This window comes from Dunckerocampus dactyliophorus, chromosome 9 (assembly GCF_027744805.1).
Source record: "Dunckerocampus dactyliophorus isolate RoL2022-P2 chromosome 9, RoL_Ddac_1.1, whole genome shotgun sequence".
Taxonomy (NCBI): Eukaryota; Metazoa; Chordata; class Actinopteri; order Syngnathiformes; family Syngnathidae; genus Dunckerocampus; species Dunckerocampus dactyliophorus.
In genome coordinates, this window is record NC_072827.1 from 20,447,962 (window position 1) to 20,736,319 (window position 288,358).

At 41.0% G+C, this 288,358-nt stretch overlaps 8 protein-coding genes and 1 long non-coding RNA gene across 27 annotated transcripts; 5 read left to right on the forward strand and 4 right to left on the reverse strand.

The window, feature by feature from the left end:
- Positions 1 to 1,814: 1,814 nt before the first annotated feature.
- Positions 1,815 to 23,180, reverse strand: ddx3xa (DEAD-box helicase 3 X-linked a). Of its 7 annotated transcripts, XM_054786640.1 has the most exons (21): positions 22,857 to 23,179; positions 22,121 to 22,172; positions 21,657 to 21,704; positions 21,209 to 21,268; positions 20,823 to 20,915; positions 20,651 to 20,722; positions 12,420 to 12,593; positions 11,716 to 11,851; positions 11,510 to 11,614; positions 11,334 to 11,433; positions 11,121 to 11,256; positions 9,770 to 9,867; positions 9,587 to 9,685; positions 7,541 to 7,701; positions 7,317 to 7,461; positions 7,098 to 7,242; positions 5,935 to 6,116; positions 5,743 to 5,860; positions 5,504 to 5,657; positions 5,298 to 5,419; positions 1,815 to 4,655 (listed from the first exon to the last, which is right to left on the reverse strand). In XM_054786640.1, exons 1-21 carry the CDS (start codon positions 22,899 to 22,901, stop codon positions 4,570 to 4,572), a joined length of 2,331 nt encoding a protein of 776 aa, XP_054642615.1. In that variant the 5' UTR covers positions 22,902 to 23,179; the 3' UTR covers positions 1,815 to 4,569. The 7 variants fall into 7 exon arrangements, with proteins under 7 accessions (XP_054642615.1, XP_054642609.1, XP_054642612.1 ...); XM_054786634.1 differs by lacking the exons at positions 20,651 to 20,722; positions 20,823 to 20,915 and adding an exon at positions 6,819 to 6,869 and having other exon boundaries at positions 22,857 to 23,180; XM_054786637.1 differs by lacking the exons at positions 20,651 to 20,722; positions 20,823 to 20,915 and adding an exon at positions 6,819 to 6,869 and having other exon boundaries at positions 12,486 to 12,593.
- A 4,333-nt stretch (positions 23,181 to 27,513) lies between these two features.
- Positions 27,514 to 30,442, forward strand: rpl8 (ribosomal protein L8). Of its 2 annotated transcripts, none has more exons than XM_054786316.1 (6): positions 27,514 to 27,608; positions 28,081 to 28,224; positions 28,302 to 28,443; positions 29,766 to 29,984; positions 30,058 to 30,173; positions 30,245 to 30,442. In XM_054786316.1, exons 2-6 carry the CDS (start codon positions 28,087 to 28,089, stop codon positions 30,401 to 30,403), a joined length of 774 nt encoding a protein of 257 aa, XP_054642291.1. In that variant the 5' UTR covers positions 27,514 to 27,608; positions 28,081 to 28,086; the 3' UTR covers positions 30,404 to 30,442. The 2 variants fall into 2 exon arrangements, with proteins under 2 accessions (XP_054642291.1, XP_054642293.1); XM_054786318.1 differs by having other exon boundaries at positions 27,596 to 27,746.
- Positions 30,443 to 32,589: 2,147 nt separating this feature from the next.
- On the reverse strand, positions 32,590 to 77,793 carry usp9 (ubiquitin specific peptidase 9). Of its 7 annotated transcripts, XM_054786314.1 has the most exons (48): positions 70,573 to 71,076; positions 65,781 to 66,045; positions 63,527 to 63,672; positions 63,263 to 63,342; positions 63,019 to 63,131; positions 62,590 to 62,808; positions 61,768 to 61,883; positions 61,444 to 61,695; positions 61,224 to 61,359; positions 60,985 to 61,137; positions 60,420 to 60,524; positions 60,108 to 60,314; positions 58,536 to 58,672; positions 58,318 to 58,356; positions 53,971 to 54,104; positions 53,797 to 53,887; positions 53,600 to 53,713; positions 53,303 to 53,531; positions 47,959 to 48,054; positions 47,639 to 47,850; positions 47,313 to 47,553; positions 47,085 to 47,234; positions 46,883 to 47,003; positions 46,653 to 46,783; positions 45,538 to 45,816; positions 45,315 to 45,440; positions 45,045 to 45,182; positions 44,815 to 44,981; positions 44,592 to 44,700; positions 44,359 to 44,505; positions 44,145 to 44,291; positions 43,858 to 44,065; positions 43,551 to 43,771; positions 43,021 to 43,208; positions 42,768 to 42,941; positions 42,099 to 42,240; positions 41,266 to 42,022; positions 40,478 to 40,601; positions 40,171 to 40,396; positions 39,939 to 40,068; positions 39,628 to 39,813; positions 38,477 to 38,697; positions 38,303 to 38,391; positions 38,064 to 38,220; positions 37,094 to 37,306; positions 35,847 to 35,876; positions 34,857 to 34,955; positions 32,590 to 34,428 (listed from the first exon to the last, which is right to left on the reverse strand). In XM_054786314.1, the coding sequence occupies exons 2-48, from the start codon at positions 65,874 to 65,876 to the stop codon at positions 34,189 to 34,191; spliced, it is 7,836 nt and encodes a 2,611-aa protein (XP_054642289.1). In that variant the 5' UTR covers positions 65,877 to 66,045; positions 70,573 to 71,076; the 3' UTR covers positions 32,590 to 34,188. The 7 variants fall into 7 exon arrangements, with proteins under 7 accessions (XP_054642289.1, XP_054642287.1, XP_054642284.1 ...); XM_054786312.1 differs by lacking the exons at positions 58,318 to 58,356; positions 70,573 to 71,076 and adding an exon at positions 77,773 to 77,793; XM_054786309.1 differs by lacking the exons at positions 58,318 to 58,356; positions 70,573 to 71,076 and adding an exon at positions 74,710 to 74,866.
- On the forward strand, positions 77,371 to 102,834 carry med14 (mediator complex subunit 14). Its single transcript, XM_054786315.1, has 28 exons — positions 77,371 to 77,798; positions 79,009 to 79,035; positions 79,125 to 79,230; positions 79,311 to 79,484; positions 82,067 to 82,196; positions 82,284 to 82,412; positions 82,492 to 82,599; positions 83,810 to 83,942; positions 84,567 to 84,717; positions 84,786 to 84,897; positions 86,842 to 86,967; positions 87,036 to 87,114; positions 87,348 to 87,507; positions 87,575 to 87,769; positions 89,076 to 89,210; positions 89,349 to 89,425; positions 90,205 to 90,365; positions 90,446 to 90,592; positions 91,350 to 91,594; positions 91,682 to 91,951; positions 94,649 to 94,892; positions 95,517 to 95,693; positions 97,938 to 98,176; positions 98,259 to 98,438; positions 98,901 to 99,008; positions 100,606 to 100,731; positions 100,813 to 101,002; positions 102,088 to 102,834. The coding sequence occupies exons 1-28, from the start codon at positions 77,623 to 77,625 to the stop codon at positions 102,159 to 102,161; spliced, it is 4,179 nt and encodes a 1,392-aa protein (XP_054642290.1). The 5' UTR covers positions 77,371 to 77,622; the 3' UTR covers positions 102,162 to 102,834.
- Positions 102,835 to 103,198: 364 nt separating this feature from the next.
- Positions 103,199 to 108,376, forward strand: si:ch211-218d20.15 (uncharacterized). Its single transcript, XM_054786619.1, has 8 exons — positions 103,199 to 103,598; positions 103,680 to 103,798; positions 105,492 to 105,552; positions 105,622 to 105,689; positions 105,760 to 105,862; positions 107,538 to 107,656; positions 107,727 to 107,872; positions 107,972 to 108,376. Exons 1-8 carry the CDS (start codon positions 103,535 to 103,537, stop codon positions 108,078 to 108,080), a joined length of 789 nt encoding a protein of 262 aa, XP_054642594.1. The 5' UTR covers positions 103,199 to 103,534; the 3' UTR covers positions 108,081 to 108,376.
- Positions 108,377 to 108,557: 181 nt separating this feature from the next.
- Positions 108,558 to 136,007, forward strand: si:ch211-269e2.1 (cohesin subunit SA-2). Of its 2 annotated transcripts, none has more exons than XM_054786612.1 (32): positions 108,558 to 108,714; positions 111,995 to 112,105; positions 112,194 to 112,287; positions 112,422 to 112,595; positions 112,661 to 112,757; positions 112,816 to 112,904; positions 112,980 to 113,051; positions 116,603 to 116,807; positions 116,874 to 117,004; positions 117,079 to 117,152; positions 117,513 to 117,636; positions 117,735 to 117,833; positions 119,173 to 119,252; positions 119,339 to 119,446; positions 119,514 to 119,622; positions 119,686 to 119,809; positions 119,918 to 120,021; positions 121,833 to 121,925; positions 122,013 to 122,099; positions 122,243 to 122,443; positions 122,772 to 122,848; positions 122,923 to 123,010; positions 123,091 to 123,183; positions 124,178 to 124,270; positions 124,358 to 124,532; positions 126,815 to 126,951; positions 129,006 to 129,107; positions 129,176 to 129,333; positions 129,427 to 129,555; positions 129,628 to 129,809; positions 130,814 to 130,886; positions 130,967 to 136,007. In XM_054786612.1, exons 2-32 carry the CDS (start codon positions 112,053 to 112,055, stop codon positions 131,100 to 131,102), a joined length of 3,561 nt encoding a protein of 1,186 aa, XP_054642587.1. In that variant the 5' UTR covers positions 108,558 to 108,714; positions 111,995 to 112,052; the 3' UTR covers positions 131,103 to 136,007. The 2 variants fall into 2 exon arrangements, with proteins under 2 accessions (XP_054642587.1, XP_054642588.1); XM_054786613.1 differs by having other exon boundaries at positions 123,103 to 123,183.
- ppp2r3b (protein phosphatase 2, regulatory subunit B'', beta) lies at positions 133,427 to 161,050 on the reverse strand. Of its 4 annotated transcripts, none has more exons than XM_054786615.1 (14): positions 160,859 to 161,050; positions 160,008 to 160,382; positions 144,566 to 144,751; positions 144,226 to 144,329; positions 141,538 to 141,640; positions 140,696 to 140,770; positions 140,350 to 140,436; positions 140,097 to 140,253; positions 139,960 to 140,008; positions 139,065 to 139,154; positions 138,808 to 138,983; positions 136,374 to 136,492; positions 136,192 to 136,298; positions 133,427 to 134,684 (listed from the first exon to the last, which is right to left on the reverse strand). In XM_054786615.1, exons 2-14 carry the CDS (start codon positions 160,362 to 160,364, stop codon positions 134,546 to 134,548), a joined length of 1,749 nt encoding a protein of 582 aa, XP_054642590.1. In that variant the 5' UTR covers positions 160,365 to 160,382; positions 160,859 to 161,050; the 3' UTR covers positions 133,427 to 134,545. The 4 variants fall into 4 exon arrangements, with proteins under 4 accessions (XP_054642590.1, XP_054642591.1, XP_054642593.1 ...); XM_054786616.1 differs by lacking the exon at positions 160,859 to 161,050 and adding an exon at positions 160,445 to 160,850; XM_054786617.1 differs by having other exon boundaries at positions 134,539 to 135,068.
- A 78,227-nt stretch (positions 161,051 to 239,277) lies between these two features.
- On the reverse strand, positions 239,278 to 254,210 carry LOC129187952 (uncharacterized). The gene is made up of 4 exons (XR_008572493.1): positions 254,058 to 254,210; positions 251,586 to 251,653; positions 251,185 to 251,280; positions 239,278 to 239,335 (listed from the first exon to the last, which is right to left on the reverse strand). It is a non-coding gene; the product is annotated as an uncharacterized LOC129187952 (long non-coding RNA).
- Positions 254,211 to 266,600: 12,390 nt separating this feature from the next.
- shox (short stature homeobox) lies at positions 266,601 to 278,148 on the forward strand. Of its 2 annotated transcripts, none has more exons than XM_054788289.1 (6): positions 266,601 to 267,053; positions 268,498 to 268,709; positions 270,945 to 271,002; positions 271,112 to 271,221; positions 275,858 to 276,070; positions 276,438 to 278,148. In XM_054788289.1, exons 1-6 carry the CDS (start codon positions 266,804 to 266,806, stop codon positions 276,528 to 276,530), a joined length of 936 nt encoding a protein of 311 aa, XP_054644264.1. In that variant the 5' UTR covers positions 266,601 to 266,803; the 3' UTR covers positions 276,531 to 278,148. The 2 variants fall into 2 exon arrangements, with proteins under 2 accessions (XP_054644264.1, XP_054644265.1); XM_054788290.1 differs by having other exon boundaries at positions 271,133 to 271,221.
- The last annotated feature ends 10,210 nt before the right edge of the window (positions 278,149 to 288,358 follow it).

The following is a 288,358-nucleotide window of genomic DNA, read 5'->3' on the forward strand; positions in this document are numbered from 1 at the left end:
CTCCCAAAATGGCCTCCAGCTGTACAAAAACTGTTTTGTAACACAAACCAAATACTTTCATATTTTGTGTTTCTAATTGTTCAGTACACTTTGAATTGACCAGCAGAACATATTTCATTTTAATATCATTGATGCAGCTAAGTTAATTGGGTGGGTTATTAGCATTTTTGTTATTGTGACAAATGGGTCACATCAGGTTCTTTATTCTGATTTTAAGGCTAAAAACCCAGTGTGACATGTATGCTACAGCAATATTTCTGTTACTTTTTTTTTTATATTTCTTTCAACAAATATGGCCAGACCAGATTGAAAGTAGTTTAGGACATGTTATCAAAGCATTGAACCTAAGAAATGTGTTTGAAATGAGATGTAGTAACAAAAAACAGCTCTTTGAAATGAACTGCTTCCTTGAAGTTTGCACACAGGCCAGACCTGCATTTTGGAGGTCACTTCCTGCCACACCATTTGGTCATAAATTCTGACTTTGTAAAATTGCTTCAAGTAATTCAACTGTTCTTGCAAAGTAGCAACATTATAACATTGCAACTTTTTTTTGTACAGTAATGACTTGGGGTCATTTTATGAGAAAACTTACAAAAGTAAATTTAAGAATTATTACAAGTCATATTCCCATAAAATGACTTTCATAAGATTGACTGGCCGCACGATGGTCTAGTGGTTAGCACGTTGGCCAACACAGTAACAGCTTGGAGATCGGGAAGACCTGGGTTCGATTCTCCCCTGGGCATTTCTGTGTGGAGTTTGCATGTTCTCCCCGTGCGTGCGTGGGTTTTCTCCGGGTACTCCGGCTTCCTCCCACATTCAAAAACATGCATGTTAGGTTAATTGGCAACTCTAAATTGTCCATAGGTATGAATGTGAGTGGCTGGCGACCAGTCCAGGGTGTACCCCGCCTGTCGCCCAAAGTCAGCTGGGATAGGCTCCAGCATGCCCCCCGCGACCCTAATGAGGAAGAAACGGTATAGAAAATGGATGGAAGATTGACTCATTCCTGGAAAATTGACTGATATTTCTCAGAACTTGAAGCAATTTTTTTCTTGGAACATGACTTGTCATATTCAATTATTTCCTCTCAAAAATGACTAATATTACAACTTTATCAAATCTAGACTTTTTTGGTAAGTTTATTCTATACAAAAAGAAAAACAATTCACAAATGTTTAGGATATTTCAGAAGGTACAAGGAAAAAAAAAGGGAGGATGTGTCCCTAATATACTTTTAAAAGTGCTGTCTGCCTTGGTACTGCATTGGGCGTGCCAACCTTCAACTAAACCCGCTCTCTTCCTGCTCCGACAAAAGTTTAGCTACCAACATTAGCTATCATTAAGTGTTTGGCCTAAAAGTATGACTACAAATTGTCACTTCCGGCAAATTTTATGCGCATCAAACAAAAATGTTTACAAAGTTCAACATTTATTCTATCTGCTGTTTTAAACCCCTATGTGTTACATTTGAGCCAGTGGTGTACTTTTTTTTTTTTTTTTAAACCAAAAAGAGGGACAGCACCTTTAATAGGTGTTAGTGGCACTGCTGTTAGAAAAGCATTATGTATACACCATGTGACCCTCCTATGTCTCCCGTCAAAGCTTCTAAAATTGGGGCAGTGTGAAAGCAAAGTGGATTTACTGCCTAAAAAGCTCCAGCAGGTTCAACATGGAAGGCAAATGAAGGTCAGCTTAATGGGAATTTCCATCCCCCCCCCTCCAAACTATGACCACATTAATAGGCAAGCACTTAGTCTGGCACCAACTTCTGGAGTTCAAGTTTGAGAAAGAAGACCACTGAAACAGAAGCAATTACAAATGAAATCTTTATATAAGTTCTTCAAAAGAAACGAAGCCCGTCCAATCGATGCCAATTACAATGTTAGCAACCCTGTTTGTGTGGCTGCTTTGCTACAGGCATCTCTCACGCTCCCACTACTACAGTAAACAGACTTTTTTTTGTCCAGAAAAATTTTGCATTCAAACATTTTTATTCTGATAAAATCACAACATTGCAGCAGAGTTAATTTCCCCCAATGCTGCGCATTAGCCTGGAAGCTAATACAAAAAAAGCCCCCCCCCAAAAAGTCTACATCTAAAGAGCTCCGGAGTTCTACGGTGGCTCTGTGTGCCTCGCCTTATAAGCCACTGAGAACTCCAGAGCTGTAATATGCAAATACAACAATGACAATAAACCACATGTTCATTTCTTTTAGGATTGCCATGTGCCAGACATTCACTGGAGAAAAAAAAAAAGAATCAGACCAAATCAGAGTAAGAACAATTATGCACACAATAGGAGAACAATCGGAACACTTCTGCGCGACGCTTAGGAAATTAGTTTGCTCTTGACAGCTTGATTCCAAACCTTGGCATGTTTTTTTCTTGGTTCAATTCCATTTGCAAATTTCTACAGACCAATTAGATTTTAAATCAGATGACCAGCCCCGCGGAGGCCTTGAAAACAGCTGTGGATATTATCGTCGTCGTCATCATCATCATCCAGGTACTGAGTCCGATGCATCTTAAACATTAAAAAGCTCACACTACCCCGAAATATATAAATTTCACGCATACAGGGTGACATTCAACATTCAAGTGCCAGTGTTTTTTTTGCGTTTTTTCTTTTTTTGTACTGTCTTTTGGTCAAGTTTTCTGAAACTTTCAAAGAATCACTTTGAGGCTTACAAAAATAAATATTTGTCAAAAATGCTTAATAAATTACACAAAAACTAGCAGCAAAAAGTAGAATCTAGAAATCTGTGCAAATGGCTAAATTCCCCCCTCCCGACTGCTAAATCCCTCTGGTCCCAAATAAATCCTGGTTTTTATGTTAAGAAACCTTCCCCTTTTGTAAACAAGCTGCGTTTTATTGTATTTCTTTTTTTAAACTCTCCCAACCCCAATCAATCTCCTCCCACACACACGGTATTTGGAAGCTTAAGGACACACATGCCAGACACGCCATATAAAACTCTGGATGTGCAATAAAACAACTTTAGTAAAACTCGATGGGTACAACACACGAGGGTCTGAACGCATCGAAATCAAGTAGCACCATTCCACCGTAGGTTTTCAACATGATCAGTGCAAATGCTTTTTTTTTTTTTTAAAAAAAGGTTTCAAGGCACAACACACCTGATGACAAAATCCAAGCAATAGTCTGGCTTGACCAGGCCATGCCTTGACACCTGACAGCACTTGAAATGACCCCACCCCTATCCAGTAGTTAACGCCAGTGCCAACTACACCCAGACGTTTACTACCCATGTTCCACATAGTCCCGCCCCCTCCCTCCTATCATAGAGTGATAAACCTCAAGAGATCCTACTCCGTCCCTCACCGCCTAAACGCAGCTTGAAAAAAAAGGAAAAAAAAGAAAAACTGTTGATTAAGTTAAGCCTGCGACTCAAGTTAACATATCCTTTCACCTTGACCAAAAAACATAACACTTGCACGCGTGGAATACCATTTGCGGACCGCCGTGGTGGGTTCAGGTCGGTGCCACGCTATGCCCTCCCGATGCTGTGGTCCTTTATGCAGCCCACTTTGGAAAAACAAACATAAAACTGACTCAGTTTTTTCCAATTGTTGCACAAACCTGTACCAAAAATGTCAAGTAAAACGGAGAGGAAAAACCCAAACACCTACTTTTCTGTAGCTAGGTCTCATGCTAGCTGCCGTAACACTGTCAAGTCAATTGAAAGGGAAAAAAAACTGGTGGGGTAACAAGTCCCAGCATTGTTTCTTGTTTATACCTCAGTGACTGTTGACACTGAGCAGTCTTTAAGAGGAATGGTTATTACAAAATCAACCACTGCCTTCATTTAGAAAAAAAAAAAGAAAAAAAGATTGAGCCAGTCCAGGATAGAGTGAGCACAAAAACAAAATTTAACTTTGATTAAAATACAGAAAATTCAGAGCGGCACAGTGAGCCCGTCAGCTTTTTGGTAGAAAATTTAAGGTTCAAATGGAATCATGACTCAAAGAGCCACAACACCCTAGTGTTTGCCAAGGTTTGACTGATTACATAGATTTTTTTTCCCCTCTTCTGTTAAACCTTTAATATTTGCCACCAAACCAAACAGTAAAAACTAAATTATAGCTCTTGGGTATTTTTTCCTCATCTGGTGAAATGAAAATACAGATTTCCTTTTTAAATTCAAAAAAGGAGAGTACATTAACAAACAAGTGATCTTCAGGAGTTAGGTTTTTTGCATTTTAGGGTTGCTTTTTATACCCACAAAAAGACTAACAATACCGGTCCCGAGGTTGCTTTCGGACAGTGCATGGCAGCATCCATGCTTGCGCTGAGGCGCAGTGGGGGGGGAGGTGTCCGCTCTCTCCGGTGCCGTGCACACATGCGCAAGCTGGTGACTTTCCCTTAGCGTCACGCTGCACTCGTGTTTTTTTTTTTTCTTTGAGAGAAGCACCTGGCACAGAACCAGGGCTGCTAATGTACTGTGTGTCAGTGAAGCTACACAGAGGGTTGTTATGGTCTGGCTTTTAAGTTAACATGTGGTTTTCCATCAGGTTGGCATGGCAACCAACTCCTTTTGGCGACTAGTTTCCCCACCAGTCCACACTTCCTGAGTGGCTGTAGTTTCCTCCATAGCCATCATTGCCGTAGAAGTTGCCTCCAAAGCCACCTGGGGGAGGAACACAATACTAGTTGGCCACCGTAAACTATAAATACAATGAGCACAACATATGATAATTTAAAGTGGACATAATTCACTCAGCCATTTTTCAAAAGACCTCCCGTCCAGTACCGGCAATTTTGACTCATCTTTCAAGGCACACAGAATATTGTGTTCTATGGCTATATAAATATGAAACCTACCAAAAGAAAGATTAGAGTCATCTTTCACCTGGGGTAGGTGAGGTGGGGTGGGGGGGAATAGTTTCTACCTTTTTCCGTTCTTTACTAATCAGCAGTAGAACATAGGCAAGTTTCAGGAAAATCAGTACATCAGTTCTCAACAAAAAGGGAGGAAAAACAGCTTTTTGTGAAAACATTAATTTCAAGCATAACTTTCACTTTGACAAAGTCTGACAGCTCAAATATCTAAACAACTGTACCACAACAATCAACACTAGTCTGCATTTGCATTATCACCTCTTTTTGCCTTTCGCGTGTGCGCAAAAAAAAGTAAAGACCTAAATAAAAAAAATACACCTTTGGGAGCGAGTGTTCGGGTGGGGTGCTGACCCATGTTCTGCTAATAAACTGACAATGAATCCAATATAAATTACACTAAAGTAACAGGAAGTTGATGACTGTGACCTACCTCCACCAAAGCCCCGGCTCCCTCCATGGCTGCCTGTGTTTCGGCCTGTGCGATTGCTGCCAAAGCTTCCAGACCCTCCTGGTGTCTGTCGGTAGTCCCGAGCACCGAAACCACCAGAGAACCTAAAAGTAAAATTATAGTCAGGTCTTTCCAAGTACTTTTGGCATTGTGCTCATGTCAGATCTGTGTGTGAGCGTGCGTGCTACCTCTTGGAGCGGCCGCGGTTGCTGCTCTTGTGCTGGTGCTCATAGGCGAGGCTCTCAAGCCAGGAGGGAACCTCCTGCTTTGCCTCTACCAAGATGTCCAGCAAGTCTTTGGTTATGTTGCTGTTTTTGTCGTTAAAGAACGACGTGGCCAGACCTGGCACAGGCAAGTCAATGCAATATTTTTGGTAATTAAATTAAAATCTTTTTTTTTTTTTTTTTTTAAGAACACAATACCATACCAAGGTTGCCCACACGTCCCGTACGGCCAATACGGTGAACGTATTCTTCAATGTCGCTGGGCAGATCAAAGTTGATGACATGCTTCACATTGGAGATGTCCAAACCTCTAGCAGCCACCTGGTGAGCAAAAAACACAATTTATAGCATTTAACAGTAAAACAAGAGTTGGGGGAAGCATCCCCTTGACTTACAGCAGTAGCCACCAGGATGGGGCGGCGTCCAGAGCGGAACTGATGCAGCGCCTCCTCTCGATCTCTCTGGGATCTGTCGCCGTGGATGCTGGTGCAGTCGTAGCCCTCGTGATAGAGGAAGTCCTCCAAAGCGTCGGCACCTTTCTTGGTTTCCACAAAGACAAGAGTCAACGAGTCTTTGCCTGTGAAGGAGAGGAGAAGCACCACACAGGATAATGAAGTGTCTCTACATACTGTACATGGTGAAGTTCTGCAGGGAAAGGTCACAAGATTATGAATTATCAACTAGCTCTGCAACGGCAAGGTCATGACAAATTAAAACCAAAATGACAAATTAGAAATGATAAAGGGGTTGCATAGGAAGCTTTACATCTACTGACAACCATTAACTTCCACTGCACTCTTAAATTAAGCTTAAGTTGGATATTTGGCCACAATGTACGGTAGATGTTTGGCATTTAATGGCTATCAGGGTAAAAGCTTAAAGTACAATGGCTGAGGGGTGATGGGTAGGAGAGGACATTCCAAAAATCACATCATTTGCAGCCAACCTCCACTGTGTCAGTATCAGGTCAAACCAGAGGGGAAAAAAACAATCCAAAGCTCTGCCTTTCCCATTCCTCAAGTGTGTACACATTTTTAATGACTGGGACCATATGTCTACCTTGATGACTGCTTGAGTTGCTAATGCAGAAAAAAATGAGCACATCAAAATTCAGCCAGCCAGCCATTTTCAAACACCTCAAAGTCCCCGTTGGCCAAATACAAACTGAGCAGCATGTCGGCTGGGGAGCAAAGGGGACAAAAAGGGAATGAGCTGTGGAATGTGATGTTTCTTTAGCCGGTGGGTTCGGTGCAAAAAGCTTTGGTACGTTTTTACTTACCTGGCATATCTGTGGGCTCTGTCCCATTTTCCTGAACCTCATAGGGAATAACTAAGATAAAAACCAAACCAGGCCAGACAATGTGAGCCTGTGCGGTACACAATGTTCACATCTTTATGCAGATCACATGGGAAGTTCCAACTAAACATTGAAGGAATTCTACCTGTGTCATTCCAGAGCCTGTTTAAAACTGAAGGTTTTTGTCAAAAGATTTTAGCTTGTCATGGGGGAAGGAAGATGGTTTCGCCATAGGAAAAACAAAAGGCGGTTTTCTCTCACCTGTGGCATTGAGCAGGTCCAGGAGGAAGGACCTCTTGTCAGTCTCCTCAACCCAGACCACCTTTTGGGTGATGTTCTCTGAGGTGGAACCAACACGACCGACAGCCAAAAAAATGTAGTCCTCCAGGAAATCACGAGCCAAGATCTATAAACATGAAGTCAGGCAGTTAGTAATAATAAGCTGTAGTATGTACTATGTTCTTCGTCACTCAAGCAGACCTGGATCTCCTTGGGGAAGGTGGCACTAAACATCATGGTCTGACGGATCCCTTTAGGTGGCATTGTGTCTTGCTCCACGATGCGTCTGATCTGTGGCTCGAAACCCATGTCCAACATGCGGTCAGCCTCATCCAGTACTAAGTAGCTTCACACAAACAACCTTGTTAGAAATGAAATCCAAGCACTCCTTTAAAGTTCTGCTTGGTGAGTGTGTGAATACTGACTTGCAGTAGTCCAGACCGATCTTGCCCCTCTCCATCATGTCTACCAGGCGACCAGGAGTAGCTACCAGTAGGTGGCAGCCTCTCTCCAATTCCCGAATTTGCTGGCCGATGTCAGCGCCACCGTACACCACACAAGGGCGCACGCGTGAGCGGTAGGCAAACTGGAGCGGGACAAGGAAAACAGAATTAAAGTTGCATTAATGATAAATTTACTTATTTGGGCATCACAGTTACAAAAAAACATAAGTCTTTTCAAAGAAATTTTTTTGAGTCTATTAAACCACACGAGGCAGTGTCTGACGCAGTGGTCGCCACTTTCCACTACTTTGGCCGGTCGAATCAACTCCATTAAAATGACCATTCTTCCCAAATTTCTATATTTTTTTCAATCCATCCCAATCTTCATCCCAAAGTCTTTTTTTGATACTTTGGACTCGGTCATATCTTCATATATTTGGAAGGGCAAGCGTCCTAGGTTGAATAAAATCCATCTACAAAAACCTAAGCAAGAGGGTGGGATGGCGTTGCCTAACTTTCGCTGTTATTATTGGGCAGCCAATATTCGATGGGTCATATTCTGGTCATACTATCAGTACCGTCCAGACCGGCCTTTATGGGTGGAGATGGAGTTGAATGTGGCTAAAAATGTTTCTATTCTAGCGTTACTTGGATCTGCACTCCCTTTTCCGTCAAGCAAACGTATTGATAATCCGGTGGTCTGGCATACGTTGAGGGTGTGGGCCCAGTTTAGGAGACATTTTGGTTTTGAAGATCTCTGCCTTTTTAGCCCCATTTCAGACAATCATCTTTTCCAACCTTCCTTGCTGGATCTGGGGTTCCGGGAGTGGCGTAGACGAGGCATATTGTGTCTCTGAGACCTGTTTATCGATAATACGTTCATGTCATTCCAGCAATTAACGGAACAATATAATCTTCCAAAGTCCCATCTCTTTCGGTACTTTCAGGTTAGGCACTATGTTTACAGTCGATTACCAAATTTCCCTGAGATTCCTGGTACGAACATTGTTGATGCACTTCTGGACTTGCAACCATCACGTAAGGGGTTAATTTCTACTGTTTATGTTAAACTGTTGGACATAAGACAGACCTCTCTTACTAACATTAAAACAGCATGGGAGCAAGACCTAAATATGTCTTTGACAGGTGACATGTGGCATACAATCTTTAAAATGATCAATTCAACCTCTATTTGTGCCCGCCATAGCTTGCTACAATTTAAAGTTGTACACAGGACTCATATGTCAAAATCCAAACTAGCCCGTATATATCCAGAGGTGGATCCCTGTTGTGACAAGTGTAAGAGGGAGGATGCCACACTTATCCACATGTTCTGGTCTTGTCCTAGTCTGGAGAAGTATTGGAGGGAAGTCTTTCAGACACTTTCTGTAATTAGCAATTTACCCTTGCAACCCAACCCTTTAATAGCACTGTTTGGCACCACAGGTGAACCCGACTTGCGTTTGACCCCCACACGACAACGAAGTTTGTCTTTTGCCTCCCTCTTGGCCAGACGGGCAATTCTGTTAAGGTGGAAGGATGCCGCTCCGCCCACGCACGCTCAGTGGCTGAGAGATGTCATGTCTTGTTTAAATCTGGAGAAAATTCATTACTCAATTTGTAATGCCAAAGAAAAATTCCAAAATGTCTGGGGACCTTTCTTAGTATATTTCCACAACTTTAAATTTACCTGAGTTCCCCAATAGCTTTCCCGCTCTGGCCTATTTGCTGTCATCTGTTGTTTAACTCACTTGTGTATTTGCTTTGGTTGTTTTGCATTTGGTTGTCCTACCAAACTCGGACCTCTGTCTTTTTGGGCTGTGTGTGGCTTACGTTGTGGGTTTTTTGTGTTGGGGTTTTTTGTTTGTTATTTTGCTGTTTTTGTTTTCTCACACTCTCGTTCTCTGCCTAAACTACCAGCAAACATTGTGTGCATTTGTTTTTTTACTTTGTCAAAATTCAATAAAAATATTTCTGATAAAAAAAAAGTTGCATTAAAGCATCAGATGTTAATCAATGGATGCTCACCTTTCTGGCCTCATCATAGATCTGCAGAGCCAGCTCTCTGGTTGGAGCCAGGACGAGGGAAATCGGGTACTGCTTACGGCGGCCATATCTTCCATTCTCCTGTAATGTTCAGAAATCCATCACACGGTTAATAACCAAATTTAATGTTAAGAGGTGAACATGTTGAACTGCAAAGTTTTCTACCTGTCCAGTGTTCTTGGCAGCCTGCAGAGCCTCTCCTGGCCCATCAGTGTAGATCTGACTTAGCACAGGCAGCAAGAAGGCAGCAGTCTTTCCAGATCCTGAAATAAAACCACAAAATGTCCCAAAAAATAAATACATTTTTTTTTTATTTATTTTTTATCTCCTCCTCCTAGGGGTGTCAAAAGACTATACACGTGATTGGGTCTACAAGAACGAGATGCGACAAGTACAATAAATGGAAAAAAATGACTGGACAAACACCAATTTAACTGAGTCACAAAATGTAGGTACATTTTGAAATGTCCACCCACACCCCCACAAATATACTACTACGCTAACAGACATCATTTTGCCCATGTGGATAAATTCGGTGTTTAAAATAAGTCCTTTTTTGCCTGTGTGCTGGTATGCTATGTTCATTCCCCTTTAAGACGAGGTACAGCGTGTGTAGTCACGCGACTCCAACCATCCAGTCTGAACAAGAAGGGAAACAGACGATGAGGGAACGGCTGATGGTTCAAATGAAGAAGCGGCTGTACAGTGCCGCCAGCAAGTCCATACAAAGTGAATCAAAGTAGAGTAACATTTTGGTGCATCTGTATATATATCCACAAGTCTCCTACAACCTTTCTTGGCTCACATCGGCAACTCGTGTTGACACGTGATGACATCTAAGCCGTACAAGTGGCACTCGCTGACGTAGCCAACTAGCTATGTTATCAGTTTAATAATGGTGCTCTGCTGGAAAGATGACTGCTCTGTGACATACTACAGTGCTTTCCCAATCATGCGCTAAAAATACTTTCTCTCTGTTTTAATAACGCGCTCCAAATGGTAAGTGAAAATTGGCCATTAGTAATGTAATTGCAAGAGACGTGATGTGCCCAAATTGTATGTTACCTTGCAATGCTCCTCACCAGGCCTGCTATGCTCGCGGCCCCGCCTCCCCATAAAGACAAAGACTGTATGACTGAAATGAGAGCTCACTTCGTTTAAGCCATTGTTTAATGAAGCAAATGCGCCCAATGGCTTAAAACAAGCGCAGAGTGAACCCTCTTCCTGCCTGTTTGGAGGCGAGACACCAGAAAAGGTATTTGTCAACTTAAAACTAGAGCAATTGTCACCTTGAAACAAGCACAGTAAACCCTCTTCCTACCTTTTTGGAGGCGAGAGAAGAGGAAAACAGACACACATGCACATGGCAATATCAAGTTCATTTTCATTTATTTTGAGATTTAATTGTCGCCTTTTTTCCTGAACGAGAAATCTTGTCACGTTTTAATATCAGAAGATCTCGTGACACCTCAACTTTTGTTAAAGTTGAAGCACTGAAAAGCTTGTTAGAACTTACCCGTCTGGGCACAGGCCATGAGGTCTCTCTTAGACTTGATAATGGGAATGGCGTGTTTTTGGACCGGAGTGGGACGCGTGTAGCGACTCAGGGTGATATTGCCCATGATGATCTCCCCCATGTCCACATCATGGAACTACATTATATTGGATTCACAGTCGGTTTATGAGTCAATATTTACTAACAGCATATGATTGTGGGCTATAGACTCACGCTTTCAATGTGGGGTGGGCAGTTGCTTCCAGTGGCCTCCACGGGAATATCATCATACTTCTCAAAATTAATCCCAGTGTTGCTTCCAGAGAAAAGCTCACTTGAAAAAGGAGACAAGCAATTGTAGGAAATCATGGACTTGGAGTGTTATTACAAATTGGGTGTACTGAGCTTACTGTTCTAGACGCTCATTGGGAGCAGTTGGCTTGGACCAATCCTCATCTCTGGATTCCTCCACCCAGCGGCTGTTTCCTCCACTAGCATAGCCGCTACGCTCATACCTGTGTATAAACTTGACATTTAATGCTTGGATCTTAAAAGCTAGGACACCTTAGGGACTTGCTAGCTTTTGAATAATGATCCTTCTTGCCATGTGACTTACCTTCCTCTTGAGCCTGCCCCGCGATCATTAAAGTAGGCAGTCTTTGATCGGTCAGAGCGTCCTCCAAAGCTGTTGTAGGCAGCATCCCTTGGTGGTCCACCCCAGTTGCCGTCTTTGTTGTCGTAACCACCAAATCCTAAAGGGGAACAGGTCGTATCCATCAGTACAAAGGCCCTTTCCTGGCATCAAACTGCTGCCCAAAAGCAGAGTCTGACATTTCCCTTCTCCAATGAGCTCTGATCTAAGTTTTAATAGAGGTACTCTTAAGGCTATGAAAAAAGGTGAGGCAGAACTGACTTGATTATGCCTACATTAGTACATGTGTCGACACACTGAGGATTTCCTTATTTATTGCATTTAACGATTCACTGTATTTTTTATACATCTGTCAATGTACATACTCAAAATAAACAACATTCTAGGTATCTTATCCTATTTTATGTGCAATACCTCAATGCTGCTTAAGTCTGCTGAACCTTATCACCATTGTATAATTTGTCTATATTTTACAATCCATTTGATATTTATATTTTTATACCTGTTACATTCGGAACATTTGAGTTTGAACATGTCTCAATGTTGCTAGAAATGGAAGTGGAACCACCAAGATAAGTTTCATTGTACACTCTGTGCAATGGCAGTACACATCTAAACTGTGTTACAGCAAGACTTTTTTTTATTAAGGCAAGATAGGATTATCCCACCTGCATTATGAAATGGCTGATTAAAGGAGCCTCCGCCCCCGTTACCACGGAAGCCGCCACGCCCACCTCTATCATGGCGTGGAGGTCCACGCCCTCCAAAGCCCCCGTTTGTGCGGTTGTCATGATAACCGTTCACAAATCCATTGCTGCGGCCACCGTCCCATCCAGGTGAATCTTGACAGAAAAAGACAAAAAACAAAAACAGGATCAGTCTTGTGTGTATATTTTATTTAAGCTTAATCCCTCAGTTCTCGGCTATTTCAACTTTAAGACTCAGGAAGATGAAATACTGTGGTGACTTAATTGCCAATATCAGCCCTGGCCTGTAAGCTTGCCAAATTACCAGATTTAACATAGGTGAGTGTTTCAGGGGAAACAAGCAAGCACATTCTATTAATGGCCAAGAGACCAGAGGAAGAAAAAGGAGCTAGAAATGAAGAAAAGTGGATTTGCCTTGAACTTAAATTCTTATTCGACCCGGCGCAATTTTGGTAGTAACAAAAGATGAATGCAAGCCACCAAAATATAACAATAATGAAACGTGTATGTGGAATCAAGTGTTCTCAATTTTTTTCCCCTTTTTGGGTAGGGGGTGGGAGTCACACATTAGGCATAAACATGCACAGTCCAGTGCACACAAGTAGGAAATGCAGTCTAACGATCTAAGTAATTAAATACAGATGCCAGGAAGGGGAGGGGGAAAAAATTAAATAAAAAAAATACACAAACACCTAATTCGTAATAACTGTAAAATGTGAATTTGGGCATATTTCAAGGCCAAACAATTGTGTCAATTCAATATGGTAGGGCTGGACAATATGGAGCAAAACTATTGCTCCATATTGATATATATTGATATATATATCAATTTACGATATATATGTATATGCCGATATTTTTAAGCAAAGTGAGTTAGAAAAAAAAATCAAAACCAAATGTGTCAACTTGTTTTATTAAATACTTAAAATTATTTAAAAATGTCATGTAAAATTTACATTTAAAAAAAAATCGTATGTAAAAATAGCCTCTTAAAAAAAAAAAAAAAAAGACCATTTTCTTGAAATAGAAAGTTAAATATACAGTGGGTACGGAAAGTCCTTGCAGCCATTTGCCAAAATAAAAAAAGTTCATTTTATTTGTCATTAATGTACACTCAGCACCCCATCTTGACAGGAGAAAAAAATTAAATTTAGAATTTTTTGCAAATTAAAAAAGAAATACTGAAATATTACATGGTCATAAGTATTCAGACCCTGTGCTCAGTATTGAGTAGAAGCACCCTTTTGAGCTAGTACAGCCATGAGTCTTCTTGGGAATGATGCAACAAGTTTTTCCACACCTGGATTTGTGAATCCTGCCATTTTTCCTTGCAAATCCTCTTCAGTTCTGTCAGGTTGGATGGTGAACATTGGTGGACAGCCATTTTCAGGTCTCTCCAGAGATGCTCAATTGGGTTTAGGTCAGGGTTCTGGCTGGGCCAGTCAAGAACTGGTCACAGTTGTCCTGAAGCCCCTCCTTTGTTATTTTAGCTGTGTGCTTAGGGTCCATTGTCCTGTTGAAAGGTGAACCTTCGGCCCAGTCTGAGGTCCTGCGCACTCTGGAAGAGGTTTTCCTTCAGGATCTCTCTGAACTTGGCCACATTCATCTTTCCTTTAATTGCAACCAGTCGTCCTGTCCCTGCAGCTGAAAAACACCCCCACAACATGATGCTCCCACCACCATGTTTCAATATAGGGATTGTATTGGGCAGGTGATGAGCAGTGCCTGGTTTTCTCCACACATACTGCTTAGAAATAACACCAAAAAGTTCAATCTTGGTCTTATTTCTCAGTCTGGGAGTCCTTTGAGTTTTTTTCATGTGTCTTGCACTGAGGACAGGCCTCCGAAGGGCCACTCTGCCATAAAGCTCCAACTGGTGGAGGGCTGCAGTGATAGTTGACTTTGTGGAACTTTCTCCCATCTCCCTACTGCATCTCTGGAGCTCAGCCACAGTGATCTTTGGGCTCTTTACCTCTCCTCTCACACCAAGGCTCTTCTCCCACGATTGCTCAGTTTGACTGGACGGCCAGGTCTAGGCAGAGTTGTGGTCGTCCCAAACTTCTTCCATTTGATGATTATGCTGCAGAAATTCTTCTGTAACCTTGGCCAAATCTGTGCCTTGCCACAATTCTGTCTGAGCTCCTTGGGCAGTTCCTTCGACCTTATGATTGTCATTTGCTCTGACATGCACTGTGAGCTGTAAGGTCTTATATAGACAGGTGTGTGCCTTTCCTAATCAAGTCCAATCAGTTTAATTAAACACAGCTGGACTCCAATAAAGCAGCAGAACCATCTCGAGGATCAGAAATGGACATCATGTGAGCTAAATATGAATGTCACTGCAAAGGGTCTGAATACTTATGACCATGTGGTATTTCATTTTCTTTAATAAATTTGCAAAAATTTCTACATTTGTTTTTTTTTCCTGTCAAGATGGAGTGCTGAGTGTACATTAATGAGAAATAAAATGAACTTTGATTTTGGCAAATGGCTGCAATGACACAAAGAGTGACAAACTTAAAGGGGTCTGAATACTTTCTGTACCCACTGTAAAACATTTAGAAATGCTCAAATTCTCAGCTAATGACAAAAGAACAAAATATGAAGGAGTGCCTGGTTTAAGGGGATTTAATTTTTTTTTTTTTTTTTTAAACAAACATCAGCAACTCATACTTTAAATGGAACAGTAGTATTTTTTATGTGAACATTTTTAGAAAACAAGCATGTCGTGCCAGAAACACCAACCTGTCAACTGAATCAGGTTTAGCAACTAACTTCCTTGTACATTTGTGGTAGAGCTTGTCGTGCTATATAATTGTGACTGCGAGGCTCCCTGGACATCGTGAGTCCATTTAAACCCACCCCCCCTTATAGTAGCACTCCACTTTGCTTTTCCTTTCATGAGGAACGCAACAGGAGCATGCAGCTTCACACATTCCTCGTATTGGAATTTGTGCCAAGTTTTAAGGGGGTGAAAAGGATTTTTTTATGCTCTGAATTTAAACTACCTCCACATTACTGAGCTACCGCTTATTTAAGCAATTCTTCCACCGCACATGCCGTCGCTTCAACTGGAACTGCAGGGCTTCTGCGCTGCCCCTCCTCCCTCCTCCTGCATGCAGGGATGAGGGAGATACAGTGCAAATCCAGTCTGTTTCGTTAAATGATTGTTGGTTTTGATATCATGCATAAAGTAAATATTGATCTTTTAAAAATATCGATATATCGCCCAGCCCTAATATGGCAAGTCTTGTAGTTGAAATGCTCTTACTGAACAACTAACCAACTGCTACAATTTGTACAAGTGCCAGAATAGCCTTTTTTCCCACCACAGGAACCTTTTCAGGAACTTTCCTATTCAGCCTGGTAGTTTGAAATACCCCTGTGTTTCCACCAAATCTACCCAGGTAAACGGTTCCACAAGAATTTCCACAAGCTTCATGTTGATATGTGACAACATATCTCTTTTGAACATATTTGCACAGGAATATATTCAGTGGGACTTTGAGGCGACTCAAAACAGTGTGGAAAAACAGCTGGCAAGCTGGTGGATCTAAATGTAGACGACACACCCAAACAAACTGGTGAAAAGCTGAAGAAACCCTTAACACAAAAAAAATTAACAGTTGAAGTGGGTCCAACCGTTATTACTGTACTAACAAGCCGTATGACCAACTCGGCTCACTACGGCAACAAATTACTCCTTCCTTGAGAATGCGGCAAAATATCTAAATGAATGCATATCATATCAAATATCTACCATTTCATTTGCTACATGCTGTAACAGTCAGCGGCCCAGTATTTATCTTAGACCAACGCCAAGTGAACGTCAATGCTAATAGGTCAACACAACAGCTCCAACTGAATAAAGAGTTGTCACAATAGATACAAAATCGGTACCCGTTTTAGGTATTGTCAGTATCGACAATACACCTTTCCTCAGCAAGCTGTATAGATCCAAACTTGGGCAGTATACGCGTATGAGCATTGAGGCGACTGAGCAGCAGTGTGGCCAAGTCTTTTTTTTTTTTTTGCAAGGTATCTTGCTACTACAGCCTACAACCACTGTGCAAAAAGGGAAAAGGAAAACCAGCAGCGGCGTTGAGCCTTTAAATATATAACATTGCCTATTAAAAAATATCGTTATTTTTTTATGTAAAATAGTTTACTTATTTATGAGCATATTTATAGGACAGTATTTTTATATATACTGGGAAGGCTATAGGCCTCTGCTGTTCTTTTTTGTTCTCTAGGCCCGTCACAAATTTTGCTGAACGATAATTGTCCTACAAATTGTCAATTGATATTAGGGGTGTCCCGATCCACATTTTTTGGCTTCCGATCCGATTATCCGATCCGGTTGTTTTAATAAGCTTTTGTTACAAACATCAATTTCTGGAATTGTTATGAAAATAGCTCTTCAAAAGCATTAAACATAATGCAAACAAAGTATTGCTGAATTTACTTTTTTTTTTTTTTTTTTTTAAATTACACAGCATGACTAACAATATTGTTTGGCTTTTGTAACAGACCCAAGTCAGGTCCCTAATCTAATAAAAGAAAATTAGAAAAAATGGGCGTGAAAATACTGTGTGTACAACTAATCATTTGACATGATTATAGATTAATTTGTGGTGTGATTTAGAATATGATTTATTTAAACTCTTAGGGCCCTATGAAACAGTTTTATTTTTTTCTCAAATTCAGTTTTAATTTTTTAGAATTCAGTTTACTTTTTCCACTTATTTTACCAGCATAGCGTGTGCGCTATTTGGGTTAGTGAATAAAATGCAAAAATACATTTATTGATGCAATACATCATTGGCCCATTTTGTCCAGTAATTGAGAAATGGATGTAGCTCAGCTAACTTTCACAATGGGATGTCAGGCCTCAGCGCATATTGCTACAAAATCTTGAACTGTAATGCCCGTGCTTGGGATTAAGGAAGATGGAGTCAGATGTAATTGTTTGATTTGAATAAAATACGCTGAACTTTGTAATGTGGTGGAAATGCAAACCACACAGGGCCACAGGAACGTTTTAGTTCCGGAAACTATAGTTACCAGGAACTAAAAGTTGCTGAACTGTTGGTGGAAAAAGGGCTAATGTTATGAGGAATGTAATAATCCATGACTGGTATCAAACAAAAGCAGCAGTGTCAGGTTTTCGCTCAGAGCAGTGCAAAAACATTCCACATCAAACCAGTCCAAGACACTTTGAATGCAAACATCTCAATTAAAAATCAGTTTAGCTTAGGTTGCCAACACTCCTAATAGGTAGCGAATTGCTGGAAAATTAAAAGTTAAACTTTGTTCTAGTCTGAGCAATTTGAAAAACTATTAAATGATTTTAACTGCCAACTATTTAAGGCAGTGTTCTTGGACACATTGGAAAAAAAAAAAAAAGTTTTCCATTGTGGCACCACAAGTAGCTGTGATTATTTAACAAGCAGACAAATCGGGGGACGACAGAATGTCTCCACTTTGCAGATACTGCTGACTGAAGCTATTCTGTGTGTGTGTGTGTGTGTGTGTGTGTGTGTGTGTGTATGTGTACTGTGTGTGTGCCCAAACACTACAGCACCAGAGAGCCTGCCATCTGATCTTTACGACTGAGAAGGAATTTGTGAAGGAACTAACCTGCCAAAGTTGGTTCTCCTCATGATCCAAGTAAGACCCTGCAAAGTTCTTTTAACAATAAAATGTAACAAATGGGGAAAAGGCTACAATTCTATTTCAGGAACTACCGTGTTTTATTTGAACTGCAGAAAATGCATAAAGTGCATTTCCTCATATAGTGGTCCAGTGGTGGGGGGGTGTTTATTTACATAACTGCAGCGAGTATTGGGCATGAGTAAGGACTTTTAGGGGCTGTCCACACGAAACGTTTTCTGGTCCAAAAGGTAAACATCCACATGGAAACTGCGTTCAGGGTGCCCTGAAATGGCATCTTAAAAAAAAAAAAAAAAAAAAACCTGCTTCTAGAGCTGAAAAATCAATCATCTTTGCCGTGTCGTTTGTGTTGACAAGCGAACCACTACTTTCTGAAAATGATTACACCACCGGCCCTTCGCCACCCAGTCACCACCAAAAGTGAGCGTTGCCGACAAAGCCTGTCATGATAATCGATAAATCCAACGATTAAAATAAATAAATAAAAACAGGTCGATAATTAGGATGCCCTCGATAAATTCACATGTGCATGTATGCGTGTGTTTCATCTGCTCGTCTCTGTGCCACACAGGCTGCTTGACATTTCGTTTCACTCTGCATCTGTCTGTGCACATTGGTTCTTTCGTGGAATGAACACAGAGTGGGTCCTCATCTCATTCGGCCTTTTTGTGGAGGCGGGGCTACTAGTGAGTGGATACAAAGGGTTTATGGGCACCACACACGAGGTGACATGGCCTCGACTCCATTCGGTTTCAATGGAAACTGTGCGATAGGGCGATTATCGTGGGTCATCGTCCAGCCAAGCGACACGCAAAATTCATTCGTGCAAAAGTTTGTGTTCGTGCGTGTCATCGTGCACACGTGAAAGGTGTTATCGGACCTGTGTTATTTGATGGAACTGTTACTGGAGAAAATTATTTGGAAATGCTTCGGGACGTGGTCGTACCACAACTCAGAACCAACGGCAACTGTACTTCAAGCAAGATGGAGCACCTCCACATTATGGGCGGACAGTAAGACCATCTTCATCAAGACTTTCCGCAGCGTTTGTTTGGAATGTGGGACAGCATTGAATGGCCACTACATTCACCTGACCTGACCTCAATGGCTTTCTTTTTTTGGGGGTGTAGTCAAGAACAAAGTTTATGACAGAAATCCCCACACAGTGAATGAATTGAAAGATTACATTTCAGATAAATTCGCTGAAATTGATGGAGACTAGAATGTGTGTCATACTGTGTGTCAGTGTTTTTGGACAGATATGAAGATTGTTGCAAGGTTTAAGGTGGACCTTTTGAGCACTAGAGAGATTAAATATTAAATGTAAAATGTTTAATATGTTATAATGTATGTAAATAAATGTCTAAGTGTTTAATAAATGTAAAATGTCTAAAGGGCACCACACACTGGAGTCGACATTTCGACTCCATTTTCAATGGAACTTGCGCGATAGGGTCATTATCGCATGTCGCTTGAAATTCGTGCGTGTGGAAGTTTGTGTCTTGCAACGCGATCCGAGAAAGTTGAAAACTGTTCAACTTTTCATCGCTGTTGCAACATATCTAGTAAGTTTAATTTACACCAACATTTATGCAAGTTTATCTTTAATGCTACCAAGATCCGGTGCTAGCAAGAGTCCTCCATCAACACCGGCCGCTCCTCTGAACTATGATACCACGAAATTCCCTCCACATTTGACAGCCAATCAAACCATGCACTCATACAATTCGCTCTAGATGTGAATGTGTCACTTACCCGTGTAATTGGTCACAATCGCTTGTCGCCTCCTGTGTGCATGATTTCATATGCGATGGCGATGAATTTCGCCAATCGCGGTCGTTTGTCGCCTCCTATGTGTGGCGCCCTTAAGTGTTAACTGTGACCCTACTTTTGGCCCACCCTGTATTGGAAAGGGGTTAAGCTAACTATTTTTTCCCCTCCCATATAGTGCCAGATCAAATTAGAAGTCATTCAAAGATATCTTTCCTATAGAACGGGGCTATCCCTTGGCCTTCTAGAAAACCAAATAACCTCATTTTAACTTTCATCTACACGAGTGTCTTGTCTCTCTATTGATTGCACATTTCCAATTACCTGGTCTCTGCATTGCGTAGTTGCATTTATTAGCAGATGGACCTGAATTACAGTTGGGTTTTACTTGTTTTGGGGTCAACTGATTTTCTTTTAATGAAACCAGTATATAACTGCGAGGTGCAATGGCATTTGACTGCTAATACTATGAAACATTGTTAATACTCCAACTCCCTGCCTAAAAACTAAAACAGACGGCCCTAAAAATTACAGGATTAGTTTTGGGTGAAAAATATCTATTAGTAACAACAGCCAGGTGCACTGCGTTTTTCCCTTAAAAAAAAAAGTGGCACCATTAACATGCTTCTTAAACATTAAGGTGTGGTGGTTTAAGCCACAAGTGACACTATTGAATGTTCTCCAGTGTGCAACTATTAAGACTGCACAAATGCCAACAGGGCATGCAGGTATCAGCCAAGGGTATATACCACATGTGTTTCGCCAGCCCCCATTGTAGGCATGGTAAAGGGCAAGCTCTTGAGACGCCAGTCTTGGGTAACCTGAGCAAAGGTAGGGTAGCAGCAGGCTATTAAAAGGGACTGTGTGGTTACCAGCTCATGCAATATGAGCATAGGCCTGGACTAGACACCAAATAGTTACCAATATCTGGGTCTTCCCATCCTGAAGCAGAGTTATTTCTTTGCCTTTCCTGGCTCTCTGCCTGCCACGGCTGTGGAGGGGGCTTTGGTGGAACTTGGGGAACATTACAAGTGAGATATGGGCTTGAGTGTACTGCTGACAAAACATGGATGGGACTTCAAGAATTAAAGACAAGTTTTGGAGCACAAGCGCCCAATGCATCTGTTACATTGTCTGCAAGCGCCCCAGCAGCATAGCAATTAAGCCTGTAAGTCAAATTAAAGTGAAGAGCATATATCTCTAATAAAACCTTCTCCCCGCCCCCTTCAAACTGGCTTTGCTATGGCTATTTCATGCATGTGGAAATGCAGATTTGCCCTCAGCGAAAGCAGACAGAAGGGACTTACAGAGATTTACTGGTGCCACTGAATAACCGCACTGTCTACCAGCGGAATAAGCATTTCCTGCTGTGGAATAAGAGCACAGTAGAAAGAAAAAACGAGAAATTGTCAAGCGTGATACAAAATTTCAACTATGTAGTCATGTGTAAAATGATGTGACCTAGCAGTGTGCCGGTAAATAGTTAGAATTGTTGTGCAAATAAGCAACTAAATCAAAATGTGTTCAAATTGAGGCCAGAAGCATTAAGTAGAAAGATAAACACGTGTATATACACAATAGCCATTATTACTCTAAGCACCAAAACAAAACAGATCACCATCCTCAAAGTTGCTGTAACGTGAAGCCACTAAAATGCCACCCTCAGTCCACTTTTTGTTCTCCATTTTGGCTACCTTCACCATGTGTTGATGAGCTTAAAACAAGAGACACGTTTGAAAGCTACATTAAACTCACCATTTTTGGATGCGTCTTTGTTTCTTAAGTGAGGTGGAATGTAACGTCCTGGAAAGGGGAGGTGAAAAATAGCACATTAAAAAGGCACAGCTGATTAAGAATAAAGACTTAAGATGGTAGCGCTTTACCATTATCCTGTTGAATTGACAAACTAATTGAAGTTCAACCAGTGTATGTTTAAAATGTGTTAAAAGAAACATCTCTAAATTAATGAATCAGAAATCTGCTGTAGATGACCACATAGTATCCTACCCAACATCCTGTTTCCAGACTTCCAAGCCTTGTGTATGATGGGAGATACCATTAAGCCCAAAAGTATTTGGTCAATTGCTTTCTTCGTAATTATATCAACTGCCAAAATACTTTGTATGTACATGCTTAGATACACAAATGGAGATATATTTATGCCACTACACCGCTACCGGGAGTAAAAAATAATTTTTAAACATTGTAAAAATACTTACTGCCAGTTCCTCCGCCTTGTCCTTCAACAGAGTTCAAGTCTAGGGCAGCAAGCTACAAAAAACAAAAACATTAGTCAAATTGTCTGCACAATCTCGTATAAAATCAATATAGGAAGGAAGGAAATCAATTAGCTTCTCCAAATAACTCATGTATGGTACGACGTAGCCACTATCGTTTCCCTTCGACGGATTTTGTCTGGAGACTTTGTAATAGACACCAATAAACGCCACGAACGACCCATAAAATGTATTTCGAAGTAACGTGAATTGTTACTAATCTGACAACAAAAAAAACTTCACGTTGGCGATATTTGACCAGTTTGAGAGTCGTTTGAGACTTTTTTTTTTCGTCCTGCGCCACGTTTCAGGTTGAGAAGGCCCAGCGTTAGCTTACTGGCTATACCGGCCGGTACATGCTAGCTAACGGTTACGAAATCATGGCAATTACTTAAAAAAATGTTAGATAATTTTTTGGCAGTGTGTGTAGGCTCGTTTATAAGTGTTAACAGACAAGTTAGTAAGGGGATGACAGTATTACAACAGAAAACGTGCGTCGATGAGATCGTTACGAAGGCATCCGCCATCACAACCTCCTCGCCGCCTCCATTTTGCCAATGTTAGCTTGAGCCGGAGCTAGCAACGAGGCTCGACGCCACACGCGTTTGACGACAATCCGCGACATTTTAACACAAAAGTTAGACGTAACCAAACGAAATAAAACAAAAAAGACACTTACCTGCTGATCTAGACCGTGTGGATTATCGACGACCACATGACTCATAACTAGAGCGTAGTGGGGGATTACTTTGTGAGGAGAAAGGATATTTTTTTTCTTTGTTATAGCGAGACCGGGCTACGTTGTTGTAACTTTGCTTCCTCGTTGCCTGAACAAGAGTCGAGCTATTGAGACAAAAATGTTCACTTAAAAATATATATATATTTTAAAAACTGCGACACTTTTTTGTTAAATATAAACTTGGGCTTCCCCGAAAGAAGTATCTGATGTTGCCGGCAGGGTTGACCGTGGAGGAATGAGACGCTGGGTGCTCAGGTAATAAGAGATATCACCACTATGCCGGCAGAGAGGCAACTATCGCGAGACTTCTCCTCTTATCATCGTCGATGGAGCTGCAGTGTTGTGTAATTCCATGAAAAATCATGTAACCAGTATCATTCATCATCATACTTTAAGTGTGTCATTAACAAGAAAATTATTTCATAATCTTTAAACTGCAATTAGAAAAAATGTAATGCTAACACTGTAAGCTTTTTTTGTGTTTGTCAAATTATTTTTCTCTAAAGTTGACAAACTATTTGAAGTTGGATCGGTGAAAGTGTTAATTGACATAAAAACAAAAAAGAGGAGCTATATATTGTTATTAATATTGTGAGTGAAAATGACAGCATGACTAGACATAATGTAGTCATAGACAACCAGAGTATCCTACCGATATCGTCCAGTTATATCTATCTATCTAAACTACACTACACTGTAATCGCAGTTTCATTTTTTTCATTCAAATACATTGGTGGTAGTCTATCAAATTTAAAATGCAATATGTATACATTTAAAAGAGCTGTTCCAGGGTCAAAGTAGCCATCATGAAACCTATAGATAGCTTGATAGATTGACAGATTTGTAGATTGATAGATGTCTGTGAGTGAAAATGGTAGATTGATAGATGGCTGTGAGTGAAACTAGATATGCATGACGGTAGATAATCACAATGTATTGCACTGAGCATTTGTTGATGCTACTGCTCATGACCCATAAAATTAGCAGATCTTATTATTGAATGATTTTGTTGAACAACTTTTATGGGTCAAGTTTTTGCAGCCCTTCCACCATCCTCCCCACCACTCAGGACTCGCCGACCCTTGGCATCTCCATACAGTGCATCAGACAGTGTCCGCTTAGCTGCATGGAGGCCCGAGGAGGCCATATGTTGATGGGATAAAGTGGAGGTAATTAGGACAAAGGTCAACACGATGGGAGAGAGCGTGATATAGAAGTGGGACTGATTCCTCTGACTTTGACTCATGACTTGTAAACCGCTTGACTTATTTTGCGGATTGTGTAATAACTACTGTATAATGAGCAGTAATCAAGCATGTCAAAGCGGCAAGTTAAAAATGCAGCTTGAAGTGTCAATCAAAACCTGAGTGTGAGGTTGTTGTGTACCACAACACCCCTCCCTGCCTGTCGCCTCTCACTGTTGGGAACACCACAGTAGAATAAAGACCAACCCCTTTCAAGAGGACTGGTTCCAGAGCCCTTGCTGTGCGTCAAGGTGAGTCTGACTACAAGTATATCTAGCCGGAACCTCTCCACCTCACGCACCAGAGAGGTGATATTCCAAGTGCCAAGAGCTAGCAACTGAGGATCTGACTGCCAAGGCTCCCGCCTTCGGCCGCCACCCAGCCCACTCTGCACCCGACCCCTTTGGCCCCTCCCACGAGTGGTTCGTTCATGGGAGGGGGGACTGTCAGGGGAACTTGCCCCCGACTACCGATGAACTAACAAAATGACACAGAAAACAAGATTTGAGATTTTCTCACGCCAGGAGAGAGTGTCCGTGCCACACTGCAACACTCACTGGCAAGCCACTCTCTCCCGCTCCTTTTTATTGTCATAAATGGGCGGTAACACATAGATGGATGTGGTGTTAAGTTTCGATATTAGCCGCAATTAATTAATGAGTAAGCGGCTGTTGAGCTCACGTCTGTGGAATGTGTTTATGTTCTTGAGATGGTCCATATCTGCCCTGAGCTCACGCATGGGGGAACAACCTTGGTCCTGTCTCACAACCCAGGTGCCCCATTATCTCAACCGCTTCCTCCCAGTCCACTCACAGCAGCCTTCCCATTCCACAGAATAAACTGAGAATCACAGTGAATGTTTGATCAACTTCAGATAATAGAAATATAGAGTATGTTCATACAATAGTAAGAAAATCCTTAACATTTCTCTCCTGTTTATCGAAGTACATCAAACATCACAACAACATAAGTTCTTTGGATTTTCTATGAGCTGGTCATACAGATGTACAATATGATAGACAGTAGCGAGACGTATGCTGAGATGAACAAAGCAAAACACACATGATAATTACACTTCAGAGTCTGACTCGTGATCCACATTGTTCATGAGGGTCTGAACCTCTTCATAGAGATTAATTTGTACTTCTCTGAACATTTTGTCAAACACACGTAATACTTTTACAACAAAACGGATGCATGGTATACAACAGCATCCACAAAAGGTGAAAATGGCTGTGACAACCAAGAGGGTGGTGCATTGTGTTGAGTTTGAGTGTTTGGGGGCCAAGTGGAACGCTTGGTGGGGGCTGTCTTTGCCGTTGTTGCCGGAGCAGTGGTGAGGGCCAACGCTGCCAGGGCGAACCCCAGCCTCCACAGATCGATCATCGTTGCAGTGCTCAGGGGTAGAGGTTACTAGCACGTATCCCCTGAGAAACCACTGTGTTGTCTGCTTAGCAGTGCGAGGTCCTGCGTCTTACCTTTGTTTTACCGTGATGACGCGGTCGTGGTGTCGTCGGGGTCGGGGTCTCCTTGTGGCTACTTCAGTGAGGGTTCGTTGCTTGCAATGGGACAGATGAATCCACCCTGTCCATCGCTCGACTTTCACTGCAGTTGGCGTCGTGACGAGCACTTCCCACCGTTCGCTGGACCACGTCTTCCGCTTGATGACTTTGATGAACACAAGGTCTCTGATGCGTATGGAGACAAAGGGTCGCCTGGCAGTTTATTGGCATCACATTCACCCCGTGCTTCCAAAGTTTTCTTCATGAAGTATGCCAAATCATAAACTGAGTCTGGGGTGTCTTTAGTTTTCAAAGTCAAGTCGGGTAGGTTGTACTGTTGTCCATACAGTATTTCGAACGGGGTCAATGATTGTCCTTCGGCTGGCATTATGTGCATGTTCATTTTAACAATGTCGATACATTCAGGCCAGGGGCGGCCTGTTTCCTTCGTTGTTTTACATAGTTTGTTATTAATAGTGCTACTCATCCTCTCAACCAATCCTGCTGATTGCGGGTGATACACACAATGTCTTTTCAGGTCTATTTTGAAATGCTGTGCCAATCTATTTATCACTTCGTTCACAAAATGTGTTCCATTGTCACTCCTGATTACTTGTGGAATTCCAAATGTCAGGATTATACCTTGACCATGACTCAATTCTGCTGCCCATTTGAACATAGAATGCGGTAACCACGGTTTGTTATCAGGTCCTATGTAGATGCCATTCACAAGGATGGCTCCGTTAGAGGACCGTCTAGTTTTTAGAATGTCCTGTAGATTTTCCTGTGTGCTTTTGTCATCGTCTTGTGCTGTGCAGATAGTGGCATGACCTTGAGCAGCTTCAGCTAGCCGGTTACCCATCGTTGACTTTTAGCTATGCTTCGGGGACTGACAGACAAGGGCCCTCAGTCATGAGGGATGCCCGCTGCAACATCTGCAGCAATGACACGCTGCGAGAGGCCTTGCTTATGCAGCTCGACAATCTGACCACATTCAAAAAGAGAAAGCATCTTAGCTTTAGCCATCAGGAGGGCATGACAGTGTGGATGCCTGACAGAAAATGAACATTTTGAGCAGATTGTGGCATTTATAGCCTGTGGTCTTAAACTTTTGATCAGCTGATAAACAACCTATTTCAGTTGAATTGTTGTTTTCAATAAATTACTTTTTCCAAAATGCTTTTTGCAACACTTCCCCTTCTTGTTTTTGCATATTGTAGCTCTACTTAAAACCTCATTAAGATCCAAACGTGCAAAATACAAATTCTAGCAATTTTTCAACTCGTTTTAAGATTTTGATGAGTGTATCGACAAACAACCATTCACACTCACATTTATACCGACGAACAATTTAGAGTCGGCAATTAACCTAGTTGGACGCTGTGTTTCAATTAAATGGAAATACATCATTTTAAAAGCTAACAAAACAATACTTTCATTCCAACACAATACAATAGTACAACATAATAATTAATACATCACTTATTCTCGATGTAATTTCATTTAGGTATTAAGTGTAAATAAAGTAGTGGTAATGTATATCAAATCAAATCAAAGTTTATTTGTATAGCACCTTACAACATCCCAATAGTGCCCAACGTGCTTCACAAGAGTAAAAAACAGGTTATAGCAAATAAGAACAGGGTATGGAACCCTTCAGCCATTTTTGTAGTTACTCACTTGTACTGCCAATAATCTATAGTCCCATGCCATTTCATAGTATGAATATAATATATTGCATAAGAGTCTATTTGATTATTACGGAGCCCCGGTAGATTATCCATATTTCGCTCCTAAAACGCATCTGACTACTTAACCACGACAAACCCCCCTTTTATCGCTCCAGCGAACGAAACTACATTTCTCATCATTCCGTTCGCCAATTCCTCCGGAAGAAAACCTTTGCTCGTGCCGACTGACTTCCTCTTTCCGTCAACTGAGTTTAGGTAGGATCAGTTCCTTTTGACTACGGTCCTCTAATCTATTTAAAATCACGACTTTTATAAGTCATCTACTCCTTGCACAGTACAAAGAAGGCGTCGGACACCTTAGCGAAGAAGACTAGTCATTATTTGTCACCACATGTATGGAATTCGAATGTTTTCAGAGTTACGTGTGTGGCCTATAGATGTCATGGCGTAGTTGTGGTATGAGAGAGCTAAGTGGTTAGACTTTGCAGTGTAATTGTACAATGACGACTGTAAATGTTTGACTACCCCTAATGTAACCAAGTCATGTAATGTGACATAGTTTGCTTACATATGAGTTGAGAGAACCAGCCATTAAAACAGGAGTTGAGAGAACCAGCCATTAAAACCGAGAGAGCTAACTAGCATTAGCTGACCGCTTGAATCCAAACGGTAGCACTCTTCGGCACATGTTCACTGGTTTATGACGTCTGTTTTACCTGTGTTACAGTTCACGATGGGACGTGTCATCAGGGGACAGAGAAAAGGTGCGGGCTCCGTTTTCAAAGCCCACGTTAAGCACAGGAAGGGGGCCGCTAAACTCCGCCACATTGACTTTGCTGAACGCCATGGCTATATCAAGGGAATTGTTAAGGTACAGTCGTGGCATGACCTGACAAGCACATTAGTTGTGAGTTCCAGCTTTGATTAAATTGCTGAACCCCCTTCCAGGATATCATCCACGATCCCGGCCGTGGTGCCCCTCTTGCCAAGGTTGCTTTCCGTGACCCTTATCGCTTCAAGAAGAGGACGGAGCTCTTCATCGCTGCCGAGGGCATCCACACAGGACAGTTCATCTACTGTGGCAGGAAGGGTAAGATGCTACTGGAACTATATTTAAACATCAAAGGGTGCCAAAACAGTTTTTACCAGAGAGATTTAGTTTTTCCTTTTTTCGTAGTTCTGGATATTAAGTTTAGCCTTTTTTCGTTGTTCCGGAGGATGAGCCCACCTGATCTTTATGCAGCTGCCATATTGTATGGTGGGTTGTATTGTGTGTGTCCAAACTTTTGGCTTGTACTGTATGTCGGTTGTCAACACTGTCGTGCTGCGCAACCTTATCCAGGTCATTGTCTAGTCTCTTTCCGGTGATGACATCACTACTACTGTATTACACAAAATATACATTTTTGTTATGCTTCTAGACAATAGCTTTAATCTACTTGAGAGACAAGATGTGGCTAAAATGCAATTAAAATAGTGTCACCTAAAATACGATTGTTTTAGTTATGTTGCACTAACAGTCTTATTGTTTTTGCACCATTGCTGGTTGTGTTTTGGTTAAAATATGTTAAAACATCCACCTATTTTTGAGGCCGCTTGCCTTGCCCTCAGCCACGGGTAAGCTGGAGCCTATCCCAGTTAAAGGCTGCAAAATATAAACTGAATGAAATCCTGAATGTGACATTTTTATTTTATTTTATTTAACCTTATTGAAACATTGTTATGGTGAGCCATGCATCACAAATTGTATCGTAAGGTACCCTGAGATTCCCAGTCCGAGTTGTCGTATATGCACAGCTAAAGAGAAGTGATTTCAGCTGGATTTGAACATTGCCAAAGTTGAGGTCAAAGACTTCCAGATTTTATAAGTATACATGGTGCGCTATGGAAAAAAAGTGGACAGTACTTTGAACACAGAACTTATGTTCATCTTTGCCACTGGAAGCACAAAACCAGTTAAATGCTCAGAATGTGGCAGTCATAAAAAGTGGCAATGTGAAATAAAGTACAAAGTTTTTGAGCAAACATCCCACTCAAGTCTAAACTGAGATCACAAAATATGAACAATCCACCCCAATTCTGACTCTGTAGGTCAGTGGTTCTCAATCCTTAAATATATTGCTCAACAGAATAGTGTTGTAATAGCGGGAAGGAACAAACTGCTGAGCCAGCATTAACAGCACTGGTGAGTTCATTGTAAACAAGATGATGACAAATGTAACACACATGTTTTTCACATCAGCTGAGTAGCAACATTTTAAAGCACATGCAGGGGTACTTGTATATAAAGCTGCTGGATGTTGGCCACTCAAAAAATCTGCAAAGACGTTTTGACAAATGCATTTGAATTGTCTGCAGCTGACCTAATATGCAGTGTTGGGAAGGGCTTAACTAGCACGTGTCGTCCTATAGCCCAACTGAACATCGGCAATGTCCTGCCTGTCGGCACCATGCCTGAGGGCACAATCATCTGCTGCCTGGAGGAGAAACCAGGCGACCGAGGCAAGCTGGCCCGCGCTTCTGGAAATTATGCCACAGTCATCTCCCACAACCTGGAGACCAAGAAGTCCAGAGTGAAGCTGCCGTCTGGCTCCAAGAAAGTCATCTCGTCGGCCAACAGGGCTGTCATCGGTGAGGTTACTTGTTGATATGTGTAACACCATGGAGCTGTTTAAACACCTAATATTTATCTCTGCTCTTCAAGGTGTGGTTGCTGGTGGCGGTCGTATCGACAAGCCCATCCTGAAGGCAGGTCGCGCCTACCACAAGTACAAGGCCAAGAGGAACTGCTGGCCTCGTGTCCGTGGTGTGGCCATGAACGTAAGTGTCCAAACACTGTAGTGACTTGATAGAATGGTGCTTCAAACTGACCTTTGCACTCCTCCACACAGCCTGTGGAACATCCCTTTGGTGGCGGCAACCATCAGCACATTGGCAAGCCCTCCACCATCAGGAGGGACGCACCCGCTGGTCGCAAGGTCGGTCTTATCGCTGCCCGTCGTACCGGAAGACTGCGCGGAACCAAGACCGTCCAGGAGAAGGAGAACTAAGTGTGACTTTCTTAAAAATAAAACAAAATTCTACCAAAACAGTCATTTCTTGTTCATTTGTGTTTTAAGACAAGTTCCTGACTTTTATGCCTGGATTTACACTGCAGGGCTTAGTAGCTATCCCAATTTAGTGCATATACTGTATGATTATTTACATGCAAGTAAGTGACCCTTATCTGATAGCACTAATGTACTGTACTAAATTTAACCACCATATTGGCTTGCTGTGAGGCTTGTAATTGAAGCTTGTAGTGTGAATCCAGCCCAATAGTCAACTCTTGAACAGACTGCCAGCACCTTGACATGCTCCAAAACCGCCGATCTGTCTTTTTTTGGCATGTAACGTGTGATGGACAAAGACTGTGTGGTTGTTTTATGAGCATAAAACAATGTCCAGCCTTATGATGGTGATGACAGGGATCGCCAGGTGATTTTGAATAGTTCACTACGGTGAAATATATCCTTCAACTCATAGTAATTTTTAAAAATATAACTTGAATTTAGGTCTTTATATAATACAAATGACCATGCTGAGTGGTGACCTGCTTGGGAAATAAAGTTGTGTACAATGTCAGTGTAGCCAGTCCATCGATCTCTCACTAGGGTCGTGGGTATGCTGGAGCCTATCCCAGCTGATGTTGGGCCAGAGGCGGGGTACACCCTGGACTGGTCACCAGCAAATCGCAGGGCACATATAGACTACAATCATTCACACTCACACCTATGAATAATTTAGAGTTGCCAATTAACCTAATAGCAAACTCCACACAAATGCCCATACACAGATGCCCAAGGGGAGATTTGACCTCAGATCTTCCGATCTCCTGTGGCCAACATGCTAACCACTATGCCGCTGTACGGCCCGTGTTGCCACTCTAAAACAAATACAGCCGTGTTAAAAAGTGTTTGCCCGTTAATGATTTCTTAATATTTTTGCATATATGTTTCAGATCATCAAACAAATTTAGTCAATGACAACACAAGTGAACACAAAATGCGTTAAATTAAACGTTTTGTTAAGGGAGAAACAAATCCAAACCTACATGGCCCTGTGTGAATGTGATTGCCCCATAAACCTAATAACTGGTTGGGCCACCCTTAGCAGCAACAACTGCAATCAGGCATTTGCGATAACTTGCAATGAGTCTTCCCAGACTTCCCGGTCCTCGGCCACCTCTTCCAGTTCCACCGGGAGGACACCAAGGTGTTCCCAGGCCAGCTGTGAGACATAATACCTCCAGCGTGCCCTAGGTCTGCCCCGGGGCTTTCTATTGGCTGGGCATGCTTTGGGTACCTCATCAGGGAGGCGTCGGACTACAGATGCCTGAGCCACCTCAACTGGCTCCTCTCGATGTGAAGGAGCAGCGGCTCTACTCTGAGCCCCTCCCGGGTGACTGAGCTCCTCACCCAGCCACCCTACAGACGAAACTCATTTCATCCGCTTGTATCCACGACTTCGTTCTTTCGGTCACGACCTAAAGCTCATGACCATAGGTGAGGGTGGGAGCATAGATCGACCGGTAAATTGAGAGCTTTGCCTTCTGGCTCAGCTCTCTTCACCATGACGGTTCGGTACAGCCAACTGTCCGCGTTCGTGTCCTCTGTGTTTCCTCTATGGAAGGTATGTCAGTGGGATTGAGAAGGGCCTTAAAAGTGTTCCTTCCACCATCCGACTATATCCTCAGTCGAGGTCAGCAGGCCCCCGACCCCACTGTGAAGTGTGGATTCTGGGACGTCTTTTCACAAAAGGTCCCTGTGAGTTTCTGGGGAAAAGCTAGTTATACAAAGCATCCAATCATTAATTTCATTGCCATTTTACATATTTGTAATTCTCACGGTAATACGGGACAAGGTGCGCCCCTTCTCAGAGATGGGTTTGCAACCCTAACCACAGATATACCCATACATTAACACTAAAAATGTTCATCAAGAAAAGCCAACGTTAAAATTGAGCAGCACATACAAAAAAAAGTATGTTCAGCAGCAATTATATTTGTCAGTCATAAAAAAAAACTTTGATCTCTCCCTGTGAAAAGTATGGTTGCACTTAGCGACCAAACTTGAGACAAGTCTGGCCTATCCAACAGCAGTTTGCACCAAGTGAAAAAATAAAATCAGCAAACTCATCACATCTAATACTGTAACACCATTCACAAACCTTTAGAGCGGCCAATGACTGACACAGACAGTATTCCATGTTCTTTATTTGCTAAGGGCGCAATGCTTTGTCTTTTGTTATATTTCTGTGCACAAAAAAAAAAAACCTCACAAAGTGAAAGTCCACATCGCGACTGTAGCTCCAGAATTCAACGTCACACACCATGGCCAAAACAAAAGTCGGCAAAGAAAACCTGGGGCGCAGATTAGAACTGTACAGTCAATATCTTCTTTAAAAATAACAAGGACAAAAACGTTCCTTTATTAAAACAAATTCTATTTTGAGAAATACAACAAAAATAAATTCTATAAAATAAGAGCAAAAATATTTAAATACGGTGGGCAATATTTTCATTTGCAGGAGTATTTGGTACGTTTTAGACAAAATGAAAGAAAAAAACACGCATTCAAGTTACCAATTAAATACAGTATTTACTGAAGAGTTTTACCTTTTAGTCCGACAGAATTACAAGTTGGTTTATGTTGCAACTTTTGACTAACCAGCTTTTTTTTTTTTTTTTTCCCCGATGCCCGCCTGTCCTGTCCCTGTTCCTGGCTGGAACATCCCTATGGTTAGCAGCTGCATAGCGACACAGGAAGCGGTCGGGGTGGTCTTTAAAAAAAAAAAAGAAAAAGAGAAAAAGAAAACAGGGCTTGACTGAAGACGGAAGCAGAAAAAAAACGAGTGTTACAGGTTTGGATCTCGTTTTCACCTATTAGCTCTAACACCGTCTAATCCCGCTGGAACACCGGACCGCCAAAATGTGACGTTTGGAGGATATTATTATAATGTGCAATTGGAAAAAGGTACTTAAGTCATACATTGGTTGAAAAAACAAAATATTGCCATCATTGGAGAGAAGTAGAAAAGAAAGCCAAAGGGAGCTTCAGGTTGTTTAGGATCACTTTTCCTTCAGGGCTACACACTATTGTGGTGACAAAGCCATGCTAAAATGTTACAGCATATTGACTGGAGCTCGAGGAGAAAAAAAAAAAAAAAAAAAAAAAAAAGCCAATGATTCTCAAAACGTTTTCACGTCAAACACCGTAAAACCTGACCCATTTCTGCATGTCACGCTAAAAGCAACAACGCAGCTGGTGAATCGTTGAGGAGCTTAAAGAATAATTATAACGATGCGTCCTTCGACTTCTACAGTTGAATGACCGTTATAACGTCCCATGACGGAACAAATGTGAACTGTGGGTGAGGACACACGAAGAGGATCTGATGTGATGTGATCTGATTGGGCAGGGGGGGTTCTTAGTATAGTATCCATTTTTTTTGTGTAGTTCATATTAAATCTGCAACCTCTCCCAACAGCAAACCACACACAGTTATGCTACTGGGCAATCCCAACAGTCAGAAACATTAACATTATGTACACCTTTTTTTTTTTATCATCATCATCATCGCCAGCTCTGGGTTAATTTTCTTTATTTAGAACTCTTAAATCTACTCTCTCCCCAGGCCCCAATCCCATGTAGCGTAAGGGGGGAAAGAGCGCCCCCTCCTGCCGGTCAGGCTCTGGAGAGAGGAGAGAGAACCAAAGAACGAGAAGAGAACATGAGAGTAAAGAGGCACAGCAGAGGAGGTGGTGGTACGGGCCTGGCATGGTGGGCAGGCGATGTTACTCCTTAGGCGGGGCAGGAGCCGGGGTTGAGGCGGGGGCAGGGGCGACCTCCTCTGTGCTTTCCGAGTTCTCTTGTGCTCGCGGGCCCGAGCCAGGGGCGGGGCCTGAGGTGGGGGCGGGGCCAGGAGTTGGGGTCTGTGCGGCGGGGCTGGGTGCGGAGGCGGGGCCAGGGCGCTGGGGGTTGTTCATGTGCTGCGCAGCAGGGCCGGTGTATGGCTGCCCATGCGGGTGGTTGTTCTGTGGAGGCGGGTGAGACAAATGGATAAAACATTAACATCGATGTTTGCATGGCTGCGCGACATTCATAATACTTTGAGATTAATTTTAGATTTTGATTGTCAATACACAAAAAGACATTTAAAAAGTTGAACAGCATATAGTTGTTTTTATTTCAATAATTGAAAAATGTCAATACCCAAAATATATACAATCTACACCCCAAGTAAATTAACAACACTTGTGTATTCTCCCCCCCCCCCCCCACCCAAAAAGAAAAAACTAACATATGGACTATAATACACAATACAAAATCTTTGCCACAATTTTGCCCTTGTTTTCATACTTTCACATAAGCGATGATATTTTAAACATAACGCTACAATATAATATTCTTACATTTTGACTATAGATGTTATGTCATTATAGCAGTACATTGTGATAATTACCTGCTGAAACTGTGTGGTTCCAGGAGAATGTGGGTAGAGAGAGGTGTCCTCAGGCGGTGAAGAGTCTTGATCGTCTGGGGCTTCCTGTTCATCAGGCTCCTGCAAACAGGACAAAAAGACAACATACACATCTACTGACTGCATGTACCGGTGTTATACTATTTACTGTTTTGTCATAAGCATCACTAAAACTACACAAGAAATGACAGTAGATCCCCGCTTTTCGCAGGGGTTACTTTCCACGACCACCAGTTAATGGTCAAAAATCACTAATAACATACACCCATTAACATATTTATTTTTGACACAGGACCTGTTCCTCTCCTCTCCCCCCGCTCTCTTGACAACATTCATGTTCCCAGATTTCTAATCAACATTTGCATTGAAAGGGATGGTTGTAACTATTAGATTCACCCCCAGAATCCCCCCCTTCTTTCTTCAACTGCCATTGTTCACTCATGACACAATCCAGGTCGAAGCCTCAAATATGCCTCACAGACTTTAACGTGTTTGAAGTTTAAAATGTATAGGCATAATAATTGACCTTCCTGGAAGTTTTGAGGCTGGACTGACTGTTGAAGCTAATGCTTCAGCAGGCTAACAAAGTTTTGCATCTCAGCGCACACAATTATGGTGTGTTCAATGACCGCCCAACAAAGTCAAATCTCAACGCTTGACCATAAAAAATCATCAGTGAAGCATAAAGACAAACAAACATTGTGGGCTTTCCTACAGCTGTACATGCTATTTGTCTCATCATGTATTTATACATTATTATCGACTTATGGTGAATGAGATCTGTTTTCGGAGGAAATTTTCGAGGGAAAACTTTTTTTTTAAACCCCAAAAAATTTAAAAAATGCAAATTTGCGGGGCAGTGAATGCTGAGTTGGGGCTGTGCGGGGATCCACTGTACACACTAAATCATTGTTTCTAGCTTTGGCCAAGGATGACTTTCGTTTATGTGGGGGTGGTGCCTGGGATACTGACCTTCCCTGGGCTTCCCTCAGTACACTTGAGCTGTGTGTGAAATATTACAGGAGAAGTGTGTCATTCCACTGGATTGAACAAATGCAACTAACTTTTACATAACATGTACACACAATGCTCAATGTCATGTTATGTTATGTTATTGAGCATCGGAGCTTCTGGAGCTCAACTGGAAGAAAATCAAAACACTGTATTTCCCAGCATGCAGCTTTAAGTGGCTCTGATAATTCATTTCACATGTTAGCATCCTTGCGACATAAAAAATGCAAATATATACAAGTGTTCAATCTATGGTGGCGTCCTGACTGGAAAACAGAATCTGACAAAAACGCCTGGTATGTCAACAATGCAGTGCAGTAATCTAACCATTTACAGGGCGCAGTGTGTTACAGAGAACTGTATACCATAAATGCTCTAATGTTCTAGGGAGAACGGGCCATTAATTAGAAGCAGGCAATAATCAGAGAGGCTATTTCCCAAACAACTACATTAGGAGGCAACGCCAATGTTTTTTGACCAGACGCTTATTAGAGACCCTAGCGGTTATTTACCTTTGTCAACTACACACATGGCAACTATAGGAGACACTGAAGTTAACTCAATAGAGACATTAATTAGAGCATTGACTGGATGTTGCGTTATTTTTACACATCTTTAAGGTATGTGAACAATATGGGTCACGGTTTGATTAAATAATAGTGGTAGTAGTAGTAATAATAATAATAATAATAATAATAATAATAATAATAATAATGTGGATGGATGAATAAAGCTTCTTAATTAGCACAAAAAACCTCAACAAACATGTTTACCTGAAAAGACAAGGGCTGAGACATTGAGTGGTGTCCCTATGCACAAGTCAGGGGTGTCTTTTTCCATCAAGGGCCACGTACATAAAAAAAAATTGAAGGTTGTGACAACCACTTTTATATCCTTCACCTTTGTTGTGGGTCAGTATACGTTCAGCAATTACATTTATACACAAAACAGCCTACATTGTCAGTTTTGTATTATCAGCGACAAGACAATAGTTTTTACTGGCACATCTTGTACACACTTCAACTTTTTGGTGGCCCTACACCTGCTTCTACTGTTAAGTTATGTTGCAGGCCAATAGATAGTGAGCTTAAGGTTACAAATAGCCTCAGGCCGGACTTTGGACACCCCTGGTTTATGTACATGTAGTCATATAAAGTACGCATATGCAAATCGTTTATCACTGGCAATGTGTGTTACGAGATGATTACCTCCTCGGGACAAAGCTCGCAGGCCTTGGCGAGGGTCATACGTGCGCTGTGTGAGCGCTCCAGGAAGTAGCCGTTTGACGTCTCATTGCTCTGCACTGGAGGCGACCAATTGTTGTAGGTGTATTGTGGGTTCCCAGAGTACGGCCTCCTCTCCAGCTCGTCACCTAGCCACTCCACTGCCCACGTCCACTTTCGCTTGAGGTCGCCGTTGCTCTGCACGGGTACACAGCGCAAACAAGCTTGATTAAATTACATATGGCTACTACACTTCATAGACAAGAGAATGTAGGTGCCAAGACACTATTTGAAAAAGGTCCCCTATTACGCAAACCATGTTATGGTCCATTTCTCATACGACAGCTTTGCAAAAAACAAAAAGAAACTGGCTTTGCTAGACATCTTAAAAATGCCGCCTGGAGCTTTGTCAATTTTCAGTCAGTCAGCTGCAGATGTGGGAGTTGTTTGATCATTTTGTTTTTCCTTCAGCCAACAGGCTAACTTTGCATGATGCTGCTGTTAAAATGTGAGTGTAATATTAGCACTGTAGTTCACAAAGCTACGCTCATGTTGCGAACATTTGTGTCCTCCAGTCCTGCTCCTTAATGTTAAGTTGTATGTGACATGACATCTATTACGCCCGAAAAGTGCAGAGTTACATTGTATATGTCAAAAGTGGATAAAGTGATAATGCTTCCTGGACACGTACAGGCGCAGATAGTTGGAGACAGGTATGGACACCACAGCTCATTAGTATTAAAGCTACAGACACAAAACTGTGCATTCCTAGGGCTTAGTCAAAGCACTTTCAAACTGTCTAAATTCCAGCATCAAGGCTAAAACCATTTCCAATACACTATTGTGGGACCTATGAGACACATTTAAAATTGAACCACCTAATTAAAAAAGGTCCCATATTAGTTTTGAGAGACTAGCACGGTAATTCATTCATGAATTGTGTTAGCATGCATACCTGCAGGATCTGGTAAGCAACTGAGCAGTTGCTGAAGAGGGCCACCATGCACTTGATGCATTGGTAGGCTCGTTTCTGGTAGTGGCTCTTGGAGCGCTGGATGGTATCAAAAAGACCATCCCTGTCATCAGGAATCCCTTTGAGCACATTGTGGATCCTGAACCAACAGACACACATATGACAATATAGAATGACACAGGACATCATGGATGGCCTTGTAGAAGTCAATCAAGTCTGACCTGTGTGTCTGCCAGGAGTCCTCAATGAGAAGGATCTGAAGCAGCAAGTCCAAATGAGGCCTCAGCTCATAATTGTAAGAGTATGCCACCTTTGCAGACAAATAAACCTTTTAATATGCAGCCATGCAAGGTGTCTGCACAATTAAGGAGGTCCTGGTGGTGTTTTAGATTTACCTGCCAGAGTAGCTCACTGAGCACAGTGGAAGAGAACTGGGGGTTTTCCCAACAGCTGAAGCGGAGTAGCTTAACAGTCTCTTCTGAGTTGCTGCAATCCTCAATGATTTTCTTCACGTAGCTGGTCCTCACGAAGAGGATCTCCGCCACCAACTGCTGCACCAGCATTACCGGGGCCGTCAGGTTGGTGTCCCCATAGGGGTTAGTCAGAGGAGGGTTACCTGTGTGAAAGGGAAAGAAAATACTTATTCCCCGGTCGACGAGGTGCCTCAGTAGGTGGACGCAGGGCCGCTAGCAAACAGAATGCAGAAGAGTGTAGCATTGTACAAATTAAATGAATAGATTGCAATATATTGTCATATATTTTTTAATTTTCCTTTTTTATAAGTAAAGGTAAAATCTCGCCTCGTACCCAATCTCGTGTATCGTCTTGTCTCACAAACTAAGCGTTTTGTGACACCCCTAGTTAATACCATATTGACCCCAGAATAACATGGTATATAATTTCCCCCAGAAAACTAATCTGAAAGCCAGGTTGTCTAATTTATATATGCAAACAAACAGACAGTGCTTTTCTTACTGTCACTCACACACAGACCAGAAAGCAGCTCAAAAAAATTGTTATGCTAATTTTAAGACATTGGTAATTAACAAAGAGTCAAACAACTGAAGAGCAGCTAAGAAATTATGAACAGGATGAATACATTATTTAAAATATTTGACTGATAATATATAACTGAAGAGCAGCTAAGAAATTAATAAAATAGGATGAATGAAATATCCAAAATATTTTTGAAAAAAAGGAGTATTATATTGTAGTCAATATGGTAGTTTTATTGACATTCTTTCAGGCTACAGTACTGCAGCGAATAGCGGAGTCAGGCAACATCTTGAGCAAATTAACCATCTCCACAAAGTGACAAAACCTGGTGCAATCAAATGATATGCTTACCACAAACCTAAACCTAAGCAGTCAAAATGTTGCTACACCACCATTGTTTTTGCATCAAACCTTATTGGCTATTTTACACTGAATCGAGGTCGAGTTTGGTGTACTCCGATTTGGTCCATACCAAATGAACCACGCCGAGTGGGAGCAAAAAAAGTACATATTCATTAAAAACAGAATAGCACCAAACTGCGATACTCACCATTGATAGAGGACTGCATACGTGAGGACACGTCACAACAGCGGACCAGCTGAGAGACAACCGTGTAGAGTTTGCCCAGTTCAGCGTACTGGTACTTGATGGGGGGGCCGGGACCCTCGTCTAGAGCGACCAACATGAATGTGGCAGGCACATTCAGCTTCAGCAGCTGGGTCTTCTCTGCCAGGCCTGTGCAGAAGGGGAAAAATTATGTTTTATAAAAAGAAGTGTATGAAAAAGAGATTATTCCAGTAAATCCAGCTGGTCAGAGCAGGTGTACATGACAGGTGGGGTGGTTGCGGCATGCTCCTTACCCAGATTGGCGTACATGACAAAGAGGTTGAAGTACTGCTGCAGGTGACGGCCATGTTCAGAAACCTCTCGTCTGAGCAGATTGAGTACGGCTCTTAAAAGGTGGTCACTGAGACTGAGGGTATCACAGCCCTGATGAATGTAGGAATACTATCAAGTTGTGTGACTCAAGAACAAAATTAGAACAACAGCTGCTTCAAAATCTTCAAAGTCGTATTAGGAGGGACGGCTCACCTGAGTGGAGGTTCCTGGTGACGCTGTGGGGGAGGGGCAAGGGCCATCTTGCAGCGAGAAGTGGGCGATGAAGACAATGAGCTTGGCAAAGGCGCCGCGGACCTCGGCGCTCGGGCACTCAAGCAGGTACTCAGAGAACCGGTTCGGGTAAGCAAATAAGACATTGTGTGCAAACCAGTAGCGTACATTCTTACTGTGTCTCAGCAGGATGCAGAGAGCATCATACCTTCAGAGGGGGAAGGAGAAGATACGTTTCGGAGGAGGACAAAAGTGGGAGAGAAAGATAAGGCAGGCAAACTGAGCTTACCAGTCACTGGCCGGACCCCTAACTACTTTCTTGGTGTGGAAGCCTGTGCTAAAAAGGAAGCGAGCAGCCAGCTGAGCACTTATCATAGCAATCTCCTCTGCCTCTGGCAGAAGGTGGTCTTGTCCTGATAAGAGAGCACAACTTAGAAAAACACTATCGGCATGGCATAAACACAGATGCAGAAAATACATTAAACTAGTCAGTCATTTCTGTGTGTGTTCAATGTGACATATGTTTTGGTCACACAATCTGTCACAGAGACAGATACCCATTTACACCTATGGACTGGTCACCAAATCAGTCACACAAAGACAGATACTCATTTACACCTAATGTCACTGATTGAGCACACACTGGCTGCATACATGTCAGCCGTGTATAACTTCTATTACTACAATTTGAGGTGGGGTGTGTCTTTATTCAAGTGGATGACATGGCATCTATAGTAGTGGAGTACGCTATTGTACTTGTTCTTTGAAATCTTGTGCTAAATAAATCTCAACTCAATCCAGAACGCATTAACACCACAACTCAAGATCATTATGAACAGACGCCTGCCCTCACACCTTAAATTTCCTGCGCCACAAGACTGGCACTCCCATTTCAAACACGTGATTCTGAAAATCTTCTCATTTTCAGGTGGATTTGTTTTAACCAAATTGTGTGATAGATAAGCAGTGTGTACGTGCAGTCTTCAGTAAACAATATCTGACAAGTATTGTAAAATGGGCGCACCCAATATCAAAGTGTCTAATGAAATGACATCATTCGAAAACCAGTGTACATACCTGGAGGAGGGTTTAAATAGACACTGTTACAGGTCAGAAGTTTCTTAATGAACTGGAAGTATTCCAGGCTGTATTGCATTCGGTTGTGCATAAATTGGACGTTCTGCTTGCGGACACTGCACTCAATAACACCAGGCATCTTGACCTGATGTGGCTTGGTGGCGGAAATGGTCAACTCTGAGATGTACTTGACAAGCTCGCTGTCCTTGTCCAAGGAGTCCATGCGCTCGTAGAAAAGAATGTAGGCGTTCCACCAGCGCTTCTGCCGGCGGTACGACATCCTTTTCATCATGTGATCAAACACTTCGCCCATGTATTCGCCGCCAAAGCACTGATTCTTCATCTCCTCCTCGTCGTCCATCTTGCACTCAGTCACGTCGCCATCGTCAAACTTGTACCAGCGGTTCTTCTCGCCGTCGCCTCCATTCCTTTGGATGATGTATGAGTAGTAATGCCCACCACTGGCTTGGCCCGAGTGGACCAGCACCCCCACCAGGCGGTACTTTGAGCTGCCTGAAGGTGTGGGCTCAGAGGGCTCGTTCTGCTGGATCACCTGGTTCTCTGGGTTTACGTCGTCGCCCTCGATCTTGGCCACGCCGGCAACAGTGTACGGCTCCATGTCCAACTCCCTGGGGAACTCGAAGTAGTCGTTGAACTTGATGGCACACTCCCGCTCCCAGTCATAGTCGAAGCGCTTCAACTGGATGGCCAGGACAGGCGGTAGCTTCTTTATCAGCAGACGCTTGACTGTGTCCACCTTAAACAGAAAGACAAAAAGCAATTATTCTTCTGAAACACTAATTTCAATTTAAAAACTTAACACATTCACTCACCTTCTTATTACATTTCTCACAGTGGTAAGCATTGGCCCCCTCCAGCAGATCTCCTTTGACATATTGCTCCATGGAGTCCAAAAGGTTCTGGTGGTTTCTGATATCTACATTAAGTGTTGTGAATGACTCCTCACACTCGTATCTAAAAACATAAAAGAAAGGGGGAGGTGTCATTACTTAACAACACTAAAACAAGAACCGTAAGTTTGCCCTTTGCTTTGATTTGTTAGTTTATTTCAAATGTGCATATAAAATTCCATAGAAATACTGCAGTTTCACATAGTTTCACAATTCAACATTTCCAAATAGGAGTAGGAAGAACATTTCCTGCGTTCATTATACACTATTCACACAAAGCTAGTGACATCAGGCCCCTGAGTAATGTCCCAGGAGGAAACACCACCTCCACAGGTGAACCACCCTCCCCCTCAGCACCCTCTACATCACCCGCTGCCCCCAACCAGGAACCGGACAGCAAAACCCTCAAAAGGTGTTTGATCCATGAATACATCAACAGATTTGAGGGTTAAAACACACACGTCTCATCATGAGACCTGGATGACACCCAACTTTGAACACAATTGAAACAAAAAAAATGCAGTGCTTTGACTGTCAAACTGAAGAATGAGATACCATTTTTATCAAAATTGAGATCACCAATATGCTCACCTGTGTGGGCATCCCTGACATATTTTTTGGTCAGCAAAGGAGCCTCCCAGCACCTTGCTGAGCATAGCAGGGTGACCCAACGCTTTCAGCGCCTCATCCAGACTGTCTACCAAAGAATTGAAAAACTCCAGAGCGTCATGCTGCTCCCGCAGATTCACTGGTTCGCCCCATAATCTGTGGGAACGTCACAAATGGACAGTTAAAAAAACAACAATGATTCTCAGCTCTAAAAAGACTGCGAAATATGAAATACCTGAACTGTTTCCAGAATCCTCTTGGAACATAGTACTGAAGTCTGGATGCAGCCAAATGGCCAAAGATGACCTGCAGGTGACGCAATACCCCGATGTTGTACTCTTTCCTGTCTTCTGCTTTACTGGAGGGCTTATCGTCAAACTGATGATGGTAGCTGAACACTTCGTCACGGGGATCCACGTTAGTCTGTGAGGAAGAAATATAAAGATGAGTCTACATCAACAAATATTTGAACCAACAATCCCTTAAAAAAATATCTATGCGCGACTTCTGGCAACACAGCCCACACCCGTGGTTTCAACACATCGAAGCCCAGTTCCGTCTGAGAAGAATACACACAGAACTTGACCAAGTATTGCCATGTAATCGCCGCGCTGGACCTCCACTTTTTCCTCATACCGCAAGACAAGTATGATGGACAATCTTAATGGTTTTGAAAGTGATTTTTTTTTTTCATACCCTGGTATAGCTTGAAACCGGTAACTGTCCCATGCCTACTTCCAATACACTATCATTGCTGGTCAGTACCTCATTCTCCTGCTTCTCATCCCCTGACATGTCATCATCCACGTCGGTGCCCGTGCCTTCGATGGCCAGAATGCCGTTGCGAATGGGAGGGATCATGTACAACTGCTGAATGACAGAGTTCATATAACATGTGGCCCCCGCGTTCTTCAGACCCACAAAGCCCTTATTGGGCCGCGGGCCCACAGGAGGCAGGTACTCCCACTCAGTCAGTGTTTCACAGCCTGGAAGGACAGACAAAACCAGCAGATATATATGCCTCCTCGCCTTGCAAAAGTAGTTGTAGGCAACTATTAAGAGACCTCCATACCTAAGTAGTACATGTCTGTGAGCGTGTCTACAATCTGCTTGAGGTTGCGGAAACAGCCAACGGCCAGGGCCACCAGGAGTTCGAAGCCGGCATTGATGGAAGCAGAGGAACTGCACACGGGGATGGCCTGCTCTGTGGGAAAATCTCCGCTCTTCATGTACTGCAGGTAAACATTTGATGCTGGGAAGATAAAGTCATCAATCAGCTCCTAATAGAAGAAAAAGACAAATAGCAATGTTGGCTACAATGCTTTGAAAAGGAAACTAGACTGAAAATTTCAGGTCGACCTTTATGAGGTTAGCACCGCCCTTCTCACACCCGATATAATATTTCTTCTCAGGGGTCTGGAAGGCTAGAAGCTCTTTGGTAACCCCAAGGTGGCCTTCCAAGATGGTCTCCTCCACACCAGTCTCCCCTGTCCTCTTGACTTCATCCTAGAGAATGTGTCAATGTACTGTTCACATTCCAAATGGCGACCCAACAGACAAAAGATGAGCTTACCCTTATCCGTTTCAACCAGTCTATCTCATTGTTGAGCAGCACCTCCGCATTTGGCAGGTTGATGTTGCTATTATAGGCGTAGTTCAGAAGGTGCCGGAGCAATGTGAAGTAGTCCCCGGCATGTTTAGCTCGCTCCTTAGCTGTAGTCTGTACACAAATGAAGTGTGCCGATAAAGCTAGGTTCCTGCCAGCAGTTACGGACCACTACGTGCTACATTGATGCCGCTACTTACTCCCAGCACAGTGAAGAGAAGGGTGATGAAGAAAAGGAGGGGTCTTTGCCCCATGCAGCACCTGGTTGCCATCAGGAAAAACTGCTCCTGAGCCATCTGACGCACAGATCTGTCAAAGGTCAACGGCAACATTATGTTCCATCAATGGCTATAAAAAGCCTCAAATGACAAGCTTTTCTCTTGCTTTTCAGCTATTTTATGGGACTGATGAAAAAGCACTTACTTGCTGTGGCAGTGCAGCAGCAAGTCTATGATGAAAGTCTGCCAAGCTCGCTCCTTGCTGAGGGTGTCCAGGGCCGTGGGCATCAAGGCGAAACACAACGTCATCACTTCCAGGGCCTCGCAACACACCTGCTCGTCCTCGCCGTCCGGTTCCTTGGCTGCATTCGTCTATTGAGAGGAAAAATATGTAACATTTGCCATTCTCATGTTCTCAGTATTTTAGCAACATACCTTCTCATAAATCTTGCTGATTTCTTCATTAGAACTGAAGACAAGCTGCACTGTACCGCAGCCTGATGCCCAAACGATTTTCTGTACCGCTCGGATCACGCAGATGTCTGGGATAGACTTTGAGGCCTGGAAAAAATTCTGACAGGGGTGAGGGGAGGTACCACAAAAATCATTACAATGGAAGCAGCACCAACCGCAAAAACAAATTTTATAAATTCATACGGGGGGGATCATAAAACTACTTGCATTCCTTCTAGTCTTTCCAATTACCTCATCAGAAATCTGCTGTGCCAGGCGGATGGCTACATTGCGCAGCATACATTCTGATGCAGGGTTAGGGATGTTTTGCAGGGCACTCTGCAGTACCAGAGCCTGATCGTGAGTGGCTTGATTAATCTGTATGGAGAAAGACGATAACAGCTCAGGAAACTTTGTCTATCAAATGTTTGGACATCATTTATCAGTCTGTGTGTTTGTGTATGTGTCCCCTAACCGGGGAAACTGGGATGTTTCCCTCTGCATTAGGCTGGCAGGCCTCCGCCACGGCCTTCACATGTCCAAAGCCTACGGCGGTGAGGAGGAGTTTGGCGATTTTTAGCGCATTGAGGTAAGCCCCGCGTCGAGTTTCCATGTCGGCTGACTGCAAGAAGTTGTTCCGGGTGAGCATACTCAACACCAACGGCAAGCCGCCGCTCTTCAGAAAGTTGTACTGGAAGTCGCTGGCATCCTCGCCCAGAGTGGCGCTGGCCGGCATCAGCAAAGCATACACAACCTGGGATAGGGGCAAAGGTGGTTTAAACCTTTAAATCATAACTTAATGAGTGTACAAAATACAAACAATCTTTTATAATGCACAGGAACAGTGGTAGGCGAGCGTTAGATCGATCGCCCTCAACATGAAAGCCGCATCACATGCACCTCTCCACACATTCTCCATGATGAGGGTGTGTGTAGAAAACGCAAAATGACTGCTCTGAAGGACAAGAGATGCCTCAATACCAGAACGGGCCCACAAATTAGCAGCATCACTGTATATGCCGCAGGGTTCAAAGCATGGGACAAAAGTAGTGGCTTATACACTGGTAATTGACTTTTCTTTTGATTTGTGTTTATTACGTGCATGAATATATAGTGACGTGAGCAAGCATGCCGTTTTTTGACTCGGATTCTATTTTAAAAACGTGCCGCCTCAACTGTCCTTCCGGGACCTCATGAAGAATGGTAGAAAGAAGTTTCTTTAAAGCAGAACAAGTCAATAAGAACTCCAATAATACACTTCTGATTTCTTAAAAAAAAACAAAACACATGGCCCTGAACGTAAGATGTTCATGTGTGTAAAAATCATCCCAAGGAATCACAATTTCAGGTCTGAGCAAGAAAATTGAGATTCCCTTTTTTCAATATTGTGTAGCACGGTGTTAATGTTTACTAATGGTATTGGTCTGTCATGTTTGGAACCCTGGCTGTCAAAGCACTAGAAATAGTTCCTCATAGTACCTGCTTATGCCAGGGGAAAGGCGTCAAAACCAAACAGAGCCTTGGCGAGTGCCGTGTGGGTACAGTGCAGTGGAAAAAGATACAGAATATGCTGATTGGACATGGTCGCACCTCAATGAGATAGAGCACTTGTGAGGGTGAGGGGCCAAAAAAGCGCGAGTCCAGTGAAGGGCTAAGGCTGTTCTCCCCGAGCTTGGCATGGTCCAAACACACGACTCGCAGGTTTTCTACAGTTGTGTTATCTATAGTGGGGGGAAAAAAAACACAAGCAGTGTAGAAGTTAAGGTTGTGTTGTATGAAAATGAGCAGGCTAATTGATGACGAATGAGAGCACCAGAGACCTGGAGGCATGAGTTTCATGAGAACTCTGGCTCCATCTCGAAGCAGGGGCATGTTGAGCTGGCAGCCCAGGTCAGCCACCTGCCACAGGAAGGAGATGTAGCGCAGGTGCAGCGACATGATCTGTAAAACAGGAAAAATTGCTCTTTAAACGTAATTTCTCGGGCACATTTTAACTTCTGACGTGATTCCTCAGCAACTCACCACTCCAGGAAGACAGCTCTCTACTTCGGGGTTGGGTCCGTCACTGTAGTGGTTGCCGTGGTTACCAGGAGAGCCAGCGGAGGAATCAGACGAGCTGTCTGGGCTGGAGGGCATGTTGGCACTCACCTGAGTTAGCTTGGCAGTGATCAGCTGAACAAACAAATAACCAAATTAATAGGTTTATAAAACAGAACTGGCATCAGACTGCATAAAAGGTGACATCGTTACAGTTTTATCCTTCAAATTGAGCTGTCCTATCAGCTTCCTGTCGTCAGCTGGATCAACAACCTCCCCACTGATAAAGAGCTCTATCTTGGTGTGCGCGGCGTTAGCTTTGATCCGGTTCAGGATACCGCGCCGCACCGAGCCAATTGTGTCATTGGTGTGCGACCAAATATCCAGGTCGTCTACTTGGCGCCCCTGGTTGGGGAAGCGCACGATCAATGTGATATGCTTTCCCCGGAAGGCCCTGAGGAGACAAATGGCAACATTCAGGTCCAACAATTGGTCCATCAACAGATTCAAAATTAATGAGAGGTTGGTGTTCATTCCACCTGGACATGGGCAGGATAGTCCTCTCCTCGTGGTAGTCGCTGTCACACTCATTGATGTACTCCTTGAGCACAGTGAGCACTCGCACCATGCGGATGGCTTCTTGGCGGGCACAGTTGATGCTGTCTTTGTCTCCATCCAACACACACAGGGTGTCGTAGGAGGCCTTCAGACGGTCAAAACACGACTGGATAAAGTCTTCATGAATTTCCACCTACAAGGGAATATAATACGTTAATGTCATTGTGGGGGGGATCCTTTTGGTGACTTAGGTTTGTGTGCAACAGCAGACTGCTGCTCTGGGACAGGACACTTAGTGTACCTGGTTGACTTGTAATTTTGGGCCAAGATTGGTGTAGATCTCTTTCAGTAGGTCGATAGCTCTGCTGGCGATGTCATCACTTCCTTGGATTACCACCTGAAGACGAAAAGACACCAAAATTCTTCACATGTATTCTACACATTAAATAGTATGCTGGGGGGCAGACTATTATTCTGTCTATATAATGTCAGTTCAATGTGTAAAGCCATACTGTCATGTTTTTTCCTCACCAATTGGCTAACGGTCATGCTAGTCAAGATGTTGGGCATCGAGTCTCGAGCATCGATGGGAACCAGGACTAATATTCTGATTCGCCCGGGATCGTTCACATTTTTTTAATTTTGATTCCTTGTTTCAATGCTCTGTCTGCCAACAGGGAGAAAAAGCCGCGAACACCAACGAAGAAAAAGTGGTCGGCTCAGTGTTACATTTGGAATACAATGATATTATGCAAAGGAGGGTGCACAATCAACACGATTAAACACTTCCAGATTCATGGTGTAGAAATAACAGAGTGCCCTCGTCTTGGATGCGCTACATCGGACTTCCTCTAAGCATTAATAAATCACAGAAGTTCAACAATAAATGGCGTCTGTGTCTGTAAACGTGGGTTTCAGGTTGCCCACTGATGTAAATCAAGCACAGGAACTACAGCTGCAGGATCAATGTTTGTTAATGTTTATTCAGTTTAGTCACAACTCTTTAGCAAAGGTGAAGAGACCTTCTCTACCCACACAACACACTTTCTACAAAATAAGAGCACTTTGCATTACAGCCTGCTTACTTGTGCTAACAAAATAAGGTCATAAGTATATCAAGGCAGCAAAGTATACCGTAATAGTGCTAGTATGGTGGCACAAGGCTCATATCTCATCAAGTTTTTCACAAGTTGTTTGATATTCTTTTCTGATATAGTATTAGTGCATGTTAAGTGCCTGCAGCATCACACACTAACACAAACAGCATATGTGGAAATGTTCTTTCACTTTTGTAAAAGTATACTCCTGTGAACATAGATCTGTGATAAATTCATAGTAAAGTTGATAAAAAAAAAAGTCCATATTAAAAAAACTATGGGAAAGTTCAGACATTTCATCCAATAAGAACTCTGGTTAGCACCCTCATTTGAACCACGCAAACTTTTATGCCCCTGCCTCTTAAAAGCATTGGAATCTAATAGTTAGGAATTGGAATCGGAACCACAATCGTTCCAATTCAAACGTTGGCCAACTCTATAAAGATCCTTTATTACACAAGTCTGCGGTTTTTAAAAGGAAAAACTGCACTTTTGCCCATCATCCACAATCCTTATGTGAAACATGAACACCTATTTCTTTACCGTTTCTGTGCGTTCTTAAGAGAGGAAACGAATTAGCATGAGGGAGCAAACAATGTAGGTCATCGGGCCCACCTATTCTGAATATAAAGCCCTCAAAAAAATAATAAAAAAAACCTTATCTTTTGAGCCTGACTATATGGAGGCTGAACTACACGTTATCAGGTAAGACGCCCCCTTACCCCACTTAGCACTAGTGCTAAATGTTTCATGGATAATAGTATAATGAAAACAGTCACTTACAATGTCCGCTCTCATTGGAATGCCTACTCATGGGATGGCTGTATCTTTGAGCACAAGACTTGTGCATTAAACAGTATAGGTCAACATTTTGGACACACACACACACACACACACACACCACACACACCACACACACACACAACGGCCCCAACCCCATTAATGAGGCAAGAAATTCCACTCAGTAACACTGACAAGACACACCTGTGTAGTGAAAGCCATTTCAGGTGACTACCTCATGAAGCTCATTGAGCGAACACCAAGAGTTTGCAGCGCTATCAAAGCTACTTTGAGGAATCTAAAATAAGAGTTCTATACATCCATTTTCTATACCGCTTCTCCTCTTTAGGGTCACAGGGGCATGCTGGAGCCCATCCCAGCTGACTTCAGGCGACAGGCGGGGTACACCCTGGACTGGTCGCCAGCCAATCGCACGGCACATATAGACAAACAACCATTCACACTCACATTCATACCTATGGACAATTTAGAGTCGCCAATTAACCTCGCCTGCATGTTTTTGAATGTGGAAGGAAACCGGAGTACCCACAGAAAACTCATGCACACACTGCAACATGCAAACTCCACACAGAAATGCCAAAGGGAGAGTCGAACCCAGGTCTTCCCGATCTCCAGGCTGTTACTGTGTTGGCCAACATGCTAGACCACCGTGCGGCCCGCGTTGTATTACTCCGCAAAAAAAAAAAAAAAAAAAAGTTCTTTGTGTTAGCTGGTACAATAACAATATCGCTGCATGGCAGGTCACAATACCGCAGGTCAGTTATGTAAATGGAACACTGTTGGCTGTTGGTGTTATGTGTTTCACGTAGGGATTGTAGATGATGTGTGGATGATGGGCAAAAAATAGTGCAGTTTTCCTTTGACGTTCTGCAAAAATGCTAGCCAAGGAATCTCTATATGACAGTAGTGCTCTGTTGTTTTTAAAAGGAAAACTGCCATGTTTTTTTGGAATTTTGCCCATCATTTACAATCCTCATGTGAGACATGAACACACGTCTCTTTTCTGTGCATTCTAAAGATATAAAAACAGATAAAGACAACTGCACGTAATGGGGCACTCCAATGTCACGCCTCCAAAAACCTGCAACACTGTTGCTGTGACCATGTAGTAGCAAGTACATTCTTGATAAAATGGAATACTATTTTGCCGTATTTTAGATCTTTAAGCATTACCGGAACGTCCTTCCTGAGCGTATTAACTTCACATAGCAACATAGAAATAAACGCCTACGCCTAGCATTAACTTTTCCAAACTCAAAAACAGAGCAGCAATAGCGGCAGCTCAACATGAACGCCTACACTAGGGGTGGGGGAAACAATCGATTCTTAGATGCATCGCGATGCGGACACTGACGATTATTAAATTGATTCATAAATGTCAGTAATGGATGCTGACGGAACAAAAAAAAAAAAAAAAGAAAAACGTAACAAAAAGGAAGCGGAAGTGCTGCCCGGACAGTTTACATTTTACATTCAAAAATTAAAACAGCAGCGGCAGCAGCTCCAATATGATGCCTTACCTTTTGGGTACGCCTGAGGGACTATGAGTGTGGCGCTGACGCACTGCGGGCGAGTGTGTGGTGAAGCTAGTGGCTAGCTGGTGTGTTGTGGTAAAGTGTCAATGCGCCAGTAAAGTAGTTTGATCGCCATAACAATGTTAATAATAAATGTCGCTGTAGTTTGGTTGAGCTGCACGTCACATCATATGTAAATGGAGCGTTGTTGACGCTTTTTGGAGTCTTTTTCAGAAGGCTTTATAGGCCAAGTAAGTGTTTACCATTATGTGCAATAATGAGTTGTCTCTGAGTTGTCTCTGTTTTAATATCTTTAGAACGCACAGAAAAGATAAAGACGTGTTCATGTCTCACATAAGACTGTGGCTGATGGACAAAATTCCAAAAGAAGTGCTGTTTTCCTTAAAGGACATACTGCAAAGATGCTAGTCAAGATTCTCCAAGGGCAGGACTGCTCTTCTGTTTTAAGTACCTACTGCTAATCAAACATTAAGATGCTAATCAAAGACAATCAACGATTGTTTACAGGTACTACTCAGAAAATTTGAATATCCTGAAAAGGTTGTTGTATTTCTGCAATTAATAGGTGAATTTGACGTATAAAGGAATAACATGCAAATATATTTCAAGTTTTTATTTCTTTGGATATTGCTGATCAGGTCTTGCAGCTTAAAAAAAAACTCAAATTCAAAAACTCAGAAAATTCGAATATTACATAAAGTCAATGTTAAAAAGGATTTTAAATACAAAAATGTGAGGCCTCCAAAAGTAAACTCTTGCGCCTGTATTTAGTACTTGGTTGGGGCCCCGTTTGTCCGAATAACAGCCTTTATCCGGCGTGGCATGGATGCTACCAGTTTGTGGCATATCTCAGGGGTTATGGAAGACCAGCATGCTTCAATTGCGGCCTTTAGCTCTTTGTTTGGTCTCTTCCCATACAGTTTTCTCTTGACAATGCCCCACAGACTTTCTATGGTGTTCGGGTCAGGTGAGTTTGCAGGCCAATCAAGCATGGTAATCCCATGGTCGTTGAACCAGGACTTTGTACTTTTAGCAGTGTGAGCAGGTGCCAAGTCCTGCTGAAAGATTAAGTCTGCATCTCCATAAAGCTGTTTCGCTGAAACAAGCATCAAGTGCTCTAAAGTGTCCTGGTAGAGGGCTGCAGTTATGTTTGACTTAATGAAGCACAGATGACCAACACCAGCAGCTGACATGGATCCCCAAGTCATCACAGACTGGGGAAACAACACTGGACTTCATGCATCTTCTATTGTGCTCTTCTCCAGTCTTCCTCCAGACTCTGGGACCTTTGTTGCCAAATGAGATGCAAAACTGGCTCTCATCAGAAAAGAGGACTTTTGACCACTGGGCAGCAAACCAGTCCTTTTCTCTTGGCCAGGAAAGGAGCCTCTGGAGCTGCTTACTATTGAGGAGAGGTTTGACAACAGGAATTCGACATCTGAAGTCCATGTCCAGCATCCGCCTGCGTGTTTCTCTTGAAGCAACAAATCCAGCATCGGTGCACTCCTTATGAAGTTCCCCCACACTTTTGAATGGCCCTTTCCTGACCACCCTCTCTCCGGCTTGTACACCATTTTCTTCCACACTTCTTCCTTCCACTTGACTGTCCATTAATGTGCTTTGAGACAGCACTCTGAGTGAGAACACCCAGCTTCTTTTGATATCTTTGTGTTTTTTCCACCTTGTGGAGGGAGTCAATGACAGTTTTCTGCACAACTGCCAGATCAGCAGTCTTCCCCATGTCTGAACTCTTCTGAGCCAACCTAAGAGACTTTTTAAAGGCTCAGGACCCTTTTGCAGGCGTTTTGGATTACTTGCCTGATTAGAATTTGACTCTTTGAAACAAAACTGAAGCTTTTCACAGTATTCTAAATTTTGTGGGTTTGAGTTTGTGGGTTTGTGGTTTTAATAAGCTGAAAATCTTAATCAGCAAAGTTACAAGAAGGAACTGGTTGAGATATGTCAATTATGAAATGCGTGTAATGGGTCAATAAAATTTGTTGGTTTCACCTTTTAGGTTAAATTGCCAAAATATAACAACTTTTACTTGATATTGTAATTTTTCGGTAGTACCTGTATATGACAGGAGTACTCTTTAGTAAAGTTTTTAATTGAACTTGCAGGTGAAAAGCCATGGCATAGACATGACTTGTGCTACAAATTAAGGCACATTGCATACAAGATAAACAGTCCAGAGCATCTGTGGCCTCACCCTCCAGAGGTAGTCCAAGCCGATTAATTCCAAGTCATCCATCATGTAGGCCCGGCGTTTCGCTACCAGTTTGCCCTCTCTGCAGTTTACAGCCTTGAAGAACCTCTCGAAGCACTTCATGCCATTCTCCGTCAACAGAGAAGGATCCAACTGCAGAACATTGTTCTCAAAGAAGTCCTTGTTGATGTCTGGGTCAAGGTCGGGTTCGTCACCCATCAGTTTGGAGTACCTGCGAGGCAAAGATGCTGTTTTAAGACGTGCGAGAGAAACAGAGAATAAAGGAAATTCAGGATGTACCATTTAAAGCAGGCTTCACGGTCACAGAGGAAGACTGCAGTCTCAGCCAGACACTTCCAGATCTGCTTTGCCTGAGGGGCACACAGCCACAGCTGACCATCCTTTAAAAGAAACCTGGGAAAAAAAACAATGTGCAGGAACAGTCTATCGTCTGCTATACTTTTATATAGAGTTTCTATTTCATTGTGATAACGTACCTCAGGAAGTTAAGTCGTTCCTGTACTTCCTGTACATGGCTGTAGCGGCTTCCTGGCCGTACTGTCTGAGGGTCAAACTCTGCCTGTTCTTCTACAGAAAAAGGAAAGGCAAGTGTGAGACTGTTGGGTTACTCACCTTTTAGATAGCAGTACATTTTTGTCTCTACAGCATACCTTTAGAGAACTGCCTCATTGTCTCCATGTAGGCTGACAGGTTCTCAGCTACCAGTGTGACCAGTGCATGGTTATTTTGCAGCTGGTTGATAAGGTCATGGCGATAAAACACATGGGGATTTCTCTGGGTTTGACTGAAAAGCGAGCAGCAAGAAAAGAAGGTAATTGATACACAGGAGGGGGGATTAAAAGCAGCGAGCGATGAGGCAAGAAAGCAGAGAACAAGGCAGACTATTTTTTGATCACAAAAACAAAAGAATTTCTTTTCTTCTCTCTCTCATTTGTTTTCATTAACGGCACAAAGAAAGCAGCTTTTGGAGCATTTTTGTGTGTGTGTAGACGCCATATCAATAGAAGTCATTTCCTGCCTTGCATCTCGGAAAAAAACTGGACGAAAAAGCAAACTCAAGAATCAAAATGAGCTAAAAATCTGGAGCTGCTTTCACATGGAGATTAAGGATGTCCTGATTCACATTTTTTGCCTTCCAATCCGATTTTTTAATGCAAACCTGGGAGTAGGCCTGTCACGATAATTGATAAAACGATTACTTAATCAATACAAATAAAGGTCAATAATTTTGACGCCTCGATAAATTGACATGTGTGACATGTACGTATGCGTGTTCCATTTTCTCGTCTCGCTGTAGCACAAAGGGTGGATGACAAGAGGGTTCACTTTGCTTGTGTTTGTGCGCATTGGTTGTATAGTCAAATGAAGGGAAAGAGTGAGCCTCCTGTCTGCTATTCAGCCTCTGTAGTCAACTTCTACTACTCACACAGGTACACAAGACTTGAGTACCTTCTAGTGGTTCAAATGTGACATGACACAAGGAACATTTATTCATAACCTTAAAAAAAATTATAAACTTAATGAAAAATCTAAATTTGTTATCGTGACAGGCCGACCTATGAGTCAGGTCCCTAATGCAATAGAAGTCCATCCAATAAAAGAAACAATTTTTTTTTTTTTTTTTTTTTTTTTAAATAAATGGGAAAATACTTTTAGGGTAGCAATAATCATTTAGTATAAACAACCAGCGGTTAGAGTGGCACTGCCCCTGCGAGCCCACTGCACCATGACACAGCAGTCCGGCCACAGTTAGGGGGAACTACTGCTGTAGCTACAGAGCCGAATATCCAACGTAAAACCAACTTCACCACGGCACACCGCGGACATGTCTATAGTGGTGTTGAATTTTCTTCTTCTTGCGGGTGGTGGGAGTCGAGTGGCAACCAGCTTTGAGGCGCATTACCTCACCTACCATGTAGGAGTGTGACCCAGAATTACCAAAGTTATAAAGCAACCGGATCGGCCTGATTTTGTGGCGGAAGCCGATTTTATCTTCAAAATACAGCGGATTGGCCAAGTCTGGCCTGTGAATGACATCACACCGGCCCTTGAGTTCAGTTCAAAACTTTGGAATGACTAACAATTTTGCAGTAGACTCTTTTTAGCATAGTACTCGTGTCTTATAAAGAATCTCTGACCAGCATTAAAGGGATAGTTTCGATTTTTTGACAAAGTTGTATGACATCGGCATCAGCAGTGTACTCACTTTGTCCCATGAGCAGAGTTCTGGTCAGTTTTTGGTGTTGAAGAAAGTAGTTGCAGATAGTTGGTGGGGTCACAAATGCAAAGCATTTTGCTTGTCAAAATAATATGTATTCAAAAGAGTTATACATGTGCATCACAATGTTTGGCACAAAAAAAAAATCGCCTAACATTGCGTGCTGCCGCCTGGCAACTCTTGCGTATGTGCTTCACAGTGTTTACATGCGCGGATAATGACCGATGTCACACGAGAGACCTGAAGTGAGAGCAAGCGTGTTAACTATATTGTCACAAAAGAAAATACCTAAAAAATGGTGCAGACTTAATTATCGTAATTATCAGGGCTGTAACAAGTATGTGAATCACCCTATATATTCCATTGCTTTCCTGTCACAGACATTTACAGCACCCCAGGTAAGAACTAGCTGTACTATCAAATGAGATGTCGCCTATTACTACCTTGGTTAGAAGCTAACCGTATTACGCTCAGAGCAGGAACAACATCATAAATCACTTAAGGTGTGCAGCAAATCATAAAATGTCATATTATCAGGGAAGCTGCTACATAACATAATATAGGATATATATAAGCTATTGTCAGCTACGTGGAACTGTGGTTGTCTCCACAGATGTCCAGTGTAACTTGGAAATGAGTCAATAACATGGAAAAAAGTGGACATCTCACAGCTCACAGCCACTTCTCTATTCCTCCTCTCTGCCCATTCCAACTACAAAGTTGGGCATCAGTGTATTTGGGTTCATATACAAGGTATCCCTTCGGCTTTGTGCTAAAAGAACTATCCCTTTCATGTAGTCCAATTCTTTTCATTTCTGACTATGCATTGACGTGCATTGACATTATACACAAGCTATTGTGTAATAATTATAGTCAAAAATGTGGTCCCAGAGCAATCTAGTTTAACATCTATACCATAGTCTAATTGTTTTTAAATGTTCAATGTATGTATTCTGGCTAGATGTGCAAACTGAGAGACTGGTTTTCTACACACTAAATCTCAGCAGGGCAAACAACTATCATAAGGTCCTGAGAACTAATATTTCAGTAAATAGGTGCAAGGCATGAAACAGCTTCAATATTTGGCACTGGCATTAGGAGGGGAAGGGCTCCATCTTAAATGGCCTTAAATGTCACTGTATATTTCTGTTTAGATATCAAGTGCGGAGTTGGGTGTTTAGTATAAAGCAGGTGATCAATACTGGAAAAAATTAAGTTATTGTTGGTAAGGTAAGTAAAAGCAGTGTGGACTCGAGTACATCAAATATGTAAGAACACAGGTTATAAAACTGCACAAGTGTACTATTTTGTTCGCATTGTGGGCCGCAACTTCTACAACAAAAATGAGCAAATCTTTGAAAGAGGACTGTGAGGTGTAATCAAATCTCATTTAAGATGGAACCCAAGTAATAATTGGTGAAAGCAGGCTCAAGGCAGAAACCTCTATAAATGATGTACACGTTATTACACAATAAATATATAAAGACAACACTTTTGTTTTTACTCCAATTTTTCATGAGCTGAACTCAAAAGATCTAAAACTTTCTTTGTACACTAAAGGCCTCTCTCAAACATTGTTCACACATCAGTCTAAAGTGAGCACTTTTTTGCCAAGATAATCCTTTCACCTCACGCGTGACATATCAAAATGCTGATTAGAAAGCATAATTATTGCAGGTGTGCTTAGGCTGGCTATAATAAAAGGGCACTCCAAAATGCGCAGTTTTATCACACAACGCCACAGACGTCGTAAGTGTTAAAAGGAGCGTGCAATAGGCATGCTGCCTGCAGGAATGTCCAGAGTTGTCCATGAATTGAACGTTCCTTTCTCTATCTTAAGCAATCTCCAAAGGCTTTTCAGAGAATTTGGCAGTACATCCTCACAACCGCAGACCATGAGTAAGCATACCAGCCCAGGACCTCCACACATCCAGCATCTTCACTTTCAAGATTATCTGAGACTAGCCATTCAGACAGCTCCTGCAACAATCTGTATGCATAACCAAAGAATTTCTGCACAAACTGTGAAAAACGGTCTCAGGGAAGCTCATCTGCATGCTGGTTGTCCTCATTGGGGTCTCGACCTGACTGCAGTCTGTCGTCCTAACACAAATGCTCACATTTGATGGTGTCTGGTACTTTGGAGAGGTGTTCTGTTCCTGATTAAATCCCGATTTTCACAGTAGCGTGTATGGAGTTGTGTGGGTGAGCTGTTTTCTGCTGTCAGTGTCGTGGATTGAGTGGCCAGTGGTGGCGGCAGGGGTTATAGTATGGGCACCGAATACAGGTGCATTTAATTAGTAACATTTTGAATGCACAGCGATACCGTGACGAGATCTTCAGGCCCATTGCTGTGCTGTTCACCCATGACCATAACCTCATGTTTCAGCTTGATAATGGACAGCCCCATGTTGCAAGGATCTGTACAAAATTCCTGGAAGCTGAAAACATCCCAGTGACTTGTTCAAATTAATCCACACAATTAAAGTGGCCTTTTATTGTGGCCAACCTCCGGCACACCTGCAATAATCATGCTGTATAATCAGCATCTTGATAAGCCACATTTGTGAGGTGGATGGATTATCTCATAGATTTAGATTTGAGAACACTTGACACGGGCCTTTTGTGAACATAGAGGTTTTAGATCTTTGAGTAAAGCTCATGGCAAATGGGCGAAAAAAAAAAGTTTATATTTTTGTTGAGTGCATAAACATGTCAAAGAGAAAGACTTGGACAGAACACAGAAAGCAGGTCGGTAGAACCCTGGCACTGCACTTACCCCACTAAGCTCATTTGCATGTTAATTGGCATTTTCTTTCTGGAAAAACAACAGGGATGTATACTACATATTGTCTACAAGAGACTGCAAGAAAACACTAGCTTGAAGAGTTTGGAAAATAATGTTTGTGCTAGCTTTTCTTTTGTGTGTTATTGTGCGTAGTCCAGGAAAAAAAAACCTGGGCTGGTTACACTAAAAATGAGCTGCAGTAACCTCACCTTAAGTTCTGAGGAGCTTCTCCAAAAAGGCTACAGATTTCTCGGATTTGCTTGAGGGCGGGAATCACCCATTTGTCGTTGGTTCGTAGCTCCTCTATGAACCGATCAATCCACTGGATCTTCTGAGTGTCTCTGTCCTGTGGGTGAAAAAAAACCAATCCCCATCAGTGCATACAGTGTCCTACAAAATGTGAGTACAGCCCTTACATTTCATACATTTTAATATACTTTAGAATAATAGTCAGGGCACATATTTTAGGGCTTGGAATCTCAAGTGTACCTCACGATACATGGCTCACAATAACGCTATCTTGATACGCAAGTAGGGTGAGGCAAATACAAAAATTAAAATTCATAGTTTATGTTTTGCAGCACATTTAAACCAAGTACAAACAGCAATAGTGTAAAAAAAAAAAAAAAAAAAAGATTTTAGGTGTCTGACAAACAGTGACAAATCTATTAAGTAGAAGCACAACAAGTATAAATACTTAATGTAGTATAGCAGCAGTGATCAGCGGAAAGAGACAGAACAACCCGAACAAGGTTGACCTCAAAAAGTAAACTAAACACACGCCTCTTGATTGAATAACATTTAGGATTTTAATAGAAAAATCAACATTTCCCTTACTGGGCACAGTTTTCTCTGCGAGCGTGGTGACCAACGAGGTGGCTGTGTATGTTTTTGTGACAATGCTTACATACAGCAAAATCCTTTAACAGTTTTCTCCCATCCACGTAAAAACCAAAGTGAGTACACAGTTTTGATTTCAACTATGCTGGCGGATCTTCCCATTTAACTTCTCCACCCGAGTCTGGCGTAGCACGCCGTCCTTTTATTTTGTACTTTTTTAGTTCCTGGTAACTATAGTTGCTGAACTAAAGGCTTCCAGTTTCCCGTAGTTTGCATTTCCAACACATCTTACAATTTCAGGGTAGTTTATTCAAATCAGACTGATGACGTATGTCTAGGGGAGTGGTTTATTTCTACACTGAAGCAATGTAAATAAACAGTCAATATTAGGTCAGATTTTTTTAAAATTAAATTGTCCATGAATAAAATACACAGCAAAAAGAGTGACCATCTTAAAGTCCGGTTTAATATATTCCTCTGTAAATACAATTGTGTTAATAAGTGTTTGCCCCCTCCCTGATTTCTTATTCTTGACCCATCAGCGTTCGTCAGCACAGCCTGCCCCTCCATAGTCCTGTAAACTTCCAAAATGCACACTGTACATTTTCTGCCCCGAGAGCAGGGGTGTCAACTCAATGGTACAGGATGCCAAAAACTCAAAAGCCGACTTTTGGTCACTGGGGAGCTGCAGTTCATTAAGGGGATACATGAATTCCAACATGTACTGACATTCTAAAGCAGAGGATGAGCCTCTCTCTCGGCAAACAGGGCCATATGGTAACCTTGCAATGGGATAACAAGCCTGAACACACCTCCAAGACGACAACTGACTATTCTAAAGTATATCAAAGCTTAATTTCTCTAGTCTTGCCCTAAAAGAAGATACAGCATGGTTGCCGAAATGTGATTTTGCATACCATTGTCCCTCTGGTAAAACATACCTGTGAGCAACTGTAATCCAGTATTTTGATGTGAGCACTAAGAGCTTGGTCCATTATGTCTACAGGCACGTCGTCGCTGTGGGCTAGGTTCCACAGCAGATTGAGGACCTTGTGGGCCATGACGCCGTCCTTGTCGTCCTCGGCCAGGCGGCGGATGAGTTCCAGCAGTTTTTCACGCTGCTTCTTGCTGGCATTCGTCCAGCTTGCCTGCAGAAGAAAACATAAGCTTAGGGTTAGTTAATGGCACAACAAGACTGCTATTACTAAATAAATATATAGACTACATACCACCTCCTTGAGATGCAAACCCACCTTAAAACAGTCAAAGAGATGATCAAGCTGCTCAGGAGAAAAATCCCACGCTAACTTGGCCAGAAGATCATGGACATTTTTTACAATGGCTTCGTGTTTGCCAGCCTGCACATGTAGGGAGAGAGTTTTACTGACCTGCCGAGGTTCCCAGGGTGAACCCCTCGTACAAAACTCAACAAATCGTGCAAGACTTTAGTGTATCACTCACTGGAGTTCAGTTCAAGAAGCATTTACATTTTATGTATTGTATTTTATGTATTGTAATAAATAAAAAATAAAAAGCCGGCCTCATTGAGGATGAGTGAATAGTGAGTCAAAACGTAGGGGCTAAACAGTACTAGAATGGCTCGCTGCTACACACGTTTTCAACTTGTATGTCCTTAAAAGAATGTTAAAATGTTTAACGTTTCACACAGGACCGGACTAATTCAATTTTCATTATTTCCTATGGGAAAATTTGTGGAGGTTGGCCAGTGTTCCAGAATAGATTGTGTTCGTCCTTAGACGATCCACTGTACTAAATAAATCAAACAGCAGTTTTAAATCATAATCATCAATATTTTACCTGTGCTGCCCAGATGTTGTCAAGATCCTGCATTGTCAGAGCTTTCTCTTTGATAACGAAGCGAAGGATCTTCTCCAGCTTCTCAACATACTGAGGCTGGTGTAAACTGTCCCGCAGGACGATGGACAGGATGTGGTTCTGCTGGATCCACTCCTGAGGGACAACATTAAATACAGTTAAATACAGACAATGGTGATATATGGAATGCAAAGGTTTAGAAAACAGGCGACTGAGCTCACCGCCATGCGCTCTGCTGTCAGCCATTCATCCTCCTCCGGGTTATGCCGATGAGTGTAGTAGGACACACTGGATATCACCTTGTTAACTTCATTTAGTGCATTCATTTTGCCGTTAAAAGAAGAAATTTGCAATAACCTGAAAGAAAAAGGAGTTCAATAAAGCTAAACTGGATCCTTTCAGTAATAATGTGTTCCATTGTCTTCACAATCACATCCTCACCTAAGAATCATTTTTAACCTAAAAATCTCTAAATTCTTCACAGTCTCCTCCTGCCCGGGTACACGAGATGCAAGGTTCTTCAGAGACTTGATTATCATGGACAGTGCGTCGTTTTTGGCTTCATTCTTGGCCTCTTTCTTCAGCTCCTCGTCTGTAAGGTTCTCCAGGAACTGGGGTACCATTTCGACAACTGGGAGGAAGTACTTCTTCACTGTGTGCAATGTGAGGAACTCGTAACACTGGCCAAAAGGCCTGCAATGAAAAAGGAGGAAAATTAATATTGAGGACAGCCTATGATGAAGCCTCATTAATAAGTGTGCTTACTTGATAAGTGCAGCGATGATCTGGACGTTCAGTGCTTGGCCACTCATGAAGCGATCGTGCAACATTTGAAACCCGTTTAACGTGCCAAATTTATTTATTAAGTCCACCAACCAGCCCTGCAATTGATGAAACAAGAGGGAAGGCCATAATCTGCTGGTTCCACAACACAAAATTAGGTGTGATGTACTGCATTAGCAGACCTGCCAACCTTGAAGAAATTCTGACTATTCCCTGCCCCCTTTTTCAATTTTTCCATTTAAACAATTAATTTTTTTACATTTCTACAATGTGCCACGAGCCACTAAAACGTGGGTCGCCCAATGAACACCACTTTTACAGCTCTTCATCAGGGTTGAGTGCGTGACGTGACGTCAACTCTGTGAGCAAACAACTCTTGTTGACTATTTAGCCTGTCAGCTTCCTTGGAGGCTAGCGAATTATGGTAATTAAAAGGGAGTGTAATTACAGTGGAACTAATCAATGTGTTACAACAGTCATTTTTTGCAAGTGTTGATCAAAAATTGGAGAAGGCGTTCGCGGAGGTGAGCTGTACGCACCTCTGAACGAGTTGTCTACACAAAAGGATATAATGTTCTACAAGCGGAGCAATCGCAGCCCTTATGGTACCTGGTACCTTATGGTACCCTTATGGCTAGGTTGTTCCTAGCCTCAGGGTTTCACAGACTGAACTCAAAACTAGAACCAGCGAGATACAACAAAATGCGTACCTGTGGAGCACCAAAGCGTATTCAAGGGTGACAATGAATGCCCGATATGCAAAATGCGTAAGTGTTGGCAGGTCTGCATTAGCTGTGATATAACCTTCGGCGAGCGTGGGTCCGGTGGTCGGGCGTAGAGGTCATCGTCGGCCAACTGTGCTCCAGCAGGGACGCTCTCAGAGGGCCGCGTGCCGTTGTAGATGTGGAACTTGCAATGGGGGTTAGTGGCCATGGCGAGAAGCTCCAGTAGGGGGAACCAGTCCTGAGAGAGCTTGGCCACACACAGCTCCACCAGGCGATGTGTGTTATTGATGATACACCTCTGTGGATGCGGATAGTGGAGAGATACATAATGAGGAACCAAATGTACAAGGGAAAACATCAATAAATAATACGGTTTAAAATCAAACCACAAATGCTTGGTTGACTACCAAAATGTATCCCACAGGGAAAACTCACATTGTGAATGATGCTGTACATGTATAAAAACTTGTTCAACTGTAACATTAAAATTGAAGAAAAAAATACCAACATGAATCTCAAACTTCCAGCCGCTAACCGCCTCATCTGTCAGGATCTTTGTGAATGAGATAGTCAGACCATCTCGGAAAAACCTCTGACAGGCCTCACACTTCACATCGAGTCCTGCAGGAAAAAACAAAAAAAGAATACCAGTGTTATTAACTACAATGACCACAGTGAGCTATTGCGCACTGGCAATAGGATTTTACTGTGCACACTTTATATCAGCACATTGTTATGATTGCCATTCCTACCTTTTTTACTGAGGTCTATAGCGGCCTCCAACAGGACTTCTAACTCTCCTTTTGGCAACACCGGAACGACCCAACGAGGCCTGGGAGGAAGCAGAGCGACAATCAACAGAAATCCCAACAGGTGCAAAGAAAAAGAGAGTAATGGACCATGACGAGCATCATTTCTGCTAACACAATTACTACGTGAGGGCAACTCTTCAGCAATTAAGAGAAATATTTTGCAAATATGACTTCATGTAGTGATGTGACTGTGAGGGTGTGTACCTGTTGATCATGTCATCTAGCTTGGCTAGGTCAGTGTGGGGGAAGGCAGGCTCCTCTTCCTCCAGCTGTGGCGGCCCATCCCCTTGTCCATGCTCACCTGGGGGGCTCACTGGAGAGTTCTCATTAGATGAGTTAGGAGATGATGTCTGAAACAAAGCCATCAAAATCAGCATACACAAAGTCAAATATATACAGAACCATACGTGTCATAAACAGCTATGACAGTAAGACCTACTAGTAACAAGTTTCCTTTAATTCTCCACATTTCAGGAATTATTTATTCTAAAATTTGTCTATTAGCAGGTACATAATAGCTTGGCACCTCAATTTCTGGAGCTAATTATTTTGAATTTGGACATTAGCAAGCACACAATAGCTCGTAAAGTCAATTTTCAGACAGTTTCACCAACAGCCTGTTGCAATAATACATTGGATAATCCCGAAGAGCGTGTTGCTTTGACAGACACAGACAGAAGACTGGGCAAAGTATGAATCCCCGTTCCCCCTTCTACAGACCTGAGACAACTGCAAACACTACTATCCATGCCATGCCAGTAGCTAAAGAGGTCACGTGAAGAAACTAAATCGTCTTATTAATACACTTTTTAGCATACATGTAATATGTAAATGAGGAGTTTGGCAAGTAATGCGACTCCAATGGACAAATTAGTTGTGTTATATTAGGTAGATTTTTCGCTAGTTCTCATGTAAACGACCCCTAGAATCCACAGGACTATGACCGTTTCTTATGAATTTCAAAAAAGGCAAAAAAAAAAAGTAAGAAAAACTACAGTTACTTCCTGTTAGCATAAATTATGAGAGCCAACTGACTGATTCCTGTTTGGACAAAACAGAACTCAAGGGGTACTCATTTAAATTCCATTAGAGTATGACAAGGACTGTTGTGTGTATGTTTTGGACCAGGCTGAGCCACCTGGTGATAATGGTGAATGTAGACCTTAGCAGGTGCAAAAGCAGGTGTATCCCCTCCTAAAAGGCAACAAAGCTACGCCAGTCAGTACAACATACAGCGAATGTGAGTGACAAATATGAAATGTGGGGGTGTGTGGTGAAGGCTCCTTCTGCTTGGCTGACCTACATATACAGCTTGCCTCTCACGTATCACCACAGCTCATCAGTGCGCGCGCGCGTGCGTGCACACGCGCGCGCACACACACACACACACACACACACACACACACAAACCCCTTATCCATCACTCAGGAGGCTCTCTGTTCATTGATGCCTCGTCTTCACTTTTTCTCCCTCTTTCCGCTCCCCTCACTCCTTTCCTTTCATCACCCTGGGCATCTGTGTGTGTGTGTGTGTGTGTGTGTGTGCTTCTGTGGGGTAGGGAGTGAGCTGTATCTGTTAAAAACCTGTGCGCTGCAGTGTCTGGAAATCGGATGGGCATTTCTAGAAATTGGCTTAATTGTCTGGAAAAATAATATTCTTTTTGCTCACATTGTTTTTCCCAATAGTAATCGAAATGTGGATGCAGTGCCCTTTAATCGTGCCATGACTTGGTGACCGAAGCTACCTGTCCATTTGTGCTCTCAATAATAATAAAAACTACCACGGTTGCCCAACAGGCTAACTAGTGGACGCTGCTAATATTTTTTCCAATTCTGCATAATATGACAAAACTGCATATTTTAAACATACCAGTACCATAGGAGCCGCAAAGCATCACGGCCGATGAACAAAACTCCTGACTAGATAATAAGTTATGATTGATGCTAGTTCAGAGAATTTAAATGTCAACCAAGTGGACAACCCTTTTCATGAATATGTTTGAGTTAAGAGAAAAAATGTTTTTTATTTTTTAACACATAATGTTCTACTCTGAAAAGGCAAGGGCCGAGGCTTGAGACTAGAGCAGTAACAATTAATCATCGATAATCTGCAACTATTTTGGTATTCGATTAATAGATTTTTTTATTTATAAATGTACATATCCTCTCAAATGTGAGTTTTTTTAATGTCCTTTGTCATCCATGAAAGCAGACCTATGATCTTTTGTGTTTTAGGCAAAACAAGATATTCATCCATCAGCTTTGACTGTGAAAATTAATATTTTTTTCTCTATTCTGATATGTTGCGGACCAAACCACTTACTGTGTTTGGTTCATATTGATCTGGTCCACTCAGGACCTAACAGATTACTCGATTAATCAAAACAATCTTCAGATTAATCAACTAAAAAATCTGATCTACAATGTAGCCCTGAAGTAGTTGGTGGTTGAAGGCTAACCTGGTTCTGTGGCAACGGGGGTTGGCTCTGAGTATCAGGCGCCTGGCCCTGGCTGTCGTTGCCCCCCACCGGAGAGCCACGCGTGGTGGCCGTCATGCTCGCCACAGGACAGATCTTGGCAATCTTGGCCTCTTTTACGCGGCGCTGACCAGGAGGGAAATCAAAGCCACCTCAGCCGTGAAGCGGAGGGAAGAGAGGCCGAATACGCGAGAGAGGGACACGAGCACCTGGAGATCTGGATGTGCCGCTGAGACCATTGCATAACCTGAAGTAAAAGGGGGACAAAAGCAGAGGGAAGAATTAATAATCAGGCTAATAGTTGCAATAAATATGCAGAAAAGACTTTCTGCGCAAACTGTTGCAGAAAATAATATAAACAGCATTGTCTAGTTTTACTTATTTATGCCAATCAACTTAGAACTGTGTTTCTCAAATATTGGGCTATGACCCCTGCTGGCAGGGTGAGGTTTCAAGGGGGAGTGGGGGGACTTGTTTAAGTGTTTTCATGCATTGCCTGCACGCAGGGAATTCATGCTTAAACGATACACAAGCCTCCAGCTAGGTGGCAGCAGTGCTCAAACTAATCAACAGGTCGCTGGTTCAACCCAGGAGAAGTACAAGAACACCTGGGTGCAGAGCTGGCGGAGGATGAGCGATGGTAGAAATCAAGGAAGGAGAAGCAAGGAAAACAAGTGACCACAAACTGGAATTACAAGGCAGGAGCCGATCCCAGTTGACTTCGGGCGAGAAGCAGGGGACACCCTGGACTGGTCACCAGCCAATTGCAGGGTACATACATACTTGTGTAACAACCATTCACACACACACCTTTGGAAAATTAGACAATTTAGAGTCTCCAATCAACAATCTAACATGCATATTTTTGCAATGTGGAGGGGACAAAACGGCACAAAATGATTGACAACTGCTGACTTAGAACATGCAATTTGACTTAAAGACAAGCTTGTCTCAGAGGCAAACAGATTTTGTCCATAATGAGCACAAATATTGAATATAGCGTGACATAAGACAAAAACAGAACATCAATTATCACAATCACAGGAAATGTCAGTAAACACAAATCCAGCCGCAGTCAACGCAAAACCAACATGTCACAATTAAACATTCATTTTCTCCGTTTAATGTCAGAATGTCAATGTTGTCTATTGGGAACTGCTGTTGAACTGCAATTTAATCACCTAATCATGCTACAATGGGAACATTTAATTTAGACTCTTGAGTAGAGCAGTTGTGGGTGCCTTCCTCAAAGGTAGAAACTAGGGGTGTCACAAGACACTAAGTTGACAAGACGGGATGATACATGAGATTGGGTCTACGAGAACGATACAAGATTTTAACTTTACTTTTAAGAAAACTAAAAACAAATATGATAGTAAATTGGAATCTAACAATAACATTTCTACGTTACACTCTTCTGCACTCGTGTGTGTATGCCTCCATCCACCGAGACAAAGACTGTATAACAAACAGTCTCACTCCATTCATGCCGTTCTTCTATTAAAACGTGCAAACAAGTGAACCCTCTTCCTGCCTGTTTGAAGGCGGGAGATGAGGAAAACAGACACGCATGCAATGCACATGGCAATGTATTGAGGCCGGAAAAAGTATCAAGTTCGTTTTCATTTCTTCATTATTATTTATTTATTACTGTCCCAGGCTTAGTGCCCTCGAGACAGTTTTTTTTGTTAACGAGGAATCATGTCATGTTTTAATCTCACGATATCTTGTGAGACCCCTAGTAGATGGTCCTAATTTTATGTCGATAGTGGACACGGAGTCAAATCAAGTCAATTTTAGTAATATGGTGACAATTCACAACAGAACTCTCTCAAGGTACTTTACACGACTGGAACCACACTCCTCATACATTCAAAAAAACCAACTGAACCAAAAATGAGCAAACTCTTTGGGACAGAATAAAGGAAAAACACCTTCTAAAAGGAAAAAAACTTCTAACTGAACCCCGACTCCTTTGGTCCAAGACACAGGCTGTAGGTTATTGCTAATCTAGCATGTGGACGTTGTAAATAAATGAGCCTCTGATCAAACATTAAGGTTAGCGACTTTAGCAAGGTGTTGCAAAATTGTTGTAAATAAATGCAATAGGCATACCATATCTATTAGTCAAATAATTTGGCTTCCTCTCAAATAGACTGACTTTTTTTTTTTTTTTTAAACATTTAACACCTGATCAAATCCAATCAAATATTAAGGTTAGCAATGTTGGCAAGCGGCATGTATTACAAAGGCTATGTTCACACTGCAGGGTATGATGCCCAATTCAGAATTTTTTGTTTAAATACAAATTTTTATGTGGTCGTTCACATAAGTTAATTTTTTTCATTTTTTGTTAAATTTGCAAAGCTTCTGAAAAGTGACGTGCACGTGCCAAAGCACGACATCACTAGCATTTCCATGTGTTTACGCAAGTAAAGTATGATGCAGTGTGTGCTCTAGTGATGTGCGACATCATTAATTTCATTTACGATCAGATACTGGGCAAAATTCAGGCTAGTATCCGATACGAATCAGATACTGTGATACTCGAATATATGTGACCTGACCATTCATACTGCAGTCGCATCGCATACATAGACTTATGATCACATACGAATGAAGCCTAAGTTGCATTTAAAAAAAAATTTGAATTGTGCTGTTCACATTGACATGAAAACACTCAAATACTGGTCACATAAGAGCAAAAAAATCAAAATTGACTTGCAGTGTGAACATAGCCTTAAGAGTCATCTGAAGCTTTTGCATGCTGGACAGGAGTCACAAGATTCATGCATTTATGCCAACTGGTGAAATCAGTGCAAAACTGACAATGACATCGAGATTCACATTGGTGAGAATCGTCCAATGCAAACCTTTAACAATAATTATACTACAATAATAATAATAATAATGATAATAATAATAACAATAAGTCAGCTGGAATAGGCTCCAGCATACCCACGACCCTAGTGAGGATAAGCGGCATAGAAAATGGATGGATGGATAATAATAATAATAATAATAATAATAATAATAATAGGAAGAAAAAGAAGAAATGGTCACATGGTTAGACTCTGAGCAAATGTTAAGGATAGCAACTTTGGCGAATAAGGCTCAGAAAAATTCCCTCTAATGAAGAAACCTCAAACTGAAACTAAACAATTCCTTTCGAGACTACACGCCACAAGCACCCTAGCATTTTGACATAATGCTGTAAATAAACAAAAATTTAGGTTTAGGCTATTGTAAATATTGTTGGTTTGAACACCAAGTGAGTGCTTTGGGTCTTTGGCATTGGAGGCAATGAAAATGTCTCTCTAATGGAACCCCCAAAACAGAACAAACTCAGTTGGTCCAAAACATCTCTCTAAACACTTAAAAAACAAAAACAAAAAAACAAAAAAATTAAGTTAACACCAGCCATAAGCCTCCGATCAAACGTTAAAGTTAGCAACCTTGGCGACAGAGACATGTATTAGTCGTATCTGGTCTTGCTTTGGTGTATTTATACATTTTCTAAGAGGCTAGTACATTCTACAGACTCCCACCTGCTATTGAAATATGTTGAGCAGCCCACCTGACTTCCCAGCTAGGCTTTTTCTAGAACAAACTTCATGTTGGGTGCAACTGCGGCCGGCCTTCAGAGAACTGAACCGGCTTTACAACATTCGTGCATTTACACCACCCGGTGAATTGGTATCCAATTAAACTTCCATGACTGTCAATGATGACAATAGTTCAAAACAACCCGTGTTATTGGTAGTAATAACAAATGTCTTACATTGTTAGCTTCCGAGTAAGCAAATCGTGCAAAAGGCGATCCACCCATAAAAACAGTCGAGACGCGGACTCGTCGGGAGGCCTTGTCGTCAAAAGCAAATTGCGTTGAGACGTGCAGGCCTCATCATCTCTTCGGCCCGGGGGCCTTACATTACGTTAACCATCCCCCTCCCTAAAAAAGATAGACCACCGTGTCTGAGATTACATTTATTCAACGGGACTCTAACAGCTACTGAAACAATGAAGTCTGGGTGTATCTCTTAGGCCATTCCATCCCGGTTGACCGAGTTGTGCTTCAACTGAGTCGCCATTTCCCCCTAGTTAGCCTCGGACGAGCTAACAGACTGTGTTAGCCATTAGCTTAACGTCCGAGTTATGATAACGCGTTGTATTTTGACAAACTCCTACGACTCAACATGTCACCATTTTGGTTCAACTTGTGTGCAAATTCACACTCTAGTGTGCAAGCGTACACACGCCCCAGGAAATATGTGAATAACGTAAGAGCGCTTAACGCTAAAACGCAACAGAAGAAGTCGTCGTCTATTTCCTGAAATCTCACAGTACTTGTATCATCCAACAAGCCCAACTTTAACTTTGGTGGCCGATTCGCTTGTTCAAGTTACATAAAACGAGAACGATGACATTTGAAACATACATTAAAATGGTTTCTTCGTCAAACAATCAATTTCGACACATTTACAAACATTGTTTTCCCCGTCTCAGTTGGTAGACAGTGTCGATAGTTGACTAGTTAGCTAGCGCTAGCATGCTGGCTCCACAGTCAGCATTTAAATAAAACGAAAAACACCGGCTGTGATGTTACGCTAATGAACTACACGTTTAATCACCTTGACATTCAGAAGGAGCAGTGGCGAGACGTCGGGGGACTTGGGACACGAAAAAGCACAACTAAATGCAAGAGTAGGTAGATTACTAGCTAGGCTAACCATCTCAGTCTATAGCGTGCAGTGCTAGTTAGCTAACAACTCACCAGGAATTTGATAGGACTTCCCCTCCTCTATTGCCGGGCTACGTCCAAGCCTTGAGCGGCTGTGTCGTGGTGATATATTATATAAACGTGGGCCTGGATAGGTGACGGCTTCTCGCAGATGGGGGGCCACCGAAAGATCTCGCTTTAATTCCGACGTTTCCCCCCCCGACTGTTCGCTTCTGGGTGTTTTTCCTGCGTCACCGGCGCAGCAACAGCACCCTGACTGACTGACTCTCGACCAAATTTGTGGGGCTTGTCACTTGGCTCCCAAAGCTGCCACACTCCGCACAAATACAACTTGAATCAACATGGCGGAAGCGCCAGCCGCTCTGTTTTAAAATAGGCCAAAAGACGAGCGAGGTAAGTCCAAAAGCGTCGGCCTCATCCGTAGAGGAGTGATTGCGGAGGAGCGGCCCCCCTCAAGTCAACACAATATCAGCTGAACGGAAAGTGCATTTAACTGCTCCCGATTCTGGTTGGGTTCGAGTTAGTGATGGGTCGTTCGCGAACGATTCGACTATGAGAGCCAGCTCTTTGACGTAAACGATACTTTTTGTCATCTCGTTTTCTGTTAAAAGTCGCAGGTAATTGGTCAACTGTGTAGGCATGGGCAGAAGGCACACACGTCACAATTGTGAGCACACAAACAGGGGGGAAGGAGTTGAGATAAAACCGGGGAAAGGAGTTGAGAGAGAGTGAAAGAACGTTCCAAATCATTTGAGATTACACGCCGGAAAGGCGATGACAATGAGCAGCAGGAAACAAACGCTGCCACAGTTGGGTTTCTGAATGCCATTATTCACTAAAGACTAGCAAAAACTGTTACCCAGACAATGCTATGTCTTTTAGTTTTGGACTTTTAATTTCTATTTAGTTGTGCAATGGTGTTTTCACCGATTCATTGAAATGTGTTTGCTTTAAATAGCTGGACATTTACAAATAATACAATCAGACTGGACCATTTTGCCTAAATGCGAAGTGTCCTTTTTTTATTTTATAATTTTGTGGCAATCTGTCCCATTTTGAGCATATAATTAACCATATGTATAATAAACATAGTATATTTTACAGTCGTAATTCTTACATGTGTTTTGTAAGAAATCAATTAAGCGACATAATTATCATAAGAATAATTTTGGAGAAGAAATAACCGGCTCTTTTTAGGGAGTCGAGACACACCTACCAGCTCCCTTACAACAACTGAAATTCCCATCACTAGTTTCAGTGGAGTCCGGCTCAAAGTTATAATCCTGCTCCGTAGTTTCAAAACACCGCGGCTGTTGAGACGAGGCCACGCCCACTTCACGTTGATGGGGCGTTCAATGGTGCTTGTGGGTGTCTAAAGTGCGGTCTCCGGAACGGCGGTTAGAATGATTGTACTCGATGATGTATTTTGTCTCTTAATATCTTGTTGGGGTGAACAGATGGACATTAGCCTTGTGCTACAATCTGCTATGTTTACAATTCTTATTTGTGCCGGCTCAAAATGTTCACAACTGTAGTAACCTACTTCAGTCCTAACCAAAAAAAGAAAAAAAACTTGGTGGCCACTTTAATGCGGTCTACTTTGCATTCACACTTGTGTTTTTGTCAACCAAATATTACTCTCAGTTGATCCTATACATAAAGTTGCATCTCAAAAACAACATGACGTCTTCTGGGTCACATACACTGATAGGACTTTCCTGTCTATGTCAGATTTTTTTTGTTAACCAGCTAAGATATAACGAAGAAACAAATTATATAAAGATGACTTTCCTGAAACTTTCCTGTTGCTATGCATCGCCTGGTTAAGCTTGCATTTGCTAACATCATATTTTTTTTTTTTGGTCCGTTGGTGTGGTTGATGTTCCCACTTGCCTCACCCAGGACTAGAGTTCACTGGCAGGTGCACCAAAACCCATCTCTCAGGCGGACTCCCCTGTTTGGTCACACACCAGACCAAACGAACCGTACTAGCTGACCAAACAGACTCTTGTCTGTTTCAACTGGACCAAAAATGACATGTGTAAACACACCCCAACATTAATACATTGAAAAAGAAACAGGAATTTTGTTTTTATTTTTAAATAGAGCAAAAAGGCACAATGTAAGAACACACAAATTTAAATGTTAATACTAATAATACATGCAAAGCTAACATGCAAGCTGTTTTTTCTTTAAATTAAAAAAATATATCTTAATGAGTTCCAAAAACCTTGGTGGAAAAAGTTTGGACACGCCTGTATTATTCCCTGGTTGCCTGGAAAACTTCCATTTTATTCTGTGTACTCGCAGCTTTTCTATCATGCAGTTGTTCTTGGGGTTTGTGTGTGTTTTTGGCATTTGCTTTTGATTCTACAGTGTTTATGCGATTGCAGCATTTTTTGATGGTCTTTTTGAATTATTTCTGTTTTTGGAGCGTTTGGACCATGCAGCACACTTGCCCCCAACAGCCGCAATACCACGACAATCGAAACGTCAAGAGTAACCTTTGAACACAACTTTCAAAATGGCTGCTTTGCTTTACCTGTCAAAAAAGCCACTCTTTGTTGACTTAAATATATTAAAACAAAATGGAAAGTGATATATAATGTTTTTAAATATATAAATAGATATTATTCAGAACATATTGAAATGTATACCGATGCAGAATGGGAATAGCTTTCATCATTCCCGATACAAATATAGTGTCATTTTATTAGTTTCCAAATATAGTGTCATTTTATTAGTTTATCAGACAAAAGGAACTGACTGGTAAATACACATAAAGGAAGGTTTGTTTAGCAGAAATTAAAAGCATCATCAAATCAAAGTGACAAAAGACATGGTGTGGAATGTGGGGTTAGAGGAAATAAAGGGCAAGTGGTATAATAGAATGTTAATTTAGGTGGGCGTAATGTTAGATAACAAGAATGAGAATGAGATGGGCATTGTACCTAGGATGAGGTTTGATCATGCCCGTCTACACAGCACACTGGAAATCGTAAGAAAAATACGCCACAGCGAGGTGCGATTACTTCAAAGGAAACAATAGCGCATGGCATGTTAGAATGCCCAAACAAGAGGCAGCAACAACTCATTGGGGCCCTATGTGGAGGGAAAAGTATCAGAGTTTGGAGGCATTTTTTTTAGGTTTTTAATCAAAATGGGGCTAATTAAGAAGCCTGACTCTGTTCAGTGGGGAGCAAAATGCACCTAAACGCTAGAGGTTGGGGAATCGATGCAAATATCATGATCAATACCAGGGTAGTATCACGGTCTGATCAATACAAGCGAGTATAGAAAAGTGAGATCAATATTTTTCAGTTCTCATCTACATCTGTGAATATTATAATTCATCCATTGTATTCTCAGGTCATTGAATCAATTGTAACTGGACTGTTCAGGTTGTCTCAAATCAATGCCCTAAGTTTTCAAATATGTGATATTTGTAATGTGTTTTTCAAATATATTCTATATACATATGTACACATACATATGTGCCCTGCCATTGGCTGGCGACCAGTCCAGGGCGTACCCCGCCTGTCGCCCAAAGTCAGCTGGGATAGGCTCCAGCATGCCCCCGTGACCCTAATGAGGAAGAAGCGGTATAGAAAACGGATGGATGGATGGATTCTATATACAGTATTTATATATTGTTTACACAATCAGAGAATATGTTCTTGGACACAGGAGTGGGCCAAAAGCTAAAAGTGTAGTTTTTGCTTTTGTTTATTTTTGCGCTATAGACTTCAAGAGAATCGTTTTCTTTTAATTGTTACAATGTCTTATATTATTGTATTAAATATTATTAAATAGTTCACAAGTACAAATATTAAAATCTTTGTCCGTTGTTTTATTCTGATTACGATCAAGAAATTACTTGAAAAATGTCAAAATAAAGGGGTATCAGTATACAGGCCCTGTATTTTATTTGTATCGGGCTGCTCGCCAACCGCTTATAACCTCTTCCATCCAGTTGATGGCGGTAATGCACCTCGAACAAGCCAGTTTGCGAACTGTAAATAAACTCAAGACGAACCTGGTAAATACAACGTTTCGGTATATTTTAAGCATTGCTCAATTTTGGTTTAGTCCCCAAACCAGGTCGTACTCAATTATGTTTACAGCTAGAACATAAACATGACATGTAAGCAAATAGTAGGTGTTGCTAACCTGGTTATCCTGGCCACTCCAGCACCATTGAAAACAAGACTGCAAAGTTAAAGTTGACAGCAGCACACAACCTAAATCACACTTTAAATATATCGGATAGCAGCGTGTCAACGGCGGAGATCTCTTTAGGGATCGTGGCGTTTGTGTGCGCACACTCGTCTGCCTTCAGCAACTACAACAGCAACGATTTCATACAAAGGTGCCTTTACTGTACTCTTTCAAGCCTGTGATGTTCAAGTGCGTATCATCATTATGTGCATTCGGGCGAGAACACAGACGTGTTTGTGGACCTCCCGTAGATCCTAGTAATAAACTCATATTAGTATACACACTGTATACGCTCTTCTGTGGGTCCACGGTTTACCAGAAAGGGTTAACTGTGTGAGCTAAACAATGATTTTACCGGGCGCAGCCATCTTAGTTTTCCAACATCCGAGGTGAACTGAATGCAGCACGGTTGAATAAGTAGAAACCACATATACTGTACAGTGCAATCGAAGCCCCACACATACAGCAGCACATTTCCAACTCTAAAGAGGGACTGGAACAAATGTTGGACTAAAAGCACAATAAAGCATGTTGCCATCAACATCACCATCCATCCATCCATTTTCTATACCGCTTCTTCCTCATTAGGGTCGCGGGGGCATGCTGGAGCCTATCCCAGCTGACTTCGGGCGACAGGCGGGGTACACCCTGGACTGGTCGCCAGCCAATCGCAGGGCATCAACATCACCAATATTCCTCTAACTCTAATGGTCATGTTATCAGGTGTGTTAATGATATAATGCGTATGTAGCTGTCTTGTTACAAAGGTAAAAATAGGGCTGAGTGCGTAACACCAAATATCTCACACTGAATTTTCATTAAACCTGGGAGGTTTGATTAAAACCATGGTGCTTTAACTAACCTGGACTAACCTTTCTTTGAAAAGGCTGCCCTCTTTTAGCTTTCTTTCCATCCCTAGTCTACCGTATCCCTGGGGGGTAGGATTAAATAACTTCTGCTTCTTCCTAGTGCTTTTGGACATGTGGAACTGTGAATTGTACTATGTGATGTATTCCATTGTAACTGTATGCATGTTCAAATAAAATCAAACCATTACCATTACCATTAGTCTCTCTTGTCTTGTCTGGCAGCCTGATTTTTTTCTTCGTGGAGGACATGATGCTGCGTTGAACAGAGCACTGTGTACAAATGAGTCGCTTTGTGATAGGTTGCAATAGCAACCCTTCAAGAAACCTTTACTATACCACCTATACTAGGTGAAGCATTTTGCAATGTGAATGCAGGTAGTCTCAGTCTTAGGTTGACGAAAGCAACCTTATTATTAAACTTGTCATTTGTTAACATTGACAATGTTTTTTTTTTTAATAACTTTTACTTTAAAAAAGTAACAAATCTTAAAAACTTCAAAACCCAGGCAAGGCAATTTTCTATATTGCTTGTCACAGGGAAGCCTATCCCAGATGACTTTGGGGCAAGAGGTGGGGTAGACCATGAACTGATTGCAGGTCAATAACAGGACACTTACAGACAAACAACCTACGGACAATTTGGAGTGTTCAGTTAGCCTAACATGTATGTTTTTGGGAATGTGGGAAGAATCTCAAGTACCCGGAGAAAACCCACGCAAGCATGCACACATGAGGAGAACACGCAAACTCCATATAAAGAATCAAACCCAGATTCCCTGACTGTTAAGGCTAACCACTACTCCACTGTGCTTCCCTCCTCCTGAGCAAAGGTAACACTAACTTATTTCGCTACAAAGAAATACCATCACTTTGCCAAAATAACGGCTACTCACCAAGCGCTATGATCTTCCTGTGAATGGCATGACATCATCGCTTTCTCTGTGCACGATCTCATCTTTGATCGTTTATATTTAATCGGATTACACTCACAATAACATAACTCGTCCTCTAAAGCCCATCTTGCATTGATTGTTGTCAGGTCAAAGCTGGGGGTCTCTGACCTTTTTTTGTAAGAGGTTGCCAGAATAAAAACAGCAGGGAGCCACTCACATTGTACTGCGTATCATAAGCACAGATTTTTAGTTTTGAAGTACAGTTGGCTGAACACGCAAACATTTAAAAACCTCCTGTGTATACACTGAAAAATGGTTGCAACCAAAAATGACAAATCTCAGTGACAGGCAGTCTGCAATTTTCATTTTGCATACATAATGTATATAATTCTTTGACCCTTTGGCAAGCTACTCAGAAACGAGTGGTGAGGCACTGGTAGCCCGCTAGTTACCTGTTGGAGACCCCTGGTCCAACACAGGGTTAAATGGCTATATACAAATACACACACGTTTAAAATACAATTGATTTAGTTGCAGTACTAAATAGTGCTGTCTCTAAACAATGATGAAATTACCTTTTGGTGTCATTATGAAAACGCATTTGGATTTTGGTGTATTTCGGTTGCAGTATTCCAATAGTAAATGGTAGTATGTTATTCTGGCAATGATTTAATAACGTCCATCCATCCATCCATCCATTTTCTATGCCGCTTATCCTACCTTTAGTAACGTATCTTGCAAAATAAAGATAATTATAGTATTTAATTTACTACAACTACTTTATATCCTGGCGTGAAGGACTCCTACTCCCCAAGACTCCTGTTTAGGTTTTCTCCCCCACCAACCTCCTGTTAATGAGCGACCTAAGTAAAGATGGCGATCGAGCATCGTTGAACCTTTCCTTCCTCAGTGGCGCGTTATCACTTTTGCTGTCTTTAAGCGACATTTCCGCTCTTCCAGCTCAACTCGTTATATGAGAGAAATGTAGTTAGCCCGGGACAAAATACTTTCGCCGGGATTATAGCCACCGTAAGCGGACAGTCCCGCGTTGTAGCGCTGGTTGTGCCTCGCCGCCGTGCTAAGCTAGTTATTGTCATTGTAAAATGGCTCCAGTGCAGATTGGCGCTGACGGGCAGCTGGTGCCACTCGGGGGCCCGGTCGTGTCGGGCCCCCAGCCACCCCAACCTGGAGCTCTGGCCACACATGGCATTCGACTGAGTCTGCTGATCGACTTTCTTCTGCAGAGAACCTACCATGAAATCACCCTCCTGGCAGAGTTGTAAGTAGAAGTAGTAGTAGTTGTGATGGTGTAGGCCTTAAATGCTAGGCTAGGCTAACTGGGACGGTAAACCAAGTGTAGGCTACTCCTCTTCTAGGCGTCAAGAATGTCCTGTTTGGACTCACTTTTTTAGATTTTTTTTCTCAGAACAGGGGATACTTCTTCGTTTTGAACAGAGGAAAAGCTATTTATGTAGATTGCGACAAATGTATTAGCCCGATAAGGGGGCGTAGCCGGCCAGCGTCGTCATAACTACGAGACAAGTGTACGCACAGGCGCATCTCATTCAATTAGAATATCGTGCAAAGTGTATTTTATTTACGGTGTTCAATTACGACAAAGACCAATTAAAGGCTCAAAGTTTTTGCCGTTTTTTTGATGATTAGAGCCAGTAGAACCAGGAGTTTACAATGTTAATCCTTTTGACAAGTTTTAACATTTTATGAGATGCTGGATTTGGCATTTTACTATTCAAACTATCACAATTAAGAAATACATTCTTGAAATATTTCTCTCATCAGATTATAGGGATTCTATAGCATATAAATTTCACTTTTGGAATTCAACTACTAGAACAAACCAGCATTCAAAAATATTCTGATTCATTGTAATTCACCTGTATACCCTGATAATGACCTAAATATAAGATAACCCTGAATATAAGGCGGACCTCTTTTTCAAGATCAATTTTGTTTGCAATACCAGTTAAATCATGATTCAGGATATTTTATCAATTATTTCTAAGCAGCCCGCTGCCTGTTCATCCTTGCTCATAAGCACACTGTAATGCACCTGGTTTGCCGGTGAATAAAAGGACGAGGCAGGAGGGATTGGTGATTTTGTTGCTATATTTAGCGAGTAATCGGACCCTTCTAGTTATTTACTTAAGCTATTTACTTAATTTTGTGTTTGTTTTTTTTAAGCGATGATGCAAAAATACAGCTAGAGGAGATTATCAAAAACTCTGACTCAGTTTTTATGTGTGGACGGGTAAAACACCAGTAGGGTAAAACTAACATGTGTCATGATGGCATCCAATATGATGACATGACCACAAAACAGAGCACTGTCATCTAACAGGAGTGTTGAACTCTTCTATTGGATCTGATGAAACTGTGCAGATGTACCTAATGTTATAGCCAAAGTGTGTGGTACATTCCTACTATATGCATAGAGTGGAGGTAATACAATGCCCATTTTCTTCTTTTAGGCTTCCAAGGAAAACAGACATGGAGAGGTTTGTTTGAACTTATTTGTTTTAACCTCCATACATGTCAATGTGCTTGTATATTTGTATAAATGTTTAATTCACTCTCCCATTTAAAGGAAAATCGAGATTGTCCAGTTTGCGAGTCGTACCAGGCAGCTCTTTGTGCGCCTCTTGGCCTTGGTGAAGTGGGCGAGCAATGCTGGCAAAGTGGAGAAATGTGCGGTAAGTGTGAAGCTAAACAATTACAGCTCGTATATCAGCGGAAGTGCGCTTTTTAACTTGTGTGGTATTCGTGGCAACAGATGATCTCCAGCTTCTTGGATCAGCAGACCATTTTGTTTGTGGACACGGCCGACAGGCTAGCGTCACTCGCCCGAGACGCCCTGGTGCATGCGCGGCTGCCCAGCTTCGCCATCCCCTTTGCTATTGACGTCCTCACAACAGGCTCCTATCCACGCTTGCCCACCTGCATACGAGTAAGTCTGCTTTTCAGCATAGAGTAATCCCTCGTTTGTTGTGGTTAATTTGTTCCATACCTGACCGTGATAAGTGAATTACTGCAAAGCAGGATTCCCAATTTTCAATTGAACATTTTGTAGAGTATGGAAAACCTATTTACAAACTTCTAAATACGTTTTTTAACATTTATTAGAGCTAGACATGAAATAACACCCCTTTAGTCTCCTTTACACTCGTATTACCCAACATAGTAGACATAAGAGTAAATAAGCCATTTAAGACATAAATAAGACACATGCTTGTGTGAGGTTGCAATTAATGTGTCCCTAAGTGAAGGGCAGACAGGAAGTGATGTCGGGGGTTCAAAGATTAGTTTTAGCTTAGAATGGGTGACGGCCGCAACGGTATCCCGTGTATTTATTAGGAATTATTGTGAGATAATTAAAACCTGCAATGAAAGCCTGTTGTTACGCTGATCAAGTTTGGTGCAGTAACAGTACTGACACCTAGTGACCAGTGTAAAATACTACATACCAGACTCGAGTAGGCCTGTCACAATAATCGATAAATCGATTAATGGAATGATAAAAAAAAAAAAAAAAAAACGTAATTTTCAGCGGCCTCGATAAATTGACATGTACATGCATTTGTGTTTGTATTCGTCGTCTCTCTTTCAGGCTTGATGACAAGAGGGTTCACTCTGCAGCTGTCTGTGTGCATTAGTTAGCTAGTGGAAAGAACGGAGAGAGTGAACCTTCCTGTCGTCTCCTCCCCTTTTTGTCCCTGTATGTAGAGGTGCGTCTACCTTGGCTAGCAACAAATTAGCGTTGTGAGCCAGCATACGCTAACATGAGTGACGGCACAAAAGCGATAGTTTTTAAGGCGAATGCCACATCCCCAATGTGGGAATATTTCCGTTTTAAACAGAAAGAACAAGCTGAGCGCATGAACACCGATGAACTGAGATGTCACATTTGTTTGAAAGTAGTGACGAGGAAGCAGGGGAATACGACCAACTTGTATGCACACCTAAAACGCAAGTGGAATAGAGCCTTCGTCCTGACAGTCAGTCAGTGTCGCTCGCTACATTGCAAAAGATTCCAAAAAGAAGTTCAAAATGCATTTGTATTTGTCAAATACAAGAGTTTGTTAAAATGCCATTTTATTTCGTAAACACTAAACAGTGCTTATGACTTTTAACAACTTGAACATTTCAAGCCTATGACCTAGTCTTTACTTGAGACCTGACTTGGACTTGCATGTCTTTACTTGAGACCTGAGACTCGAGACTTACTCGAGACTTGCAAAACACAGACTTTCCTCCCACTTCTGTTACATATCGTCGCAATGTCTTTTGAATGTGTTATATTTGTATTTTAGTTCATTTAGCCATTTTTATGCTTGAAAATGCTTAACTTAGGCAAACATGTACAGTAACATTTGCTTAAATACTGTATCCATCTTTTTTGACTAATAGGCTATATTCAACCATGAAACAGCATGATTGATTATTATATTTTAGAAATACTATGATAGAATGAAGCCGCAAAATTCTAAGCGCTGAGTGGCAAGGGATTACTGTGTACTGCTTTGACTGCTGGTCTATAGGTTGGATTTACACAGCAGCTGCATGTGCAGGTGAATACCGTTGAGTACAGTCCTCACATTTCCACAGCCAATTTATTACATCATGTCAAAGGACAATGAAACTTGGACATAATTGAGAGTCGTAGTGTACAGCTTGGAATGCAGTATTAATAAGTCCACACACAGCTGTTGTTGTATAAATTGTTGGCAGCACAAATGACTACACCTCACTGTAAACACCCAAATTATGTCCAAAGCGTCAATATTTGGTGTGAGCGCCACTGTTACCCAGTATTGCCTCAATCCTTCAAGAAAATTCCGGCAAAGATTGACAGACAGTATGAATTGTCTGTGATAAAATTCATGTCACAAATGGCAATACCACAACTTTACAACAGAGTGAAATATATTAAAGGAAATAGTGCATTATTATATTACTATATATTATTATGATATGTTGTAATAACATTAGTGGTTAATTTTATCACAAAATAATGTTGACACTAATATCGTTTATCATCAGTAATTTGTGGAACAAAAAACATTTCCAAAGGCACCTGCATTGTTGTGTGTCTCGGTTAAATAAATTTAAAAAAAGCCTGTTTGTCCAGTCATACAGTTTTTCATTTTACTTTGGTTACATTTTTTTTTGAACATGCATTCAAGTTACATTGGAATACGTCACATATTACAATTCCCAGTTTCACTTTCCGTAAAGGTAATGTTAAAATCTCATCTTGTCTCGTTCTTTGTGACCCCAATCTCTTGTCTCATCTCGAAAGCCGAGTGTCTTGTGACACCCCAAATGTTGACTCATTTTCAGTGGATAGTAAACACATCACTGAGATACACTGACTACTTTTTTGTCCACCAATTATGGTACTTGAATCTTAATAAGTAACTGGAATTGGGTCACTTGGACCATGTAGTGTAAATGGAGCAATAGTCATATGCATTGATGATGTGGAAAATTCAAAACTGGGGTGTTAACCAAACATGTTCATCTGTGAAGGATAAAATCATTCCGCCAGACCCCATCACGAAAACAGAGAAGCAGACCACCCTCAACCAGCTCAATCAGATCCTGCGGCACCGCCTTGTCACCACAGACCTACCTCCCCAGCTAGCCAACCTCACAGTCGGTGAGTAGCCAGCCCTGGTTCATGTCACTACACGGTGTGTTCAGCTCCTCGCCCTGCCGATGATGCTGAGATTATTTGCGTTTGCAGCTAATGGCCGTGTGAAGTTTAGAGTGGAAGGAGAGTTTGAGGCCACGTTGACAGTGATGGGCGATGACCCGGATATTCCCTGGAGGCTGCTGAAGTTAGAGATTCTAGTGGAGGACAATGAGACTGGCGGTAAGGCTTGCACTGTTCATGCCAGGTATACTGTTTTGCTTATGTCCTGCTCTTAATGGGCTTCTTTCCTTTACCGTAGATGGCCGAGCCTTGGTGCACAGTCTGCAGGTGAATTACATCCACGAGCTGGTACAAGCACGCCTGTGTGCAGATGAGAAGCCTCTACAGGACATGTACAACTGCTTGCGTATCCTTTCTTTGTCTATGCATGTTTGCTGTACGGGGGGAGTGGCCAGTTTGCACAATTGGCCCTGACACTTTTGCAAAAAGTGAGTAAAACAACATTTAAAAACAAAAAAACTAATTTCTTCAGAACTCCAAATGAGTTTTCTTCTGTTGCGTCATTTGTTTTTTTTCTATGTCAATAACAAAACGAGGCGGAGTTGCGTACGCACACTTCTCCTCAAGGTGGAATCTTTGACACACAAATTGCGTGAATGTGTGCTCATGTGTGATGGTGTTTATGATAAATGACAAATGATATCCATCAGTGTCATGTCAAATAACACTTTCCACAAATGTTTTAAGTCAATAATGGCGTGATGTTTTCATGCAATGATGGATATGATTTCACTTCACCACTCAAAATGTGGATCACCTTTTTGCCATGACTCGAAAAAGTGACACATGGTCATTTATTAACAAGTATATTGCACAACAAAGAACCAATGTTTTAAAAATGATAAGGAGCAAACTCCTCAGCTAGCATCTGCAACTGCTGATGAGTTCGTTGTAAACAACAGTACAGCAAATAACACACGTTTCACACCAACAGCTGAGTAGCACAACAAACATTTTCAAGTGCATGAAGAGGTAGATAAAGTTGCTGGATGCTTCACAATTCAGCAGCTTGTGACACCTTGTGATTTGATAACAAACTACATCATAATTTGCTTTTGTAGACCATACACCAGGTGACTCGAGGAGACTTTTCGGTTTATTGAATAGAGGCATTGATTGGAGCATTTATGGTATTTGTAAATATGCATTATTGCACAACTACTTACTTTTTTGTGTAGCCATTATCAGCGTGTAGCCATCATCATCATTAGGTGTCTAGTTTCTGATCATTTGCACCGTTTTGTAATTGACCAACTTGTAATGGGTGAGACGCATTAAGAAAAAGCCTTGTCTTTAGCTTAAATTAGTATTAACACCATTGAGTGCTAATCAGTGCATCTCTGCCCTGGCTTTCTGCCACCAGCACTCGCAGTGCATCTCATCACATCAAAGAGTAGTCTGTGTCTGACAAACGGCTCTTTTTTTGTTTTGTTTTGTTTTTTTTCTCGAACTAGCGCAGTGACGTGCATGAATGCTAATACGACAAAGTGTGTGTGATACTTCATCTTCGTCCTCCCATGACTTAGTCCTTAGGTCCTTAACTACCTTGTCTCCAGACTCCTTCTGTCTCTCGCTGCAGCTAGAGGTGCTCCACTCGCAGACACTAATGCTCATCAGAGAGCGCTGGGGGGACCTGGTGCAGGAGGAGCGATACATGCCTGCAAAATACCTGACCCTCACTGTCTGGAAGTAAGCCTCTATAACCAATAGCCTCGACATGCATGAATGTGTGCATTTTACTGTACACAAGGGAAACCAGATGTCGACTTTTCTGGGGCCGAAAAAAGTATCTGTCTGGTGTTTCAGTTAATTTTTCTGCATTCAAAAAATTACTTAATTGATGATTTGTTTCAAGATGTGAGCTTGTACAAAAGCAGTTGTTAAAAAATGTAGTCTGCATGTATTCTTCCACTGCGCTGTGGCTTGCTTTTCTGTTTGATTGAGTGCACTCCATCAAATCAGTCTCAACTAGTTAGCATTCTGAAGAATACAACTCAATGCAACACAGGGAAACATTCCCCAATCCAGTTATTTGAGGAAAAATTGTTAGTCGCTTGTCAAATGTAGAAGAATGTAATGGTTGGCCTTTCAATCACTGTTGTGTCATTGGGTGTGTCAATTATTGTAGCAGCATCACTGATTAGTCAAAAAAAGGAAAAGTTTATAGATTACCCCACAAGTTTTGTCAAACCAAAAAAAAATACAATTAAAGGTAAGGTGGCAATTATATAAATTACTACTTTTTTTTGTGGCTATAGAAGTCATCAGTCCTGGTTAGATTATTATTATTTTTTTTTCTAAAATTCTTTACAGCCAACAGGTCCTGGGCAGGAAAACAGGTACAGCTTCTGTGCATAAAGTCACCATCAAGATCGACGAATCAGATGGATCGAAGCCACTGCAGATCTTCCACGAGCCCCCTCTTCCTGCGTGTGACTCCAAATTAATGGAGAGAGCGATGAAGGTAAATTGCATTCGTTTTGTGTGTGGAAAAAAATAGAATTTATCATCATTGCCTCCCTCCATCTTTAGATTGACCACCTGTCAGTGGAGAAGCTTTTGATCGACAGCGTTCACGCCCGTTCCCACCAGAAGTTGCAGGAATTGAAGGCCATTCTGAAGGGAAACAATCCTCGTGACAGCTGTATGTATTCACTCTGGTGTTTTATAAAGACAAGGCAAATCCCTCACAAGAGAGTTCAGTTTGGTATGGTTTGGAACCATAAATCCTGATTGTTTCCAAAATCGGGTGTGTAAAGTGATAGCGACAGTTGCATCATCACCATTTTTCATACAGAAATCTTTCAAAATAACTGCATCGGAGTCGTAACAGTCAATTTCGCATTTATTTGTCTGTGCCTTTTACATAGCAGTGAAATATTGTCGCAAATGTGAGTGTGCTTTCACACAGTGAACCGGATTGCTGCGATTACACAATTAGATGCATAAAATAACTGTCAGACAATCAGAACTGCTTTCAACACAACAGCGTGAGAGAATTTTGATACACAGAACAATATTTAATAAATGCGGGAAAATGTAGTTTACTGGCAATGCCATACTGTTCCACTACAACCCTGTATGTGCAGCTACATTTGCAGGTTGGTCAACATCCCCACTAGGCCCCAATGCAAGTGGGCTGTATCAGTAGAACGTGGGTGGGGAAGAAAGACTATACTTAAACAATTATTCGGTTTCTTGCCGAAATTTCATGGGATCTTGCTCAGCACCCGTGCTACCCCTTCACGTTTGTTTCTAGTGCTGTTCTGTTTGGTATTGCATAACCACGTTTGGTAACCCAACTAAAGGGTGCCAAAAATTGATTGCACAATTTTTACTATGAATGCAAAATGGAGGACAGCGGGAGCGCTGTGAGGGTCATGTTTTTTGACTTCTCCAGTGCCTTCAACACCATCCAGCCGTCACTACTCAGAGTGAAGATGGAGAGTGTGGGAGTAGACCAACACCTGACTGCATGGGTTATAGACTACCTCACCAACAGACCACAGTATGTGAGGCTCCGTCACTGTGTGTCTGACATGGTACTCTGCAGCACAGGTGCCCCTCAGGGTACGGTGCTTTCCCCTTTCCTCTTCACCCTCTACACCTCGGACTTCACACACAACTCCACACAGTGTCACATCCAGAAGTTCTCCGACGACACAGCCATCATTGGCTGTGTTTCAGAGGGGAATGATCTGGAATACAGGACGGTCATCAGGGACTTTGTCAGCTGGAGTGAGCTTAACCAGCTGCAACTCAACACCAGCAAGACAAAGGAGATGATCATTAACTTCCAGAGGAAACATCTCACTTTACACCGGTGAACATCCAGGGAGCGGACATAGAGTTGGTAGACAGCTACAAATTCCTGGGTGTTCACCTTAACAACAAGCTGGACTGGTTCGTCAACACCCACGCCCTCTACAAGAAGGGCCAGAGTCGCCTCCACCTGCTGAGGAGACTGAGGTCCTTTGGTGTGTGCAGGACTCTTTTACGGACCTTTTATGACTCTGTGGTGGCCTCAGCCATCTTCTATGCTGTGGGCTGCTGGAGAGGGGGCAGCACGGAAAGGGACAGGAGCAGGATCAATAGGCTGATCAGGAGAGCGAGCTCTGTCCTGGACGGTCCTCTGGACTCCGTGGAGGAAGTGGGGGAGAGAAGGATGTTGGCTAAGCTGACATCCATCATGGACAACACCTCTCACCCGCTACATGATACTGTTGTTTCCCTGGGCAGCTCCTTCAGCAGCAGACTGTTACACCCACGGTGTAAGAAGAAGAGGTTCCGCTGGTCCTTCATACCGACCGCTGTCAGGCTCTACAACACCTGCACCACCTGAACCATGTTGTAGTCAATATGTATTCTTTACACTGTACTCTTTACTTGCGTATCTTGCTTGCTTGCTGCTGTAACAAGTAAATTTCCCCGCTGTGGGATAAATAAAGTACATACATACATACATACATACAAAAAAAAAGAAACTACTCATCACTCTTACATGAATCAAAAAGCTATTTATGTTCTTGACATCTGCATGATGAAAAGATATACTTTACTTAAGCCGCTCTCTGTCTCTCAACTTCAGCATTCATTGAAACCGCTCTGCCCACACTCGTCATTCCCATACTGGAGCCGTGTGGTCGCTCGGAGTGCCTGCATATATTTGTCGACCTCCATTCTGGCATGCTGCAGCCCATGCTGTATGGATTAGGTGAGCGGAAGCCGCCTAAATGAGCTTGTATGTGTGCTTTTATGCTTCTAAAATTCCTCTCACTGTAGATCAGTCAATGTTGGACGACATTGAAAAAAACGTCAACGACGACATGAAGCGCATTGTGTCTTGGCTTCAACAACTCAAGTAAGTAACTGCTCAGTGTAGGCACTGACTGTCTGCTCTAGATGGTAATGAGGATGGCTGCTGAAAAAGCAGTGGCAATGCACTGATGGAGTGAGTCTGACGCGTCATCTAGCTTGTTAAAATTGACAATTATAGCTGTCGTTGCAGCTTTTGTCTGAGCAAAGTGGGTGTTGGTTTGAAAAGTGATGAGAGAAGGTCTTAAGTTGGAGTCCTCTTCTATCCCCCATGGACAGATTCTGGTTGGGCGAGCAGCGCTGCCGACAGTCGGTGAAGCACCTTCCCACCGTGTGCACCGACGTCCTTCACCTGTCCAACATGGCCATACACCCAGTGGGCAGCTTGTCCAAACACAAACTCTTCATCAAACTCACGCGACTCCCACAGTACTACATTGTGAGTTCATTGACAAAGTCAAGGCTTGATCACTTCATTTACATCGTCCCCTCCTTCGTGACTTTAGGTGGTGGAAATGCTGGATGTGCCGAGCAACCAGACGGCGTTGCAGTACAAGTACTCCTTCCTGTTTGTGACGCAGCTGGAAGGCGACGACGGGCCCATGTGCGCGCAGCTCTTGCAGCATTTCAAGCCCAACCTGGAGCACCTTGTGCAGGACACCGCGTCTCCACGAGGGCACCGGACTGTGTCTAAGAGAAAAGTGACTAACAGCTTTTGGTTTTTGTACAAAATGTTTATGCAAATAGTTGTCCCTTTTATCGCGGTAAATTGGTTCCAGACCTAACGCCGACAAGTGAATTTCTGCGCAGTAGCATTCAATGTTAATAAATGTAATATTTTCGTCGTTTAGGCATAGAAAACCTGTTTACGATCTTCTAAATATGATTTAACATTATTAGAGCCCTTAAGACATGAAATAACACCCATTTAGTCACCTGTACATTTGTATTACCCAATATAGTAGATATAATCAGAGAAAATAAGACATATTAGACATAGATAACATGAACTCAAACGTTAGTAGTTCCTTGTTTTTTTCTGGACAGCGTACTTCCGCCATTAATGGTGGCTTTAAAGGGATAGTTCAGATATTTTTACATGAAATTATATGACATCCCCATCAGCAGTGTAGTCCCTCAACAGTGACTTACCCCGCACGTGGTCCCGTGAACCCAGTTCTGGTCGGATTTCGGTGATGAGAAACGTAGTTCTGTTTAGTTATTGGGGCTACTTAAGTAAAGAGTTTGGCTTTTCAAAACTATGCGTTTGAAAGAGAAATACATTTGCATGACAAAAATGCCTCCTCGAAAAAAGTAATACCTCACAAATCGCCTGGCTTTCTCAGACATCGTATTAATGCGCACGGTCGACTGTCAATCATTGTGTGTCTGATGAAGATGCATCCGCTGCGACGTTTCAGCCATTTTGTTTACGTATGTGTTCCACAGCGGATGAAGATGCGAGGGTCGCAGCCATTTTGATCACATTAATGCAACATCAGACAAAAGTAAAGCCGAGTGATTTGTGAGGTCAGATTTTTTTCAAGGAGGCATTTTTGTCATGCAAATGTATAACCCGGTACTCTTTGTAATGATAGTCTCCCCTTCCACATAACTTTCTCTCAAATGTTTTACCTTGTTGAGGCCGCTTCTTCTTTTACATTGTCACCCCCAAAAAAGCCAAAGGAAAAGCAAAACACACACCCAGGGTTAATATTTTGATACTCATTGACATGAAAAGCATTGGTTTTGCCCATTTTTTGGTCAAATTTCAATACAGCTATAAGGCCATTCAGGTCTAATAGGGTCCGCTGTCTGGTTTTGATGAGAAGAAAATGATTAAAAAGCATTGGGTTTTTTTCAAACCACTAATTCTTTTGGGAATTACCAGCTGCTATCAGCAGCTTCATAATTAAAGCATCGCTATGATGTTGACAAGCTACAAAATGAACCCTTTTATTGTGTTGTTTAGCTTTATTATGGGCATAATGATATGTCTATGTCTAGATGACTGGAGAGCAGGCAGAATCCGAGCCAAAGAAGCCGAAGCGTTCGGGGGAGATGAGTGCATTCAACAAGGAGCTGGCACACCTAGTGGCCATGTGTGACACCAACATGCCTTTTGTTGGCCTCAGAACTGAGGTGAGTCGAGTCACAGTGACATGACAGCTTTGATGGCTCCTTCATTCCATTCGTGCGTGTCGCGCCTAAAATGAAACTCATTGTGAAACTAGGCTTTGCTGACGTCTGCTGTGGTTGTTGTTGTTGTTGTTGTTGTAGCTGTCCAACATGGAGATTCCAAACCAAGGTGCTCAAGTGGAAGGAGACGGCAGCAGTCACGCCATCCGCCTGCTTAAGTAAGACAAGCACACATGCATGTGTATGTGCGTGTGTATACTGTATATATATATATGTTTATATATGGGCACTGACTCAGGTCTCTGGTCTAGTTCATCCCATAGGTGTGTGATGTGTTTGTGTTTGTCCTTCCAGAGCAAATGCATTGTTCCCCCACGTTGGAAGCATATAATTCTCCAAAATATCTTGCTAAGAAAGAATTGTGGGAACCTAAAGGGTCTCAATACATTTGTCCATACTATATATGGAGTGTGTCAGAAAAGTTCCTGGACTGGTGTCACAAAAAACTATATTTCATTTCCAAACTACAATCTACAAGTTTTCCCCATTTGTAGTAATCCCCCTTGGAGTGTAATGTACTTTCCCAGCCTTCTCTGCCACGCCTCCATGCACTCCTGGAATGATTCTTCTGGGATCCCCCTTAGCACCGTTGTCACGGCCATCTTGATGTCAGCCATGTCTTCAAAATAGGTTTTCTTGTGACCCTCTTAAGCTTAACTGTTGGATGCTCAGGGCATTGTGAGCGGGTAGGTTATCATGGTGAAGCAGCCATGAGTTGTGCTGCTATAGCTCTCGAAGCAAACACTGCAGGATCACTTGTAGACGTGCTAGTTAATTGTCTGGCAAGAACTTGCAGTGGACGATACCTCTCCATATCGAAAAATGCCATCTTCAACCATGCCAAATGCCATCAACAGTCCTGGAACTTTTCTGACACACCTGTAAAAGGGCATGCATGTAATTGTTATGCTTATACATAAATGTCATCCTCTTGCAGGATCCCTCCTTGCAAAGGCGTAGGAGAGGAGACCAGGAGAGCTTTAGAGCGTTCCCTCTTGGACTGCACTTTCCGCCTGCAGGGCAGGAACAACCGCACGTGGGTGGCAGAGCTGGTGCTGGCCAATTGCCCCCTCAACAGCACCCATAGCAAGGAGCAAGGTACCCTCACTACATCCCCATTCCTCTCAGATCACATTATTTAGTACACTGTTCACTAACTCAATTAAAATCTGCGATAGCCTCCACCCGACACGTGTATTTGACCTATGAGAACCCCCTGTCGGAGCCGGTGGGTGGTCGCAAAGTGGTGGAGATGTTCCTCAACGACTGGAGCGCCATCAGTCAGCTGTACCAGTGTGTGCTTCACTTCTCTCGGGCGCTTCCAGGTACGAATGCATCACTCTTTTGCCAGTTTGCATTTCCCAGTACAGTTGAGCCACTGAGGTTGAACACAATCGAGGTTGAGCAGAATTTTTGTTGAGACGCTGGTCAGTCTCCCATGGGGAACATTTTTCTCCCTGGAAGTAATAAAATCAGAAATAATCTGTTCCAGGGTCAAACTGTTTCCATAATAATCTTTATTAAAGGTGTTGTCTCTCTTTGGCCCAAAATTACACCCCTTTTCAACCAAAAAATATAAGTACAGACACACAGATGTTACAAATAGTGGTTTAAAAGAATACAGTCAATGATAGCTCACATTAGTAGCAAAACTTTGCCAAATCGCTATTGTTCGCTGACAACAAACATGGCTAATGTGCATGCAAGAGTATTGCGTGGGGCCTGCAGCGTCAGAGCAGGAAGTGTGCAGAAGATAAAATTTTTGAGAGTTAGCGCACCCATGCCATACCTAACCAAGGCAGAAAGCACTTTTTAAGAGCTTCACAAAAAATCGGGGGAGGGGGAAGTTGATTCGTTCACTCTTAATAGTAAAACTAATGATGAAGGCGTAATTGTGAGGTGAGTTATGTTAACTCTTTAAATGTCACACAAGTGTAAAAAAAAAAAAAAGTTAATCACTGTAAATATGTAACACTTGTATCTTTGATAAGGAGTCACGATGCATATGGTATCGTCTTATATCCCTAAATGGGAGTCTCAGTTAAATACACCTAATAAAATGTCTTTGTTGTGGCCTCCCAGAGTTGCCGTCCTACCTAGGCCTGTTCTTGGAGGTTCGCCTGTACAACTTCCGCAAGCTGGTGCTGTGCTACGGCACCACCAAGGGCAGCTCCGTCACCATCCAGTGGAACTCCAACAGCCAGCGGTTCCACCTAGCCCTTGGTACTGTGGGGCCGAACTCGGGCTGTTCCAACTGCCACAACATCATTCTTCACCAGCTGCAGGAGATGTTCAACAAGAACCCCAATGTCATTCAACTCCTGCAGGTAAAACAAGACCATTTGCTCTAGTTATCAACTACTTGATAACTAGGACAATTCAGATGCTAATAGAGTAGTGTTTTTTTTCTCCAGGTGCTTTACGACACACAGGCCCCTCTGAACGCCATCAACAAGTTACCGACTGTGCCCATGCTGGGCCTGACCCAGCGTACCAACACCGCCTACCAGTGCTTCTCCATCCTGCCCCAGTCGCCCACGCACATCCGTCTGGCCTTCCGCAACATGTACTGCATCGATATCTACTGCCGTAGTCGAGGCGTGGTGGCCATTAGGGACGGAGCCTACAGTCTCTTCGACAACACCAAGATAGTGGAGGGCTTCTACCCGGCTCCTGGACTCAAGGTAAAGGCCAGATTACCATGACTTTCTTGTAGTTACTCCGTGTATAAATGCCTCACAGGGTTTCTCCCAGGATTTTTTGAAGTTGTGGCAGTGGCCTGCATGGGAGCCAGACTGCCTCTGCTGTGTCGTTCTGCTGCTGCGTAGCTGTGACAGCAAATTTTTATTTATTTTTTTTAAAATATTTATTTATTTGATTGATAAACAACCCCAGGACCACAACACCTGAAGAGACAGAAAACACACAAAACAACCAAAAAGCAAAGACACACAAACATACCACCAAAAAAATGGAGCCAAAGTAATTATAACAACAATAACAGATAATAAACAATTGATAACAATAACTCATTATATTTAAAAATCATACAATTCGACTTGCATAAGGAAGAAAACTTACATTTAAATCTACTTAATAGCTCAAGTAAATTCATACAATGGATCCCAGATTTGGAAACACTCATACTCACTGTTGTCCAATCTAAATGCAGTTCTCTCTAATGATATCATCTCCATAGCATCCACCAGTCATTGTAAGTTGAACTATCAGCATCTATCCATTTTTTTCAATATTATTGTTTTTGTTATAATACATATTAACACATTTTTACATATGACTACATATTGGCAAATTTTTAAATATATTTAAATGTCCTATCTGTAATAATGTCACCATTAGGGTCGACAAGGCAGATAGGCAATACCGGTGCACATTACAAATTGAAATGTAGTGAAACGTTTTTATATTTGATTTTAATATTTGATGTTTTATTTCAAACTAATTGTGGTCAATATGTAAATAATAATCTATACATGTGTGTATATATAGCACAGGGGTGCACACACTTTTTCAGCCTGTGGGCCGCCGATGCACAACAGTGATTCAGGAGGGGGGCTTAATGTCAGCAGACGGATGTCATATGACATCTATAAAGTGACGTTTATGATGTGAGTGACCCGTGACCCACACTACCTTTGTGATTGCTGTAATGGGCACCCCAGATATAGCATATATGTCCATTTATGCACTGTAATACTTTACGAAAAAAAACCCAACAACCCTCATTTCCAAGGTATGGTGACACCTTGGAAGGTATGGTGACACCTTGGAAATGAAAGTGTAAACTTTGAAAAAGTGTGTGTGTGTGTGTGTATATGTGTGTGTATATATATATATATATATATATATATATATATATATATATATATATATATATATATATATAGTAACACTATATGTAGTAACACGGAGTAACTTATATATATATATATATATATATATATATATATATATATATATATATATATATATATATATATATATATATATATAAGTTACTCCGTGTTACTACATATAGTGTTACTATATATATATATATAGATATAGACATAGATATAGATATATATAGTGGTTTGGTGCGCAACATATCAGAAAAGAGGCAAGAATAAAAATGTCGATCACTGTTTTGCAAAGTCAAAGCTGATGTGTGAATATCTTGTTTTGCCTGAAACACAAAGATGATAGGTGTGCTTTCATGGATGACTAAGGAAATTAAACAATTCACATTTAAGGAGGCTGAAATCACAGGATATTTATATTTTTAAATAATAAAAAAAATTTATCGAATGCCAAATAGTTGCAGATTAATTGGACAATTGATGAAACATTGATTAATTGATTGAAGTCTGGAAAAAGTATGGAATTTTGAAATGTCAAATCTGAAGGAACATTGATCTGTGTAACCACTGTCCATGTAAATGACAAAGGGAAAACTTGTCAGACTAAGACAAACATAGCTAACAAACAGCTGACTTTGTGTGAGAGGCGGTGTACCCACTGGACTGGTTGCCAGCCAGTCGCAGGGCTCATATAGATTAACAGCCATTCACACTCACATTCACACCTATGGACAAGTTGGAGTCTTCATTTAACCTCACATGCATGATTTTGAAATGTGAGATGCCCAAATGGAGATTCAAACCTTTGATCTGACTGTGAGGCCAACATGCTAACCAATAGGCCACCGTGTGGCCTAATCTTGATTTTTGTTTTTTGTGGAAAAACATGCTTTCTTTAGTATTTACAGACATTTTCAAATGTATTTTGAAATAAGTGAGTACAAAAATATGCAATTTTACAGTCAGTCAGTTTTTAATTTCCCGAAGTTTTATTGTATTAGACCATGAAGTGTGGCATATTGATACTCTGCTGTGACAATATCAGTATTTTGTGCCTATTTTGTAAAGAAATTGTATTCTGCCAATTCTTTTTACAATTTACTGCCAATATTTTGGTTTAAACAAAATGAAAAAGACAGAACAGAGGCTCAGAGCGAAACGCTTTCTTTCTTTTTTTTTTTTAATCCACAAGCATTAAATAAAGTAACTCCAATCTCATTATTAAGATCATTAAGACCATGTCAACATGTTCAAGCCGCTCCCAGGGTACCAAAATGCAGGTTAACTCTACCAGCCTGCAGAGCCTCACTCCATTCACTTACTAGTTGTCTATTTTGTCGGTATCATACATATATTTATTTGTTGTTAAAATGGTCAGACTCCATACCTATTTCTCTTCCTGTTTACGCCGACTTCCATAGCACACTTTTAGGCAGCAGACTAGTAGGGCTTCATTTATATGAGACAAAAATCAGAAAATAATGCTACTATGCTCCATTTTCCTCTTTCCACCACATTTAGACATTCCTGAACATGTTTGTGGACAGCAACCAGGATGCCCGCAGGCGCTCAGTCAATGAAGATGACAACCCACCATCACCAGTGGGCGTGGACATGATGGACACGCTCATAAACCAGCTGCAGCCTCAGCCGCAGACAATGAGGGCTGCCGGAGGAGGCGTATACCCACCGCTCACCTCGCCGCCTCCAAATTACCACGCCAACGTCACTCCTTCGCCGTCCATGATGCCCACGCAATCGCCAGGTATTGATTAATATTTCACAGCAAGCAAGTGGATAATCTCCTTCGTTGTTTGATTTCATGCAATCTTCCTCGACCGTCTGTGTATCGTCGCCGCCATGCTGACCTCCTTGAGGAAAATTGTGCCCATTTCACTAAGAAAGAGCAACCATGTGTCCTATTTTTTATTTGGTTTAATGCACGATCTTCAAGTCCCGCCCCCTTCCATGTTGCGACATCTGAGCCCACCAAACCTGCTGCCCAGCTTTAGCATGAGCACATGTGCAGCGTGAGAGTGTGCGTGAGTGTACCTGCTCAGTCTTGACGAGATGTGTGTGTATGTGCAGGGAACATCCATGCCTCTGGCTCCCCTAGCGGAGCGCTGAGGGCACCCTCTCCTTTCGGCCCTACCCCGTCTCCATCTTCTCTGGGCATAGCCATGGGTCAGACCAGCTTTGCCAGCCCCCACGGTAAGACGGGCGCAGTTCTGGTCTGCTTGGTGAGGGCTCGTTGAAGCCTGAACATCCCTCGCCGAGCTGTCACTTCGGTTGCGTATAAATGTGGCGTGCGGGTAGTCAGTGGGGTATTTTTTGTGTGTTATTTTATTTGTTGTGTGTCTCAAGGCTCTCTGTCTCTCCCCCATTCTAGGTGCTCTGGACCCCAGCTCTCCCTATGCCATGGTGTCTCCTAGCCACAGAGGCCAGTGGCCAGGCTCTCCCCAGGTGTCAGGTCCTTCTCCTGGAGCGAGAATCCACGGCATGTCCCCTGGTAACCCTTCGCTGCACTCACCAATTCCTGACCCTCACTCACCACGTGCTGGACCTAGTAAGTGCCTCTCGCACTAAAAAAACTTCCTATGACACGGTTTCCCTAGGATTTTCTGAAGCTTCTGTGGTGAGCTGCATGGGACTGCCGTCACTGTTTCGTGCCGCTGCTATGTGTGCATTTTTTTTTTTTAAATTATGACAAATAACAATTTGTATTATTTATTTCTTAACGTATTTAGCGTTTTTTGTTTTTGTTTTTTTTACAAACAGTAGAACATGAACCTTCTTTTTGTTCCATAAGTCTCAGGATATTTGAAGAAGTTTAAAATGACTGTCTGTCTGACTGCTTCCAACCTTAGCAGCAATGACGCGCTGCGAGAGCCCTTTCTCATCCAGCGTAACAATCCGGCCGCGTTCAAAGAGAGAAAGCTTTTTTGCCTTCGCCATCAAGAGATCATGACAGTGTGAATACCTGACAGAAAAAACATTTAATCCATATTTTTGGCATTGAAAGGCTGTGGTCTTTTGATCAGCTGATGAACAGCCTATTTCACTTTAAAGGTTGCTTACTCAAAACATTTTTTGTCTCACTCCCATTTTTTCGTTTTGTATTCTGAAGCTCTACTTAGAACCTCCTTAAGATCCAACAGTGCAAAATGGAAATTTTTCAACTGGTCTTAAAATTTTGATCAGGAATGTATAATATTATATTATATATAAGTATTGTATAAGTTATTTAAAAAAATAAAGGTATAGGCCAAAATTGGAATTGACAGGTGAGGCTTTCAGCGATTGGCCAGAAAATTGTAATCGGTGTACCCAAGTAAATAAATGCCCCGGCTGTAATTTCAACGTTTATAGTCACCGTCACTGTGATTTTATTTTATTTTTATAATCAACATTTTATTTTTGTTCATGTTTTTTATTTCTTTATTAAAGTCAGGGATAGGTATCGTAATAAAAATACGGGAATATATATATATATATATATGCACAGTGTTCCCTCATTTGACACGGGGGTTAGGGTCCAAAAAATACCAGTGTTAAGTGAAATCCGTGTAGTAGAAGTTAATTCCCCCCTCGTTTTTTGTTTTTTCATTCATTATGTATTTTTTTTGTTTACAGGATATGTTTTTTCATTTATTATGTATTTTTCGTTTACAGGATATGTTTTTTTTTGTTAACAGGGTATGTTTTTTTGTTTATTATATATGTTTTAAGGATGTAAAACCCCTCACCACACACTTTATACACTTTTCTCAGACATGAGAAAATATATACAGTATGTTGCGCATATAGAGGGCCTTGAAAGCGTGGATCACGCCTTGGTCCATGGGCTGAATCAGTGATGTAGTGCTTCCAAAATGAACCTGTCCCATCCATATTAAAAACTTGTTGAGGCTAATATCCCCCTTCCTTGATGATGGCTTTAAATTTGTTTATGTATGCCTCTGCCTCTGCCAGAGGCGGCCTCTGTGGTCTTGTTAAAGCAGTTAAAGCTCTTTTTGCATCCTTTTTAAAATGTATTGCTGCTGTCGTCCTTATGTTATTTTACTACTCCTTTCTGGTACGAACCAAAGATTAATTTATTCCGTAATGGCGTCCTACAGCTGCATAAGTTCTACCTTCCTTCAGCATGTCCAGAATTCCAACTTTTTGTGCATCTTCCTCTGCCTTTTGGGTGCAACTGCAGGTGCTTTTGTCTGTGCAGGGCGTTTAGTCGACATTTTGAGTTTTGTTGGGGAGAAAACTTGTGAACATACAGCACTAAAGAGCCACACTAGTAGTGATTGAACAATTATGTAAATTAGAAGCTGAAGGCATTCTGTACTATACAGGACACATGGCATGGAGGAGATTGATTGATGGTCTGCAGTCCCTTAGCGGGATGCAGATAATGCGGGTTCTCCTTTAGCGAATCAAGACGCAGAACACAGTGCGTTCATACGCTCTTAAAAATAAAAAAGCATGCTACACTGTAAAAAATTGCACACACAAAAAATTTGTGTAATAGCGAGGCCGCATAAAGTGAACTGCGTTATAGTGAGGGATCACTATGAGTGTGTGTGTGTGTGTGTGTGTGGGTGTGTGTGTGTGTGTGTGTCTGTCTGTCTGTGTGTGTATAATATAATGACAAGATTTTAGTTGAATGCCTATTGTTGTCACTATGCCTTGTCTGGAAGTTCCTATCTTCTGACATTTTAAAATGGTGGTATGATCAGTGCTTATAGCATCATCTTTTTTTAAGTCTTTGGTTTGCACTAAAACTCTTACGAATGACCATTTCTGTTCTTTTATGTAGGCTCCCAAGTCATGCCCACCAGTATGCCTCCACCCCGCAAGCTACCTCAGCGCCCCTGGGCTGCTTCCATCCCCACTATCCTCACCCACAATGCCCTGCACGTGCTTCTGCTGCCCTCGCCCACTCCCTGCCTGGTGCCAGGCCTGGCAGGAAGTTACCTCTGCTCGCCACTGGAGCGCTTCCTGGGTTCGGTCATTATGAGGCGGCACCTGCAGAGGATCATTCAGCAGGAAGCCAACGTGAGCCACTTGGGAGAAGAAGAAAAAAAAAAAATTCAACACTTTGTTCTATGCTCCTGCTTACTTGTTACTTCCTGTGCAGCTTTCCATTGTGAACTCTAACGAGCCTGGCGTCATCATGTTTAAGACGGATGTGCTCAAGTGCCGCGTGGCTCTCAACCCAAAGAACTACCAGACGCTGCAGCTTAAAGTCACACCAGAGAATGCGGGCCCATGGTCCCAGGAGGAGCTTCAGGTGCTGGAGAAGTTCTTTGAGACACGGGTATGTACCTCATATGTACCTTTTTTGAAACTTTAACATGAAGAGAGCGTAATCTGCAACTCACTCAGTATCTATCTATCAGTATCTATCCACAGGCCATTAGGCTTCTCAACGAAGCACTCACACACGCCGCACACCACACACGCACACACTCATAGCACTATTTATTTATTTGTTTGTTTATTTATTTGTATTAATGTCTCTTCTGTTGTTGTTTTTTAATTTGTTGGTGTTTATGTTTCTGATGTTCTTATTCATTTTCTTGTGTTTTTCTTTCTTTTTTTGGGAGAACGAACAGAACAAGAATTTCATTGCATAGCAGAACCACCTGTTTTACTGTGCATATGCCGATAAAACTCTTGAACCTTGAATCTATGAAGAAGTAGCTTTTAATGCTACACAGTACACTGTACTACACAGTTTATTTTATTGATGACGTTTTTTTCTTGTTTTCTTTTCAAGGTCGCTGGCCCCCCTTTCAAGTACAACACATTGAATGCTTTCACAAAGCTGCTGGGAGCACCCACGCACATCCTCAGGGACTGTGTGCGCATCATGAAGCTGGAACTGGTTAGTTGCTGTTTATGCATACCAGTATTTATGTGTTTTTTTTGATAAATGTTGCTGCTGATTTTTTTTCTGCAGTTTGATTTATGATAAGCTTGGCAACATTGCCACAATTTCAAACAAAAAGCCCAGAACCTCTTGGTTAAGATACAACACAATCGTTTAGAGTTGGAAACACCCATAGAAAGTACAGTCATCCTCACTCCTGACACCCCATCTGGAACCCATTAATCGCGATAAGTGAGGGATTGCTGTAATGCAAATAAATAAATCTGTTCCAGGGTCAAACTGGCACCATCATAAAACTGTACAGGCTACAGGTGGTGTTTGAAGCCTAGGCTCCCAAAGTGGGGTAGGCGTACTTAAATAATAATAATACGTAAATAAATAAATAAAACTTAAACAATTGGCGCCGAACACACAGAGCTGAAAGCAGGAAGGAGACGGCGCACAATGTTGTTCATTGCTCTGTGTGCATTATATGAACAAATAATTAAGTTTGATGACTGTTATGCATTAAGCGTGTTTAATCATGAAGATTGCATTTACACAGTAATCCCTAGTTTATCGCAGTTATTTGGTTCCAAACCCTACCGTGATAAGTGAATTTTTGACAAGTAGGAGTCCTTCTTTATAAATGAAATATTTTCATAGTTATAGAAAACCTGTTTACAACCTTGTAAATATGTGTTTTTTTAACATTATTAGAGCACTCTAGACATTAAATAACTGTTTTGAGACAATTCAAATCTGCAATAAAAACCTCTTCAATTTGATCAAGTGTGGCGCTTGTGTGTTTCACCGAACATTAAATTTATGCTTAAGTGTGCAGGAGTAGGGGGCACATGGCTTCAGGCCAAATGTCTGAAGGGTATGTGACTTTTTGGTAACATGAATAAGCATAAATTGACCACCGTTAATATGAAATTGCAAAAATAAGTGCCTTGGGCATGTAAATTTGTATTTGATACAAAACGTGTACAAATATTAAACAAAAATTAAAACACCCTTTAAAACCAATAAAATACAAACTTTGATAAGGCTTTGGTCGAGTTACAGAGAAGTCACTGTATTAGGTAGCACTTTGTGTTGGGGTACAATTGTACAGTGGAACCCGCTTAAGTAGCTCTTGCTTATCTTGACAACTCACCTGTTGACCAAGTCCCAAGTTATTATTAAAAAATGCTTGCTAAAGATGACATCAATGTACATTGTGGACCGCTTTTGTTGACATAAAATTTGAGACCCAAAGGATGGGTCAGTTTAGGTTGACATGTAGTTGTAGTATTTTTAACTCTGTCATTATGGCTATGCAGCGTAAAATGACAGTAACTACTGTCTAGTGACACAGCATTAAAACGTGCAAAGTAAGCTCCTAAATAAAAGAAGGGCAGTATTAACCTAAATTGTAGCACACCAACTAACAAAATGCACCCTTTTAAAAAAAAAAAAAAAAAAATTGTTGCTAGACACAGGAAGAAAGCTTTTGTTTAGTTTCGATTTCTGACCACTTATGTCTACATCAGTCAGCCAGTCCAATGTGTCGCCACAAACGGGTTCCGCTAGTATTATTAACTTGTTGCTTTCACATTTGTTGCAGTTTCCAGACCAAGCTGCACAGCTGAAGTGGAATGTCCAGTTCTGCCTCACCATCCCTCCCAGCGCTCCCCCCATAGCTCCCCCTGGAACCATCGCCGTGGTTCTGAAGTCCAAGATGCTTTTCTTTGTAAGCATCCAACACGATTGCTTAACCGACATTGTTTGAAACCGCCTTACAATTGTGTTTTGGGCCTCTCTCCTCCCACAGCTACAGCTGACCCAGCGCGTTCCGGTGCCGCAGGAGCCCGTGAGCATTATCGTGCCCATCGTGTATGACATGGCGTCGGGTCTTACCCAGCAGGCTGACATCCCCAGGCAGCACAGCTCCTCCGGGGCAGCGGCGCTCATGGTGTCCAACATCCTGAAGAGGTTCAACGAGCTGCACCCCGCCAGACAGGGTGAGGCACTAAGACTGACAGGTTTGCTCCAGGGGTGTCCAAATGTTTTGTCTACAGAGGCCCACACACAGAAAAATGTAAGCATTTGGAGGGCCAGCTGTGAATGCTGTTTTGTTTTGTTTGGTTTTTTTTGCTGCCGTCACTCTCCTCGAATGGAATTTGAGGTCACACACTAGCATTAGCTTACGCTGTGGTGGGCCTGATCTCTGGATGCTGCAGTGTTATACTCCAGTCTTAATTTTGCTGCAGTGCTCCAGTTTTCTTGTTACCTCCTTTTGGATAAACTTTGAGGACACACAGTTACATGAGGTTCCCCTTTAACTGCTCTTTAGCCCTGGACACTGCAGTAATATACCACTTTGATGCAGTGCTCCAGGCCCCCTGCTGCCCTCAGTCTCCGCTTGGATACAATTTTGAGGACATGTGGTAGCATTGTCTTAACCTGTTGCTGTGCCTTAGCTGTGGCTGTGGATTCAGGGCAGCAAGAAAACTGAAGCGCTGCAGCAAAGTGGAAACTGTGGAGTTATAACACTGCAATATCCACCAACATCAACAGGGTAGGCTAATGCGCTGCTCATATTTCTTCTGAGAGGAGATTGAGGGCAAGAAGAAAACTGAAGCGCTGCAGCAGTCTCCTTGGATAAAATTTGAGGACTTACCCTAACTTTGACCCACCCTGTTGGTGATCTTAAGCTGTGGGTGCTGCAGTATTAAACTCAACTGTCTCAACTTGCTGCAGTACATCAGTTTTCTTTTCCTCAGTCTACTCTTGGATACAATTTTAAGACACATGCTAGCATTAGCTTCCCCTTTAGGTGATCTTTAGCTCTGGATGCTGTATTATTTTATTCCACAGTCTCCACTTTGCCGCAGCGCTCCCTTTTTTTTTGCTGCCCTCGGTCTCTGCTTGGATAGTCTCCATGCTGTGAAGAAGAAAGTACTGTACTGCTGACCCTCGCTTTCCTTCATTGCTTTTGTTTGTTAGGTGTCTACTTCATGAATGTTCAGTGTGGCCTGGTTTTCTCAGTTTCAGCTATTTTAAGTTTGTTGTTGTTTGGTCACGTTGCACTATCCTTTCTTGCCAGGTGAATGCACGATATTCGTGTCTGTCCACGAGCTGATGGCCAACCTCTCCCTGCCGCCCGGCACGCGTCAATAGAAGAACCAACCAATGACTCCATCACAGCCCTTACAGGAAAAGGAAGCACGATGGCTGTGGTGTCTGGACGTTTTCAAACTACGACATGTGGTTGCCATCAAGGAGCCTGGTTAAAAACATTGTGAATGAACCACATCAAGTGTTGGTTTTTGTTACAGGCTAAAGCTGAGCAGAGGAAGTATATTTTGCATATCAATTATATTTTTTACCCCTCCTGGGTGCACTTGTAAACACAAATATCTATTGAAATGAAGTTTGTTTACAAAAATATGTACATTGTTGTATATTTGAGTGTTTCTTTTAAAATAGCCTTATTTTTTGTTGTTTGTGTTCTGCCGATTTGCGTTGTATCAGGAGATATTATTCCTTACTTGTCTTCCGACTTTTGTTGAGAGCTCTGTCTTGCATTTTTACTTTCACTACAGACTACTGTGACAAAGTTTATAAAGCCGGTTGTATGTGTCAAGATAAGAAGCCCGATGGAAGGATTTGTTACGATCTGTCTGAACTTTTTACTATTTAATAAATGAAGCAAGCAGGAGGAGGGTCTTCCACTGGCAGAGCCCAATGTATTGCAGAAATTCAGAATATTTACTTTACATATATCTTAAACTGTTCCTATACATCCATATAATGTACAGAGTTTTAACTAGGTGCTTTTATATAAATTAAATTACTTTTTGAAAAGTGAATTTATTTTTGTAGTTCAACTACAGTATTCTTTAGATTCACAAACAGAGTGCAATATTCCAAGAATGTATATCTTAATTTCTTCATAATTTTGGTTATAATTTACAGGTAATTAAAAAAAAAAATTCAGTATCATAACAATGGAAACATTCTCAAAAAGTTAAATATTGTCAAATGAAGGCAAAACCTTCCTGAGCCTTTAATTGTTTTCATAGTCTGAACTCAACCCCTTAAATCAAATACCTTTTGCACAATATTTTAATTTATTGAGATGTGCCTTATCCATATACGATAACTGGCTGTCAACTACTGTATATTGCTTTCTTCAAAAATGACGTCATGGTCAGCGAGGAGGGGCGTTCACGGCCTCCGTTGACAGACTGCGGCTCCCTACTGGATCTACACAGGGCGTGAAGTGGGGTGGGGAGACTTCGATTCATCCAGACTGTTATGTCTCACGTAGAATAACCGAACATCACCACCTCAGATGCCGGGAATAGACATTTCTACGAAGAATAGATATGGCGTCGCGGTGTTGAGCATCACGTCCTCGAACGCACCATTCATACGTGCGATAGGATGATGCCGCTTTAATTTTTCTTCAGACGATTTTTGTAAATGTGTCTAATCTATATGGATGTGTTGTAGTCATATTTTTTGAAAGTTTTTTTTCCCGTTGAAACATGGCAGGGTGTGTTTCAGAGCCCCTTTGTCAGCCGTGTGTGTACAAGGAGGAGGCGTTTAAAGGTGAGTCAACGCTTTGCAATGCATTCTCCACGATATAAATGACGATTGTTTAGCGTTACAACTAAACGAAACGATGCTCAGTGGAGCTACAGGTGAAGAGACCCCTGATGCCGCTCCACCTGAGTCCAGAACAGGTGGCTCTGGAGATGTTGTGTCTCTGTGGACAGCTGGACCTTCTCATTAGGGCGCAGATGCAGGAGGTAGGCTGCACCTTTGTTGAAACTCAGCCTACATCTAATGACTCAGGAACAATATGTTAGTTATCGTGGTTGTGCTGCATCAAACTGAGAGCTGTTTCTATTATTTTGGTTATTGACTAATAGAAACAGCTTTTAATATGATGCAATGCAGTACTACAACACTGCAATCTGTAATGCTGAACATACAGTGGAACCTCTACATCTGTGGTCTCGAACTTTCATCACGATGAGAGCTACTTTGACAAAGGAGAGGTGTTCTCTGTTTTATTTATATGACTGGTAACATTTAAATTGTACGTTATTTAATGTAATTTGTAACTTTAATGTAATTTATTTAATTTCTGAATTGAACAGTCATAAAAATATTAGGAGTTCAATCAAATATTCTTTGACCCTTTGGTGAGATACTCAACACCAGGTACAGTACTGCTAGTAATAGTGGAACCTGTAAAGTCAAATGTCAATGCAAAACTTTGATGGAAAAATTGACCTCTTAAAGTCTCACCAAGTCTGTGAATTAAGTGTTGTCATGCGCTGAACCTTAGTATTGCACCTGTGTCACTGCATGGTGGGATACTCACAAGGAACTTGTTGGAGACCCCTGCTCTAAACTATATAACAAAGCATTTTTTCTCTCATAGGAAACATTAAAAATACAAACAATGCGTCCCAGGGCTAAACTGTGTTCATCATAAATTTTAATTTATTTTTCATCTTTATTTGTATTTCTTTCACAAGCTGTATTGTGTCATTTTTTAAAAACTACTATTTGCTTATTGTTATTTTGACTTAATTAATTTGACTTGATTAATTTCAATTGAAAAGAATTCCATATGATTTGCTTTATTGTCTGTGACACAAAGCTGAGATGCAGGCTACTCGGACAAACCCAAACAACCAAACAATCTAATCTGCATTTCGGCCTCCCCTCTCTGCGCCGGCCTATCCAAGGTTGCTGCTCGAACAACAACTCCTCCAGGAGATTGCTGCAGTGGGACGCCCCGACTCTCCTCCTCTGCCTTTCACTGACACCTGTCTTTTGTTGTCTCTTTCTGGGGCCCGCTCATGGATGTCTCCACGGCAACTGCTGTGTTATCGTGATGCGGACTTGAGCTCCAAGATTGGGCACGAGTCGGGGTGAACTTCTCCAGGCCTACACACACATGCATCCAAGGACACTCACATGCGCATACGCACACACATCCATTCCCTCATTCAACGCCTTCACCGCTATCCCCCTCCGGTGCTGGCAGGATGGGGTCCACAGCTCGTGCCGATTATGGCTACATTTGCTGTGACTAGCTGCTGGCCTGCGCTGGGAACACCTCCACTCCCCTTTCTCCCCACCCCTGTTGCGAGTCTCTAGCTCATGTTGTAAAGTGTGTTTATTTGTGCCCATGTTGCCAAGGTTTTTTGGCAGTCCCACACTGTACTCCCCCACAGGACCTTAGATTTAAATTGTTTTTTTTCCTCCCCTCACCTCTTGTTGTCTCACTCCCCCCTCCCCCTTGTCCCCCAGTCACCCTGTCCTGTCTACCCCCTGTCTTATTGTATGGTATGTTGTATATGTATGGACAGCTGATTGCACAATATTGCTTGTACCTCTGTATAAGGAGGCCGAGTAAAGGCCATTCTGATTATGCCTTCATGGTCTTATGCGACACTGTTTTTCAAGTATTTCTCTATTTGACAGTTTAAGGAGCAATTAGGGCTAGGCTGTAGCCCCGAGGAGTCAGACACTTTCCAGAACCAAGGTCAGTGTTCAAGTTATTTATCGGACTCCGACTTCTTATTATTTTAATGTATCTGCTGTCATCCTACAGGATCTGACATTCTGGACCAGATGCTGCAGTGCCTTGAACATCTACCAAAGCCTATGCCACAGCTGGAGGTATCACATCTCAAACGGAATATTACTGTATATCTGTGCAATAACTGCTCTATGTGTCTTCCCCCTTTAGGACTACTTGGACATGGTGGGTTTGTCAGCCATGTTTCCACGTGTAGAGGTGTTTCTCATTCAAGGCAGCCCTGTAGACATGCTGGAGAGGCCGCCAATGGACGGTAAGGGGGGACAAAAATTGGCTTTTAATGTTTTTTTTCCCCCCCATTGATAACCATGAACACTGAAGGCACCTTAGCACAAGGATTAATATTATCCTGCAGAACTTCAACATTTACATGCACAACATGAATGCTGCTCAAAACACATTCTTACACAGGAAATACAGGTGGTCCTCCGTTTCCAAAGTTTCATGGTTACGCACATGCAACACACGCCGTAGAAGAAAACGCCGTCACGTGACAATGCAGTGTGTGCCTCGAGCGTGTGGCGGATGAGTATGTGTGCCTGCGCAGCCACGCAGAGGAAATATAACAACCCTTATTATTAGTAGTTAACTTCTAGATTATTATTTTAAAATGATTGTACGCTAATGAATGCAAGTGGGGTCATGGTTGTGCATTGTTACAAGAAGATCTGTGAGAAGATGAGTTTAACCTCCCAGACTAGCCTTGGACATTATTTAACAAGGTAGGACAATCACAGGGATAAAAGCAAGGAGTTCTTCTCTTTTATTACTGTTTCATTTAATTATTGTATTCAGTGTTTTTATTACTGTATTTATTTATTTTATTGTATTGTATTTATCCTTCATATGTTCTGTTTTTGCCCTGCAATTGGCTGGCGACCAGTCTAGGGTGTACCCCGCCTCTCGCCTGAAGTCAGCTGGCATAGGCTCCAGCATACCTGCAACCCTAATTAGGATAAGCGGCATAGAAGATGGATGGATGGATGTTCTGTTTTCTTAGGAGTTCATTTAGGTATAAGTTCCGATTTACACAAAAACTTGACATGCATCACAGTCTTGGAATGGAACTCGTTTGTAATCTTGTAACCCCAGGACCACCTATAATCTGTTCCAGGGTCAAACTGTTGCCGTCATGAAACCTCTTTAACGCAGTGTTATGCCGTATATTGTTAGTTAAACCCAGTAATATTAAGTTGATCCAACATTAACTTATTTGTTTGTGTTTAACAGTGGATCCAGTAGACAAAAAAATACAAGCATTATTTACCTTCTAAACTGTCATACAAGTGTAAAAAGAAGTTAAGCGCTGCTAATATTTACACCTAAGAACTTAAACGTAACTTTAATGACTTGACTTAATTTGACGCAACTTTTTTTTTTACATTCTGAATTAATACACAAGTGTAAGAATAACTTAAAAACAAAAAAACATATCAAAAATGCTAAAACCTCCTTCGTTTATGTTGTCATAGTTTACATGGCAATCTGGCGGAACCGCAGCATAAAAGCTGCAAGAGAAGATCCGTCATTTATTCCTTTTTGCCTTTTACACAGAATCTACAAAATCCGCATATTGATTCAAATGTGCAACATATGACAAGTGTTCAACACAACAGGATGGTAGAGGTTATTTATTTTAAATAAACAAGAACTCAGAAAACAGGTAGTAAATATATCAGCTGTGTAAGAGTAGTGAAATCGACTACTACTGAAATCAGAACCCACGAAACTACGTTTTTTAAGCTATGTTTTTTTCCTGACTTTGTGGAGTTCCCTTATATACGGGCAGTGTCCTGCCTCTTATGGCTCTAAAACTGACTCCTGTTCATTCATTTATACAAAACACGACACAAACAATATAGCGGAAAAATGTCAGGATGCACACTTTGAAGCACATGTGTTACTGCAAGCCGATGCTTCTCTTGCAGACTATTTCTCCCACATTGCCAAACTGAATCAGCTCCTGGTGCTGAGTCAGCAGCTCGAGGAGGACATCCGCCACCTGGGAAGTCATAAGTACATCGCTCACCAGCTCTCTGTTCTATACGTAAGGAGACTCGCTTGCACCGTTGTCCATCACAAGCTACTAGACTATGACTTAACTGACTTTTTTGCAGCAAGTAGTCAGCTCATTCCGAGGAGTCCAAGTCTTCACGGAGACAAAGAAGGACATTGAGGCCAACTTCAAGCACATGAAGCAGTCTCTGGTGGTGGAGGAAGGCACCAGGCATGAGCCTCAGCTGGCTGCTCATTACATCAACTGGTGAGTTCAAGTGTCCATGTGTCACTATGGGTTCATTCATAAAACACTTACTATTCTACATGTAAGCTATATAATATTATTATAATACTCTCTGTGTAGGATACTAGAAGTCACTCACAACCTGACGTCGGCCGTGTTGTCACTACCGGATGAGCTGACAGACGACATTCACCAGGCCGTGACCTTCATGTCCCAGTTTGCGTCTTGATGTTGTGGACCACCTCCCTCCTAATGCCTCCTAATGGACTCAGTTTTTAATAATAATAATAAAGACAATGACACGGTGCTATGCCATTCAACAACGGGATGAGAGATGCCACTTAAATTAGTTTTCAATGCTTTGACCTCAGTTATGAATAGTCTTTTTTATACTTAAAGTGTTAAAATACATTTAAATGCAATCGATAATGTGTGTCTGTTTTTGTAGTTAATGTGAAATTTGAACGCAGAAAAGAACATTAAAAAACCGGAAGCAATTATGTCAAAGTATAAAGTTTATAACATTAATTGAAAACAAACAAATATATGCAAAAATAAAATTGACTCTGCGCTCATCTACGGGTTTTACAGCGTTACCTGAATGCAGCACAGCTCAACTACAGGCACTCTGTGTGGGAGGGAGGGACTTAACTCTGATTGACGTATGTGACAATCCAATCACACAATTTAATCTTATTCTTGCAGCCAATCAAGGACGTTTTAGCTGTGCTGTATACTTGACTGTGAGAGCGAAGGAAATGCAAAGGAAAATCGTCAAAACAGTTGCACTATTTTTGGTCTTGGTGCTTGTAAATTTTAAAATAATACACAGAAGAATGCTCGCCAACGAATGGGTCGCGACGGTAAGTATGAACAGTTTTCAATAATGGCTGACACTTCTTAGTGTAAATAATACGGGGTTACAGTATGAACATGATGTTTCATGGTTGGGGTCTTGGAAGATAATGTGGCTTAGCTAATTGGGTGCTTAGCTAGCTAATTGGTCTCTAAACCATAGTTTAATTCCCTTGGGAACAATAATTGACTCTTCCGAAGTGTCCTTGAGCAAAGGGCTTCTTCCTTCTGGAACTAGTTTTTGTACTTATCTGTTCAGCTCCATTTGATTTATAGAGCGCCAAATGACAACAAAAGTTACCCCCAAGACAGGTATAGACATGAATTAGGGTGAGTCAAGGTAATCGGGGTAAGTGCCACACTCTTTGAACATTAAAATGACCCACAATGTTAAACAATTACACTACACTAGTGAAGTAAAAGCTTCATTTTAATAGCTGGAAAAAAGTAGTATGCAGCTACATGCAATGTAAATGCAATGTCCAACATGGATACTATGTCAACAATGTAGGAGACACCAGATAATTTAATTAACTTCATGAAATTGTATTAGAAATATACTAGAAATATAGGTGGAATAAACACACCAGTACAAACGTATTAACTAAAGATTTGCTGACATTAGAAATCTAATGAAAATGTCTTTCGCTACAATATTCATGATTTAACTCTCCTCATGCGCCACAAGCCTGTTATATACGAGTACAGACCACATGTTGGGAGATAAACGGTAATGGCAAACGCCATGAAAGGTAAAGCTGAATATTTTGTGGGAAAAGTTTGAGAATCACTGTAACATAGCATAACATTTTATTCCCCCAGCGGATGTCAGAAGCATAGACATTCAGTTATAGTAGCACTCTGCCTATTTGTGGATTTCTTTTACAGTATTTTTTTTTACTGGTAACTGTCATGGTGTTATCTGTGGGGGAGCGTCCAACAGAGGGCGCTGTCTCACAAGTCACTAAACATTTTCCTGCAGGAAAATGCTTTGACAAGACATGATGTTGTGTAACTGCAACTAGTAAGTACAATACTGTATGCTGTTTCTAATTGTTTATTCTATGTGTACAACTGAATTTAATAACTGTGAGGGGCACATCATAGGGTTAGAGTATAGAAATAGGCATTTCTAGGACTTTTTAGGCGTGCGTCCATTATTTGTAGGGATGTGTACCGAAACTCGCTATTATATTGGCATCGGTTCTGACGCAAACGGTGGTGTTACAGTCCGGTTACTCAGTAGCTATCGGTGCTTCATTTTGTTGCCTCTAGCCGGATGTTGAAAGGATGTTGAGGAGGTGTCCGATCAAAAATTTTTTTATTGGAACGAAGTTTACCGCAACCATGCCAAAATAACATCCGCAGTCTAAACTGTCTTTTCAACATGCAGTCGTCTCTTTTCTCCCTTCTCAGCCTCATACAATTCGGAATTCAGTCGGAATTTATAGAACCCTTTATAGAACAACACATAACTGTCGGGTCTTTACACGATTAACTTCGTGGCACTGAAATGAAGCAAAAATAAAATATAGTCGTCCCCCATTTATAGCTGTTAATTGGTTCTTGACCCACCCATTTTCTATGCCACTTATCCTCATTAGGGTCGACCGTGTTAAATTAATTTCCGCAAAGTAGGATTCAATGTTAATAAATTGAATATTTTCATATTTAGAGCATAGAATACCTGTTTATGACTTTCTAAATAAGTTTCTTAACATTATTAGAGCCCTGTAGACATGAAACAACACCCCTATAGTCACTTTTACACTCCTATTATGCATTGTTTACACCAGGGGTGTCAAACTCATTTTCATTGAGGGCCACATCACAGTTACGGCTGCCCTCAGAGGGCCACTTGTAACTGTCAGTTTTTATGAATTTAATTATGAATATAACCTCATAATATTATTACACAGTTGCCCATGCATTAGATTATTATATTTTTACAAACAAATTGATGGATAACTTGCTTTGAAATGAGAAGTGAAGTGAGAATGTCATGGTGGCAAGCAGACATTCAAGTATTTGTTTTTGAAAAATGCTTGGAATATCTTACTGCATGATTAGATAATACTGACGTTTAGAAGAACTGCATGCAGTGCAATTTTTCTGTCAAAATGACACGTCAAATACATTTAGAAGGGCAGAGGTGAAGTGCATTATTGACATGCATTATTCCAAGGGTTTCGCGGGCCGCATAAAATGATGTGGCGGCCACATCTGGCCCCCGGGCCTTGTGTTTGACACCTGTGGTTTACACCATATTGCAACTCTTATGCTGCAGGGACTCGAGACTGCCGCCAGCTAGCAAGCTAGTGAACTAACCAGTTAGCCTCAAATTAATTTCTTCTAAACTTAAGAAGCCAAAAACTTACCACTTCCACACGGGATAGTGGGAGAACTTTTTTTCTCTATATCATGTCTGACACGCCATGGCGGAGTTCATGACTTCATGCAGTGTTAAGGTAATGTAATGCAAGTTCATGTCTCAATGTTTTGTGTCATTACTGCTGCCTGGTGACCAGGATACAACATGTCACTTGTATTTCAATATGTTTTGACTAATAATAGACCATAGTCTACCACAAAACAGCGATTATTTATTAATTAATTTCTGAAAAAGTGATATAGCCAGGGAACGATAATCGAACCATGATATAGCAAGGGACGACTGTAGTTACCGCAAAGTCAACAGTTCGAAGTTAGTTTTCTATCTGCATACAGTAGATGACCGTGAGCATGCCACTAAAATGCTCAGGCCAAAATGGTTGCTTATACTTCATACTTATACTTATACTTTTTTTAAGTACTGGGTCAGCCACCGTTTAAGCCAGTGCTTCTCGAATAGTGTTGCGGGGCCCCTTGGGGGGGTGTGGTAAACCGTCAGGTGGGGTGTGAGAGGCAGGGAGTACTTTCAATGTTAGTGCAGACCTGCCAACATGTACAAATGTATTGGTTTTTGTATGTACTATTGACTCTTGAATACACTTGTATGCTTCACAGCTCTCCATTTTGTTGCATTTTCCTGGTTTCAGTTTGGAGTTCAGTCTATACAGTACAGATAAATAAATAGGTATTATCAGTTTCTCAATAGTATTTCAAATCAGGGGGGCGTGACAGAAAATAATTGAGAACCGCTGGTTTAAGCACTGGCACCATTTCAAAAGCACCAATGTACATGATACCCAACCCTAATAATTTTTGTTTTTCAGCCATTCCATTTGCAAGAGGTCTTGGAACGGCAATAACCCTCGTATGATGACAAGCTGTGAATGTTTCTTTTAGACCAAAGTGGCTTTCCAAATCAAGCAAGTCACCTGAGAGCTGCTGTGTGAAGCAGGACATGATATCTGACCCCACGTCTACAGCTGCATCCGGACCCTCCGAGCAGCAGAGGTTTTTTGTTTTTTTTTACCTTTCCTCCACTGTGTCATTTATTTAGTATTGATGCTGCAGTCATTTGTGGGATTTTTTGTCTCTGCAGTAAGAGCTCACAAAATGAGGATGAGGCCAACCCTTCTGCAGTTGTCAACAACTCCGAGGAAGAGTCCGGCAATGAGAACAGACAGAAGAGGGGGGTAAATGTGTTTTTCTTCTTTCTTTTTATTAAAGGTCTCACGTTATAGTATTTTTCACAAATTTGAAATAAATGATGGTATGTTGTATTGTACAGAATACACGTTATAGTGTTGTCTGTTGGTTTGACCCACAGAGGCGTAGGAAAAGACCTCGCAAGGAATCGGAGAATGCCACAAAGAGCAAAATTGCCAAAGGCCGCCGCAGATGTAGCAGCGTTAGAAAAGACAGGGTCTGCCAGCGTAAACGTCCTCACGTGGAGGCCGCCACTTTGTTTGACGTCATCACCATGGGCAGGAGTGCCATGGGGGTAAGATACACCATAGTACTAAACACGACCGCACTACATTTAAGTCCTAATGGATGTGTGAGCAGGCGGTGATTGACGGCTGGATGGAGGCCTATGTGGCAGACAGAGATGCATCCCTCCTCGACCTTATCACATTCTTCATCCAGTGCTGCGGGTGCAAAGGTGAGAAGTCGTCACACTAAATATGTCTCTGCATGCAGTTAAAATCTTGTTTTTGTAGGCGTGGCCACAGCTGAAATGTGTCATACCAAAAGCGACAGTGACACCATGGACAAGATGGTGGAGGAGCTGGTTGAAGACATGGATGAGGTAATGAGGGGCATACTACGTTGTGTTCATGTTTGACTGTTGTTAGACAAGACTTTAAAACTGTGGTGTGTTTAGGTTGCTGGTTTGCAATACAAGAAGTTTCTGGCTTTTCCGTGGATCCTCACCATCACCTGGCCCATGGATGCAGTCAGTATTGTCCTTATTCTTGCAGTGCTTGTACAGAGTGCTGACCAGGGACGAGCATTCAAACAAATTTTCTTAATCAAAAAAATATTATCTGGAAAATTATTAATCATTAATTGACAATTAAAACAACAAATCTGAAAATATTTTTAGTTTCTCCAAATAATATTTTTAAAAGGTTATTCCCAAAGCCATAATAATAACAATACATTGTTTGTACAGTATGTTTCAAATATGGTAAATTGTCTTTCACTTACATAGTGCTTTTCCACCTCCAAGGCACTAAAAGCGCTTTGACACTGCTAGCACATTTACCTGCTGATGACGCAGCATCAGGAGCAACTGGGGGTTCAGCTTCAGTATCTTGCCCAAGGACACTTCGACATGATAACGGGAGGACGGAGGATCGAACCCACAACCTTTAGGTTGGGAGACGACCATGCCTCCCCAAAATATGCTTTCCCTGATACCAGAATCATATTAAAAAAGGTAGTGAAGGTAGAATGTAGTGGGTGAGAAAAATAAGCAACAGAAACACAGACGAAATTTGAATAAAAGCCACTAAAGTAAAAAAAAAAAAAATTAATTAATGAATACAAAAACATTTAATGTTATCAGTTTTAAATATTCACAATTAAATGTTGGTTCCATGTCCAAATTATAATCCTACAATTAAATACTAATTGTAGACAAAAAAAAGAGTAAGCAATTTATTGCAAACAAGCCATCCATCCATCAATTTTCTATGCCTCATATCCTCATTGGGGTCGCGGGGATATGCTGGAGTCTATCAGCTGACAGCCTATCAGCCTACCAGCTGACTTTTGGGCGATAGGGAGGGTACACCCTGGACTGGTTTCCAGCCAATCGCAGGGCATTGCAAACAAGCATTAAAGTGAAATAGACTGTTCATCAGCTGATAAAAAGTTTAAGATCATAGCTCAACCCCACACCCCTACCCTAAATTCCCTAAAATAGACATAAAATGTTAAAAAAAGGACTCTCTAATGAGTAGCTACGCCATTCTTGTTAATCGCCTCAAAAATTGGTGTGGGCCTGCTTGATGGCAGTGTTTCCAGGAGGATAGTGGAAATGTTGCTCCAGGTGAAACACAGATGAGGGCCCTCAGTCATGAGGGATGCCCCCTGCAACATCTCCACATAGACATTGCTGTTTGACACCCCAACACAACCTGAAGCTCTATTGTTCCATTGAAGGCAAAAGCACCCCAGATCACAATGGCGCCCCCTCCACTCTGCAGTGTGTGAAACATCTCAGGTGGGATCTCCTTGTCATGCCAGTAACAGTGGAAGCCATCAGGACCATCAAGGTTAATTTTTTTCTCATCAGAGAATAAAACTTTCTTCCCCCTTTTCAATGTTCCATTTTTGGTGCTCTCATGCAAATTCCAAACGGGCAATTTAGTGGCGTTGAAGACGTCTTTGGAGTCCGTGGTCTTTTGATGAGCTGACGAATAGTCTATTTCACGTTAATGCTTGTTTGCAATAAATTGCTTACTCAAAACATTTTTTTATCTCACTCCCATTTATTCTTTTTGCATTTTGAAGCTCTACTTAGAGCCTCCTTAAGATCCAACAGTGCAAAATGTAAATGCTTGCAATTTTTCAACAAAATTTCCAAATTTTGATCACGCAGCCACACACGCGCTCCCACGCACACACACACACACACATATACAGTATATGTACTGTATATGTGTATATATATGTATACGTATATATGCAGTGGTGTGAACAAGTGTTTGCCCCCTTTCTGATTTCTTATTTTTTTGTATGTTTGTCACACTTAAATGTTTCAAATCATCAAACACATTTAAATATTAGTCAATGACAACACAACTGATCACAAAATGCAGTTTTTAAATGAAACATTTTATTATTATGGGAGAAAAAAATTCCAAACCTACATGGCCTTGTGTGAAAAAGTGATTGCCCCTTAGCACCCTTAGCAGCAACAACTGCAATCAAGTGTTTGCGATCACTTGCAATGACTCCCTTACAGCGCTGTGGAGGAATTTTGGCCCACTCATCTTGATGAAAATAAAAGTCCTCATCTTCAAAGTCTTCAAAGTATACATTGTTTTGGGACACACACACACACACACACACACACACACACACACACACACACGTATATGTATTTCTACAGTATATATATACATACACACACATACACACATACAAATGAATATCTTCATTAAATATAAATATGTGCTGCTCAACTTAAAACAACATAAATTCAGTGTGTCCAAGTTGCTTAAATTCAACTATTTGTGTTGAATTTATGACTGCCAACATTTACATTTGTGTTCTTTGTGTTCACTACCAAGCAGATCTCCACTCAAAGTGTGGCCATTGTCTTTATGTGCTCATTTGTCATGATATAAAGGCATAAATTCTTAATTCAGCAGTTATTATAAAATACTACTAAGAGTTTAAGCAAATATTGATGAGGTACTTTTCTTTACGTAGGACAATTCAGTAAAACAAATACGACATTTTACCTGCAGAATATAAAACAAATATTTTCAACTAAGAGTCATTGAAATGCAGATTAATTCTGACAGCTCAAGAGGAGATGAACTGGTCCAGAGGAATGGGATGAAATAAGGAAATACAGCAAAAGCAAATAGCTTATTTGCCAATATAAACTCAAAATGGTCCCACACAGTCTTTCTTTTCTTTTGGTCTCTCATGTCACACTGGATTAAATAGAAGAATTGTGCTTCAAAAGATTTGTTCTTATTGCAGAGATGTTGCACCCCATGACAAAAGTCAGACTCACTTCCTTGTAAACTTTCTCACAGACAGGCGAAACACCAACTGTATTGGTTTTCTTAAAGCGATACGCACACCGACACAGGGTTTTGCTCGACACATGCACCGACGTGTCGATGTTCCCGTACCCACACTAATAATTAGTATAATGACAACAACAAAGTAAAGTTGTTTGGTGACACTTGAAAAAGTTAGTATGTCCCCCATGAGCGTGATACCCACTTGTGGCTTCCCTGTGGGACAAAAACGAGCTCCGAACTGACCGCATTGCTTGTTTGTTTAAAAACAAAATGTCACTGTGGTAAAAAGTTGCTTTTGGAGTCCGTAGACCAGAAGCTAGGTGGATAACTCTAGCTAGCTAGCTAGCTAGTTGCCGCCAATGCAAAGTAAAGCAAGTGACAGCTTGGCAAAGCGTGTAAACAAAAGATACAAGAATAGTCAAACTGCAATAGGTTTGAAAGGGAGTGATTGTTCAGTTATTATTTGACCAGTAACGTCAATATTGTTTAGTTTTGTACCAGACTTTGCAGACTCATTTAAAATTAGTACTACCACAACTGAACATGTATTTGTACCTGTTTTTTCAGCTTCTTCTGCAGCCCATTAAGCTACTAAACAAGTTGGGCCTGAATGATGTGTGCCCTCTGCTGGTTGATTATTAGATCCATCCATGTGTCAACAACACATCCAACTCATAAACAACAAACTTGAAATCTTTCCACACGATTGACAAAACAAGTCCACAATCTTCATCAGGACAGCATGGAGTATCCTCTGATCCAGCCTGGACCCTACAGCCGGTGGTTTCACTCGGAGTTGAGCGACTTTGTGTCGGTGCTGGTCTCTCAGTGTCAACACAGCATCCTCTTTGACAGCTACTTGATGAGCACGCTCGTCTCGCTGCTTTCCGAGCTCTCCGACTCCCGTATACGAGCTTTCAGACACACCTGCACGCTAGCAGGTAACTTTGACAGCAGCCCGTGATACGCTGTTACTATAGACTAAGTCATACTGTGTGGTTTATTAGCGGTCAAACTGCTGAGCTCCCTGATTGAAGTGGCTCTGAGTCTGAGCGTGGGTGTCAGAAACAGTCAGAAGCGGCAGCAGGTGCAGAGGCCCAGCAGACAGAGGAACCAGGTGCAGCAGAAAGTGACCCAGGTACAGCAAAACCAACGATACTCAAAGCCTCTTGCAATGATGTGACTCATAACCTTGTGCTTTTTGTCTTCAAGCTGCAGGAGAAGAGAGTGGAGCTAGAGAACATGATGGATGTCATCTTCAAGGCCGTTTTTCTCAAGAGACATCGGTAAAATGTCATCATTGAATTACCTTGATGTCATGATCATTCTACGTATAAGCCAGTGTGAGAAATAGTACAGGTATATAAGCATATGGTGCTGCCAAGGTAATACATGGAAGAAGCAAAATGGTAAGAATCACAGTGTCTAATATTGATGATCCTCAATTCATTTATTATGATTTAACAAGAACCACAGCGTCTGATATCTTTTATTCTGAATTCATCCATTAAGTATTACTTGATGAAAACCGTTTGTCCTGAATTCATGCATTTCTTTTTAAATGAAAACCACAGTGTCTGATGTCATTTGTGCTGAATTAGTTCTTACGAGCTTACTATATGTGTTTGCATGTTTCGTACGCACAGTGATGTGCTTCCAGAAATTCGTTCTATCTGCATGGAGGAGTTGGGCTTGTGGATGAGGCTTTACAGCTCTGTCTTCCTCAATGACACTTACCTCAAATACATGGACTGGATGTCGTACGACAAGGTGACCATTGTTGTTCAATACATGTCATGTATTTATAAGAAAACCAAAAAACAACACAATTTGCTTTTGCATTAACTTGGCTATCTTATGTCTTCCAGATGCCAGATGTGCGTCTCAAGTGTGTCTTAGGCTTGCAGAGCTTGTATGGAGATCCTGTGCTTTTGCCTCAACTGGACTTTTTCACCAGCCGCTTCAAGGTAACCACATTTCAGCCAAGTTTAGTCTCACCTGAACTCCCTAAAACTGCTTCTTTTTGGGGAAACAAAGCAATTGTGAATCATTTGCAGGGTTTAGCACTGGGCAGCTCAAACCTAAATACAGATACCTCTAATACCACTGTTTCTCATGTATTCTATATATTTCGTAAAAGGACAGTTGCACTCAGAATTGTTCAACCCTCACAGTATATTCATTTGCAAAGTTTACAAACTAAACTATTAGCATTACTAAACAAACTAAACTAGCATTAAACTATTAAAAAACAGTATAAATTAGGGGTGTAATGATTTACTCATATTCCTACGATTCAACTACATCGATCTGGGTTCTGAAGTTTCCATTCAGGGCGACATATCTATCGATCTAACATTGTTTAAAAGGTAATCAATCGATTGAATGGTTACAAGGAAATGAAGCATTGCATTTACAATAAGCACGGCAGGCTTTATATGGATGTGCTTTTTTTTTTTTTTTTAGTGACATTTATGGGGACAATATGCAAAGTAAGGACGCTTTGTACGTATCTGGACTGTAGTTTACAGTCCAGTAGCAGTGACATTTAGTGACGTTGTCATCCAGCACGGCATGTCCATGTCACAACACATTGGAATGTTACAAATACAATCCCGCTACTTTAGCGATGCTGTGTGTGCGTGCTCCATTAGAAGAGTCTGTGGGGACCTCCTTAAAAATGCAATTTTTTCATATGATATTAGGTGTATTTTCATTCGTATACAGAAAAGTTTAGTCCAACTATAAGCCTCTCAAACTCATGGATCGAAGCTTCGGGACAAGATAAGAGGTATGTAGGATATAAATTCACTCTGCAGATGAAATGTCATTAAAATCTGATGGAGCGAAATATGTTAAATTTGCCCCGTAATTACTGTGTACATGCAATTATAGTGTGCCATGGAAACAAATGCAGCGTGCTGCTGCAACATTTATGACACTTGACTTTCTTCCCTGGACTTTTTGATTATCACAAAAATGTAAATGGCTACTCTGTTGACTTTTAAAACAAATGTCACAGCCTAAGTTATGATATATTTTGTAGTACGGTTGTAATTGCCAAGGTTTGTGGGTGCATCACAGCTTTTGTCCTGACTCAATATTAAAGCAATATTAAAGCATTAATTTCACATTAGGCATTTATTTGCACCTGCCAATGACAGTATATACAGTGGTATATTATATTTGTCTGCATTTCCTTTTTCCAAGCATTGCGGTATAAATTTTGACAATATCATGCTGTGTTTCATGTGGTATTTTATCGTCAAGAAATAGAGAGGCATCACTACTACCTGTGTGTTCCAGGACCGCATGATCTCCATGACTCTGGATAAAGACAACGAAGTGGCTTTGCAGACCCTGAAACTGCTGCTACTCATCTCCAAGTTAGCCTTCTACTCCTTCTCAGTATCAACAATTATAGTAATAAATGCGATGTCTTCACTAACCATGATGTGTCTAACACCTTTAGAACATCGAAAGATGTGCTCAATCCAGACGACTACGAGCAACTCCTCAAGCTCGTTTTTTCATCTCAGCGCCCCCTTGCAGCCACTGCGGGGGAGCTGCTCTTCTTTATGTGCGTCAGTTTACCTGCTTGTAAGAAAGAGTGTTTATTTTTTCAAAACTTATTGTGTTTCTCTCAGGCTTCTCCCTGCAGCTAATAATCTGGAGGGAATTAATCAGGAGGACGCTCATAGACAACAAACACTTGTAAGACTCAAGGCTTTGCTGCAGTTCTACCAGAACTCTAAGGTGAAACACTCTTTTCATCAAAAGTTGTTATATTAGAATGACATTGACTGAGTGCACCTGCAGCTACACAACCATGTGGTCTACCTCGTGGACAGCCTGTGGGACTGTGGTGGAACCCTGCTGAAGGACTGGTCTACACTCACCTCTATACTGCTGCAAGACCCTCACAGTCCCTCGCTGGGTCCAGGTGGGAAATTTTTTACTTGTTGCTAGTATAAGTGAACTATGATTGTGGATAGTTACATTTACATCTTAATAAGCTTATTGGTCACAGTACATTTTTTTGTGTTTGCAGGACTCACTCAGGCAGAAGAAGTGGTGCTCGTGGAGATTCTGGTAGCATCTGTGCGTCAGGCGTCAGAAGGACCAGTGCTGGCTGGGAGGAGCGGTGCAAAGAAGGTTTTTTTATTTTTATTTTACAGTCACAGTGATAATGCACTATAAGAAAGTACAATTGGCATGCAAATATTCTACAGTGCAGTGGAAAATGCTGTACTATATTTATCAAATCATAGGAGGGTTAAAATTGATCCTTGAGGGAGTCCTCTGTCATCAATATTGGAATTTGACTTAGTTTTTGGCTTCCTTTTGTTTTAAATTTTATAAGAGATAGCCCTTTAAGCGCCAAAGTCGCAAAGTTGGGACAAGCAACACTGCTGAATTTAACAAGCCATAGAGACATGATGCCTCATGTAGTTACTATTTTACAACAGGAGGTGGCGGACATCTGTAACTTCAGTCTGAGCAACATTTGTAGGTTTGTTTCTATGCAAAGTTTAGGAGTATAATGAGTTTGAACATTGTGTGCTGGTGGCAGCGAGTCCGCTCGCCATGACAGTCCACATGCAGCACATTTTGGAGCTGATGCTTTGCTTCACAGTGTTCGGGGGGGCAGGAGGGGATGCCCCAGAGGAAAATTATACTGCTCAAAGCTTACTCTTCTACAGCTCAGAAGACAAAGATTCTGATCTGATTCTCATTTTGTCTAAAAATGTTTCTCATATGTTTTTCCTAAAATGCACTAGGAGAAATAGGTGAGAGGATGGTGCGTGGTGGTCAAAACACTGCTAATGGTGAGGGGGGAGTAGCGGGAATGTATAAAACTGAAATAGCGGCAATCGCAGTAGAATCCGAGGTAGAAAATATACTACTAATAGCAGAGGAGACAGCAGTGGTGTTCAAGATCCCGCTGTAAATGAAGATGATGATGGCTGGGTTTGCTTGAGAGATGAAGAAGAGTTTCACAAGTGGATCACACCTTTTGATGAGCCTGTTGGGTATCATGGAGACAGGGATCTGACCATTTCTGAGCCTGGTGATGTCATAATATGCAAATTAGATCAGTGAATTTACTCCCTTCACAAACATTGGGTCATACTGATGATTTTTCTCACTTACAGTATGCCTTTATCTCTAACCATTTTCTAGCTATAACATTTTGAAATAGCAGTATCAAAACTGAATATTTTCTTGAAAAAACTAAAGGGTTAAGATTTGCTCTTGCTCTACTTAGGAATTCATAGAATACATAACTAATATTGTGGTATATGCACTGACCACAATATTAGGTACACACCTGTACACTCGATGAGAATCAAGACGAGTTGCATTAATAATTTTCCATTTACTTTAGTAAGTTAAGTAAAAGATTTGATTCAGTTAAACAGTAAGAACATGTATTATACATAGGTAAAGGAAAATTAATTAAAACAAAATTAAACACTAAAAGAATATATAATACATTAGTTAGAAAATAATATAAGTAATATACAATAAAATGAAATGAAATCACAAATAAAAAAGAGAGAAAAGGAAATTAACTGTAGTAAGTAAAGTGAATAAATAAAATGAAAGCCAGAAGAATAATTTTAAATGAGTGAAAATATATTGAACATGTATTGAGAGGTTAAAAAAGTAAGTAAGTCATCAAAAAAAGGAAAACGGTTGAGTAGATTATATTGTGGTGACCCAGATAAAGCTTTCAAAAGAAGGGAAATATTAAAATAAAAGTCAGAAATGTGTTATAAAAACATTGGATAAAAATAGGAAAAAGGAAATAAACAATTAAAATAGAAGAAAATGTAAATAAGTAATTGATAACTTGACAAGACAGGCTAGTCTTTTTTTAATGGATGTACTGTATAATGTTTATACCTAGCAGTACGATGCTGTGTGAGAAGAGCATAGTTCCTTGTGTCTTTTTCCACCAGGTAATGAGTGTCAGAGAGAAGAAAGTTCAGGTTGAAGACTGCACAAGGCTCACACAGCATTTCCTCATGGTGCTTCCAGAGTTACTGTCCAAGGTATCGCTGTCTGATATGGTGGTCATTCAACACTAGAGTTTACATTATGTTTGAATGATGGCTGTCATACATTGCACACTGATGCAGTTTTCAGGTCGCTGGGACATTATTGCTTCCTTGATGAGGATTCCTCGGTACTTTCTGCCAGAGACCCCCCTCGCAGACATGACACAGGTCAGCATTAAATGTTAAGCAGCATTAAAAGTTAAGGTTACATGTTTTCTTAATGAAGTTTTGTTTACACCTGCATTGTTTGCAAACATAGTTCCGCGGACAACACAGTAGTTTCCACTTTTTGGGTCTCATCTCCTCCTCAGACGGTCTCCAGATTGTTAGCAGAGATGGTAGCCAATCTAGAGGTTCATTCGGGTGCTGCTGTCTTGGAGGAGGCGTCCCGTACATTCCTCAGTCTGTGTGGAGAGGAGACCATGTGGTGCTCCATGGCCCGACCTGCTAGAGACTCCATGGTCCAATGTTGGGTGGACCACCTCAAAGAGCTGCTGACTGAATCCCTAACGGTAGTGTGAAACCCTAAATCTTGTTTGAAACCTGAGTTGGAAACCGTAATCCTAGTTTGAACCCCTAACTCTAATCTGGAACCCTAAACCCAGTCTGGAACCCTAGTGTGAAACCCTAACTCTAATTTGAACCCTAACCCTTAGTATGAAACCCGGGTTTGTATGCTTCAGGACAAGTACTTGTTTCTAGTAAGCATTTTACCAGCAGTGCTCAACCTTGAGGGATTTCTGTCCTGTTAGCAGTGCAAGAACCCGAATGATTTTTATTGTCCAAGATGCTTGATTATGGAGTCATGTAAACTGTTAAGTACAAACCCTCCATCCACAGGGCACCTCTTTCTCTGCTGACGGGGAGAAAACTGGAGACATTTTAGCCACTCTGAAGAAACTCAGTGCTTTCCATAAGTAAGTTGCAGAAAATGAATAGAATACTTGCCGTAGTGTCATCGTTTATGTTGCTTAAAAATGTGATTTGGAAGCTGCCACGATCTGTCTCGATGGAATCTGTATGACCTGCTGTCACCCCTCCTGGCAGTGGAGGGCTTCCAAGAGCGGGCGTCACCTGAGGTACCTCATCTGCTACGTAGGGTATTACAACATTTAAAATAATCCTGTTTTGTTTCTACTTATCAGTACATCTCAGCTAGCTTTTCCCACAGGTGCTAAACGAAGTGTTTAAGTGTCTGAGCTACTGTGTTCTCTGGTCTCTGAGCACCAGCAGTGAAACTCTGACCTCCAGGGTGAGTTACTGTACATCATACGATTTGGCTAATATACAGTATGTACTATGTTTATATGTATATGTATATGTATATTTGTATGTATATATATATATATATATATATATATATATATATATATATATATATACTGCTCAAAAAAATTAAAGGAACACTTCAAAAACACATCAGATCTAAACTGGGGGAAAAATGATGTTGAGTATCTTTCCGAATAATAAGTGGGTGATGTATTAGTAACAAAATGATGCCACATAATTTGATAGAAATGAAAATGATCACCCTATAGAGGGGGGAAATCAAAGACACCCCAAAAATGAAAGTGAAAAAATGATGCAGCAAACTGGTCCATTTTGCTAAAATGTCATTGTAGCAACTCAAAATGATTCTCAGTAGTTTGTGTGGCCCCCACGTGCTTGTACGCATGCCTGACAATGTCGGGGCATGCTCCTAATGAGACTACGGATGGTGTCCTGGGGGATCTCCTCCCAGATCTGGACCAGATCACCCACTTATTATCAGGAAAGATATTCAAGATCATTTTTCCCCCAGTTTAGATCTGATGTGTTTTCAAAGTGTTCCTTTAATTTTTTTGAGCAGTGTATATATACAGTATGTGTGTGTGTGTGTGTATGTGTATATGTATATATGTATATATATATATATATATATCCACTCCTGATCAAAATCTTAAGACCAGTCGAAAAATTGGTCTTAAACTTTTGATCAGCTGATAAACAGCCTATTTCAGTTTCTTTGCTGTTTTCAATAAATTACTTTTTCAAAGTGTTTTTGTCTCACTCCTCCTTCTTGTTTTTGCATATTGTAGCTCTACTTAAAACCTCATTAAGATCCAAATGTGCAAAATGCAAATTCTAGCAATTTTTCAACTGGTCTTAAGATTTTGATCAGGAGTGTACCTATCAAAAGTTTGCACACAGTCTTTCATTCAGTCGCATGAAAAGCGTCTGTTAACTATATGACTGTTGTGTTTTAGGACAAGGCTGTGGCCCAGAGACTCCAGTTGCGTGTCCTCTGTGAGACAAGTCATCGTTGTCTCTCCCACTCAGACCACAGCGTGAGGCATCAGGTCAGACAGAAAGTGGCGCCGTTTTTTAATATTTTAAAATCCTACTACTTTTACTTTTTCCTTCCTTGTTTTCCTTGTACCTCTTAGGCTTTCCTGGGTGTCTGCGACATCCTCACAGCCCACTCCTACCAGCAAAATGTGTGGGATCCCACCTCCTGGGGGCCCCTGTCCTACACTCCCACCCCCAAGCTACAGACGGCGCTGTTGAGCTTTGTGTGCAAAAACGTCTTTGTGGGAAGAGACTGTGACGACGAAAGCAAAGGTGAATAGATAACACTGAATCACTTTTAGATCTTAACTGCACATCTTTTGTTCATTGGTAACACTTATTTGATCAACTCATTCATATTGGATGTAAGCACAGATTGACCACCATATACTGTATGTCGAGTAAAACATACCAAAAAATATCCTGTTAACATAATATGTACTGAAGGTTACAACTTATAATAATCATTACAGCAATCTTTATATCATTATAATAATAACTAGAAAAATTGCCATTTCATGGAAATTTTAAATGGTTCTGTGGCTTGTTGCTAACCTCTGACCCAGTATTTCCGACCGCCTCGGTGGCTTTTGAGCTTTGCCTTTTTCAGTGGTGGGCGGTGCATTTGGTTCTACGTAACTTACAATGCAAAGTACACATTTGCAAATTATTTTTAAAAGGTAAGAAATCACTTTCTACATAAGTATTCACAGCTGTTGCCATGAATATAATATATATAGGCAGAATCAGAATGGCCTTTACTCATCATTTATACCGAGGTACAAGCGAAATTGTGCAATCATCCGTCCATACATATACAACATACCATACAATAAGACGGGTGGTGGACAGGACAGGATGACTGGGCAATAAAAGGAGGGAGAGGAAAGGGAACAACAAGAGGAGAGGCAAGGGAAATTAAAACAGACAATTCCAAACTAAGCTCCTATGGGGCAGTACAGCGTGGGACTGGCACAAAAACCTCAGCAAGATAGGCACAAATAAACACACATTTACAACATGAACTCGAGACGTGCACCGGAGGAGGGCAGAGAGGGGAGTGGAGGTGTAATAGATACATACATATCTAATAGACACATACAGAGGTGTGAAAAAGTCTTTGCCCCCTTCCGGATTTCTTACTTTGTTGCTTGTTTGCACACTTAAATGTTTCAGAACAAACAACAACCCAACTGACCACAAAATGCAGTTTTTAAATGAAACTTTTTCTTATTAAAGGGAGAAAAAAAAATCCAAACGTACATGGCCCTGTGTGATAAAGTGATTGCCATCTAAACCTAATAACTGGTTGGGCCATCCTAAGCAGCAACAACTGCAATCAAGCATTTGTGATAACTTGCAATGAGTCTTTTCAAGCGCTGTGGAGGAATTTTGGCCCACTCATCTTTGCAGAATTGTTGTAATTCAGCCCCATTGGAGGGTTTTCCTGCATGAATCGCCTTTTCAAGGTCATGCAACAGCATATCAATAGGATTCAGGTCAGGACTTCTTTTGTGACCTCTAGATGAGTCGTCGCTGCGCTCTTGGGGTAATTTTGGTTGGCCGGCCACTCCTTGCAAGGTTCACCACTGTTCTGTGTTTTCGCCATTTGTGGATAATGGCTCTCACTGTAGTTGACTGGAGTCCCAAAGCTTTAGAGATGGCTTTGTAACCTTTTTCAGACTGATAGATCTCAATTAATATCAGTTAAATCATGTTCTAACATCACTTTTTCACACAGGGACATGTAGGTTTGGATTCTTTTTTCTCCTTTAATAATAAAAAGTTTCATTTAAAAACTGCATTTTGTGTTCAGTTGTGTTGTCTTTGACTAATTTCAATTTGTTTTATGATCTACAACATTTAAGTGTGACAAACATGCAAAAAAATAAGAAATCAGGAAGGGGTAAAGCACTTTTTCACACCACTCTATATGCATACATGAAAATTATACACATATATTGATAGCTACATAGCACAGAATGTAATTATTAAATGCATATGGGCGGCATTGCTTTGCATTCTATCTACACAACTGTAAGCCTAGGCCAACTTTCTAACTTACTTTGATAATTAGGTCATTCAACACATAAATTTGTTGAAAATAACCTAAAATGATGCAGTGAAATACGTATGTCGTTTTTACTGGTGTGATGCTCAGCCCGCACAGCAGATGGCGCCCTAACTCCGTGGCTTTTATTGAAGGCACACTCCCATGCAAAGTTGACTTCATACTGAGTGAAATTCCCAAAATGGTCATGAGAGCAGAGAAGCCAATAAGTGCTCCTGTGGGAACTTTTGAAATGTTGAAAGAGTGGATTATTGCTATTTTATCAGCTTTTCCTGCTAACACTTTGTCTTTTGACGCATCAAATCACTACAATGTCTTCTTTTCCCGTGAGAAAAAAAATCCCTCCATTCTAGCTCACCTTCTATGGGACTGGTCACAGATTGAAGACATGCCATCGCCATGACATTTATGTTACACCTGCTAACAAGCCACGCTGCTCACAGTGCTCAGGTCTTTGTTCTCTTCTCCACGTGGGCCTGCTCAGCCTGCCAGCGCTCTGAGGAGGACAGGATGGAGGACCTTCACACCAGAAGAAGCACGCTGGCCGCCTACTGCAAGCTCATCATACACAGAGTGCTGGAGATCAGCATGGCTGCAGACATATTTGCACACTATGTGAAGGTACCTCACTTGCACTGCATTAGGTCCTCCACAGAGGTTCCTGACTAGCATAGCAGCACCCTACTGCTAACACAGTCTTCATCAAAGACCTAACTCAGATGGACTTGACCAGTCAAAGACATTCTTATCACATTCTGCAGAACCTTTAAGGAGCTTTGTTCTGTGTCATTGCATGAAAAATACCCTCTATATATCTGATTATTATATATATCATAACCATAAAGGAGCTGTGATCTTTGTCAGCAAGAATTCTGCTGATTTTGACAAATACACCTGAGCCAAGATTTATGAAGTAGCCAAGGTTAAAGGTCAGTGTAATGAGTGGATTATCAGCACTCCCAACCAGTCACGACACGTTCATCGGAGCGTTTTCCTAGAGTTGCATTTCAAAAATTCTGTTGATTTTGTCCGAAGTAAAAGATTGGCTTAAGGGCTTTCCCTTGTCACATTCCTCTGAACATTTCTTGGGAGAAGTGCGCTTCAAAAATCCTACTGAAGAAGTACAAGAACACCTGAGCAAGAAGTGTACTGATCTTGAGTAGAATAGAACAGAATTCATTTATCTTGAAGAATGAAATACAAATCAGAGCCAAGATGGCCGAGGTAGTCAACATCAACATTATTGAACAACATTTTCACACTTGTATTAACTATGTCTTTGGTCAAAGTAAGAAACCTAGTAGGGTCGGCCCTCGGCACTCCACGATATAAATTTTCTATCACGGCTTTTCAACAATATATTAATGAATAAATCATGCTTTTTGTGGTTAAACACCGCCTACAATTAGTCAAAACATATGCATATTTAAGCAAATGTTACATATTTTTTTCCTACATTTTGCATTTTTGAGTATAAAAAGGGATAAATGAACTGAAATACAACTATTAGGCAGTCAAAAGACACATTCAAAGATGTTGATGTAGTATTCTCCAGTAGACACTAGGTGTCAGTAATGTTACTTTAATGTTCGGTGTGACACACAAGCACCAGACTTGATTGCCACAATAATCCCGAATAAAAATCCCAAATGAAAACACAAACTACTGTTGCAGGCGTAACCCATGACTAGTTGAAACTGAAATGTGAACATCCGATGTCACTTCCTGTCCGCCAAGAACACACTTATGTCAACACATGATCATGACTGTTATTTATGTCTCAAATGGCTCATTTGCTGTTATTCTGTCTACTATATTGGGTAATACGAGTGTAAAAGTTACTATAGGAGTGTTAGTTCATGTCTAAAGAGCTTTAATAATGTTACAACACATATTTAGAAGGTCGTAAATGGATTTTCTATGCTCTAACTACGAAAATATTCCATTTATAAATACAGAATCCTATTTCACGGAAATTGTATTTTTAATCTGGACTAAGATAAGTGGGTTTTTCTTCTCAATATTTCCACGCAAATGGAATTTTTCTTAGTGTTGTTTGTGAAAGAAAGACTTCTATTGATTTTTTTTGTTGTTGTGTGTGTGGGGGAAAAAAAAGGGCAAAGATTAGATGATAAAAAATGTGCTTTGTCAACGCTCATTCTGTCAAACCTTTCAAATCCTTTTCTACCCACAAAGAACGCTGTAGATTTAGAATAATGACGTAGGACTGCTTATGTTGACAAGCTGTCTATGTGGAATAACTCATCAAGTCCTGGTCCACCGTGGTCTTCTTACTACTAAAAAGTGCTCGCTTTAAGTTGACGTTGACGTACACGGTCGACTGCTTTTATCGACGTAGAATTTGAGAACCAAAGTCGCCATGGCGATGAAGAAAGGGCACGTTTATGTCGACATATCTTGTAGCATTGTTAACTTCCCCGTCATTATCGCTAAGCAGCGTGCGGCAGCATAACTACCGTCTAGTTACACAGCATTGAAACATGCACCCAGTAACTTCCTGTTGAGTGTAAAATAAAAGCATGGCTACTTAATATTAACCTGGATTCTACAGCCGCTTATTATTTTGCTGCTGAAGAAGAAAGATTAGCACATGTATGAAAGTTTGTAACTTTGAAAGCGTTGTACGTGACAAGAGTGTTGTGTCTTGTCTTCAGTACTACAATGACTTTGGGGACATCATCAAGGAGACAATGTACAGGAGCCGACAGATGGACAAGATAGAGAGCGCTCGTACTTTAGTGCTTTCTTTGCAGCAGGTAAACATCACAATGAACGTCACTATCAGCGAAAGGCACGCTAATTGTTACCTTTTTGTCATTGCTAGCTGTTCGTGCGTCTTCACCGGATGCAGGACGGTGGAGGGACGCCACGGCTTCATCAGGGAGTCCAGACCTTCACCAGCATCAAGGAGCTAGCTAGACGTTTCGCCCTCAGCTTCGGGGACCATGTTAAGTTCCGGGAGTGTGTGGTCCTCATTCACAGGTCAACATGGACTTCATGTGGTCTCCTCTTTCCCTCTATTTGTGTGTCCGTGTTGTGAGTCTTGGTGGCTAAAGTGTGCTCTACTTTGTGCAGGACCGGCATCCAATTCGTGTTCCAGGACTTCGTCCAGACCCCAGAAAGTTCCACACCAGCATACCTGTCCTACTTGAGCATTCTGGCCGAGTTCTCCAGCAAGCTGCTCAAACCAGACAAGAGGACAGTGTGAGTACTGCAGGGCTACACGAGTGGACATCAATGTTGACACATGCTGGACGTGTTGATGTTTGTCTGCAGGTTGTCCTACTTGCAGAAGCACACCTCAGAGCACTTGGTGGACCTCAGGGAAGACTGCTGGCAGCCACTCCTCTACTATCAAGCGTCCCTATTGGCTGTTGCTGAAGTGGAGGAGGCTGCGTCCCGCGGCAGCTCGGACCGGAAGCAGACGGGCCGCTCAGCCTTGTCCAAGAACAAACAGGGTACCACGCTTGATAGCTAGCATACAACCGTGAGCTAGCTGATTAAATCATGTGTGCATGCAAATTAGTAGACGACTGTTAACGTTCCATGTGTGTATGTGAATGGACATACACATGTTTACCTTATGGATAGTACGTCAAACGTTTGCATGGAAAAGTGTGTACTGTATGCATGTCAACGACCAGGTATTTGTTTGCATTACGTATGTGGGACTGTATAGACCAGAGGTGTCCGAAGTGCGGCCCGGGGGCCATTTGCGGCGCGCGTCTGTTATTTTATCAGCCCGCAGCACAGTCTAAAAATGTAATTTAACAAGAAAACTACAAAAAAAACACCAGCAGCAAAAATGGGAAAGTCATAGTATTAATTTAAGAGAAGAGTTCTAGCAATCTAGCAAGGAAAATTAGCCATCATTTCACAAGAATAAAGTCATACTATGAGCATGTCGAGAAATGTCATTTTAGTAGCATGAAGTTGAAATATTAAAGAAAAAAAGTTTTTGGTTTTTTTTTTTAGTCAAAAGCAATGAATAGAAACTTAAGTTGGGGAAAATGTATAACATGGGAATAAAGTCAAAATATTAGGAGAAGAAAATATACAAGAAGAAAGTTGAGATATTTGGGGGGAAAAAACCAACAGCAGACATTTTGCCAGAGTAAAGTCCAAATATTAAGAGAAAAAAATAATTTTCTAATGAAAAAAAAGTTGCAATTTATTGACAATAAACTTGTAAAATTATTAAAAAAAATATCATTTTAGTGACAATGTTGAAATAAAGAAAAATACTTTTTTTTTTTTAAAGATATAACGTTATAATTTTAAAAGAAAATTTACAAGAAAAAAAACAGAAAAACAGTTGTCATTTTACAGGAATAAAGTCAAAATATTAAGAAAAAAAGTCATCATCGAATGAATAACAAAAGTCGCAATTTTACAAGAATAAACTCAAACACGACACTACACGTTGTTCCACGCTCCACTGTGAACTTCTTGTGTGTTCCAGGAAGTCAAGCTGTGGGACCACTGAGCCCCTCTGAAGCCCACGTTGTAAAGGTCCACAGGTTTGGTCGTCCCAGGTACGGACTTTCACTTTCTATAGACTAGTCTTCCTGACGACGTCCACTTGAAGTGTAAAGTGTGTCCTTGTGGTCCTCAGCCACAAGACCACCCACATGCTGGAAGACCTCATGAGACCACCCCCGACTCAAGAAGCCGTCCTCGGCACCTGCGTCCAGGCCACTGATCATCATGTTGATGATGACAATGAGGATGCTGTGGATGTTGAACTCTGAGGTTTGGACTGGAAGTCAAAGTACCAAGGCAGCACTTAGTTTTTTTATCTACCTACGTAGTAGTCCAGTAGTAACAGTACACTATGTGTATATACAGTACAGTATAGTTACACCTACTTGTACAACATGGGCGCTTTAAGAACGTACTGTAAATGTACCAAGGAGGGTTAGGGTCACACTGACAAAAATTTCAGAAAAAAAGATGATTCTTGTATTTTTTGTATGGATTTCTAATATAATTTAAAATGTTGCAATTTAAAAAAAAAAATCTCAAATATGCAACTTTCTCATGATTCTCATAATTATTTTTGGTAATATTGTGACTTTTTCTTGTTTGACTTTATGCTCATTATTTATTGATTTTATTGTATTCAGCACTTTGGATCCCCGCACATTCGCCATTCAGCATTTACAGCCCTGCAAAATTCGCAGATTTTTGGTCAAATCTACTACTATTCTTGTGATACTACCTTTTTTCTTGTAAAATTACAACTTTATCTTATCAATATTCTGGGCTTTATTCTCATTTTCCAACTTTTTTGTCATAAAATTCGGAATATTCTAAGATTAAAACGTTTTTCTCGTAAATTACAGATTGTCATTATTCCTTTAAATGATTATTAAAATCGTTAGCTTTCAACTTTTAACTTTTTCTTCAGCTTTGTAGTAAATTTACACATTTATCCTCATATTATAATAGTCTGACTTGGTCACATTATTGCATTTTTTTTCTCATAACAGTACAACTTCATTCTTGCAACCATCAGACAATATTCTCATAGGTCACCCCACAATGTAACAATGTGGACTTTTCCCTGATAGTATTTGTACTTTTTTCCTGTGTAGTATTTCTTTCCAGTGTGGCCCTAATACTCATTGGTAGTAAATAAGCTAGAGGGGTGGTGCTCTCGCTGGTTTCTTTTTATGACAGTTGTCAGGTCGACAGTTTGTTACAAATATGTAGTGGTGTTCCACAGGACTCAGTTCTCCGCACTCTTATTTATAAAAATGTACAATATCGATCCAATTTTTAATATTTTTAGAATGTGTTTCCAACAATGAAGATTAACATCAGGATGCCAAATAATATTGTAATGTTGAATGTTTTAGACCATTGCACTATGAAGCCCCCCACCCCCCAAAAATTGTAACTCTACGCACACACACTGCACCTTGTTGTCTTGTTTTTGTATTGCACATCTATGCTGACACTTTATTATTGCTCTTTACAAGAAGGGGGCTTATACAGTGTTCCCTTGTTTATCGCGGGGGATGGGTTCCCAAAATAACAATAAGTGAAATCAGAAAAGTAGCCAACTTAATTTTTTTTTTAACATTTTTATGTACTGTCCATTTTTTTTTTACGTTAGATATGTTTTAAGGCTGTAAAACCCCTCACCATACACTTTATACACTTTTCTCAGACAGGCTTGAACATTTTTCTCACATTTTTCTCTTGTTTAAACACTAAGTTCAAACCTTTGTTTGAATTTTAATGCTCAATCTACGAGGTTGGACACAAGAAACTATTGAGTCGCGTATTTCACTCCTCTGACCATGCCTCTTCGTCCTGGTGCCGCTCCGCTGAGGCGTTTTTGTATCCTTGTTAAAACATATTGCTCCTGTCGTCGTATTTTCCTCCTCCCAAAGTTTCATTTATCCATAAAGGCGCATAACGTCTGCTTTACTTGAGCATGTCCAGAAGTCAAACTTTTTGTGCAATGGTTAGCATCATCCTCTGCCTTTTGGGTGCAGAACGTTTCGTCAACATTGTGGGTTTTGTCAAACATACAGAGTTCAGAGTCACTGCAAGTTGTTTGCTTGCGATCAGACAACAGGAAACACGGCAGTTCAGCGTGAAGGAGATTGACAATGCTCAACAGCCAGTCAGGATGCAGAAGACAATGGGCAGATTCTCCCATAGCCAATAAAGACGAAGAACACAATGCATGGGTTCTCCCTTAGGACGCAGAACACAATGCGCGTTCATACGCTGTAAAAAAAACAAAAAAAACCCACTAAAATTGTGCTAAAAAAAAAAAAAAAAGAAACAGCAAGTCCGCGAAAGTTGAACTGTGATGGAGCGAGGGAACATTGTATATACAAGTATAAAAAAAACTAAATAAAAATCGTGTGCTCAGCCCGTAACATTAGATGCATCAGATGTACCTACCAGGGGTGTCACGAGACACCCAACGATGCACAAGAGTGGGTCCATGAGAACGAGACGAGACTTTAACATTAATTTGAAGAAAAGTACAATGAAAAAATATTAGTGCAATGAAAAAATATTAATTTAACTGAGTCACAGAACAATGCAGATGCATTTTGAAATGTTTATTGTGCTACAAATCGACACTCAAAGACCAAATAAACAACTGTTCTGATAATATATAACATTAATAATCTTTCTACTACAGCTCACTGTTTTTCTCGTGTTTGTCTTTATTTACTGTACATCAGGGCTATCCAGCTGACCTTTCATATTTATCATAAAGAAATAATAAACACATTTAAAGACAAATCTGTTTTTATTAATTAGCAATATTTTTTGCCCTTTTGCTGGGTTTTTGTTTTTTATTTCTGCAATGAGCCACGTTCCACAGATGGCCCCTGCGCTACACATTGGACACCCATGCGTGTTTTGCCAGGAAGGCGAGTGTGTCCAAGCTCTGCCTTCTTGGCACTATTGGTAAAGGCTGGGTTGCATTGTTGGGGGATGACTTTTACAGCTTTCAGACGTGTATTGTACGGCATCCACGTCACGTCACTCGCGGGCACTGTGAACACCAGGGTAGGTTGGATTGCAAGGTGTGCCTAAAGCACTTCATGGGTGCTTCCAATATTGCCTTGCACAGTCACTTCCATATTACTGTTATTACTCATTATCATTCATAGCATCTATGCCATAGTTCAGTCTGATTGGCTTCTGATGTCTTGTTCTCATCATACAGCTTTTCTCCAAATGAGAAAGCTTGTCACATTTTCACGAGATCTCGTACCTAATGAAGTGTCCAGTGAGTAGAATAAAAATGCCATGCTAGTGAAAAGTGTCTTCTACTGGCAGTCATGAAATATAAGGCTTTATTAAGTTGACATATAAAATAATGTGATTCCAAGCAAATCATTTACATCACAGCAAAAATATTTACAGTCTGTAGATATATTTATAAATTAAATGACCTCTCTCTCTCTTATACACACACACAAACACACACTGTATCAAAGCAGGTGACTGTTTTTACATTGTTGTACAGAAGCTTCTGGTACGATCACTGGAATGTCAAGTTAGCCAATGACGGGATGGAGGTGTAGTCTATCGGACTCAAATTTTCAGGCAACTTCTTCATCATGTAAAAAGGTGTAAAGTGCCAAGGAGGAGGAGAAGCAGCAGCATCAGGCTGCACTGAACAGAAGCGTAGCTTAGGTTAGCTGTAGCTTTGTCATTCAAAGTCGTCCTCATACTCGTACTTGTCCAGGTCCAAGTTGCAGTGAGGACTGGGGATCTCAAAGAGGTGTCTCTTAGTCAGAGCCAGGTCGGCTGAGATGTGAGGTTCTAAGGGACTCAGCGGGTTCTCGTACCTGAAAAGACGCAAAATAGCAAACATTGGTCACTGAAAAACTATTACTTTACAAACATGGAGTTCCAAAGTTTGCGTTTCCTTTCTTTCCTTTTTTAACCCGAAGAAAAATTATGCAAAACCCAACAGGACGATGTGGGTGGAGACGCCAAAGGAGAAGCACATGAAGGTGAAGCAGAGATGATGCAGGAGACCAGACCATCTAAAATCCACATACAATATACAAAAAAAAAACAAAACGGCTTTTGGTAACACGTTGGGAGTTGTTTCTTAGGAGAAGACTGGTCCGGAGAGCAGGAAGAGGAGAACATTTGGTTGTTTGGTACTGTGGTGGTCTTACCTTCCGTGGTAGGTGGTGGCCCACCTTCACAGGTTGGTGGTGGTCCTAAAGTTCCACACAACAAACTCATCAACTACGAGCTAACAGTCAGACTGTGATGCACTTCCACCTCATGTCAGTGGCCCCTCATATACACTCCTGATCAAAATGTTAAGACCAGTTGAGAAATTGCAAGAATTTAGGGAACAAAAAAGTCTCAGCTCAAATGGAGGATGTTGCCAGTGCCGAGTGCAGTCCAATAACCATCAGACAGCGTCTGCGAGAGAAGGGTATGAAGAGCAAAAAACGCCACAAAAATGCCCGTTTGGAGAGCATCAAACATGGGACATTGAAAGGGGGAAGAAAGTTTTATTCTCTGATGAGGAAAAAATGTAACCTTGATGGTCCTGATGGCTTCCAACGTTACTGGCATGACAAGGAGATCCCACCTGAGATGTTTTCCACATGGCACAGTGGAGGGGGCGCCATCGTGATCTGGGCTACATTTTTTCTTCAATGGAACAATAGAGCTTCAGGTTGTGCAGGGGTGTCAAATGGCAGCTGGCTATGTGGAGATGTTGCAGGGGACATCCCTCACGACTGAAGGCCCTCGTCTGTGTGGTAACGACTGGCTTTTTTAACATGACAACGCTGTAGTTCACAATACCCGCCCGACAAAGGACTTTTTCCAGAGGAACATCATCACTCTTTTGGACCATCCTGCATGTTCCCCTGATCTAAAGCCAATTGACAACATTTGGGGATGGATGGCAAGGGAAGTTTACAAAAAGCCCTTTTTTGAAAATGTTATTACTATTTTTGTTTTGTTTTTTTCAGCTATGGTCTTAAACCTTTGATGAGCTGATGAACAGCCTATTTCACTTTAATGGCTGTTTGCAATAAATTGCTTACTCAAAATTTTTTTTAATCTCACTTCCATTTCTTCTTTTTGCATTTTGAAGCTCTACTTAGAACCTCCTTAAGATCCAACAGTGCAAAATGTACATTCTTGCCATTTTTCAACTGGTCTTAACATTTTGATCAAGAGTGTATTTCTTCCCATTAGGTGAAATGTGTGTGTTGGTAAGAAAACACACAATGCATGCAGCCTTGTTGCTGGAGGTCATTGGATGGTGGCGCTGTACCTCATCAGGTGTGCACTGAGTGTCGTGTAGTAAAAGCGTCTTACACGTCATTGCAGTGATCAGCGGCGGCCTCCTCGGCCACCAGGATGTCGTACTCCTCTGCGGCATATCTCTCCCAGTCTGACATTTCCTGGCCGTCCGTCTCCACTTCCTGTCAAACACGGCCACAGAGGTTACATCATGCTAACAGACATCCCGAAAGGCGGCGTGATGATGCTGAGCTCACCCTAATGACAGAGAAGGGGTCCCTCTGCTCGTGGTCCAGGTACTTCTCGATGTTGAAGAAGGTGTCGAAGAAGATGTGCGACAGCTTGCACCTCTTCAGGTCTCGCAAGGCGATTTTCCCTGCAACCAACATCACCATCAGAGAGACTCAAAGAGGCAACAACTGTAAGGACCTCCCATCCGGCAGACGGCACGTTTTTTTTGTTCTTTTTAATACAAATTCAATATTGTATTGGTGTAATTATAAGCCTCATGTTCCTTTCTGAGTAAAATAAAACCTCCGTCCAATGAATGACACGGCGTTGTAAAAGATTTCTCCACAAAAAGGTACGCCTCTAACCCCTAGGTTCCCAAAGTGGGGTACATGTACCCCTGGGGGTACGCAGACTGCCGTTGGGGGTACGTGAATAAAAATGTTAAAAATGGCTTGACTACATCAGCGCCTACACTGAGATTTACTTAATGCGCTCGAACGCCTCATGTGAACAGCCACAGCCGGTAGTACCAAAAGTGCCTGTACTGTTTCACTGTTTAGCTAATTGGAAGATGGCGTCACCTTTGATTTAGAACCTACGGAGGGAACTAAACATTCCCTGATATCCATCTACAAGCCAGATTAATGTTCAGCTGAGGGAATACGCTAGATATGCTCACACAAGCACAAGGAATAAAATGCAAAATGAAATAATTAGGCCAATGTTAGTAGACGTGTTATGTCACAATACTCAGCCCATTAGTCTTCTTAGATTACAATATCTGCTGGAGGAATCGGCACTCTGACGCATCAATCAACTGGAAGAAAACACTTCTTTATGATAACAACGAAAACATTTTAGAAGAAAAAAATTAATAAGGTTGCTACAAAACACATCAACACTGCCATCTATTGGTCATAATGAGAAACAACAAGAAGACATATTTCAAATATGAAAAAGATAGTTGTTGCACCTATTTATTTCCTTTTTTTTTTTTCGGGGAATTTAGGTTTTGTTGAGCCGCAGCCTGGGTTGGTTGAGCCACTTTTGCAGAATACCCCCAAAGTCAGGAAGCCCCCAAGATTGCTTTCACAAATGTGTCTTCTTTGGGCGTTGTGGTCACTTTGTTGGGTGGTCCTTGAACACGCCATGTGTGATGCAGATTGAGACTTATGTGTACGACGTTCTCCAACGCGGCACAGACAGACGCGTATTTCCTACTCTTCCTTTCCCCTCGTCCTTGTTCACAAATGGTAATGCTGTGTGTAAATGCACAAAGTTAGGTTTAATAATGTCAGCTCTGAGAAGTGTGTGAGAAGTGTTTCTCACTATCTGAAATGAAGTCAGACTAAATCTTTCCTGTTTTAGATCACTTAGGATTACCAAAATTATTTGTATTTGCTAAATGCTGCAATTATGTGTGAGAATATTTTAGGTTTTTTTTAAAGGTACTTTTTTCAGAGTCAAAAGTTTACATACATTTCTTTAGTGTTTGGTAGCACTGCCTTTAGCCTGTATGACTTGGGGGAAGTGTCTTGGGTATCCTTCCACAAGCTTCTCACAATAGTTTGCTGGGATTCTGTCCCATTCCTCCTGACAGAACTGGTGAAGCTGTGTTAGGTTTGGAGGCCATCTTGCTGGCACATGCCTTTTAAAAACTTTCTATGGGTGGGCACTCCAAAACATTGTTTTTTGTCCTGAATCCACTGACTATTTTGGTGGTATTCTTAGGGTCATTGTCTGTTTTGAAGACGCATTTTTGGCCAAGCTTCAACTTCCTGGCTGATGGCTTAAGATGTTGCGTCGATATTTCCACATCATGTTCTTTCTTCATGATGCTATCTAATTTATGAAGTGCACCATTTCATCCTGCAGCAAAACCAAACGGTTCCATTTTACTTTCATCAGACAAAAACAAACAAAAGAAACAACACTTGTTTCTCATAACTGTACTTTTTTTCCACGCAAATTTTTAACTTAATTCTCATAAAGCAGCAATTCTTTTCCCTATTCTAATACTACAACTTCCTATTCCTGCACTGTCAGCTCCTAGTAAGCCTATGGGGCTAAAGTTGATTGTGCTACGTGAATCCTGCCTAGCAACAAGTGGCTGTACTAAAAAATGTTCAATATTTTTTTTGTGTATGTTTTGTAACAAAACATGTTTTTATAATGAATTACCATGTTTTTTCCTCAGGCCATTCAATCAATTTATCATTTAAGTGACTTTTCGTAATGAAAGGAATTCCTGTTGAAGCTCTAAAACAGTCACATCGAATTACTGTGTGAAATGACTCCGCACGCCACCCGCTGGACCTCAGGTCACATTCGGGCTAAAGCTAACTAACCATATGACACCAGCAGCTGCAGACCCACATGTCAATCAAAGACTGCAGGTTCAACATGCTGAATGTTAGAAAATGTGGAGTCGGTCTGATTTAAGAGACAAAAAAGTCTGACCTTTGACTTCTGGCTTGACAATGTCAAGCATTTGGCAAAGGCAGTCCTCAAAGGGCAGCGGCTCGATGGCCATGCTCTCCAGCTTTTGGCACTGCTCCTCGTAGAAGTACTCCAGCTCGTACATGCTCAGCACGCCGTCCCCATCCAGGTCCATGCAGCGGAACCAGTACTCGATACTGGGAGCGCCAGGATGAGAGGGGACGTGTCAAGTTGCTTTCTTTTACAGCACAAATACATCGTGACTTGTTTCTACATACCTGGTGTCTGTTTTCTTGTCCTCCTCTGAGATGAGGAACCAAACAAAATCGGCGTAGCTCAAGCGGCCCTCCTTGAAGACACGCCTGTCCCTGATGGACACAAAAAAGCCACACACGTTCAACACTCAAAAACACAACATATTTTTCATGAATGAATGAATATAGGTCCACTTGTCCTCTCTGTACCTTAAATTGGCCAAAAATGGAAAAGTGACACAAAAAATGTTGCGTTGAAAACCATTGAAAATTTTAATTTGAAATGGGGGGAGTGTGTATGCTGATGCATTCGCCACTCTGTGAATTTCTGTTGCTATATATTTGTTGGACGGTGGAAAAGCCTGCCCTAGTGACAGTAAGTCAATCTACATTTATTGGCTTTGCTGTGAGATCATGTGTTTGAATCTGCTTCCTGGAATGTGTTTTGGTCGTGATGTCACAGGCAAGATGGCATCGGTTCAGAAAACTTGCTGGAGGGGGGCGTGTCAAAATCACCACTTCTACTTCATTCCTATTTCATAGTTCTTTTACTATGAGAGCTGTATGACAAAAATGCTTTGAGTACTTTCATTTTGTGATTGCTTTTTTCAAACATTTTTGGTGTCATGAGCACTTTAATGGCTGTGTGAAGTTGCTGGATATTGGTACGAACTGGATCACGCTGTTGTCATCCCAAATATGCTCAGTGGGCGACATGTCTGGTGAGTATGGTGGCCATGCAAGAACTGGGATTTTTTCAGCTTCCAGGAATTATGTATTGGGGCAACAGGGGGCAGTGCATTATCATGCGGCAACACGCTGTGAAACAGAAATGGGCCTCAGGATCATCTCTGTGTATTCAAAATGCCATCACATGACAGGGTATTTAAATCTCCTCTTAGAAGGAGCAGTGACCTACCTTGTTACCGTTCCTGAGAATATTCTCTCAATCATCTTTTGGGAAATGGCTGGAAGAAAAACAATCACCAGATGTTAGTACTGTTACGTTAATAAAAAAAAAAAAAAAAAAAAAAAAAAAAGAGACGTGTGCAGCACCTTGGTCGTTGTGCTGTGCCAGGTCCTTCTGGTTGATGTAAAGGTCATGGTCCGTGTCCAGCTCCCAGAACTTGCAGTAAATGACGTAGAAGTGTTCGTAGGAGAAGAACTCGGTCAGCTGGTTCACGTCTTCTTCTTGCTCCAGCATCGCAACATTCTGACATATTTTATTAAAAACATTACATAGAGAATTACATTTGGGTGGGTGGGAGGTGGGGGTTATTTGTAGTTTAGTTGATTTTTAGTAATCTACCTGAAGAAAGTTACTTTTCCGCAGCTCTGAACATGTTATTTTGCCAGTCCAGGAGCGGTTCACATTGTAAAATATTCTCTGGATCACCTGTGCCAATGGAAATGGGCAACAATCACAAACGTGCAAATAAACAATCAAAGTGTGCATATGTATCAACATTTGCATTTGGAAAAAAACTAACATTTTGAGGAAAAATAGGGGACCGAATTCAAAATAAGCCATTTAAATAAGACATTTACAGTAAACTACTTAACCGGGAGAGCGATGGTAAAGAAGGGCAAAATATGGAAGTTTCTCGGGAGAAATGGTTGGCCGGTATGAAAGTGCGTGTGGTGTGTCACTGTACCGTGGTGATGTATCTTGAGTGAAAGTCTAGTGCTTCCTTCAGGAAGGACAAGCCTGCGTGAGAGTTCACCACATCCTGAAATGGAACACCCAGAATAAAATAGTTTAACAGTACAGCAAAATTAATTGAACTGAAGCCTCTGATTGGATAGCTGTCAGGGCAAAAGTGCTGCTTATTACCTTCTTGCTGCTTTCCAACTACCTTTTATTCTTTTCTTAGCGTCTTTTGTTGTGAGAGAACAATGGCAAGTAAATACCGTAGCTACTGGAACTGGAACTAATCGATGTGTTAAAGCAGTCACCTTTATTGTAAATGTTGATTCGAAATCGGAGGAGAAGCCATTCGCAAAGGTGGGCTGTATGCCCTCTGAACAAGTCATATACATGGGAAATAATGTAGTACAAGCCGACCAATTCCAGCCTTTTCCGTCCGAGTCACCGCAGGTCGAGGTTAGATTGTTTTGGTGTACACTAGTACACTGTTGGGTGGTGTACGTAGTGTACACTGGGCATCAATGCAAGAGCATAATCCTTCAAATAATATTCAAGCAACAAAATGCATACATGTTGGCAGGCCTGTATGTTTATTATTGTGGTGGCACTGCTTCATACTGAGAGCTTTTCCAATTATTTTGGCTACCTGAAAGGTTCACTGCAAGCTATGACTACAATAACAAACATATTTCTAAATGCATACGTCTCTGACAGCGTCAATCACAACTTAAGACTGTGCAGATGTGCCTAATAAAGTGTACGCTGAGCTTATAGTAACATTTGTGAATTAGTCCTCAGTGACTTGGCCCAGCCAAGAAAAAGTGGCGAGCGTGTGCGGCTGCCCAGTACCTGCAGGAAGGGAATAAAGTCGTCTTGTTCCAGGTAATTGCAGCCAGGCTTGGCCAAAAGGTGCACAAATTTGGCCGCGTCGTCGTGGCAGGTCTGCAGCGTTCTGCGGGGAAAGGCAAAGAGGGAACAGATGGAACCAAGGTTACTCCTTCCTTCTTTGCCGCTTTTGTCTTTTATGTAAGGAGAGCAGCTCTTAACACATTTTGAAATTAGGATTCCGAATGGCTTCTGGATAATTAGCACTGTGAGTGGAGGGTGGGGTGTGTGTGTGTGGGGGGGTGTTTGCTCGGTTATGTGCTTGGGTCAAAGGTTGGGCCTGTGCATGCTTTCTGTAGGCTTGCACATGAATACAAGAACATGGAATAGTATGTAGGACCACCACTAGATTAGTTGTTCTAATGACCTTTTTCCACACACTAATTAATAGGACACATACAGCTACTGTCGCAGGACAAAAACAGTGATCTGGCATTGTTCAACTACAAGCGAGAACTATTAATGCTGCACTCCAGCCAATATGGAACTTACATATAGTACCTGGCACTTACATATAATGTAAGAGTTTTTTTTTTTTAAGCAACTGATTGTTGTGATGGATAAAGACATCTTGGCAAAGGGGACTGTGGTTTGAATCCCAGTCAGGGTAAATGGCAACGTATGACAATATATATTATTATTTTTGTTTTTAAGAAATAACAACAGAAGTTGGTCAAGTCCCCACCGAAGGCCCAGGTACTAATGCACTGCCCACCACCAGTCATCCCCATTAACCAGAAAGTAGCATGCTAACTAGGAGTGGGACTAAAAATATCAATATAATGTAAGATATCACTCGTGCTTTAATATTGTGTATGCCTTATGTACAAAAGGGGCTTTGACATAAACAAGTTCTGCTGTATCAATATTCTAATATGAGACTATATAACAGTATTAGGTACTTTTGGTATCGGGAGTATCAATATATCAGTCTATGCCAACTGGTGCATCACTAGATATTAGCATAGTTGGAAAAATATTACAATATTATTACATTGAGAGTTATTGATTACGACCTCAACTGCTAACTAACAAACGGATGGATATACAGTATAAACACAAATACAACACTCTCTTCTACTGTGTGACAATGTTGTGAAAAAGAGTTTGCCCCCTTGCTGATTTGTTATTTTTTTGCATGTTTGTCACACTTAAATGTTTCAAATCAAACAAATTTAAATATTAGTCAATGACAAAACAACCGAACATAAAATGTGGTTCTTAAATGTAACATTCTATTATTAAGGGAGAAAAAAAATCTAAACTAACATGGCCTTGTGGTTTATCACACCTGAGTTCAAGTTCTCTAGCCACACCCAGGCTTGATTACTGCCACACCTGTTCTCAATCAAGAAATCACTTATATAGGACCTGCCTGACAAAGTGAATTACATCAAAAGATCCTCAAGCTAGACATCATGCCGAGATCTAAAGAAATTCAGGAACAAATGAGAAAAAAAGTAATTGAGATCTATCAGTGTGAAAAAGGTTATAAAGCCATTTCTAAAACTTTGGGATGCCAGCAAACCACACAGAGCCATTGCCCACAAATGACAAAAACATGGAACAGTGGTGAACCTTCCCAGGAGTGGCCGGCCAATCAAAATTACCCCAAGAGTGCAGCAACGCCTCATCCAAGAGGTCACAAAAGACCACACAACAAAAGTTGAACTTTTTGGAATGTATGTGTCCCATTACATTTGGCGTAAAAGTAACGCTGCATTTCAGAAAACGAACATCATGCCTACAGTAAAATATGGTGGTGGTTGTGTGATGGTCGGGCGCTGATTTGCTGCTTCAGGACCTAGAAGACTTGCTGTGATAAATGGAACCATGAATTCTGCTGTCTACCAAAAAATACTGAAGGAGAATGTCCGGCCATCTGTTCCTGACCTCAAGCTGAAACAAACTTGGGTTCTGTAGCGCGACAATGATCCAAAACACTCCAGAAAGTCCACTCTGAATGGCTGAAGAAAAACAAAATGAAGACTTTGGAGTGGTAGTCAAAGTCTTGAGGTGCTGTGGGATGACCTTAAAAAGGTGGTTCATGCTGAAAACCCTCCAATGGGGCTGAATTACAACAATTATGCAAAAATGAGTGGGCCAAAATTCCTCCACAGCACTGTAAGAGACGCAAACGCTTGATTGCAGATTGCAGTTGTTGCTGCTAAGGGTGGCCCAACCAGTTATTAGGTTTAGAGGGCAATGATTTTTTTCCACACAGGGCCATGTAGCTTCGGATTTTTTTTCTCCCTTAATGATAAAAAAATTTCATCTAAAAACTGCATTTTGTGTTCAGTTGTGTTGTTGTAGACTAATATTTAAATTTGTTTGATGATCTGAAACTGAAGTGTGAGAAACATGCAAAAAAAGAGAAATCAGGAAGGGGTCAAACACTTTCACACCACTGTATATAGTAATTATATCATTGTAAAAAAACAACAAATCCAATATTGGCCTATCACAGTACTGTACACACAAGCAAGCACAGGTCCTGTTATTCTTGTCCTATTTTTATTCGCAGTGCAAATGTTTGCGAGCCCTTGGTGACCAATAATTTGTGTTTACTGATGGCAGTCCTAACAGGGCCGTGGCGAGCTTGTGCACAAGCAGCCCAGCTGAAAAGAACAACAAAAGGAGCCGTTGTCTTACTTTCTCCACATCGCCACGAACTTGTGAACAGACACGAAGCCCGTCCTGTCGCCTCCGGCCAAGCAGAACAATGGCACCTTCCAGTAGAGGGGACACTCGCAGGCCTGAGGAGACACTTGTTGTTACTGTGGATATGTTAACAGTTATAATAGCAGCATAATGGCGCTAGTGAAACATTGCATCACTTGATGACTTCCCTGAGGAAACACTTCAGGCTTCCCTCAAACCATGGCACACTCGACTCAAGGAAAGCGAGTACATATTTTAAGGTATGAAAAGGAGCAAACATTGAAAATGGTATAATAACTTTGCATGGTGGCATGCTGCAAATCACTCTCACCTTGGCAACCTGCCCCATGTCCTCAATGGTGGCCCTTTCATTGGGGAATTGGCAAAACGTTGCCTCGACTTTGGAAATGAGGCTGTCGATGTTGAGGTTGGCTTTAGGCCGACCCAGCGGGAAGTAGAACTTTGGAATGCTTTCGCTCAGCGGGTTGGTGACGGGCTCCTCTGTCCTCACTTGTGCCTGAAAATCCAACAAAACACACAGAGGTGAGGTGTTAGCCACAGACGCTATCATATGCTAACAACACTCTTTGAACAGACTTGCTAACACTTATCCACTCCATCCCAATACAGTATTTCCTCATATAGTGACTATGGTTGCTTACTTACTCAACTGCAGAGAGTACTGGGTGTTTTATTTGTATAAATTATTTTATAAGTATATTATTGAATAACATTTATTTTAATTAAAAAATGAAATAGATTATCAAATATAATTACTTACTATGTTATTATAATATATATTTATTTATTTATATATCATTATAATAATTAAAATATCATATTGTCATGAAAATATATAAATACATCACCATTACAATTATATTAAGGCCTTTATTTGTATGTAAATATTTTATAATATTACATATTTTTTTCTCAAATAAATGACCAATTATGATTTGTAAACACAAAAGTATTACAATAATTATACTAATAAATTTAAAAAATACTTATTATATATGCATTCTGACCGTGGTTACTTATTGAAAGGTCACTTTATTTCTAATTTGGTTTTGTTTGTCCTGCCCAAAATAAAGCAGAGAAAAAGCTTTACAGATGCCATGTCTGCTGCAAGCATTGTGTGTTGTAGTAAACTTGCTTACTCCGACACATGATCAGTCATAGTGGTATGAACTGTTTTTTTTTCCTGAGGGGGAAAATATAATTTGTTTATTTGGGGAAAGGTGTTTACTTATTCATGTGGATGATGGGCAAAGAGCAGAGACTACTATATGATCACTCTTGACCTGAAAAAAAACATCAGCTACTTTGGCCTCTGCAATAACGTCTTCACCCACTCACACTTCATGTTCGGTCTTGTTTTTTGTAGAGCCAATAACTCTCAGCCGACTGTTTTGATGTCTTCACTGGCAGAGGGGATTGAGAAACTACCATCATCATCATCTACGGCACTGCCACAAGGTTTCACAACATTAAGTGACCCTGCACAATCTATTGAGCTGTAGCAAAATTGACACCAAAACATTTGACATAGCTCTCAGTATGATGCAACAATTATGTGCACAGATCTTCAATTCAACATTTGTAAAGACTGAATACAGAAATCAACACATAAATAGGATGATGCATGCAAGGCATGCATACAAGCGGCATGATCTATTGTAAGTTGGTTAGCAGTTAAGTACATAAACCATCTTTTCATATGCCAACAGATTTTGCAGACGCAGCAGGAAAAAACACATGCCACAGTCATATATAATATGACACAGACCCTTTCTTTATAGTGTTATAGATCCTGGAAGCTTGGGTTGGGGTTAGAGTTAGTTTGAGGCCTGATCAGTAACCTCAAAAAGCAGCAGCACTGCCAAACTCCAATGGATGTCGCTGCCACTACTTGACGTCACCCAAGTCATACAGTAAACGTCACTTTGTAGATGTCAAATGACATCAGGAAGCTGACATTAAGTTCCCCTTCCTGATTCGCTGTTGCGTCTCCACGGCAAAGTAAGTGGTGCTCAGACGTCTCAAGCAACACACGGAAATGCAACTTTCATCTTTTTTATTCCAACTGCGAATAAACTAACTCAGCGGTAAGATGCCTATATCTATAACAAAAGCCATCCATTTACTTGTAGCGGCTAGTTATGTGGAAAAAAAAAAAAAAGTCAATTGTTTGATGGCTCTGCTTTGCGTCCTGAACGCCACTATAGAAATGTGTGTTTTCTACACCTCCATTAGTGAAACTAATATTTCATAATTCATTGGAAAATGTTGCCTTGACTTTGGCTGGATTGTGTTTTGCATAATCATTTTCAATTCTGTACATCTGTAATGTTTGATAGCAAATGTTAACTGGACTTGATACATGACCTGTATGTACAATCAACGCTATGCACAGTCGCTATTTTGACTCAGATACTACTCCGGTTATGCACAAATCTATTGAGGAATTATGTGTAAATATCTTTATTGCCATATTGAATTTAATTGTGAATTATTGAATGATATCAACTATTTTGATGACCTATAAACTTTGAAAATGTGAATGTAAAATACTAATCATTAGTATTTAGTATTGTAGTTTCCAGTGATGTGCAGGCAGGAGACGCAGGGGAAGCATAATTAAAAATAACGAGTCAGCAGAAAATCAAGTGCATTCAATATATTTTTATGCTCAGCTGAATGAATGAATGAATTTGACTGCCAAGATCGAGGCAAACCTAATATATACCCAAACTCACCAGGAGGTGATCAGACTTTTACAACAAAAAAATCAGAACTTTTGCTGGAGAAGGAAAGGCTGCATGCACTTCATAAATAAAAAGGTAAGGACACAAATGTTTTTCAGATGATAAAACAAATAAATAAATGGGACTAAGAAGTATCTGAAAACATTTTTTAACCAAAGTGAATTATTCTCCTCTTTTTTTTGGGTTATCCTCTTAACCTCTCAACCTGCATTAACATTAAAAAAACGCCAAAGGAGTAGTGCCTCACCAGCCATGAACACATACATACATACACACGGTGACGAAAATAACCCTGCGATTTTGCAAATTCTCCCACTTTGAAATCATGAAGGGGTCTGAAAATGCATCTTAGGTGCATGTCTACTGTGAGAGACATAATCTAACAAAAAAGTCAGGAAATCACAAGGTATGATTTTTTAAATAATTTATTTGTATGTTACTGCTGCAAATAGGAGGAGGGAATACATGGCCCCGGTCATCCTATCCTTAATAGTGCAGTCGTCCTATCCATGTGCAGAAAAACACCCCCAAAGCATGATGCTTCCGTCCCCATGCTTCACAGTAGGGATGGTGTTTTTGGGATGGTATTCCCCATTCTTCCATTCTCCTACCAAAAAGTTCTATTTTGGGCTCATCTGACCACATAACTTTCACCCATGACTCCTCTGGATCATCCAAATGGTCATGGACAAACTTAAGACAGGCCTGGACATGTGCTGATTCAAGCAGGGGAACCTTCCGTGCCATGCATGATTTTAAACCATGACGTCTTAGTACCCACAGTAACATTGGAAACAGTGGTGCCAGCTCTCTTCAGGTAATTGACCAGCTCCTCCCGTGTAGTTCTGGGCTGATTCCTCACCTTTCTGAGTATCATTGACATGCCACGAGGTGAGATCTTCCTTGGAGTCCCAGTCATCCAGCCTTGTGGAGAAATTTTGTCTCTGGTGTCTTTGGACAGCTCTTTGGTCTTAGCCATGTTAGTAGTTGGAGTCTTACTGATTGTGTGGGGTGGACAGGTGTCTTTATGCAGCTACTGCTCTCAAACAGGTGCTTCTCATTTAGAATAATAAGTGGAGTGTAGGTTGACTTTTTAGAGGCAGGCTAACAGGTCTTTGAGGGATAGAATTTTTGCTGATTGGCAGGTTTTCAAATACTTATTTGCAGCAGTAACATAAAAATACATTATTAAAAAAAAAAAAATCATACATTGTGATTTCCAGACCTCACAGTGGACATGAAAATTTCAGTCTCTCTCTCTCTCTCGCTTTTTAATTTTTTTTTATTTTTTACAGTTTATAGCAGAGAAAAGAACACTGCAAATTTGCTGGGAGTGAATGAATGCTGAACTGTAAATTGGCAGTGATCTACCGTCATAATTAACTAATGTCATAATTAACTAATTACCTTTTTGTCTATGTTTGCATGCGGTATATGCTAGCATAACGCAGTTCTGAACAGACATGGCATGCTTCAAGGTGACCCAAGTACGATCATGACCATGATCATGATTGATCATTTTTAGACCTAGACCTTAAACTCAAAAAGTTATGTATAACAACTACTGTTACCACGTAAAATACTCAATTCAAGGAAAGAAAAGGCAAGGAGACTATGTTTGGAAGTTAAATACTAGGCGCACATGACAGGAGAAAATTACAATGGGATATCTAAAATGAGATGTGAGTGAGTCAACAGTTTGTGCTGTGGGATAAGTAAGGTCTACGCTTTCACCGGGTGCCATTCTAGTTCAAGTCTCATGTAACACCTGAAAACATGGCCCGAACTGTAAACACTGGTGAGGGTACACACCGTGAAAATGAATGCGCCTGATCCTCTGCTCTTGCTCTGCTCCGGATCGGTATCAACGATGGCTATACAAGGACATAAACCTTCGTGCTGACTGCCCCTCCCCCCACGCCCCATGCTAACCACTAGCTGAGTGCCTGGAGCTTGGACTCGCTAAGCCCTATGACATTTTACACATTCCCAATGATGTGGCCTGAAGCGAGGACAGCGGAACGGGCTGTGGGTGGCATTCCACACGAGACGAATGTCGCCAGTGAATGTGCAAAAGGCCTTAGGAACACCTGTGCTACTGGCCAACTAATAACCACAGTTTCCCTCACCATTATATGACAGGTGCCACACCCCAGGCCTAATTACTTCAACACCTGTTCTCAATCAAGAAATCACTTAAATAGAACGTGCCTGACAAAGCGAAGTACACCAAAAGAGCCTCAAAAGCCAGACATCATGCCGAGTTCTAAAGAAATTTAGGAACTAATGAGAGACTGTAACTTAGATGTATCAATCAGTCTGGAAAAGGTTATAAAGCCATTTCGAAAGATTTGGGGCTCCAGCAAATCACAGTGGAAGCCATTGTCCACAAATAGCAAAAACATGGAACAGTGGGAACCTTCCCAGGAGTGGACGGCCAACCATAATTACCCCAAGAGTGCAGCAACGACTCATCCAAAAGGTCACAAAAGACCCCACAACAACATTCAAAGAACTGTTCCAAAAAGTTTAACTTTTTGGAAGGTGCTTTCCCATTACATCTGGCGTATAAGTAACACCGCATTTCAGAAAAAGAACATCATATCAACAGTAAAATATGTGGTGGTAGTGTGATGATGGTCTGGAGCAGTTTTGCTGCTTCAGGGCCTTGCTGTGATAAATGGAACCATGACTTCTCCTGTCTACCAAAAAATACTGATCGAGAATGTCCAGCCATCTGTTCCTGACTTCAAGCTGAAACAAACTTGGGTTACCCAGCAGGGTAACCCAATGATCCAAAACACACCAGCAAGTCCACCTCTGAATGGCTGAAGAAAAAGAAATGAAGACTTTGGAGTGGCCTAGTCAAAGTCCTGACCTGAATCCTATTGAGATGCTGTGGGATGACCTTAAAAAGGTGGTTCATGCTGGAAAACCCTCCAAGGTGGCATTTTGTGTTCATTTTTGTTGTCATTGACTCATGTTTACATTTGTTTAATGATTGGAAACATTTAAGTGTGACAAACATGCAAATTAATACGAAATCAGGAAGGGGGGAAAACACTTTCACAACATTGTATATACAACGTATATACTGGCCACGGCATTTTGTGAATATAAAATTAATTTATTATTAATAAGATACATTATGAGATACTGCACTAATTTGCTATGTCACATGTAACACAGTGTATGTTAATATATGCTAAGTTATCTGACCAAAACATGGACAATTTGATTTTAGCAAAAAAAAAAAAACAACAACAGACATACCAAAGTGGCCCGCCGTATCCTTCAATTTTTTTGTATGCGGCTCTTGCTGGACAAAGTTTAGACACCCCGTTATAAACATAGCAGTCACACTTACCCATATGATGACAGGACCTATAAGAAGTTAAATTTGCGGGACTACTTCATTGCAACAATGCTATCAAACACAACAGTGTGAGTACCATGATAGCAATCCACAATAAGAGACCACTACACTCATACTGACCCCGGCCTGTCCTTGCTGGAAGGCTTTAAGCCTCTTCTTGAAGCGTGAGGGCAGCACAAAGTCACAACCCCGTGCCAGCAGAGCTAGTTCCTTCCTCAGGTCAGGGTCCTGGCGCAGAGACAGCTCCCTCATTCTCATCCTCGCCACACACACCAACACGGGGAACACATAAACAAATCCACAGTGGTCCACACAAGTCAGGCTTTGCTGCTGCTTGGTCGCACAAAGTTGTATGTATCCCTGCGATTGTCCTCTGTCAAGACTCAAGAGAGCAGCTTAATGCAAGGGAGCAGCTGCTCCTGTGACTCGCTCTCCCATTCCAGATCGGGTCACACAATCTCAACTCTACTACACAACACACACACCCACACAGAAGGCACGGGGTCAAAAGGCAGTGCTCTCCTCAAAGCTGTCGGGGAGATAAGGAGTGACAGGACGTCTCACTCCCTGTATGTATGGGGATGGGAGGGGTGTGTGCACGCAGAAGAGCTGCCCTTTCCAGTTTGCATTCCTGCATGCTTGTGGAAGGTTACTCAAAGAGACCTCACCACTATGGCCAATTGAAGGATGCATCTTCACACCATCATGACTGGCTAGTTTACACCAATCGCTTCATCACACCTTGTCCAAGGGGAATTTCAAGCACTTTCAAGATGAGTTTTATAGCTTTTTCTGCTACTCTACAGCTATGGCAAATCCTGCGCCATGGTGCGGTTCGAATTAATAAATCACGCTGTTTTGTGGTTGAATACAGTCTATTATTTGTTAAAAATATGCATATTTAACCAAATTGTAAGTATTTTTTTTTTGCATAAATCAAGCATGTTTTAAGCATAAAATGTCTAAATCTAGTAAAACACAAATATAAGGCATTCAAAAGACGCATTCAAAGACATTGATGAAATGCAGTATCTATACCGGTCACTAGTGTTACTGTAATGTTTGGTGTGACACAAGCACCAGATTTGATCGCCGAAACAACAGGTTTTATTGCAGGTTTGAATTACCTCACAACAGGCACAATAATCCCCAATAAAAATGCGGGCTCCCTTTGAGACTGTTACCTACGCAAAGCTGAAACTCAACTCTGAACCCCCAAGGTCACTTCCTGTCCGCTACTCTTTCAAGTCCCCTAGGAAACCCATTTATATTAACACACACGAGCACAAGTCTTATTTATGTCTTAAATGGCTTTTTTCTAGGAGATTAATGAAGAATTTATCTGGCAGTCTAGCTATCTACTAATGTAAATTCCGGACTATAAGCCGCTAATTTTTTCACATGCTTTGAACCCATGCTTTGAACTGATGCGGCTTATTTATGTCTATAAAAACTACGGCTCCAATGCTGCTTCGAGTGCAGCTTCAGACAATAATTAATTGGACTAGTCGCTAATATCACGTTTTGAAGTCTTACGCAGCGATCGTGTTTTGATCTGACTAATCTTAAGTAACTTTCATCAAGTGATCATAGAGATCAGCTTCTTCTTGGACTGCTCGGACAGCAGGAGCTGTTGAACTCAGATGGAAAAAAAAAAGCGTCTCACGTCTGTCATCTTAGCTAACGAGTGATGATGGGAACATGGAGTGTAGGTAGGATTGCAAAGTTCATAATATGTGATGAATAGGATGAATAAATTAAAAGAAAAAGATTGTACATGTAAAAGATTGATGCATAAAATTATTTTTCCATTTGATAAGTATGACAGTAACTTACGACAATAACTTTTTAATATCCATCCATTTTCTTCCGCTTACCCGGCCGGGTCTGTGTCGCGGGGGCAGCAGTCTCAGTAGGGAAGTCCAGATTTCCTGGCCTCCAACCACCTCTTCCAGTTCCACCGGGAGGACACCAAGGCGTTCCCTGGCCGGCTTTGAGACATAATACCTCCAGCGTGTCTTAGGTCTGCCCCGGGGTCTTCTCCCGGCTGGGTATGCCTGGAACACTTCACTAGGGAGGCATCCGGGAGGCATCTGGACTAGATGCCCGAGCCACCTCAACTGTCCGAGCTCCTAACCCTATCTATCGCTTAGGGTGAGTCCAGCCACACTATGGAGGAAACTCATTTCCGCCGCTTCTATCCATGATCTCGTTCTTTCGGTCACAACCCAAAGCTCATGACCATAGGTGAGGGTGGGAACATAGATCGACCGGTAAATTGAGAGCTTTGCCTTCTGGCTCAACTCTCTCTTCACTACGACAGTCCGGTACAACGACCGCATTACTCCAGACGTTGAACTCCTCCACCTGGGACAAGACCTCACTCACAACCCTGAGGGTGCAATCCACCCTTTTCTGAGTGAGAACCATGGCCTCAGATTTGGAGATACTGAGTCTCATCCTTAAGCTTCACGCTCATCTGCGAACTGCCCTAGTAAACGCTGAAGGTCACAGCCCGATGAGGCCATCAGGACCACATCGTCTGCTAATAGTAGAGACAAAATCCTAAGGCCCCAAACTGGACTCCATTGACACCTTGGCTGCGCCTAGAAATTCTGTCCATGAAAATTATGAACAGAATCGGTGACAAAGGGTAGCCTTGATAGAGGCCAACATTCAACGGAAACAGGCTCGACTTACTGCTGGCAATGCGGACCAGGCTCCTGCTCCAGTTGTTGGACCAAATGGTACGTAGTAGCGCTCCAGCAATCTTGTACTCCCCTAGCACCCACCCCCCACAGGACACCACGAGGGACACGGTCGAATGCCTTTTCCAAGTCCACAAAGGACACGTAGACCAATTGGGCAAACTCCCATCACAAGGTGTGCAAGGGTGTAGAGCTGGTCCAGTGTTCCGCAACCGGGACGAAAACCACATTGTACCTCCTGTAGCCGAGGTTCGACTAACGGTCATACCCTTCTCTGCAGCACCCAGGGAGACTGAGGAGTTTGATCCCCTTATAGTTGAATTCCCCTACACACCCTTGGTCACCCTTCTTGAAAAGGGGGTCCACCACCCCGGTCTGCCAATCCAGAGGTTCTGTTCCCGGCTTCCACGCAATGTTGAAGAGACGTGTCAGCCAAGACAGTCCCTCAACATCCAGAGCCTTGAGGAACCCAGGGCGAAACTTGTCTGGGGAGTGTTTTGACTATCCCAGATACCTCAGCCAGAGTGATGGAACTGTCCGCGGATCTTGTCATCAGACTGGAAGGTAAATCAGTGGCATTGAGAAGTTATAATATTATAAAATTATAATATTATTAGTGATATGGCTTAATTATTGTAAATAATTATAAGGAAAAACGACATGCTAAGCTATACAAGTGTCCACGGGGTTTCCCCTAGAATTTTCTGAAGCTGTGGTGGTGGGCTGCATGGGACTGCTGCCACTGTGTCGTGCCGCTGCTGCGTCTGCAATTTTCTTTTTTATTATGACAAATAATAACTATTTACGACTTATTTATTAACTTATTTATTTTACATTTTTTAAACAGCCAGCAGAACATGGACAGAGAACATGGCAAAACAGTTAATTTAATGGCAAAGTTGCTGTGAGCACTTAAAGTGAGAGTCTAAAATGTTGAGCCTCTTTTTGTTACCTGACCTATTTAGTCCAATAGTACTATGTGACTAGTACAAAGTGCAATATTTTGTACTATTTGACACAAACCTAAATTTAATTTGATGGCTGTTTTATAGTAAAACTAATACACTGGAAAAGAATTATGGCAATGTGAAACAAATGTAATAGATGTAAAATCTAGGTTGATACGTCGATGCTTGTATTTTGAAGCTTATTTTGCCTCCAACAGGAAGTCACTAAGTGCATGTTTTAATGGTGTGTAACTAGACAGTAGTTATGTTGTGGTATGCGGCTTTGCGGTAATGAGGAAATTAATACTTAATACTATGAAACATGTCAACAAACATTTTTTCATAGAAAAAACCCACCTTTGGGTCACAAATTTTATGTCAAGAAAAGTGGTCGACATCGACAGTGGGCATATTTTAATAATAACAACAACAACAACAACAACACGGTGAATCAGGACTTGAGTTGTTAAGTTTCCGTTTTAAAAAAGGCTACTTTTAAATGAAAAATATTAAAATGGCCCCTGCATCCCGTGATTTTTCAGTATCTGGTCCGCAGTGAAAAAAGTGTGCAATGTTATGAATGCAGCCGTGTTATTTTCAACATTCTCTGCAAGTATGAATGTCAAGAAAAAGAGACAACATAAACTCTCAATGACAGCTATCAGAACTTAGGTTTCCTGAGGCCAAATTAGCACACAACACATTCAGCAGACATCATGCATTCATCTAACTACTATGCTTCCCAAGTTATGCTGCTCTTTGTTTTGCCTTCCCTGTGCGAGTTCGGGCTGCCAGCCATTCCACATCTTATTATAGTTGATGGCCGACAATGGAGGAGGGAACGTGGGGGGGGTATGGGGGGAAGAGACAGACCCATCAAATTCAAAGAATAATGTCCGAACCAGTCTGCGCAAGCACCAGGCGAGTGCTGTTTGGGGCAGTCCAAGAAGCGAGCGTCGTCAAAAAAAAAAAAAACATTCCCTTTGGCTCACTGTTGTCCCAAAAGTGACGGCAATTACATCAATTCTTTGCAGAGTTGCTGATCTGACATACGTTGCTTTCCAATGTGCAGGCGAAAGGCCCTAAAAGCCTGCACACAATAGCCACGTAAACAAAGCAATATTTGCTTAATGACCAACAGTGTGAGATGAACTCGCATTATTTTTAGATGACAGGATGCCAAAGAGCATATTTTCCTACACTGGTTTCTGCACTTCCCGTTATCCTTCACGCAGGACACTGCGAGAGCTTGATAAGCTGTTTGCATGACGGCTTTTCATACAAGCCTTCTTTTTAATGGTAATCAATTCAAGCCATACGTGGAGAGGAATGCACAAACATAAGCAGATCACACAAAACTGTCAACTTGTGTGTGCTTGTTTTGGAGCAAACTAAATCTGAAGCATGCACCGTAAACACAAATAGCTAGCGGGCATAATGATGTTGCTTAGTATTAGTACAACAGTACTGTTACTGTTATATGAGCCGAATATAAGGAATGAATACAATAAAAACCTCCCCAGACACTTCATTATTTAATACCCGCACAATATAATGAGGTCCTGTTAATATTGAGAAGTAAAGACAACAACACTCAATGTTAACTTTAATGTCCAGATGAATGCAGCGCTTATGCAATATGAATCACGTTTTATGGCTTTCTTCCTTTGTCACAGAAGCGTATAAAAATGTGTTCCACTATTATAAGACGTAAAAACCAACAAAACACTCAACATAAAAACATGTTTACTTGTCACACAAGTGTGAAAAGAAGTTAACCACTGTCAGTGTTAAAATGTAAAAACAAGCATTTGGTCCTAATTTTAATGCCCAAGTGATGATGATGATATGAATCGCATTGTATAGCATTTTTTAAAAAGTAAAAAAAAAAGTTAATCGCTATTAATATCTCATAAGACATAAAAACAATAAAACAATGTAAACTTTAATGCCCAAATTACAAAGGCCTAATGCAGCGCTTAGAATCCCGTTCTGTCATTCTTGCTTGTCACACAAGTGTAAAAAAGAAAAACACAAAAATAAAACACTGTTTAGTGGTAGTTTAACTACTCTGAAAAAGTTGTGACACCACGTCAGGTTGACGCCCACAACGCTGCTGAATGTGATTTGCACCAAAAACCGGTTCCAGTCATGCTCCCTTGATTACAGAACAGATGTAATTATGAAACACAAACTCTGGAATTAGAAACTTTAAGTTAGAAGGAAATCCTTGCGCTTCTGTTTTCTCTTTAACATGCAAGACACAACTCGCAATGAAGACATGACCAAAAGAGAGTGTTCAATAACCCATAACCCCACCCATAAAGACTTCCGGAATCGGTCAATACTAGCATATGCAGTAGAGGTCTAAGACATGTGAATGAGGTTCCAAATTTAGGTCTCAACAAGGGTTTCAGGGAAGGCCGACGACAGGAACATGACGTGAGCAGGTCAGCTGCTTTGCATTGGTGTTCCCGGCAACTGTCATGTTGGCTTGGCAAAACAATCTTTGTGGTCACCAGCGGAATGACAACACAGACACGTTGCTACAATTATCTCAACCAGGGACACAACAGCTTGGGAAACCATTCATTATCAAAACTGATGATTCTGCTGATTCACTGATTTTCCTTATTAAGAGGTTTGCCAGTGAATCTTGGAGCTGCATCAGCTACAACTAGCTTGCTGCCTAAATGGGCTGCAAAAGATATTGAAACAGGAAGTAAAAGTACACATTGTGACATATATTAACAAAATTAAAAACGCGTCTGGTGGTGGACAATTTTGAAATGATGAATGTCTTCCAATCTTTAATGTGTGTGCAAACACTTTCACTTTGTTTTTTTAGATGTTTTTGTGTGCAAAGTATTTTTTTGAAATTTAAAACAATGTTTTATTTATGGTCATTTAATATTCAACAATATTTGGACTTCAACCACAACATCTGTGGCAAAATAGGTGTTAACTTCATGCGTTATGTCATTGTCAATTGTCAGAAAATGTTGTGAGACTTCACCTCAGAGAGCATTGAAAGTATCAACTGATGTCAGCCGAAGAAGTAGTCTTATACAGTGGTGTGAAAAAGTGTTTTCCCCTTTCCTGATTTCTTATTTTTTGCATGTTTGTCACACTAAAACGTTTTAGATCAAACACATTTAAATATTAGTCAACACAAACACAAAATGCAGTTTTTAAATGAAAGTTTTTATTATTGAGGGAGAAAGAAAACTCCAAACCTACATGGCACTCTGTGAAAAATGTATTGCCCCCTAAACCTAACAACTAGTTGGGCCACCCTTAGCAGCAACAAATGCATTCAAGCATTTCCGGTAGCAGAATTGTTGTAATTCAGACACATTGGAGGGTTTTCGACCATGAACAGCCTTTTTAAGGTCATGCCACAGCATCGCAATAGGATTCAGGTCAGGACTTTGTCTAAGCCACTCCAAAGTCTTCATTTTGTTTTGTCCGGTTTCTGTCCTGCCGCAGAACACAGGGTTCATTTCAACTTGATGTCACAAACAGATGTCCGGACATTCTCCTTCAGGATTTTTTGGTAGACACACTGCCACCACCATATTTTACTGTTGATGTATTGTTTTTCTGAAATGCGGCATTACTTTTATGCCAGATGTAATGGGAGATGCACCTTCCAAAAAGTTCAACTTTTGTCTGGTCAGACAACAGAGTATTTTCCCAAAGGCAATCAGTCTTTCCACACAGGGCCATGTAGGTTTTAATTTTTTTCTCCCTTAATAATAAGTTTCATTTAAAAACTGCATTTTGTGTTCAGTTGTGTTGTCTTTGACTTATATTTAAATTTGTTTGATGATCTGAAACATTCAAGTGTGACAAACATGCAAAAAAATAAGAAATCAGGAAGGGGGAAAACACTTTCACATCACTGGATATGTCTATGTCTTATACTGTATATGGATGCAATGTTGATTGCTACAGGGATTTACTAATAAATTACCATTCTTGTGGCAAAGAGTACAAGCCTCGAACATAAACACAATAACCTCCACAAGCGCTTTTTTGAGGGGATTTTTAAATTTTTTTTATTAAAAGACATACAGTGCTTAAACACCTTCCTGTTCCCTCTCAGTCTCTGTCAAGCATCTTCACAGGGTGAGTAACTTTACTGTATTTTTGTTCTATTTTGTCTCGTCATGCAGTAGCCTGGAACAAATGAATTAAATTCAATTATATCCTATGGAAAAATTGTTTTGAAGTTTTAGTCAATCATCTAATCACAGATGCGGCAGCATTTAATACTTTTAATAGTCTTATAAGCCTCGCTCATATTTCTTACAACACCTTCATCATGTAATTTCATTTATTCATTCACAAGACACTAAAATAACAACACTTAACGGGCATCTATTAGCGCCTGAGTCTCTGGCGACCCCTGACCCCTTTCTTAAAATAGGTAATAGCAGAAGCACATTATAAGGAAATACGACATGCTAAGGTATACATGGGTTCACAGGGTTCCCCTTAGAATTTTCTGAAGCTGTGGTGGCGGGCTGCATGGGACTGCTGCCACTGTGTCGTGCCGCTGCTGCGTATGCAATTCTTTTTTTATGACAAATAACAATTTTTATGACTTATTTATTTATTAACTTATTTATTTTACCTTTTTCAACAACCAGGTGAACATGAACAAAGAACATTGCCATGAAATCAACAGTTTTGCAAATTTGCTGAGAGCACTTAGTGAGTCTAAAATGTTGAGCCTCTTTTTGTTACCCGACTAGTACAAAGTACATTTTGTACTATTTGACACAAACCTAAATTTAATTTGATTGCTGTTTTTGTGTAAAACAAATACATGGGAAATGAAATAAAACTAACACATTTAAATAGTTTTGAAACTAATATGTGCGTAAATAATAAACTATAATCTATGTATCAATCTAGCATATACAGTATATCCATTCATACAATATATTACTTAACATTGTTTTCAACTTAAAAAAAATAATTTATAAGGTGTGTCTGTTTTTATTTTGTAGTGGCGGGTCGCCACAATCAATTACATGTAGAGGAAACCCTGGTCCATATACAAGCCAAGGTCATTACAGTGCACTCATGCTAGAAATATCAATCAAACATCTTCACTGAGCACCTCATAGAGTGTGAGCGCCCTGCCTTGCTTCTTCCCGACAGGGGAATTCTGGGTATTTAATGGCGACATGGGGGGGGGGGGGTTATGAGGCTATGTAGGGGTGTCCGATGTCAAAGTCACAACAGCTGTTGCAGGCTGCATCACCGTGGCATAAATCAAATTTTTTCCACTAATCTGCAGAGGAATGCATCAGTAGTAGGAATCCGTTTTGTTGTCTTTAAATAGAAGCACCCCTCACCCCTCTAATAACCTCACAGTCCCTTTAATATTGAGTCACACGTGGCCGCCACATGACATACTGCATTAGATTAGAGTGCACATATTTTCTAATTGCTGCTGCAGCTCTTCTTAAACTAGGAGTATGACAAAATATCAATATGGCAAAGAGTGCAACATTTGCCGTACCAGGAAGTAGGTCCAAATTTGACTCTACTATCACATGTTTTGATAGAAGTGTTATGCAGCCATCATGTTTTGATCTGACAAATCTTAAGTAACTTTGATCAAATGTAGAATGACTACATCTTCTGCTTGGACATACACCGCGCTAGCTGTTGATCTCGCTGTTGAGACGGCAACATCTCTCTTGCGTTTTTAAGTTCTTAAGTTGAGACTGAGCGTTGAGTTGAGACTGAGCGTTTGTTTTCACTTCCTAACGAAGTCATACAAGACTTTTGCATGTCTTATGAGACTTAAGCTCTGCAAGCATTTTAAAGAGTAACACCGTGAACGTGTTTTGTTGCTTGTTTTGTGCATTTCTTCTGTGATGCCACCCCAAAAGTGTACCACTAGTCAAATGTAATTAAAACTGTCAAAACATGACAATTGAATGAGATGGCATACCTTTTTGGAGCTGACAGACCTCCGTAGTATCCTGCCGTGGGGTCCTGTCACCCTGGTCCCGCCGCTGCATCCCGAGGGCAAGGTGGCGGCCGACGGGGGGCTTAAGGGGGTGTTGAAGGCGGTGGCCTTCTTCTCCGCCACCCAGTTCTTTTGGGACGCCACGTTGTTGTTCTCGTTGAAGGTCAGCGTCCTTTTCGTCATGGCACCCACATCGTTTAGATCGCACTGGTGTCCGACCTTGATGAGGTCCAGGTAGTCCTTTAAGACCGCCTGGGTTTTGGTGTCGCTTAGCCAGGTGAGGAAGAGCTCATCCACCTTCATTTTGAGAACTGGCTGCAGGATCTGGCTTGATGGCATTTTGTAGGAAGGCCTCTCCTAGGTTGCACAAGTGTAAGTACTCATGGAAAAATAAACGTATTTGCAAAAATGTCACATACTCGTGATTGTGGTTGGAGTTTTCAAGGGTATAGAACTGCACTGCATCCTCAAAGAGATTGGTTTTAAATATTTTTAAGCTACAATAACGCAGATCCAGCGCAGTTCTAGAGTGCATATGGGCGGTATGCAAGCATTCGACCTTGTTTCTAGTAACACTAAACACACCAGTCACTAACATTATTGAATTTCAGCGGGCCGTCTGTCAATGCTTTAAGCCCGCAGGCTAGCCTGAGCAAAACCACATAAATATTGGCTATTTTAAACCACCACAGTGCGACATATTATAGTTTAAAACCACGAGATTCACGTCAACTGACAGTTCTGGAATGTTAGAAAAGACATGACGGTTGTGAGAGCAGCTAGCAAAGTTACCATTAGCTAATTAGCTGTATCATGCTAGCTAAGGTACCAACCTGGTGTTTAAAGCACGTACACTCCAACCGCGACGTTACGACGCTACCTTATTCCCTTCATAGGAGACGCTATTTAACATATATTTGGGGTTTTAAAGGAAATACAACCGTAAAATGTTTGGAGTTCATCCCACACAAACAGTGCCGGCTACTCAGTAAGCTACAACTTCTAGAAAATCGCGTTCCCCTGGTAACCACTCCACGGAACTTATCGCGAGACCTTGCACCGGTATGCGGCGTTTACAGACTGCAGCGTCTTGCCCCTCTTGAAAGTTTCCGCTCCATCATCAGAGGTATCATCGCTACTTTCATTATGTTATTCCACATATGGAAAATGTTTTATGCTAAAAACATCCTTCAAAAATACACACGCGCGCACACGCACGCACGCGCACACACACACATACACCCTACTGTATATATAGTATATAAATATTAAAACAAAATTATACTCGTATATCATATAAAATACCAAACTAAAAAACATGTCTTAAAATTCACTGACGTGTTACTTGGAATATAATTTTTCATTCCCTATCTTTTATTGGTTTTGAATGAGTCAAATGCTGTAAACTCAATATTATCTGTCCATTTTCTACCATTTATCCTGTTCAGAATCACAGGCAGTTATTTTTATTACACACTCTGTTATTATATTTCTTAATTATTAAATGTTATTTATTAGGGCCAGAGCACCAGGCGGTGCGAAGGCCCTATTGAAACTGCTATGTTTATTATTATAATTATTATTATATTAGTTTTTTGTTATTCTGCGACTTTCCTCCCATTTTTGAGGGCCTTCATGAAAACTCACTAAAATTTGCCAGCGCGTCCGTTCTGGCGTAAAATTTGATATTTCAGGGGTCCCAAACACAAATTCCCAAAATTCACTCCGCAACGGCCCGTTTAAATAAAATAAAAAAATAAAAAAATAGCCACCAGTTTCATGGATCGTCACGAAATGTGGTGGAGACAACAGTCATGACAGGATGCACAAAAAAGTCTCAAGAACCAATACTCCCAAATGAACAGAGTGTCAGACATTGTGGTCGGCAGCGGCGGCGATTTTGGGGCGAAAGCCAGGGGTTGTATTTCGACAAACTCCTCGGGCACATGTGTCAAACTCGTGCCATGGAGGGCCGAGACGCTGCATGTTTTCTCTCCAACCGGTTTCTTCAGCAGGTGATTTAATTGATGAGCTCCTTCTCTCAAATTGAAGGTGTTGCTCATTAACATTACCTGCTTTAGTGATCGGCTGGAAAGAAAACCCGCATTGTCTCGGCCCTCCATGGCACGAGTTTGACACCCCTGTCCTAGGGACTTTGACCAAATGAGCCCGATGGACCATCAATGGAAACTCGACAGATGGGCGAAGTTAGATTGCGAAGGATTTTAGGCTTAGATGTGGGCGGGGCATTGCGACAAACTTTGATGTTTTGATTCTAACGTCGCTTTGAACGTTGAACAAAACTGTGAACGTTAATAAGTCGGCTCCACATGGTCAGATCTTCATCATAATTGATAAGTATGATCAAGACAACACCTTGAAGCTACACAGTAGTCACTTCCTGAATTTGTCTTAGCGCCACCCAGTGGGGACAGGATAAAATTTGTGATGCAAATTGATGCAAACTTTTCCTCCAAGGAGATTTTTCAGATCGACGTCAAATTCAATAGAAAGTATGACTGACAGACTGATGAGCTTGAATTGCGGACCATTATGCATGTAAAGCACACGCGGTGGGCGTGGCATTGCCTTCTCCACTGACCATCAAAGTGTCACAATTTGACTGCAGATTGTCACATGTGGTTGAAAACTTATACGGGAAGTAAGAATGTATGCCTGAACAATATGGTGCAGCTCCCATATGAGACCACCCCAAATTGACTGGCTAGCGTCCCCTATAAAGTTTGAAAAAATTATCACCCGCCACCCATTTCACAGATCTTTATGAAATTTGGTGGAGACATCACTCATGAAAGGACACACAAAAAGTCTCAAGATCCCATGTTAAAAAACAAACAGCAAGTCGGCCATTTTGTTTTAAAGCGGCCATTTTGAGCAAAAACCAGCGGTTGTATTTAAACGAACTAGTCCCAGCGACTTTGAGCAAATGAGGCCACATGAAAATCACAGATACTAGACACATGGGTGATTACATTTTGCGAACCATTTTAACATTCGCAAGAGGATGTGGGCGGAGCCTTGGAGGCTCGCTAAGCAACACGAAACTCAAATAACTCGACTCCACAAGGTCAGACTTCTACAATAATTGGTGTGTATGACGTAGATGACACCCTGAAGAGACCATATGTCACCTCAATTAATAACAGTGCCTCCTTGTGGCGACAGGAAGTGACAACTACACACACACACACACTTGATAGAAAAACCCACTCCTCTGAGTTCATTCACTGAATCGCTTTGACATTCATACAGGGCACATTAAACAGATTGATGATATGAAGCATGATATGAAGCATGATGTTTCACTTCACGTAAGACTGCTCCTCGCCATTGTCCATCAGACAGTCATAACTTCACTTCATATCATCAGATCGCCTTCAAAAGTGATATGAGCATAAGGGTTGGTGTCTGATGACGACTACATTTTGATATTGACCCCAATGGCGCCCCCAACTAGTGGAAATGTATAACTGTTGTAACAACCTTCTGCATGGTCTGATTGGTGGGTTGGGGCATCTGGCAGGAGTGACCACATGGCTACCTTGGCACCAGTGTGGCCCCCTCCTGGCCGAAAATTATAACTCCCTTCTGCATAGTCATATCGGCCCGAACTTTGTGTTGGTGAGTTGGATCACCCTCCAGTTCGTGTATAAATCGACTCAGATGGCGCCCCTACTGGATAAAAGTGATGCATGTTAAAATTCTGCTCAAGACACTCCAATTTTTTTCAAACCAGGGATACCGTCGTCGAGTCCTGCGTCCGTGTGCCCACCGAGTCACATGAACCCCGAGTTGCGTGGGGGAGTGAGGGCCCGTGCAAAGTTTTCTGACTATATTTAAAAATAAATTCACAACCAGATAGCAAAATTTGTTCACCTATTTACTGGTCAGTCAGGCCCTAGCAATTGTTCTAACTCTTCCCCCTATATGGGCCCTGCATTATGCCAACAGTCATCCCTGCAAACGCCTTCAGTTTGGACCCTGAAAGCAGGGTCTTGAATGCATTTGCATGAATAGCAATTCACCATCTGTCCCTGATTTGACTGTCTTTCCTCTTAACCTCACTTTTCAAAGCAAGGGGTCGAGCACATCCTTATATTGATTACTGTAGGAAGAGAAGGATGGAAGGGGATTGGCCCCAGACATCGTGGCTCTCCCTCACCTCCTCAACATTTGAGAAATCACGCAACGGAAGAGAAAATGGTCTCAAATTGTTTTCAACAGGATCTTTTCCATCGCTACATCAGAATCCTGCCGTTTGAAAAAAAAAAACAAAACACATATCAACCATCAACATGACCCAAATCTCCTTTACTGCAATTAAGTAACATGTGGATTCATAAAAAGCTTTTTTATGATAAGAGAGCAATAACAAGTCACGCAGGAGTTATTTTCACATAAACACTATGAAAACAATCCAGTGCAGCCATGTTGGATTACTATTTACTTCTGATAGGACATTTAGCCTGGAAAAGGGAGAAAAAGAAAGTCAAAGAAATGCTTTCCAAAGGTTTCCCTGCCAGTTATGAGGTAAAAGTACAGTACATTTGTAATCCTAATTTTATTTTAAATTGTATTACAAATAGAAGAACAAGTAATCACACTGATTAAAATCATTCCACATATTACTAATATTGGCTAATTTAGTGGTTGACACAGTATCATTGAATTTTGTTCTATAATGTTCTTTATTATCGTTTATTACATTTATCATTAGGCTTATTTTATGATAGCCATTGTGTCAATAGATTTGTTTTATTATTTAATTTACAAGTACTGTATAGGCTCATTTAATAATTGACACTATGTTAATACATTTATTTGATCATATTATTTATTATTTACATTATCTCCCTGTTGGAAATTAAGGAAAATAAGTAATTTTAACTTAAGTCCAAATAAATGACACACACCAGCAGTGAAGAATACACAAAAAAAGTTATAATTAAATAATATAAACACAGAATATAATTATGAAATACTGGTATTTTATTATCCATCCATTTTCTATGCCCCTTATCCTCACTAGGGTCGCTGGGGTATGCTGGTGCCTATCCCAGCTGACTTTGGGCGAGAGGCACAAGTATTGTATTATAATAAATAAAATTGCAGTATATCATTTTAAAAATCGAGAAAAATAAATTAAAAAGTTCAAAGGTTGTGCTCCAAAGAGTTCATAATGACTCTTGATCAAGATGTAACATGTAAAATGTGAATTAGTGTCTATCCTGTCTAGGATATCCCACATCAAACAAAGAAACAAACCTATGAAAGAAAGCTGAAGCTTTAGCATTTGGATTGAGCATCTTGGATCTTGATGCGTGTGGACGATGGCTGTAATAAACAGGAGCAAATAAGCCAAATCCCTTGCCGCTGCACAATACTTTCAAGTTGCATCTACGCTCCTTATTAAAGCAGATTGCTGTTGGCCCACTTCACAGAGCGCGCATGCAGCATGGCTGACAGCAGCAGAACACATGAACTCCTCGCTAACACGTTGCTACGCTAAGCAGCAGTACCCCTGTGGTTTCAGCCTCGGACGAACCTTTGAAATGTCCTTCAAGGCATGAAAAAAAAACAAGAAAATAAAACACAACATGCACTGCAGTGCTTTGGGTAAGAAAAATCTTATTTGTACACTGTAATTAAACTTTGAAAAGTTGCAAAGTTTCAACTTTAAAGACTTTTCACTTTTTATCCTCCCATTGCTGATATTGATTAGGTTCTCGCTCACGTGTAAACCCCGCCAAAAAAACAAAAAAGAGCCTGAAGGAGAACAAAACCCAACTTTGAATGTTTCACATGTGATTTAAGATGAAAAAAAAAGTCAATAATCTTCCCTGCTGTTTGTTATTGAGACTTGTAGTAAATGTAGGACAATTTCCAGGTGAGTGGTCATACTGATATTGCTCCCTTTGCTAGTTATTAACGATAGCCGCCAACTTGAATAATAGAAATAACAAGAAAAGACTTGAAATATTCCACATAGTCAAATCCATGAATCGGGTACTCGCATGCCATATAGAATTTACAGAAAATTATTTTGATTGCTCCTCCTGCCAGACACTAACTATAACCAGCATCTTGCGTAAAATAAATTCAAAATCATCCACAAATTCAGAGCCCAAGGTTCATGGACGCGGAAAAACGTGTGACTGCACAATGTAGACATGTCATATAATTGATGCGATAGCTCCTCCTGAAAGTTATTAACGAAAACTGTCACCTTGCGTAGTAGAACCAAATATAAACTCAAAATAATCCATTAAGTCAAAGCACACGGTGTGCAAAAACAGAGACATGTCATGTAATTAATTCAATTGCTCCCCACTTGTTTATTGGAAAGACTTAAAATAATACGCAAAGTCAAAGCTTGCAGTATCTTCACTACAAAGATGTGTCATACAATTATTGAGATAGTTCCACTCACCAGTTATTAATGATAACTGCCACCTTCACATAAAGTGTGAAAATAATCCACAAAGTCACGCAGGAGCTCCTACCACCAGTTTTGAACGCGAACGACTACCTTTCAAAACAGACAGGCTCTAAGGGGCCATCCACACGGAAACGTTTTCAGGTCAAAACCGCAAAGTATTTTCCCCACGGAAACGGCGTTCTGGGTGCGCTGAAACGGTATTTTTTGAAAACAGCTGTGGGAAAATCTGAAAACGCCGGCATGTTGTTTTCAGCCGGCTGTTTTTCAGAAACAATGACGGCGTCACGTGACCAGAAGTGAAATCAGACATGGGCAACATGCAACTTGCAACATTTTTTTAACCCAATGAGGCCCCCGAGTCACTACAGCATTACGTAATGAAGTAACATAATATAACACAACAATCGACGGACTGATGAGAGCACAGTGGTCATTTACAACCAACAGAGGCGCTGTTGTCTCAGTCTCCACCAGTTTGACATCAACTGTGGGCGTAACTCCTGTTTCATTGTTAAAACTAGATAGGCCTTTATTGAGCACGCACATATTTTTGATCCACGTTTGTAGTCAATGACTGTTCTTTAGCGCTAGTTTATGTCTGCGGACGTTGTGGCGATAAATTATATTATTTTGCTGTGTTTGGCAAATAGAGCAATCACATACATCAGATTTGAAAAGTAAGTAAGAATAAGTGTTTATTCAGCTGCTGTAGTAAGTCTGATTTTAACGTGTTGTACTCCTGCAGGAATGTGAGCCTTCACAATGGTCTTCAAATGCCCCCCCCCCCCCCCCCCCCCCACCACCACCACTTCTAACTGTGCACCACTTCAAAGTCATAGATTTCTACATAGATCTGCTTTCCAATAATAGCCCCACATTGTTGAAATAAGTGCTCGCTTAAAACTACATTACAACAACGAAGACACTTTTGGTGATATTTAGGACCGGGAGTGACTTTGATCCCGAATGTTTTGATACGAGTCGTGGTTACGAATTAGCCAAAGAAAGAGTAAAGAAAGACGAGCCTCGTCTCTTTCAAGGCTACACTGCAAACACTTTTATTCCTTAAGAGAACCACAAGCGCCACAATCAAACTGTCTTGAGTCAACATTTAAATTCCTAATATGCAAAAAAAAAAAGAGAAGGGGGCTCCTTTCATTTTAGATGCTTGGCTGTGACGCTGTGAGAAGACTTTAAAAGGGGAAACAATGCCTCCTCCGCCTTTTGAGGTCTTTGGAGATTTTGCTCTCTCATCACGTATTCATGAAAGCTTGGCAATGGAGAAACCTACGCTGGAATAACACCATGGTAACAAAAAAAGTCAGAAAAAGAGCCCTTTTTGATATAAATACACTCCTGGGCCACTTGCACAATGTAACGTAATGAAATACAACACAAAAATTCAGCCGTTATTAAGACAACAATGGTTAGGTATTACCTGAACAATATGTTTGTAAATTGCACCGAATCATATTGAAATATGTTTCTAAGATATTGGTATTTAACTACATGACAGGACCAAATATTAACTATTGGATTACTGCCCAACTACAATAATAAGCATATTGACCAATTAATACTGTACTGTAATTAAAACTGTACCGCATTGGAGCTCATCAAACATTTTCCACTGAGGACCGCATGCAGAAAAATTGAAGGATGCAGGGAGCCACTTGGATACCTTTTGTACAAGATGCTAAAATCAATCCAATGGAGGTCAATATATGCTAACCTAGCTGAACAAAACAACCACACATAATATAGCTCATTAATAATGAATTCATTTTATTTTTACAATATGCAGAGGGCCAATAAAAAAGAGGTCCGGACAATAGCCCCTGCATTACGTTGTGCATGTGTACCTAGTGGTTAGGTGGCCTAGTGGTTAGCATGTTGGCTACACAGTCAGGAGATTGGGAAGATCTGGGTTCGAGTCTCCAGAGTTCTGTTGTTGTTCTCCCGTGCGTGGGTTTTCTCCCACATTAGGTTAATTGGTGACTCTAAATTGTCCATAGGTATGAATGTGAGTGTGAATGGTTGTTTGTCTATATGTGCCCTGCCATTGGCTGGAGACCAGTCCAGGGTGTACCCCACCTCTCACCCAAAGTCCGCTGGGATAAACTCCAGCATACCCCCGTGGCGACCCTAGTAAGTATAAGCGGAATAGAAGATAGATGGATGGATGGAGGTGTACGTAACAAAGTGTCGTTGACGTTTTTGTCTAACATAATAAGCATACACATTTTGAAACATTTTTAATGAATTATTTTTAAACTAAATATTTTTCCCAATGTGTTTTTATTGTACAATAAAAAAAACAACTTAAAATGTATTTGTGTTTGAAGACAAACAAACATCCATCCTTTTTCTATGCCGCTTATCCTCATTAGGGGGGCGGGGTTATATTGGAGCCTATCCCAGCTGACTTCGGGCAAGAGGCGGGGCACAACAAACAAACAACAAAACAAAAATAGAAATATATGAAATATAATGGTCAGAAAGCTGCACATAAACAGCCAAATATATTTTTACATAATCATGCAATATAAAAATAGTTATAATATAATTGAGTTATATCCTTAATTTATCTCACAACCCATCTCTTTCTATAGATACACAGCACATATTGTTGTATTGACCTGTAGGGGGCACCCTTGTCTAAAAAGAGCATTAAGAGCTGTTGTGTTGGTGATGATGTCTCACTCTGCCCTGCATTAATGCACTGAGGGAGGCAGCGCCACAGCTTTTTAATATCCACGGGAAGAAGACAACATTAACGCTCATAATTCATAATGCAAATCAAACGAGGAGGATCACATCAATTAGCAGCTTTAGCTTCATTTTTGTTTACAGCAGTCTCATCTTATTTTGGACGGTCACACCGCCGCTTCACACGACTCTTTTTAAAAGCCTTGCATTTGCTTTCAAGATGAACAAACGTTACATCACAGGAAATTACACAGAAATTGATTACCTTTCAGAGGATGTGCCAAAATCTGCTTTCATAAACCTCCAAAGTCAAACACAAGCCATTTTTACTGTAGGAAATAATGTCAAGTCAATTGATCTGTTCCAGTGTGAAATTGTTGCCAGCATCAAACCTTTCTTAACTGTAAGTAACATTCCTAACTGTTATTCATGCATAAAGACAAGTTCATCACTGCACAGTCGTCCCTCGTTTAAATCGGTTCCAGACCCGAACGCGTTACCGTGCTATATAGGATTCAAACATTCAATGTTAACAAATGGAATAATTTCATAGTTAGAGCACAGTTAGAGAAAAGCTGTTTATGACTTTCTTAATTACATTTTTAACATTATTAGAGCCTTGTAGACATGAAATAACACCCCTATAGTCACCTTTTCACTCCTATTATTCATTGTTTACACCACATAGCAACTCTTATGTTGTAGTGACTCAAGATGGTTGGTAGTAGCAAGCTAGTAAGCTAACAAGCAAGCAAGCTAACTGGTTGCTTGCTAATTTAGTTTTTCTAAACTTAAGAAGCCAAAAACTTACCACTTCTGCATGGGATGGGAGGAGAACTTTTTTTCATTCTATCATATCGGACACGCCGTGGCTGACTTCATGACTTCATGCAGTGTTAAGGTAATGTAATGTAAGGTAATGTCTCAATGTTTTGTGCCCTTGCTGCTGCCTGGTGAACAGGACAATACATATCACTTGTATATCAATATGTTTTGACTAATAATAGACCATAGCCTACAACAAAACAGCGACCATTAATTAATTAATTTATGAAAAAACGCGATTCAACGAGGGAGAGCGATAATCAAACAGCAATATTGTGAGGGACAACTTTACACTAAAACGACAACAAAGTAAAACTACAGAACAATGCGTTGTGTGTAGTATGTAGTATGAGTATGTGTTGGTGAAATTAATTTGCGAATGCAATTCAGTGACATTTCTCATATTTTACTGAACAGTCAACAGTGCTGGATCCCGCATTTGTCCCCACATTATTCGAAAACAAAGCCCATCAAAAACAGGACTTGCCATAGCGATGCACACACTCACACAGCAACACAGAATCCAGCAGTCTGACCACTGGAGAATGCTACATTTGGTCACTCCAGTCCCAGCATTGTGGAACAGGAGCTCTCCTGCCTCTGCTGTAGCTGGGATATTACTGCCGAAATGATGACTTTGCCGGAGAGGATTTTAAGAAAATGAAAGTTAAACTGGTAAGAAATACAGGAGCGTGCCGGGAAAGAAGGGTAAAATACAATGATTACCAGTAAAAACAAGAGGTTTGACAGTATGTGATAGGGACTTCTGTTCCAGTTCAGATCCATTTTTGGTTCTATGTTTATCATCGTGCTTTTCGTCTTTGCCATCACTGGTAGTCTTTTACAAAAAACACAAAAAAGCCAAACAAAAGGCAAATCACATGTTTTGTTTGACTTTTGTGACACACAGTCGTCCCTCGGTTATCGAGGTTAATTGGTCCCAGACCCGTGATAAGTGAATTTATGTGAAGTGGGATCCAATATCAATATTGTGGCATGAAAGTACGAAATAGATGGAAATAAGCAAGGGCTTCATTATGCCAAGGTCATTAGCATTGACTTTTATTCTCCTCTGCACTTACTGGAGGGTTAGGGAACCTATCACCCAAGGCCTCACCTTTGAACACACACACACACACACACACACGCACACACGCACACACACGCACACACACAGGTAGCTCTTTCATTTGGCCCGCTTGAATTTCATCATTCACTTTTACATCACATTAGCGCTAGGTGGGCGTGTCGCCGTGTCGCGGTCTGCTGTTACTCCAGGAAAAGACGTGAATAATGCACGGGCCTCAAGTGAGGTGGAGACACGGTGCATTGTCGCTGTGGAAGAAAATTCAAGGACTTATCTGCATAAATGAGTGTGGGGACTATATCAGATAAAGCGTGATGGCGTCATGAAAGGGACGTGAATCAGTCAGCACATATCAAAATACTCCAACTATGCTTCAATTGGATTAACAAGCTGCGTCTTGCTATTTTTTTTTTGTGCACATCATCCTTCTGGCCAACCTGTGTGTTTTTCAACATGGGTTCTTGAGATTTTTTTGTGCTTCCAGTTATAATTAAGATGTGCACCAAAATTTATGTTGCTAGCTTAAAAGGGCTTTAGGGGCTGAATTTAAAAAAAACAAAACAGGAGTGGTCAACGAACCTCTTTTAAGTGGTTACACACGCAGCCGTAAATCTTACTAGGATGAACAAGCGTGGCAAAGTTGGAGTATTTATCAACACAGTGATTCATCTTACCATTTGACTAGTTTAACAACATTTATCAGTTTGTTCCGTCACTTACACTACATCTTCATTCTTAACACATGCCTGCGATTTCGGACATGGGCTCTTAAGACTTTTTTATACGTCTATCTATGATTAACATGCATCCATCCATTTTCTATGGCCGTAGCCTCATTAGGGTTGCGGGGGTATGCTGGAGCCTATCCCAGCTGACTTCGGGCGACAGGCGTTGTACATCCTGGACTGGTCGCCAGCCAATGGCAGGGCACATATAGACAAACAATCATTCACACTCACATTCATACCTATGGACAATTTAGAGTCACCAATTAACCTAACATGCATGTTTTTGGAATGTGGGAGGAAACCGGAGTACGTGGATAAAACCCATGCACGCACGGGGAGAACATGCAAACTCCACACATTTTATTATTACATATTATTATTATTTATTATTACATATTTTATTGGGGCAAAAATGAATGTGACCCACAAATTCTGCCTAGCAACAAGTGAAAGCGAGAGAAAAAGCAAAGATGGTATGACAATTTTACCTTTTTTTTTCCCAAAAAATCACACGAACTATTTATTTCTGGTGAGAGTCAAATTTTGGACTATAAATGATATTCCATGAGACCATAAGGGAGTATTTTTGTATGTATTTGTTTGTCTACGCTATCTCTTCTACTCAAAAGGGTGAAATGTTTTTTTTCTGTATAATAAGGCTGCTGTCAAAGATTTAAAGCGGCGGTGAAGGATAAAAATGAACGTCCAGCACCTGACGAGGCACAATCAATGAAAAGCAATTGAAAGGACTGCGTGGTGGGCGGAGCCTGAGGGTGCAGGACCATGTGTGGGCTGTGACCTTTAACAGTGGGCCGCTAATGCACGAAGACTGATAGGATAAACTTTGGGACACAATAGGAGGTGTTGCTTTTCCATCGTCTGCAGAGTCTCGCTGTGCGATTTCGAGGTTTGTGGCCAAAGAAGTTACCGTTATTGTGTTGAAACTGCTCACTGTTCGCTGATGTTTTTTTGGTTATTGAGCAGAATTATGTAAAAAAAACGACACAACCCATTCTCATCAGACTTTGTGAAAAGCACATGTACTGAGAAGGAAGCCATTCAATTTTGGTGACCATCTGAAGGAGTTTATTTTCCCTTTTCAAAGTTACAGTTCACTTGCATCGACCCCCAGTGGCCGGGTGGCTGACAATGGACATGTTTAGGATTGTCTGGCCTTGGCGGAACTCTGCGCTTGACTGAATGCCAGTCTATACTTGGCTTTTGCCATACTATTAAAGACTCAAGCTTTATTACCTTTACCATGGTTGGTTTTTTTGCTCGTTACTGAGCAGGACTACATAAAGAACTACAACAGTACCTTAAAATAAGCTCTCTAAATGCTGTAAAGTTGGGACAAAAACATGTCTCATAAAAAGCACAGACACAAAAAGAAATGTCTGCATAATGCCTTTGACTTGGGTTTAACTCGCAAAAGTAGTATACACCTTGTCACTTCTTATTTGTTTTACAACTTTATTTGTTACACTCGTGTGACCATTATAAAAATGAGAGAAAAAAATGAAGATGTGTGATGTGACTGTTTGTATGTCCTACTAATTTGTTGATAAAGTTATTAAAGTTATTTCTTTAATGTAGTGTAATATTGCAGGGGTTAACTTATTTTTACACTTGCATATGTGTATACAGTAGAGCCCCGCTTTCCTTGAAGGTTATGATTCAGGACCACCAGCGAATGGAAAACTGCCCGCCCTAAAACCCTAATGCTAGCTTGATGTCAACCTTCTCTTCCGAGTTTGGATCAACATTTGCAACACAATAAAAGTGACTGCTGTAATTAGATTAGATTCACCTCAAGAACCCTCCCCTTCTCTCTTCAATTGCCATTGTTCACTTGTGACAAAAGCTTAAGCCCTAATTATGCCCCACACACTTATTAAAGTAAAAACAAAGTGTACAGTTTGAATGATAATGTAAGCTAATCAATGAACAGATGGAATCAGAGTCAACTTGTTCATCAGGCTGGTGCTTGTGACTCACAGGCGAGCGAAGGTGTTCCTCAGATCCGCGTCTACATAATCCACACTGCTCGCTTCTTGTATTTTCTGTAATGATTTACGATGATACTGTGTATTAACTTATGTTCCCTTTGCTGGAAGTTTTGAGGCCAGACTGACTGTTGAAGCTATTGTTTCCATTGCCAAGCAAACTTTTGTCTCAGCACACAGCTATGGTGCGACAAAAAAAGTGCAAAATCTCAATGCTTGATGAAAAACATGATCAGTGAAGACATACACCTGCAAAATTTCTGAGCGTTGTAACAGTGGTACATATATGCTGTACATTTCGCCTGTATTACTATGTAGTTATAAATTGGTACCGACTTTTGGTGAACGAGTGTGTTTTTCTGCGGAAAAAACGGCCTATTTTGTCAGAAAAAAAATGCGGGACCATGAATGGTGAATCGCGACAAGATCCACTGTACACACGTTTTGTTGGTTTGCAATAAACACATGTAACTACAGAATTCTTATTTTTGTGTTTTGATCCAAATAAACAACACTTCCATCCATCCTTTTTCTAGCCGATTATCCTCATTAGGGTCGTGGGAGTATGCTGGAGCCTATCCCTGCTGACTTTGGGCCAAAGGTGGGGTGCATCCTGGACTGGTCCGGTGTATAAACAACACTTATTTTAAATTATAGTTACTTTTGTATTCATGCAGTTATTTTTTTCTTTATTATTTTTTTATTATTTGTTTTTATTTAGTAGACACATGCTTTTTATTGACTACTGACCATATAAGAATATTAAAATGTGACATAAAAGAGCCACAGTTTAAACTTGGAAGAGATTAATTTCATTTCCATTCCATTTATTTGTTATGGAAATTGTATTTTAAAATTTAAAAAAGTCAACTTACATTTTGTAATTTATTGAGTCTCATATACTGCATTGAGTTAATCTGCATTTAGTTAACTGTGACTGAACATTATGTAGAAATAAATCTAATTTTGGCCTTAATATGCATAATTTTAAAATTGTGCAATTGGGTAATGCATGCTTTTAAGAACCAAATTCAAGATGTACAATTAGATGCTAATTGCACATAACATATTAATTGGCCTGACTGATAGTCTTTAGTCGTTTTGTTGTCATATTCTTGTGCTCCCACTTTAACACAACCGTCCCCTATGGATGCAGTGCTCCATCTGACCACTAGATGGCAGTGTGTGCCGTGTGCGCGCCCAGCAAGCAGTGCCTGCTCAGCATCATTGTATTTCCTCTTAATGCCTTCTGACATTTGGGTTATAAAAGCACACACACACACACACACACACACACAGCACCTCACTTCAAGTTTTGATGTTTGAATGTGCCAACCTTTAATTCTTCTTTCTTATTTATTATTATTATAAAGTCAAGAAAGAACGCATCAAATGCACTGTCAGCTCCTTGCTGAGGTGAAAGTGCAGCGGCATTTTAAAAATACTCACTTCTAAATCTATGCAATGTCAAACGCGATATACATGCCAACACATCTGCCGGTTTGTTTGGAGGCTTCAACTCCAGTGACACATTTCAAAACAAACAGTAACACGTCACCATTCATCACAGTCATTGTGTAATTACAGCGAAGCCCCTCATTAAAGAGGCTTTTCCACTGTCCTTTCATGCACTAAAATGTGACCACAAAGAGCACTTAGAAGGACAGTCTTTCTTCTTTATCCCCGGGCGCCCGGTTTGGTGTCGGCCTTTTATTACGATGTCAGCACTCGGCCTAAAAGGGGGTTCGATATGTGCAGGAAGAGTGTCGGCTGGTGGTGGTAGCGGTGGTTTTGCAACATCAATAGAATCGCGGCTACGTTCATTGCCGCTCAGTTCATTTGCTCATTGATTTATTGTGTTGTGTGTGGCCGGCAGTGTCATGAAACACACAAGCATGTGACATGTATGTTTATGTTTATGTGCGCTGCAATGTCACAGTTCTGTCATTTGTCAGTCCAGGCTAATCATACAATCAATCATCAACATATACGACCAATATATCAATACAGTGATGTAGGATAGCAATATCTTTTGTGATACCATATTGATATCCGTGTGATGTGTCAATATTTTCACTAAATATCCAGTATTTCAATACAATAATGTGGAAAACTGAGTTGCATCGAACATGCCTGTGAATATTCTCATTCATCCAGGCCATTGTATTTTCAGGGCATTCAATCGATCACAAATGGACTGTTCAGGTTGTCTTAGTAGACATTTCGCTTCTCATCCGAGCAGGCTTCATCAGTTCATGCTCAAAGACTAGGTGGGACACACACCAGTCAGACTAGATAGGACAGCTCTAGTCTAGTTCATGCTCAAAGACTTGGTGGTACACACACCAGTAAGACTAGATAGGACAGCTCTAGTCTAGTTCATGCTCAAAGACTTGGTGGGACACACACCAGTCAGACTAGATAGGACAGCTCTAGTCTAGTTCATGCTCAAAGACTTGGTGGGACACACACCAGTCAGACTAGATAGGACAGCTCTAGTCTAGTTCATGCTCAAAGACTTGGTGGGACACACACCAGTCAGATTAGATAGGACAGCTCTAGTCTAGTTCATGCTCAAAGACTTGGTGGGACACACACCAGTCAGATTAAATAGGACAGCTCTAGTCTGATAGCCTGGTGCAAGATCCGATCTATTTATCCTCTAAAGGAGGAGGCAGGTCCAGACACGACTGGTTGGCTCTATAGTGGTGTCAAATGGCGATCGTTAGGATACAATGGAGTGGGGCCTCTGCCTGCCAACAATGGTTGTTTGAGTGGTATCACCTTCGTTAGCATCCCATTCAGATGTATTGATGGTCATGCACCCATCTGAAACCAAGGTGGCTATGCACTGTTTATTTCTTAGAGGCTAAAGAGTCATTTAGGAAAGGGTGAAAGGACACCATTGTATGTGACAGAAAGGTGTTGTTGTAGACCCACCCCCTGTTCAGAGATGGTTTCTCTACCTTAACGTAGATGGTTTCTTTCTTCTCTGCCCAGAATGTGTACATTTTTGTCCTCAAGAGAGGGCTCTTTCTCTTTGAGATGCAGGTAGACCGCAGGGTCTTGACCTGAAGAGTTAGCCCGTCTGTGTTGTGCCATGCGCCTGCTCAGTGGCTGCATTGAACGCATCTGTCAGCTTGAAACTCTCCACTATGCATAACAAGAGTTTTTTTTAATCCAACAGGAGATTGAGGGCAATAAGAAAATGGGAGCGCCGCAGCAAAGTGGAGACTGTGGAGTATATGACAGTGTCCAGAACTAAGGCATAGCAACATTGTAAGCTAACGTTGCCATGTGTCCCCAAAACAGCTTAAGCTAACATTGACATGCTTCCTCGCATTTTATCCCAGAGGAGACTGAGAACTGCAAGGAACCAGAGCGCTGCGGCAAAGTGGAGACTGTGGAGTATAATACCGCAGTGTCCACAGCTACAGCACAGCCATGGGTAAGCTAAGGTTGCCATGTGTCCTCAAATTGTATCCAAGAAAAGAATGAGGGCAGCAAGAAAACAGGAACGCCGCAGCAAAGTTCAGACTGTGGAGTGTAGTACCGCAACAACAGGGTGAGCTAATGTTAGCATGTGTCTTCAAATTTTATCCGAGAGAAAATTCAGGGCAGCGAAAAGTGGAGACTGTGGATTTGAATACTGCATCTTCCAGTGCTAAGGCACAGCAACAGGGTAAGCTAACACTGTCACGTGTCCTCACATTTCATCAGAGAGGAAACTGAGGGCAGGACGGACACTTAGGAAACAATGTGAAGTGAATTTGTTTCCGGGTCGAAGTGTCATCGCCATCATAAAACCTGTATTAACTTTATATGTTGCACATGTTATACAAGTGTAAAAAGAAACTCACCACTGTACAACAAAAGTGCATAAAGTAACACAAAAGTACATAAAGTAACCTTAGTGTGTCGTTGGCAACATTAATTTGTGTATGTACTTGATACTGAGAATGTTCCCTATGTCACAGTAAGTTCCATTTGTGGCTCTATGGTTATCATCACCACTGGTACACTTCTGTGGTGGCATCACAAACAAAAAACCCAACAAAAGACACACAATTTTCTGACATCACACATCATAATCTCTTGAATTTGTTGACATTTGAGGCATATTTTGGATTGAATTCCAAACTGTAACTACTCTCTTTGCTGATAGGCTGGTGCAGATCACATGGTTCTGCTACCTTACAGTGAGATGTCCATTAGGTGATGAGATATCTTCCTGCACATTCTTTAACACCCGGCGTCATTACAGACATTTTTACCATTTTAAGCGTTTCCTGCTACAGTTGTTTGCCTCCTGCACTCCTCGTCCTAATGCATGCATGCATGCAAAAAGAAAGAAAAAAAATATGCAGATTTTCTTTATGCAAAGCAGCGTTACCTATGGTGCGCGGGCCGCCTTTGATCAGCCTCCCTGACACTCTCTAACTAGTGAGAAGAAAAGGATTTAAAAATGGTAAAGGCTCTTAATTGAAGTGAACATAAAAGAAGAGACATGGTGTTAATTGGTAGACGCTAAGAATAATCCAGGCCTTGGAGACCACTGTCCCTTACCGGCAAACCCCTTCCCTACATTCCCTCCTGCCAAAGTGTCAGGATTTACATCTTTAATTCAAGATTTCCCCCGTTTTAATTACCGTCTCTTCATTTTAAAGTATAATAAACACACAAATATTCACCCATTCACTTCAATATATAGATATATATCTTTTTTGGTTTAGCTCCACTGCAGAAAGAGTATTTGAGGAACGGACGGGGGCACAAAATCCGAACTTATCACATTTGATTCAATAATTCAGAAAGGTTGATCAAAGCCTGGCAAAGACGAAAATTAAAAAAAAAAAGAAGAAAAAGGAGGATCATTGTGAGGTCAGCGAAACATGCTGTGTTTTCTATTTTTACACAAAGGTGGTGCAGTGTTGCACCACTCTGTGTTTGTATTCATGCAGAAGGAACTCATTTGAAATATATATTCTCAAGGGACGATACTATACAGATAGATGTACTTGAGAGTAGTCAGTGTACAGCTCGTAGAGTTAGGGTCCACTGAAAATGAGTCAACACATAGGCATTGCTTGTCGAAATAGATGGCAACACAAGTGAGTAGCAAGGTAATTGTGGAGGTAGTGTCATGGTCTGGGGCTGCACGAGTGCTGTCGGCACTGGGGGCCTGCGCTTCATTGAAGGGTTTTCCACATGCACTGTGAATGCTGAAAAGAAGGCATATGGTCCTCTCTCTTGGGACAGTGTGCCACATGTCACTTTTTATTAGTATTTCAAAATGATAGCTATTAATTTGTCAAATTTTCAAATTTGCGCAGAGGGGCATTGGAAGCTATTCAATTTAAACTAAATTGTTGTATTTAAAATCAATTATGTTGGTTTATAAAGATTATTAAAAAACATAAAAAATACAAATATATATTTTAATACTTAATATTATATTTTTAATTTTACTATACATTTTTAAAATTGTTATTACTATTATTTTAGGTAGATTTTGGTAGAAATAACTTTTGAAACACATAAATACCTTTACTATAATATAAAAGTATTTCTGTGTATGAATATAATTATTTCTACCACAGTCTACATGTACTATAATATAAAAGTATTTATATGTTTAAATATCATTAAAATTATAATTAATCTATAATTAAAAAGAGAATTATACATTTTCTATAATATAAAAGTATTTATATGTTTAAATATAATTATTTATACCAATATCTACATTTACTATAACATAAAATTATTTATGTTTAAATATAATTATTTATACCAAAATCTACCTAAAATAATAGTAATAATAATAATAATAATAATACATTTACTATTATATAAAAGGGGCCACACGGTGGATTAGTGGTTGGCCACACAGTCAGGAGTTGGGTTCGAATCTCAGTTTGGCATCTCTGTGTGGAGTTTGCATGTTCTCCCCGTGTGGATGTGGGTTTTCTGACTTCTCTACTCTGACTTCTCTGATTCCTAAATAACTCTGACTTCCTCCCACATTCCAAAAACATGCATATTAGGTTCATTGGTGACTCTAAATTGTCCATAGGTATGAATGTGAGTGTGAATGCTTGTTTGTCTATATGTGCCCTGCGATTGGCTGGCGACCAGTCCAGGGTGTACCCCGCCTCTCGCCCAAAGTTAGCTGGGATAGGCTCCAACATACCCGTGCGACTCTAGTGAGGAAAAGTGGCACAGAAGAAGATTCAAGATTCAAGATTCAAGAGTTTTATTGTCATATGCATAGTAAAACAGGCAGTTATACTATGCAATGAAATTTTTATTCTGTTCATTCTCCCAAGAAAAGAATGGATGGATTATATAAAAGTATTTTTAAATGATGGTTATACAGTATTTACAATTATGTCAATGCTGTGTTACACTAGTTTGCCCACAAAAAAGAAGTATTTCAAAGCTTTTTTGTTGGTTCCTAAAGCCAGAAATAATTATAAAAACAAAAATAGATACAAATAATATATTTAGTAATATATTTATTTTACTTAACATTTTCAGAATAATAACAATTATTTTAGTTATTTTTTTAAATGATAAATACATTTAATATATTGTAAAATTATTATAAAATGGTGGTCACATTTACAATTATGTCAATGCTATAGTCCATTACTTCCCCCACAAAAAATGAGAAAAAATGTTTTATTTAAAATCTATTTTGATGGTCTATAAAGAAAAAAAAAAAAACACCCCAAAAATAGATACAAATAATATTCTTTTTTATATTTAATAATAAAATAAATACAAATAAACATTTATTTAACTTTATATTTGTTAAATTATTATTATTTTAGGTAGTTTTTGTTTGAAATCATTATATTTAAACATAAATATATTTAATATAAATTTTAGCATGTATTTATTTATTATTTTTTTTATTTAACTTAAAATTTTTCATGATTAATAATATTTTTTTAGCTTATATTTTAATGCAACCAAATACAGTTCCTCCAAAGCTTTATGTAGCATTAGAAGTACACAACTGAAGGTTAACACACGGTTGTTTGACCTTCACGCCTTCTTGCCGTCCTCCCACTGCGGAGTGGTACTTTTGCATATTGGTCATCTTGTGGGCCGCCGCACTGGTCTGGTGCTGACACGCAGTCCCCGCAGTGCTAATCGTTCATTAGGATTCATTAGTATGAGGCTGCGGCCTGCGTGGGGGCTCATGTTGAATCAGTGTTCTGACGAAGCCTCTGCCCAGCGCGGGTCAGTCAGGAGTCGCTAATTAGGCCCAGGAGTCAGGAGGCATTTCGGACAGAAAAACAACAAGAAGTGTATGAGCGAGACGAGCGGCGAACAGCCCGTTGAGAAAGAGAAGGAAGGTCGGAGGTGGAGCGCGGGGTGGGTCAAAGAAATCTTGGCCTCTGTTTGTTTTATTGTCAGGACATTGAACGCATCGTCATCACTCAGTCATTGACAATGCTCTGTATAGCACATCATTTCAATAGCCTGTGGCTTTCACACAGATCTCAACGTAATATCGCAACACGACATCCTGCGGTCTAATCATCAGATACGTTACGATACATACCACGGACTAGTGGACAGCGACTATTGCTTCCAACACCACAGGATGGTGGGAAGTGAGTTGCAGGTGACCGGGCTTTCCACTACAGTAGATCTGCATTGGTTGCGGTTTTTCGCTATTTGCGAGGAACCTTGGAACATAACTAATAGAAACAATGCAAATAATGAACGAATAAAAACGCGTATTTTTGACAGTCTAAGCTATATAATATATCTCACACACTTCTTTATCCCCGGGCACCCGGTTTGGTGTCAGCCTTTGATTACGATGTCAGCACTCGATATGTGCAGGAAGAGCGTCGGCTGGTGGTGGTAGCGGTGGTTTTGCAACATTAATAGAATCGCGGCTAATCGTTCATTGCCACTCAGTTCATTTGCTCATTGATTTATTGTGTGTGTGGCTGGCAGTGTCATGAAACAATGGCAGACCAACACACAAGCATGTGACATGTATGTTTACGTTTATGTGCGCTACAATGTCACAGTTCTGTCATTTGTCAGTCAAGACTAATCATGACTACAAATTATACCGCAAGACAACATACCCGACCAAAATATCAATACAGTGATGTAAGATAGCGATAGCGGGGGATTTAAAGACAAATAAAATAGTTTTAAAATGAATCCTAAAATGAAGCTTAAAATGGGAGAAATGGGGTCGTATTTACAAGTGCCAGTTAAAAGACGCGCAGCAGCGTTTTGCACCAACTGCAGACACGCAATAGATGTCCTTCTAACCCACACGTTAAGTGCGTTACAGTAATCCAGCCGAGACATGACAAAGGCATGGATTACTGTTTCAAAGTGCATGTTTCAAAGTGCTCGTGTGAAAGAATTGGCTTTATTTTGGCCAGCTGCCTCAGTTGAAAAAAGTTTGATTTTACGACAGCCCTAATCTGACTGTCCAACTTCAGCTGTGACTCCATTTTAACTCCCCAGTTTGTGATGCTTGGCTTTTTATACTGGGCCAACGGAGCCAAATCTACCACCATAAACCAGCGCTTCAGGTTTATTTTCATTGAACATTAAATAATTCAGAGCCATCCAGGCCTTTATGTCATCAAGACATCTCAGAAACGGCTGTATGGAATGAGCGTTCTTCCTTCCAAGAGGGACATAAAGCTAACAATCATCTGCATAAAAGTGAAATGAAACGTCATGCTTCCTCAGGATAGAGCCAAGTGGGAGCAGATAGAGGACTAAAAGAAGAGGGCCTAACACTGAGCCCTGAGGAACTCCACACGAAAGAGGTGTAGAGGAGAATAAAGAGTCGGTGAGGCTGATGCAGATAGAACTGCCAAGAAAGACCAGAACCACACTAGTGCTGTACCCTGGATGCCCACCCAAGGCCCCAAACGAGAGATCAAGATCTCATGGTCCACTGTATCAAAAGCTGCAGTTGAGTCTAAAAGCACAACATAGTCACTTTTTTCCACATTTTTAAAGCATCTATACAAATAACTAAAGAAACTAGAGATGAATTCCAAATGGTATTAACATACGAAATAAATAACAAAGGAAATTTAATAAGATGAAGATAGCAAAATTTTAAATTTTTTTTTACTGAACAGTAAAACAAATGTACACAAATATAAAAAAAACACAGAACTAGTATACAACCCTGCAAGACCCAAAATATACAAATTAACCTGCCAGGGATAATGAAGACACTTTAATATGTAGTATATATACCTGTATATGTAAATATATATATATATATATATATATATACATACTGTATATATAATTTTGTAAAAGAAAAAAGAGTTAGAAAAACATAATTCATATTTTTCACTTTACATTGTTCCTTTTGCTCTATTTTTTCAATTTTTGCAGTTTTTTGTTTACTTTTATTTTTAAAATGTGCAGTTGGCCAAGAAAAAGCAAACCACGTGCCGCAAATGACCCCTGGTCCACATGTTAGACACCATCGCTTTTATAGCAACAGAGCTTTTTAGTTTCTGTCATAGGAAATGTGCGACATTATCTTCATGTTTTTAAACCTCATAATAACAGAACATGGAGTGAATGACTTGAGGGTTTCATTTAGAATGTGTGATTAGGCAGCCTGGAAATAACGAGGCAAGACCATCTCTCGCCATGGCACGCAACACATGGAACTTTTTCCTGTAATGAATTCGGGGAAACATGACATGAGAAAGGTTTTCTGTGAAGGAACGGCCTATCTTCGAAGAGAAAAAGCACAAATGGGCGAGTTTGCCCACAAAAAAAAGAAAAAAAGGAAATTGGATAAGAAATCTGCACATGTTGGTTCCACCCCTGCTGAATTGTGAATGAACGGGGACCCACACAAGCAATATCCCGCCTCTGTTACGGCTGTAATACTCGCTTCAAAGGTGCAAAATTGCTGCATCGACACCTGTGTACCTGTACACCTGTGTTGTTTATGAGACAGTAAAACGGCATCTTTCACAGGCTGTGTGAAAGGCGGCAAAAATGCAACTACTGTAAAAACCTGGACACTCCTCTTTGTTCGTCATAGGATTTTTAAAAGATGTTACTATTTTGGCAATTCGGTTAAGATAAGAAGGAGGTTTTTTTGAAAACGTTTGGAGGACATGCACGTTAACTGTTCAGTTCACTTCTAGTCATCACGGCGCAACGAAGCATGTATATAAAATATTTATTATTATCGTTTTTTTTAAGATATGTCATTAATGTGTGGAATCAAAAAACAACTAAATAAATTGATTTGAAATGCCACTATCAAAATAACTTATCTTAAAAATCAGTTAAAAAAATACAGTATATTTTTAGAACTAGATATTAGTGGATGTCATGGGGACATCTTTCTACTTTCGTTACATCTTTAAGTAAAAAGAGAAAATGAAAATAAAATATAAAATTACAGGGTTTTAAATTCTTAAGAACAAAAAATCTATATCAAAATATTTTTTGGTAAATTTTACAAAAATGATTAATTATACTGTAAATATCAAAAATATTTTTAAGTAGTTATTTTTATTATACAGTATTTAATAAATAAAAAAATATAAACATTTGAATTATACATTTTTTGGTTGTCATGGATTTCACTGTCATGTCATGGGGAAATCTGTATTAAATAAATCTGTATTATAAATACAATAATTTAAGAATATGAGGTCGTAAACGTGCTGCTGATATCATAAATAATAAAATGATGGTGAATTCACAGCGTTACACCATAACCTGCATGGTGGAAGTAATAAAAAACACAAACAGCATGAATCACCTTCTTCCCATCCTCCTGTTACCTCCCCCCTCCACAAGTGTGTATTCACATGGGGGCGTCCTCACGGATCGCCTGGCTGTATCCTGACATGATTCCAGATTAGACAAATTCCCCAAACTACAAGTGGATGACGTGACACCTCCCTTCCTCCATCCCCCCCACCACCCATGCATCACATTTATGACACGCTATGTAGGAGCACTTGACAGCTCTCAGATTGGCGCTGTAAGAAGAGTCAGATCCCAAAGTGAGACGGGTTAGCTGGCTAAATCTATGAGGAGCTGGTCCAGAGGAGGAGGATGATGATGAAGAGGGCGGTGGTGATACTGAGTAAAAGGGGGCGGGGGGCGTCGGGGGGGCCCTGCTGAGCACATAAGCCTCCATGCTGAGCACATGCAGGCCGGGGCTGACAGTTGTGCTCAGCCTTCACTGTAATAATGAATAAAAGGAAACTCCCTGCAGATTACACATCTTCCCTGTTTTGACATTGACCTTAATACATAATTTAACCACAAAGCCTCAAGTGTGTGTAACCACATAAGAGAGGACCACAAGATAGGAGGAGGAGGGGATAAAAAAAAAAAGAGATGATGCCCAGGCTGCATTAATAAAATAAAATAAAAAGCCTCAGTTGGAATGATTCATGTGATGACTCCTTATAGGAACGTTGCCACCAGTTAAGTCGTAACGGCTTTAAATTGAAAATAATGCAGGTGGTTGACTTCCCATGGGACGTACTACTATTAAATGTTACAATATAACATTCATATAACATTTATGTGCGTGTCACCTTTCGTCACACTTCCTCCTCAGGTGGTGGGGGGGAATGTGAGTGTGTGATATTGCTGAGTCAGTGATACAGGTGATGTCACGGTAACTGGGATCTTAAGGTCTCTTATAAGTAAAACGTACATTTGAGTTAGGTACACCTTTCATCTTAATAGCTCAGAAAGTACAACCCCAGCCCCCCCCCCCAAAGAAACAAAACCAAAAAAATATATGCAGTTTCACCCAAATCCCAATTTTTTTTTAATTCAAGGGGAAAAAAAATCCCCATTCTGACTTTAACTAAACAAAATTTTAAATGAGATACTGAATGCTCAATTTGAATTGATTTTAATTTATCATGTCAAATTGTATTAATTATTATTCATCAGAATCGATCACATAAGGATTCAATTCAGGTTGATGCTAGTTTCTCAACCTGCATGCACACAGCATACATACCGTATATACATGTTTTATGATTTGATGTATATATACACAACATATAGATTTAGTTTATCATCCTCTATAAACAGGTTGATAACATTTAAACATTTCAGTTACCTTTGACATTTTTTGTTATTTTACATATATACTAGATATATTTATACTGTATAATAAATAATACATTATAAACATATATTCACACACACACATACATACATACATATATAGATATACATACACTAGATACATATACACACACATACAGTATATATATATATACACATACATACATATATATATATATATATCTATACACACACACATACATATATATATATCTATATCTATATATATATATCTATACACACATACTTACGTATGTATGTGTGTGTGTGTATATAATACATTTTGCCACATTTTGTAATAACTTTTGCAATATGTAGTACGTTATTACAAAATGTGGCAAAATTTATTACAAAATGCGTTCAAGACTTATTACAAAATGTCGTGCTTAAAATGTATTACATTATTACATATTGCACCATTATTACATAATGCGGCGTGACAGAGCATAACTTTATTTTACACTCAGCTCAGAGCTAGTGAATACATTGAACACGTTTGTGCGCCTAGCCCCGCCCACCTCTCTTGCTCACCATTAGGGGTGGGAATCTCTGGCCACCTCACGATTTGATGCGATGATGAAACGATTATTGATGCATCTCGATGCATCTTTTTTTGTGATCAATAGTTTGTCAGTTTTTTCATGCATAATTTTTTTCTATATATAATTTCTTTTTACTCACTGTGTACTACTAAAACAAAGCACATTTGTAATGATCCACAATTAAAATAAACATGAAACAGATGAATTTACGTCCATTATCCTTTAATAATTGGAAGGTTACATATTTCCTGCACAGAACCAGCAGGAAAAGTAAAGTAAAGGAAAAGTAAAGCAGCAGGTATAAAATTAACCAACATAAAAAAAATCTGCCATTATTCACAAATAAATAATAGACTTCTGAATTCAAACTAAAATCCTGAGCATAGAATCTCTATCTAGAATCTCAAAAAAATATTTTGCTGTATGGCAAAGTCAAAAATAGCTTTCATACAAAATATAGATAAGAATAATGCTTGCAGACGTCAGTATATTATGAATAACCAAAAAAACTAGGCTGCCCTTACTCACAATTGCAGTGTCAGTGAAATAAAGTTGCGATGGGACGTTGTATCTGGGTTCCAAAGTGCGCAACAAAGCACGAAAGACCTGTTTCTCAACAATCGAATACAGCCACAAATTCTTCGCAATAAAAGTTGCGATTGACTTTGTGATTCGCTTTGTCGTTTCCAAGTTGGGTGGAAAATGAGTTATCACCTGCTCGATGGTCCTCTGGTTGGCAGCAACTTCAGCTTGCTGTTTTATCTCCTGGTTCGGGTGGAAACGTGCTATGTTGTTTCTCATATTTGTCGTGTTCTCAAAATATTTTAAGCTTGTATGACAAAGCTTGCATATTGTCTGGCTCTTGTCCAGCTCATTTTTTACCTTCAACCATGTGAAAGCCAAAGTGCTTCCGGGCGCTCGCTTTAAATCCAGCGGGTGCGGGTTGGAGTTTACGCTCAGCCATTCTGGTAGCGTCTTACACTTAGGTGCACCACCATAATCTGTCCGGGTGGCACTTCCACTTTCCATCTTTTTGTTCATTTTTTTTGTTCTGTCAGCATCGATTATTAATCGTCAATGTCCGCATCGCGACGCATCCCCCACTCCAACACACCATCTTGGCGTACTACACTCTTTTTCATTCATTTGCGGCAGAGCCCACAGTCCTATTCATTTAGCGTCCTTGCTTACAACGCTGCTGCACGTCCAATTAAAGAGACCACTACACCAGTTGAGGGCCTGTGATGTATGCAGGAACATATACTGTATGTAGACATTAAATATGAATGACACATACTGTAGGCTGTGATTCAACACTCATCTCATTAGTGGATTGTATTAGAAGGGTAGGACCCCTTGGTGTGCGCTAGGGCGATTGGCGCTGGGGTGGTGAGCCGAGGTCAACCTCCAACCCAGCAGGGGGCAGTAGGGAGGTATGCTGAGGAGGTGGGCTACTTTGCATGCGAACAACATGGACGGAAAGATTTGGCTGATGAATGAAACATGAACTGTGCTGCATAGTGATGAGTTCTAGTACCTACTACCATACCATATAAATAAGTTAGATATTACTATATTTAACTTACTGTGTGGCCATATGGGGAAATAACTAAAAAAGTACACTTCACTCCCTAAAGATACTGCAAAAAAGATCAGTTAGGATAATCAATAATGCCGCGTATGGAGAACATACAAATCGTCTATTTCTTAAATCACAATTATTAAAATATGATGATCTAGTTAATTTTCAAACAGCTAAAATTAAGCATAAAGCAAACAGTAATCTGCTACCTAAAAATATCATACAATTCTTCTCGACAAGGATGGAGAAATATGTCCTCAGGGAAAAATTAAACGTAAAACATTAATACTCGAGAACAACTCTAAAAACCTTCAGCATTTCAGTATGTGGAATCAAATTATGGAACGGATTGAGCAAGGAACTCCAACGATGCACTAAGATGAGCGATTTCAAGAAACAATACAAGCAGTTGATGTTTGCAAAGTACAAGGAAGTCAAGGAAGCACTGTGTACATACCATGCTATGTTTAAACACTACTACTTATTACTCTTTATTCTTTTGCCAGTACTCACCCATTATCCAACTATGTTCTGTTCTATTTCATTTGTCAATGCTATGTCTAATCACTACCACACTTATGACTAACTCTTCTCTTTTATGAGTTTATTGTTATTACTCACCTCTTATCAGACTATGTTTGGTTATGTTGATATTTCATATTATTTATTAGGACTGTCGTTACAGTGTAGTAGTTACGGTGTAGGAGTTACACTGTAGTAGTTACGGTGTAGTAGTTACGGTGACATGAAATTAGAGTGAATTCAAAACTTGACTACTATTTTTTCTACTATTTATCACATTATTACATGATCTCATCAATTTTGTATGTATTCAACTAGAAGAGAGTATATTTGGAATACAGGAAGTAAAAAAAAATATTGCAATTGATGTAAAACGGATGGGGGGTAGGATTAAATAAGCCTTGCATTACCATTACCATTACTACTGTAGAATCTAAAGGTGGGCGGATCCGCATTTATCTGCCTTTGCCTTTTACACAGGCAGGTTTTTACATTGGCAATGCAGAATATTGCCGCAAATGAATGGGCTTTCCACTCAAAGATATTTAGATTTGTGAAAACGTGAACGACGTTAGCCCCTTTTACACTTCCTTGTCAAATAACCTGGCATTTTTCCTGGCTTTTCACGTGACGCTGATTATGTAATGAGGCAGTTAAGTTGACCCGGCAATTTTCCACCTTCAGAGGTCATATCGGAGCTGTGAGTTTAACCGGCACTGGCACCAAAAAGAGGAACAATGTCGACCCGGCAATTTCCTGCTATTAGAGGTAGTATCATAGCAAGCACTTCCTGGTATACTTATGCGGTTACGATTTTGTGGCATCTCTGTGTGAAAGAGGCTATTATTTTCAACACAATAGGGCAGGAAATGTAGTCCAAAGGTGGAATGTTGCCGGTTCGACTTTGCCCTGGCATGTTTCCTATTTTTCCAGTGTTGTTATTCTGTATAAACAGCACCAACATGGAAAAAAATGATGAAAAACGTTGCCTTGTTCAGGCAATGTGAAAGAGGCTATGGACACACCTGTCTGTCTGGACACTCTTAGAACTCTACAGGAGGGATTTACTTGGCTGGGCCCAAACTGGCCCTGAAACTGGTGCAGCTGGGAGTGTGTGTGTGTGTGTGTGTGTCTGTGCGTGTGTGTGTGGACGTGTGCCATCATGGCTGAGTTAGCACACTGGAGCACAGATATGAAATGTGGTGGCAAAAGTACTTTGGTGTTTTGCCATTAGGCCTCCCTCCAAGGGAATGTCAGTGTACATTGTATGTGTGTGTGTGTGTGTGTGTGTGTGTGTGTGTGTAGCAGGGCGGTGCTCTACTTCTGCAGTGGTAATCTAATGAGCCTGTAAACACACTCATTTGACATCATTAATTGGAGGCAGTCTCAGAAATGCGTGTGTGTGTGTGTGTGTATAGTGAGGGTGGCGGTCTTCTCCCACATCAAACATTCCGAGTGTGAAATCCTTGATTATGCGACACATTGGAGCCCGTTTTTTCCCTGCCAAGCCGGCTTGTTGAGCAGCAGCAAGCTCAATCCGTGCCAAACACACAGTGCACACCTCAAGTCTAGCAGATTGGACGTAAAACACAACACAATGCAGGACTCTGTTTGCTACAAGTAGTAAAACAGCAGACAGCGGTTAGCCTGTTCAATGTCACACACTGTCTACTGGCTGGATACTTCATTAGGAACACCTGCACAATGGAATTGCAAGAACAGCATCAAGGAATTCTGCCTTTACAACATCAATAATGGTTGTTCTATACCTAAGCTGTTTCTTAGATTTTGCTTCTCCCAAGTAGACAAACAAACAAACAAAAATATCTGTAGAAATTATATATTATACATCACTATATATATATATATATATATATATATATATATATATATATATATACACATGCGCACACACACACAGACACACACATATATATATATATATATATATATATATATATATATATATATATATATAGCCAAACAAACAAACAAAAATATCTGTAGAAATTATATATTATACACCACTATATATATATATATATATATATATATATATATATAGTATATATATACATACACATATATAGTGGTGTGTGAAAAAGTGTTTACCCCCTTCCTGATTTCTTTTTTGTTTGTTTGCCACAATTAAATGTTTTAGTTCATCAAACAAATGTAAATATTAGTCAATGACAACACCGAGCACAAAATGCATTTTTTAAAATGAAACTTCTATTATGGGAGAAAAAAAATCCAAAGCTACATGGCCCTGTGTGAAAAAATGATTGCCCCCCCTGTTAAAACAAAACTGAGATTCATTGAGATCTATCAGTCTGGAAAAGGCTATAAAGCCATTTCTAAAGCTTTGGGACTCCAGCGAACCACAGTGAGAGCTATTATCCACAAAGTGTGAAAACATGTAACAGTGGTGAATGTTCCCAAAATTACCCCAAGGGCGCAGCAATGACTCATCCAAGAGGTCACAAAAGACCCCACAATAACATCCAAAGAACTGCAGGCCTCACTTGCTTCAGTTAAAGTCAGTTTTCATGACTCCACCATAACAAAGACACTGGTCAAATAGCTGGCAGAGTTCCAAGACGAAAACCACTGCTAAACAAAAAGAACTTTAGGGCTTGTCTCAATTTTGCCAGAAAACACTTCATGATCCCCAAGACCTTTGGGAAAATACTCAAAAATACTTTTCGGAAGGTGTGTGTCCGATTACATCTGGCATAAAAGTAACACCGCATTTCAGAAAAAGAATATCATACCAACAGTAAAATATGGTGGTGGTAGTGTGATGTCTGGGGATGTCTTCAGGACGTGGAAGACTCACTGTGACAAATGGAACCATGAATTCTGCTGTCTACAAAAAAATCGTGAAGGACAATGTCCAGCCATCTGTTCGTGACCTCAAGCTGAAATAAACTTGGTTTCTGCAGCAGGACAAACATCCAAAAAAACACCAACAAGTCCACCTCTGAATGGCTGATGAAGAACAAAATTAAGACTTTAAGACTTTGGCGTGGCCTAGTCAAAGTGCAGACCTATTGAGATGCTGTAGCATGACCTTGAAAAGGCGCTTCATCCTGGAAAACCCTCCAATGTGGCTGAATTACAACAACTCTGCAAAGATGAGTGGGCCAAAATTCCTCCGCAGCGCTGTAAGAGACTCATTGCAAGTTATCACAAACACTTGATTGCAGTTGTTGCTGCAAAAGGAGAAAAACGTACACCCATATGATCAAAATAAATAAATAAATGGTAAATGGTCATTTCCTTGTATAGCACTTTTTCCACCTTCAAGGTACTCAAAGCGCTTTGACACTGCTAGCACATTTACCTTCTGATGACGCAGCATCAGGGGCAACTGGATACTTCGACATGATCACGGGAGGACGGAGGATCAAACCTTCAGGTTGAGTGACCACCACTCTACCACCTGAGCCATTAATTTAATTTAATTTAATTTAATTTAATTTAATTTAATTTAATTTATACATAAGAGTACCTTATTTACACTCCACACCTGAGTTTCACTGAAAACGTAATGACTAATTATATTTAAATAAATAAACACATGTCAAATTGATTATATAACAATCCCATAAAAATAGGAATTGTATTTAAAACATATAATTCTATAAAAGTAATAATATGTATTCATTTATAAATATATACCTTTAAATTGCAGAGCACATATTATCACAAATAGTCACTATTGTTGAAAAGAAGGATTTTGATCTGATGTTTTGTATGAAAACGTCAAAATGTATTGTATCAAAGGACATACAGTAGGACATACAGTAGCTTGCCCTATATACACTCCACATCAACCGGGGGCACTCTTTTGACTGATTATCACAAAACATGCCAGGGTAACATCCTGTACTTGGAAGAAGTGCTAAAAGTCTGATGAGGTGTCCAGTGAGTGTGCTACATGAGATAAAAAGTTGTCTGCGGGTGACATAGTGTGATCCATTAAGTCCGTCACATGACACAAAGGTGCTGGAGTTTGGCAATGAGCGGACTAGAAGAACTAGAAGAGTTAAGAACTTTAATGATCTACCTGTGTGCCACCCTGCACAATGGCGTACGCGTGCACAACGCTGTTCGTTTTCATTTACACTGTGCCTCTCGCTCTCTGAAGCCCTCTCATCAGGCCCTTTTTTCCGTTTGCCCCGTTTCATGTTTTCCTTCCATGGCCGTGCAGGTGCCGCTGTGCATGGGACACTTCTTCTTCTTCTTCTTCACTGGAGTTCTCCCGCGCTGATACATTATGAAGATTTAACTTTTCTGGCCTTTGATTGGCTGCGCTGACAGTCATCCTTCAGCTTGCCTTTAAAGTCCCACTTTGGATCCCTAATGGCTGTCATGTCGCTGCGCTCTCTGGACTTCTTACTCAAAGTGTCATTGGCATAATGGTCGGCAGCCGTTAGCCCCCTTTTGATCATCCATGCTGTGTGTGTGTGTGTGTGTGTGTGTGTGAGGTGTGTGCCTGCATGCGTGTGTGTGTGTGTGTGTGTGTGTGTACGTGCACCGCCGCTCACCTGCCACTTCCCAGGCAAAAGTGCCACGACCGGATATCTAAAATTCACTTTCAAATAGTTTCCCCTCCTGTTCTGGGCGCCTAATAGCCAACGCTGGCAAGCTACTTCTGCTGCTGCTCATTAATTTAAAGGGATAGCGCACTGTTTCTACTGCATCAGCACCTCGGCCCAGTTTGGTACTCCCTCTGTTGTTATGCATGCAGCGACAAAAAATATATTAAAAAGGGGCCACAAAGGAGCAGGACACCAGGATGGAGCGAGAACTGCGGTATACAGTACATATGTGGGTGTTCCTCACATTGTTTACATAGTAGCGCTGATTTAGTTGTATTTAATAAAGCGTCCTATATGCTCAGTTTTCCTCTTTAACCCCTCGTCGGCCGACATTATAACCCGTCTACTGTGGTACAATAGCCAATGTTCTGCACAAAAATGTACCAGCCCGTCTTTTGATGTACGTAGCTCTGACCAATTACATTGAATTTTAACGATAACTGACAGATTGAATAGCCAATGAAAATGTGAAAACAGCCGTATGCTGCTTGATGAGTGGGCTTTTGTCATAAAAGCAAGGAATGGCTACGTGTTGGAGAAAAGGAAAACATTGATTGTGTGTCAGCATTTTTCCTTTGCAGTCTTAATTGTACAAAAAGGCGAACCTCACAAAAATCTTCGTGTATTCAAACTCCTATTCCTTAGTGTCAGAACCACTTACCAGAGGTGTGGACTCGAGTCATGAGACTTGTAATCAACTCACAGTGGATGAAGAAGCGATTGTGAGGTCTGATTTTTTTCCAGGAGGCATTTTTCTGATGCAAATGTATTAACTGAATTGCTTGTTTGTACACTGAATCGAATCGTATCAAATTGAATTAATTGAATTGTATCTTAACCCGTGTATGTAGATGTGTATCGACTCATTTACCACAAAGAGATTTACATCCCTGCTTATTATAGATAAAAACTTTTTCTATCTGCGAAAGAATTATTAGTTAACTATGGACAAAATGCAATCAATTGTGATTAAATATTTTAATCAATTGACAGCGCTAGTTTTGACTAGGCGGGGTTTAACCACGAAACACGCAACAAGCATGATTTATTAATTAATATATTTGGGGAAAAACTGTGAGAGCGAAGCTGCAAAATAAAAAGTATGACATTTTATTTGGTAAAAACTAAACATTGCTTATGACTCGAAAAGACTGGAAGATTTCAAGCCTATGACTGGACTGGACTTGACTTGAACTCTCTTGTCTTGACTTGAGACTTTCATGCTTTTACTCGAGACTTGACTCGAGAGTTGGGATTACAGATTTGAGATTTACTTGAGACTTGCAAAACATTGGCCTTGCCCCAAAAATTCAGCATTCAAAAGAGCCAAAAGCTAAATGGTTCAAAGACATTTTTAGGCTTTTTAGCAAAAAAAAATCCCGGATGCTGAGGGATTAAAATCTGGGAAACTGCAACAACCAAACAGGATTGAATGTGTCACTAATAATGAGACAAGTGTCTCCCGTATTTACCGGGCATGCGAAGGAGACACATCTTATCCAAGAGGAGACTAAGGGCAGAGAGAAATGAGCGCTGCAACAAAATGGAGACCGTGGAGTATAATACGGCAGAAACAGGGTAAACTAACATTAGCATGTGGTCTCAAATTTTATCTGAGAGGAGACTGAGGTCAGAGAGAAACCAGACTGCTACAGCAAAGTGCAGACTGTGGAACATAATACTGCAACAACAGGGTAAACTAATGTTAGCATGTGTCCTTATATTTCATCTCAGAGGCGATTGAGGGCAAGCAAAAAAAACAAACCCCACAGCTCCAGCAATGGAGACTGTGGGGTACTGTATGCTGTAATACTGCAGCGTCCAGAGTTAAGGTGCAGCAACACAGTAAGGTAACATTGGCATGTGCGCTCAAATTTTATCCAAGAGGAGACTGAGGGCAGGTCTCACTGTATTTTATAGCTTGAACTGTGAGTCAAAAATACAATAATCAGGTCTTTCATGTTGCTGGTGAAGTTCTGCACTCCCGAGTTAATCGATTTGAGCGACTGTATTTCCTCGCTCACATACACATGCAGCCCCCTCTCGCCTCCCTCCTCCCAGATGCATCCACAGAGGGATTGGGATCAGAGCGCTGGGCCTAGCTCCACGTGATGTAAACTTGTGGAGAATAAAAGACGTCTCTTCCAATAAACATGCCTCCTGCATGTATCCAAAGATGTGTCAATTTCACTTTCACCTGGAGCAGCGGCGGGGGAAGCGGAGAGCGCTTCGACTTCTAAAAGACAATGCCATCGCCGTCGCTCCCCACCTGAATGACTGATACATTAAACATGCACAAAGCAGCGGGAGGAGCGTTCAAAGACGCATCCAAAAACCAAAAAAAAAACAAGGGAGAAAATATGTTGCACGCTCCAGTGCAGCTGTCAGTGCTAAAGAGTCTTAACCACTCTATTCTCTGACATACTACTGCAATATTTGACATTCAAAGAGCATTCTTCAGCTTTTCTATACTTTCTAACCATTCCTCAGAGACAGTTTGTCTCTTTCCTCCCTGCCCTCAGTCTCCTCTTGGATAAAATGTTAGGCCACACGTGAACATTAGCTTACATTAGCTTTTTAATGTGCATTAGCTCTTAATACTGCAGTATTACACGCCATGTTGCTGCAGCACACCTTTTTCTCGCCACCATCAGCCTCCTCTCGGATAAACCTTGCCGTATCCTGTTGCTGTACCTTAGCGCCACACACAGTAGTATAATACTCCACAGTCTCCACTTTGTTGTTGCATTTAGTTTTCTCGCTGCCCCAGTCTCCTCTTGCATCAAATTACCAATGTTAGTTGACCCTGTTTCTGCACTACAGTATTATACTGCACTGTCTCCACTTTGTTGCAGCGCTCTGCCCTCAGTCTCCTCTCAGATTAAATGTGGACACATATCAATGTTAGCTTACCCTGTTGCTGTGCTTTAGTTACGGACGTTTCAGTATTTCAGTTTTATTTTGGCCTTTGGTCTCCTCTTACATAAAGTGTAGACTATGTTTGTGTACTATATGTATATTTTGCATAGTTTCAGTGCTTCCTGTTTGCTCTGTTTGAGTTTTTTTTCCGCTTTAAGGCCTTTGGCAAATTCTCCTTGCTTCTGACATTTATCCTTCATTTCTTATTTCCTGTACTACTTCAATAAATACTCTCAATTAAATCAGGGAATTTTGAATTTTTTGAACCTTGTGAAATAGCCTCGCGTCCTAATACATACTGGTAACTTCATACTGAAATGATAATTACCACCCCCGCTTCAATTAGCCTGTAGAAGCCTAACGAGAAGGCAATTACAGCAAAATATACATAATCAATTATTTATTCCTTTTATTAATTATGACGAGTTTTTACCCGTTATGGTCGGCGGCGCTTCAATTAATGACCTTCAGCTATCTTCATTAGAAATTGCCAGGGAGCGGAGGAATTTATCCCATTGCTGCCACCCCTCAACCCCCTCACACACACACGCGCACACACGCCCACACGCACAAGTGTAGAAAATGTAAACGCGAAGGAGGTGAGGACGGGACTGGCATTGTCAGTCAGATGCCCTGAGCAGCGGCGGCGGTGGCGTTATGCAGTGTCACCGTGGCGACCGAGCGGCTGTCGAGGCCACCTGCCTCATTATGGCAAATGTATGCATCTGGGCCAGGCAGGCTGGTGCACTGACTGGCGCACTGGCTGAATGAGCCCCCAGCTCGGGCAGGCAAAATGGCAACATTGGCAACTATTACTGCGTTATGTTAGCAATATGGCAAGAGGTAAATAGCGAGACAAAGCTTTGACAGCACCAACTAGGGGCACGTTGGAATGTCACCATCGTACATCTGTCCATTTTCATCTGTTATCCTGTTTAGAGACACCAGGGAAGCTGAAGCCTATCCCCATTGAGTTAGCGCAAAAGGAGGACTACACCCTGGATTGGTAGGGGAAATGAGGCAGCTATGTGAACTGCTACACTCCAGCAGCTCACCATCAGGCACGCTTCGGGATCATGTATACAGTGGAACCTCTAAAGACGAACGCGCCCCAATTTGGATTAAAAGAAAAATACATCAGCAAATCTCATGGGATTGCATGCATTTTGGGAATCTCCGGCCACTTCACGATTCAATGCGAATATGATTCAGAGGCCTGCTATGCGATGATAAAGCGATTATTGATGCATCTCGATGCATCTTTTTTGTGATCAGTAGTTTCAATAGTTTTTTCATGCATAATTTTGTTGTATATGTAATTTCTTTTTACTCACTGTGTACTCCTAAAACAAAGCACATTTGTAATGATTCACAATTAAAATAAACATGAAATAGATGAATTTACTTCCATTATCTTTTAATAATTGGAAGGTTACATCTACCAACATATTTCCTGCACAGAACCAGCAAGAAAAATAAAGTGCACCAGTAGCAGCATGTATAAAATGAACAAACTTCAGCATATTCTGGGTAACCAAAGTATAGAAATCTGCCATTATTCACAAATAAATAATAGACTTCTGAATTCAAACTAAAATCCTGAGCATAGAATCTCTGACAAGAAAATATTTTGCTGTATAGCAAAGCCAAAAAACAAAATATAGATTTCTGTACCAGCAGCTCTCATACAAGAATAATGCTTGCAGACGTCAGTATATTGTGACTAACCAAAAAAACTGGGCTGCCCTTTTTCACAATTGCAGTGTCATTGAAATAAAGTTGCGATGGGACGTTGTATCTGGGTTCCAAAGTGCGCAACAAAGCACGAAAGCCCTGCTTCTCAACAATCGAACACGGCCACAAATCCTTTGACTTTGTGATTCGCTTCGCCTTTTCCGAGTTGGGTGGAAAATGACTTATCACCTGCTTGATGGTTCTCTGGTTGGCAGCAACCTCAACTGGCTGTTTTATCTCCTGGTTCGGGTGGAAACGTGTGATGTGGCTTGTCATATTTGTTGTGTTCCCAAAATATTTTAAGCTTGTATGACAAAGCTTGCATATTGTCTGGCTCTTGTCCAGCTCATTTTTACCTTCAACTACGTGAAAGCCAAAATGCTTCCGGACGCTCGCTTTAAATCTAGCGGGTGCGGGTTGGAGTTTACGCTCAGCCATTCTGGTAGCGTCTTACACTTAAAACTGCCCGGGTGGCACTTCCGCTTTCCGTCTTTTTGTTCATTTTTTTTTTGTTCCGTCAGCATCAATTATTGACATTTATGAATCGATTAATAATCGTCAAAGTCCGCATTGCGATGCATCTAAGAATCGATTATTTCCCCCACCCCTAATCACCATCATAAGGCTGTTATGTTCATTAAACAACCACACAAGGGAAAACGAGGGAACACTGGAATGACAACAAGAGAGTAAAGTTGTTCAGTGACACTTTAAAGGGCTAGTACGTACCCCATGAACGTGATATCCACTTGTGACTTCCCCATGGGACAAAAACAATCTCCAATCTAACTGCATTGCTTGTTTGTTTGTTTTTGTGGCCCACACGATTTTTTCGAGGAGGCATTTTTTGTCATGCAAATGTATTACTCTTTCAAACGCATATAGTTTTCAGAAGCCGAACCCATGACCCAAGTAACCCCAATAACTAACTACGTTTCTCATCACCGAAATCCGACCAGAACTGGGCTCACGGGACCCCAGGTGGGGGGTAAGTCACTGTTGATGCACACTGCTGATGGGGATGTCATACAACTTCATGTCAAAAAATCCGGACTATCCCTTTAAGGTTGTTTGGCCCACACTGTAAAAGTGTCTGGGGTCAGCCGCAGTTGGCTGGGGTAGGCTCCAGCCCCCCTTGTGACCTTGTGCAGTGTAAACCAGTATACTCAAAGTCGCTGACATTGTTTTCCGTCATCCTCTGCAAGAGTGATCACAACAGAAAACTTTCTGCATGTCCATCCTCACTTCCACCTTACGGCCCCCCATCTCCGTGGAACGCCATTAGGCCTAATGGAGGACGGCTTTAGGGACAGGCCATCACGGCGGCGTCCCGTCAGCGACACCGACATGTATCTTGGTGCTCATTATCATCCTTGAACAGCACCAATTTACATCTGATGGTCTGACTAATTCTGCCCTGGCGTTGTCAAGAGACATAGGAAGTGGCCTGGCCATGATGACAGCGCGCCTGTCAGGGGGCCCGTGGATGGAGGACTCCTCGGGGCATGATTTAATGTCCGTGTCAAGCTACGCTGTCAGCCTCCCTCTCTCTCTCTTTACAGCCTCGTTCCCCATCCAGACATTAGGATTCAGAGGTGATCGGCCTGCTTAGGATTCACACTGAGTGCCAGAAAATAACACACCCTTTATTACAAGCAGCTGAAAACTACAATTACAGATAAATAAAGTAGTATTGTATCACTATTGTTTTACATAAGGGGACAACTCTCTTTTTAAAAAACATGTACTGCTTAAGCCTTCGCATAACTCCAAAATAATAGTTTCAACTAATCATGGACATAATAGTTAATTGTGGAAGGTAGTGTTGATTAAAGGTATCTTATTATTCAGAAGTGACATATTAATGATGCTCTAACAGTGATATGTGTCATTACAGCATGTTTATGAGCACCCAATGTGATCAAAATCCAAAAAAAGCTCCACTTTTGAGAGAAAACACACTTGCTTTTGAAGTTTCCGTCGTTTCATGACGTCATGAAGGACAAACCTTCGTGCTCAGGTTTCACCAGACATCTTAATATAAAGCTCTGCCAATCCCTCAGTTAGCCACAGAAGTGGAAGCGATAAGTTTGATCATTTTGTTTTTCTTCAGCAAATAGGCTAACCTAGCATGACGTTGCTGTTAAAATGTGAGTGAACAAGTGCAGAGTCACAGTGGAAAAGTGGATGAAGTACGATAGATAGCGCTTCTTGCAGCCACACACTTGGCGTGGACTCATTAGTATTAAAGCTACAGACACACAAAAACACAAAAGCACTTTTAAATTACCTGAAGTCCACCATCAACGTCTATCGCCCATCTAACCCCATCTAGAATTTAGGGGGATATGGTTAGGCTTAAAGCCGTGTATATTTTTGCATATTTGAAAAAAGACAGACGTCGTCGACTTATCCGAAGTAATGGTCAAATTTGAGACGGTTGACCTGTGCTGACCTGTGCCAAAGGTCAAAGGTGAAAAGAAGCACAGATGGCTGGTCAAGGAGAGAGTGGACACTGGACACAGTGACACCAAAAAAATGTGTTTGTCTGAAACATATGTCTAATAAAACAATATGAGGGACAGATGGCAGTAGCTGCATTTGAAGTATCATGAAGAACTTCATGTATCTCTGCATGCGCTTTAAAGTATTGCTGTTATATTGTTGTTTACAATGAACTCATTAATGAACTATTAATGCTGACTGGGCAGTTTGCTCCTTACCACTATTACATTGGTTGTGTTATTTTTGTATTGTGCAATATACAGTGGAAGCAATGTTGAAAATTTACTCCACAATTTTGCCTCCTTCTCCAGTTAGCGTAGAAAATGGCACGCATCTCGTCATGTTGTTCATACACTGTGTGAGTCCAAATGTCTTCATAATGTTTTTTGTTCTTTTTTTACAAAACGACCTTGTACACAGACTATTAGCTTGCCACCAAATGGAAACAGGAAACGGAAGTCAGCTGCGTCGCCCATCGATGTCATCAGAGGTTGGATTTTAAAAATGTTTTTTTCAAAATTAGATCCATACCGGAAATACCGGTTCTGCACATGTGCGAGACCTATGTCACTTCCTCCCTTAGCAAATTTTTACGACGGCACTTCTGCGACGTCACATGCTGTGGTATTTATTATTATTTTTAAAATTTGGACTGGCTGTCGGGGTTTGTGGGAACAGAAGAACAAGGGTTGAATATGGGTGAGATTTTTTCTTTTTCGAATGACAAGCCAGTTTTCCGAGTGTTTTTTTCAGCTGAGCATTTTTTAATTTACATTTTTTGTTTCGACAAAAGTACAGTAAACAGCAAATGTGGCATCACTTTCAAGTCAATTTTCCGAATGAAATAGTACCAGAACAGGCTGCTCCTAAACAGAAAGGAAATAAGGAAATAAAAGTATACCTAATAATAACAAAATAAACTGTAAAAAAAGAAAAGAAGTGGATAACAATGATAAACTAGGTGTTTCCTACAAGATTCAGATCATGAATTGGATGAGATATTTCCACAGCTTGTTTTGTCTGGGGTGGACAAAAAAAGCTACATTGTGAAATACACCTTGCTGACCTTTTGAACCCACTCATATACAGAACACCACAGAATGGAAGTTGGACGACCTCAACTTCTCAGGTTTTGGACAGGTGTGATACTACCAGTGTGCACGTCTGATGGCGCTCATAGAGGTCGACGGTTTGCGTGTACAGTATGCTCAGACAGAGGGAAGATTGCTTCCGAAATGGATTCACGACGCTAACCAAGGTTCTAAAGTGCTTGTTAGTGGATGTATCGGAAAGAGAGCTACGTTTACCTTTCCACTTTTTCATGCACTCCAAATCATTAACACATTTACTTGTTATGTATACTGTAATTGGTTTTCACATTTTTCTCTCCAATCATCACCTGCTTCCAATTAAGGCTTTAGGTTAATTAAATGCTTTAGGTAAATAAACAGATATAATGACGGCATTTACGGTATTCAGGTGGCGCCCCCCTGGAAAAGTTAGCCAGAATCGCCGATGAACGCTTTTATCGAGACAGTACGCATTCAACAACCAATGTTGTAAAATGAACAGGAAGTTGGCCATTTTGGGTGTTCTTTGCATTATTTCTGGTAGAAATCAGAGCAAATTAGCGGGTGCACTGCATGTGTTAACTAACCACTGTTAACTGCTACTGGATGCTACCATAAAGGACTCATTGAGAAATTAAAACAATTCAGCGTGTATTCCGACACTCGCTCACCATGGCAATTTCCGCTGTTGCCGTTCTTTGATTTCTGACACTTCAGCTCTCCGTTCGTTTGCTAAATTGTGTTTAGTGTCGTTTTTATTGCATTTTTTTTTTTCCTTCCGCCGCCCTCGGCCTTAAGAAGAGAAGCGATCATTAGCCCAGGACTGCTCAAGCATGCACAGAGAGGCGAGGGAGGGACAAAAAAAAAATGCCATCAAAGTTGTCACGGGGAAAAAACGTCCTTGTTCTCTAATTTATAAACAACAAAAAAAATTACAGCTTTTGCGTTTCATGTGGCTTCTTGGTAGATAATTATGACAAGATGAAAGGCGTTAAAGTCCTCCCTCTGTTCTCGTCTCTTCAGACGGTCCCCCCCATTGTCAAAAATGGAGATGAGGTTGTCAGCGTCCCCCCCCCTCCCACTCCCTCTGTGTTCTACCTCCTTCCTCTCTCGCTCTTCCTGTCTGTCCCGCCACCCGCTTTAACTCAACTCTGATATGGGAAATCTGTAGCCTTTTCACAACTGTCACTCAATCAGTCAGCGTCTGTCTGCAAGGTGGCTGTCCCCTAATAGGACGCAGTCATTAGCTTTCATCAGTCCTTAAAGACTTTTTTATTATTATTATTACTATTTTCGCGGCCAATCAAAGAAGCCGGATGAATCTTCTTGTGTGCATTTGTTTGTTGATGTGGGCAGGCCCCTCCCTCGTGCAGCGCTACGAGTGTGTGTGTGTGTGTGTCCTCCAGGGAGGTAATTACTAGAATAACTACAGTAGAGGCCAAAGCTGCTAATTTATGCCTGATTGTTGACAGTCAGAGGATTGTTCAACACACACACACACACGCACACACACAGTGATCCCCTCGCTTGTTGTGTGCACTTGACAAGCTAAAAGATGGAACATATTGGTGGAATTGTCCTCATCCACAGGTCCACTTATAGCTTTGCTGAGTCATTGCGTGTCATCTGTAGGACATTCAAAGCAATTACACTTCCTTGTGTTACTGTTACAATGGAACCGGTTACCGTCTGCGCCCGTCGGACTGGCTGACTTATGTCATTATAAGCGTCTGTCGACATAACCGAAACTGAAACAAGCCACTGCTGACACATTTACTTGTGGCGTTCACTAGAGACACAAGGAAAATGGGTGTTTTTAAAGGATTTTTGGAACTACGGCAGTTTGTCGACATGGTTTTCATCCATTTTTTGCATATTTTCATTGTGAGACATCTGGTTTCATATAATATTTTATACTCTTATCGAACACAGCTGCTGTGGTCACTTCTGTGTATCTCTTGACCCCAACCCTACGATGACAATAAAGTTTTGCGCAAATCTTTCTTCCGGCAGGTAACCATCTGAAAAAACAATTAAATGGGTGCATACTGTTAGTTGCTGCGGTAGAATCCAGGTTAATACTGTCATGCTTTTATTTTGAAGCTTACTTTGCGCTAGGGGTGCAACGGTACAGTCCGTTCCTTGGTATTTGGGCTACAGTTTCGGCCCGCTTTCGGTAAGTTTTTGCATGCAAATGTATTGCAAAACCGTGGACACAAAGGGTACATGTTTTTACCGTGACTTCCTGTCACTGAAGTCACAGTGTGCAAAACATGCCTGTTGGCATGCTCTCAACCCCCACCCGGAAGTCATTCTCCTCCAACTTTGTCGCCCTTCTATGACATCATCGCAGGCTGACTCTGCAGTTCTTTGCCACAGCTACGCCACAAGTCTCAGCTTTTTTCTATCGAGTACAGCTGCAAAATAACCCGCCATGGAGCCAAAGATAGCCAGTCGTGTGCCTGTTATCATCACACGCCTTCCAGAGAAGACATGAGCTCATTGTTGTGTACGCAAGACCTGTGCATGGTTCGTGTGCAGTAGTGATGTGTGTGTTAATTAGCAACCGCACTGTATCATCATTCATAATTCAGTTCATAGTGCAGAATAATTCACACGGTGCATTTTAGCAGAAATTAACCTCCTCAGCACTTTGATAAAGAAGGTGAGAAACACTATTAAATAAAAAAATAACTCCTACAAAAGCACCAAGGTGGTGTCCGTGTGGCGCTCTCCCCCCCTCCTCCATCTCTGGTCCTCGGCAACAATACCCCTTTTCCACTGTAGCGAACTTTGGTGTTGGTGCTGGATTACGGTACGTTTGAGGCCAGGTTGGAACCGTGTTGCCTGCGAACCGACTCCGACACCAGTTTTATTTTCCATTGTCCTTACGTCATTACGTCACAGGGGTTACGCTTCCGATCAGGAAATAACAAGAAATTTCAAGTGTTGACCATTTTTTACATTTTCTGGACCATTTTGCACAATAAATGTGACTTCTTACATGACTATAAGTTTACAATGAAACTAGTTTGCTGCCGTATGCACAAATGAGAAGGGGAGGGTGGTGAGGCTTTCATTCATTCGACAATAGCAAGCTAGCATGCTAACGTTATTAGCAGGCCAGTATTTACGCCCAAAACTGAACATTAAATTGAACAAATACAACTTACGGGAGTCCAGGCAGGTCTGACTTGTGTCTGGGTCTTCTTCTGTGATGGCCCCCAGGGTTTCGGTGGAGTTCGGAGAAGTACACCATTGTGGTATTTAATCCACCAGCAAGCTGGCACGCCTGTGTTTGTGGCCCAAAACTTTGTTGAGCTCCTCAAAATAAGGCATTACTCTCCTCCGACCGCTGCCACTGCCTAGGTCTTTCTTTTGGTCTCTTCCTTGTGATTTATTCGTTCAAAAGACTGAACAAAACACGGTAACCCCGCTCACCTCCTTATGCAAACGGTTCGCTCACACGGCCCAGCAAGCTTTTGGAGCCAGTGTTGAACCAAAAAAAGACAGCGAACCAATTGTGGAACCATGACAATGGAAAAGTAAAGCTCTATGAACCACCTCCAAAAAACCTCTGAATCAGGCACAGTGGAAATGTGGTACAAGAGTCTTCAATAAAGAAAAAAGTGACATTAAATGTTCATTTATCCGTTCCATTCATCATTTATATACATTTCACATCATTTTCGGTATATAACTGTAATTTTCCGCATTTGAAAGTGTGTTGTTTTAACATATTTGGGTGAATTCATTGGAGTCGCATTGTTTCCTATCGAATCAATTGTTTTGGGTTTCGTACAATTTCAGATGGCCCCTTTGGAAAGGATTAATACTGAAAACCGAGGCGCCGCTGTACTTTGACTGTAGCGTCTGGTGGATATTCTTCTGGCGGTTCGAAACTTTTTTGTGCAATTTTTGAGGCCTGTTTTTGAGTTACATTTTTTTGTACAACCAATCATGACCTTGAGAGATAAAAGCCACAGGAGAGTTTCCAAGGTCTAAATTCTTTAGCGAAAAGTTGTCCAAATGAGACCGTTCAGAAGTTAACTCTCAGTCCACAACTTTTTTTTAACGATAGTCAGATATTGGATATTAAGGCATTAATAATAGATCCTAATGAGCTTTGAAGTGGTCGGACCGAGTGGGTAATGAAGCCTGTGGAAACACCTTTGAGGAGCTGGAGGTCTGGCTGGAATAGAAGTCTTTGTATTAGAGATGACTGAGCGGGCCGGCGTCCCGTCTTCGTTACCCCGATGTCCTTTTTTCTGAGGACGGAATTTGTTTAATTGAACGTAAATAATGAATTCCCCAGGAAGAGATTTGGACCCTGCTTGTAATTGCCACAGATCAGAGGGCACAATAACACACTTCAGTCGGGCAGTCGTAACGATGACTTCGAAGAAAAAAAAGGATACGGACTAGCGCGGGACAAAAGAGGAGGAGACGCCTAGCCAGAGAGGGGGAACTAATGAGGAACAAAGACCTAACGAGTTTTGTGAGGAAAATGTTTCCAAAGTCGTCTTTAAACTTGAGCGAGATGAAACGAGTTGTTTTTGACAGCTCGGGACGAGACGGGTCCGCTGCTCAGAGAGCGACGGGTAATTCCCTATTCCTTTATATTACCCCCCCTCACCGCCCTCCCTCCTTGCCTCCAAAGCACTCCCTTTGCTCCTCTACATTGATTCTTGAATTAGACACTTTGACTGAATAATTAATAGGGCCTTTTCCCATGATTGATGATTTGCATGGCTGCAATATTAGCTTTTCAATGCCAGCCATCTTGTTCGGGTGTAACCATATTGAAAACATGTCAAACGCTGTTTACCCACTTTGCGCTACCATGTTTCTTTGCGTTGGGGCACCTCGGGCCCACAATTGGTTCTCGTCGAGCGTTATGAGGCCCTCGAGTCCTGACACTCCAGAACAGAGCTCACATGCACAGTGTCAACGCTCTCACAGTAGAGTTTTATTTCCACTAAAGAGCCCGTCTAATAGCTCTGGTAGCAGTTTGAGTGGCAGTGGGCGTGGGGGTGGGGCGGCAGTGTGGGAATAGATTGTCAGCCATATTCCACTGTCGGCGTCGTATCACAGAGCGAGCGCACATCAATGCCGGGAGAGACACATGCATTAAGATTCCCTTTTAATTTGACTGGGATTGAAGTGGAGCGCTAAATTACGCCGTCACATACTCACCCCATCCCTGCACTGGCAGCTTGGCTTTTTTTGTTTGTTTCACTTATTTATTTACTTATTCATTCATTCCGAGAGTCCGATTTTTTTTTCTCTGTCGCTCGGCGCATGAAAGCGTTTTGCACTGCATTGTGTCTGCTTGTGTTTGGATGCTTCCAAACATGTGCACGCTTTAATAATTTAGCGCCCTGGCTGACTAATGACAGGCAGCGATCGTGTCGAGCCGAAGAGGCCCGAGCGACTGTGATCAGGGACGCCCCCCTCCCCATGTTTGTGTGGATGTGGCTTTGGCTGAGTTGTCAGTGTGGGAATGGAGTGTGTTTGTGTCGGCACATTACACACACATTACAGCTGCTTTATACAAAGTGCCTGGATCCAGGAAGCGAAAAACAGTCAGAAAAGTGTTTGTTTTCTTGGAGGCGAGTGACCACAAACAAACACTATTCAAACCCAGTGCAAGCCCCAAACTCACACCCCAAATGTCATCAAATTTGACAATTTTCCTGACATTTTTCTGGAATCGTGTGAGCCAAAAGCCAAACAAAACTTTCTGACTTCTAGAACTTAACCTCACGTGCAAAATGACAAGACTGTAACTTCTGTCAACACACTGTTAGAAATGAAATTTACAATTAATTTAAAAAAGAGTACTGTGACCAATATTACCACAATAGACACAAATCACCGTGTACCGGTAATTGCGATTACCACCCATCCATCCATTTTCTATGCCGCTTCTCCTCATTAGGGTCGTGGGGGCATGCTGGAGCCTATCCCAGCTGACTTCGGGCGACAGGAGGGGTACATCCTGGACTGGTGGCCAGCCAATGGCAGGGCACATATAGACAAACAACCATTCACACTCACATTCATACCTATGGACAATTTAGAGTCTACAATGAAGCTAACATGCATGTTTTTGGAACGTGGGAGGAAACTGGAGTACCCGGAGAAAACCCACGCATGGAGAGAACAAGCAAACTCCACACAGAAATGCCCAAGGCAGATTCGAACCCAGGTCTTCCCGATCTCCAGACTGTGTGGCCAACATGCTCACCACTAGACTGTGCGGCCTAATTGCGATTACATGGTACGATAATCCATCCATCCATTTTCTATACCGCTTCTCCTCTTTAGGGTCGCGGGGGCATGCTGGAGCCTATCCCAGCTGACTTCGGGCGTACACCCTGAACTGGTAGCCAGCCAATGGCAGGGCACATATAGACAAACAACCATTCACACTCACATTCATACCTATGGACAATTTAGAGTCTCCAATTAACCTAACATGCATGTTTTTGAATGTGGGAGGAAACCGGAGTACCTGGAGAAAACCCACATGGGAGAATCAAACCCAGGTCTTCCCGATCTCCAGGCTGTTACTGTGTTGGCCAACATGCTAACCACTAGACCACCGTGCGGCCCTGGTACGATAATTGTTAGGAATAAAATGTATACAGTTTAATCCCTATTTGGAGTTCAACCTAAATTCTAATGTAAAAATATGAAAGATATTATCCGCCACCGATAATCATCGGGACGATAGTGGCATAAAAACGTGATATCGGCTAACATCGGTATCGTTTTTTTTTTTTCTTACAATTAAAGCCGATACAGAACTTTTAGCGTCAACGTCACAAATTTGCAGCACTGCTGAACTTGCTGCATCATGAAGTTAATACTGTGCTGCTCTGTGAGGATAAGGTACCTCTATATTTAAACAAGCAGAGTAACAACAACGATCACAACGGACTTACCAGCGCCTTCGGGGGTTACCATTCCACACCCTAGTCTTAGTCTTGCTTTTTAAAGTAAGAGCTAAAAAAACATCACACAGCAAAGTAATAGATAGATAACAACAGACACGACACTACCAAGGAATAATGCTGAATAACCGACAACTATGTGAGCTTCAACACGTAACTTAACAGCTATTTACAACAACAGTACAGCAAAGCACGCAGGAAGGGAAACAGAAAGCGCTGTTGTCAAAACCATATACGTAGACGCTGCTTCGCTGAGCCGTACGTCAACATCGCCGCCATATTGGATGTGGCAAGGCTGCGCTGTAAGTGGATACAAGAAAATGTACTTCATTTCTACAAAGAAATTGAAGTTAATGCCTCTCGTTTATACATTCACACACGCACTCACATACTGATAAGAACTTCATTGATCCAACACAGTAGTAATTCACATTACATCAGCTGTAGAGCACAAAGTAGTGCCTCCCTTTATACACAGTATATATGTATAGTAGTTTCAATGCAATAAAATAAGAATATAAAATAAGAACATGAAAGTTATCAATCAAAATAATAATCAGCAAATTCATGTATTTTAAACGATACGCCTTTAACTAAACATAACATCTTTCCAAAAATAACACAAATCAAGGCATCAAGGCAGAGGAAACACAAATGTATTCTTGTATAAAATATGCAATGCATGAATGATCTACTCAGAGATGGGCGGAGTAGCCAACAAAACAACTGTACTCATTTAAGAGTATTGTTACTTTACAACAATTTTACTCAAGAAAAAGATATGTGATGTTACACGTATAGGTATCTGTTGACATCGGAAACAGAAATTGAGAGTTGGACGATATCGGTTCATCAGTTATGGGCAAAAAAGCCAATATCGGACATCCCTAATAATATGCATCAAAATTCAAATAAAACTTTTGGACTTTTCTAGCGGTCACTTCTGTCAACACACCTGTAACTCACGATGAAATGAGCATTTCATAAAATTATTATTGTGACCAATTTGATCACAATATAATAATCCCTTGTTTCATTGGTTCCACACCTGACCGTGATTAGTTCCGCAAATTTCCGCAAAGTAGTATTCGTAATTTATAAATTTTATATTTTCATACTTAGAGCACAGAAAACCTGTCTACAACCTTCTAAATACTGTTTTTAACATCATTAGAGCTCTCTAAACATGAAATAACAACCCTGTAGTCACATTTACACTCGTCGTACCCAATTTCGTAAACATAATAACAGGAAATAAGACATGTTAGACATAAATAGACATAAATGTTAGTCGCATTGGGAGAGTTTTCTGGACAATGTACTTCCTAACATTACTGACACCTCGTGACCAGTGTAGAATGCTACATATTACATCTTTGAATGTGTCTTCTGAATGCCTGAGCTGTGTATTTTTGTTCATTTTTACATTTATATGCTTGAAAATTCTTAATTTAGGCCAAGAATATGTAAAATTTGCCAAAATATGCATATTGTTTGAGTAATAGTAGGCTGTAGTTAACCACGACGCAGTGATCATATCTTAACTTATTTTGAAAAAACCATGATAGAGTGAAGCCACAAAATTTGAACTGTGAAGTGGCGAGGAACGACTGTACTGTTCAAATTTGATGAAATATATACCCGTAGCAAGTGTTGTTCAGTTGGCTAACAATGGATGTTATTTAGAGTTCAAACCAAAACTGTCTCAAATGTCAAACAAAGCAGTCCGACTTCTAAAGCTTAACTAACAGGATGGTCACTGCTGTCACTCTTCCAGATGAAATAGCATGAACATTCAATAAAATGGCCGTGGGGACCAACATTACCAGGATATATCAGCAAAAGTGAATGGAAAGATTTGCAGGACGGTAGTGAGCCCTAGTGTGTGGCCTGGAGACGGCAGCTCTGACCAACAGACAGGAGGCAGAGATGAAGGAGGCAGAGCTGAAGATTTTTGTTGGGAGTGATGAGGATGGACAGGATAAGTTTCGGAGAGGCCAGGCTGAGATGGTTTGGCCACGTGAGAAGGAGGGTAGGATGGTGGAGCTGCCAAGGAGGAGAAGAAGGATAAGACCAAATAGGAGGTTGCTAGATGTGGTTAGAGAGGACATGAAGGTAGTAGGACTGACAGAGGACGATGTAGAGGACAGGGTGAGATGGAAGCGCATGTGGCCCAAAGTAGTGACCATCGTTTGCCTCAAATACCGCTGATAGGCTGCTCCAGAGCATCCCATGCTCAATGGGTGGCATGTCCGTGAGTATGCTGGCCATGCAATTCCAGGAATTGTATACAGATTCTTGCAACATGGGGTGATGAGGTGATGCTCGTGTATGAATGGCACAACAATGGGCTTCAGGATCTCCTCACAGTACCCCTGTGCATTCAAAATACCATCAACAAAATGTAGAAGTGTTTTGGATCGTTGCCTGTACAGTTAAGCTTTCATGATGGCCACAGTTTGACCCTGGAACTAATTTTTATTTTTAAAATTTTGTATAGGACATTTTTAGAAATTAGATCTACATGGAAGTGTCACAGGTGTCACAGAACACGACATTGCTGGATTTTTATAACATTTATAATTGTCAGTGTAAAAAGAAGTTCACGGCCATTAAAAATAATAATACAATGAATCAGTCTTCCTGTACTTGAAGTCTTACTGCTTTAAATGGGAGTGTTCTTTATTCAATTTTAGTACTGGAAATTACTTTAGTGTCATTAAAAATGCAGTTTTTGTAGATTATCTTCTAGGTAAAAACGCAAAACCAGCAATTCCTTTTTTCTTCCCCCGCATGCAAGTAACTACAAACCAAACAAAAACAAATATTTTCTCCAAAAGACTTTTAAAGATCAATAAAAAGAAATGTAGCCATTAGAGGGGTCCAAGAGCGAAAGGAGAAGGAACACATTTGACCTCCTGGCCTCAGCTTCTTTGACCATGGAGTGTAAGGATATCATTTAAAATCAATAGTTTTCTCAAGATGAAATGAATAGTCAAGCAAGACATTTAATCAGGACATTAGCTAGCTAAACAGAGGAGCCTATATGGAATTAAACAAAAGCGTGTATAGGAGCAGAGCCTCGCCACTGTGAGAAAAATCATTAGGCTAAATTAAAAAGCTGTTTGAGGGTAACCGGATCCTTTAATGAGGTCAGCAAGAAGACGAGAGGAGAGGGAGACCATCGATTATCAATCATGGAGGTCATTATCTCGCTAACACACACATATTTATACAAATATACATTCCTTAGTCTTTATTTACCAGACAGGGATGCTTTCTATTGTCTCCCTCATCATCTACAACTGGTCAGATGGCATCTCCAGTTGTTTTTTTTTTTTTTTAAAGTGTGCATTCGTCTTTTCAAGGCTCACCTGACAGCCGTCGGCGAGTTCCTGGGAAAATACATCCCCTTATTTGGCAGCGTCGCGTGCCTCTTGTCTATTTAATTAGCAAACGCAGAATCTTCAGCAGGCGGGCGGGTGATCTAAAAATACGAGGAAAAAAAAAAAGAATAATAAAAAAAAAGATGTTAAAGAGACAAGATGCAGTAAAAGCTGACAATGATGTTAATATAATTCAGTTACGGGGATGGGTTGCGTCTATAAACAGCGAGTGACTAGATTAGCATCTCATAACAAACAATAGTATGAATGTTAATTGGATGCCACTTTGAAGCGTTAATTCATTTAGCCTCAATCAAAAGAAGGACTCTTGTCTCGTTGACGCTGTAAAGAAAAGCCATTAACATGATCAACTCATCGGATGTTGATGTTTTTGCTCTTGTTGCTCGCACTGCAACTAAGATGCCGTTGTCTCTTATTTTATGATAATTAGCCTTTTTCCGTGTCCATTTGTTCTATTTTTTTAAGCTATCTTGACATTTTATGCTCACGAAGGTATCTGATATTTGAACCATGTGGGACTTGGACTTGGCTATTCCCCGGCACTCTCCTGTTTCTGCTGGCCTGCACTCAACTGCTATGTTTCTGACTTTGTGGACTATTTCAAGTTGTTGTGTTTTATTTGATGGTGCAAGGTAGTGGTTATCATTAATCATGGGGAGAAGTCCTAATCAAGTAGTAACTTATATGACATGTAAGTTGCACACTTGCATAAGCAAGTGTACCATAGGCTTTGACTTTGTGCATTATTTTGAGGCTTTCTGTTTATTTCTCTTATGCAAGGTGGTGAATATCATTACTAGCAGATGGGAGGAGTGAACACATGAATTATATGGCAGGTCTAGGTTGCGTGCCTGTGTGTACTGGTGAGCATGCGGGCATACCGTGGGCCTGGACTTTGTGGATATTTTCCAATCAATTTATGTCGATCATGGAAGGTGGCGGTTATTATAATAACTGGCGGGAGGAGCGATCGCATTCATTTTATGACACATTTAGATTAAAGTGAATTTGTGGCTTTTAATGTGAAATTGCTGCTTTCTTTGTAATGCACCTCGTCCCCAATCAATCTCCTCACATTCCCCGCAGGTCTTCGCTTTCCCCATCTGGTGGGGTTTCCCGGGCTTGGGGGGACGGTGGGGGGAAGGGGCTGTTGGGGTCAGGACCCTGCTGATGCTGTGGAAGATAAGTGTGTGCTTTAACCCAGGGCTACACCTGTAGGTTAGTGCGAGGGGATGCTAATCCCTCAGGCGTCCGCTAATACTGATGATCCGCATCTGAGACCCTCTCCCCTGGGAGTGCAGCGGCGTTGCATTGTGGGGGGCTGGCAGACCAGGCTACAGGGGGCTAACCTGTATCCGTGGATGTACAGGGGGTGGGTTGCAGGGATGTAAATGTTGCATCCACCAACACAGTTGATATGACTGCCGTGCTGCTGTGAACATGAGGAATTGCATGAGCAGGTGGTATCACCAGTCTCCCTTTCCTGCATGCTGCAAACAGATGTTTCTAGCTGCAAATACCCCAACCCCCCTTTTTCTTCTTCTTCTTCTTGTTTTCTCCCGGGGCGCTCTTTCAATGAGTTGAGCTATTGTTGTCTCCAATAAGGAAAGGAAAAGCACAACTGCTCTGCCTTCTGTTTGTCTGCTACAACGCTGGGAAATAACCAGCAGTGTCGTTTTTCTCCAACGTATCGACCAACCCTTGTTAAACATGACGGTTAAGAGACTTCCTGGTTGCGTCACATGCGCCTATCATTCCCCTGACATCATTTTTCTTGATGGCCTCGATTCAGGGTGCATTCAAACAAGGCAATCCATGCCGTACTTGGGCACGCTTGACACCTTAAGTCCGGTTTGTCGGACTAGTCTGAGTGTTCTGATCTGTGCTCAAGTGCAGTACACCTTGTGCTTGGAAGAGGTGGGCTTTGGCGCTGCATGGTTACGCAGAAAGCATATCATTGATACTATCGTCTTGCCAGCTATTAATAATAATCGCCAGTTTACACAAGAGAAATGAATGTAAAGAAAGGAAATAATCCACAAAGTAAAAAGAAAAGACAAAGAAAACGGCAGTAATACCATTTTTTTTACCACTATCTATGACAACGTATGTGTTCTCAAAGAGGCAGAAAGTGATATCACTCTGCTCGAGTGAGTGACTGGATGACAGAAGCCTGATACAAACACTGTCAAGATGGAGGCAGACAAGCAAAGGGGTCTTTGGTGTTTGCCTCTCCTGTCTTGTGTGTTGTGATAATATCATGTGAACAAGCAGCGTGTGTGTGTGTGTGTGTATTGTTGTCTCCCGTCGGACTCGCTGCCTCGTGTTGACACTTTACTGTTGTTTGTACATGGCAAAGTGGTCCGTTTTCCCCGCATCAAAAGTGCTTCTTACGAGAATGTGTCAGGATGTCTTCAGCTCTTACCTTCAGCGGGCTGTCAGAGGGTAAGCGAGCGAGGGGGCCACGTTCAGGAGCAAGGCAGGGGAGGAGTTGGATGGTGGGAAGTGGGGTGGGGGTTCTAGCTTTGTTAGCCCTGAGCGCTTTTTAGTGGAGGCAAGAAGTGGCTCAAAGGCTGTCAGCACACGTGCAAACATGCTCATGTCAACACATAAATACATACTCTCAGCTGCACTGCGCACGTTTGAACTCATGCACACATGCACACGCACACATTACGCTACATTACATTACACACTGTTGTTGCACAAAGGTGTGGGTCGTGAACGCAGTCGCATAAAAGAAGGTCGAGTTAGGACTTTTCAATATGACACTTTAACATAAGCTAAAAATGCAGACGTGACAACTTCCGATACTGGAAATCAGCGAGGCTTTACTTCGTATATGTTCCTTTGCCGAAAACTACTAGTCTTTCATCGCGCTAATAGTTTGACGACAAAAATCAAACCACCGAATTCTGTCAATTTTGCAATCAAGCGACCAACTCATGCATGTGCTGATGCGGTGACGTGCAGTCAGGGGAGGCAGGGAGGCGGAGACTCGCCAGTCATGATAGAAAAAAAAATAATAAAAACACCGATAACATAAAACACAGTTTATTAATTGCCCGTTCATCTGCATCCTAAATGTATTTTCTGTATGAGTCCAATTGTTTTTAACATTTTCTTAAGTAAACATCGCTGAATTTGCACATTTCCTTATCGGGTGAGGCTGCTGCAAACGTGCCTACCATCACACTGGACACTGAGTTGGATCATGGCGCCTGCCAGTTTGTGTTTGGCAGTTCCTGTTTGCCAGCATGTCGCCATTAATATAATCTCTAATTTGGAATTTCCCCTTGTGGGACCAGTAAAGGCACACCTGTGTCTTACTTTAAGTGCAACATCATCATTCTTGCTCATCGGACAGTAAAATACATAGAAATGTCATACGGGAGGCACTGAATGTGCTCGTTGCTGTCGTACTTCCATCAAGATGAGAAGACAACTTTTTTTTTTCCAAAGTAGCCATCTCTCATGCACGAGCACATGCACGTCCACAACATACAGTACCTGTGTATGGAGAATACACAGCTCAATCCCACCAGTCATTAATGATAATCAGCGCTTTTCATATTACAAATGAACAACTCCAAATAACGCTATAATTAGTGCATAGGAAAAACTGGTTTAGGGATTGTTTGCATAGTTGAAACAAAGGTCAACTTATATGCCTGTTGATGTATCCTGACCGGATCAGAATTCGTAAGGATCCAATGACCTGCAGTCACGTACAGTTGAAGAAGACATGCTAATTTTAGGCTTGTGTCTATGCTCGACTTCAGGCGATACTGTCACCCGTGACCTTTGGGGATTATTTTTTGCTATAATGATACCATGTCTGCTCAGTTAACAAGTTGCTAAGGAATGCATGAAAGTCGTCAAGCGTTAGGCGTGTAATTATGGGATGCCAAAGCCAGCAAAGGAAGCTAAGTTAAACGTGCTGTCCAACGTTGGCCCAAAGCAAGAGTCAGATTTGGAAAAGGCAATTACCTTGCGGCGGCAGGTGCTTAAATGAACAGACGTAGCCGCTTTCAAAACTTTAAAGACAACTCCGGGATGTTTATTTTTCTAGCGTTAATAAGAGATCTCAGCCATTAAACAAGTAGCTACGGGCTACCGTCATCCTCTTCATCCGTTACTTTCGCTAAGTAACATTTGCTCTGTCTGTGTAATTCGGCATCTCGAGCATTTCTCCAGCAAATGACAGCAGTGTACCACTGGTGTGCTGCTGCAGGCTGCCAAGCGCTAAGCGGTCCTGGCATCCTGCAGACAGGCCAGACTTGTGGTTGCTGTTTTGCTCGCTCCTGTTCAGTCTTTGGCTGCAGCTATATGCGCAGCACAGACAGCTAGCCTGTTCCCACAACGCTCGCTCGCTCAACACCTAAAACTCCAGCATGGGTACGGCTTGTCAGGAAAACGGGCTTATAGTGGGGGGAACTTTAGATTAATTACTCAGTGAATCATTGAATCAAAAGTTGATTCAAAGAAAAAGAGAAATTGAAAAGTTGACTGTAAAAATCAAAATGGGCCCGAGAAGCCACTTTAGCTGCAACATTCCACTCAATCATCTGACCGCAAAATGTACAGAGGCTATGTTTGGATTCCTTTAGTTGGCATTCTATAGCTATAGTTTTTGAATTGGAATTCCAAGACTGTTGTTTAACCCTGAATGCATATTTCAGTATGAAGGTCTGTCCTCTGAAATTCCTGGTAAACTCACACACAGAAAGTCATTCTAGTATCCTAAACAGTACATGCTTTAAAAAGGGACAGACAAAGAGCAAAGAGAGAAAACAGAGTTCAGTTGCATTATCATTCACTGAAATTGGAGCCTGGATGGAGGATAATGGGGAGGGGTTGGGGAGAGAACGGCACAAAATGCAGCAACAGACAGTGACAACGTCCACTTCATCGCCTGCTTGTGCAGTGCTCAGTGGGCCACATAAGCATGGGGCGCAGGAATAGCAGGGATCTAATTGTGGGATCCGATTGGAGAACCCAGGGATGAGCAAGGGGAAAAAGGAGAGTGAGATACAGCAACAGGCGTCAACTTCATTTCCCGTTTGTCCAGTGCTGATATGTCCAGACAGACGCCCAGTGCAGGAATGACTTTTATCTGATTATAGAGCCTGGTTGGAGAACTTGGGGATGGACAGGACACTGTGAGATAAGAGGGCGAAACAAACCAGCACACATGGCAATGGCTATAGCAATACCATTGTTTGTAATAATAATCCAAATAATAGTAATAACAATAACAATAATAAGGGTCATGGTAATAATTCAGATAATATCAAGCGTCAGATTAAAGCCGCAGAAAACAGCTCATGATGCATGCTAGTGTGTTGATTGAGTGTGGCAATATTTGTCATTTGGGGTGCAACACGAACGCTAACGTTCAGCCCAGCCCACTAAGGGACCCCCACAAAGGAACGCAAGAGCGCCCCCCGCCGAAGGACAGCACCCAAGAATGGGAAGGCCAGGGGCAAAAGTCAGGTATCCACAGTGCAGTTCAGTCCAGTTTGTCCAGTTGTCCAGTCCAGTTGAGTGCCAGAATCTAGCCTTTGGTTCGGGGTAACGTTCACAGAAGTATGAACCAGGCCACTATCCGGTCTACACATTTCACAGTAGAAACACAAGCCTGATCAGGATTTACCATCCCAACCTGACTGGACTCCTAGGGGGAACTGTTGCTAAAGGTCCTGCTTCGGTAAGCAGGACTTAGGTAGGCTTAGGTAAAGGTGTAGAGCTCGGTTGCCAAGTCCAGATCTCAGCAGCTGGTCAGTGCTGCTGTTTCTACAGTCGTCCCTCGTTTATCGCGATTAATTGGTTCCAGACCCGACCGCGGTAAGTGAATTTCCGCAAAGTAGGATTCAATGTTAATAACTGGAATATTTTCGTAGTTAGAACATAGAAAACATATTTATGACTTTCTAGATCCATTTTTTTTACCATTATTACAGTCCTGTAAAAATAACACCCCTATAGACACCTTTACACATTCTTTGTTTACACCACATTGCTAATGCACAGGCTACGGGATCACTGCAGGGACACAAGAGACGGCCACGCCTGCATAGCATGCATAGTGAGCTAACTAGTTAGCCTTTAATTTATTTATTCTAAAAATTCATTCTTAAGAAAGAGTTTCAAACGAAGCGGGGTAGTAAAACAAAGCAAGAATCCAAAAACTCACCACTTCCACACAGAATAGGAGGATAACTTCCATCCACTCTATCATATCGGACATGCCATGGCTGACTCCATGCAGTGTGACGTAATGTGATGTAATGGCACGTCTCATTAATGTTTTGTGTCATTACCAGAATACTATGACTTGTATTTTGATATTTTTGACTAATAACGACCCAGAATCAACCACGTTTTTTTAAAAACACAATAGAGTGAGGGAGGGACATTCAAACTGCAATGTAACGAGGGACACTATACATGTTTTTAGTTGCAGGGGGAAATTGGCGTACCAGAAAGGCATAAACCATACTTGGGACTCTGATGGTCCTTTTAATCAATCAGGAATCGCAATTCTTCAGCATAGATATTTTCTGGCCAATTCTAAGGACCTTGACAGCATAATTCTTACGAACAAAGCACAACCACGTATCTTCTAGGGGTACAATTACTTGTCCCCGAGTTGGTACCTTTCACGGTTCTGCTTTTGAGCCCTTGACACTTGACTTTCACACCATAGGGGACTGGGATCAGCTTCTTAATTAATTAATCAGTCAGATTTTGGGTTAGATACCTTAGTTGATCTCCGGTCTTCAGCATACAAATAAATCTTTTGGGCAATGCTAAGGATTCTATGTGTCCTTAAGTGTGTAACTGCTTGACTTTGGGGTGGGACTGTCAAAGACTTTGCAGTCTGCACTTGACTTTTATGCCTTGGCAACAAACCTGTATTTTTGTGGTGCTGGAAAAGGTACACACCTACCTGGAGTCCAGTTAGTAGACACTTTATTGTATGATGCACCTTGAGGGAGTCCCATTGCACCCCTATCTCATTAAGCCTTGTTTGTCCTGAACCGTCTGTGGCTTTACGTCCCAGTATCAGCAAGTCTTCTTGGCCCGGTCCTGTTCATGTATGCAGCTTTAATGGAGCGATAATGAAGAGAGCTTGTCTGAGATGAGGTTAACAGGAGTGTATTCATTTGAATAGGTCCCTTCTGGATTATTCCTCCCTCCAGCCACTGTGCCGCCGTCCACATGGAGGGGGGGACACTCTGGAGGCAGTCTTAACATAAGGGTCATTAGCATGAGAGTCAGACTTTCTAATCATCTTTTGTGTCATGTGACTTGGGGTGCTTAAAACTTCAGAGCTGAGGGACCCAAGATAGAAATCTCCATCCTTCAGTCGCAGTTGTAGATTTTTATCTTTCTTCCTGTTCTGTCGCTCCATGTTTCTCTTGCCGTCCTCCGCCATTGTTGTCGTCAAATAATACAGTCGCTCAAGCACAGCGTTTGAATCCTAAGGACCTCTGGGAGCAGATTTGTCTCCACCAAGCCCCTTCTAATGGGGATTAAGGGGATTAAAAAGCATAAAATGACCCCAACTCCAAGTCTCCAGAGCAAGGGCCAGCTTGCCTTGGCCTCGCCCGGGCCCGGGGAGCGCCGGCCGGCCGCGGGCCTTCTTCTCAGCGGCAAAGGTGGTGGTGGCCCCTTAAAGCCTCCCCGTTAGCATGACAAAAGGCGGGAGGCAGTTCGAGGACGCATCTCAATGGCGTGGCAGCTTGTTTTCATGGAGACAAACAGCATTACACTTGGCAGTGACATTGTTCTAAACTCGGAGACAGAAACCCCCGCTCCCCACCACCACCAGTTCTCCGTGGAGCTCAAGGTGTCATATTAATTATTTAAATCTGATGTGGATTTCCAGCGAGGGATCCCTCAAAGGCCTTACTTCCAGCCAGAAGGTCTGGGATCTGCATTCATTTGGTTAATTAGACCTGAAACCTGGCTTTGATCTCCACCAAAATTGGAAAAAAAGGGGAAACTTCCAAGATAGATTATTTTGTGTCTAACCTATTTTTCCATTGTAGACTTTTCCCAAGTCCTTTATATTGGCGTGAACTCCAAGGCTGAGGCTGCACTGTGTTGGACTAAATTAGGCTGCTTAATGTCTCGGTTAAGGAATTTGCAGTTAACCAGCTTGAGGAGGTCAATAATGAAGGTAATAGACGGACACTTTAATCCAATCAGGAGGACTGACAGAAACATTCACTCATCACTGAAACCAAGAGAAGGCGACACCGGCAGGTTTTAGTGGCAAATACTCAACATTCCCCACTTGAAAGCACATCCAGCTTCAAGTTAACTTAGCTCTGTCTTCAGAGTGGATGTCTCCGTCCCTCCATGTCTGAATGGACACACTGATGACTAATATCCTCATTAGCAAATGAGACTCATGGAAGCAAAAACAGAACGTGAATGTAAAATATCACAACATTATTCTAATGAGCTAATTCACATTAATGTGGCTTTTTTTTCACATTATTATGACTTCATTGATGTCAAATTATGTATTTGTTTTCATGTAATAATATGACTTTAAAGGGATAGTTCTCATTTTGTGACATGAAGTTGTAAGACATCCCCATCAGTAGTGTAGTGCATCAACAGTGTCTTACCCCCCCCCCCATGGCTCGTATTGGTACTTATATTGTATATTTCTTAGCTACCTTTCGAGTGTTAAGTTACTGTGTGATGAATTTAGCGTTCTTTCTAGGATGGCACTGTGAGTCAGACTGTTACACTGAGTAACGACCTCCTGCAATTTCTGATGGGTTGACAAGCTTGTTGTGATTTCCCTTATCGCTCATGATTGGCTCCTGCACCGTTTCCGGCACAGTATTTAAACGATTAGTGACATTTCGGAAGTAAAGGAGATGTCACGAGATTAGAAGATAAATTATATAAAATAAATTAACTGCACTGCTGTATAAGCCGCAGGGTTCAAAGTTAAAGAAAAAAGTAGCATCTTATACGCCGGAAATGACGGTACATTAAATCAATAAATGATCTGGTCTTGTGCACTCCAAAAAAATAATACAGTGCCTCAACAAAAAAAATTAATACAATGATTTGCATCAATGTTTTGAAGTGATGACATCTTCATAAAACAGACCACAACTGAGTTGGAAGAATTGTCTTTTTCTGTTCCGTCAAGGAATTTCTTTTCTATATTATTGAAAATGATTTTTAAAATAAAATGTACTTAATTGGCATAGCTATTACCATTTACTTGTAAATGGACATGAGTTTAAAAATCAAGTTAATCAAATTCTAATCAAAATCATCCACAACAAAACAGATAGCAAATCAAGTTCTCTAAACAGTTTTTTATTTGAATAAACAATATTCAGTATCAACATGCAATTCCAGCTGGCACAATTACCCATTTGTCAAATGTAAGAAACATCTGCGTCGCTCTATAAATTACACAAATACGATTTAAGCTTCAAAAATGTGTATGAAAAGCAGCTGTTCAAGTTCAAGCAAAGACTTTCAGCGTGTTGGTAATCTTCTGATAGCCTAGATCATCTTTATGTAGAACAACAATTCTTTGTTTCCCGTCTTCAGAGAGTTCTTGGCCATGAGGTGCCATGTTAAACTTTCTGTGACGAGTATGAAAAAGTGTGATAGCGATAACACCGAGTTTAACAAACCTGCTCCCCATTCACACCTCAGACCAAAGACTCGAGTTAAAACAGGACCGTCGACTCGGCATCCACCTCCGTAGTATGCCCTGCGCGGGTTTGACCGCCGTGATGGGGAGCAGAATCCAGAAACATTGCATTGTAAACATGTCCTCGGCAAACTGCTCCGCCATTAATTGCTCTAATACAGTGGTCCCCGGGCCGCACAGAAAGAAAAAATAATTTCCATTATTTCATTTTTTTTTAATGTTTTATTTTGAAAAGTGTCCGGATTCTCTCTGTTACATCCGTCTGACTTGACGCATGTCCATTGTGCGTGTGCTAACTTTATCTCATGCTGCAAAGATAGACTACTACTGTATTTTTACCATTTTTCTTTCACCTCATATTTGGTGTCAAATGCTGATACTATGTGGGAATGCATAAAGGTAAGTTTTGATGACTTATTGAGTGCTAATGTGCACATTTGTCTCAAGTGAATTCATGCTAGCGCACTGCCTTTACCACACACGTCAAACAGCGATGTAATCATCTCTCTGGAAAAACTTGGCTGGAACTTGAACCGCTTAAACGTAATTAGTTTCTCTGGGTGATTCGTTGAATTAATGACAAGTCAGTGATGATGATGATTTAGATTATAGTCTATAAAATATATTAACAATGCCATTACTGAAATAATGTTGGATTGTGTAAATACTTCCACTTCCATATCCATATAATATAAAAACTTTGAAATCAAATTTCTGTTGTTCCTTATGGGCATGAAAAAATAACCAGATTTTTAAAAATCAATTTACCAGAATGGTAATTAATGGATTAGTGGAATGGTAATGAATGAAGCCGTGTGTGGTCCTACGCACACACCTGCAGGTTATTTTGTTGTATTTATTATAATTTTTGATTTTGGAAAAGTCAATGCTAGTTGTAGGCGTTCGTTTCTATGTTGCTATGCGAAATCAATGATATCCAAGCTGTGACCATGTAGTAACATGGTGACCATGTAGTAACATGGTCACAGCAAGAAAAGCTTGTTGGTGGTTTTTGGAGGTGTTTTAATAGCGGTCTCTGCAGGTGGCATAGGTGTGTCCCATTACGTGTAGTAATGACATGTCTCTTTTTATCTGTTGTTATATCTCTAGAACACACAGAAAAGAGAAGGACATGTGTGTTCGTGCCTTACATAAGGATTGTGGCTGATGGGCAAAATAAAAAAAAAAAGGTGCAGCTTTCCTTGAGGTTGCTATAACAGACACGCTGCCTTGGTTTTTACAGTGTGGTCCTGTGATGCTAGCTGCTCTGTAGTTAAGATGGGCTCTCCATGTGAGCATCACTGCAAGGTGGCCAATTTAAACTTTCTCTTTCTCACATCAAACCCCCCCAACAACCGCCTCCCCCCCGTATAATCTCCTATTTATGTACACAGGATCACCCGGGCATGTGGGGACACGCCCCCCCGCAAAGCACACTCCTTGTTAACGACGGAGAAGAAGCTAATCACTTAGCCCGCTTGTAGCACCATGGACTTGAAGTTGACCTCCTGCCCTCATCCGACACGCACCACCAGCGAGGGTCCGAGCGCCCCCCCGTTACGCGTCGGCCCTCAATGAATACAAAGGATTAGCTGGGCATTTGGCGGCCCATTGTTGTGACCCCTTGCTAAATGAAGGCTCGGCCGGTGGCAGCAGGCACGGGGGGCCCGGTCCCGCATCGAGGAAGAGTGATAATTACCTCTTCCTGGGAGAGATGACAGCTTTGGCCGAATCTCGGACATTAGCAAGTGAATGGAGAGCTTTCATACTGTATATCATTTTAATCTTTCATGTCCACGTCGGACAGATGGCTTATTATTGGCGTGGCTCAGGAGACAAATGGCTGGTGTCTCTTTTAAAAGGAGGGACAGTGGGGAAATGGCATTCATGTAGGGCACGAGCGGCGGGTAATTGTGTGTGTGGCTGTTTTCCCTGCCAGCCTATAAATCATCAAACTATTCATCTTAGACAAATCCCACTCAGGGAGGGCTTGACGGAGGTGGTTCAGGGGAGCTGGGGAAAAATGAGATCGGCTGGAAATATGACGGATTCGTACGCGTCGAGCGCGTCTTTCGGCTATGCATTTGAATTTGCTTTGCAAACTGATGAATGCCACGACCTCGAGTGACCTCAAGATTGCAATAATTCCATTACTAACCTTCATCAAAAGTGCAATATTCCCTTTAAATGCATTAGTTGCAGATGCAATTGTAATTAAAGCTGGGACCTTGGCGTTCGCGCAAGACGGTGCAAAGGAAGGAATGAGGGCATCTGGAGCAGAATTTACACATTCCAGTTTCGTGATGCTTAACAAGTCTTCAAAGGCTCCGCCCATATTTTTGGCATAGCCAAAAAGCCTTCGCTGTCTCGTATGTGTCATTCCGAATTGGGCAAATACCTCTGAGGAGTTTGTTCATGTACGACACTTGGAATGTGCTTCACATCAAAATGGCGGACTTCCTGTCGGGGATCAGGGATGGGTAATACGACTTTTTCGTGCTTCTGGCACGATATGTCTAGCGAATCGGTTGCAGAGGCTCATTCGTAGCAGGTGTTTAGCAGGGGTTCATGTTTCGGAACATTGAAACATCAAATTAAAAAATAACAATAACAATAAAGGCCCTAATTAAACCAAAGCCACGGAGGACTTTATGGGAGGATGTTGATCCTAATGGCGCACGTGTCTTTAGAAGCAGAGACATGGTGACAACATGGCGGTTCAACACAGGCGCATGCTGATTCGGGAAGGCAAACATGAGCACGCTGTGCCTTTTGATTTTTTTTTTTTGTTTTTTGAAATGCAACAATGACACAACACAAAAACCGCAGGTGAGCAAGGCTGGCGCTCCTTGTTTTGTTGAGACAAGGCGCTCTTTTTGGGAAAAAGACAATTTGAGTGTTCAAAGTTGTCGCCTTTCAGCTGCGCTTGGGAGTTCAAAACCCTTATCCTCTCCGTCAATTGGCAGCTGTGAGAAGAGAGCGAAGAACAATATCCCATCATTTTTTGTCTTGTAATCCACTGACTCTATATCCTCTTATTGTCGTACAATCGCATTGGATCTTTTTTCTTGTAATGGAACAGCTTTATCCTTTTAGGTATTTTTTCATGTAATAAAATGACTTTACTTTATAATGACTGGCAACCAGTCCAGGGTGTACCCCGCCTCTTGCCCAAAGTCAGCTGGGATAGGCTCCAGCTCACCGGCGACCCTAATGAGGACATGTGCTACAGAAAATGGATGGATGGATAATCACTTTTTCCACCTCAAAGAAAAAGGCTAAAACACTCAGATAATATTTTTTTTAGCAACACAGAAAGCAAGATGAACAAACCAGAAACACGATCACTTTCGGCAAATGTGCATGTCACACATCAGAAAAGCGCACATAAAATGGGAACAACATGGCTTGAAAAACAACAACTTGCCAAAACTCCGTTAGAAGCCTAAATTCTTGGACTAAAATCTACAGTCGGGATGCAAAATGAATTTGGCATAACAGCCTTACCCGTTTTAGTGGCGTTCCATGAGCTCAGCTCCTTTGGATTGTGCAGTTGAAGCCAGTGATTTGACTAATCATCGTTCAGAGTAGGTCTTCGCTTTACACATTTTCAGCTCTTCATTAACACAAATTTGGCTAATTTTGCATCAAAATAGGCTGTTTATTACAAGAATAAAGACATTCTATGCAAAAATGTATGCTGAGCAGCAGCTGTGGGCACCCCCATGTAGTCAAAACGGTACAGTCTTGATCACATGACATTTTCATACAATTCGAATGCGAGGTTGATGGTCGAATCAGATCCCTTCAAATCAAATTGTCGACTAGTTGATTAATTCCGAGACATCCCTAATTATTATACTGTTTTGGAAAATGATCAAATTGAAAAATAAATACGTAAATTATTTATTCATCATGTAATATAATGACTTTTTTCTTCAAATATTGCAACTTTATTCTTAGAAAATTCTTTATTTTTATCTTATCTGTAAAGACTGTCCTTTGACAAAGTTCAGTTTCCTTTCATTTTATTTTTACTAAAATTACTATACTATACTAAATTACTATTACTATACATCTGTCCCAAAAGTACAGATGACGTCTCAAGAAGCCTTTCCCTCGATACTATTACTATACTTTATTCCTGTAAAAATGCATTTTTTATTGTATCCGTGTAGGCTCTCAGTCGTACAGGAGTTGTCCAACGAGGGAAAGGCTTCTTGAGATGTCATCTGTACTTCTGTGAAGAAGGTGTTGTACGTTTCGCTCCTCATCCGAAGAGCTTCGTCAGCGAACTAACGCGTACTGGTAGCCTAGGCCTTAAGTACAGTACGAGTGGGCGGAATTGGTGTGCCAATACCCTCCTCCTATTGGTTCCTTACACTAAGACTGGGAGGAGTAGTGGTATAATCCTCTCCTGCTATTAACACCTCCGATCAAAGGGAAATGTCGCTCCCTGAGTTGGGTATGAACGACTCTGATACTGGCTCGTTAGCATCTATTGTTCTGGCTCGGCCCTGGCTTCACCTTATTTGCAAGACTAAGAGCTGTGGGTTTTGGTCTCAGTAACCTGCTGAACACAGGGTCCAAATTAAACCTCAAACCACCATTCCGATTCAATGATGGGTTCTGTTGTTTGACAAAAATAGCTTCCTTTTTTCTTGTAGAATAACTAGGGCTGTCAAAAATAGCGCGTTAAAGGCGCTAACTAATTTATTTAATTTTTTGCGTAATTAACGCTTGGGCACCATGTCAAGCCACCCCTCTCTGATGGGACGGCACACGGAGGCAAAATAGTGGCCTCGCTCTTTCCTAACTTTATTCTGACCTGAACACATCAATAGCGGTGCAATTCCAACACCATACACGTATCTCCAACTCACAAACACCTCTCTAGTCCTCCTTGGAATGACACTTTCTCATTGTCACAAGACTAAAGCGAGGTGCATTCAGGGGCACGCGGAACATCACAACGTCGTCTTTATTATGTGTATGTGTGGTCTAAATGAACAGAAAGCCAAAGAAAAACACTAAATGGATATTCTTATCACCGACTATCGTAACTCATCGTGTGGACGTGCATTTTTCTGCATTTAAGTGTCCTCGGAAATCCCAGAAAACACAGCTGCACTCGAAACACTGAATTCAACTTCAAAGAATCTGTACTGTCTTTGAACGCAACCCATCATGGCTCATGATAACACGGTTAAAGTGTGATTCAGATGTTCTGCTGCTATTAAAGAGACTGGTCTTTTACATTTTCAGACACGTGCAGAACATTCTAGCACGATTTACATTTTCTGTTCGTTTGGAGCTGTTAAATAGATACAAATATAATATATACAGTTGTGTGCTGTCATTTTTAGCTTTTTGTTGAAAAAAATACAGTAAAAAGGGCATATTTCGCACATACTTACAAATGCCGATTAATCATGATTAATTAATTTGTAAACTGATTAATTTGATTTGATTGATGTACTTTTTTTCATGTAGTATCATGATTATTAGGGATGCATGATATATATTTTTCAAACTGAAACAAATAACTTCCTGCTCCTCAAGACCGATACCGATACGATAACACTTTAACTGTAATTTGTGCACACCTGCAAGTAAGAGACTCTTAAACAAACTGTACCTGTAGATTTCTCCTAACCTAATATGACATGACTGCTATTAAACAAAATGTAACAGTTACAAAAATGGAGATCAGTTGTGTTTCTAGAAACGGACGATTATTTTTTTCAAACAAACAAAACTGCATAGCTTGAAGTCCTTATCCAGCAACTGCGCTGTCAGAGTAGCCACATAACAGGGATGACGTCACACGTTCTTAAATCATGTGTGACACTTTTGTCCATATTTGGATCGATCAGTGTATGCAAAAGTGTGGTGATCATGTCCTATTTTGCTGGCAAACTTGCATCCGAAAAATAGCGGCGGCTCTGCGTACAAAGCGTGGCTCTAAGTGGTTCACTAGCCGACAAAAGCTGGTATCTTCAACAATGGTAAAGGGCCGGTCGTCCAGTGTGGCTAGCTTCGTCGTTGCTTTATTTTAGCAGCGCTGGCGTCCTCATAGGTTTTCAAAATGCTGGTACAGAAGTCCCACACGATCGACGCCATGATTGTTTACGTGAGTTTAAGTGAGCTCAGGGGAGGTGTGCAGGCACACGGCACAGAACTCATTGCAGAGTTTTCAAAAAATGATCAGTTATCGGAGCCATTTTTTAATGTTACTGGATTTATCGGTACGACGTCATAATTCCTCCTAATAGCCGTGCACCCGTAGCAATTATATTCTCAGAAAACTGTGAAGAAGAGTTGAGGTGGGGGCATAATGTCATCAAATTTGAGCAATACGGCGATAGGATTGGCCAGCGTGATCGCCTTTATATGAAATGTTTCTTAACTGCGAGTAAGAGGTGTGTCGACAGAAGCCACCAACCTGTCATCGTGCAGGCAAAGTTACATTTAAAAAGACAGAAAGTTTGGTTAGCTTTTTGAGGCATATGCAGCGGTATACGGTTATATGGACAAACCACGGTAAAGCAGTTATTGCACCCTTTCAAAATGTAATTGTCGCCATTCTATTTACAGCCTGAGAGTTTGGTATGTGCAATCGAAAGCTGTTAGCCGAGTGCACAACAAACGTTTACATTTTTAATGAAATGTTAATACCGTGAGTTAGAATTGTGTTGACAGAAGTCACCCTCCTGTCACTGTGCAGCTAAAGTAAAGTTTAAAAGTCAGAAACAATAATATTGTCATCGTAACTCATGAGCATTTGCGTGAGCTAGGTGGCTGCGTAATGACTCCACTCCAGCCCTTGGTGCCGTGTCAATGAGGAGGCACATGCAGCTATCAAACTTTAACTTCCCATCTGAATGATTAGGCTAACAAATCAGTGATCACAGAGGCTAGTTATTCACATGCCACAGAGTGGAGGTGGCCTCCTCTGATGCAGCTTTCCTGACATCTAAGGCACAAGAAAGCCGACAGCTCGACCAAACTCGCAGGCGGAGCTTCCCCCCGACCATAGAGTCATTAGAGGACTGCAGCAGCAGGAACAGTAGGGCGTCTCTGGTCTGCGGGGCCATGTGGGAAAAAAATGACTGCAATTGAGCACAGGCTAGTGGAAGTGGACGGACGGCGAAGACGACGCGGAAGGGGGAAAGCGTGAGTATGCCTCATTAGCGCTGCCACAAAAAGGTGAGCGCCCTGCTGGCCTCTGATGTCATCAATTCATAGTTGGGCAATGAATTGTCACAGCTGGAGCTGCGATTTCAGCCGGTGACCCTCTGATCATAACGCGGCGGGCCGACTACCTAAAGGTCACAGAGGAGTCCTTGATCACACTCCAAAGAAGCCAGAAGACGGATGGTAAACTTGCACGGACGCGTTTAAAGTATGCGGGTCCCGGCCACATGCCACCTCCCACGATCCCCTAATCATGCGCTGTGCACCTTGCTCTCAGCCGCCAACGCCCGCAGATGAGGAACAATGCAGGACGAATTCAAAGGTCGGGAGGATGGACGAGACGCTCGTAAACTATGTGAGACATTTCCTTAATTGGAGCAAAGTCAACATGGCTCACAAGCGTTATGCGCGAGGCGTTCGAGTCCGCTGTGTTTAAACGACACTGTGCTGTTCAAAGTGCTCCTGATTGGCCGCCAAAAGACATAACATACGACGCTAAACTTTACATGACGCGGGGGATGAAACGGGCTGTAATCATCATGGTGACAGTCATTATGGTTCACTGATGTGTCGCCTTTGACACAGAAAAACTAATAGTGGCCTTAACAACGTCTTATTTAAACTTGTTTCTTTTATCAAAAATTAAAATGCAAACATTTGTATATGTAAGCAACTTTTAGCTCAGCTACTTTCTACACTATGAATACACTACAGGTCAACATCAATAGAGTAGCATGCTCGAACTATTGTTGATAAGTTCCACAAAAAACAAACAGGGTTCTGGCTAGGTAGCTGTCATCCAGTTATTATTCAAATTCCTTGAAAAAAATCAACAGGTTTCTTGCATCTTGTCCTATCGTCGTTGACAGTTGACTATTGTGACTGGTTGACTCCACACCTGACACCTTTTTGGTGTCAAACACTCAAACACAAGGTTCTTGCTTGGATAGTCATAAATAATGCTTGTCTATCAGTTAAAAGCCTGACATAATCAACACAAGGAACCGGCTTTTGCATTGAGCCTACTTATACAGTCGTCCCTTGTTTATAGCGGTTAATTGGTTGCAGACGCAATAAAATGAATTTCCGCGATATAGGATTCAGTATTAATAAATGGAATATTTTCATAGTTAGAGCATAGAAAACCTATTTATAACTTTCTAAATATGGGTTTTAACATTATTCGAGCCTGTAAACATGAAATAACATGCCTACAGTCACCTTTACACTTCTATTATTAATTGTATACAACATTGTGCAACTCTCATGCTGCAGGGACTCGAGACGGCCGCGAGCTAGCGAGCTGGCAAGCTAACCAGTTAACCTAGAATTTATTTCTTCTATAGTTAAGAAGCCAAAAACTGACCACTTCCACACAGAATAGGAGGAGAACCTTTTTTTCCACTGTGTCATGTTGGACATGCCACGGCCGTGTTAAGGTAAAGAAATGTAAAGTCATGTCTCAATGTTGTGTGTCATTACTGCCGCCATCACTTCATTTCAATAATTTGACCCGAAGTCAGCTGGGATAGGCTCCAGCATGCCCCCGCGACCCTAATGAGGATGAAGCGGTATAGAAAATGGATGGATGGATGGACTAATAACAGACCCCCACTTACCACAAACCAGCGATCATTTATTAATTGATTTCTGAAAAAACGTGATATAGCGAGGGAGCAATAAACGAACTGCGATATTCGACTGTACTTGAGTTTCTAAAAAAAAAAATAATCCGGGTTCCTGTTGGTCAAAGAGGAATAATTCCCCATTAATTAGCGTGTGGGCAAGAAACATGTAGCAATTTAACATTTGACCAAACCGAACTTGACTCTATTGTGTCAAATTTACCCCAAAAAGTCAATACTGTTGCCGAGCTCGCATTGAAAAAACAACTCCTGAATTCTGACAGAATTCTTTGACAGAACAATAACTGCTGACAGGATAAAAAAAATACGACCGATGGCGACAGCTGGTTGAGGCAGACAGCCGCCCCACACATTGACGCTGGGTTCTGGGAGGTTTTTCCTTGTCTCTGTCGCCCCAGCGCTGCACTAACTAGTGCTGTGGACCAACTCTACAGGAATGAAATGACTTGACAACAATGATTAGCCCCACCCACAGGGATGTATCACTCCATGCTAACACACACGTCACACTCCCGCGCATCGCTAAACATTCCTAAGTGATAAATGATGCTCAATCCCTCAAGAAAAAAGGGACTTTGTGAGTGTCGACTGTCGTCATTGGTGGAGAAGTTGAAAGCGGAAGCACAAAAAAAAAAAAAGCAAAAGCAAAAAGCGCACTCGACGGTCTTTATGGCAGAAGAATAAACATTTTCCTTTATAGCCCGAGGAGCCACTTTTCATCTGTCAAGCATCTTTTAATAATTCATCTGTTTAATACACACGCAGCATCTGCTGGCTAACAACCAGCACAGCTGCCACTGCTCCTCTGCAGTACTTTCTTTTTTTTTTAATTTGTGTGTGTTTACATGTACACATTTCAGGGCCTACTTTTCCTATGTGTTCCTCCTTGGGTGAGCGGGCCAAATGGAGATTGTGTAAATTAAATACATTTCTTTTGCTGGCAGCAGGGAGGAATGATGCCAGATTAAGCCTATGAATATATACATGGGCCAACGCTGACCTGTCTCCAGACGCCTGATTTCCCCTGGGGGGGGGGGCTGACACAGTGTAGGTGTACGCATGTGTGTGTGTGTGTGTGTGTGTGTGTGTGTGTGTGTGTGTGTGTGAGAGAGAGAAAGGAGGGCGCCATACACCTTTAGACACAAAAGGTGAGGAGATCTCTTGAACAGGTCCAAATTGAGCTTAATCTCATTCCTCATTGTGCAGGAACAGGAATGAAATTGCTGTATTGCACTTTAATCGATGAGCGGACAGCCTCTCAAACCCTGCCCCTACCCCTATATTCCGTACACGGGCCGGTGAGCGTGATTGTCCGCTGCAGCCTCTATTTACCCGCCTCTTGTGCCTGTTCCAGTGGAAGCGTCCAATAATGTGTGCTCAAGCAATCAGGAGGTTAATGTGGTCAGGATAAGGGCAATCATAAACCGTTAAATTCTGTCCGGATGCACCGCTTTGCTCTCGTCCCCGCGGCTAATCCCGGGAGATTGCGGGAGGATTCGCCCATCCCATCGCAGTGGAGCGCGTCGCCAGGAAGGACTCGCTTACGGGGTTGATTACTATTATTATGTTGTGCCCCTAACACAGGTGCTTCTGATTATCCACAAGGTAGGAAAATCTTTGGTCAGCTGCGCATTAGCCAAAGGAAGCGCGTCCTGGAAGACCATAAAAAGTCACCCGTGCAGACCCGAGACGTCACCAGAAAAAAAACAAAACGACAAACAAACCGCAGTTTCCAGGAGGATCTATTTTTGTTGGAGTGAGGAGAACATCCTCATCTGCTAAACCAACAACTGTCAAGAGAATCACAAGCATCCGAGTCAGAAGCCACAAAGAAACACTCGCCACGGACCGCGCTATGCTCTACTGTACGACTTTTTTTTTTTTTTAAATAACTTCCAAAAATGTAACGATTTAGCAGAGACAGCGTGGAAAAAGTCAGAAAAAACATTGAAACTTTGGCTTCGACTACTGTCTTCAGGCAGATTTTCTTAAACGATCAGGAGGATCCTCACTTTGACCTGTCCGAATAACACTTAGCGACGTAACGTAGCACACCTGAACCAATTAGGTCTTTGACGTCATCCGTCTTGTGTCACATTTTCTCACAAATCCATAAAATTCCTCTTTCATTTATGTTTTGGATATCTTTTGGTACCTTTGCTAAGGAGGAAAGGCTCCAAAATTAACCTTACTGACACCTGTAGACCAAATGAAACGGTCTTGACATTTAATATGAACATTAAATAAAAAAAATTGCCTTAACTTAATCAAAATTGAAGACAGGCATGTTGTTTTTGTCCCATATTGAGATCTCCAGTACTGTTATGAACACACACGATTTGAAAGCGATCCAAGTAAAGCTTTGACCCATGTTATACATGACCCATACATACATCGTATACATTTCTTTGATATTTTAAGATCAACGGGTGTCTCCTTTACCGGAACATATATCGTGATGTATAGTCGCAGATTTTCTTCTGGTGTATTGAGTCGCGCAAAATACCACAATATTATTATTGGCGAAATATCACTAATATTGCATCTCCTGCTACTCCGTGACAACCCACCCACAGTAGAAACATACAAGGTTCATTGTTTACTTAAATAGCGTAAAAGTGTTCGCACCGTCATGTCACAATGGGGTTGATGTCGTGATGCTGTTACTATGACAACCAGCAACAGTAATAGTGTATTGGACTGACCAGCTAGAGTCCAACATAGGTGTAGGCGACATGGACCAAAACTCATATCCCCATATATTTACTGTATGTTGAATATGAACATATAATATATATCCCAATATTTTTTTCCACAAAGTGAGTTTAGACAAAGTCAAACTCAAATATGTGTGTCAAGTTGTTTCATTACGATTCAAATCTGCTTAAATAAAAGTCCATTCTCTCTTTGAAAAAAATAAATATAAAAAGTAAAATATAATCATCAATCTTCTTTATAATAAACATTTAGCTATGCTCAAATCCTCAACTAATAATACCAAATGCACAAAAGAACAATGCCCTGTTTAAGAGGACATTTTTAAATGTCAGCGGCAACTCAAAAATACTTTACTTTGAACAGTTTATTTTTTTTTAGAATGCAGAACCTCGTAGGAGAGACAAAAAAGTGAGTAAAAACACCTTAATTATGTTTACAACTCAAAATAAAATTGATTCTTAGCTTGTTCATTTAAAATTGGTCATCCCTTCATCAAAATAAAATAACTGTAATATTTTGTCTTGGCTGGCTCCTCTCATAGTGTAGACAGCATAATAATTACATCCAGACTCGCCTCCAGCCTCCACTTTTTATCTTGTAGTTAGGACTACTAGTTTATTTGTCACGCATCCTTCTTCCATCACACGTTCTGACACACTGCCAGGTAAGTGACCGAGTCCAAATGAAGCTTGAGTGTAACGGGGAGTCATTTAATGAAGATTAAGAAACATTTTTGTTTGAGATCTCGCTCCACCCCACTGGCATCGCACCTCGAGGATGCGTGGATCTCCACTGCAGTGTGCAGCGGGAGCTTTACTTTCACTTTTATGCTCCCGAATACCAGAAAACTCTCCAACGACGACAGAAAATGTAGCTAGATTTGTCGCTCGTCCGTTTTGAGAAAATATGTCGCCAAGAGAGTTAGGAATGTCACCGGATGTAGCACGAAGCATGGAGGGGGTGGCGGGGATACAAGATACAAGAGAACAGCGCAAATCCAGTCTATATCGATATGAACGATATGTTTGGTTTTGATATTGTGCTCAAAAGAAATATATATTATTTTAAATACTGATATAGATATTGATACATAGCGATATATCGTCCAGCCCTAAGCCCAACGCCTAACTCTATTTGTTTCAGGGAAACTGACAGTAAACAGATATTTTTTAAAGAGCTGTAAACCCCCCCGCCTCACACCAAACACGGTTTTCAATTATGCAGCAATGGGCAAACACACACACGCACACACACGCACACACATGGACACACTATCAAATGTAAGACATCGTTAAACAACAGCAAGCCAGCTCAGCAAATTGCAGATATGTTCTTCGCAAATATTGTAATTTGCTTCACTGCTCCACACACACTCGCACACGCTGGGTTGTTGTGGTTGCGGTAATGATTCCTGCATGTCAAAATAAAATGAGAGGAAATCACGCCAAGGGAAAAGTGGCAAGCATGTGAGTTGTACATAAAAAAAAACAAAAATGAAGGTACTCCAGCCACGCAATGTGTGTTGATTTGTCACACAAGGTGTTGGAACAAAACAACACAAAACAAAAGGTTCCCGAGATGCTGTGTGTGTGTGTGTGCATACGGCAAGGATGTAGTCATTATGGCCTATAATGAAGGGCCCACGTTTTGCACTGTGCATCTACTCTGCAGCACTGACGACCCACACACACACACACACACACACACACACACACACCCACACACACATGCATGCATACACACACGCTGCCTGGCTGTCAAGTCCAAAAATAATTAGGCATCAAAATGAATTTCCCTGTTTTTTTTTCTCCCCTTCCTTCCTGCTCGCCTTGTTGGTTTTATTCATGTGCTGGAACTCAGGAGACTGACTAATGCACTTAACATGCTCTCATCATGAATTTTCATGTACAACACCAGGCCACTATGCAGGAATGCACACACGCACACACACAGCAAAGTGCTCTAGCGTATGTGTGTGATATATGTGTCCTTTTGATGGTGCTGTTTCGTACATCCAGATAATGTTTTTTAACGCACGTTTGCCTCATCTTCAATTTGTTTACATGTTACAAGTGTTCATGACATATAAGCACTCACACTGCTCTACGTGTATTAGACAATTTTAGTATACAACGTCGTATTTGTGAAACTTGGATGGATTCTTTTAGAGTTTTCTATTTATTTCCATTACTGAAGGTGGCCCTTATCATTAATAACTGGGAAGGAGGGCTGTAATGAATTATGTGACACATCTATGTTGTATTCATGTGTTCATACACCAAGCACAATGTGGTGTTTGACTCTGTGGAGTCTTTCTATTTACTGTAAATTCCGGTGTATAAGCTGCATGTGTCCACCTCATAAAATGACATATTGTGACAAGTCCAAGAGGACCAGGCAGCTCTTTATTTGACAGGAGCCAATCATGAGCTATGAAAAAACTCACGACGAGCTTGCCAAACTATTGGAAATTGCAGGAGGTCATTACTCAATATAACAGTCTGACTCACGGTGTCATCTTACAAACAACATTAAACTCATCACACAGCAACTTAACACTCAAAAGGAACCAAGGAAATACACATTACAAGTACCAATACGAGTTTAAAATAAACAGAAGCTATTTCAACATCTACCCATAATGCAATACTGCCAGAAGAGCAGTTAATTGGAGACAAGCAGCATAGAAAATGATGGATGATGCTGCAGTGCTGCCTCTGTCCACCAGAGGGAGCCAGAGGACCCAAAGCCCAGACGTAGGCTGACGTCATTGCAGTGCCCCAATGAATGCGTTGCTCAGACGCAATGAATATGTATGTACGCAACTTTAAAAGAGCTGTTTTTTTTCATTTCAAACTCTTACCTTTTGAGTGTTAAGTTGCTGCGTCACGAATTTAGTGTTGTTACAAAAGTGTTCTTAGTAAGATGACACCGTGCGTCAGACTGTTATGGTGTTTTACTGTTATATTTAATGACCTCCTGCCATTTGCAATGGGTTATGGGTTGACAAGCTCATTGTGAGTGCACCGATAGCTCCTGATTGGCTCCTGCTAGAGAAAGAGCTACCGTTTCCTCACTGACTCGTGAGCGGCACAGTATTTAGTAGTAGTACAATTAGTCGTCGTTCTGAAGTTAAAGAGATGTCACGTGATTAGAATTTAGCCAAAAATGAGCCACACCGCTGTATAAGTCGCAGGGTTGAAAGTTTAAGAAAAAAGTAGCGGCTTATACACCAGAATTTACGGTATTTTTATTATGCATGGTGGTAGTTATCAGTGATAACTGGAGAGAAGATGTGTGTATGTTGCATGTGCATGTACCCGTGCATGAGGGAATGTCCCATGGGCTTTGACATTGTGTATTATTTCTAGTCCCACTATTTCTATTGTAAAATAAGTTATCATTAATAACTGGTGGAACGACTGGTTGCATTAATTGCTGTATGTGACATATGAAATGCGAGCATGTGCCTGTATGTGAGCGAGCCTGCCGTGGGCTTTGACTTTGTGGATTATTTCTGGTCTTTCTATTTATTGCTATTACATAAGATGGCAGGTAGCATCAATAACTGGAGCAATCGTATTACTTATATATATATATTATATGTGTATGTTGTATAAAAATACACATGGAGTGGTAATACTTTCTTCAAAACATCTGATCAAAATGTACCTTCCACTTTCTAGGTTTAGATGACCGTCTGTGTATTGTGTACTGTAGCGTCTAATGTAAAGATAGTGTAGCTCAACGCGTTAATAGTTTTGTATTGATGGATGGAAGCCCCCATTGTGTGTCTGTTAGCATGTAGACAAATATGCTGTGGTGAATGGGGATATGAAATCAATACAGAAATGGAGATAAATATAATATAAATATATAATGCGGTTTTCTCCCCCTTCAGCTGCTTCCTGGACGAGCTAATGATGACATTGAGTGAATGTCTGCTCAAGTGTGACTAAAATAACAGTTTTATTTCCTGCAGTAGCCAGAATCAAGGGGAGCTTGATTTATACACCACTCGAGCTGGGTCAGCTGTCTTATGAGGATGTTGCTATTAGGCAACACGTGCATCCGTCGCACTGGAATGATAAGGAATGTCCCTAATGACCTGCAGGAGTCGTCTTTTGGCGGCGTGTGCAACATGTTCACGGGTTGTTACCTCAAAGGGCAGCGCATGTGTCAGTGAAAACTGTGTGTGTATGTGTGTGTTTGTGTTAAATGGATTCTCTATTGCTGATGTTCTCATGCTCAATTACCCACAGTCCCCCGGGGGCCTGGGCCAAGGTAAACACACATCAGCTGGGCCTGATTTATTCCATCAACACGCTGTTGCCTCCGTAACACACACACACACACACATCATAAATTGGATGTTAAGCATCAGCTTGATTAAGACGCACATTATTCCCCATAGGAAATAATGGAAATAGGAATAATCTGTTCTAGGGTTAAACTGTGGCCATCACAAACCCTCTTACTAACCGTATAGGCAATGTTTGAAGTCACATCTGAACACAAAAAAGGTGCCTTAGCACATTACTTGTAGTTACATTGTACTTCAAGGCACACAGATGGATTACTCACATACTGTAGAATGCTGACAAAGCCGACTTTTGTCACTTGCTCCTTTGTTGCCATGCCAAGACCTTGCACCGCCTTAAGACTAAATAACCTACCACCTTCCCTCATTCCTTCCTGCCTTCATGTGAACCTGCCAAAATATACCTACTGTTCTATTAATACCATCAAAACTGAGCATTATTGCCTTTGTAAAGGCAGAGTTAGTCATACAGTTCTTGTGCAGGTACCAATCTTGCATCCAATGAAGAAGAATCAACATCTAAGGTGGAAATACAGTACAGTAAGCAATTAGCTCATTCCCCATTAACATTAGACTTGAAATGTTTCAGTGCTTTGCATTATCAGCATTTCCTGTTTCACTTTGGAACAACTTGTGTCACTGATTGTTTCCCTCATCTGTTCGCCATTAAGCCTCATCAGCTCATCCTTCTCCGTTCTTCTGCTCTGCCATCACCACATCCTCTTCCTGAGTAGAAGAAGAATATATGCAGGAAGTTACGCAAAGCAAGCACACTCACGTTGAAATCAGTCAGACTCCAACATCACCGTAAGAGTCCTCACTTGTTCGCAGAGTTGATGTAGCTCAGGGGGGCGTCCAAACTTTTGCCAACGAGGGCCGTATACGGGAAACTCAAAGGATACCTTGGCCAAAATTTTCAATTTTACAAATATTTCAACAATCTTCTCGTAATTTCTTTCTCTTTTGTGATTTTATTCACATTATATATTAACTTTATTCTTGTAATATCTCTTACCCCATAATAATGTTTTCACAACCTCATTTTCCAAAAAATTGCAACTTAATTTTTTGCTTTGTTACTAATATTGCGAAAATCATTGCAGAAATTGTGAAAATTAAAAATGATTTTTTATTGTATTATGACGTTACATTTTTTGTCATAATGTTACAATTTTTTTGCAAAAATATTACGATTTTATTATAATATTTATACTTTGTTCTAGTCAAATTGTTTTTTTTTTCTACTTTTCTTGTTTTTGTTTGTTTTCTTGTTTTTCTTGGTCTTTTTTTAAATGTGCAGAGGGCCGATAAAAACACCGGGCCACACTTTGGACACCTGTGATGTAGATTATTTTAAGAGTCTTCTAAATTGTCAGTCTATGAGAAAAAACTGTTCAAAATGAGAATAAAGTTGAAACCACAGGAATAATATAAAAATCTGTTCTGAGAAAAAAGTCGTAATGATGTTAGAATATTACAGGAATAAAGTCATAACACGGTGAAAGATGAGTTGGAATGCGATGAGAAAAAAATGGCAAAACTGTGAATAATGTCGGAACAACGAGACTAACGTAACGTATTACAACAATAAAATTGTTCCTTTATTACGACTTTGTTGTGATGTTAAAAAAAAACAAGAATACAGTAAAAATATTACAAGAAAAAAGTTGTAATTTTTCAAGAAAAGGTTTGAGAAAAAGTAATTGTATGAATACAATACAGTAGTCATAATACTACAACACATTCATAGTAGGACAATAAGGTTATAATATTACAACAATAACCATCATTTTGTGAGAAATGTCATAATATTAAAAAATACAGTTAGACTACCTGCGATTGGCTGGCGACCAGTCCACGGTGTACCCCGCCTGTCACCCAAAGTCAGCTGGGATAGGCTCCAGCATACCCCCGCGACCCTGATGAGAAACGGCATTGAAAATGGATGGATGGATGGACAGTTAGACTATGAGAATAAAGTAGTAATATAAATGTAATAATGACAATAAAGTTGAAATTTTACCAAAGAAATTGTTGTTACAAGACAGGGGTATAACGTGAATAAATATGATTTTACATGTAAATAAGATGTGACTAAATTCAAAACTAACTATTCACTATTGTGAACTGCAGCATTGTCTTCAGGTATGAGGGATACCCCCTGCAGCGTTGCCACATAGCCACCTGCCGTTTGACGCCCCTGCACAACCTTAAGCTCCATTGAAGAAAAAAGCACCCCAGATCACGATGGCGCCCCCTCCACTGTCCCGTGTTGAAAACATCTCAGGTGGGATCTCCTTGTCATGTGTCAGTCAGAAAACAACAGGACTGACTAGGTTACAGTTTTTTCTCATCAGAGATTAAAACGTTCGTCCACCAGATGCTGTCTGATGGTTATTGGACTGCACTCGGCACCAGTAACGACCTTCGTTTAGGCCCAGGATCGTCCCGTGTCTTGACAGACAGCTAGTCGGATCCTCCGGCTCACAGCCGGTGATATTTTTGTGGGTCTACCACTTGACTTTTTTGTTCCATAAACCTCACAAACTTCTAGGAAGTTTAAAATGACTGTCTTACTGCATCTAACCTCTGCAGCAATTTCATGCTGCGATAGGCCTTGCTTATCCAGCTCCACAATCTGACCGTGTTCAAAGAGAGAAAGCTTTTTTGCCTTTGCCATCAAGAGATCATGACAGTGTGAATACCTGACAGAAAATGACACTGAATCCACATTTTTGTCTTTTAAAGGCTGTGGACTTTTTGATCAGCTGATGAGAATATGCGCAATACGCGCAAGGACAGATTTGACAGGGAACACCCACATTTCCGGGTTGCTCCACCCAGAGTGCGTACGTTGAATGAAGGTGCCTAGTGACATACAGTATACTACCCAGAAAATAAAGTCGTAATGTACAAGAAAAAGTCTGAATATCATGAGAATACAGTATTCACTTTTGGGTTTTTTTCTTTTTACAGTGGTTAACTTCACCTTACTCTTTCATGACAGTCAAGATTGTCTCTTGTTAATTGTCTATACAGCAAGGGGCACCAACGTTTTTTCTTGCGAGAGCTACTTTTACAAAATGAAAATAGCCACGAGCTACTCATTTTTGTAGAAATGATTTTCATACCTTATTTCATCCCAAACAGATCAAATATGCTTGTTTTACCAAAACATTCACAAAATGCTGGTATCCACAACTCACATTTTATGTTTCAGAATACATTTCTTTCTAGTGTTCTCACATTATTAACTGAAAGCCTGAATGAAAAGCAGGCCTGCGGGTGCCTCACGTGGTCGTGGGGGGCTACCTGGTGCCCGCGGGCACTGTGTTGGTGACCCCTGGTCTATACATTAAATAAAGGTTTGATGATGGCCACATCTGTTTCTATTATTTCCTATTGTACAGCCTATTTTGTTCAAGTGGGTTTAGAGAACTGGTGTTTTGTAATGACACCCTAAATATAGGATTAGGCTTAATCTCATATTCCCCTTCTCTGCTCTGTCGTCTTTTAAAGCTGCTGATTTTTTTGTCGCCAGAGTGCCGCTGTCTGTCAGGCGGACCAGCAACACGAACACCACTGTGTCTGTGGTGAAAGTGTGCAACGACAACGTCTGCCATGTCTGCCTCTGATCTCTCCATCAGCGACAATAAAAGGCAGCCGAGACACGCCGTCTGCTGTCACTCTTCACACGGCGCTGCTTGTTATCTCCACGCGTGGACACTTCCAAATGGAAATGTACTTCATGTATGTACATGTGCTTAGAGAAACATAGCAGTGGACTTTAGGTACACCCGCACCATCTCGTGAGATCCAATACACACATAATAAAGCTTTGTGTTGATCGACACTGTCTGAAAGTAATTCATTTCACAATGTAATGATTATTGAAATGTCTGGACCACAATGATAAGAAATAATGATACTACTATTGAAATAAAATAATACAATTGCAACATTCAAGTTGTTATTTTGTGTGAAAAAGTCATAAATAAGAAACATGTCGTCAAGCCACACGAGACAAAAAGGACATTTTCTGTGAAATAAAGTAAAAATGACAAGAATAAAGTCAAAATATTACGAGAATGACGGGCATTTTATGAGAAAAGGTTGTTGTGTTACAAGAAAAAGTGTTGCAACATTATGTGAATTAAGTTGTATCTATGAGAAAAAAGCTGTAATATTGGGATAAAATAGTCATAGTGTTATGAAAATTAGAGATGCTCAACTCCTCCGAGAATCACCACCTCACCGTGGTGGAGGGGTTTGATCCTAGGAGCTATGTTGTCTGGGGCTCCGGTAGGGTCTCCCAAGGCAAACAGGTTCTAGGTGACGGGCCAGACAAAGAGTGATTCAGAAGACTCTATGAATAAAAACAAAAGGAGGGACCGCAACTCGCCCGGACGTGGGACACCGGGGCCTCACCCTGGAGCCAGGCCTGGAGGAGGGACTCGCAGGCGAATGCCTGGATCCACCACCTGCAGGAGAAAGCACAAGTGTCCGGTGCAATGTGTTTTGGGTGGCAGTCAAAGGCGGGCACCTAGGCGACCTGGTCTCGGGCTGCCAAATCTGCTTCTTGGGACATAGAATGTCACTTCTCTGGTGGGGAAGGAGCCTGAGCCTGTGCGAGAAGTTGAGAGATTTCGACTAGATGCAGTCGGACTCACCTCAACCCGCAGTTTGGGTTCTGGAACCAAACTACTCGAGAGTGGCTGGACCTTGTTCTACTCTGAAGTTGCTGCAGGGGAGAGACGACCACCTATGGCTTTGGGTCGTGGCCAAAAGAACGAGATTGCAGATACAAGCGGCTGAAATGAGTTTCCTCCGTTGGGTGGCTAGACTCACCCTAACAGATAGGGTGAGGAGCTCGGCCATCCAGGAGGGGCTCAAAGTAGAGCCGCTGCTCCTTCACATCAAGAGGAGCCAGCTGAGGTGGGTCCGGAAGCCTCCCTGGTGAGGTGTTCCAGGCATGTCCAGCCAAGAGAAGGCCCCGGGGTAGACCTAGGATACGCGTGAGGGATTATGTCTCACAGCTGGCCTGGGAACGCCTTGGTGTCCTCCCGGCGGAACTGGAAAAGGTGGCCGGAAACCAGGAAGTCAGGACTTCCCAACTGAGACTGCTGCCCCCGCCACCCGGACCCGGCAAAGTGGAAGAAAATGGAATGGAACGGAGATGCACGATAGTTTTTTTCAAACTGATACCGTTAACTTTCTGCTTTTCAAGACTGATACGATACCAATAACTGATAACTTATACGTATACATCTACTGTATTTTTCTAAAATGTACATTTAATTGGAATTTGTGCACACCTGCAAGCAAGAGACTCAAAGGTGGATTAGAGACTGTACCTGTAGATTTGTCCTAACAAAATATGACATCACTACTGTTAAACAAAATAGAAAAGTAACAAAACTGTTTCTAGAAATGGATGTTTCTTTTTTTTAAACAAACAAAACTGTATCGTTTGAAGTCCTTACCCAGTGCTGTCAGACCTATAAAACTAACAGGGCTAACATCACACGTCTATACAGTAAGTCAGTAGTGAAGCTTTTGTCCATATTTCCATCAATCAGTGTATGCAGGAGTGTGGCGATCATTTTAAAGAGGACAACTATAGTTTTACATCAAAAACCGAATCATATGAAAAATGTGGCATTCGAAAACCAACGTTTTACTTCACAGGTTTTACACTGACATTAGTTAGTCTTCAGTAAATAAGATATCAATATGTTACATTTACATTTGTATGGGGATTTTGAGCCTTGTTTAAATTCAGACTTTTTTGTTTTTATAACTTTATGGCTTTTTTTTGTCATACTTTTACTTTATTTGGGGCCCTAATACAGCCTGTATGCCGGTGTGCCTAATGTTGTATGATCGACTAGCACAAGGTCTCATTGAGGGGAAAGTGCATTGCATAACATTTCATTTGATTCGTGCCAAATGAAGTACCATGGTCTAAAAATAAAGCTTAATTGTTCATTTCCAGCTTTTCATCCGGTGTTCATCATGTGGCGGCTGTTGTTCATAGATCAGCAGGTCAAGCTGTAAAATGGAATGGAAGACGTGAGTGACAAGGCCAAAAAGCTCTCTATTAAGTATGTGTGTTGACCTCGCAGCACACGCTGACTACGTGTGTTTGATCCCTCCATCTAGTGCGTCACATCAAAACACCTCATTATCTCCTCCTCTCTGCTGTTAGTCCACTCATTGAGCTATTATTGTGTCGTAACGCCACTACACTGACAGCTATGTCACGCTCTTTCTACAACTTGCCAAATATATGTTTGGACATACTGTGCTTTTTGAGAAACAAATTACAGGTATGAGGAAAAAGAATATGTTTTCCATTTGTTTACTGTAATGTTACAAAAAAAAAAATCGCAATATTTCAGGAATTTTTTTGTTGTCAACATTAGGAGACTAAAGTTAAAATAACATGAGAAGAAATTTGGAAATTTTACGAGAAAAAGTTAGAGGTAAAAATATAGGAAAATAATCTGTAAATTGATGTGAATAAACTTTCTCTTTTTGACTTTCTCAATGTTTTTTAACATTATTAGAACATGAAATAACACCCCTATCATTACCTTTATAGTCCTACTATTCATTGTTTACACCACATTGCAACTCTTACGTTGCAGGGACTCGAGACGGCCGCTGGCTAGATTGCAAGCTAACAACCTAGCGAGCTAACCACTTATCCTCAAATTTATTTCTTCTAAACTTAAGAAGCCAAAAACTTACCACTTCCACATGGGATGGGAGGAGATCTTTTTTTCCACTCTATCATGTTGGGCAAACCATGGCTGACTTGATGCAGTGTTAAGGTAATGTAATGTCAGGTAATGTCTCAATGTGTTGTGTCATTACTGGGACCAGAACACTACATATCACTTGTACCACTAAACAGTGATCATTTATTAACTAATAAATTTCTGAAAAACTGCAATATAGCGATACTCGACCTGCATAGGGAGGGACGACTGTAATACAATAACAGCCTGTTGTTCCATTGATTATATCTGGTGCTTGTGTGTCTCACCAAACATTACAGTAACATTAACCAGTGAATACTACATATCATGTCTTTCAGTGTCTTCTGAATGTTTCATATTTGAAGTTTAGCTCTATTTCTCATTTTATGCCTGAAAATGCTGAATGTAGGCAAAAAATACATTAAATTTGTTGAAATATGATTTTGTTTTTACGAATAATAGGCTGTATTCAACCATGAAACAGCATGACCTATTAATTAATATATATTTTTTTAAAAACAGTGATAGAGTCAAACCGCAAAATTCAAACCACGATGTGGCGGGGGACAACTGTAGCTGTAAATGAGTCAAATCCATCCATCCATCTTCTATGCCGCTTATCCTAATTAGGGTCGCCGGTTAAATGAGTAAAATAAAATTTCAATTTGAAAATGAAGATGAAATTTTATGAGAAAAAAGTGGGGATAATGTTGACATTCCATCCATTTTCTATACCGCTTCTCCTCTTTAAGGTTGCGGGGGCATGCTGGAGCCTATTCCAGCTGACTTTGGGTGACAGGCGGGGTACACCCTGGACTGGTGGCCAGTCAGTGGCAGGGCACATAAAGACAAACAACCATTCACACTCACATTCATACCTATGGACAATTTAGAGTCTCCAATTAACCTAACATGCATGATTTTGGAATGTGGGAGGAAACCGGAGTGCCTGGAGAAAACCCCCCCACACACGGGGAGAACATGCAAACTCCACACAGAAATGCCCAAGGGAGAATCGAACCCCGGTCTTCTAGATCTCCAGACTGTGACTGTGTTGGCCAACTGTATTTTAAAAACAGGTGTATTGTTGATACGGGAAAAACAACCACAATACTATGTGAATGAAATCATAATTACAAGAGCAACGTCAAAATTGAAATACTTAATTACATACATTATACATTAATAAAGTTAAGATATTACGTTGTTAGAGTCAAAATTGAAGAGAAATAAGCAGTAAAATTATGACAAATGTTGCAATATATAATATTAATTAGTATATTATTATCATCATTATTTGTAGTAGATGCTGTAGTATATTAATATTAGTACTAATTAATACTCCTCATTATGATAATTAAGTTAAAATATCATGAGAATAAACTCGTAATATGATGAGAAATAACGTTTCCATGAATAAGGTCATTGCGAGAACAAAGGGAACATATTTTGGAAATCATATAATACACAGAAAACCAAGAAAAAACATGTGGCCGCACGGTGGCCTAGTGGTTAGCATGCTGGCCACCTGGAAGACCTGCCTTCAAATCTCCGTTGGGCATCTCTGTGTGGAGTTTGCATGTTCTCCCAGTGCGTGCGTGACTTTTCTGCGGGTACTCCGGTTTCCTCCCACATTCCAAAAACATGCATGTTAGGTAAATTGGAGACTGTAATTGTCCATAGGTATGAATGTGAGTGTGAATGATTGTTTGAAAGACAAAGACGGGTTTTTGGGCAACCAATCCAGGGTGGATCCCGCCTCTCACTCAAAGTCAGCTGGGATAGGCTCCAGCCTACCCCAGCGACCCTAACGAGGACAAGTGGCATAAAAAATGGATGGGCACTCTCTGATATGCCAATTGGTGTTTTTAACAAAAATGTGACCGACTTTTCCGTTGGTTCTGTTGGAAGTTTGATTGGATTCTGCATTCAAGTTGTGAAAAGTAGAGCACCGTTTGACTTCGCATTAATCTTGACGCTCATCTGCCGACACGATCCAGATGGGTCGGCAGATGCGGCGCTGCCAGACGTTTTGACAGGGGCGCACATCCCACCTGCATACAAAATGATCACAACTCCCGCTGCCACACAAAAGTCCAAACCGCCCTTGAACGCACCGCTCTCACACAGGCTAGATGGATGTGAGTTTGGGGACTTTATGACTGATGATGGCGAGGTAGTGGAGTTGTAAGCAAAGTGGCCGCAGAGAACTGTAATCATATAAAACAAGACTAGTTCGAACGAGGGCGCATGTTAATCAATAAAGCGGTTACCTGGCGGTGCTCGGCTGAGGATTCTCTTTCCCGCCCTGCCTGATACAGACAGGAAGCGATGGTGGAGGGAAGGGAGATGGAGGTGGAGAGTGCTTGATTATAATTACAGATTTGGGGCCGCCTGTGCCTTTGCATAACCTGCTCATTACAGCCAATGTGTGTGTGAGGCGCTCCCCAGTTAGTCCTCCTGGCCAAGAACAGCCGACTCAAGTGGGCCCATTTAGAATATAAACACACAAAAACCTGTTATTTCAATTGACCTCCGTCACATCAGGCTGTCAATGATCTCATGCTCTGTTCCTCGCCGTCGTCTCTCGCCTCATTCCTCGAGCAGGGTGCTATGCTAATGAACATTTTTTGTGTGTTGGGGGGGGGGGGGGGGGGGGGACCGAATGGAAGACAAATTAGAAGCCGGGGTGTTTAGCCGAGGAGGTGGAGGTGAGACAGCCGGCAGCGTTTATGGAAATGGACAGAGCTGAGGGAGAGGAAGCTCAAGCCAAAAAAAAAAAAAACCCTCTCACAGCAGTAGAACTTTTGTATGAGGTTGTTAAAAGAGAAGCAGAAAGTCGACTGTTGTGTTCTCGCTCACTGGTGTTGTGTTGCCTTATTTGTCCTTCATTAGATTTGTCAGCATTATGCTACAGGCATTCCCCGGCCAGACTCTTGTGGCTCCTGATTAGGAGATGAGAGGTGTTCATGATGGACTCACTGTACACATCCATTAGCATGACTCCACCAGTGGCGTCATTATGAAGAAGAAATGTGTCGCTACTCAATTCCATCATCATTTAATCGCTGGCGTTCAGCTTTTTTGGACTTGAAATACTTTCCTGTCATTGTAGGGTTTTTTTTTTTTTAGCAGCCGCCACAATCGCTTGCGCCCACGAGCGTCAATGTTTGGAGGGTTGTTTATGCCTGTCAGCGCGTATTTTCCTATCAACCTGTCAATGTTAGCACATTTCCAGCAGGGATGTGCAAGAATAACGTTATTATGAGAATAAAGTTGCAATTTTACGAAAAAAAGGTAATACTACAGTAATGCAGTCTTTTTTATGAGAATAAAGTTTCAACATCTAGTATAACATGAGAATGAAGTTACAAATTTTGGTGAAAAAAGTTGCAAAATTGTGAGAATATGAAGTTTACATTAAAGTATAAGGAAAAAATACATTTGCGTGAATAGAATCGTAATTACGACCATAAACTTTAAAATATTACTTAAAAAGTCACAATTTTATGAAGAAATGGTTGTAATTTTACGGGAATACAGTCACCATTAACAGAATAAAATGTAAATATATAATATGAGAATTATTCTGAAATTTTAGGTGAAAAAAGTCGCAACGCTCAAATTTTACGACAAAAGTGTGAGAAATTAAAGTCATAAAAATTCACTTTAAACATACAACAAAGCTGAAATTTTATGAGAAAAAAAATGTTATAATGCTAGAATAACACAAATTTTATGAGGAAAAAGTTGTAATGTTGATAAAGAAAAACAACCATAAAGTCGAAATTACAAGAGCAAAGTCGTTATTTTACGAGAAAAATTCATAATGAGGAAAGTTATAATATAAAAATAATATAGTCAATATATTACGAGGAGTCCATATTAAAGAAAAAAAAGTGGTATGACAGAAGTCATTGGGGAATACAGTCTTCATTAGGAGAATAAAGTTAAAATATTACGAGAACAAACATTTACCATTTTTTCTACTTTGTGTCTTTAACTAAAAGGTGATGGGCACCATCAAGTAAATCATTAAAAAAAAAAAAAAAGTCTTCCATTGGTTCCATCATTTATTTGCACTCAGACGTCGATGTTCAGCTTTTCACTTGAAATACTTTCCTGTCATTGTTGTTGTTGTTTTGTTTTTTTTAGCAGCCATCACACTCGTTTGCACCCGTGAGCGGTGATGTTGGGAGAGTTGTTTACTCCTGTCAGCGGGTGAATAAAAGCCAAGGTAAACGGAGGTAATGGAGGACGTACACCTGCATATAAGCTCACTTTGAGCTTTTTAAAACTCATTCCCAATCCATTAGTATTCCCTGCTAACCGTTGGGCTGTTTGCGCAAACCAGCATAAACGAGTGCGACAGCCTGCTTAGCTGCTTTTAAACGTCGGCATAAAGCTGCATTATTACCCCCGCAAGCGGCAGGAAGTGCGCCGCCTGCTCGAGTCAAATAAATTAGCGGAAAAAAAAAAGTGCATTCGACTCCATAGGAATGATGAGTGGATTGCTGCAGACGCTTTTGCTGGCTACAACACTTCACAGCGCTCATGCATCAATGGATTTAACGCTCGGGAACACTTAAGTGGATAAAACCTCACCCACCGGCATGCTCAAAACGGCCTACGATCGTCCCCCCCCTGAGAATTAGCACCTTATTTAGCACCGTTATTTTGGAGTCTTTTGCAATATTTATTTTGGCTTTTTAGCTTTCAGCAGAAGCCTTTAAACCTGCATGGGAAGCACTTTGAAGACGGTGTTGGTTGAGGAACCTGGTTAAGGTAGCAGAGCCGGAGGAAATGCTGCTACTTTACTTTCACAAACACAGCATTGTTGTTAGAAATAAGGGTACAGTACATTTATGTCGTCAAGGTACTACAGTCTGCACAGTCAGTACCCTTTTCCACTACAAAGTACCAACTATGTTCAAACTAGTACTGCAGGAAACTGCAAAAACCACTCCACACTGAAGGCACCAGTCTGAACAAGACACACAAACAACAATGGAGGAGAACAAGGGTCTCCTGTATTTACTGTACTTATTTAGGCTAATTTTATCCAACAGGAGACTGCGGGCAGTGACAAAATGGGAGCACTTCCGCAAAGTGCGAAGACACTGTGGAGAATAACACTGCAATGGCACAGCACCAGCTAGCATGTGTCTTCAAATTCTATCCGAGAGGAGACTGTGGGCGGCAAGAAAACGGGAGTGCTGCAGCAAAGTGGAGACTGTGGCGTATAATACTACAGCGTCCTGAACAAAGACACGGTAACAACTGACGTTAGCACGTGCCCTCATATTTTATCCAAGAGGAGACTGGGGGCAGAGTAATACTACAAAGCTCTTTACATTCAAAGGTACAGACAGCACTGCAGGACAGACTGCTTGAGTGAATTCTGGGCACTGCAGAGACATCTGGACACAAGACGGGGAGCATCCATACAGGCAAAGCGCAGGGCGAGCCATGCCAGCCAAATAGGACCCCCCCGATCTAGAGTTATGTTAATTAGATTTGTTAATTCAGTGACCCTGTTTGAGGAAAATCTGCCACCGACACCTGCTTGCCTTGCTTGCCTGGCTGCCGTCATAGCTTCCCAACGCAAGGACGCAGATCCGCCGTGACACTGCCTTCATTAAATAAAGCAGAGCGAGCCCTAACAGCATTTGGTGGAAGGCGCCATCCATTCTGATTCATTTAGATCATCTCTATTGGAGGTGACGGCGAGGGCCACGCGACCTGCTGTTTCCCCCGCTGTCGACTGTGGCCTTTTTGTGTGTTTTCATTCCATCTTGCAGTTTCTCCGCCTGGAAAAATACTGCAACTTGATGTATTTTTCAGGACAAAAGAGGCTCTCGTGGCCTTTCTGATGCATCATGTAATTTTCATGAGAGCAGCGGGGAAAAAAAAACGCTTCATAAAATGTCTGTTTGCCTTTTGGTGTGATGGGCTGTCGTTGCGCCTGTCTGTCTCACTTCCTCTGCACTTAGCCTCCTCTCTGTGGATCAAGGCTGGTCAGGGAGAGCGCGGCACCGCAGGGCCAGAAGGCACGGGATGCCAGCGTAAGGATAGCGAAGCCTGCAATGTCAAAAATGGAAGGACGTGCCCCTGCAAGAATCGGCATGTTCTCCTCAGCTGCAGCTCTGGCAGCTCCTGGTGGTCAACCGTGTGCTGTCCTTATGATTGAATTGGCCCAGTGAGCATATGCTCTCCTCCGCATCATAAACTTCAATTAGATGTCTTCTAATGTGATTTGAGAGCAAGCACATGTGTGCACGTTTAACAGAGACAGTGTCGTGGTCAGTGTGCTTTGGAGTTGAATCCTTCAGCGTTGTCAAATTCGTCTTGTTTTCTGAGAGGTTTGAACAGCCGACCCTCTAATAATCATCGAAATTTTAACCCTGATTTACAATTACGTTAGCTTCATTCAGATCTTCAATGCTTTCAAAGCCATGTGCGTCAGCGTCAATGCAGATCGTTCTCTGATGTTTACGCAACTTTGTTTAGCATCACTGGAAACTAAACTGTCTTTGATGTTTCTGAAAACACGGACATTTGCTTCATTCGTTGAAGATGTAAACAGTGATGTGGAGTCAGGGCCAGCAAGGCCTACTCTGCTGGCCTAAATACTACACTTACAACTTCAATTATACAGTAGTATTTGTTCCATGAAATTCTATTCATATGTTCCCAACAGTCTGTTATCATCATTTCGTAGCGTGTCTACGACAATTGCTAGAAAACCCTTGTTCATCCCGATCAGGGACGCCATGAAGGGGGGAAAAGTTAGGACAATTCCAAGGGCCCATGGCTGACAGGGGCCCCAGTAAATAGGTAAACTCATTTTGCTGATATTTTTTCAAAATTTAGTCAGAAAATAATAAAAAAAAAAAAATCTCTTGTATTTGGTAGCAACAATATCCACATTGACCAAAAGTAAACTTCCATATTGACTGAGCAACCCCCCTCAGATACATGAAATGGTTTGGTCCAGTACTCACGTCACCGTGCTTTGTAGCTGCAGCGGGATGCCTGTCAGTCTACAGTCGCGGCAGCGCAGAGTGAAACTATGCTCCCGGTGCCTAGTAAAAAGAAGTCTGGGAGAAAAGAGAGGCAAAAGAAAACAAACAAAAACAATATGTGACTAGTTTTGTTTGTAGACTAACCGTCTGTGTGTCGTGGAAATGAACCTGTTAGCTTACGGTAATGTCCACAATGAAATAAACTAGCAGAGTGTTAGCATGTTGTGTTAGCCTTCATCTCATGCCTTTGTAACCAACATTTAATCAGCACAGGTTAATGTTTAGCATGTATAATTAAATCAGTCGTCCCTCCCCCATTTACCAGATTTAACAACAGACGAGTCAGCAGCAGCCCTGTTTCCCCATAAGTTAACCCCTACCTGTTCCAGTGAAGAAGGTGAGCAACACCGTGTTCAATGACATGTCAGTTAGTATCATTCTAGGGAGTCTGTGGGAATTACAAAACAGAAAATACTTTTTGTGATGAAAGAAATTCAAACACAAAGTATTTTTCCACCTAATGATTCCATTTCAACTTTATTTTCTTGTTGGCAGATTTAAAAGTTATCGTACTGTATATGTTAGTCTTTTATTTTGGAATTTTACAATTAAAATTACAGTGAGACTATAAAAGACGGCCATTAGTACATTTGTGATGTACTCTTGGATCAAGTAGTGAATTTCATACCATATGCAGACTGTAGCATGGACACCTCACTAGCAGTAACTATTACACTGGTAGTATAGTAACTATTACACGGGTAGTATAGTAACTATTACACTGGTAGTATAGTAACTATTACACGGGTAGTATAGTAACTATTACACTGGTAGTATAGTAACTATTACACGGGTAGTATTGTAACTGTTACACTGGTAGTATAGTAACTATTACACTGGCAGTATAGTAAATATTACACTGGTAGTATGGTAACTATTACACTGGTAGTATAGTAACTATTACACTGGTAGTATAGTAACTATTACACGGGTAGTATAGTAACTATTACACGGGTAGTATAGTAACTATTACACTGGTAGTATAGTAACTATTACACGGGTAGTATAGTAACTATTACACGGGTAGTATTGTAACTGTTACACTGGTAGTATAGTAACTATTACACGGGTAGTATTGTAACTGTTACACTGGTAGTATAGTAACTATTACACTGGCAGTATAGTAAATATTACACTGGTAGTATGGTAACTATTACACTGGTAGTATAGTAACTATTACACTGGTAGTATAGCAACTATTACACTGGCAGTACAGTAAATATTACACTGGTAGTATAGCAACTATTACACTGGCAGTATAGTAAATATTACACTGGTAGTATAGCAACTATTACACTGGCAGTATAGTAAATATTACACTGGTAGTATAGCAACTATTACACTGGCAGTATAGCAACTATTACACTGGCAGTATAGTAAATATTACACTGGTAGTATAGCAACTATTACACTGGCAGTATAGTAAATATTACACTGGTAGTATAGCAACTATTACACTGGCAGTATAGTAAATATTACACTGGTAGTATAGCAACTATTACACTGGCAGTATAGTAAATATTACACGGGTAGTATAGCAACTATTACACTGGCAGTATAGTAAATATTACACTGGTAGTATAGCAACTATTACACTGGCAGTATAGTAAATATTACACTGGTAGTATAGCAACTATTACACTGGCAGTATAGTAAATATTACATGGGTAGTCTAGTAACTATTACACTGGTAGTATAGTAACTATTACACGGGTAGTATAGTAACTATTAACTGGTAGTATAGTAACTATTACACGGGTAGTATAGTAACTATTACACGGGTAGTATAGTAACTATTACACTGGTAGTATAGTAACTATTACACGGGTAGTATAGTAACTATTAACTGATAGTATAGTAACTATTACACGGGTAGTATAGTAACTATTACACTGGTAGTATAGTAACTATTACACGGGTAGTATAGTAACTATTACACTGGTAGTATAGTAACTATTACACGGGTAGTATAGTAACTATTAACTGGTAGTATAGTAACTATTACACTGGTAGTATAGTAACTATTACACTGGTAGTATAGTAACTATTACACGGGTAGTATAGTAACTATTACACTGGTAGTATAGTAACTATTACATGGGTAGTATTGAAACTATTACACTGGTAGTATAGTAACTATTACACTGGCAGTATAGTAAATATTACACGGGTAGTATAGTAACTATTACACTGGCAGTATAGCAACTATTACACTGGTAGTATAGTAGCTATTACACGGTAGTATAGTAAATATTACACGGGTAGTATAGTAACTATTACATGGGTAGTATAGTAACTATTACACTGGCAGTATAGTAAATATTACACGGGTAGTATAGTAACTATTACACTGGCAGTATAGCAACTATTACACTGGTAGTATAGTAGCTATTACACGGTAGTATAGTAAATATTACACGGGTAGTATAGTAACTATTACATGGGTAGTATAGTAACTATTACACTGGTAGTATAGTAACTATTACACTGGCAGTATAGCAACTATTACACTGGTAGTATAGTAGCTATTACACGGTAGTATAGTAAATATTACACGGGTAGTATAGTAACTATTACATGGGTAGTATAGTAACTATTACACTAGTAGTATAGTAACTATTACACTGGCAGTATAGTAACTATTACACTGGCAGTATAGTAACTATTACACTGGTAGTATAGTAACTATTACACTGGTAGTATAGTAACTATTACACTGGTAGTATAGTAACTATTACATTGTTAGTATAGTACCTGTATATATAACAATAAGAAGCTAGACATTTGCAAACCTTCAGATTTGGAGTTATGTAAAGCGCTTGTTGGGTCAGTTAAGGTTCTGGAGATGAGGTGACAACATCTGCCCGGGGTGGGGCCCAAGGTGATTTTTTTTTTTTTTTTGGGACGCCGAATTCCTGGCAGCGTCCCTGACCCCGCTGATGTGTTTTGACGCTTTCTGCCTTCCACGCCCTTCCAAAGGAGTCTTTTCCCGGCGGTGGCGTCGGCCTGACAAACATAAACAATTCATTGTCTGCAGCCAAGGACTGTGTTAGCGTTTTGTTGCAAATACCAAAGAAAAATGGATCCAAATTTTAATTCCTTGTTGTCAGAACAATCACGCTGGGAAGTCTTGGATCTTTGCAAAGTGCGTGCGTGTTTGTAATCAGCGTTAATACAGCTGTCAAGCAAGCAAACACCGCCTCCAAATGCACTTTTTGCCAAAAAATGCTCCCTCTGAGACTGCAGCCAAGCGAGCTCGTGAAGTTCTCGAGGTTCTGTGGCCAAGGCTTCTGATCTGCAACCATGCCAAACATTTACTCCCAGGTGTGCAAAAAAAGAGGGCCGGGTGTCGTAGTTTGATGAACGGCGCTCCAGATGTCCATCAATATTTAGCAGTCAACAGCGTCGCCAGGGAGGGGCGGCGATGCGGCAGCTGAAAACGTGAGGTGGTGCACATCTGAACTGTTGACTCGCAGTTTAGCTGCAGCAGCAAAGTAGGCCACGAAGACGCTGCACAAGCAGACCATTTCATTATTTCGTGGGAAAAACCCAAAAAGACTGGAAACTGGTGTTAGCAGTTTGCCACGTATGCTAAAAACCATACCATCTTGACCACTCGGGCTTTTTTTGTGCAATTCATGATTTTAGTCCGCTGTTGTACAGAAAAAAACAGTTAGAAAGGAAATGACTTTGCCAAAAAATAGTATAAGCCATGGTTGCATATGTCATTGCATCTGTTTACATTAGAAAATAGCCAATCCATTTCTGATTTTTATGCACAAACAGATTTCATGGATTTTTTTTTATTCGGGTTGCTGCATTCAAGAAAACTGGCAAGTAAGAAATTCAAAGTACCAAGAGAAAAATTACAAATATTGTTTTTGAAACATATATATTTTTAATTCAGGTCCAGTGATCGGTTATAGTAACACAGGTGGGCGTATCCTCCACCAAAATCTTAAGTTTGCTTTTCTTCTCACCGTGGTCCATCTTGCTGATTTTGGTGGTCACTGTGGTCCTGCACGGTGGCTTGAACGATGGGTCGCTGGTCGCAGTTTGCAACACCTCTGTTAACCCCTCGCCTTCCACCGTGTTTATCGGCCTGCAGTTCATCACAGTCCGCTTACCAAAGAACATTTGTCTGCCTGTCGTTCGCAGACTTGTTCATACGTGTGGTGTTCTCGTCGAGTTTAGTTCGGCGAAAGTTCGCTAAATTGCTATTCTCTTCGATGCTAACGTTGGCTGTGGCTGCACACTGCTTTGCGCTGATGTGGCAGGCTAAACTTGAGCTGCTTCCGTGGTAAGAACGGCATATCACTCGAACTTTATCAACAGTGCCGTCGGAGCACTTTTGAAATGTAAATTTATCATTCATTCACATGTTCCTCCATTTTCACGTCTCCTCTCCTCTCTTCTCCCTCGCCTTGCCATCCCACCTCCAGTGGGAGCCTGTAAGCTTATGCTAAACAAGCCCAAACACAATCAATGTCCATTTCAGGGAGTGACTGACCGTTGTTTTCCGCCCTCAACAGCTCAAGCACAAGAAGCCCAATGCATAAAAACGAAAATAGTCAACTCGTATACAGAATGAGTAAAGTTAGAGATTCAAAATTAGATTAACGCGATAAAAAAAAACAGTTAACTAAATATGACTATAATTAATTAATTGCAATTAATCATTTAATTTGACACCCCTAATGTAAAATATGTGTACAACATACTGTGATGACAATTTAAGGGGCTGAATTTCCGGTTTGTCCTTTTTTTGTTATATGAACGCAAGAACGCTAATTGGACATACTAGGTTTTTGTGTTGAAGGTATGCATACAATGGCTTTGCGCCTGCACACAACTCAAGAACAAAACAAGTACACGTGGGCAGTACAGAGACATGTCGGCCATGTTGTCTTTACATCAAAGCAAAGCAGGAAGCTGATGGGTCCTTAAAAAAAAAAAAAACGCCCCGGTGCTCGCTCTAATCGTTCTCAAAACGAAGACGGCAAACAGCAGCCATGTTCGTCAAGGTGCGCCGGGCACTTGTTTGTGCGCTGTCTGGCAATTAAAAATAATTGGCAGGCAGGTTTTTTTGCCTGTGAATCTTCCAAGAGTGCCAGTGATGATCTAATGAAGCTTCATTAGGCATGCTGAAAGCTTCGAGCGCCATATGACAGACGCAATTAGTCGGGATCACACGCATTAAAAAAAAAAAAAAAAAAAAGAGTAATCATTAAAAAATACCCCGGCCAAGATGAGCTCTTCACTTAATGACCGATTCATTTGCTAATTGATTTCTTATTAGTCACAGGCAGAGACGACTGTTTGGCCAACTGCTGCCGCTAATTAACAGCGTTTACGCCATTAGTCCATCGCTTAATTTCGCCGGGAAAACAACTTTGGAGGGGAGCGTGGCTGCAGGCTCTTTCATTTCAAGAAGGGACGCGTCCAAGGACTCATACCTGCTGATTACACATGCAAGGCACGTGACAACGCCTTCACCGCCTCAATCCACGCGAGTAGTGGGGGTGGACAGGGATGAGAGGGCAGATGTAATTAAAAGATGAGCTATTTTACTGAAAATGTGTTAGATTTAATCTGGCACGTGTCAGTGTGCTGCACTTTTACACTGGACAGTGTGACGGCTCTGCTGGGGCTCTCATGTGTGTCACGTTATTAAAGGGATCGTTTGGATTTTGTGACATGAAGTTGTATGACATCCCCATCAGCAGTGTAGTACATCAATAGTGACTTACCCCCCCCTCACACTTGGTCTCGCGAGTACAGTTCTGGTCGGATTTCTGTGACGAGGAACGTACTGTAGTTCTTCTTAGTTGCTGGGTCATTTCAGTAAAGAGTTTGGCTTCTCAAAACAATATGCGTTCAAAAAGGTCATACATTTGCATCTAAAAATATCTCCTCGACAAAAATCAAACCTCACAAATCGCTCCGGTTCTCTTTGTCTCCCGCCGTATCCCTGTGCACTGCCGCCTCTCCATTCTTGTGTATGTGATGAAGAATTTGCATCTTCATCCGCGACGAAGTGCCGCGGCCATCTTGTTTACATGCGTTCCACAGCGGAAGATGCTAGCATTCAAGTTTTTATAAAGACGTTTTTATTATAAAGGCACGCATTTTATCCACTGAACAAGCCTGTGTGCCTTGCCGCTCTCCAGGCAACCTCCAGCCAGGAGCCCAGTCCCCAAAACCCAACCGGAGGTACCATAAGAGTACACATGTAGACCGGCTCGCCTCGCGCTCGCAGGTCGAGCGACAAGGAGAGAGAGGGAGTGTCAGCGCGCGTTGATGTGCCTGCTCACACAACAGTAATTATTGCACGTTGTGGCTCAAAATCAGCCTTTGCTACCTCAAAATGAAGGCGCAAATACATTTCCTTGGATGTGCAACTCCAAAAAACGCTTCGACGACACGACACTGAGCCAACAAGCCAAATAGATTTGTAGTTTGCTCAGAGAGCCCACGCCACAAGTCCGACCCCGACGAAGAGCCACAAAAGTAGGGGTGCCCAAAGTGCGGCACAGGGGCCATCTGCGGACTGCGGCTGATTTGTCATTGCATCACTGCAGAAACAAAATAAAATTAAAAAAACAGCAACAATGGTAAAAATAGAGCAAAAGACACACTGCGAAAAAGCTGAAATGTTGAAACCAACAACCAATAATCACACAAAGCTCTGTATTTAGAGTGTTTAGATCTTGCGCAGGTTCACGGCCGAGACCAAAGATCTTGGGCTCCAAAAGGGTGGTGACCACTGAATGACACTAACGTGCTTTTGTAAACATTCAAGACAATTAGCTTTCAATGAGGCTAATGTACATGTTTTCGAAAACAGTTTCGTTTTTTCAGAAACAATGTCTAATGTCGCTAATGTGTTTTTACGTAAACTTTCCAGACCATTACACTCTTCAATGATACTATTTCAGACTTTAAATAATGTACCCATTTAAGCCCCACCCATTTCCTGGTAAACCACGCCCACTTTCGGTTTATGCCCTGCCCACTCCAAGTACAGATGAGTGGGTGAACAGATACAGATACAGATACAGATACAGATACAGATGCAGATATAGATACAGATACATATATAGATATAGATACAGATAGCGGCGTACTCGCTCATTCCGAGGTTTAACCAACGTACGATCACAACTAGTTGGAATCCGTTACGCATGCGCCTCTACAGTATTTGTTGTACTCTTAAGAAACTTTCGAAGTTTATAAGATGTTTTAAGCTGATGTTTTGCGTCTCCAGACAATTTTTCTTTAGTGGGCAAATGACTCTTTTCATAGTAAAGATTGACGACCCTTGATCTAGCTATTCAAAAACTGTAAATAAAACTAACAAGTTTTGTTTTTACGTAATCCAACTAACTCAAACATCTTTCCTCCTTGGCAGAGGTAACAACACAGTCAATTACAATAGATGCCTCATAAAGCTCCCAGTTTGTTTACAGTGCATGTGTAATGCGAGCAGCACAGTTGGTCAAATGAGCGTCTGTTTACGTGGCGCTGGTACACAGCTCATTATCAGTGCCTATTACAAGCTGTTTATGGGCCACAAGGTCTAAAACTACGGCCTGGTGGTCCTGCCGGCAGGGTCCTTATAGAAGACCAGCGTATTCTCTGAGGTTGTTTCATACAGCAGCCAGCAAAAGTGAAGTTCCTCCAAGATTCCAGGACAATTTCTTGGAATTATGAAGACATCTTAATCCTTAAAAAGTGTTGAAAAAAAATGACTTGATGCATGAAGTCATGGGTAAGATGAGTTACTCAGCCAGCTTGAAGGCATCACATGAGACAGGAAATAAACATTTATCATTCTATGTCCATGACTCACTTCTGCCTGAGACACTTTTGTATCTTTTACTTTGTCGTCCGTGACAAACTTAAACTTTACCTGCTTAGGTTAGGCTTTCTCAATACTATTGATAAAACCTATGATTAATTCCAGCAGACATCCATGATTTTTTATTTAGTTTTTTTAAATAATCAAAGAAAAAAATTATTTTAAAAAAGTTTGGATCTTCCATGCTACTAATTTACGAGTTTTTGTAAACATAGAAGACAAGTTAGTTTCCTATGATGCTAATGTATGTGTTTTCGGCAACACCAAAGGCGATTTAGTATTAGACACACCTGAGATACAAGTTTTTGGAAAAAAAGAAGACAATATGGCTTTAATGACACTAATATACTGTATGTATTTGTAAACGTCAAAGACATACGTGTATTTTAGACACAGTCTTCAGAGGAGCTAGCATATATGTTTTTGTATACAGTAATCCCTCGGCACATTGCACTTCGAATTTTGTGGCTTCACTCGTCATGGTTTTTCAAAAAAATACTACATCATACTGTTTTGTGGTTGAATATGGCCTATTCTTAGTCAAAAACTATGCATATGTATGCAAATGTTATGTATTTTTTGCCTAAATTAAGCATTGTCAAGCATAAAAATGGCTAAATGAACTAAAATACAAATATAAGGCATTCAGAAGACTCATTCAAGAAGATACAGTATGTAGTATTCTACATTGGTCAGTAATGTTACTGTCATGTTTGCTGAGACACAGAAGTACCAGATTTGATCGCCGGAATAGGCTTTTATTACAGCTTTGAATTATCTCACAACAGGCACAATAATCCCGAATAAAAATCCTTGATTAAAAACACAGGCTACTGTTGCATCCATAACCCAGGAAACTGAAACGGAACTCTGAACCCCTGACGTCACTTACTGTCCGCCTGCCACTCAACTCCCCTAGGGAAGACATTTACAGCAACACACATCAGCACGAGTCTTCTTTATCTCAATTTCCAATTCCGATACAGGACTGGATTTATTATTTTCTACTTATTATTACTATGTATTATTATTATTTATTATGCATTATTGCACTACAAATTTGACATGATCTGTTCCATATTTATTTATTTATTGTTTATTTAATATGTGTAACATCACAATATCTGCTGTCCTGGAATTACGACGTCTGGTGTGATTCCCTGTCTACCCATTGATATGGAGGCGGCAGAGGCGGGGCTAAGATGAAAGTCAAGTGTCTAGCACGGAAGTGGAGATTCAAGCCTTCGGTACCTTCTATTATAACGGGAAGCGTGAATTCACTACAGAGCAAGATTGACGAGCTGGCAAGAATGTCAAGACCTTCAGGGAGTGCAGCTTATTTATTATATTACTTATATTACGTCACTGAATGGCTAACAGCTAGCGTCCCAGATGCTAACGTGGGTAGCTAGCCGACTTCAGGGCAGTCGGAGCGACAGTCACAGTCATCCCTCGCTACATCACGGTTCAAACATTGTCAAAAATTAATATATGATCGATGTTTCGTGGTTGAATATGGCCTATTAGTAAAAAATATGCATATTTATTTTCAAGCATATAAATGGCTAAATAAACAGAAACCCAAATTTAAGGCACTCAGAAGATGTGATATGTAGCATTATATCTGTGACTTGCTGTGCGCGCCTTTAAGGAGCGGGGCCTGGGAAGTGCCGTGTGTGATGTCAGCCTGCCAGAGTTTAGTAGTGTGGAGAGCGCAGTGACTGCCGTGAGTTCTGGCCGACAGCAGCTCCTGTGTGAATGTTCACTGCATATGTGTTCTCTGCTTGTTAATGAAGTGCTTCGTGAGTCTCTCCTTAACCACAAGCAGTGGCAGTACAGTAATATTCTACACTGGTCACTAGGTGTCAGTGATGTTACACTGAGACAATAGCCACCGCAGGAAGTACGATGCTAACGTGTGAGTCTATGTTATGCCTTAGTTATGTATGTTTAAGATGTCTTATTTTCTATTATTACGTCTGCAATATTGGGTAATACAAGTGTAACAGTGACTATGGGGTGTTATTTCATGTCTAGACGGCTCTGATAATGCTAAAATTTGTATTTAGAAGGTCGTAAACAGGTTTTCTATGCTCTAACTATAAAAATATTCCATTTAGAAAGAAGGAATCCTACTACACGGAAATTCCCTTATCACAATCAGGTCTGGAACCAATTAACTGGGATAAACGAGAGATGACTGTATCATGAAATTTTCAACATGCGTTTTTGAAAGCATCCGAGACAGTTCAGTCTTCAGTGGGGCTAACATGTCAAATACAACTTACACACATACCACATACCCAAGATAAGCATTTTTACTAAATACTGAAGACAATTGCATTGCAAACATCAAAGAAAATGTGTCTACAATGATTCTAACAAGCAAGCTTTGAAACAAGAACAACAAATAAGGCAAACGCCACACCACATTGTTACGCATATTAACTGTGTGTCATTTATGTAATTAATGTGATCACTCCTTGCCAGTTAGCAATACCTGGCACATTTCACAATAGAAATAAATACAACTCAAAATAATCCAAAAATTAAAACTCATGGCATGCTCGCATACCCGTAACTAAATTTGTGCGTGTACTAAAAATGTGTCATTTAATTAATGCTACGACTCCTCACCAGTTCTTATTGATAACCAACGCATTTCAAGATAGAAATAAATCCAAAGGACAAAACGCAAACTCTGCATGTAAAGCACAAACCGAGAAACGAATGAGCCATCGCAGTAGGCTTTTACTCGGAATGGCTGAGCATCAATCCATGGCCACATCACTCACTCCTTCTTTCTTAATTCATCCTAATGACGTTTCGTCAAGAACACAACATGGAGGAGCCTCTGTTCTTACCATTCTCAGTGGAGCAGCCTTTAAATGGTGTGATTGAGACAGTGTAGCCTCACTCCATTAAAGAGCCTCCATTGGCCGACACCAGAGGGACGCTCACCCTCCCCTTTATTGCCAACACACACACACACACACACACAGAAAGCAAGACCCTTATTGTAAACGAGCCTCATTGCTCTCTGAAGACGTTAACACGTCTGTAAAGATGGCTCCCCCCAACCAAGAGGAGACCCCACTGCTAAATTAATTTCTATTATAAGCTGGACTCACTGTCCAAATTGGGGATTCTTTGCACAGTGACCGTCATGGCCGTGTCTCCCAAGGGGTGTGTGGGGGTGGAGGGGTGGTCATGCAAACCTGATGCAACAAAATGCACTCAAGCGCGTCTAAATAATGTATACATGTGGTTCAGCTGTCTGGGCGCGACCCCCCCCTCCTCAAAGAAAAAATGATCAATGTCCGCCTATTATTATTTAGCACACTCCCCAGGCCCCCTGTGCACCCCCCCACCCCCCCACCGAACCCCCCCAACTCTGCGAGAGTCTTTCATGTTCCCCTCTGGGAGGCAAACAAAACAGGGATTTCTACTGCAAATAAGGAGCTAAAGCACCATGTGATCAGCCATGAATTATTTCCACGCTATTGATTTGTATAAATTGTTGCTTTCCCCCCCACGGAGTATTTGACCACAACTACATGGTAAGAAAGAACATGAGAGAAAGTGATTTCCTGCTAATTAATGAGACAACGTCACCTGAAGAGCATCTTGTTTGCGTTTCCCTCGCAAATCCACCCCGAATTTAAAGATGCATTGTCAAGTTGGAGGCCCCTTGCAGCGCCCTGTGGCTACAGACAACGCACAACGATTCGACACAGAAAAATAACAAAACATCCGAGATGCTTTCATGTTTTTTTTTCTCCTTTTTGCTCTCTAAGCCTTGTTTCAACATCTGCCTTCAGTCTCAATGGAGGGAGAGAAAGGGGTCCTAACTGCAGCACAAGGCTGAGGACTCCCAAATAACATTAATGCGCCTCAGTTATGAAATCTGTCAACTGCAGCAACATATTGTCAACTGCACATTGCATCAACACACAAGCTGCAGCAAGAATGAAACATTTTTACAAATATCCTTCTCACTGGCAATGTCACACAGGTATTCATTTACCGTACCGTTTCAATATTTGACCCCCTCGTATACTGTAGGTAAATAAGGCAACTAATATATTACCTGGACAATCAAAATCCAATACAGTAGCCGCATAAAAACCCAGGCCTTTTTTAGCAGGAGTCTTCCGATTGAAAGTGTTTGAGAGATATTGGCACTCGAAAATCTTCTGGTGCAAATACCAGAATTCCCCCCCCATTTTTTGGAAAACATCCTCTATTTACAAATGCATATGTTGACAGGTATATCTCGTGTAAAGGCAAAAAAAACTTGCCCATATTTGATGTAACACAAAACTGCATTAAACATCGCCCCTTTTTTAGAAAGATCCTTCAGCTTGACAGTGTCAGAAAGGTATTCGTTTTACAATGTTTATTCTTGCAGCGCTTCATACTGGGAGATGTTTGTATTGTCTTGAAACCCTCCTGTAGCTTAATAAGGCAAGTAAAATATTACTCACACGTACTCTATTATTTTGATGCTTGTGTGTATGTGTGTGGCTCAATAAGGTAACCAAAACCTTACAAACACCACCTTTAGTGAGATCCGATACAAAAGCTGCAGCACAAATTAGGGCCTTTTTAGAAACAGCCTTCTGAGTCACACTGTCAGAGGGTTATTCGTTGAACGATATGTCTATAATTGAAGACTTAGGAGTGCACTGCTTCAAACTGGGAGATTTTACAAATATAAAATGTAATGTAATGCTGAATTAAAGTTTTAAACAGAGGTTGTACTGCATGAATGAGTGGTGGCAACACAATGCTAATCCACTGCACACGCTCCAGGCTTTGTTTACAGTATCTCCTCTCCTAGCTACTATACCTCCCTCCTCCCTTCCCTCCTTCTCCCCTCCATACAAACTCATTTAAGAGTGCTGACATCTTGATAACGTTGCGTTAGCCTTTCACAAACAGGTAGAGGAGGGATTCCTCAACTCTTCTAATGAGGAGTAAATGGAGGGACGAGGAGATGAGTGGCTTCACGACAAGACAAATGCTTGTCGCCTCCCCAGTGGGACAAAATGGGTCAAGAAATAGACTAAATAGACTAATGAATGGAAACCTTAAGCTACAGTGTCTCTATTGGAATCATTATCTAACAAAATAATCATCATTCACTATTTAGATTTTACAGTGGTTATATTATAGAATTAAGAATTAAAAAAATATATATTATTATTATTCATAATAATCATGTATTATTTTATATATAATAAATGTAATTTAATTTTATATATATATATAATATGCACTAATATGCAAAAATGTGTAAATGTGTAGTAGTAATAATACTAATGTGAATACTACTATACTAACGATAAATTAAAAGATGTGACACAATTATTTTTTTAAACATACGCAGCAGGATGGTGGGTGTTGAATTAGTAATCAGTACACAATTAACAGCACCAGTCAAAAGTTTAGACACACTTTCCCATGTTATTGAATGAAGAGGTGTCTCCAAACTTTTGGTGCAGTATAATTTTAATAATATATAATAATATGTTTTATTTGTTTTACTTGCAGCTGGAGGGGGGGGGGGTTAGCATACATAAAAAAATATAATAGAGGCTGCTTTAAGAGTGTTAAAAAGCTGCAGCTGGATGCATGCATATGTTTCACTGTCGTCACTTTTCAAATGTTAAAAAAGGGAAAATGTTCATTTTAAAAAGGGTTTAATTTTAATAGTAAAATTACAGCCTGCAGCCTTACAATACGAAAGGGCATTTTGTAAGCATGCAACGTTGTTTCCTCGCGTTTTATTTGCATTTTCAGGAAATCCCTTTTGTTGTCTTGGCGACAAAGCTGTTGCGCGTCTTTAAGGGGATTTACGTCTATTAACAGCGGTGTTGGTGTTGGGAGGGTGGGGTGTGTCTCGACAGTGTGTCGTGCACTCTCTCTGATAAATGGAGAGACATCTAAAGTGCGTCATTAGAGGATGCTGGAGCCTCCATGCATGCATGCATGCATGAGCGGTGGCAGCAGCAACACACCCCGGGGGAGCGAACGCCTCTGCCGGCCTTTTTTTGTGCTCGTGTGCCGGCCGGAGCTCGGATCATGGAAGTGCTGATTTCATTAGTTTTATAGACTCGTTTATTGCAACTGTACATAGATGGAACATTTAACACCCCCTCCCCCAACAACCCCGTACACACAATACACAGCTGATATATATATTGATTTGTGTACCACACTTGCAGACGGCTAATTACATGCAAACTGCTATTTACTTTTACATTGCAAACATTTAAATGCAACGATTCATAAAATAACTCATTGAACACAGAAACGCGTGAGGTAAAAACTCATATGTTTGGTATTATATTGATATATGTTTGAGTTTTACAGGGACTCTCATATTAATAATGTCGAATATCTAATAAATATATTTTTAACGTACACATGAGATTTGTAGCAATTCTAATATTTTAAATATTCACACTATATTTTCTGGGTCCTTGGAAAAAATAATACAATTACAACAAATATAATAAAAGGATCATTTGTAACCTTTTTATATTTAGAATATTTTTGCCATAGTCTAATGAGTAAAACATGCCTTTCTAATCATTAAAAAAAATAGCAGCCCTATAGAATTAACATAAAAATACTGTACGTCTAAGGGTCCATCTGGTGGACAAAAGTGTCTTTCTAATTGGAAAAATAGTCCAATAAATAAACAGGTAGATAAATAGAAGGGACAAGGTAGTGATATTTAAAATACATTGTAATATATATTTTACTATATTGACTTTCTAATAAATGGAAAAAATAACATCAATTAAAATACAGTAAATGAAGGAGGTAATCAATCATACTGTTGCTACAAAAACAGTATTTAACATAACAGTATTTGAAATTGGTTACACTATGATGCTTTGGAAAAATAGGAGATATAATTTTGTAACCAAACTACACTTGAAATAATACTTTTTAACAGCCTAATATTCTATTATTATTATTACAATTGTAGCAATTGTAAAAGCAGCCAAGCAAATGGGTAAAATAAATGGGTATAGAACAATAGTAGCCTTGTAATATTTAAAATAAAATCATGTTATGGGTAAAAATGAGAATAGTGGCTAGATGTAATTAATGAACATGTAAAGCGTTAGAGAGAAACCGTGGTGTGCACTTTTAATGACCACTCTTAGCTTTCATTCATTTAACAGCCTCCATCAGCTCCGTCATTGATTTGTAGACGAGGAAAAATCAAAAGAAAAAGAGGAATACAGGAGGAGAGGATTGGGGGGGTGTCTTGCTGAAAGTTGAATTGTGCAAAAAGTGGAGCTGAGGCCTTTAATTGCAATAGACGGCAGCCATGGCAGTGTGTGGAGGGGGAGGGGGAGGAGGAGGAGAAGGAGGAGGAGGTTTTTTTTTTTTTTTTAGAGGTGGTCGTGTATAAATAGTCAGCTCTCCAAAACACAACAGCAGGAGTGATCTCACCTCCACTCCCTCACTCTCCCTGCAGCCTGCGCACACACACGGAGAGTCCAACCGTGGATTTAAAAAAATAAATAAAATTCTTCCTTTTTAAAAAACTTACCAGGATCACAACCTGGGAGGATCTGTAGGGACATCGGGGGTTGCTACACAAACCAAAAAAGAAGTAGAAGAAGAAGAAGAGGGGGAAAGCTGCACGCCGCTATGGAAGAGCTGACGGCGTTCGTGTCCAAGTCGTTCGAGGCGAAGAGCAAGGAGAGCAGCAAGGAGGCCATCACTTACCGGGAAGTTCTGGAGAGCGGCTTGGCCAGGGCGAGGGAGCTCGCCAGCCCCGAGCAAGGCGTGCATGACTTCACGGAGGGCGCTCACTGCCCGCTGCACGTCTTCAAGGAGCACGTGCACGAACTGGACAAGGACAAGCTCAAGGACTTTAGCGTGACACGACCCACGGAAGGTAAAAAAAAAAAAACACACACACACACATTCGTAGTACTTTTTAAAATGTTGAGCATGCAAAACCTGCAAAATTGGGCTACACTTTCCTACCTGTAATATTTTCCCATCTAATAAGATTTAACATTAAACATTAAACAATATAATGTTACTTGCAACTGGGACATTTTGCACAACCTAACTGTACGAAGTCACTCATTTTTTAAGCATTTAAGCAATATAATAATGCTAATTGCAGACATAAATGCAATGGGGACGGCTTTGTTCATCCTAACTGTGGAAAAATATTTAATTTTTTCGGCCATTTAAACTGCATAATGTTATTTCCGGAGATTAAATGCAACAAATAGGACACTCTTAATTGACATAACTTTTACATATTTGTGCAAATTAATTGTCACATTTAAACAACATCACGTTATTTCGAGGCATGGATGGATGAAAATATGATTAAATAAGTTTCAAATGGCCTAATTTTAGCCTAATTGTACAAAATAATCATTATAAGTAAGTTAAACTGTACTAAACTACTGTATATTGCAATGCAATAATAGAGTCATTTTTAAATAGACCAACTTACACCGAATAATATGCATAATTTTACTATTTTAAGTCATTTACACAATATAATAATATAACATTTCCTATAATGTTTAAAATGGTCCAAGTGTTACAGAATTTTACACAATAATGATCTGAAATGATTTACACAATATAGTAATGTTACTTGCAGACATAAATGCGACAATTAGGGCGTTTCTAAAAATGCTTTTATAGCCTATAACTTAATGCATACTTATTACACGAAGTGCATTTAGCCACACATATTTATTTGATATCATTTGTATGTTACTGCTCAAATATAAATGACACACCATCTTTTAGTACCTTGGTGATTATCTGGCCTATTATTATGATTAGTAGTAGTAGTAGTAGTAGTTCCAATATTGAGATAGATATCGTTTTATGCCTGCAGTGGAGTTATTAATTATAACAAAAATGTAAAAAAACAACACATTTATTTTTTTTAAACAAAAATAATTTTAATAAAAATAAAGTAACTTTTTGTTACAGAATAATCAGCGTATGTTTCATCATGTGTAGTTGTTTTGTAGTTTATGTGCAAGCGGGTCTTAATGCGGTATGCAGCGGCTAAATAACACTTTTAGTCACAATGCGTAACAAAAACCTGTCAAAAAACCCTTAGGATAATGTCATTCATGAATTATTATAAACAATGGCGTTGAGCATGATGAAAATATGCTGATTTATCATATAAAGTGATAACATGGGCTTCCAACATGTCATATTAATATACATATAAATTAAAGTGTGGCAGCCTCACTTGAAATTAACATTGTTTGTCTTAAGTGACTCACAAGCCAATGCAGCCTTGCACCACACGTGCACGTACATGTAAAACTCACCTTGTGTGTCCACGTCAGGCATCTACGAGTGTAGCAAAGACAAGAAGGAGGAAGTGAAGTCCGAGGACGAGGACGCTCAGGGCAAGCTCAAGCAGCGCAGGAGTCGCACGAACTTCACGCTGGAGCAACTCAACGAGCTGGAACGGCTCTTCGATGAGACCCACTACCCCGACGCCTTCATGCGGGAGGAACTCAGCCAGCGCCTCGGACTCTCCGAGGCCCGCGTCCAGGTGGGTCACCATATGGGCTTGTGCCGCCTTTTGGATCTTCGGTTTGGTTAACTGTGAAGGAAAAGAAGTGATGATAATTTGCATGGGAAGCCATTTACAAAAGGAAGTATCAGCATTATAAGATTAGTGTCACTAATTGAGGACAATTGAGTGACACCTCAATTGAAAAACATACAAATAAAGATTTATAGATTGATACAATTAAAAAACATTACAATAAAGCAAAACACAAACTGGAAAGTAAATAAATATATTATTGAATTCACAGAGGACATGTATGCAAATATAAGTGACGTCATATGTTTAAAATGTATTCAATGTCAGGATTAATTCAGTGGCTCTTTGTTTTTGTTTTTTTTAAATTCTATCAATATTTTGTTCTGGTATTTAACACCCATTTTAGATTGCACGTGTGCAAAAAAAAAAAAATCGAATAGCCTTTAATATATTTCTATCAATGTATATGTATTTAATGTTTCATTTTGGTGTTACTTCAGGAAAAATAACGTGAGAGCAAAAAAAGGACAAGTGTCAGCCTCATTAAAATGAATGAATGAGGCGCGTGCACATTAGAAATGAGCTAATTGTGCACAATAGGTGTGCTTACTTAGCGAACACCAATGCATCGTGGTCTCAAATGAACGTGCAGTTTAAACACAAATTACACGTGTATTATGAGTGTTGAGTTCAGGTGCACCAGTGCAAAGTGTGTTTATGTTATTTTTGTTTCGTTGTGAGAGCAGCTGTCAATGCATCTATGTAATTGAAAGTTATGAGCAGCCACTCTAATTCACTTATGGCGCCTTATAGATGTCAGGATGTGTGTGTGTGTGTGTGTGTGTGTGTGTGTGTGTGTGCCGGCGCGCTGCTAAATTAAATGTCATTATTCACTGTCTCTTGTCAAAAAAAGAAGGGGGGTTGGGGGGGTGAGTTTATGGCGTTTGTGAAGAAGAGCATCGTCAGTAATGAAGACCTAACTCACTCCAGTCTCATAATAGACACTCTTTATCTTAACGGAGCATTCTAATAATATTATAATCATTAATATTAGTCATCGTTTCCACGTCACTATTATGACGGTGCATCGACTCTCTCCCATTGACATCATCATTATCATCACTCTCCAAGTCCTTTGAGGTCCGAGCAGTCCCTAATTTGAAATGATAATCATTGCAATGAGTCCAAGGGGAGGGTGATAGTTAATGTTATTCACAGGGAAAATGAGCTTGATGATCATCATGAACAATCGCCTACACCCTGCCAGCAACAGAAAGCAAACCATGTTAAGAAATAAAATGCAGTAGCATATTTAAAAATGATTTAATGCCCAGCAGTATTCCAAATACATTCAAGATTTAAAAGAAAGTTAATTGTTTTTACTTTTAATGCAGCCTGCGCTTTACCATCTTCGTGGAAATATGATGAAAACGTACATGTAATGTAATGCATGTAACGTAAGACACATACATTGCACATTGCACACACTCCTCTTATTTTGCTTACCTTACTATATTCACTCTTTTATACATATTCAATAACATTTCCTACAATCTTATTTTCTATAATTTTTTTTTTACCCAATTTGCACTTTAAATGGGTTTATTTTGAAAAGCCTATACAGCTTGAGAGGCGGTACAATGAAAGTTTATTTAAAATGTATGTTCTAATTTATGTATGTAACTACATGCAAGATAAAACACCACACCTAAAAAAAACTTAGTGAAGGAATAAAGAAGGTAAACATATACATGTAATGCAAATGTAACTAACACGCAAGTACGTCTATGGCTACTGCATATATACACACCCTGCTATGAGTTTGTACACTTAAAATGTGTTCTTTGCACTTTAGACATTATTATTTTTTTACATTTCTTATCATTTTATTTGGTAAAATCTTTTTTTCGATGTATTTTTTGGTCTCATTTTTTCGTTAACGCAGCTTTAAAACTGTGGCTGCTGCAGCAGTTTTATTAATATACAGTATTACAAGTACATACATTGTACATTTGAATACTGTTCTGATTGTCCACACTTTACTGTATGTTCTTTGCACATTCTTTCTACAAATTACTGTGTGTATGTTTGGGGCTTATCATGTACGGTCCATGTATTACTATGGCTGCTGCAACTAAATAAGTAATGGATAAAGTAGCTATCATGTAATGGCAAAAAAACCTCCATCTTTTTTGGTATCTAATCATATATTTGTCGCTGGTTCTTTTTATATTGCAGGTTTGGTTTCAAAACAGAAGAGCAAAATGTCGGAAACAAGAAAACCAGATGCACAAAGGTAAATGGCTTTTAAAAAATCTTTTTCATTTAAGATTTTTGTTTTACAAAGCAACCAATTTCTGAGCGCTCCCATCTCACATAACGACAACTGTCTGGCTGCCTGACAGACATCTTTCCCTTCTCTCCAGGGGTCATTCTGGGCAGTGGCAGTCACCTGGATGCCTGCAGGGTCGCGCCCTACGTCAACATGGGGGCCCTCCGGATGCCCTTCCAACAGGTAGGCCATGACTCTTTCTCATGGGGGGAAATAGACTCTTTTCAGCATCCAGTTATAGTTAGGAGTCAGATGATGACTCAGCAATGGCTTCGTGTGTTGGCGTCCATACTGCATGGTTTTGATTACACACTGTACTGTAAAGTGATGCACCTTTTCAGGCCTCCACCCCCATCCTCCATTTGCAGCAGCACTCGCTTTCTCTCTCTTAAAGCCTCTGCCTGCTATGTTGTGACATAGCAGCGGTCTAATTAGGCCAACGGGGCGGCAGGCGTGAGCACATGAAAGAGACGATGAAAGCCGGGGAGGAGGAGGTGGGGTGTTAAAAAAAAAAAAGGAGTCAGTCCTGATGGATATTGAGGTTGAGCTGGCAGGAGTTTGAGGCCTGCATGCTGAGAGATGTTGGAGTACAGCATGAGTGTCGGTTTCAAAACAGGTGAGCTAGGCTGAAATATACCCTATGAGCATTAAAACACACCGGGTGCCTCAGAGGTCCAATACAATCCATACCGGGATGCCTTGTTTAGATTTTTTGCCCACAGAAACTCATGTGAACTAAATTCATCTGTTCTCGGATTAAACTGTGGCCATCATGCAACTTTTATTATTAACTGTATAGGTAATGTTTTAAGTAACCTTCCATGGAGCCACCACAAAAAAAGTCGAATAAAAAAGGAAAACATACAAGAATTGCCGTCACACAAGAAAATGGTTCAACTTTTTGATTCATTTCCTGAATTGATGTCTAAATCGTGTGCAGTTGTAGGGACAAATTGTGAATATACAAATAATTTGTTCTAGGGTCAAACTGTGGCCGTCATACAACTTTTATTAACTGTACAGCCAATGTTTTAAGTGTCTGCCTATGGTGAAAAACGTGTACGTTTTTGCATGACTTTTTAGGTGTTTTTCCCGTGAATATTTGTTGAAAATAACCAGTTCCAGGGTTACATTGTTTTTATCATAATAGCATTCCTGGACTACACTGTACAGGCAATGTTTTTCCACTTTACTAAACATTACTGAGCTAAAAACAACTGTGACAAACATATCTGGTTAAATAAAAGTAATAAAATAAAATAATCAAAAATGATAATAACAATAACAAATAAAATTTGCCTTATTGTTATTTTCGATGTATTGTTGCTGTAGCCACACTGGTGTAGCCCGTCGCTTTTGATGCTGCACTACAGCTAGGTTGCAATACATACATGCCACGGTTCAACTTCTGTGTTTCTGTGCAACTTTTGAGTCATATTTTTCGTGGATTTTTAGATGGTTTAGAGTTGCAATAGGTTCCGTTTCTGCTTCTACGGGTATCAGCTAATTTTTCACGTTTTTTTTGCCATGTAATTTTCTGTCACACACAATGGTTCGACTTCTTAACTTATTATTATTATTAATGCCAACTTATAGCCATAATGTACTGAGCATTGAGCGTTGCTATGATATGGCTAGGTTGCAAGAAAGTTCCTGTTCTGGTTTTTGTGGTTATCATCACACTTTTCGCCACCGCTGGTAACTTTCTATGGCACAAAAAAAACACAAAAAAAGCAAGGAAAAAAAACATAGAAGATTTGCCGTCACACGGACTGTTCGACTTCCATGTTTTTGCGTGACTTTTGAGGAGTTTTTATCTTTTAAAAAAATATATTAATAGATGTTTGAGTGTTTCTCACAGCAACTTAGCTTAGCCATGTTGTACTGAGCAGCCAAGACATAACATTTTTGTTGCTACTACACGGCCAGGTTGCAATAAATTGTCGTTCTATGGTCATCATAACACATCGTTGGTACCCTTCCGTGATGGCATCACAAAAAAGCTTAAGAAAAAGCAAAACATAATTCCACTTGCATGTTTTTCTGTGACTTTTGAGGAGTATTTTTTCTATATGTTTGCCAGGTTACCAAACTGTAAAGAACAGAAAAAGTGTAAAAATAAGTCAACCACTGTTAATAGCAAAAGCTAAAATAATAAATTGAGGGGACATACGCTATGGGGCGAATGGCCAGGACAAAAATATGATTTAATCCAGTTTTCACATTATAGCTGTCACGATATTTGTTTGTCCTTGGGGCGCTAAGCAACCCTAACTGTTAACACTGTCCAACTTCACTTTCATTTTCAACATTTTAGACAAAGAAAAACATACTGGATAGTGAAGTTAAAGCTTTCTATGCTGGTATTTGGCTTGGAAAAGCAAAGCAGCAAATACTTTCTTGCTTGTTCATGCAGCAGGCTTTGAGACACATGAGAAATGGCAACAAGCTCCGCTCTTCTTCTTTTTCCTCCTCTGAAGTCAGCACATGCTTAATTTTCACCTCCTGCTTTTAGAAAATAATTGGCCAGAATGTGAAAAGTGATACGCTATGCTCCTTATGCCTTCTTTCTTTCTTTTTTTTTTTTTTCAAATTCCGCTGCTGCCGCTTTTGACTTAGGAATATGTCTGGATAAATATTTATAACTCCAAATATGAGAGTATCTTTTTAGTGCAAAATTGTTTATTTATGCAATCGAATACATAATCAGGATAACAAGACGGCATATTTCCAAAGGGTATAAGCGCCAGGCCGCCTCCGTCTGAATTAAACAAATCTGTTCTGGGCCTGAGAAGACTTTGTTCATGCACCATTAAATTGGATGTGGTGTGTGTGAGAGAAATGTAGGATTCATTAACTTTTGGAATAACTGACATGGGGAAAAAGGAGGAAAAAAAGGGGGGGAGAGGGTGTGTGTATGGAGGGTCCGTGTGAGGCTCGTGGCTATTTTCTTAGAAAACACAACGCAGCTTAGAGGGGGTAACATTTAATTGTGTCACAATGAAAGATCCCTTTCACACTGCCTGTAAAAATCGGGATTTTTCGCCTCTTAGGGGGTACAAGATTGACCCGGCAATTTTCCGGCTTTGAGGGTAGTAGCCCTTATCAAACTGCCTGTAAAAATCTGGATTTTGCGCCTTTTCCCTGTGTCGATGTTCTGTACAAACAATATAACGGGTACAAAGCTTACCTGTCAATTTTCTGGCTTTAAAGGCATTAGCTTTTCTTTTCACACGCCCAGTAAAAGCTGGCTTTCTCCTGTGTTGCTGTTTTGTAAAAAAATAACATGATGAAGTGACAAAGTTTACCTGGCAATTTTCTAGCTTCGCAGGTCATAGCTTTTCCTTTCACACTGCTGGTAAAAGCTGGCTTTTCCCCTTGTTGATGTTCTGTACAACAACATAATAGGGCGGCAAAGTCAGCCCAGCAATTTTCCAGCTTTGGTGGTAGTAGCCCCTTTCACATATGCCGGCCAATGATTGCTTTTTCCTGTGTCACTGTTCTGTACAAACAACAACATGGGGGTACAGAGTTGGCCCGGCAATTTTCCAGCTTTGCATGTAGTAGCCCCATTCATACTGTCGGTAAAATACAGCACTTTGCCTGGCTTTTTCTCCTGTTGATGTTCTGTACAAACTGCACCAACACAGAAAGAAAACCAGCAATTTTTCAACTCTGGGGGTCTTAGCTCTTTTCAAACTGTCAGTGAAATTAGCTTTTTTCTGTGTGGCTGTTCTGTGCAACCCACATAATTGGGAGGTACAAAGTTGGCTCAGGAATTATACAGCTTTTGAGGTAGCCACCCCTTCCCAACAGCTAGTAAAAGCAAGCCTTATTGGGGGGGGGGCAAAGTTGACCCAGACATTTTACAGCTTTCGAGGTAGTAGCCCATTCAAAATCTTCCAAAAGCTGGATTTATTTCCTGGCTTTTGGTCGTGTTTCTTGTGAACAGCACAGGCCGCAAAATAGACAAACAAAGTCGAACTGGCAATTTTCCGGCTCCTGAGCTATCAGAACAGAGGCGAGACACTTCCTGTGCGCTATGTTTAACACCTGACTCTCACTTCTGCTGCCCTGTTGTGTTGAGAGCAATTGTCGCTGTCCAACAAGTACTTTATAGAAGGCATCTAATGATCTGATTCTGGAATGCCGTGTGGCTGTGTGAAAGCACACAACAATATCCCACTTTCTATTGGATTTACGACTTTGATGAGTACATTTTAGTGGCGGATTTGTGCAAAAGACACACCCTATGGCATCAAGGTTTGGTCTATAATCCTAAACAAAGTCAACTAGGCAATTTTCTACCTTCTGATATAGTTTCGGAGGTGTAACAGAGGTGGGACAGCACCTGAGTGCAAGGGTGTTCCACGATGTTTAACACTGGAGAATGACTTCTCCTGCCCTACCGCGATGAAAGCAATTGTGGCTGTCTGACAAGTATTTCATGTCACACCAGAATTTGTCATCTAATTATCTGATAGCGGGATGCCATGTCATGGCGTCAAAGCACACAGCAATGTCCAATGTTTGGATCTACTGTTACTGCTCTGATGCAGCAGTTTTGCGGCATATTTGTGGATAAGCTCTGTTGTGTTGAAAGCCATTGTCGTTGTCCGACAAGTAAAAGACACGATTATAAGCAGCTTGAAGCTTGGTCTATCACCTGCTGCTTGTAATAGAGGCTCAATGTCAACCGAGTCATTTACCACCTTCACTGGGAATTGCTTCTGTCAAACAAGTATTGGATGTACTGTTGCGGCGGTGATGTGATAATTATGCAGGTTAACTATAACTTGCTATTTTTTTGCTCTTCCAGGTCCAAGCGCAGCTCCAGCTAGATGGCGTCACCCACTCCCACCCCCACCTGCACCCGCATCTGGCCGCCCACGCCCCCTACCTGATGTTCCCGCCCCCTCCTTTCGGACTACCAATCGCCTCGCTGGCTGACTCGGCCTCAGCAGCGGCGGCAGTGGCGGCGGCCGCCAAGAGCAACAGCAAGAACTCCAGCATCGCAGACCTGCGACTCAAGGCAAGGAAACACGCCGAGGCTCTGGGACTCTGACCCCAAGCGGGGGCCGCCCAACACCCACCCCACCATCAACACCACCACCTTCGCCCGATCGGCCTGTTAATGGCCTCTCACACAAGACTGAGTCTGTGAAAAAAGGCCGTGACACTCACAGCTAAACCTAAACACTGAGTGAGCATGAAAGAGACGAGCACAGAGAGAAGGGGGAGTTTGTTTTTTGGAGGAAGACATTTGTAAAAAAAAAAAAAAAAAAAAGAGGAGGGGGGTAGAATTGTCACAAAAAGACCAGCTGCCAAAACAAACCACTTTTCCAGCGGAGCGCTAATGAAATACCAATGAAGTCACCTTCTACTTTTCGCCCCAACAGGCAGGACTTCTGCGGGGCCAGTGGCTCAGTCCACTCCAGGCACAGATCACACAGACCCGGGGACCGTACAAACACATGTGGATGTCTGTCTGAGGGCCCGCGGCGGGCCACACGGGGCCATGCGTGGGGTTGGGGACTGGGGCACGCCTTGACACCCACCCCTCATTGTCTCTCTGGCTTTAACAAACTTTAAGAAGCGGTCATGTTTGTTTGCAACCACTTTGTCCGTGCATGGAGGCCTTCCTGCAAAAGCTCATTTTACCCTCCCTTCTCTTCTGATGGACTTGTGACTGTGACACAACAAAAGCAACAACTTTCATGGTCGCCCCCCACCCCTTCTCCCTTCTTGGACTTTTTGTTCCTTTCTGTTTGGTAAAGAAGTGAAGACAGCCTTTGCACTTCAGGGTGTTTGCAAGAAGCAAGACACTACTTTATTATTAAATTGAAAAAAAATGAAATAAAGGGGAGGGACATTTGATATCAGCAAAAAAAAGTATAAAGGGTATAACCAATTTTTTTTCAGGTTTTTTTTGTATTTTGGAAAATAACCATGAAGGCATCAGTCAAACTGAAATGCAATGGTGTGCAGTTTAAGTGCAATACTGTAAATAGCGAGGAAAAAAGTTAAACAGCAAGCAGTTAGTTCATGAAGAGACATTTTTATTTTAGTTCTGTTTTTTTAATGCACTGTTTCTTTGATGCCGTGTATATTTTGTTGGATCCCAGAAAAACAAACAGGGTGCCGTTTTTCCACATAATCGCTGCAGCAGGGGTGTCCAAAGTGCAGCCCGGGAGCCACAGTCAGCCCACAGCTTTTTTTTTTTTGGCCCTCGGCATATTTTAAAAATACAATGAATTCATTATTAATAAGATGTATGATTAGATATTACACTCATTTGCTCAGTCAGCTATAACACAAAGCAAAGGTGTGGATGCTTTGCTCAGATAGCCTAGCATATATTGACCTACATTGGATTGCTTTTAGCATCCTTAATACACAAAATACACTCACACAAATCCTGTAATTTTCTGGAAAAAGTTTGGACACCCCTGATCTACAGGAAGAATTGCGAGTTATAAGGAGAATTTACAAATGTATGACTTGAAAATGTTGAAAAGTCTGCATTGACATCCAAACTAAGCAAACTATTAGCTTTACTGTGCATGTTGTGTGTGACATTCATTTTTCATTTCTGACAATAATAGTTCGGTCAAAATATTTGGAAATATTACTTGTTTTTTATTTTTCCAAACTGCTGTTTTTAGTCCCTCAGGAGGTCTACAGGCTCCACCCACTTTCTGTTAATCAATCAAACCCCTCGTTTTTACCGTGTGTCTCCATTTTAAATTAAAACATTTGCGTGTTTTATTTATTTTTTCTGAAAGTTTATGAAAAATGAAAGTTGAAACGTTTTTTACGTTGCTTTGTGTGTTTTTTATGTTTAATTAATGTTTTATTTTGGGAGTGTTTCCTAACGTGGAACGAAGGAAAAAAACAAAAAATAGAAATGTAGCGTGTCCAAGTTTACAAATGTTTCAGGGATGGTTTGAATTTTTACCGAGATTCCGCAGAATTTGTCGTACCCACGCTTATCATTTCACGCATGCTTAAACATGAATCATCGTAACGGTTTGTTTGTTTTGCCTCCCCAGTACCCGTTTTTGAGTCACAAAATATGAATGTACATCTTGTACAAGTAAACTATCAATAAAGTTCTAAATATTTGTACACGAGTGTTGTAATACTTGTTGCTGCACAGTTTCAGGATGCTAGCTGCAATTGTAGATATTTTAGGTGTTTTCCCGACTTAACTTGTGTTTCAGGAATCATTTAAGAGTAGCTCAGGGTCACATACGAATGAGGGCTGGACCCCAGTGAAGCTCCTATCAAATCCAGATGCTGCAACCTCCAGAACATCCCAAAATTGCTGGTTACGCCCTAACATGCTTACGTTGTTACTGATAACTGGCAATGTGATGCAAAATGAGGTTTCAGCATGGTAAAATATATGCTCACGACGTATTTCTCCCAATATCCTGATTTTGTGGCTTATTTCCAGTCATTCTATGTATTTCTATTACTCAAGGTGGTGGTTATCATTAATAACTAGTGTAAAAGTGACCATGATGCTGACATACTACTGTACTGTGTACATGCACTCATGTGTTCATGCGTGCAACCACTGCTTTGACCTTGTGGATTATTTTGGGTCTTTCAATTTATTTGTACTATGAAAAGTGGCGGCTGGAGTTAATAACCGATGGGAGCAGCGATCGCATTAATACGACATGTCTACATTGTGTGTGCACACATGTTCGTGCATGAGCGTACCGTGGGCTTTGACTTTGTGGATTATTTCAAGTTTTTGTATTCATTTGTACTATGCAAAGCAGCAGTTATCTTTAATAACTAGTGGGAGGAGTGATCGTATTAATACGATTGGAGGCTTTGACTTTGTGGATTGTTTTGAGCGTTTCAATTTTTTTGCGATTGCACGAATTATATGACTCGTCTACATCGCGTGTGCGCATTTTGCTGTGTGTAAGCACGCTAACCATGGGTTTTGCAGATAAGTTTGAGGCTTGGTATTTATTTCTACGAGACAAGGTTATGGTATTCTTATTTACTAGCGAGAGGAGCGATTGCGTTAATTACTGTATGTGACATATGCAGTACAGATAGTGTGCGTGCCTGTGCTTGAGTGTACAGTGAGTTTTGACGTGGGTTATTTTGATTTTTGTCATTTACTCTGTATTAAGCAAACTGGTGGTTGTCATGATTAACTGGCGGTAGGAGCAATTACATTAATCACATGACATGTACAGTATAAAGTGTGTGTGGCATGTGCATGAGCAAGCCAACTGTAGGTTTTCACTTTGTGGATTATTTCAAGTCTTTGTATTTATTTGTATTATGCAAGGTGGTGGTTATTAATGACTGGAGGGAAGTGTTACATAACGACATTGACCTTGTGTGTGCATCTGATCATGAGCGTATTGTGATTTAGCGGATTATTTGGAATGTATTTGTTTCTATTTTGCGAAGTCATATTATGATTAACTGGCAGGAGGAAGAACGGGATGAATTACTACATGACACATCTACATTGCGTGAGCATACTGCGGACTGACTAAACTGTATGTACCATGTTTGGGTGCTCACACTTGTCAAACAAACCAGACTTTAGGTGTCAAGTGTGCCCAAGCACGGCCTGGTTTGCAAAGTTTGGGTGCGTTGCTTTCTCTTGTTCCACCAAAAAACAGTTGGCCTCATATTTTTTTCTTCCCTTTTTAGGCCTATTAGCTTCCCCTGGGAGCTTAATTCCAGATGTGTGTACACAAAGTAATTACACCATGTGGCATAGTGGCCTATTGTCCGAACCCCCGGCGCAAGGAATTAGTCCAAATGGTGTCCTGTTGAGTGCAGTACCCACTCCCCCCTCCGCCCCAAGAAGGTCGCCATGCATTTAATTTGTAGCTCTGGCTCATACATCAAGATTGAGCGATATAGTTGCAGACGGATGGCTCCGTATTTAGCAAGGGCAGCTGGGCCACGTCTGGAAATAACAGCATCCTTTTATGTGTACTAATAATTAGCACGCTGCCATCCATCACACCGCAAAACAGGCCCTGGCTGCTTTGTCAACATGCTAGCAGCACATAAGTCTATTTACATTGGCCGCACCAATAATAATACAAATAGCACACTCCAGGCACATTGTAATACAGACGAACCTCCAAGTGGTATGACTGATAAACATGTCTGGAAAAATGACTCACAGAAAAACATCAGCAAATGTCGCCGGACTTCAGCTCGGTGAGCATCAACTCAAGTCTGCTTTTTCTTTGTTTTTTGGGATGTGACAACTGGGGCTGCTCGGTTCGATCGGCCACCGATCAGTATCGGTCGATTTCCGTGAAAAAGATAACATGATCGGCATATGCAGATAAATGCCTTTCAACGCCAGCCGCAAAAGCTGATCACCTGTGGCTCATATTATTGCGGCCCGCAGCGATCCCCGCGTGCAGTGCCGTATCTTGCCCTGACGTCTTGAGCGGTGTCCTCCGCCCACTTTCCTTCGCAGTGCGCAGGCGTGCCAAAACAAAATCAATCGTGTCTGCCGTGTGGAACTTAACTGCCAACACATGCCACCAAGACTGTCTTGCGGGGGTTGCACGTTAAAAAGCTTTAATTTCATACGGCATTTGAAGAACAAACACTTGCGTGAGTTTTCAAGGCTCATGGTGTGATCGTCAGTCAAATGGCAGCTAACAGCCATGTGGACAACACTCGACCGTTTCCCTTGTCCTGGATGATCGTTATCGGCAGCATTAAACCCCGATCGGAGCATCCCTGGTCACAACAAAAAGCCTAGAAGGGGAACTTACTGTGACAAAAGAAATGAGCAACACGACAGGTGGGAATCGCATAGAAATTCTCGTTCTGATCGCAATATGGTATCAATAATGAGAATATCATGATCATGCGATATAAAACAGTACATGTCAACATCTCTGAAAACAAATATGTTGAAATTAAATGAAGGTAAATGAATCCTGTCTTCAAATGGTACTTGGTAGTTTTATTTAAAGTGTTAACCACAAACTATTATGGTTATTTTATATAAGAATACTAGTTTTGAAATTAGAACAACGAGGACGTCAACCGGAATGGATGGTGTTTTGACTTTGGAGCTTTCATGGTAAATAAATGTCAGGAGGTTTTCTTTTTTTAAAGGGTGAGTAGTTTGACTTTATTTTCTATTGATTAGAAAACCTTGGAAGTGCTTCTACTGTAATTTACTTGCTTAAAGTGGTTAAATTCTCTTATTATTATTTCCTTTGGGAAAATAGTCAACCATAATGAATAATGAATTGAGTAATTTTATTTCAGTTTATTAGGCAGTGGTTACAGTAATTTTAATTTATACTTGTATAGGACCATTAAGGATGTTACAATTACTTAAAATACAACCTGTTGAGTTAATAAAGGTTTTATGACTATTTTCAATAGCACTGTAAATACTGTTTGAAAATGACACCTAGCGTGACGGGACAAGACAATCGTACTGGACTTTGTAGCTTCAACTGTATTTTATCTTTTTGTTTCTTTTCCTCCATGTCCACTGACCCGCCTTTTTCTCATGTATCCTCCGCTGAATTACCACTGACCCCCTTTTCCTTTTTCTATATGGACCATTGGTGGCTCAACCTCGTCCGGCTTTAGATGGCAGTCTGAACGTCGGTGCTACGCCGCGATAGCCTTTACCGGTTTGTGGCGGGGGGTGCGTGGGGTCACGTGAAAATAGTTTTTAATCACATTTCATTGCCGCTAATCCTCTTTGAAATGTCACACACAACTATGATCGGGCGGAATGTGAGCCGTGACAGGCTGTAATAGCGGGCATATAAAGGCGTGTTTTGAAGACTTTTTTCATCCGTATGACTGCTATTTGAGACATAGAAATGCAGAACTGTCTGACGGAGTTTTCCCTCTCCGACCTGACTCAAATGACATGTAAATCCAGTTCCGGCATGTTGAAGTGAAGCCACCCAGAGAAAACTCAGCTGAAAACAATCGAGCTCAAGTGCTGAAGTCACTCGGTTCAAAGGCCGCCTTTCATCCCCCTCTGCCACCGCCTCCCGTTTGTTTGGCCGAGGCTTTTGCTTTGCTTTGCTGTGCTCGCCAACGTATCTGGAGTCGTCAATAGCGCGGAACCATATTAAAACCAACATTTTAAGTCTGGGTCAACACCTCGTCTCCCTCGCTCTCGAAGCAGAGGCGCAAAGTGTCAAAAATTTAAGAAAAAGAGGAAAAAAGCGAGGTAGGTAGGAGAGGAGAGGGGGCGAGGAGGAACAAAATGGTCGGGCATTAAGTTCACATTCCATGCGGCCATTGATGTCACTCTCATTAGATTAGCTTGTTTTCATTTGTGTTTTTGGAAGACGCCACGTTATCGAAGAAAAGCACGTTCGCCCACAGTACGTTCGTTTCTCCACAGACGAGTAGATAGTCATAAGTGATAAAACATAAAAGGGTTCTGCACACGCTCTGCTTTTGGCTTTACTTTTCTGTCGGGCAAGGAACCATATTTGACAACTAAAACTTAAGTCGAAATGGATGTCACACGCCTCATTTTCTTATATATATATATATATATATATATTTCTTATTTGATTTTACTTTGCACTACACAGCTTGTTTATTTTTTACAAATATTTCTTCTTGTTTTACAAAATGTGCACCCTAGTCTGTACCGTGTTTCCGTCAAATCAAATAATTCTAATTATTATTATTACTGCCACCATAAGGCGGTGGACTCCTGGGGACTCAAGCCAATCAGTGAAAGAAGTAATGATAACACTGACATTAAGAGTATATTGAAAATAAGCGAAAGTAAATGTACAAAATGTGAAATGTAAATCTAAAAACAAGTGACTTCATTTGCAAAAAAAAGTCTTGCAATGTATGCCAATAACTGCATATACATATTTTATATTTATTTACATTTATTTTAATGAATCAAAGGTTTCAAGAAAAAGGAAGGTCCCTGTAAATGGCAAGCAGTGTGTTTTTCTTTAAGGACTTTGTATTATTTTATTGACTTCAAGCGCAATCACTGCAATTTACATGCAACTTGCTCCATGAGAAAGTCTTATATTAAAAACTACTCACTAAAAACATAGACTAGTTTAATGAAGCCTCACACCATTATTTTTTTCATTCGGAAGATAAGATCAAAATAAAAAAAAAAATGCTTTGTATTTCCTTATCCTTATTCATATTAATCTTGAAATATTAATATTTTATATGCAAACATTTAAATGGCTGCATGCTTCCCAGTGACTATTATTTCCCAATAGAAACGTCTGCACTACAACACAAAACATTTACACTTTAATACTTGTTCAAAGTCTAAATGTATTTTTTACGCATGAAGTTACACTCATCTTTGCATTAATGCTGTGTTTTGCTAATGTGATAAATGTAAGGATAATGTATTTTCTTCATGCAGTGAAGCTAACTTATTCCAAAATGTGTCAGGGTCAGTCATGAAATAAAGGCAAAGAAAGCAAAGCAAAGAAAATAGCTAGAGTCAAATTCAAACATGGCACACGCAGGTTTTGTATTTCAAATGAAAATACAAACACCGCTGTTTGAACAAAGCGACCCATAATGGACTCATCAGCCCTTTCTTTACATGTCAAGGCTTCCACTTCACTCAAAAACTGGTATTTAGACAACAAATTGACTTGCAGAAAATAACCATGACATATTAATGCGATCAATAATCCTAAGCAAACAGTCTAGATTTGATTTCCCGCTGTTTCAAGCGTGTGTGTGTGCTGACTCCACGCTCCTGTCAAACATGCAACTCCTCCGACCTGTGAGCACAAACACTTTAGCTCATTTTTGCGTATCGTTTGCAAAGCGAGCTTGAGAAATTGCAGACGATGTCGACATTAAACGTTCCGAGGTCGAGGCTTCGGATTGCCGTTATCTGAAGCAGCAGCTGGCGCGCACTGAGATGTTTTTTTTTTCTTGAAAAAAATACTTTTATCACAGCCAGTGCATCAGAACAGCTGCCAAAAATGACCATTAAAATGACAGCTCTATATGCTAAGACACCATCATATATTTGTCTGTCTTTTATGTAGTATGAGTACTTCAATTGCTAAGGGTGCCCTAATTAAGTCTTTATAAATGCTTTATACAGCGTTATTACTCAGTTTGTGTATCAGTTTGGGTGACCGCCTGTTTGCTAAATAGTGAGCCCACATTAACAAAAGACGACTGCCATATGTCCATTTTACTTGCCAAATGTTGAGCTTCAGACAATTAGTGTCCAAAACTGCTGTTCATCATTCCTAACATGGAATTGTGTAAGCTAACTCTGTGTGAACATTTGTCAAAACACGCACTCCTACTGTTGTCTGTGCTATTATTTTCGGACAAATACGCCACACAGTGGTGCTGTTATGAAACCAAACTTTGATTGACCCCCATAAGTCAGACCGAATTGAAAATTCTCACACAGTTCAATGGCTGTAACCCGACCGTCGACTGCAACTTTAGGGTGTTAAGCTGCGTCACTATGAAATTTGGAACACACTGACAAGCATATGCGTGTAAAATTTGAGCAAGACTGAAAGAAAAACATAGCCGCCATCAAGCAAAACGCCTTAGCAACTAGCTGGCTATAAGTCATTGACCTTTTCTGTAAAATGTTGAGGATATCTGCATGACATATATGCTAGCATGTCTTCCGCCACAACCCGTAGGGGGCGCCACATTTAGACAATTTATCATTTAATGTCATCGCATGATAATTTTCACTTTATTTGGCAACATAATCTCGTGCAAACTGGTGGACATGTTAGGAAGCGGTGGGCCCTGCAACATTGCGGCCATTGACGCTGACTTAATGAAAAAGCAAACAGCACCAGCGCTGCAATTTGCCCAGGAAACCTGAGCAATTGGCGTCGCTTGTGTACTCTGCAGCGTTACCCCACCTGACAAACAAAGAACACTTGAGGAAAAAATAATTATCTGTCATTTCCACAACTCACGCATGGGGGGAATGCATTTAGATGCAAATGAAAGCACAACTTCTGTTTTATTTTTTTTAAGGAGTCTGACTAATGAAATGGAAAAATGCAAAAACACTTTGTCAAAACTGTCAGGGGTGACAGACAACTTAGTAGTTTCTTAAACAATGCGAGGCTTTTACCGTAAAGGTCCTATATTATAGTATTTTTCAACAGTTTTAAATAAGTCTGAGACATCCCACAATAGTGTGTTGAATGTCTGTTGTCCAAAACTCAGCCTTGATGCTTGATTCTTTGTGTGTCTATAGCTTTAATGCTAATGAGCTGTGTGTCTAACCAAGACGCGCTATTGTGCATGTGATCCACTTTTAACATATACAATGTAACTCTTCACTTGTCCAACGTAATAGATGTCATATGTTACATATAACAACATAGCATTAACGAGTGGGACAGGAGGACACAAACTTTAGCAACACTACCATAGCTATGTGAGCTACAGTGCTAACATTACACTCACATTTTAACAGCAACATCATGCTAGGTTAGCCTATTCGCTGAAGAAATGGATCAAACTTACAGCTCCCATGTCTGTAGCTGACTGATGGAATAGTTGGCAGAGCTCAGCTTTAAGGTGAGTAGGGAAGCTTGAATTTTTTTTTTTTTTTTTTTTTAACATAGCGGTGGCGAAAAAGCAAGGTGGGCTTATCTAGCTAGGGGCGGGCGGGTCAAAGGCGAAAACATGAGGAAGGAGGTTTTTCCTTCACATTGTCATGTTTGGTGCTCATAAACTTGATTTAGGGACATATATTACTGTTAGAACATCATTAAAAAAGTATTCTTTTGCAAAACTGGGCATCTTAACACATTTTTGAATGAAAAAACAAGAGTCACTCCTTTGAAGTTTAGTGTACTTAGAGGGCTTCATGTATGAAAGCAGTTTGAATACAGGAGTTGTGTAGTTTTTGTACTTCTGATGTGCCGTCTTGTAAAATCAACCCATTTAACGTGTAAGACGTGCTAATCCAGCAAAACCAAAAAGAGGGCAAATAATGCAACAGCGACAATAAAGTTCAACATGGCGTGACTCATATTAATCAGGCTTATCCCAGGGCACGCTCAGAAGAAATTGTCTCATTTGATCAGACGGGATGCAGCTTCGTTCTAATCACAACACCACCCGTGACTCCTTCGCTTTAATGAGCTCATTAAGAACATAAAAATCGTGACAGCGGTGGTAGTGGTGGTCAAATTCCACAGGAATCCCAGCACTGTTTGTTGGATTGTGAGGAAGTGACATGGACATGTTGCAGCTAGCTTCAGCCCATCCTTACTTGTGGGCCCATGATGAATTATGCATGTCTGCGCCTCGTTCATAGGAAACAGATGGACAGCAAAACACACTCTGACAGTTTGCGCATTTGTGGACAGAGATTTGATGCGTCACAAAAATGACAACAAAAGTGATCTAAATAAAATAAAATATTACGTGGAAATGAGGTGACCTTTAGTTTTGGACAAAGGGTGTTGCGACGTTATGTTAAATGTGACAATGTAATAACCGCACCATTCATTTATCACCTGACGTCGTTATATGTTGATTGGTTTGGTTTGTTTGTGCACAGCTTCCTGGATTGATGATTGCGACGTATCCTTCCGAGGACGTTCCCATTTAATTGTATCGAGAGCGCGCTGACTGATTCGCTCATTCAAACGTATCCAAATGTTGGCAAATCGTTTAAAAGCGGACTATGACACTCAGATGTTATCCGATTTGAATAACAGGTTTCATCCGCATGGGATCTGAATAGCACATTTGGCAACAATTTAACATGGACATGTCCATTTAACACGTTCATACACTTACATCGCTGTCAAATCTCATCAAATCAGCCTGTGCTTTATGGAGGCTCCTGTTACATTTTCTTCCCCTTACTTAGAGCTATTAAGCTCACCCACACATATGTTTTGACTTGTTGACATTACACGGTATACGTTTTTTTCCTATGCACTCTTCACACACACTGAAAACACTGTAATATGCATGCCAGGCCACTAGTTGGCGATGTTACATCCCTCAGCAACCATTCCAAAGGACAGTACAGAGACAATACTATAGGAAGTTTGCTTGGTATATATAGATTTATTATCTACTAAAAATGACTCAGGCCACAGCCATTATTGTCTAAATAGCTGTCAAAATAAGTGAGCACTAAGACAATTGTGTCTTGGAGGTGGTAGTGTCTCCGTCTGGGGCCGACACTCGGTAGCTGCAGTTCACTGAGGGGAAGACAAGACTTCCAGCATGTACTGTGACATTGTGAAGCAGAGCATGGTCCTCTGCCATGGGAAACTGGGCCGCTTTGCAGTTTTCCAAGCACATGTCTCAATTTCCCATACTACTGTTTTACACGGAAACGGTAACGCGGCAGTTTTTGAGACTTGTTCTGAAAGGATGACAAGTTTTTAGGCTCTAAATCCTTGTTGCCATGTACACAAATAAAACAAAGTGACATTGATATGATCCTTACAGTAAATGTCCCATAATGGCCCTTTTCCACTGTAAGGGACACAGTAGGGTACAAGTGGTCCTCAGTTTATGGTGTTCAGTGTTTCGTCATTTCATGGTTGCGTATGCACTCCCATAAATTCATTAAAATGTAATTTTGGCCCGTAAACACGAGGCTCACTTGAGAACTAGTTACAGCGGAAGAATACAGTATGTGTGGCTCGCATGCAGCAACACTACTCTCAACACTGGAATGTCGCAACCATCATTCAGGACAAAAATGGTATTTTAACGACAACCCGGACATTGTCATGATGTTGATGAGGTGGCTGATCAACAATCTCTTTACTGCAAAAATAAAGCAGGCTAATGTCGGCCAAACCACGCCAAAACAACATCAGCAAACTCAGCTGTCATCTATGTAACCATCCTCCTCCTCCTGAGATGCACACACTCCCGCACACACACACACACACACACACACACAGGCAAGACGCATGTCACATTCAAAGACATTCGGAAATTGCAACAACTCTGACACTACACATAACTGCCATGTCGCTACAGTCTCTCTGAGCATGTCAAAGGATTTGATCCTAAGAAAGCAGTCTAGTGGTCTTATTACTGAGATGAAGTGTTGATCGTGCTTTTTTTACTTTTGGTTTTTTATTATATTTTAATACTTTATTACTGTTTCATTTAATTCTTCTATTTAGTGTTTTATTACTGTATTTTATGTCCTTCATGTTTTTTCTGTACAGTGTGAGTAACTTTGGAGGTAATTTAGGTATAAAATCTGATTTACACCAAAAGTTGACTTACATCACAGTCTAGGGACGGAGCTTGTTTGTAACCCAAGGAC

Bases quoted from the DNA above. Each gene is read 5' to 3' on its own strand.
- usp9 (XM_054786314.1), bottom strand. From the start codon at position 65,876: ATGACGGCCACCACGCGTGGCTCTCCGGTGGGGGGCAACGACAGCCAG. The intron at 47,851-47,958 runs GTACACTAAGTG...ATTCCCTTGTAG, and splicing joins CAAAATTACAAGTCAACCAG to GTGGAAATTCATGAAGACTT. The intron at 34,956-35,846 runs GTCAGTATCCCA...TCCTGTTTGCAG, and splicing joins CTGAGGGAAGCCCAGGGAAG to GAGCCTGATGAACAGGAAGC.
- ppp2r3b (XM_054786615.1), bottom strand. From the start codon at position 160,364: ATGCCATCAAGCCAGATCCTGCAGCCAGTTCTCAAAATGAAGGTGGAT. The intron at 144,330-144,565 runs GTGAGAGTGATT...GTGTCTCCTCAG, and splicing joins ACATGGGGCAGGTTGCCAAG to GCCTGCGAGTGTCCCCTCTA. The intron at 134,685-136,191 runs GTAAGACGCTTT...GCGTCTTTTCAG, and splicing joins GCTGATCACTGCAATGACGT to GTACGAGAACCCGCTGAGTC.
- ddx3xa (XM_054786640.1), bottom strand. From the start codon at position 22,901: ATGAGTCATGTGGTCGTCGATAATCCACACGGTCTAGATCAGCAG. The intron at 9,868-11,120 runs GTAAGTTCTAAC...GTTTTATTTCAG, and splicing joins CATGGCCTGTGCCCAGACGG to GATCTGGAAAGACTGCTGCC. The intron at 6,117-7,097 runs GTGAGAGAAAAC...TCTCCTTCACAG, and splicing joins GGACCTGCTCAATGCCACAG to GCAAAGACTCGTTGACTCTT.
- rpl8 (XM_054786316.1), top strand. From the start codon at position 28,087: ATGGGACGTGTCATCAGGGGACAGAGAAAAGGTGCGGGCTCCGTTTTC. The intron at 28,444-29,765 runs GTAAGATGCTAC...GTCGTCCTATAG, and splicing joins CATCTACTGTGGCAGGAAGG to CCCAACTGAACATCGGCAAT. The intron at 29,985-30,057 runs GTGAGGTTACTT...CTGCTCTTCAAG, and splicing joins GGCCAACAGGGCTGTCATCG to GTGTGGTTGCTGGTGGCGGT.
- si:ch211-269e2.1 (XM_054786612.1), top strand. From the start codon at position 112,053: ATGATATCTGACCCCACGTCTACAGCTGCATCCGGACCCTCCGAGCAG. The intron at 124,271-124,357 runs GTCAGACAGAAA...TGTACCTCTTAG, and splicing joins ACCACAGCGTGAGGCATCAG to GCTTTCCTGGGTGTCTGCGA. The intron at 129,810-130,813 runs GTACCACGCTTG...TGTGTGTTCCAG, and splicing joins CTTGTCCAAGAACAAACAGG to GAAGTCAAGCTGTGGGACCA.
- shox (XM_054788289.1), top strand. From the start codon at position 266,804: ATGGAAGAGCTGACGGCGTTCGTGTCCAAGTCGTTCGAGGCGAAGAGC. The intron at 271,003-271,111 runs GTAAATGGCTTT...GCTGCCTGACAG, and splicing joins AGAAAACCAGATGCACAAAG to ACATCTTTCCCTTCTCTCCA. The intron at 276,071-276,437 runs GCAAGGAAACAC...TCGCCCCAACAG, and splicing joins TCGCAGACCTGCGACTCAAG to GCAGGACTTCTGCGGGGCCA.
- si:ch211-218d20.15 (XM_054786619.1), top strand. From the start codon at position 103,535: ATGGCAGGGTGTGTTTCAGAGCCCCTTTGTCAGCCGTGTGTGTACAAG. The intron at 103,599-103,679 runs GTGAGTCAACGC...AACGATGCTCAG, and splicing joins CAAGGAGGAGGCGTTTAAAG to TGGAGCTACAGGTGAAGAGA. The intron at 107,873-107,971 runs GTGAGTTCAAGT...CTCTCTGTGTAG, and splicing joins GCTGCTCATTACATCAACTG to GATACTAGAAGTCACTCACA.
- med14 (XM_054786315.1), top strand. From the start codon at position 77,623: ATGGCTCCAGTGCAGATTGGCGCTGACGGGCAGCTGGTGCCACTCGGG. The intron at 83,943-84,566 runs GTAAGCCTCTAT...AATTCTTTACAG, and splicing joins CTGACCCTCACTGTCTGGAA to CCAACAGGTCCTGGGCAGGA. The intron at 86,968-87,035 runs GTGAGCGGAAGC...CTCTCACTGTAG, and splicing joins GCCCATGCTGTATGGATTAG to ATCAGTCAATGTTGGACGAC.